Genomic DNA, 288,358 nt, shown 5'->3' with positions numbered 1-288,358 from the left:
TTTTGTGGAAAAAAATAATTCGTTTTTATAATAAATCTTTGAAAATCAAGTTATGGATTTGATTTTTTATGTTTTTATAACCTAAAGATGCTATGTGAAAGTTTGTAACAGAAAATAGTGGTTTTCATTTTGTCACTTTCTTGGTATAGAAAACACGTTTTTACCGAAATTTGTCAAAAATGGATTTATTGCATTTTGGAACCAAACTCTTCACTTATTTTCTTAGGTAATTTTGCTCATTAAGAAAATACATCTTGATTTGAGAATTTTTAGATATTTTTACTGAAAACAAGACAAAAATACTAAGGAAGAAAGTCATGTTTTGCTGCTTCTCTCCCATTGGTAGTCGCTCCTAAAAATTGCTTATCATTTGCATAAGGCCAGATAAACTTTTCTTTACTTTCTCGCATTGCTGGACACGCCCATCCAACAGTCACTTTCGCTCGTGTTGTCGGAAGTTGCCAAATTTCCATTGAAATGAATGAGATCACGTCGCTCTGCTACTGCTAGTCACTGGCAGTCTGAATGGGGCGTAAGAAAGGATGTGTTCATTTTTTGTGTTATGCCATTAAACACATTATGTGTCAATTTGTGTTGATTTTGTGTTCAAATAAATAATGTTTCAATAATAACACAGAGATGTGTCTATTTTGGGACAACGCATTTACTGATTGTGCTGTTTTTAACACATTCGTTCTTAGATTGAAGGTACAAAAGCTTTCACTGGGGCAGTAAGGGGTGCATATTAGCTCAAGGGTACATATTTGTACCTAAATGGTACATATTAGGACCTGAAGGGTACCATCCCAGTGACAGCTTTGTATTTTCTGACAGTGTATAAATAAGCTGTTACATGGAAATTTCTTTTGTTTCAATGAAATGAATCAATAACAACATAAAGAAATGTTCTCAAATTTCAAAATCCTTTGACAATTTTACAACATAACCTCACAGATTAGTAAAAATACTCTTGTGTTTTTGTTGCGATACAGAAGAAAATAAAATCACAACGGTCTTTTGCACTTTTTGTTAAGTTTATTTAAAGGTGACATATCATGAAAATCTGACTTTTTTCATGTTGAAATGCTATAATTGGGTACACAGTGCTTTAATCACCCTAGAAAATGTGAAAAAGAACAACCCAGTAACTTCTGCAAGCGTGTGAAAAATAGGTCATTGAAATCTGTCTCTCCTTGTGATGTCAGAAGGGGATAATACCACCCCTTAATCTATACCATCCAACTACTTCATTGCAATTTAGTGCATGGATAAACTAATTTGCAATTTAAAAGGAGACACCCAAAAAGCTAGAACATCACATCTGTACTCTGTGGACACCAAACATTTATTTGACATCCTAAAAAAGTCTTTTGAAATGTGCCCTTTAACTAAGTTTGGGAGGAGCATGGTCATGTAATCTAACCAATCAGCGTTAAGAGGTCTCTATACAGTATATGGCCGTCCTTCTCAGTTAAAGAAGGGGAGTATTCTGGGTTCGGGCTAATATTCGAGCTTGGTGCCCTCCCCTTGGACATCTCATTACCCTATTGATTACATGTTAATCGTGAAATGCCTATTTGTACTCAACTATAGATTAGAAATAAATGACAAACTCATCGAAATAAAACATCAGCCCAAGGTAAACAGTGAATACACTTGCACATCTATATTAAAGCACAACCACAGGATTGTTCAAATTCAAACTCTTCACGGTCTCTCACACTTCTGACAGATAAATCTGAAATCGCATCCTCTTTCTCAGGCAACAAGGGGAATCACGTGGAAAACTTTTAACTAGCGTTCACAGCCCAGATCTACAAAACCTCATTCTATCAATGATCTGGATCCCCAAGACCTGAAAAAGCACGGAGGCTGTAAGACTTTGGTATCAGGGGACCTACAGCGTCCAGGATAAATAAGCAGTAGATTGTTTGTTTACCCTGTGAATGACAAGTGGGAGTAGAGAGGCCAGGGGGAACAGATGGACAAGGTCTTCGGGGGGCTTCAGAAACACTTCAGCCGCAAAGCCGTTTCACCTCACTGAGGGGTTTGGCAAAGTCAAAGACACCCTCTTGTCTGCTCATTCTCCTGATGTCTGAAAATGAGCTCGGGCAGTCCCCTTACCACGCTCGGATCTGTCAGTCTGATTGGTGCCTCCGTAAGACCTCACACTTGTGTCAACAGCAGCTTTCGACAATCACGGCTGGCAAATCAGGCTGTTCTCTAACAAAAATGACCGGCGGACACCATCCTGTTTTCGACAAGGAGGGCAAGGCTCTGGTCGCTCACGAACACGCCTCATTTCTAGCAGACCTCCCTGGAAACACACACCTGGTGCTGCACTAAAAATATCAAGGAACAATATCTTAGTCCATCTGTCACTTATGAGACTCTGCTGACATTTTTAATCAGACGACCGATATGATTGCACAGCGAAATTATTGATGCCACAAGTAAACAGGCAACTTTGGCTGGGGAGGTTGGCAGTAATTGAATTCAATATGATCTTTTATTTGGGAAAGAAAACAAAGAGCATGGCAGTATGAGGGAAACTGCCATAAAAGGCTGGCTTCAGTGCTTTTCTATTCAGCCCTGCAAAATCCTTTGAGGTTCGGTTTTGCTTTGAGATTATTAAGTCGGAAATACATCAAAGAATCAAGCGATGAATTGCCCATTATTGCCAAATTATTACTGTTTGGAGATGCAGCCAAGATTGCGTGCCACTATTTTTTCTCTTCAGCCTCTTTAATGCTTTCCTCGATTTCTGCCATGGGGATATTGTCTGGTGCAAACATGCAGAAAATGTGCATTTTAATAGCAGAATGGTCATACATTCGCAAAGATCACACCCTTGACTTCAAATGTTCAAATTTGAATCGCAGGCTAATCGAATCAACTGTTAATCTGAGAAGACGCGCCTATAAAGAATCAGCTCTTTGGTTTTGATGTTAAAGCTCCCGTTATTTCTGTGTTTTTGAAGCTTTGATTTTGTTTACAGTGCGCAATATAACGTGTTTATGTTTCACATGTAAAAAAACACTGTATTTTTCACACAATTTACTTATCTGTATAGCGCTGTTTTCACTTTCCTCCAAACGGGCTGATGTCTTCCTTGTTCTATGAAGTCCCTCCTTCAGAAATACGTATCGAGTTCTGGTTATGTAGCTTGTTTAGTGTGTTGTGATTCGATAGGAGCTTAGCTTGCCGTTAGCTTAGCTTGCCGTTAGCTTAGCTGGCGACTGACGTATTCCTGTGGGCGGAGTTTAATCAAAAAACTGTTCTACTGAGTCATTAAAGCAGGAAGTAGAGGGCTGTAGTCCAAACCGGCCGTTCGCTGTAGGCTTTAAAAGGTGAATTCTGTTAAAGAAAATATATCGCCTGGCAGATAAGCTGTATCATTTTACAGGTATTATTTATACTATTATAGCAACATTACATACTATAAAATGGGATCAGAAAGAACGTGACCTTTAAAATTATATGCAGGGTTATTTTCAAACCAGCGTTTGGTTAAAAAGATAAACACCAGCTGTTGGGTTAAATTAACTCTATATAAAAATACTAATATTTGACCCAACCATGGGTTAAAACAACCCAGCATTTTGTGTTGACACCATAGACTGTTAGCTATTAGCTATCTGACCAAAAGCACTTTTTGTACCAGGCTGTAAACTTATTATTTTCTACTGTAAAGTTGGGCATTTTAACATGGAGGTCTATGGGAATTGACTCCCTTTTGGAGCCTGCCCCTAGCGGCCAGTCGATGAATTGCAGTTTAAATCACTTCCGTATTGGCTTCATTAGAGAGATCGGAAGGTTGATCCTCGGTTGACACTGATGTTTGTTGTTAAAAGAGTCTAAGCAATGACATTTATAAAAGAAAGATAAATGAGTAATGTAAATATGGCCCTTATTTTACGCCACAACTAGTATTTGAGCAATGGCTAAATTGGCCCTGGTGTATAAAAAGGTAGAGGTAATGATCCTAATGTCTCTCCTATAAATTAAATTCAAATAGCCATTTCAACCACTAATGGTTTCATAATTCCAGCGTTATAATTGTACTCCATTAGGTCATTTACTAGGCTGTCTCTCTAAGTGCACCTGGAGAAATGGAAAACTAGACACGAGCGACTCCAGAGCTAAAGTACCATCATGTACATCAGATACATTTTTTCTGTTGATGCAGTATATAATCTCGAGCACCCGGTTGCATTCATTCTTTCTTCTTTCAGAGCTTTGCCAAAGCTTTAAGCCGTGTCTGACAGGTCTATTTCTCTGCCCTTCATCGCCAGTGTGCGCGTGTCCCGGGAGCTCTAGTTGGCTGCTGACCCTCTGGAGGATTATGTCTCTACACTAACCTAACCTGTGAGAAAGAGGGTTGAGGGGGTAATTAAAACTAAATAATAAAAGTTGGTCTTCAATCCAGGGGTGAAATTTCAGATCAATGAAGCCAGAAGGAGGGCAGCTGTTTCCTGCCCTAGGTGTACACTACCTCACATAGCGATATTTCAGACACAAAGATACTGACTGACTCTCTGGAAATCTATTTACTTCTTGATATCATTGACCTACTGAGTTAACAACTTAGGTTGTTATATCACTGTCAAAAGAAAAAAAGCGAAATTTAAATTATAATAAAATGATCGTGTTTATCTAAGCAAAACCTGGATCGCTAAAACAATGCAAGGAAACACCACCATCTCCGCAATATTCTGCCTGAGGGTAGTTTACAATGATTCAATTTTCGACAATAACCCCTGTCTGAAGGCTCAGAGAAAGCGTTAAAAATGCAAATTCTGCTCTAAATATAAGCGAGATGAAGTTACTCTTGAAGTTCTCGCTAGATGTGTGAGTCACGCTTGAATGAAAATGTTTGAGAAGAAAACAATAGCAGAAAACAGATGAACAGCAAATAAATTCTTTGAGTTCAAGAGGAACACATTGCCTCGTATCACAGAAACACAATGATGAAACAGAATAATATGTTCTTGAGCGTGCAAGATTAAACAAAGCCTTCTCATAAACATAAATTCAACAAGAGAGACCACTGCTGCTTTTCTATTTGCAGCTGCGATGGTACAAAATTGTTGTTTTGGCCCTTGGTGATATGCTGATTTTACACAGCAAAAAAGGAAGAAAAGTATAAAGCCACACACGGGTTGTTTCTAACACCACACCAAACCAAACCAACCTATTATCTTATATTATAAAATGGTTAGTTCCAGTCCTTCATTGTGATTGATCAATAGCTGTGTTTTATTTCCGACAAAACACAGCTAAGGGTGTTTTCACATATAGTTCAGTTTAAAAGAACCAAACCCAGTTCACTTAAAGTAAACCAGAAAAGGAACTAGCTGAATGTGACCTCAGTCCTTTTGGTGTTCAACATATAGTGGACTCAAAAGAGGACCCAGTTCTTTTTTTGGTCCTCTTCAGAACTGAAGTGATCTCAGACCTTTTCTGTTCACATCACAACTTCATAAGAACTCAGACCCCAGCTTTCTGTGCAGCAGTTGATTTCAATACAATGTCTAAACAACACGCAAAGCGGACCGGGACCTCATTGATTTCACATATCAAAAAGAAATCGAACCACAAAAGAACCCAAAAGCGAACCGTACTCAGACCACCTCCTGATGTGGTCTGAGTTCGGTCCACTTCTGGGTCCTTTTAGGGGGGTCTGAGATCACTTGGTTTGTTCACATATACACCCTGAACTGCTCTGAGAGCGTTTGGAGGGCTCAAACGAACTAGGTGTGAAAACACCCTAAGGGGCCAGTCACACCAAAAGCACTTTAAACGCTAGCAAACGCAAGGCGCGACGCGCTGCCTTTTTTAAAAAAGAGCAGTGCGGCGCGGCTTTTCATATTGCTAAGCAACCACTGAGTCAGCTGTCTTGTCAATCAAATATTGAAGCGTGAGCGCTCTTTTGCTGTTAACTGTCATATTAGCAGAAACTTTAAAAAGAGGACGCTTGCTCTGACCTTGTTTGAGGGTGAGAGGTGCACAAACACGCAGGAGAGAGTGAGTGAGTGGAGTCCGGTTCTTCAAAGCAACTGTAAACTTCCCTCACCACAATGTAAGGCCCGCCTCTCCCCTCATTTGATTGGACAATGGAAGACGCGAATGACGTCAGGCGCTTCTCCGCTCTCAGCGCTCCTTCAAAAACGCGTGCGCGGCAGGCGGCAAAAAACCGCAAGGCGCTCGGCGCGCATAAACAGCGCGCAAACGCGTCCTGCCCATAGAATATCATTCAAAAAAGGCGCCTGCAACTGCCATAAACGCTTTTGGTGTGACTGAGCCCTAAGACTGCTGCGCCCAACCGTTCTGTGTATCACCGTGCAGCACCCTTAGCAAACACCCTTAGCAACGTAAACAACATATGTGAGACATTCCCTGCGTCCCAAATCAAATACTGACAGTAGGTACTAAATAAGATAAAGTACCTACTCATCGACTCTTATATAGTATAAATATGGAAAGTACGAATTCGGACGTACTACATCCGCCATGTTGATACTTTAAATGACACACGTTGTCGTAACAACAAGTTAATACAAGTTAACGTTTCCGCAAAGGACAGCTGTTTAATATGTATTTGCATTTGAATTGACAGCATCTCCCCTTCTTCTTCTTCTTCGTTGAATGACTCCTCTCCCAGTGACTAACTGGATAGTAAAATGTCCATCGAATCAACACTTCAGGATCTTCTGGGTTCCCACACCTTAGGAAACTTCAAATTCAAGGACCATTCAAGGACTTCCCAGGTCCAATACCCTGAAATTCAAGGACTAAATGTGGGGACACATTTCAAGTGAGATCAAGGTTACATCGTGTTACCATTTAAGATACATTGTTACAGTTCCCTTTCGAGGGAACTCGCGCTGCGTCACTGCGGTGACACTTTGGGGACGCCTCCAGGGGTAAGTGCGTCTGAATGTGTATATCAAATTCAAGCAATGGTGAGACTTAAAGACAAAGACAGGGTGATGCGGGAGCCAGGAAGTATATCGCTATCTGAAGAAAATGTTCTCTGTTTAAATGTAGCTGTGTGAGTAAAAGTGAATCTCTTTTTTTCAGTGTGGTAGGTCATCCGAGTACTTTCCGCCTACTGTTTTTCGAATACTATAAATTCCGACAATCTACTCCCCTCGCATACTGCTTTTCACCTACAACACTGTAAAAAATGAAATGTTGGTTTAACTTAAAGGGGACATATCATGAAAATCTGACTTTTCCATGTTTAAGTGCTGTAATTGTGCTTCTATCAACCCAGAAAATGTAAGATCAACCAAGTAAGGGGCCGTTCACATGTTGCGCCTAAAAATGCATGAAAAAACACTAGGCGCGTAGGTTCTTGTCACATGACTTGCGGTGCGCTTGCGGCATTCTGAAAAGTTGAGGTGTTTTTAACTCGATGCGGTGCGGAGGCACCTAGAAAAACCGAGCGTGTCTTACACGCATTCGCCGCCTTATGAGCACGTATACCGCACGCTTACATCTGAAATAACAAATTTGAGCATGTAAAAGAACACCCATAACTTAGTTTGGGTAAACCATTCTCTGCAACATGTGAAAAAAATAGGTTATTTGGCTCCCCTTGTGATGTCAGAAGAGGATAATACTGCCCCTTAATCTGCACTATCCAACCATTTAGTGCAGAGATTAGCTCATTTGCATTTTAAAGGACACACCCAAAAATGGCACATTTATGCTCACACCCACAAAGTGGCAATAACATGCTATAATAAATGATCTATATGATATTTTGAGCTAAAACTTCACATATGTACTCTGGACAACACCGACGATTTATCTTAAAAAAACGTCCCCTTTGCTTCAATTGGTAACACTTAATAAAGTTAAGTTTATTCAACTTCAATGTTTTATAAAAGCAATAAGGTACTCAAGGCTGAATCGTGAATAAGTGAATAAGCAACGACTGAAGGGATTCCTTTTCTTTTATGACCAAACAATGCCCTTTATACAGCACAGGTTTTCGTACCTTTGCTTACATGAATACTATCAAGGTACTCAAGACAATGTAAAAATAGGTCAAAATGTGGGGCTGGTTTTGCAAGATGGCTAGAAAGAAACAGTTCAATTAATATAGGGGACGTGAGATCCTTTGGCCGTCCCAGAAAAACTTCTCACTATGCCCCCATAATAATTTCCAAAGACAACACCATGCTTTCTTTCAATGTTGCAATCAACGGAGACTGAAGTGTCAATCGCACTTTCAGATTGACCTGGTCTTTCTTCCCCGATGGGTTCAGCAGGGGTGTGAACACAAAAGCCAGCGATGAAGGGTCAGCTGCCTGGGAGAGTTTGCTGTTGCACCGTATGGCGTGATGCGCTTTTCTTGGAGCGCCGCGTTGGTCTGAAAACTCATTTGCTAGTGGAAACCACAGAGAATTCTTCACTTCTTACAGAGTTTTCTTATTGCAGCTGCAACAGACCTTTCATGCCACTCCTGATAACGGCTGACTGAATGAGTTTTTATGTACGCAAATCACAGGCTACACCAGTCGCATAATTAATTTCGGTTGCCGTGAAGCACATTTTTTTTCCTGAGAAGCAACTTCTTATTAACGTTCTCTAGAGCGATATTTCGCATATTCATTAATTCTGGCAGTCATACTGTAATGACTACTTACTATGTATTATTTCAGTTCCCTTAAGTCACAAACACAATATTACAAGATACTGTTTAAAATCTCCCGTGAAGTAGAACAATTGACAATTCCAATGGATTTGTAAGAGCAACTCAAAGAGAAGAGTCACTTTTCAATCAATTGCTTGCCATCTTGAGCAAACGAACAATAATACATAGTGAAGATAAGCTAGTTTCGAGCTGTATTTTATAAGCATGCAAGTGATATGTCAGTGAAATGAGATGGTAACTGCACTCACCCTTTGCCACAGACACTGCAGATCTATGAGAGCAAACCTTGTTGCTAGGATACGGTGCATGGCTCCTTAAAGGGAGTGCTGAAGAATGGAGAGAAATGGGGAGAGATTTTTTCCAACTAATGGCTTTTCAGAATTTTGAGATAGAGCTGATCAATGGAAATAATTACACATAACCGCATTGATTTATTTTTGTTCAACATAACTCTCGGTCGTACACAACACAGCACAGGTAGACGCAGAAGAAGCAGATGCCTTAGACAACACTGTGTTTTATTTGTTAATTATTATAAAATAAATAGCAAGACATAGCCTGATATGTATTAATAATCTAATGTTGCAGATGTCAATTATGATAGTATATTTAATCATTTTTTTTATTTGATCAAAATGATCTCAATATACCACAATGGATCAATGTTCAATATCATTATGATCACGTTTGGTCTTAAAAGTAACACACACAGACTTTGTTTGGACCTCTGTTTTTGTCTTTCTAGGCATCTGTAAGTGTCTTTCAGCCTGTCAACAACAGCTTTGACCCTATAACCCCTTGTCTTAATTACAAGTAGGATTAAAATGGATTGTATTCCTTCAGAGGTCCTTTGTGCATTTTATTAGGGACCCTGAATACGAGGTCATCGAGTGGATAATTAAAATCGAAAGGAGCTTTAGCTGATGAAATAAATTCTGCTACTAAAATTATTCAAAATTGGTCAGTTCTAGGGCATCATATGGGAGCCGTTAGCTCTTTATTAATAAAATAAGATAAAAAATACGGTAAAACATGGCCGATCGAATCAATCTTTGGTGTCCCTGTGGACGACTTGAAGGTTCTTCTGGAGTGCAGGTGCTCCTGACACTGTTGTATCATTTATTCTCCACCTTACTGCCATGACATTTAGTTTCTCCCCAAGTAACACCAAAAGGGACCAATCGGAGATGAGAAGACCAGCTGTGCTCGGACTGGTTTGTTTTAAATGTTTGTGTGACAGGAGCGGAGCATCATTAGGGATGGAGCTTGCACACACGAGCATTGGTTGAGAATGCAAAGATCTGCTTATCCTGACAGAATACGGGGCAGAGTCCTCATCGCACCCTGATCGTGATGTCAGCCAGATAATCAATAGATGAGAGGTATTGTAAGGATGTTTACAGCTGTTGAGACCTGGCAAAGAGGAGCTTGTTAGTAAAATGTCTACACTAGGTTTTTGTCACATTTTTGTGATTTCAAAACAATATTGGAAAGTTAAAGAGTCCCCTGTATCCTGTTTTTTCAAACCATTCTCAGTAAAAAAAGGTCTCTGGGGTGATACTTTTTCAAAAAGTATACATTTGTACTTAAAGGTGCAAAAGAGGGTGTTTCCGCCGACTGAGAATCCAAAGACTGTTACTGAGTTTTTTAAATAAGCGCATGCGTAAGAACAGCCTCTCTCCTTCACAGCTCATTTCTAGGGAACGCCTTCCAAAACTCGTGCACGAGTATTTGTACACGAGTGTTTGTTTACCACCGGCATATGCTGTGTCGCGTCAGTGGATTCATTATGTGAAATGATATGATAATAAACACATAAAACGTAACGTTAGATCAGTCGACGCTACTCCCATTTCAACTAGCATGTAGCAGACTGGTCACTGTCTTACAATTATACCCCATTCACACAGACCTCTGGTCCCAGAAAATACCCGTAAAATTGCCAAAGAAGCGTCTGTCTGAACAAAAACTCGTTCCGTTAATCTTCTGGGATCGTTGCCGGAAAGAGGACCTAGTAAGATACGCGGGTAACCCTCTGTGTGAACAAGAATGCCGTAAAGGGCGTGTCGAAGTGAGGACGCGCGCGTCATCATCACAACACAAGTTATGGTTCAGCTCCTTACAACGAGAGATAACATGCATATAAAAATTCACCACGAGAAATGTTGCAAACTAGATTGAAGCAGTTATCAGAAAATGATATATGAGACGCATAAACAATGACGCACGTGCCATATAGTGAGGACGCGCGTGTCATGGCAACATGAAGTTGGTTCAACTCTTTAAAATGAGGGATTTACAACATTCACGACGAGAAATGGCAGCATACTAGACTGAAGCAGATATCAGGTAAGTTAGCTCGTTACTTACTGTGTTGAAACGGAGATCATTCAGCAGCATAAAAGAATATCGCGTCACGTGCTCATTTGAGCTATAATAAACGAAAATACCCGCATGTCATCCCAACGAGATATATTGTTTAGCTCCTCAAAATGCGGGTTTTAAATGCATATAAACAATCACGATGAGAAATGTCTGAAAACTGTATCAAAGCAGAAATCAGGGAGCTCGTCAAATATCCACTCTGAAGCTGAGATCATTCACCAGCATAGAACTGTGCATTCAAACGCTCCTTTGTAGTCTTATCATAAACAAAAATGCACGCGAGTTGTTTCTGGAGAGAGAAATAATATATAATATGCAAACTTCAGACGCTGCGTGGAAGAGAGGACGGGACTTTCAACATGTCAAGTGTCTTTCCGGGACCATCAGATGCCGTGTAATCTTGGCAGTGTGAACGAAAAAAAACCCTAACTATTCCGGAAAAATCCAGGATGCATTTAACGGGTATTTAACGGAATTTCTGTGTGAAAAGGGCTCTACAGTACAAGAACAACGTCGATATACCTAAATAACAGTACAACAAGAATTATTCCACAAAGAAAGAATAATCACTGTTACCTGTCAAGGAGAATTATTGCGAACTGCGCGTCTGTCTTGACACCTCTCTGTTCCTTCATTGCTCTCCAGCGTTGAAATGTTTCTCTAATAACGACTCTGGTTAGATTGCGTTATTCTGACAATTTTCTCCTCTTCTCAGCGACTTAAAAAGTCTTTCTTTTATGTCCTCCTTCGGGTTTCTTCTCTTCCATGGTGCAAATTCAAGGAGGAAAGCAGGGACGACAATGAAAGCAAACCGAAACTAAAGACGGAGTTTCGTGCGCTATGCGCATGCGTCACTCGTGTAGGTTACTGGAGCGTGCACGTCTCTCACAAGGAACGTAATGGCAGTGATTGACAAGCCAGAGGGCCAATCGTTGGTGCGATGATTGCGTCAACGATTGGCTGATGTTTTTAAGGCCCTACAGATGACGTATATTAATATTATGACTTTCAGTGCACCTAATAAATAGTCTTTTATCATTTAGTAAAGACAGTTTCAAGTAATATTGCAAAAATGTATAAAACAAACATCCTCTTTTCCACCTTTAAAGAATGCATATTAGTACCTCAAAGGATGGGGTACCGTCCTTGCGACAGCTTGTGTACTTTTTTTAGGTTGTAAATTGCACTTAACACATATATCAGTTTAGGAAATAAAAACATTTAATGAACTGTAAAATATCTGATGAAAGAAATGTAAAAATAAATGATTGAACATTGTCTTAATAAATTGTCTACGTAATGATATTTGATGTCAAATTCTCAAGGTTATATGTTTTTAATGAAAACGCTGAAATATTTGTCCATTTAACCAAAGCCAAATAAAGAGGATTTCAATGTGGCATTCAGGTTTCTGCTAGCTGTTGTAATCAGCGTTAAAATGGTCTGGATGGCAAAATTACAGCACCTCAGCAGTAAAACTGGCATTTTAAATGTCATGGATTTTTCTGCACATACTACTGTAACTGTCTGATTAGCACTTCTTTAGAGGAAGACAAAATTGGCAGCTTTCAAAGGGGAAAGTTTGATGACTTAAGCATCTATAAAAGTCAAGCACACAGTGTGCTGAATGTTACACGACTTGACAAGGTAAGATAATAAAAAGATTTGTTGTACTAAGCAGTCATGTTCAAATGACTTGATTAAGTGGGCTAACTGAAATCTATACAAAATTGTGTGGATTATTGACATTATGCTGGAGACTGGAGATTTTCTTAGAGGACACAAAACAGGTGTAACAAAAGACTGTTTCACAACAGTCCAAAGCAACTTAAAAATGAGAAAAAAACTATCTGAAACTAAAGCAATATTCCAATAAAAATGTTTATAGAAAATCCTGCTGTGACAACATCATATTTTTGTTGAAAAGAAAAACTTAGTAAAGAAAGTTTTGTTAAATAATAGTTAGTTTTCATTGAAAACAGCATTAGAATTTTTGTCATTATAGGCCTACAATGACCTGTGGTTTTGTTGTAGCAAAAACATCTTTATTGTATTTTTTTTTAAATAAAGCAATATTAAAAAACTATACTGTAATAGTTCATTCAAAATTAAAATGTCCTTACCCTCAATAATATTTTAATAAAAATGAAATGCATGAGGGATAATGACTGCATGAAATGGGCATAAAAGAGCATTAAAGTGCACCTATTTTATTGCTAAAAACCAACATTATTTTGTGTATTTGGTATAATAAAACGTGTTCGCGTGGTTTATGGTTAAAAACACATTATTTTCAACATACCATACATTTTTGTAGCTTCAGATATACTGATTTCCTCAAACACCTTGATTTTGTACAAAACTCATCAATCTGAAAAGCGTTGGGTCCCTGATTGGCCAGCTAATCTGTACGTTGTGATTCGCCTGAATACCTTTGACGTCAGCCGGAAATGTGACGCTCCTTACCATGTTTGAAAGATTCTGTCACAATGCAATGCTAACAGGAGTTAACTTACAGTCCAAGCAGTAGGAATTATGATAATGTCGTTCTTGTCTGCTATTAAAATGGAAATATTTCATAGTAGAAACATTTTTGTTCTCCCAAGAAACTTTTAGTAAAAGTTTTCTTTTTAATGAAAAAACTTCTCCACTTTAAAGAAGCTGCCACAAAAAAGATTCTGTTGGTGTTAAAGAAATACTCCACTTTCATAAAAATCCAGATAATTTACTCACCCCTATGTTATCCAAGTTGCTTATGTCTTTCTTTTCCAGTTGAGAAGAAATTAAGTTCCAGGATTTTTCTCCATAAAATGGACTTTAGTGGACCTAAACAGTTAACAGTTTTAATGCAGTTTAAAATTGCAGTTTAATGCAACTCCAAAGGGCTCTAAACGATTCCAATCAAAGCTTAAGGGTCTTATCTAGCGTCATATTTGAAAAAAAGAAAAAACCCTTCTTGTCTTGCACTAGCCGTATGATGAGTCAGCGCGACCTTATGTATTACGTTATCATGTCAGACATTTTATAAGTGAAACAGACCATTTGCAGCCCATTTTAAACAAAAAACTGACACAAAGACATTAATTAGTATCATTCCACATACAACAACATCAGATTGGTCCTCTTTCTCCACACTTGTACACTGGAGTGGTAGTTTCACATGTCATGCATGTCCTTTTTATGATTTTTTTTTAATGAAAGTGGAATATTCCTTTAAAGATTTTTTCTAGAACCATATATCTCAAGAAAGAAGGTTGCAGGAACCTCCTGGTTCATGTTTGAGCAAAAAAGGCTTTCACACATCTACTCGGGTCTAGAAATGAACTGACAACATATGACTGAGTGCTGTTGAATCCATCACTGAGTTTTCCGCAGACGACGCTCTGATGTATCAGGCAGAGCCGTTTCATAAAAATCAATCGAAGGGCCACATAAAAATGATTGACGGGATGGATCAGGCCCACGGGCCACTAGTTTAAAGGCACTGTCGAAAACCTTAAAACACTTTAAAACAAGAGAGACTTCATGCTAATGTTCTTGAAAATAAAAATTAGTGGTCCGTCTGGGAAAATAAATTGTGATCAATTCGTATGACCACATTCATACATTTTTGTCTGATTTGCCTTTGCCCCTGTGGCGTTGGGGTTAGAGATGGGGTCTCTTTATCATAATCGTACGTTTTTGCACAATTAACTTCATCCGATTTAGCCAACTCGTAAAATAAGTACAAATTCTAATGAGATCAGGTTGATATTTTAATCTGACTATTTAGTTATAAAACAATGTAACTGACTAAATTTTGATGAGATTTAGGTATACCCTTGGAAAATTTAATTTAGCATTGCACTGCAACATGTCAACTCCAAACCTTTATAGACTGTTTCATAAACATAAACAAGCGGCTTTCGTGGAAAACACGTAACTTCTGGTAAACTCCGCTAAGAAGAAAAAACAACAAAATCCGTTTAAAGTAGTTTATTTATATAACAAGCAAAATAAACAACACATACTGTAGATTACCTAGGAAACCAAAACATTTGTTATTTTCAATGAGGTATTTGTTTAAGAGTTCAGTTTCAGCAACTAGTCAGGGGTGCGTTTCCCAAACAACGACGTAACTCGTTACTGAACGACCATAGTATGATGCATCATTGGAGAAACAAACTACCTTGTCACGACTGTTTCCCGAAAGCATAGTAACTTTGTCGCACATTCGTCGTTTGAACGATGTTGGTTTACATAGCTGATGATGTCACGTGGGAGGTGAATTACTAATTAATCTGTGCAAATCGATTTAATCAGATTATTGCTGTAAATAACATATATTGCATCGGAAGACTGATTTTGTTATCGTGATTTAGTTATCTATTGTTTGTTTTCAAGATATTTAATTCACGTGCAAGTTCCCTCTTACGTCACTCTCCCAGGGATTCCCCAGGGTCTTAAAGCTCGTAGGTCTGCATACATGCGCAGTTTTCAAATGCAGCGCTTTCATTCCGTTTACAAATTTAAAGACGTAAAATAAAATGGTTATATATTTAGAATGATGGATATTGACTGTACTACATGTTTTTTGCTTATTTTGTTCAAAAGCATGATCAACGTAAGTCTACATATGATAATAACAAAGGAACGATGCTTCTAACGACAGGTCAAGAGCTGTCGTTCCAACGACACAAGTTAGCGATGCAGTTTGCAAATGTTCATTTGAATGATGGTTTCGGGGAAACACCAAATCGTTGAACGATGTTAGTAACGATGAAACTTGCGATGTTCGTTGGCTAAAGATGCTTTTGGGAAACGCACCCCAGACCATTAAACAAACAGAAACCAGAACTAAAGTTCGGACCAGACGCGTAATCGCGTCACCACATGTGCGTCCGATGAAACGGTCTATAGGACACTTATTAAACAGTCAAAATTAAAAGTTTTTAAATATCTTTTTGTATCAATTATTAGTATTTTTCTTGGTGTAAGACCAGAAGAAGTTAAATAACTGCAAGGTATTTTGGACTAAACAGTCAACAGTAAAGAAAGAAACTAATTTTGAGTTTTAAACCCTATTTTCCGCCTTTGCATTTCACTTAAAAATAAGTAAAACAAGAATGCAAGGGAAAACAGTTTGCTTAACTACTTTATGTTAGAAAATAGAAAAATCTAGTTCAGTATGTTTAACAAATGCTAAAGGATTAGAAGAGAAACATATTGGCCCTTATCTCTGCGGGACAGGTGTTGAAGTTTGCAATAAATAAATGCTCCTCCTGGCAGTTTTCTGTGAAATTTGCACTTCTTCGGCATAGCATTGCAAATATAAAATAGAAGCAATTGATTTTAACCAGTTAGAGGTATCCACAAGGCAATCGGATTGTTGCTTAAGAGACATTTATGTACAATCGCCCGAGATGATATAACGTGTAACTGAAACAAGATGACTGATATCTTCATGAATAGCCCGAGAACGTGTCTAGAATGTCCTTCACCCAATAACTGACTCGGGTTCTTCCAGCAACATCACACATAACACCGAGTATTACTAGCTAAATAACCTTGTTGCATCACACATTACAAATTACACGTCTGTTTCACACCGAATACCATCCATCATACAAAAGCGATGCTTGTACAAAATCCAATTGGACATTTTCTGCCGGTGAGATATGATAAGATGACAAAGATGTTTTAAAAAGAATAGGGAGAACATATTTCTTTCCGCTCGTTTTAATTTCCTCAACCGTCTTTTAAGTTTAATACGAGACCCTAAAATGACAGAGGCCGTTGTGACGGGTTCTGTGCGTTCCCAGCCCGAGAGGCCATGATTCACAGTGATTTAATTGGAATAATGTATGAAATGACTCATGCCTGCATCCGGGAACGTTAACTCCCAGCCTCGCCAGTCTCGACAGAGATCAATGCACATAACCTCAATTCAAGAAAACATTCTTTAATGGATACCCTGAGGAACCGCGCCGAGCTTCTACCCCTCACCTATTTATTTATTTTTTAATTTGTGCGACTGTGGTGCACACTTTCTAATTACCCACAAGAGTACAGAGGGCCTTCTGTCACAATGCACTTTTTAAATCCCATCACGCTAAACAGTACGGTTTAATCATCTTCGTTCGACTCGTGACACGTGTAGCTTTATAATCTCTTTTATGCTTTGATAGTTATGAGGAAAATGCTCAGACAAGGGCTGTAAAATATCTCGCGCTGCGGAAAAGAAGCTCCCAGACTAACAGCACAACATCTCGAGTTTATAGGGAGCCTATTGCTTGAAATTAATGGGGTGTTGCAACGATGGCATAAAATAATAGAGTTTTAGTACAATAAGTGACATTGTTTTAATCTCTCTGAGTCCAGAGGAAGGTGAGGCATAAAATTGCTAAAACAAGTGTGACCTGACTTTGTGTCATTTCAGATCGAAATTAAATACATGCTTTTAGCTCATTTTTTTGACATGACAGGAGACCCTATTTGAATTCTAGTTTTCGCATCCCAATCCAAGAATACATCTGGATAAATGGACGGATAAAGGGGTCAGATCTGAGCTTTTGTGTGGGGAGGTAATTTTGTGTCTGAGCTTTCTTCAAAATAATTGGAGATGGGATATTACGAGAAAGCTTTTTAATGGCTGAAGCACAAAGGCTCTGTCTTTTCAACTATTCTGTAAGTTCTGTAAAAATATGTTTTTATAGTATATACCAGTCAAACCCCAATAGTCAGTTGAGCACATTATATGACCAAATCAGACTGTCAGTGTAGTTTTTCATTATGTATAATGCACACTCCAAATAGCACAGGGATGGGTTCATTAAACAGATGTGGCACTTTTGTACTATTTCATCACAAAAACCAAGGACTCGCGCAATCTAGTTCAACAAGTTGCTATCTGTGCTGCTCATTGTCATTTTTTCATCAAAATGACCCTTTCTATTCACATTAAGTGTATTATTAATTGCTCCTTATTCACAAAAGCCAGCATTATTTTCCTGGCCCAATTAACATTGTTATTACCACCCACATTTGTGTACACTTTCTAGAGATCATGGCAGCTGTAATTTATCACGGAGGGTGTCATAACCGTCCAGACGCACCGTGCATACTTTCAGCATTTTGAAAGGGTAATTCAAGTGCTTGGATTTAACGGTGGAGCGGTCCAGGTTTGAAAAAACTTGGTGAGTAAATGACCACAATATTTTTATTTTAGTGTGAACTGTCCCTTTAAGACAATTAATAGCCAGTATGTCATATTTTTCTGTCCTTTGTTTATTACTGTATCTGCACCCACAGCTTTTAATGCATTACTGTATCTTCACAGCACACATCAATTATTCATTCTGCAATATTTTTTTACTCTGACTACTTTTTATTACCACATTGAATTTCCTTTCACATTGATATTATAATGAGTACCTGAATCCAGCAGCCGCCCATGCAGTCCTCTCATTTGTATCTACTTTCTAAGCATGGTGTCAAATATCATGAAAGGATTATATGTGATTTATGTCTTCCAATTCATGAAACAAAAAACGACTAGGAATTCTGAAATTGTGAGACAAACAATATCACAATACTTCGCCTTTTAAATTGGATGTATTGCACATTCGCTAAATGAATAGTTTCTGGCTAAACTTCTGCATATTCCTTATGAAATTTAACCATGGTTTTAACTACAAAAACATGAAACACTTGTTTCAAACCTCAGCTATGTTGGTACATCTTTAGATTTACACATTTAGTACATTTAACTTCTATCCAAAGTAACTTACCGTGCATTACAAAGTATACATTTTTATTAGTATCTGTGTTCCCTGGGTTCAAACCCATTACCTTCTGCGCAGCTAATGTAATTCTTTAACACTGAGCTATAGAGAAGCACATCTCTCTTTGCGAAGTTCGTATGTTCTCCCTGTGTCAGCATACTGTAGGTTTACATTGGGTACTTTGGTTTCCTCCAGCCTGATCTCACGAGAATTCATACATATTTTACGAGTTGGCTAAGGCTACATCTACACGAAGCCAGTGCTTCCCCTATCCAATCTTTTTTCATCCAATCTTTCCCCCCCTCTGTAAATACGGAGTCGTCCTGAGAAAGGTGTGAACAAAGTGTAGAAACAATGCCTTAAGGGGCGTGTCGTAGTGAGGACGTGTGTGTCATCGCAACATGTTACCTTTAAGCCCTTTGATACGGGGGTTTTAAATACAGATCAACATCAATGACGAGAAATGTGTGCGAACTGGAATAATGCAGAGATCAGGGAGATCCTCACTATCCGTGCTGAAACTGAGATCGAACAGCGCGCATCATGCGCAAGTGCGTAATCGGATACACACGCATGGTTTTTCCATAGACAGAGAAACCATCTTTCCGTGAATTTTTTGTAACTTGTGTAAGAAAAAGGCTAAAATATACAGATTGGCTGTACACATTAAGATGCAATGGTGTCGTTTTCAGATTTATTCAATCTGGGACCTGGTTAAAAAAATTAGCGAATTCAGGCTCAAAAAATGATGGATCCGTCTAAACGAAATGCTGTTTCGAAAAAAAAAATTACGTATACATCATTCTCCATGTGGAAAGGCTATAAATTGTATGAATGAATTCAAAGTTAATTGTGAAAAAACATACGATTATCATAAAAAAACAATAACGAAGTCCCACCACGGGCCAAAGGCAAATCATACAAAAATGTTAAGAAATTAATACGAATTAGCCACCTTGTAAAATGCGTACAAATTGTCATGAGACAGCGTTGGTTTCATCCCACAGTCCAAAACCGCCTACTTTCATACTATATAGTAGGCAAAAAGCTGTAGGCGAGGCAAGAAAGTCTGAACTCATAGTATTCAACGACAAAAAGTATTCAGATCCTATTACTTTCGATAAGATCTCGAAATGTTCATTCGATGGATACTTTGCTATCTCGTGATCCCTCAGGAGAAGAGTTATCCAACGAAGAAGAAGAGGGCCGTTGTTTTAGCAACATGATCTCTTTGATCACTTTATTTTGTGACGGGAGCTGAAAAGATTCAGCTTTTTTCCGTGACGGGAGCACGGATGTCTTTTAGATTTGGGGTTTGGATTAGGATGTACTTTTATGTATTGGTTTCTACATGTTTTTCTTCCGCTTTCAAAACTATTCTCGCCTGGAGTTGGGGTTTGGGTTAGGATGTCTAAAAATGTAACAGAAAGTGATTATAAACCCAACCCCAAGTGACAATGGTAAAGAAATAGGGAAAAACAATGAGAAAAAAATACATAAAATGACACGAGAAATCCGTGGGAGTGACACACAAAAGACATGGAAAAAAGCTGAATTTCGTGAAATGGACACGGATAAAATTATCAAATTTTCCATGACTATAACACAGATTTTCGTGAGATCAGGTTGTGTTTTATTCTAAAATACCCGAAAGCCGTAACGCTGTATTCAAATACATATATTAAACAGCTGTCCCTTGTGTTTAAATCAACATGATCTCACAAAGTTCTGTGGCATAGTCACAGAATTTTTTGCAAATTTTTCCGTGGCATTCTCACGGATCTCCGCATATTTCCGTGGCCCTGCCACGGACTTTCTTTTCCGTGGCATTCTCACGGATTGGTTACTCAACTGCTTTTTCCTATTTTCAAACCATTGTCGCTTCGATTTAGGGTTAGATTTGGTGTTTGCGTTAGTATGTCACTTTAAGTATTGGTTTAAACTATTTTTTCTGATGTATTCTTTTATATTTTCTAAACTTTAATCAATTGCCACCTGGCGTTAGGGTTAGAATTGGGTTTGGGTAGGGATGTCATTTTATGTAAATCTAACCCTAAACCGAAGCGACAATGGTAAGAAAATAGGACAAAACAGTTGAGTAACCAATCCGTGAGAATGCAAAGGAAAAGAAAGTCCGTGGCAGGGCCACGGAAATATGCGGAGATCCGTGAGAATGCCACGGAAAAATTAGCAAAAAATTCTGTGACTATGCCACGGAAATTCGTTCCAGTTAACGACTAACTTGTTGTTCAGTCCCTCTAGAAAAACGTGACTATGCGATCGCATGATTTAACGCATAATTAGCCAAAGTCTGCATTTATGAGGGGGGCACATTTTTTCAAATACGCCACACTTTTGCCGCATAAATTTCAGATTTCCGTGCGCAAAATATGCGGGGCTTGCATGAATTCATAATCATTTTCGTAGCAAAAATCACATATATCTTATCAGAAAGTAAAAAAAATGTTGCATTTACCTCACACGAGCGCAGCCATGTCCCCTGTTGCCATGAAAACGTTATGAAGTGACGTGATTTTGTGACGTGAACATCATTGAAAAGCTGCAAAAGTTGAAAACAGTTTTTGGAAGTTCACGCAGTTTTTGCAAGTTCATGCAATTTTTGGAAGTTCCCGCAATTTCATCGCATAAATTTGCATAAATATCCCTCATATTCCATCACATTTTTTCAGAAAACGTGTTGCAAGATCAAGGATTTTTGCTCGCAACAATCACAAAAAAAAACTGTGTTTTTCTGGAAGGACTGGTTGTTATCACAACGTATGTCAAGTGATGTATCAACATGGCGGATGTAATACGTCTGAATACATTCATACTATCCATTTATTGTACCTAATTTTTAAACGGTCGATGAATTCAGTACCTACTGTCATAGTATGTGATTTCGGACGCAGCGATAAAGGTTAGGTGAATTGGGGATGCCAAGGAATGTATAAATTCCTCAACTTGTGTATAAATTAACTTGTGTACATTAACAACCATAGATATTGGGAAGGATGTTTATAAGTAAATAAATAAAATGGAAACCATTGTTACTGTAGTAAAACATGGCTAATACAAAAAGCCATGGTAAATTTTGTATTTATCCACATGGAACGTAATGTAAATCCATTGTGCAGCATCTTTTACCACTGAAAAAAACATCCTCATAACAAGATAAAACTAAGAAAGAGACTTGTTTACAGAGAATACATCTTACCCCACCGGCAAACAATTCGTTCTTGTTTTAAACGCAAATTGAACAAAATCTCCCAGGTCTTTGCATAAAACAAGAAAAAGGAACTGAATTTCAAATACATTTTCTCTAAACAGTTCTCGCCTTATTTCACCTCTCAAGTAAATTGATCTTGTTTTAAGGATGTTTTACTGGAAAACAAGACAAAAATACTAATTAGGAAAATCATTTTTGACAGGGTGCGCATCGGAAGCAATCTTTTACTTTTCTTCCCTTATGATGTGGCTCTTTATAAGACGACTACCTGGCCAGACTCCCCACCAGTCAACACCGCACTGACAGCCAACATGATCAAAAGCCCGAGCTGTCAGCACCTCACATTGCCTCTTTAATCGCTCTGAAGGGAAAAGTGGGTGGGGTGGAGGATAAACTTTGGAACTGTCACCTTGCTCTTTTTTTTATACTTTTATACAGACATTAAAGCAGCCAAGACAGAAATGGGCAGATGGATTAGACGCACCAAGAGAAACCGCGAAAGTGCATTATAATGAATAGTTAGCACGCTCCGTGTCACCTCGTACCTGTCATTTTATTCCTGTTTAGGGTTACGGACGGCAATGCGGTGCCCATTGTGCAGTGTAGTAGATTATTTGGTTTGATTACCGAGAGGAAATTCTGCTTTTTTAGATGGCGGAACACAAGAGCTTGTGATTGGAGTTAATCGCATGTCTTTATTCTGCACCTAATTTGTATTTCAGATCAGAAGAAATTACTGTTTCAAGGTATAAATTATATTGTCAGACTGCTGGATCTGAGTGATTCGACAGGTCATCTTATCTGAGAGAGAGAAACATAGATTTGTCTGTTATTAAAGGAAATCATTCTAGGGTAGTTAGATCATGTGCCACAGGCCTTTATTATCTCATTTATGTCAAAATCATTGTCATGGGAGGATTTGACATGGTTCTCACGAATATGAATGCAGGAATATCATGAATCAGTGGTATACAAACAATAATCTATATGAATCAGTCGAATTGAATCAGTACTCCCGAGTGTTATTCTATTCCATTAAATGTCATTACGAGTTGTTTGTGTATAGATAAACTCAAGCTGACTAAAGAACGAAGCATGACTGATGACCGCCGAGTGTCTCTACGCTTCAATCGCGAGCTGAATAAATCATTTCAAGCAGTAAATTAGCATTTAAGTCAGCGATTTTCACTGTTACCCAGTGCCGAGAGATTTCACAGATTTATATACGTATGCAACCTCTGATACTTCACAGGGACCTTCAACGGTGTTGCCTGCGTGTGTTGTATGAAAGCCTTTGTCTTGAGTCACGTTAACAATCGTTAAAAGGAAAGGTTAATTAGATTCCACCAGATTACAAGCCGCGCTTAGGTAAAGATGACTGGCATACAAACACGGTTTCGCCTTTCCTGCCCAACCTGATTGCCTGTCACATGCATTTCTCAAAGTCTGGTGGATCAGTTCATTCATGCAGAAAGGAATCTATGATGTCCCTTCTCCTATTAAAACACATTAACTACCAATTACTCGCTAATTAAAAAGATCAGAGCGCTGGGCTTACACTACAGCAGGACCCAATAAATACATGTGAGAGGTTTAGTTTTCTTAAAGTTAAGTATAAATTGTATTCAGCTGTCCATAATGGTGCAGTAGCCCCTCTAGCTACAATCTAAAATTCTATTTTAAATTAACCAAGAAAATGTTTAGATCTGACCCAGCAATGGGTTAAAACAACCCAGCATAGGTTAAATTACAACTCAGCAGGTGGGGTTTGTCTCGTTTTGAACCAACGCTGTGTTTAAAATAACCCGTTGAAAGCATTTAATTGCACATGCTACCTAAATTGTTTTCGCATAATAATTATCTAAATAATTTGCATAATAAGCTGAGTTGCTTTACATTTACATTTATGAATTTGGCAGATGGTGTCACTGCATTATTATTAGAGCAAAAACGGATTTTAAATATGAAAGATACATTCGTAGAGCTTTTCAAATTTTACTGGGTTATTTTTAACCCAGTGATTGGTAAATATTGGACAGAACACATGTTGGGTTATAAATAAGCCTAGAGTTAAAGAGGACATATGATGAAAATCTGACTTTTTCCATGTTTAATTGCTATAGTTGGGTCCCCAGTGCTTTTATCAACCTAGAAAATGTGAAAAATAACAACCCAGTAACTTAGTTTTGGTAAACAATTCTTTGCAAGCATGTAAAAAATAGGTCATTGAAATTTGGCTCCCTTTGTGATGTCAGAAGGGGATAATACTGCCCTTTAATCAGCACTATCCAAACACGGCACTGCCATTTAGTGCAGATATCAGCTCATTTGCATATAAAAGGACACGCCCAAAATGGAACATTTTTGCTCACACCTACAAAGTGGCAATTTTAACATGTTATAATAAATTATCTATATGCTATTTTGAGCTAAAATTTCACAAACATACTCTGAAGAAAACTAAGATTTATTTGACATTTTAAAAAAAAGTCTTGTGCAATGTCCCCATTAGTTGAAACAACCAGCATTGTGTTGAAACTGGGTGTCTCATTCGTCTTGAAAAGTAAAGCCGCTGGCTTTTTGATTGCCCCCTGGTGGCTGGCTGCAGTACAAGTCATAATCCCCACCCTCTCCATGCAAACGAACGGGACTCGGCTCTAAATAAAAAAAGTACACTTACAAAAAAAATTCCGAAAAATGGTTTTGGTCCTATAAGTTAGTTATTATCACACTGATATACAGTATGTTCAATTGTTAATTTTTGTGATAGGTTTCATTTTAGCAAGTCATTTGATGCTATAGAAATGGGGCGTGTCGTTATGATTGCCGTGGTTGAATTGGGCATGCGAGTATTGGGTGGAAGTTTGATAACGCGGCTCCGCCTCTGGCTCCACCTTCTGCGCATGCCATAGCTCCAAACTGACGTTTTTACGTAACATGGCAGTGCCCATGATCAGACATTTTTGGCTTCAATTCATTACAATGGAAGGAAGCGATGTGCGTCGTCCATCTTTTATACAGTCTATGGTTGAAACAACCCATCATAGGTTTATTTAATCCTATGTAACCCAGTATGTGTTCTGTCCAATATGTACTCAGCATTGGGTTAAAAATTTATAAAAGGATATTTAGTGTTATGAATATATAACAATTAATATGTATTTCTATAGGGTCATTGACATTTAACAAAATGACTGTCACTACATCATTTCTTTAGCAAAATGGTTAGAACTTAGAACTATACAATGATACATAGATTGTCAGTATTTTTTCAGGTTTAGAATAGGTTATTAGTGTTATAAATATGTAATAACAAGTGGGCACACCTGTGCTGCCCTGCACATTGGGTCAAAATTGAGTTAAGGGTTGAAATGGGCTTTGTGACATCTGTTCTGTCTTGTGACAAAGTATCACGGTTAAATTTTGTCCCATTTCAGAAAAACGTGTCAAAATTGCAGTAACATATTTGACTTTAAGGGCATTTTTCAGTGTTTACATAGTTACTGCACTTACTGTACGTTCAGACCGCCACCATGAGAGCGTCAAGAAACGCTCTGGCTGCCCAGCCAACGCAGCTATAGCAAAAATGTAGTGGACGCTGATGTGCGAATGCATTCTCTGGACTTCTCCCAAGCGGAGGTGTCCGCCTTCCTATTGGTTGCCGCCGAACCGCGTCACAGCTCATTACCATAAAGTTGAGCTGATTTTAACTCTCCTTGACACTCACACCGTCCTTGACTTCCGGTCACTTTGACGGTTTTGCTGGTGGTGTTGTGAACCCACAGTTAGCCTTTGGAGGGCAGTGTGGGTCAGTGGCATTTTTGAATGTTTTTTTAAATGGTGATGAAATATGAAAACTGCACTCTGATGATATATTGTTTGTCAAGATTATTTTAGCTTTAGAATAGGGTACTATCAGTAAACAATTTGGGCCCATCTATGGGCCGGTGACAGTTAAGGGTTAAATTATTAATAATTGTGGGTGGTTATTGAAAAAGAGAGCGTGTGCAACAAAAGTGCAACAACTGTGAAGTGAATTCGCCTCTTTGTATCTAACGGCTAATTAATACAAATAAAAGAATTATTCGTGTGACATTACAGAAGCGAAATGAAAACTGGAAACATCACTGAAGACGCAACGCCAATCTTGACATTTAACTGACTTTGACAGATTTCACTATTAGCATTTATAAAACGTGACCTTATAATACCATTTAGAAGGCACAAGAATGAAGAAATTTGGCACAGATCTGACAAAAATGCAGCTTTGAGCACTTCGTTCTAAATTAAATTGGTTTAAAAAAAACATGAGGTGATATGATAGCGGAAATGGCCTTGATGTTCTCATGCCTGCTTGACAGAGTAAAAATCTGATAGTTATCGCTCCTCCATCTTGAAAACTTCAGACATGAAACGCTTCTAGCTCGTAAACAGAGATCAGGATTCAGATTTCCCGATAGGTAATACAGCATAGCTAATCTTCCCCTGCAAGAACCCTCTAAATACTCGTGCCAGAAACACTTCGGCATTCGATTTAGCGGAAGTCCAATTAAAAATGTGCATAAAGCGTCGTAAGAAGTACAATGCTATTTCATACGTGCGCAAAATGAAACTTAGTGTCGAAACCGGAGCTAATCAGGTATTAATGTATGTAAATGTCAAGTGAAAAATAGCCCCAGCTCAAAATGTGTTAGCGTCCCAATAACAGGAACAGGTCTCATTATATTACCTGTGCAAATGTCAAGTCCTGTGATGTTGAGATGACACAGCTGGAAAAAAATGCAATAAAGGACAAGAGTCAGCCGAAAAATGTGCCGTCGTGAAGGTTTTGCTTGTTTAGTGATGCCGTGTTTGCCTGGGGGCTTGACTCTGTCAGTAGTTTTTAGATGGGCAAAGTCTTGAAAGGTTTAGGGCTCAGTCTAGATGGTGGAAAGAGGCCAAAACAATAGAAGCAACTCCACTTGAAATATGATTTTGTTTAGTATGTTTACTTGCTCAAGGGGATTTTTATACATCTATATGGAGCTCATTTGAAAAGGATGAATTGCTTTGCTTATCCATCCTGAATATATGAGGAACTCAGTAACTGTATATATACAGCTTGATCTCTTTCAGATTTTTGTCATTTGTAACACATTTTGCTGTTTCTACAGGTAAATCATAGCTAACAGCCACTGGGATGACCATACAGATCGTACGCACCAGGAAATCCTTATTTTATTATAATGGAGGCTATTTGAGGAATCATAAGCCATCTATGCTAAGTAAGCATATGGCTTTAATGGTTAAGGTCACAGGATATAGTAAATCAAAAGACCATCACGATTCATAACAGTTACATAACATCAGTTACATAACCGTACATATACTGCTAATATAAATTCCAGGCTTTACCTTTAAAGGCGCCAGAGGGTTGCTATTTTTTAAGGAGATTCGAGGTCTGGTCTTGTGTGATACATAGCTAATAGACCCGCTTTGTATTATTGTATTGTATACAATGTTGGGTCTCTGATTTTCTAGTGTGTGCTACAGCAGAGATGGAATCTTATGTATTATTTGAAGAGCTCAGATAGGCACCATCAGTAAAAATGAGAAAATGATATTGACCGAATGCTCTCGATGTGTATTATATGTTCATCAAATACTTTAACTTTAAATCTGCTTAATCCCGGACTCAGGTCGTTCAAAAATACAGCTTTGTTCTTTGTTCCGTTACACGACACATGGATTTTTCCAAAGTCCTCAATGTGGACAGAGGACAAATGTGAAACGACGACATGGATCACTTTCAAACTTGGGTTCCTTGTGAGTACTTAAACCTGAATACAACCCGAATGTGGCAGTCACATGTATCACAGCGCCCCCTAATGTGTTGTTCAGTTTCTTCAATTTTATCTTTTGAAGTCTGATTTTCATCATTTGCAATGTTTCTGTTTGCAACTTTAGTGATTTTGCAACTGTTTACTATAGACCGTTTCATTGGGCACACGTGCGGTGACGCGATAAGCGCCTGGTCTGAACTTTACTTCTGGTTTCTGTTTATTTAATGGTCTGACTGGTTGCTGTAACTGAACTCTTAAACAAATACCTGGTGGAAAATAACAAATGTTTTGGGTTCCTATGAAATCTGTGTGTTGTTTATTTTGCTTGTTATATAAAAAACTACTTTTAAAGGACTTTGTTGTTATTTATTCTTTGCAGAGTTTACCGGAAGTTACGTGATGACCACAAAAGTGGATTTTGTAAGTGGCACTGAAAGACAGTCAAATGAAATGACTAAAGTGGCATTTGTGAAAATAAGGCTAATAAATAAACTGTTAATTAAAGTGTAACTACTGAACCTAAACATAAGAGCCTGATAAAAAAAGCAAGGAAACATCAGATGCACCGAACTCATCTGAACTCTTCGGGGCGGTTTCCCGGACCAGGATTAGCTTAATCCAGTACTAGGCCTTAGTTTAAATATAACCAGTTTTAACAAAAATGCCCTACTAAAACATTAACTGTGTGCATTTTGAGGTAAAAAAAAGGGCACTGATGTATTTTAAGATATGTAAGTGCAAGTTGTTTTCAGTTTGGAGAGCTCTTAAAAGTGTTTAAGTCTAGGACTAGTCTAATCCCTGTCCGGGAAACTGCCCCTTCATTTTGTATAATTTACACCATGTACATTTTTTTTGGCTGCCTTAAATTTTCAAGTCTGACCAAATTGGCTCTGCGAGTCATTTCAACATACTAATTTCAACATAATTTTGACTAGTGCTGAGTTATAACTAAAACTATTAGGCCCTGACAAGGCTTAAGCCTAGTCCCAGACTAAGGGCGCTTGAAGAGGTGGTCTCGGTACGCTTTCAAACAAACTCTAGAGCGGTTGGTTTGTGGTGAGAACACGATCCAAGATCGAACCGACCTAACTGCAAGTACTGCACATTTTGGACTATCGAATGAGAAAGTGTTTGTTGACAGTTTCTATTAGCAATATTAGCACAATGTCAGATCGCGGACATACCTGGAGTTGCGAGGAGGTGCGGGCGGAGCCTCAGAAATGTGGTGTCTTCGCCGTTTGTAATGTATTAAAACGTTGTTTTCAAGCCGCGTCCGCGATTCATTCTGAAAATGAACGGTTTGTCTAGAGTGCTGTATACAAACTATGTATAACAACCACGGAGACATAATTCTGTCTGTCTGTCCATCCATGGTGTCTGCTGTATTTTCCCTCTTTTTGTTTACTTCCGGGGTTCCGTTAGAATTTCGCGCACGTTGATTCTGACCAATCGAGAAGCAGTTTAGGAAATATATTCAAATACATGTGGCCAATAAGTGATGTGGATCTTATCACACGACATAATTTTGGTTTGTTTCAATTGGTGTGGATCCGAGCAATCAGTGTGGTGTGAAAAGGAACCAAAACTGCCAAAAGTTACAATGTATAATTTTTTTGCTTTTGGTCCGGATCAAATTAACTGAACAATAGATGTGAAAACACCCTAAAATGCATGTTTGAGCCGTCTAGGGGCCAATTACACTAAAAGCATTCGTGTTTTCACATCTGTAGCTCGGTTCATTTGGTCCGGACAAAAAGCAAAAAATAATACATTGTAACTTTTTTAGCAGTTTTGGTTCCTTTTCACACCACAATGATTGCTCTGATCTGCACCAGTTGCTCTTCAAGGTGGTCTCGGTCCGCTTGTTTGGTCCGCTTTTGGTGAGCACCAGAGTTCGATTGCTGCATTCTCACCTGCCCAAACGAACCGCACCAACTGAGCAATCGAACCCTGGTACGATTCATCCGAACTAAACAAGGCAGATGTGAAAGCACCTTGGAAACTCAAGGTGCGCGCACTGCCTTTTTTGTCACTTTAAAAAAGAGCAGTGCGGCGTGGCTTTTTATATTGCTAAGCAACCACCGACACAGCTGTCCTGTCAGTCAAATATTGAAGCGTGAGCACTCTTTTGTTCCAAACAACTGTAAACTTCTGTCACTACAACGTAAGGTCCGCCTCTCCCCTGATTTGATTGGACAATGGAAAGACGCAAATGACGTCGGCTGCTTTTCCGTTCTCAGCGCTCCTTCAAAAACGCGTGCTGCGGCAGGTGGCAAAAAACGCAAGGCGTTTGGCGTGCATAAACAGCGCGCATAACACTCACTCCATATAGAAAATCATTCAAAAAAAGTGCCTGCAACTGCCATAAACGCATTTGGTGTGATCTGCCCTCTTAAAAAAATTTATTTGAATTGGTAAAATATTTAAGTTTAACTTGAAATGTAAAAGTGAAATATAAAGTGAAATTTAAAGTTGAAAAATATTACATTCAATTAAAATAATTTGATTTAACTTTTTACAGTGTACCTGAAAATAACTTTCCCTAATATATATCCTAAAATATATCAGTGCCATTGCTTTGCCTCAAGACACACACCATTAATGTTTTCCCTAGTCACATTTATTAAAGCCACTGAATTTAAATTTAATTATGTCCTAATTTAATCTAAGCCTTGTCTGTAAGACCAGGCCAAACAAATGGAAATTGCTTAACTTAATTTGATAAGTTAAAGTGTAGACAAATTTAAAATAATATGTTGAAGGAACTTAATTTAATTATTGTTGTTTTAGTTTATTCTTAAAAAAATATACTTTTTCAGAAGGTTTAAAATACAGCAGCAAGCTATAATGGCCTCTGAGTTTTGGGCTCAGGTGTTATACTGTTTGAAAATCAAATCTCGCATGTCAAATCCATTACTGCTATATGAGACTGGACAGCCGGCTGATTTGGATAAACTTGCATTATAGAATGACTATATTAATATTTTCAACAGCAGGTGTTTTAACCAAATGCCGGGTGGAGTCTAAGGAATGATGACCTTGGGAAATATCCATAGCGGTGGTAGGACACATTTGGCTCTGTCTGAAAATGTTTCAGATGGATATCGGCCACTCCAGACCAAGATTAAAACAGAGCAAAATGATAGCAGTATTGAACTCACTACAAATAAATTTCTGGTATGTGTCCGAATCTCCCCCTTCCCTCGTCTCCGTATCCACTGGTCCCAACACACATTTTTTTTATTTTCATTGTGTGCTGGAAAACACCACTGTGGCTTTATCCACTGTGATGTAATCTCCTGGCAAAGAATGTTAATCTCTCTGTCTCTCATCTGTCACAATGATGGATCTTATTGTTTCGCTACTTTAAGCCTTTATCTTTCATTAAAGTGTGACATTTATTTCACTGAATGTTTTTCTGCATACGGATGCCCCGAGTTAACACTGAGAAAATAAAGCCATTGAAATGGATGGCTTTCCAATACAAGGGGCCTTTGGTAGCGCAAAAAGGAATGTAGTCATTTTCAGATCCCTAGAGACATTCTTGAAATAAATTAGCAAAAATGTTTTTTTGCACTGTTGCTGGAACTGATGGTAGAGCTCCCTAAAGGCACGATTGTAAAATTCTGTCCAAAAAATTTAAATATCATTATAATAATTGTGTCTAGAGACGGAGGAACTGAGCATATTTATCAGGTATGTTTATTATGCTTTGTCATTTAAATTCTTAATGTTTTTTTGAAGATTTAAAGCTTTCAAATGCATGCAGGGGTTGATGTCTGTACGAAGAGCCTTGTGTGATCCGTCATGAGATTATTATATGATTACAAGTTTCTCAGTGCAGAAACACATATGTTGATATTAAACATGAATCATTCATTTTGTCTCATCTCAGCTCGACTCCATGGGAGTGATATTGTTTCTGGATAAATAATGTTCAATTTAGGAGGTTGCTGGGAAGTTCATTTAAAGTAAATGTGTTATTTCCACTGGTGCAGTAGAAGGGAAACCCTCAGTTTTCCCCAGAAAGAGAGCAGAATTATGATCCCCATCCATATTGTTGACATTAATCAATTTGATCTGCATTCAAGCTGAAATCTGTTTAGAGCCAGAAGGTTGGAATCAATGTAGACAAATACTGTATGTTTGAGTTTTTTTCATTTTTATCCTCTGGCTACGGTGATCCTCCACAGCCCCATTACAGTAATAAGGCCGCCTTTATTAACAGCAAAGCAGAAATGTAAACTGAATATCATTAAGGTTGCATTACATAACATTAACCAAGATAATTATTATAATGATTCACATTGGAAGAAAAACAAATTTAACATGCATCTCCATTTGCAAAACATTTAAGATTATTTAACCATTCCTGGATAAATCCTAGAAGTTTTCACAAAAAAGATCTAACCACTATAACTAAAATCCAAATGGGACTTTAAACCAAAAAATATTTTCATTGTTTGGTGAATTTTATGTATGCATTATGACCATTGAGCTAAATGTACTAAAATACTTCTTAGTTACAGTATATATAGGTCATTGATGCCATTGTGAATACATACAGTACACGTCCCCGACAGGGATTCCTTAAGTAATTTTAAGTCAGTAACCAAATAGACAATAAGAGTCAGACAGACCTCAGAGACATGCACTGAATAGCCTGCTGACTCCAGGGCCACTTTTGCAGTCAGCGTGACAGCTCCATTAGTGGTAATGACAGTGTTGATACACCCTGAAACAACTATACCTGGTAAATAACATCAACAGTCTCTGCTGAAGAGAGCGTTTGATTTTAAATGGAGATGTTCAGTGTTAGAGAGTTTATGTCACTGTTAACAGCGGCGTATTGGATACAACATATCATTATCTGCAATATGCTCTTTTGTAAGATGGAAAGCAGGGGGGTCATGGATTGGCTATATAGTTAGCATGGTCCAGTTAGCCCTACTGGTGAATGCTGTAACTATGCCATCTGAGCCCAAAAGTATCTTTTCCACTAATGGTCATTGTATACAATAAAAAAGAATAGATTACTATACCATACTATACACTACATTGCACTGTCAGGAGAAAGGTACAAAAGCTGTCAATGGGACGATACAAATACGTACCATTTAGGTACAAAAAAGTACCTTTGGGGTAACAACATGTACACTGTAAAACATTTGCTGTAGTTATGCAAGCTGTTTGCCAGTAACTTATTGTAGATTTAAATTTATGTTATTTACTAACAACAGTATGACAACATTAAACATTAACAAGTCTTTACAGAATATAAAATAACAGCCCCATGCAAACGTTAATCACAAGTGGCCTTTCTGTGGACAGTTGCCTATAAAGATAATACACAGTGTCATACACACAAATACAAACCACTAAATTCAACACAAATAGAAATAAGAGGGTAACACATGTGACATTCAAAAAATAGTATAAATATTAATTAAACAAAGTGCAAGAGAGTAAACACTGTATTGTACATAACTGGTAAAAAATATAAGAAGAAACATAATTATGAAAAGAAATATTATAAAATGTGAAGAGTATACAGATTTTTTAAAATGTATGGTAATTCATAACTTTAACTTTAAAACAGAATATTTTACAATTAAAATTAAATAAAATATCTTTTTAAATGTGCTTTTATGACGGTTAACCCACTAACAGGTTTATAACATAATATAATATATAAGAAAAAATAGATAGATCGATGGATGGATGGATGGATGGATGGATGGAAAAATCAAAGAAAGATAGAATAAAGAATGAAAGAAGGAAAGAGAGTTGGAAATAAAGATGGAAAGAAAGAAATAAAGATGGATGGATGGATAGAAAGATAGATAGAAAGATAGATAGAAAGATGGAAACATAAAGATAGAAAAAAGATAGAAAAAAGAAAGAAAGAATAAAGAAGGAAAAAGATGGATGGGTGGAAGGATGGATAGAAAGATAGATATAAATATAGAAAAATAAAGATAGAAAAAAGAAAGATAGAATAAGGAAGGAAAGAAAGAAATAAAGATGGATAGATGGAAGAATGGATAGAAAGATAGATATAAAGATAGAAAAATAAAGATAGAAAAAAGAAAGATAGGATAAAGAAGGAAAGAAGGAAGCAAAGATGGATGGATTTATTGATTGATGGATGGATGGATAGAAAAATCTAAGATAGAAAAAAGAAAGATTGAAGAAACAGAAAAAAGAAAGATAGAATAAAGAATGAAAGAAGGAAAGAGAGTTGGAAATAAAGATGGAAAGAAAGAAATAAAGATGTATCGATGGAAGGATGGATAGAAAGATAGAAAAATAAAGATAGAAAAAAGATAGAAAAAGAAAGATAGAATGAAGTAGGAAAGAAAGAAATAAAGATGGATGGATGGATGGATAGATAGATAGAAAAATCAAAGATAGAAAAAAGAAAGACTGAAGAAACATAGAAAAAAGAAAGATTGAAGAAACAGAAAAAAGAAAGATAGATTAAAGAATGAAAGAAGGAAAGAGAGTTGGAAATAAAGATAGAAAGAAAGAAATAAAGATGGATGGAAGGATGGATAGAAAGATAGATAGAAAGATGCAAAATAGATAGAAAAAAGAAAGATAGAATAAAGAAGGAAAGAAAGAAAGAAAGATGGATGGATGGAAGGATGGATAGAAAAATAGATATAAAGATAGAAAAATAAAGATAGAAAAAGAAAGATAGAAGAAAGAAGGAAAGAAAGAAATAAAGATGGATGGATGGATGGATGGATGGATTTATTGATTGATGGATGGATGGATAGAAAAATCAAAGATAGAAAAAAGAAAGATTGAAGAAACATAGAAAAAAGAAAAATAGAATAAAGAATGAAAGAAGGAAAGAGAGTTGGAAATAAAGATGGAAAGAAATAAATAAAGATGTATGGATGGAAGGATGGATAGAAAGATAGATAGATAGAAAGATAGAAAAATAAAGATAGAAAAAAGATAGAAAAAGAAAGATAGAATAAAGAAGGAAAGAAAGAAAGAAAGATGGATGGATGGATGGATGGATGGATAGATAGAAAAATCAAAGATAGAAAAAAGAAAGACTGAAGAAACATAGAAAAAAGAAAGATTGAAGAAACATAGAAAAAAGAAAGATAGATAAAAGAATGAAAGAAGGAAAGAGAGTTGGAAATAAAGATAGAAAGAAAGAAATAAAGATGGAAAGAAGGATGGATAGAAAGATAGATAGAAAGATGCAAAATAGATAGAAAAAAGAAAGATAGAATAAAGAAGGAAAGAAAGAAATAAAGATGGATGGATGGAAGGATGGATAGAAAAATAGATATAAAGATAGAAAAAAAAGATAGAAAAAGAAAGATAGAATAAAGAAGGAAAGAAAGAAATAAAGATGGATGGATGGATGGATTTATTGATTGATGGATGGATGGGTAGAAAATCAAAGATAGAAAAAAGAAAGACTGAAGAAACATAGAAAAAAAGAAAGATTGAAGAAACATAGAAAAAAGAAAGATAGAATAAAGAATGAAAGAAGGAAAGAGAGTTGGAAAGAAAGACGGAAAGAAAGAAATAAAGATGTATGGATGGAAGGATGGATAGAAAGATAGATAGATAGAAATATAGAAAAATAAAGATAGAAAAAAGATAGATAAAAAATTGAAAGAAAGATAGAAAAAGAAAGATAGAATAAAGAAGGAAAGAAAGAAATAAAGATGGATGGATGGATAGAAAAATCAAAGATAGAAAAAAAGACTGAAGAAACATAGAAAAAAAGAAAAATTGAAGAAACATAGAAACATAGAAAAAAGAAAGATTGAAGAAAGATAGAAAAAAGAAAGTTTAAAGAAAGAAAGAAAAAAGAAAGTCTGAAGAAAAATAGAAAAAAGAAAGATTGAAGAAAGATAGAAAAAAGAAAGATTCAAGACAAATAGCATCAAGAAAGATTCAAGAAATACAGAAAAAAGAACGATAGAATAAAGAAGGAAAGAGAGTTGGAAAGAAAAAAGAAAAGAAAGAAATAAAGATGGATGGATGGATGGATGGATGGATGGATGGATAGATAGATAGAATAAAGGTGATAGATAGAAATTTTTCTTGTCTTGCAATAGAGAAAAAAGAAGGAAATAAAGAAAGATGGAAAGAAGGAAAGAAAGAAAGAAACATAGAAAGAAAGAAGTAAAAAAAGTATTTTTTACATGAAGAGAAGTGAGAGCCATTGCTTTATTCTAAAGAACAACGTACAAAAGAGGATACAAAGCAATAAATGCATCTCAATAATGTCTTGTTTCACGCTGTGCCATTTTTACAGTAAACGCGATGACTAAACTTTTTGCATCTATGGCCTTTGCAGCCGCTGGCAGACTTCAGAACTGTTTTAAATATATTCATCGAAACTGCAAGCCGTGCACTTGCTCTGAAGAATTATGAATGCCTCTTAACATTTGCGAGGCAACATTTTGCTCTGTTGTCATGATTTTACTCACAGGCAATGCAGGATTTTACCCGCTGATGGTGCTTGACTGAGGCTGAAGTGTGAATTACTTCTAATGTGGAGGGCATCCCTGCTCAATTGCCATATGGTTACTGCACGAGAAGATTTTGCATATATCAAGAGAAAAGACATAATCAAACCAGAGGCTCATTTTAGTTAGAGAACCGTGCTAAATTCTTTTGTACATTCAAACACGAAACTGCGTGAAATGCTCTTTACAATGGCATTAATTTACCATAAGTGGATAAGTGTTAGGTATTAGTGCTGGTAAGTTTAGCTTGAGCTTGGCTTTTTGGTCTGTTGAAGATGGATAGATATCTGTAGATACTGGACCAATCGACTGCGAGCAAAGAGACAAAAAATAGAAATTATAAAAAGTGTGCATGCATGGGTAAGATTTTTAGAGATCTAAAATCTGCTATGAGAATTTTGACAGAGAAAAAATATATATTACTTCTTTGTCGTATAACACAAAGTGTTAGTGTTGCTCTCATGTTTAAAAAAAACTAGATAGCAACAATGATCCATATTAATAGGTTAATGTGATGTTTAGAAAAGTCATGTGTGTGCAGGTCTGGGAAGAATTATATTATTGTAAGCTAGAAAATCACATAAAAGTGACACTTCTATAGCCTGTACAACCATAGAAGTGTGCTGTAAGGTTTGTGCAGGGATTGATGCATTTCTGTTTTCCTTTGAACATGGTGGTAGAGATGTGAGGTTGAGGGGGAGCTTGTGACTAATCCTATTAAAGAATAGACATACAGTAGCACTGAATGAAGCAATATCCCAGAGGAACATTTTATGAAGAGACTACTGCTTTATAGCACAGTACATTTCATGGAGAGCTCAGTTTCATTTCACAACCTTGACTCAGATCTTTCTTATAAAACTGCTTAGGAGGAAATATATGCAAATAGGACAATTGATGAAATATATTGAGTATGGAGCTGTACAAATTAATGTACATAACTTATCTAAAATCATTTTTTGGGTGGGAAATTATGAAAAATGTTATTTATATGCATAATAAGATTCCAATATGAATTTAATATGTTTCTTAAACTGTAAAAAATTCATTGCAGCCTTTTTTGTTGAATCAACTCAGATCTACAAGTCATTTCAACTTACTATTATTTATCTTGACTAGATGAGTTGTTAAAACTTATAAAATGAAGTTTACTTTTTCAACTATATTTAATAAGTTATAACAACTCATCTTCAACTTACATTTTTAAGTTGAATTAAACATTTTAAGGCAACCAGGTAACTTTGGTTGAACCAATAATTTTTTTTTAATTGAACCAACAAATCTTTTTAGAGTGTAAAGCAGTGGCCAAAAGTGATGTTGGGGGAAAATGTGTAAAATATTAGCTTTTATGCCCCCCTCAGGTTAGATTAACCAGCAAAAAAATGAGTGGTACAATGGTACAAAATGGATAAACCGTTTTCATTTATTATTTATTAGACCAAAAATTTGGCCAAGAGGCAATCAGAGTCAATGTATTATGGAATCTTGGTTTTATTAACATACAAAAAATACAGAAGAAGCTTCCAGGAAATACTAACTATAATTTTATATGTTATTAATATAATCCCCTTGGCATTAATATTCTTTAGTCATTGTCCTGGGCTATGTCTTCATAAACTTTGCAAATTGCCTATAGCCTATGTAATTGTTTTTGCCAAGCCTCTTTATTTCCTCTCAAAGCTAAGCTTTTAGTTTATACTCCAAACACACCAATGCATCATGCACACCACATTTTTAATGCATTTTTAATAAAACACTATATTTGAATAAAGAGCAAAATTGTAATTTGTTCAAATTTGGACATCACTTTTGGCCACTACTCTGACAGAATAAAAGGTCAAAATATGTACCCCAGCTGTTACTGGGGTGGTACCCTTTCAAAAAGTACAGCTAATTGCCCCTAAAGTGTTCATATTAGTACCACATATATATATATATTATTATTATTATTATTATCTTAATGGTACATACCAAATGTATACATGTCTGTACCTACTGGTACATATTAAGACCTTTTAAAAGGGTACTGCCAGCCTGATCTCACGAGAATTCATACATATTTACAAGTTGGCTAATTCGTATGAATTCATATGATGGTAATTGTGCCAAAACGTACGATTCTCATAAAAAAAAAGAACCCCTAACCCCAACGTCACAGGGGTCAAAGACAAAAACGTACAAATGTGGTCGTATGAATTAATATGAATCAGCCAACTTATAAAATATGTACAAATTCTCATAGGATAGCGCTGGTACTGCCCCAGTGATATTAAAATATTTTTTTTTCTATGGGCTGGCTTTACATTAGACTGCATTTACATATTAAACAACTGACAAATGCGTCAGTGCATTTATTTATAACATAAGTACCCTCATAATACTCTTCATGTCAATAACCAAATAAGGCAATGCAATTAACACACTGCCAATAGTAGGATTATGATTCACCTGCTGTGTGATGTCTGTTGCCTACTGACCTCTGTGTGGGAATCCATATGTGTACTGCCACCAATAATACTTTATCATAATTTCCCGAACTGCAGATAACTTACATAGAGTCAGCAATATGTCCAGGAAATCAACAAAAGTGTATTCTGGAAAAGATATACGTTGCCAATTCAACCTACTATTTTAAGTTTTGACTTGTGATAAGTTGACATAACTTATAAAAACAAGTTGAAATTTGTAAACTTAATTTGTTTTTAAGTTAATCATAAAACCATATATTGGTTTGATATAATTTTACACAGTCAAAAAATGTGTTGTTTCAACTTAACCCTTGTGTTGTTGGGGCCATTTTTGGCCATTTTTTCATTTGAGTCTTAATTTGGCCACAACTTTCTCTGTGTTTTAGCAAATGGAATGATTGTTTTTTTTGACAAATCTTATATTTACACATATTTTTAGAAAATGCGTTGACATTTTTTAAAAACTTATAAACAATATAAACAATATAGCATGGGCAAATTTACTACCCTTTTGTATTGTTAAGACCAAATCTTCAAAAAATATATATATTTTTGCATAAATCTGTTAATCAACCTTAGTACTGATCAAATTTTTACAAAAACTCCATGAATTTAACTCTTTAATTGCCAAGTTCAGAAGTGATGTCACTGATTTCGGGGGAAAAAACACAAAATTACAGATTTCAATATAAAAAGTGATTTGTGGACTGGATTTTTTTTACCTTTTTCACAGTCATGTCAAAGATTAGTAAAAACATTGGCTTTGATGCAAATTTAGTTTTTGTGCAGCATCAGATTAAATTTTTCTCCCACATTTATGGTTCATGGCGTTTTTGCCCCATTGACTTCCATTATAACGATATTTTTTGATTGCAAAGCCATGACCCCTTATGCATTCTTGATTGTTGGTAGTTTTTCATTTTGCAAAGAGGTCAAATTTCTCATTTTTACAGTTGATCACCATGTGGCACCATTAACCTTTTAGTGGGCCTGTACAAAAAACAAGAGCTTAATTTCTGCATAGTGAATTTGATCAAGGGTTAAAAAAGTAAGTTACTTGCGTTGCCTTAAAATTTTAAGTGCATTCAACATCGTCAACAATCAAAGTTGTGTAAGAATTGTTGTGTCAACTAATATTTAAAAAATGAATTTGAAGTTGAACTACCTCAAAATTTGCAACCAGGAACTTACTCTTGAACCTACTGTTTTTACAGTGTAAGAGTTGTGTGTCTAAAACCCTATTCAGATGGTAATTGTTTCGCATGTGGATGTCTGTAAAAATACATTTGCATGCCTCCTCCGCAAAAAAATCATGCATTTGGCTAAAGATGAATTTGCGGTGGATCTGTGATTTTATAATTCGAAACACAAAGGTGCTGCACATGATCATTCACATGACCCAAATACTTGATTATATTTGTATGGAATACTGTTGTGTAATTAAATACATTTTAAAATTGTATTTAGTATTTGTTGCTGATGCTAATGGACATTTTAAACGTTTTTGTGATTTTCTTCTCTTTATTTATTATATATCATCTCCCACTCGCTGTAGAAGAGAGATAAAAGATTGTCCCCATACTTCTTATCATTTCAGTTATGAAGATGTCACTAAAATACTCGCAAAGAAAGATGCTTCACTGATGCAGAAAAAAGCAAAGCGCCGGACCATATGGTCCTTTTTGATGGTCTAAAGGAAGTGCAGGATGACTTTTGCATTGATCCCCTTTAATAAACTCAGGAATCTGGGTTCGGACGGCAATTAAATTACCACACAAACTTGGTGTTTATCAAAAAAAAAAGTAATTCGTCCGGGGATGTTTATGCGGGTGGTCTGAGAGAAAAACACTGACATTCTAGATTCGAATGGCAATAAAATCACTCTGTAAATGATAAAAAAATTACTTATAACAGGAAAAAAACAATTACAGTACAAATAGGGCTTAATAATACAAAAAATGAAGATATAGCTTTGTCTACAAACCCATTGTAAGAGCTTAACATTATATGTGATTAGTGAGTCTCTGTAAGTATATTCTTAGAACTAAAAAAGTGTGTTAAGACTAAAACAAAGCTTTGAAAATCTTAATCAGCTTGACACAAATAAAGAAACAAATAAACCCTTAACCCTATAGCCTGGGTTTCCCCATGCTGCCTTGCGCGCAAATTTATTGACGTTGCAAGTCTAGCATGGAAACTATGGACCAATTTTGCCCCTGAAATAGGGAACCAATCACAGAATGGGGAGGGGGCAGCAAGACAATGACGACGTCTGTGCAACACACCTAAGCAGTCTTGTTTATCCAACACGGCAGCATACGCTAGTGATAGTGATAGATAGTGGTCTAAGTAGTTTTGAACGCAAGTTTATTTGAAAAAAAGAGCAACTTTTGGCTTTAAACAATTTCATATCCAAGAAGGATGTTTGGATATGGCAAGACATGATAGCCACAGAGTTTTATAGGACCAACCTGCTAGGCATCATCGTCGTACAATTAACTTATACATGGTAAGTGGTATTTATTAAAGGGATAGTTCGGCCAAAAATGATATTAAACCCATGATTTACTCACCCCCAAGCTGTCCGAGATGCATATGTCCATCGTTTTTCAGACAAACATATTTTCAGTTATTTTAGAAAATGTTTTACATCTTTCAGTTAATTAAATGTGAAGTTAAGGGGTCCACGACATTCAAGTACAAAAATGTGCATCCATCCTTCACAAAATAAATCCAAACGGCTCCAGGATGATAAATAAAGGTCTTCAGAGGGTAATCCGCGCGGTGCTGTTGTAGAAATATCCATATTTAAAACTCTATAAACGATAATAACTACCTTCCGGTAGTGCCGCCATCTTAGACTCCGCGTAGTGTACGTACTTTTCTTAGTGACGTATGACAAATTCGGAGGGCGGGGGCACGGAGCAGCAGCAGAGTAACCTCTGTATGCTGCGTAAAGCTCTGATCTTGAATGCGGGCGCGACTAAGATGGCAGCATTACCGGATGCGAGTTATTTTCTTTTATAAAGTTTTAAATGTGTATATTTCTACAATAAAACTGCATGAATTACCCTCAGAAGGCCTTTGTTTATCATCGTGGAGCCGTTTGGATTTTTTTTGTGAAGGATGGATGCACATTTTTTGGACTTGAAGGTCGTGGACCCCATAACTTCACATTTGATTAACTGAAAGATCTAGGACATTTTACAAAATAACTGAAAATGTCCTCGTCTGAAAAATGATGGACATACGCATCTCGGATGGCTTTGATAGACATTCATAGCGCCCAATAAACGGCTCTGGGCATTCGTAAACCACGCCTCAAATACGAGAAAATTAGCATATGGTTCCCAGACCACGTCTCATGAGACTGGTCTGGTGTTAGCCAGGCTATTAACCCTACACTTTTAGATAAAAGGTACAAAAGCTGTCACTGGGACGGTACCCTTTAAAAAGCTCCTATGTATCATTTAGGAACAGATGTAGCCTACCTACTGTATGAGGTACCAATGTAGCAAGGTTCCAATATGCACTCTTTAGTATAAAGGAAAATTTTTGAAAAGGTACCGCCCCAGTTACAGCATTTGTATGTTTTTTTCCTCTGAGATTTAATACAATAAAAGTATAATACAGTTGTCTTTTCTTTCAGTATTGCCCTTGAGCTTGCCATTTTTGAGCTGAAAAGCTTGCATGGGATTCACACAATCGAATGTCTGGCAAACATCACACGTTACTGTACTTTGCATGTATTTAATGTTGAAATATGAACTGTCTCTGACTCTGAGGGGTTAAATGATGCTTATGTTAAATCAAACCTTTACATCCTTGAATGGAAACTCCTCTAACGTTTGTGTAATTCTAGCCTTAAGAAAGCCGTTTCATGAGTTTAAACACGGAGGCTGCGTGGTGTGCTGGTGGAGCATCGCAGTTTTGTTCCTTTGTAGATTGCGTTTTTGTACACAGTCTTGCTCATGGCAGTTCTTTGGTGGAACAAGATAGCGCTCTGTTCACCAGTGGGGAAGTTGGAATTGGATAAGAGGGATTTGTGTAGGTTTTGTCATGCGTATTCAATTTAACCCCAACTTTTGCAACCCATTTACTGGTGTAAACTCGGAAGGTGCCGCCTCGAGAAAACGTACGAAATAAAAATCAAACAAACAAAGAACTCAGAAAATAACTCTATCTAATAATTAGATTCCCTCTTACTGCTTTAAGGAAAAACATGGGACATGGTTTGCATACTTTTGCCTTCTGGTTTGCTGGAGTGTTCATATTTTCAGAATTAAGAACAGCGAAAAACAAACATTCATAACTCACGCTCCAAACAAAGAAGCTGTTCGCGTCTCTCTGTTAGTCCTCATCGGGCGGTGTTCAGTTTGACATGCATTATGAGTGATTCTTCACTCTTGTCACTGATTAAATTTCCATTAGCCATGCTTACCAGTTGTTGTGGCACTGAGAGCTCCTGAAAGATGTTCTCCAAATATGATTGCTGGGAAGAGAGCAGAGGTTGGATAATGACACACTAACATGATTTTAGCAAATGCGTTGTGTGACGGCTCCCTCCCTCACGGATCCGGTCTCCCCTCACATGTTCTTCTTTTTGTGTCTCTCATCTCATATGCATGGCAGTGAGAGGCATATAGAGAAAGACATACAGATGTATGGGTGGGGTGTTAAGAGATCTATTTGAACCATAACACTCATGCATATACAGTACATTATATGCCTTATTCACTCCGTCGCTGTGAAGGGTGAAAGTCCAGAGTGTTCGCTTTAAACCTTTTGTATCAGGATGCTGGTCATTCAGCCATCAAAACACAGAAAATATTGTTTTACAAATTTCCACAGTGCAAAGAACCTCAGAAAACATGCATTTTTTAAATTAAAAAGGACATATGACCTATTTTGAGATGCAAATAGCGCATTGTGTATATCTGTTTTGGATATTAGCTTGTTGGCTAATCGCTAAATTTCTTACGTTGTAAGCATGCTTACTTTTCTTTATAGGAAAACACCACCGTTTTTCAATATTTTACTATGTTCTTACTTCAACTTAGACGAATTAATACATACCTATCTTTTTTCAATGCGTGCACTTAATCTTTGTACAGCGCGTTAGCATTTAGCCTAGCCCCATTCATTCCTTAGGATCCAAACAGGGATGAAAAGAAGCCATAAGCACTTCCATGTTTTCCCTATTTAAAGACTGTTACATGATTAGTTACACAAGTAAGTAAGGTGCCACAAATCAAAACGTGACGAGTTTTTAAGCGGATTAAAAATTAGAACTATATTGTATGGCGGAAGATCACTTCGTTTGCAGCATTTTGACCTTGGCGCGCAGTAACATCATCACTCCTGACTACTCCCCCTCTCGCTCAAACTTCCGTCAATAGTACTGCAAACTAAGTGCTCTTCTGCCATACAATATAGTTCTCATTTTTTTGCTGCTTAAAAAAAATCGCTGTATTTTTTTTAAAAATCCCTGTATTTTTTTAAGCAAAAAACGAGTACGTATGGTGCGTAATGTTTTATTTTGTGCCACCATCTGTTTTCATGTAACAAACAGGGAAAACATGGAAGTGTTTGGTGGCTCCTAAAGTCACCCCTGTTTGGATCGTAAGGAATGAATAGGGCTAGGCTAAATGCTAACATCTTTTCTGTGTTTTGATGGCTAAATGACCAGCATCTTGGTACAAAACAGCCCAGTCTCACAAAATTACGTTATATAGTCACGTAATTTTTTTAAATTCTTTTTTCGTTTATTATCACAAATTTCAGCGTTTTTTTGTGATTGTATAACAAATTCCTATTTTCGTGTGATTATCAACAATTGGTTACTCAACTGTTTTGTCCTATTTTCAAACCATTGTCGCTTCGGTTTAGGGTTAGATCTACATAAAATGACATCCCTACCCAAACCCAACTCTAACCCTAACGTCACCAGGCGACATATAAAAAATAAATCAGAAATATAGTAAAAAACAATATATAAAGTGCAAGCACCAAATCTAACCCTGAACCGAAGCGACAATGGTTTACAAATAGGGAAAAGCAGTTCATTAACAAATACGTGTTAATCACACGAAAACAGGAATTCGTTTCACGATAATCACGAAAAAAGACAGAAATTTGTGATAATATCACGAAAAAAGAATAAAAACATAAGTGACTATATCACGAAACCTCATGAGACTGGGTAGTACAAAACAAGGTTTAAAAAAGGTTTAAATTGCATGCTCTGGACATCCTTCCTCCTAGCCTCATTTTGGAATCAACATGGCGGCAGGCTGCATAAGGCATATTGGCATCTTTGGCTATATCTATAAAGACACAGAACCCCCCCCCCCCCCACACACACACACACAGAAATAGCTGTTTTCTCTATACATTTCACAAAACCCTTTCTATATTGAGACCAACCAGGCATTCCTCTGCCCTTATCGTCTCAGCCTGGATGTAAATCAGGGCTGAGTTACTGTGCTTCCAACCTGAACGCAAGTTCCACCACCCTGACCGCTTAAGACGCTTGGTATTTGAAGGAAACTGAGCGTTAGCTTTAATGACCAGCAGGATTAATTAGCATGAGTAGGATGGGCAGCTCGAATGGCTGTCTCTCCCTCATTAATCCGCTTGCAGGTGTTCTCCTGCCACTCTCTCCCCCTCCATCTGCGCACGGAGAAGATCGACGAAAAGCTTGTTCGTACCAATTCAATCTTATTAGCCCTCGGTAGAAATCACATCCCTGTTAGAACCTCCAGTGGAGGACAGCTGTAGATAAGACCACCACACAAAAAATGATACAAATTTAGCTAAACGGGAGACGTTTCGGGAGTGGATGGGCTATAGCTTATATGCTAGAAGACCAATGAGAGGTTTCCGGCCTGCAGACCAGCTTAGACCAACCCAGTGGAAAATTTCATTGCTCCGGGGTTGCACTTTCATAGCTCAGGAGACTTAATGAAGTTCTCAGTAATGCTTCCTTTAAAGACACTGATATACCTCAAGCGAATCCAAAGAATGAACGGTTATGACATCATTTTGAACCAAATCGGGTCAAAGAGAAGAGTTTATTTCTGTCTTTTTATTGCTCAGATATGCCAAGTTTGCAAAAAATCTCTCATATAAGATTTCGGTTGCACTTTATTTTACAGTACGATTACTTACCTTGTACATATATGGTAAATAAGTTGTACTTACCAACAAATGTGTGGTACTTACTTTTAGGTATCTACATGGTAATTAATTGGTATCATTACTGTACTTAACAGTAGTACATACTTGGTAGTTATTATGTAACTCTAGGTAAGTACTGGGTAATAACAGATACATACTTATAGTGTAGGTATACTGCAACTAACAAGAAACATTACTGTACTTAACTACTGGGTACATTCACTAGTATGTCCATGGTAACTGCATGGAAACAGGACTGTAAAATAAAGTGTTGCTTTTTACAAAGTTATTACATAGGACCTAATACCTAAGATATAGCATCATCTACATGTTACTGTGAGGCAAACCCAACCATTGACTATCATAGCATTAACTACTGGGTACATTCACTAGTTTAAACTTATTGTATATATACAATTTGTAAGTACAGAAGTGTTTGATATTAGTTATCATATATGTACACTATAAATACCTGTCATTAACCCTAACTTGCCTGTAAATACTAAATACTTATATTGTACATTTATTTGTAAGTACAGTAATGTTTCTCGCCAGCCACAGTACACCTACACTACAAGCATGCATCTGTTAGAGTTACATAACAACTACCAAGCATGCACCACCACTGGCAAGCACAGCAATGACACCAGCCAACTACCATGTAGATACCCAAAAGTAAGTACCACACATTTGTCGGTAAGTACAACTTATTTACATAAATGTACAAGGTAAGTACACGTACTGTAAAATAAAGTGCTATGAATTTCTCATCAGATTTATCCAAAATCAGATTATTTTAGCATACAATCTGCATTCATTTTATATATACTCTTTATTTGTTTTTATTTCCCTTAAGCATATTTTTGGAAAAACTTCAAAGCGGATACTTAAAACACAAATCAGAACTTCATCATATTTCGTATCTCTAAGCAATAAAGTTATCCTCTTAATTACAAGCTTAGATCAGCATTCACACCCAACACTCTTAAAAAAAATATTTTTTTATGTTGCAAACTTTATGCATATTTGTCTTTGTTATTTATCATGTCACTAAAATAAATTTGACAGGCAAGGCACACTTTAAATTAGTTTGACCCAGTGTATAAAAATATGAAGGTCAATTTTGCATATGCAAATAATTTAACTAAATGACTGAAGCTCATCCAAAGGAAAACATGATAAATAAGGACAGAATTAAACATCATGGCATTTTCACACATAAAATACTTGAACTGATGAAATACATTACACAATCACTGATCCATCAACTTATTCCTTATTCTATCCAGCATCTTCCCGAGGCCAAAGGAATACCACGATGTGGGCCATTAACTGAGGCTTTAAAAAGGGCTATTGAAAATGACCCGGCCTGATCTCCAAATGAAAAATAAATATGCTGCAGTGTGGACATCTGTCATGGGGAAGTGGGAGGAGGCTGTCAGGAGTACTAAATCAGGCCACAGCAAACTCTAGATATTACTCTGTGAGCTTACACAGCGATTTGTTTTTCATCACTGAAGAACATTTTTTATAATAAACATGAACGGGTTGCAAGCGAACATGCATACGGATATGGGGACGTGAGGGAATACTGTTTTTCTGGAATTGTCTTTTTTATTTAGAGCACCAGGAGGTCAACTTGTTGTCAGCACACACACACACACACACACACACACACACACACACACACACACACACACACACACACACACACACACACACACACACACACACACACACACACACACACACACACACACACACACACAACTGTTTCCCATCAGGCATAGCCTGGATCCCGGTGTTGCATAGCCTGCTTCACATGGACATGGAAATTCAAATAGACACGGATTAACGCTTTAAACTTCAACAGGCCCCCAGTACATTTCATTCCTAATGAGAGACCAAAGGAGGGATGTTAGCATGACACAAAGAGAGAAATGCTGTTGGCATGAGGAATGCTTGCACAGAGGACTTGAAAATATTACTAAGACACCTATATGACCCTCATTATTGCATAAATTCATGCAATGAAAATAAATATTTTGCTGCCTAAAATTTCTACAATGTAAAATAAATGCAGAATTAAGTTAAAACATCTTGGTTTTGCAAGTCAGTTCAACTTACCATTTAAAGGCGGGGTGCATGATCTCTGAAAGCCAATGTTGACATTTGAAATCACCTAAACAAACACTCCCCCAACCCAATAGAATCTGGACTTTCTTTTGATAGACCCGCCTCACACATACGCAACCCAGGCATTGATTTCGTTTAGAAGACACGCCCCATACTGCTGATTGGCTACAAGTGTGTTTTGGCACTCTGCCCAATTCTCTTTTCCAAAGTGTTTTACAATAATCATGCACCGCGCCTTTAAGTTTTGGTTTGTGAAAAGTTGACATAACTTAAAACATTACTTTACACAATTTTAACTTTATTTTATAAGTTAAAATAACATAAAAATATATGTTGATTTGACAAAAATGCGGTGTATTTTTACAGTGTAATTAAAATCAAATTAGATGCACAAGCCATCTCAATTTATTATTTAAATTATTTACAAAAATAAGCTGAAATTGATTAACTTATTTTAATGAGCTAAAGTATTGTAAAAACAATTAACAAAAATTTAAATAAAAAATATATAGTTCATAAAGTTTTGAATATGAATATATTTCCTACAAAATCACATCAATTTCCCTCAGAATTCCTTTATTAACCCACTGGAGCCATTTTTGGATTAATTCTGTGGGCAAAATGCCCACCCCTGTTTGCTACAGTACCACTGTAAATTGTCAAATCACCATATATTTTCATGTTACTCTAACTTAAGTTACACAATTTCAACTTGTTTTTATTAGTTATGTCAACTTAGGTTAAACTGACTCGCAAAACAAAGCCGCTTTAACGTTTTGCTGCATTTATAGTGCATAACAAAGCTTGGAAGCTAGGAAGCTAGAGCCAGGAAATAATATAACATTAATTGTGTTCATCTGAAAGAAGATGATCATTTTGTATCTTGGATGGCTTGAGGGTGAGTAAATAATGGGATCATTTTCACTATTCGGATAAACTTGAATCTAATTTTAACAGTTACAAGTTTTGATTTTAAAAATTTAAAGAAAAGTGAAAGTGACAAGCTTGTCAAGTATGCAAACATACTCGAAATGTGACTGTACTAGTAAATTATGAAATTAACATGAATTTAGATTAATAAATGCTGTAGAAGTATATTGTTCATTGTTAGCTAATGCATTAACTAATTTTAACAAATACAATCTTATACCAACCCTCTTTCTTATTCCCTTTAACTCAAATAAAACATATAGAAAATGTTTATAGAAAAAAATTTGTAAACCACATTTCACAGTTCCATCACCAACTTCCAACTTTATTAGTATCAAACCACTGCTACAAAATTACATCAAACATGATGAAAATGAACTTGCATACGTGCTATACACAATGTAAGCTTTAAAGTAATTAAAGTATATGATTCTTTTTTCTCGACAAATATCAATATATATCAATGCCACTTAAAGCCATATATGTCATTCCAATGATCTAGAGCCTAAAATATACAACTATATCCCTGGTGGCTAAATTATCTCCATACACATGTAAGTAAAGATGACCATTTCGTATTTCTCAGACGTTTCAGCTTCATCATTTGAGGAAGGAAAGAAAAAGAAAAAACACAGCCATCCCAATATGGTTACAATGTCCGTTTTACTTTGTCACCAAATCGAACGAAAAAGTACCAAAAGGAAACAAACATGTATATACAAAAGTAATATAGGGTTCTGTAATCTCACCTTTCTGGCGGGTGTCCCCTGTGCTCAATTACTTGCAGACTGGTTGTGTCACTGCAGGTTTCACTTTACAAAAGAACTGCTTTTTGTTGATATGAAAAATGCCAAGAACAAATAGCCCATGCCATTAAAAAAATAAAAATAAATTACCAGGCCAACCAACGTTTAATGAGAAGCGAATAACAAAGACTGGTGCTGTTGGTGCCGATCCCACTAAGTGTATTCGTAAAACCCTCTTTCTAAATCGATCCCCCGCTTTTTACATTAATTCTTCTCGTGATGAGCCTCAGTCCTCACTGTTAAAACCTTAGCATTATTAAAACCACTGCATCGCTGCTCAGCTAACTTATTTTCCAGCTCAGTGAAAATAACGAACGAGGGAGTTGACAAACACTTGACGGGAAAAAAAAACGTAAGAATTCACTCCTTCCCGTTTTGGCAGCTACTTTATTATCCGGACAAATATTTTGCCAATGAATGTTTCTACAGGCTAGGTACATTCATCGTTTGTGCCGTTTGAAGATTCAACACTATAGCCGGGCTTCGGGAAGGATTATAGGTTTTTGTTTTTTACGCTCCTCCGTGAAGTCAATTAGAATACTGCACAACTGCAATTACCGGCAAACGTTTTGAAAAGGACAGAGGTTTATGTAGATTACTGTCAGGCCTGCCAGAGTGCTGCTGGGTGAGCGAGCGCTCACAGCTGGTTAATGCAGCACCCTCCGGCACTCCACGAAATCATCCTCCAGAAACTGACAAAGGCACAGGAAGAATTTTATTAACTGCCAGGTCAGAAGAATCGCCTCCGCTGACCGCACACACAGCACTCCCTCGGACCGACTTTCAAAAGAGTCCGGCCAAGACAGAGATTGAGCTGACAGGTTTTTAATCATTGAAATACCGCCTACCACCCCCATTCTGTCTTGCCAGGAGTGCTACGAGATGAAGGACCGTACGTGTTTTCCTGTACACATCTGGCAGCGGCAAAAGCCCCGCCGTTAGGATTCGACAAAGACACCAGAAATGCTAACTCACACCTCGCGTGTCAGAGAGCCGACGTACCCGTGTTGGCTTTGAAAAGGTGTTGAAATGGAACCCGAGGGGTCTCCTTAGGCCGCAACACGCGGTGTTGTTTCCAGTAACTAGCATGTTTTTGTGACCACCAGCAGGGGAAGTGACCCTGATGGGGTGTCGTGCGGTGAACTATTCAGTTACGTGAATATGCTCTGCTGACGTGAGCCATTCGGAAAAGCTATTCTTGAATATTAATGCACGTCCGGGAATGTAATTATCAAGTCATTAGATGTTCAAAGTGGAAATTTGCAGCACATTTGCCCGTTATTTACAGACTCTTTTTGAAAGGCTGTAACTTTCAGGAGAATTATGCATGCATGAACGCCTCCTGCCTGCCTTTTTTATCTTGATATATCCACTTATGCCGTTTTAATGACGGTTTAATGAGCTCATTGTTGACGTTTCATTCACAATATTTATTAAGTGAACATGTGCTACTTTACAGAAAGCGAAATCGGCAGGTGTTAAAAATGACCCTTTTATCAGCTATTCATTTAATCTTAAAGAGGAAGTAATGTAGATATAAGAAAGGAAGTCAATAACACTGCCATTTCGGATATATTAGATATGAACCAGGCTTAGATGTGGCGTCTGACATGGGATGGCAACAGATTCGATCAATTAAATACTTTTAAAGGCACATTTTATACAGTACTTGCTTTTAAAGTGGTATTTTTAAATGCGTTTATAGCTCATCAGTAGTTATGGATGTTATTTTTTTGTATCTGTGAGAGCCAGGCATTGGCATGATCATCAACGAATAAATATTTAAACATCTCCTTTTTGATGTCTGATGCTTTTAAGTCTGCAATACTGTAAGCACAGGGACACAAGCATTTAGGTTAAACCTATATGGTGCTAACAAAAATGAACAAAAAGGCTCTAACGGTTAAGTATTAGTCGTTGTAAAATTCTTGCCTTATGTTCATTATACAGTCCTGTTTTAAAATATCACGTCGAATAATAATTGTAATTGTAAATGATACACAATACAAGCAAGATTTCGATGACATTATAATGATGTAATATGTTTTCTCATCATTTGATATGAATTCGCCCTGGTTTTAAAAATGATATAAAGAGAAACAATGTAAACCTCCAATCCGATTTTACCGTAAACAAACGCATAAAGAAAATACCGAATATTGCACACAAAGCAGAAAAGATTCAGTGATGATCTTCACAAAAATGAAAAACATTTCATACAGCAGCTCAACACACAGCCCCAGTGATGTTCAGTAGTGTGGAACTCATTTCATTAAGTCGAAGCAGCCTCAAAACTGGTTTTGTTCTCAAATTATCGATTTATGGTAAGTGGCCACCTCAACATACATAATATTTGACATGCAGCACATTTATCATTTCTGCACATCGTAGTATACAACAAGTGTGTGGGGACTAGTGTAGAGGTTAAACTAAATCTAGACACAGGCTCTACCAAGGAGATCAAATGAATTCTACTTTCGTCGAATATACACACGCACACGCACACACGTGACTCGTTTTCTATTATACCGTATACACCCTCTGAGTTAAAAGTAGATTATTTGATTACAAATTGTTCTCGCTTTCCGACTTCTACTTGTTTGACAAGAATCAACAACAGTGGCATCTAAAAGGAAAGACGACGTTGTAAACTATGCCATACTGCATACTTATTTTGAAATTATAATTCACATGTTTGGATCCACACTTGAAACTTCATATTGTCCCCACAAGGGAAGTGCATAATCTTTTTTTCTGCTTCCCTGTTCGAAACTATTTCACACTGACAAAAGCAAAGCAGGTAATATATGTTAATACATTATAAAAATCCTCTTGAAATGATTGCGACCGTAATACATAATCCATAAGGAATTTCGAGATGAAAATATTTACTGGTGTAAAAAAAAACAATAATGACTTGAATGATAAGTTTCATTAGACACTGTAATACATGACCTACTTTCTTCCACTTTGGATTGGCCCCGTATATTATTTCGAATTCTGCCGACTGCAGAATGTCTTTTATGTGCTATTGTTATTTGATGTCTTGTTTAATATAACATCAAATGCAACACTATATTCGCTGAATATTTCGATTCTTTTTTTTTCATAGTAAAGCTCTCATTTTTAAGATCCCCAGGGCAGAATGAAATGAGCACTGCGACTGTTCTTTGTAACGTTATGACTACTGCATGTGTCTAATTTTAATTTTTAGGATAAGACACAAATATAGGCCAAAGTTTACAAACTACTAAGTAAATGATTTGTCTTATACTCATTTATATTTTAACCTATATTTTAAAACATATTTCTAGAACATCAAATAAGGATTCTGAGGCTCCTCTGCATATAGGGTCTACTGATGTATGGCTGTAATTTTGGTCCACAAATGATTATTCATTTTCATTGTCAATACAATCCGACTACTCTCCAATTGTTCGCTTCACCCATCACCCGTCTCTTTTTTGTTTATACTGTACACTCTCTTTCTCAATTCTGTACTCACTGGGTTTAAATGAGCGTGTGAGCACTTTGCCCCCTTTATAGATATGTAAATGATGCACCAGCACGGAAAGCAAGGTGGCCCGCTAAAGCGCCTTTCCTTTTTGAATAACAAAGACACTAACATCACACACACCTTTGCTTTTCCGACGCGTGATTTTAGCTAATTTGAGAGCGTTCGTATGGAGACAATGGGTGCTGATTTTCAAAGTCGGATATCAAATAACAGAAGAGAAAATAAGTAAAGGGTAACCAAACAAAACCCCTAAAACCATACTTATGTACATGATGACAAACACCACGGTACCAAATTACCATTCCAACGTAAATAATGCTGATTAAAATCCCTCGCTGCTTTCCAGACAATTTGTACCAAATTGGATCCAGCCATCGGCGGTGTCAAAGGATCTGTAAATGCTCAAAGGGTTCTTTACAGTCATTGTGTATGGCCGTCCCCGGGGCTAGTAGATGCTGAGGAGAGAAGAGAGAGCCAGGATCAGGTACCGGCAGGCCAGCAGGACGTCGGCGCCTCCTGTACTTCCATACGGAGCGGTGTTGGGTGCTGTAAACAACAGAGCAGAGACACACGCTGATTACCAGATTCTGTCTCTCTTGGCAGCAAGTTATTCTTTCACTCAAGCAGCACCACCCTTTCATCTGAGTGGAGCTCATGCTGTCTGCCTTTACTCTCTCGAATCAAGACTCGGGATGGATGCCCCATGAAAGCTGCTTTAAATGTCTGGGAGGGGTGTGGTATCTCTGTGATGTGATGATATTGCATTCGCTGTCGTTTCTTTACGTTTGGATGGCGCTTCGGATGGATTTCTAATAGGCGTTCACTTGAACCCGTGAATTCTGCATAAATGAATCTGTCCTTAACTAATAGGAAAAGAAGTTTGTATTGATATTGTATACAATATTAGAAATTGTTAGAAAAATTGTCAAAATGTACCTAACTATCATTGGGGATGTAAAGTGTTCATACTAATACCTCAGAGGTACATATGGTAACAAAGAGAGCTTAGTAGTACCTCAAAGATACATATTAGTATCTCAAAGGTACATATTAGTATGTACACAAAGCTGTTACCTATTAGGATCTTTTTAAGGGTACTGCCCCATCGACAGTTGGGGTACATATTTTGATAATTTTTTTTAACAGTGTGATCAAAACTTGCAGATTTAGGTGGTTGCCAAGGTGTTGCTATGCGGTTCTAAGGCGTTGCTACTAGGGATGCATAACGATTAATCGCGATCTATAGCAGAATAAAAGTTTTTGTTTACATCATATATGTGTGTGAACTGTGTATAATAATTATGTATATATAAATATGCACACATGCATGTATAATTTTAAGAAAAAAATATATTTATATCTTAAGTACTTATATATATAATTTAAATGATACATAAATATACAAATGTATATACACATGTAAACATTTCTTAAATATATACATGCATGTGTGTGCTTTTATCTATTTATCTACAAAGTTATTATACACAGTTCACACACATATATGATGCAAACAAAAACTTTTATTCTGCTATAGATTAATCACGATTAATTGTTATGCATACTGTATGTGTTGCAAATGCTATAGGTTACTTACTGAGGGGGCATTTACATGACACCATTTTTGAACTAAAAACTGTTTTGAGCATTCATTTACATGACCATGTTGTTGCCTGAAAACACAGACCTTTAAAGTCGGGTTTCAAAGTGCAAATTTGATTAACTCTTTCCCCGCTAGCATTTTTACAAAAAGTTGCCAGTCAGCGCCTTCAATTTTCTTCTTTAAATATATAAACATACAACATATCAAATGAAAGAATAGACCCTCGGCTTTTACACAACAACAACAAAAAAGTTTTATCCTATCTTCATTTGTTTTTTATCACTTCTCGAATATGGGTAGGTTTCTTCAAAAAAAAGATAATTGCATTTCTTGTAAAAAACTTTTGTTAAAGCCAGCCATTTTTTGAAAAGTTGCCCGCCAGCATTTTTTTGTGATTTTCACAAGTTTCACAAAATGGAGGGAAAATTTTCTTCTTAAAATATATAAACATACAAATATGTGAAATAAAAGAACAGACCCTCTGCTTTCAAACAAACACTAAACAAACAAACGGTTCATCCTAGCTATATTTTTTCTTTGCTTATAAACTCTTAAATATGGATATTTTTCTGCAAAAAGCTGAAATAATTGAATTTTTGTGAAGGAATATTGTTAGAGATCAGATTCAGAACAATTCTCAAAACATACACAGAGTTTAAAATCAGTAAATAACGTTTTAGCTTCAGATTTTTCATAAATTGGGTAAGTGCGTCTAGTGGATAATTGCGATATTACAGATTAAAATAAAACCTCATCAGGAACACTTTTTATGCAAATGTTTTCTCTTAATTGACAAGATAAATGCTTTTGGATCCGTAAATGCTTTAGGGCCAGATTTACAAAACGGGGCAAATTAGCGCAATAGCGCAATTCCATAAAAAGCACTGAAGGGAGTTTTAATATCTGTGGGTTATTTACAAAAAGGCGCGAGTTAAATATCACAGGCGCAACAGCTGATTTCTATAATGACCAACGCAATCTACTAAGAGCAGCGCAAATTAGTTCAGGGTTGCAAATAAGCAGAGCTGATGAGGTGCGGGTGATCTACTAACACCTGATGTGCTTAAGTTCAGCACCACGGACAGTGCAGCAGAAAATTCGATGTATTAAATCCCAGTTAACGAAGCCAAAGTACACTAAAAAGAACCGGAGGACAAAAAAATAAAGGTTTACAAGAAGTTTTGAAACACTTGGTATTGTGTGACTTCTCCTAGTGACTCCTCTTCTATTTCCTCCAGCAAATTAAATATAAAATGACTTGGCAAACAATATTATTGAACAATAAGTTCCTCTGGCATTCCAAATAAACTGTTACATATAAAAAAAAATCCTCTACCTTGTACCACATGCTCTCTATGTGATGCCTCTACTATCAGGAACAATTTCAGCCATTTCAAGCGCAAAATGATTTAAGACATGTTTTTTCTGCGTTAAATAATTGCACAAATACCAGTCATATCACAAACGCAAACATTAGTAGATCACATTGCGTATTTATTTAAATACTCTCCTACCATACATTTTTTGTGTCTGAAAGGGAAACTCCTACAAATGTATATCCAATAAGGTCCGTTGCAAAAATAAATACACCACACCTTTTCAGCGCTTATTATCCACTAACTTTCTTTAGTAAATCCCGACAGTTGTTATTTAACGCCAAAATGATGATTTGCGCTGGCGCAAGTTGTTAGTAAATCTAGCCCTTAGTGTTCTATATAGTGGGTAAGACTGCCACCTAGTGGATAATAGCAGAAATATGGATTGCAGTAAAAACTTGTCATAGGCAGGGAAGCGTTTTCTCTTAATTAACGAGATAACTCGTCAATGGCGGGGAAAGAGTTAAGAATACAGTTAGCTTTTTTTATAAACTACACTGCAAAAAATTAGCTAAAAAAGTGAAATTGTGGGTAACTTTTTGTTTAGCACGTCATTGTCATTCTCAAAAGAGCCCAAGAATCATAAGAGCCCACACCCAAATCGCTGTAATATAAGATATGGTCCAATTCTCCACATTAGGTATAAATGATTTTATTCACTTTTTCCCTATTCGTATGGCAAACAAAAACAGCTTGTCTGATTGTTTAGAAAAGTAAAACCACACAAAACAATGTACACACACATCATGCCCATCATGTATCATTCATGTCCATAGCACAAATGATGAAGAATGAGTCAAGTGCCAAAGTTTATTACTTGGACCTTGTGTTTGCTTAAATCCCAAACCTAATGTATGAACCACAGTAAACAATGCTAAGCTTGTGCTGCCATTGAGTGTGTTCATGTTTTTAGCCAACACAGACCTTAGTGGCAGAAGGCCTTAGGTCCGTCCCTGAAGCAAAACAACTCGAGTGTAGTGCTCAGGAGAGCCGCTTCAGAACAGGTGTGAGGGTGTACAGGCATTTATCTTCATGAGCGTGTGTTTCACAGCTCTGTTAATAACAAACACTGGCCTACTAAAGAGTAACACACACACATTCTGGTTTTCATGTTTTGTGGGGACATTCCATAGACGTAATGGTTTTTATATTGTACAAACTGTATATTCTATTCCCTTCCCCTAACCTCAACCATCACAAAAAACTTTCTTCTACTTCACATTTTCAATAAACATCATTCTGTTGGATTTATAAGCTTGTTTCCTCATGGGGTCCTCAAAATGTCCCCACGAGGTCACAAAAATACTGGTATTCCTATCTTTGTGGGGACAATTGGTCCCCACAACGTGATAATTACCAGGTACACACACGCACACACACACACACACACACACACACAAATCAATAGGCTATATTTTATTTATTTTTTAATTTCCTTTTAATCTTCACCCCTACCTCAGCACCAAAAGTCGTTTTATCTGTTTATGACACACAGCTTCATCAGAAAATGCAATAAGTGAACTGTGATTGGACATCCGTTACATATAGTCACTCTTTGTCTTATTGGATGGTGCTTTTTATGGAACATAATGATATGAGACTAAAATCAGGCTTGTTAGATTAACAAAATTAAATTAACCATTTATATTTGAGTTTTTAGATTAGATTTTGCTGTTTTGCAAAGCCACGGTTTAGTTTTATAAAAAAAAAAATTCTAGTAACCTTCACATACACATAAACGCGCATTACTAGCACAAAGTGGTACTATAGACTTTCATATAGCGTACATTTTCTGATATTTTTGCTGCTTCTGAATACGTGTGATGACAGAATCTAATGGACTCATTCAGGTACGATATCATTTGTGGAAACCGTTTTCCTGCACTCAAATATACAATACGACTGAATCACCGCATCGGATAGCCTATCTGACAGTAATAATAACAACATTTTTGTGTAGATGGTTGATAAAATAATTGCTCTGTGACGAGTCCTCTGAATTACAAAAAATTGGACCTCACAGCTCAGATGAAAAGCCGTGCATCCATTTTCACCATCATTCCAGCTTTTAGGCCTCCAAATTACCAGTGTTGTTCAAAAAAAAAAATCTCGTACCAGGCACGACCACATCACCGGTAATGGGAAGCCAAAAAATCAGAGATGGAAAATGATGCAAATTGTGATGATGTGCGCGAGATGGTCGGAGGCAGGGGAGGAAAACGGGTCGAGCGAACCGACTTGTGCACTGCAGCTCCGTTCTGCCTCCGTCCAAAGCACCGGATAATGACACAGTTTTGCTAGGCAGAGAGAGTGAAGCTGGTAACCATGGAAACAGCTCACATCCTGCATTGGCCCCTTCACCACAGCCACACAGTGCTAGCAATGGAACAGAATCATTTGCTCTATAGGCACCTGCTGTAGTATCTAAGTATAAGAGGCGTTCGTCAAATAACAAACAGCGCCATATGGCCGGTGAAAGGTAAAAGGACGAAGCGCTTTATCCCTGTAGCGGTTATGCTATTATATACTTCTTCCTGGTTCCCCATTGGACTAATAGCTACTGTAAAAGTCAGTGATGATTCAGGGCTGTGCCAGAAACATCCTATCAACGAGCTCTAGAAGTAATTAAGCAAAGCACCAATATTACCTGCCTGGCTGCGTTGTGTGAGTTAGGGACCTGTTTAATATCCCACTGCGTCTAAATCAGTCTGTTGTTGTGACGATGCGGGTTGTTACCGCACTTGCCATTTTAATTAACTGAAACCCCCCCACCCAAACAGTGCCTGCCTTGTGTTTGCTCTGCTTCGAGTGTAGAAATGTAGTGAAGAAGAGGTTACACAGTGGTCGAATTGCGAAAATAAACGCTTTTCAGACTGTATATCTTCAGGACAGATTTCCTCATTACGTTTAGATCAGTAATTAATCAGTCACGCGCCCCTAAATCACAGTTATGCGCTCACCAATCCGATGCACGCAAATGTCTTCCCCTCATATGATTATGAAGAAAACACATATTATAATTCTGCATAATGATCGTCGAGAAACAAGAAAGTCACGGAACAGAAGTTTGCATGTAACCTTTAAAGTCCTCCAATTAAAGCAAATTTGAGCTCATCCCTCCGCTGTGTATTTGTTTTGGTTGATTTAGTTAACAGCTTAAGTCTTTTCAGGCATAATGTTGTTGTGGTACAAAAAGAAGAGCTGCCACCCTATAATCAGCTGCCTGTTTCAATCCCACCATCCCTTTTAACTGGCACAAGACCCATCGTTAAGCTGCTTAATGAATTTTGCCTTTCAGTGCAACTCTCTTCTTCTTTGTGCTGGTCTTATGTTATGATAAAACCACTGAGTTACAGTTATAATTAGCCTATATCCAAAGTTTCCATTATTATTGTAGTATTATTAAAAAGATTTATCCAGCAACGGTGTAGTCCTGAATGCTGATAGGTCGAAACGTTCGACTGTGTTAAAATCCAATATAGTGTAATAGCTATACCGCCATGAAAGAAATGCACATGCATTCAAAACAAAGGGAATGCTTTGAACTACCGATAAGCTTTACTCTCAGCTTTAAAGTGATAGTTTACCCAAAAATTAAAATTCTGTCATCATTTATTCACCCTTATTTTGTTCTAAACCTGTATGAGTTTCTCTTTTCTGTAAAACACAATAGAAGATATTATGATAAATGATGGTAAGCACACAGTAGACGGTACCCATTGGATGTCAATAGGTACCATCAACTGGGTGCTTACCATCATTTATGCTCACATGCAAAAGCTGCTAAACGCCACCATTACCAAATATGAGATGATAATATCAGTGTTGTTTTCGTCAATGATGACGATAACGAAATGATTTCGTTGACATACCTTTTTTATGACGATAACACGACGATGACTAGCTAAAAATGGCTCTAAGGTGACTAAAACATGATGAGACGCTTTCGAGTTTTCGTTGACGAGACGGAACGAAAATGATTATGTGACGTTCACAATGCATGTCATTTCTGCCTGTTTTGCGTGAAATCTGTCTGTTTTTAGCCGCTTCCTATCCTTGTTTTGGGTACGCCCACCACCAGGCTGCCGCCATGCCGCGCAGCAGATTTCACACAACAACAACACACCTGCGCTGCGGCGAGTTCGAAGGACCGTGGCGGTGACGCCAATAAACGGAAACGACGAGATGATTTATAGACATACTTTCATTATAATCCATCAGAAAGAAAAATGGAATGCATATTGGGAGACTACGGTAAATGTGGCCACAAACTTGGTGGGAAGAATACCACCAACCTCAAGCGCCACCTGAAGGCTCATCACGATATTTTTTTAAAGGTAACTAACAAGTCAAGCTGTTAGCATATCATATACATTCAATTTTACTCGACAATCGGCTTGCGACACATTTCATGGTAAGCTTAAGGTTTTACATGTATCTACTTGTCAAACATAAGCCCATTTCTAATACTTTTAAGCCTAAATTAATTTGTTAAAGACTAACATTTTTTCTAAAATTGACTTAAACTTGACTAAAACCTTTTTGTGTTTTCGTCAACTAAAACTTGACTAAAACTATCAAGTTTACAGGATAAGTGACTAAAATGTGACTAAAACTAAAAAGCATTTTCGTCCAAAAGACTAAGACTTAAACTAAAAGGGCTGCCAAAAACAACACTCGATAATATTAACCGAATGCTCTCAGCATGTATTATACGTTCATCAAATACTTTCGCTTCAAATTTGCTTAATCCCGTTCAGAAATACCGAATTGAAGGCAGAATCTATTAAAGTGACACTGCATATAAAAAAAAGCTTATTTTCCAGCTCCTCTAGAGTTAAAAATTTGAGTTTTATCATTTTGGAATCCATTCAATTGATCTCTGGGTCTGGCGGTACCACTTTTAGCACAGCTTAGCATAATTCATTGATTCTGAATAGACCATTAGCATTGTGCTCAACAATAATAACCAAATAACCAAAGTTTCGTTATTTTCCCTATTTAAAACTTGACTCTTCTGTAGTTACATTGTGTACTAGGAATGACTGAAAATTAAACGATATGGATTTCAAGGCCGATATGGCTAGGAACTATACTCTCATTCCGGCGTAATAATGAAGGACTTTGCTGCCGTACCATGGCTGCAGGAGGCGCAATGATATTATGCAGCGATCGAAAATAGTCCCCTTGGTGATTTTTAATAGCTGGGGACTATTTTCGGGCACTGCGGTATATCATTGCGCCTGCTGCACCCATGGAACAGCAGGAAAGACCTAATTAAGCCTATTTTCAAAAAAAGTGGAGTGTCCCTTTAAGAGTCGGAAAAATTTTAATTTACAAGAAAAAATTTCAGATGTATTTAGAAGGTTTTGCATCTAAGCTCTTAATTTTGTCCCTACACCATGGGTATTACTAGGTACACACACACACACACACACACACACGCACACACACACACACACACACACATCGAGGGAGACAAGGGGAGACGACGATCATGGTTCACTGCTATGTGAAGAGAGGTTTGGCAGTCGATCTGTAGTTAACTCATTCCCCGCCAGCCATTTTTTAAAAAGTTGCCTGCCAGCATTTTTTGTGATTTTCACAAAAGTTTTACAAAATGCCTTCCAGAATTTTTTTACTACTTTAAAATACAAATATATCAAATGAAAAAACAGACCCTCTGCTTTCAAACAAACAAAACAGGGGGGAAAAACGTTTTATTCTATCTATATTTTTTTCTATGCTTATAAACTTTAAAAATATTTTTTAGCAAAAAGCTGAAATAATTGCATTTTTGTGAAGGAATTTTGTCAGAGATCAGATTCAGAATGATTATCAAATCATACACATTGCTTCAGTTTGTTTTTTATAAATTTGGTAATCGAGTGCAGTGGTTTTCAAACTGGGGGCCCCAAAATGGTGCCAGGGGGGCCCCAGTTTTATGACATTTTATAAAATACATTCATTTATCATGAATTCTGTGTAATTAAACCTAAAAAATAATAGGCCAACTAACCAACAGCACTACTAGGTATAATTTTATTTGTTTTGTTTAATTAAAATATTACATTTTAAAACTGTTTTTGTCAAAAATGCACTGTAAACAAGGGGGGCCACACACTGAAAAAGTTTGGGAACCACTGATCTAGTGGATAATCGCGGCATTACAGATTAACATAAAACCTCATCAGGAGCACGATTTTTTATGCAAATGTTTTCTCTTAATTGACGAGATAACTTGTCAATGGCGGAGAAAGAGTTAAAATTGATAAACATTAATTTTACACAGTAACGTTAGCTTAGTGTAATTTTTGATACGCTGTGGCTATGATTTAAAGTAAGGTAATCAGAAATAAACTAGGACTCTCTTGTTATTGATTATTTGCACCAATTTACTGAAAGTTACCTTTGTTTGTTACTGAAACCGTCTATATTAACACTCTCATACCTACTCTCATACCATACGTTTAAATCACTTAATTTAACAAAATTAACTCGCCAAAAACAAAAACAAAAAAGTTTCAGTTCGTACTATTCATACCTTTAGAGATGAACTTTTGACTTAGAAGCCAAAATCATTTCACCAACGTAGCAAAACGTTGGCAACAAAGCATCATTTATATAAACTAAATGAAAGCAATCATCTCAATGGCGGTTATGTGATGGTGGCTATATCTCCAGGTAATCTGCACAGACGATGACTGGCTGCATCCCTTCTCCCCGGAGGCAAGTTTCCTCTGGCTTCCAGAGAAGGGTTCAACGTCCTTGACCATCAATCAGTGGCCTATTGTTCTCTCTTCTGCCTCCAGAGAAAGGCTCACGAAGCGGGCGTAAGCCTGTGCCGAGTCCTTGGCAAACTCGCATAAATCTGATAACTCCAATTGTGGATTTGACAAATATTCCCTTTAAGTCCTCATTCAGTGCTTCTGTTCTCCATATGATAAACTACCTAATTCCCTGCCTCATAAAGGAACAAACATGAAAAATGTTCAGGTTGGTTTGCTATGCTTTCACACAAACACAGAGCATTCGTGTGTTTCTTTATTGAATGTACTTAGCGGTTCGGAACTTTTGTTTGGGGTTTTTTCTTATCTGTGGTCACATTATGCCAAAAAAAGAAAGGAAGGCCACAAACCTTTTTAATTATGTGGTTCAAAGTGTCCCTTTATCTCAGTGGTAGAGCATTGCGTTAAGGCCAAGGATTCGATCACAAGGAATACATATATTGATAAAATAAGTCTCTATGGACAAATCTGTCTGCCCAATGCGTAAATGTTTTATTGCATACAATAATGTACATCTACAATTGACAAAACAGGCATATGGTTTGTTGAAACTACAGTAAATAGCACTTAAAGAATGCCACGTGTTTGTGTAACTATCTGATCAATTGAGTTATCCATCTTGCTGCTACAACTTGTGCTATTTAGGCCGTGTGTGTTTATTTCACACAAATGTTTCATGGTTCTGCTGTGATAATGGTAATGGGTTTGAAATCCTAGGAATGCATTATCATAAATAGGGCCTATGTGCGATGGTCTGATGAGATAAAAATGAGCTAATTTCTGATTCAGCGCTGAGTAAAAGCTCTTTTCAATATTGCGCATGAAAGAAGTTCACCTGACATGCTGGTAGTGAATAAAACTCGACTGCATCTCGGCGGCCTTGAGCTTCACCTGAACACCAACACAGCAGGGGCTCGTCTTGGTATGAGAATGCGGAATGCGACGGGATAACAACAAGAATACATTTTATTTCGCTTCGCTTGTGATGCACTTTTCTGCACAGGCACCGCTTATGTAGTCGCCTTGCTCAAACAGAGACGTGTTTTGTGTGATATTCGACTGCCGTCTATTCACTTTTGAGATCCGCGAAAGATTCTTTCCCTTCAAAGCACGTTTCATCCTCAACCTCACTCGTTCAGGGCTGGGAAACGTGAAATTATTGCCTGTAATTGACCCGATGTATCGATTGATCATTGCTGTTTCTATCGTGTAATTGGGTCTACTGGGTTTTGATTACACTAAAAGCGCTGGAGACATCATTATCATGCTATTACGAATACACTGTGTAATGCAAGGTGTAAAACAAAAACAGTACAGAAAATCTAAATTAACAGTTTTTGCTCTTTATGTGCAAGCATTTATTTGCAAATTTTGCTATTAAGTCATTGTGATCAACGGAAAATGTATACAAATTTTGGTTTATAATAAAAATGAAAATTTAATTCTCTTTGGGGTGGTTTCCGGGACAGAGATTAGCTTAAGCCAGGACTAGGCCGTCTGGTCGTTGTTGCCACCAGCAAGTAGCTTACTCAAGCCCAAGTCTCTAATGCTCAATCCTAAGAGGGAAATATTGTAGGCTACCAAGTATCTCAAGATGTTTGTTTTTTTAATACTAATTAGTGGTGTAACGGATCGCAATTGATCCGTGATCCGTATAGATCACGACCCATGGTATGGCTTGCATGCAATTCGCGTTAACACTTAAGTGATTTTATACAGTTAAACCGCAAAAAGGCACTGAAGTGAACAATTTTCTGTACGAACATGCGGTTGAATGTGTCTAGTCCAACTACAATCAAATGTGATTATCCCTATGCCCTTCAAAGATCAGAACTCTTTATGTATAAACTTGAATGACAGTTACGCTACTGTATCTCATACTGTAGTCCATCAAAATACATTTGGCGAATAAAGCTCTGAAAAACAACGTAATTTTCACTTTATGTGGAGCGACTGTTTATGCAGCATCATCTTCCCGAAGCGTTGTTTGGAATTCGTCCTCCGTCTGTGTCTCCACACGCACGTTTAAATGCATTTAAAAGTGCATACGCGGAGAGACGCGTTTCAAAAAAGCAAGCAAACAATCTTTCTGTTCTTGACAGGATATATATAAACAAAATGTTATTGAAATACCACAGTATTCTTTTTCTAATTAAAACATTTGTTTAAGTTGTTTGCCAATAAACGACATTGCAGAAATGGTCCTTGTCTTAATTCATGTATAATGCTGAAAGAAATGTCGGCATGTCAGAATTACAGTTATGCCGCTTACATAATGTAGCCTTTTTAATGTTTGATGACAAGATGGAGACTTAAGGAAAATTATGTAGACTAATAATTTAAGTTTAATGTCCTAATGATCAGCCTACTTATTTGTATGTCCCACAGCTGACATGGAATGTTATTAACCAGTTCGGGAACTTTATTTTTTGTTCTAACCAGTTGAGGAATGTCAATTTTAGGGTTTAACCGTTAAAATACTGTTTCTGTTCGGAACAAACCAATTGGGAAAAAATCTGGTTCAAAGCCCTGGTTTTAACAAACATGTCTTACTAAAAACATTACTGGCATGCATTTCGAGGTAAAACAAAAGGCACTGATGTATTTTAAGATATGTCTGTGCAAGTTGTTTTTAGTTTGGACAGCTCTTACATTTATTTTAGTCTAGGACTAGTCTTATCACTGTCCAGGAAATCGGCCCTTATTTGTAAAAAGCCTTGATCTATTGAATGCCTAAGGCAATCGGATGTCATGGAATTCATTGTGCCTAATTGAAATGTTGCTTTTCAGTGCATTTAGCATCTAGTTAAACTAATGCGCCTGTGGATAAGGTACTTTTATTTTAAAATACAGCACACAAAAGTGTCACAACTGTTTAGTGTTTTCCCCTGCAGTCTCTTTGCCTCTTTTATCAACAAGCATCTCATGGGTGAAGTAAATAATGTATACTATGAATTGAAGCAGTAACACAAGGGTTCGTTGCTGAGTCAGCCCTTACTGGTATAATATGGCCATTTGTCCAACCCCCCTAGATGTAAGTAGAGATGAATAATAAAATAACACGCACTGCAATTGTAGTGAATTTTAGAGTCTTGCATTTCCACCACTCAGTTTGTATAATTGAAGAGATATTTTACTATATTTGGGTAAACCTATGACATTTTCACCATTTATGATGGCCTTTAAGCTATAATTTAGATAAATGTGAAAAAAATGCTGATACAAACTAGTAAAGCCTGAATGTATACAATATATTAAAATGAGTTAATACTACAGGAGTGCAGCAAACAATAGCAAGTTTGACTGAAAAATGATAGATGGACGGGTTTAGTCCTGTTCTTTAGCAAGTGCTACTGGGTGATTGTTACATCACCTAATTAATATTCATGAGTCAAGCTGATGAGGTTCATAATGAGCACCATCACTTTCAGATTGTTCCTACGCCCCTGAAATAATGAATGTAGTCTTTCAATTAATATGCGGTCATAAAATTTATAATGATTATAAAATAATTAGATAATGATGTTTGAACTAAGTATATTTTAAATCTTAAAGAAAACTTCTGCTATTTCTTGGCATTTCAAGTAAACCACTCATTTACATAAAAACGTTATTACTTTTATGCAAAAAAATAAATTACACATGCAATGTAAAATATAATACCATTAAATGTATTATGCAATGTAAAATTACATAGGCTACAACACAGCTATGCACTAAGCACAACTAAGACATATAGTTATGTTAAATCAAGATTAAATTTATGGGTAAGGGCTTGAATAATTATGCACAACAAAGCAAGTATAAAAAGCTCTTTAGGCTATCTGTAATCATTGCTTTCTAATGACCATATGTCCCAACATCAACATGGGAATTTTTAATCATTACACAAAGACAGTGAAACCCAGGACCATGGATCCTCTCTGGTCCTGTGCCACCTTGTTATGGACAGCCCAGGGGACACAGAGATGAAAGCCACAGTGCCCAGAAGTGAGCCATATTCATTCAGCGCGCCGGTTATGTTATGCACTTCTCGAACACAAAGTTCACCTGTGGAATACTAAAAATCTCTTCAATATATGTTGCTTTATATTCTTGTCCTCCTCTCGGTATCGCTTTCCGCAAACAATTCTCACTGCTGCCGGGCCAAAAAGAGGAAACCGTAGCCACTTATGCAACAAAACCATTACCAGAAGCAAACAAACTGTACGTGCATGATAAGCTAAACGTTGTAGTGTATTTGCTTAGTGCTTACCTTTTAACACTGGGATGGTAAAATGTTTGGACTGACAATCTTGAAGATCGTTTATCTTCTAAAAGATGAAATGCGGTGCGTCGAGTTTTATCTAATGTAACGAAACCTTTAGGCTATATTGATTGACAGGACTGCTACCAGCAGACAGACTTCAGTCTCAAAACAGGCACACAAACGAACAAAATAGATCCTTCAAATGTTATCACCGTCAAATCCACTCCATCCGTATGCTTTCAGAAACACAGGCGCTATCTGTGCGACTTACAGCGCTGCATAAATACCAAACTCCCCACAGTGACGCGTGCACTTTAGTTTGATATGGATGCTGTCAAACTCCCATCGCTTCGGGCCGGGAAGCGCTTTATACCTTTGTGTCTGAGCCGTTCTGGAAGGGGTCAAAACTTATTGATCAGCCTTACTTGATGATTCCTGACAAATTAGGCCGAGATATTGACCCTTTCTACGACCCCCTCCGGCAGCCGTGCTGCAAATTACACTGCAGACCTGTCAGAAATACATCCACCACCGGGAAAAATCTAGACAGAGGCGGAAAAACAAAACAAAGCCTTTAAAATAGGAAATTTTAACAAGGGGTTAAAGTAACAGTTCGGCTTTCAAACCGTGCATTAACCTCACAAGAATACTTTATAGGGGAAATTCGTACAAGCAATATTCAACGAGGGTCATTGCGAGGACATGTATAATAACCTTCGTGCATGATAACGGAGTCTCTCGCGTGTAAAGCCGTGCAATTCAGTGTTTTTCAATTTTTACCCGTGTTGTATTTCTACCACCTTTCAGCTCCACACACCTGACAAAGCCCTCTGAATAAGTTATGTTCATGAATAAGATCCGGGGTGTTTGAGGTATTGTTAATCTCCGGGGAGCAGCCAAATTGCCTTCTGCCAAGCAGCTAATGATAAAATGTTCACAAGCATTTTTGAAAGTGCCAGTTTTCCCATCATAATGAAAATCCAATTTTGTGGCGATTCGCTGTCAATTAATATGCTCTTTCAAAAACAGAGGGAGGTAAACCCTTCAAGGTATTCAACCTTCCTCTTGTATCAACCGTCAAACAGGTGTATGAAGGTAAATGGATGCATCCTAAAAACAAATTCTGGTATTTGTCATGTAAGTACAGTCTTTATTCATGCAATTCTTTCAAAATTGGTCCCCTCAAGACTTTTGTATTTGACACAAGGTCAAAACTATTCATGTTAACGATACAAATAATTATAAATGTAAAGTTATTAGAGTCAAAACACTGTGCGCTCTATCATAAACCCGGCGCAATACAGCGCAATGCGCGACGCAAGTGTCTTTTGCTAGTTTCAACCATGCGCAATTATCATTTTCACGTTTAGCGCCACATTGTTTAAATAGCAAATGCATTTGCGCCCACTTTTGCACCCATGGGCGTTCAAGTCTAATAACGAGGTGTGTTCAGGCGCATTGTTGGCGCGTTGCTATTTTGAGGCAACTAAAATAGACTACGCCATTGACCAACAAAAACCTGGTCTAAAGTCTAAAGTCAACAGCGCAAAATTGTTTTTGTTATTTAAAGAGTGCAGTAAATTATGCGCCTATAAACGGGACGACAACGCGGGATTGCTTATCACATACATGACTGCGCAGCAGCACAAAAGCGCATTTAAATATGAAAGATTAAAGGATTGAAATGTAAAATATTATTATTGGGTCTCTAAATGACGACCGATTATGAGACGTTAAAAGGCGTAAAGAGCTGCTTCACCTGTAGCCAGGTAAGTAAAAAAATGCTTTGCTTTAAACAAATGCATCTATTTTTAAATGTTTTTAAATGCTACCTTAAAGATTTATTAGACTCTGTACCTGTGGACATGGTGAGATGAGAAAAATTTTCCTTACAGTCTTACAGCTTCCCGTAGTTGGCGGCATTTACGTCAGGCATGGCTGATCACGTGCCGTTTGCTTGCTTTATCGCAATAAACATGATTTGTAAGATGTAAACTACATAAAAAGTGAATTATACTGTTTTGAATGTCCGTGTATGAGCATGAGTGGAACTGAACAGGCTTGCATCTGTTTTTACAAGAATAAAGTTCAAAATAAGCATAAATTATTTAAATACCAATGAAGTGGGGTCTACGTTTTTTCATTTCTATTTCCATTTTATTTTGATGATGACACAATATAACATCGCGACTACATGAAAAGAGCTTTAACTGTTATAAAAATACAGATTTGTGAGCATTTGTGGAACTAAGGGCGTGAAAATAAGCACGAAACACACGTGATTGTTGTCATGTGGTGAATCCGACCAATGGTGAAACAGCTGTGTCGTCATTACAGCCCGTGCAGCTCCTCTTCGCGAACTGCGCTGGCTAACTCAGGCGGCTGATCTCGAATCGCTCTCGCGGTACTTAAAAGCCATATGACACAGTCACGTGCCTGCAGCGCCAGCTGAAGTCGGACAAAAATACTAACCGGAATGCACTGCTTCAAGTCAGCCACCGATCGGTCTGCGCAGCGCCGCATGAAGTCGAACACACCTATGAACAACCTTTTTCGATCATGTGCTCGGCGCACAAACCATTTTTCCCGCCGTTAAATGAGCAAAAGTGGCATCGGACACGCCCATTTAAACCGTGCGCTTTAGACAATGCGCTTAGATCGTTAAAATAGGGACCTGTGTCTTGAACAATAGAAATAATGAAATCTTATTATAATTTAAGAACAGATTTTCACAAGGTTTCCAGACAAACCACTTTCTGACTCTTTGTCGAGTTAAATACAAAATTTCCAAAGAAAGCACACCGTATTATGCCCAAACCGTTTGATCTTCTTAACATCAATTCACACATTCAAGACATTAAAATGACACGAGAATTTAAAGGAAAATGCGTGGAACCGATACAGCAGGCTTGATATTAACTCGCGGTCAAGACACCAGTTATAAACATATGCTTATCTTCATTTAATTGTCATCATTAGTGTATTTTTTCCGCCCATGAAAAATTCTGGTAATTGTGAGACACAAGGCTGCTTGTGGGTCTTATTTGTGGTTACAGAAAAAACTCAGAAAACAGTTTCATGTTGTTAATTCGCTGCTGAGGGAATGTGACACCGAACCCACCAGAACACCCACAGCTTCCTTCATTAAAGACACCAAAAGAAAACAGTGGACTGGACAGAAACAAATCATCCCCAGAGGAACCATCATTTTGACAAATAGACTAGATTAAAAATGTTTATTATAAGAACTAGAAAATCTTGAAATAATGAAAGCATGTTTGCTATGCTGTTATCCTTTCATGAACATAAGGACAATCAATTCAACCATTTTTATTTAACTGCATCCATATATCAACACAGCAAAGAGGTGAATTTAGCTGTTTATTACTGAAATGTTTTAATAATATAAAAAACACACAAGGACTTCTGGGATTCTTTCTGAATGATGAAAAATAAAAGTTCAGTTGAGTTATTTAATGGTTCATTAAAACAGTTTGAACTAAGATTTATGCGATTGACGTTTACAACAGAGAAACTAATTTAATGACAGGCTATAGGAAGCCTAGGGGCCATATAGAAGGTCATTAATCTCATACTGTAGCAGTATTCATAAAAGTTGCATATCAATAACTATATTTCCTATTTATAAAATGGTTTGTTCCAGTCCGTGGTTCTGATTGGTCAATAGCTGTGATTTATTTACGATAAAACACAGCTATGACCGCTGCACCCAGTGATTCTGTGTATCCCTCCGCTGCACCCTTAGCAATCACAAACTTAAATCTCTTGCTGTTAACAGTCGGGCAGCGACTTTTTTCCCAGAGGAAGTAAGGCTTTTAGAAATTAAAGAGCACCTATAGTCCGATTCTTGGACTACAACAAACACATGGATTGTAGGCAACAGTTTACTTCCTGGTTGGTGACGTATAGAAAACCGACTTTATTATAATTCCTCCTGCTTCCGACTCATAGCCTGTAAGTTAACTCCTGTTAGCATTGCATTGTGCGCGAATCCTTCAAACATGGTAAGGAGCTTCACATTTCCTGCTGACGTCAGAGGTATTCAGGCCAATCGCAACGTACAGATTAGCTGTCCAATCAGGGACACAGAGCTTTTCAAATCTGTGCATTTCAGGAAGACAGTGAAATCTGGAGCTACAAATATGTACCATATCGTCGCTGCCCGATGAAACTCACGTATGTCCAAAACAGTTACTTTTCAGGAAGTGGAAAAAAACACCGTATATCAAAAGCAGTTAAATGTAGCGTTGTCATACTTGGTACGGCATCTTTACATGTAACCATATTCTTGCCAGTGTAATGATATAATCCACATTTGACCAAAATTGAGTTTAAATGGACATACGTGCATATTTTACAGTAACGGAGGTCGATACGCGTTCTTCCGATCATTAATTAGAATGCCCAAGTCGCGTTTTATACTGACAGATGAATACGCTCAGTTTATTAAATAGCCTACATCTTAGTTAAATACGCTTACTTTATTTAATATTAATTATAAGTGTATTAAATGTCTCTTGCAAGCTATGAAGGGACAATGAATCAATACACTGACAAAATATTGAATAATGGCGCATCAAAAATTTGCATAGCGTAGGCTAGTCAACAACAAGAAAATACTCCGCATAAAACCCTCAACAATGTCGACTGCACACATGCAACAGTCCCTGCAACACCAGCTCAACCGAACAATGCCAAAGCACCATACCGTAGAAAACAGCAGCGCGTTTAGTCAATGATTACAATGAATTTCATTACAAATGTACAAGAAAACACACCATAAGCATACAATGCAACATATGTGACCCTGGACCACAAAACCAGTCTTAAGCATCGTTTGATTTTTCAGAACATTTTAACCAAACGCCTTCAAAAAGCGGTGGGATGTCCCCAGCGTAAATAACACTATGCTAGACAGATACTTTGTTTGCACAGTCCTACCGTAATTTAGTCACTCCTAGACGTACGTCTGGCATCAGGGGGAACGTTTACCTCGATGAAGGAAAGTCATTGTGTCACCAGGCACATGTTTATTCGGCTATATCCAGTGCTGAGCTTCGATTAAACTTTACGAGACCGGCGAGACGCTTCACAGGCGAGAGATATGCGGCGTGATTGACACCTTTGACACCAAATGGATATACGTGAAAATCAGATGACATGATTTCACAACTTTTCATTGGCCATTTAGGTATGTGACGCATACTGTATACGGAAAAATCTCAAAATCGGCAAAATGGACATACGTGGTTTTCATCGGACAGCGAAGACATGTGAATTATTTTTAACCATAAAACACGTGAACACATTGTATTATACCAAATGCACAAAATAACGTTGTTTTTAGCAATGAAATAGGGGCTCTTTAAACTTCATGAAGGTTGCATTTTTTATCTTTATTATTTGCATTGGGTGGTAACCGTATTATAAAATCAAAAAGGTACTTGAGGCTAGTGCTGTTTGGTGAATAAGTCACTGATGAAGGTGTTGCAGGCACTCCGCTTCATGCCTAACAACACCCTTTAGCCATGGCTCATTTCACAATCCGGCAGAGCCTCTCGTAACTTATTGCCTCCATTGTTGAGTTGCGATACTATATGATATATACTATTAATGTAAAATACCATGCATAGCCCAGCAGTGCTGCAAATTCAAATGGTTTTCTTCACTGGCAGTCAAAATGCCACACTCCTTGTATCAATAGATTGCAAGTTCATGCTGGCGCTAAACTGTATTTGATATCCGCATGTAAAATAACATCTCTTAACTGAAACTGTTTTCCCTCTTCTTCCCACAGATGCAGAGCGTCACCTCCGTCTCAAAAGCTCAAAAAGACCCGCTATTCATCTATAGAACAAACCCACTTCAATCATCCAAATGCCAGCAAAGAAAAGAAAGGACACGCTATCAAAAACTAATCTCATGGAAATCATGTACAGCCTTTAGAAATAAACAACCGGAGTTAGTCGGGAAAGCGCAGAAAAAAGCCCCCACACGAACCGCAAAACACACGGGTGAGAAAAGTCAAGGTTTTAATATTTCTCCGGTTCGTTTTGAGCGCGGCATATGAGAGAGAACCACAGGGGTGACGTTGTAATGCTTAAAAGGTTCTGCGACAGTAAAACACACCATAAAAACGAAAGGAAAGCAAACGAAGTAATCCTCTTTTCTCAAAGCAGCTCAGACAAAAGTGTCTGCCAATCCCTCGCATACAAATTAGCGTTGCCGAAGAGGACAGGGTGTAAGATGGGACTTATTAATGTAGATTGTTTAACTAAACTCAGACTGGCAGGATGCTTTAAAAATCTTCGGTACTTCTGTGCCAGAGCGGTCTTGGGATTCGCACCTTTAAAGGGATCACACCGCTAACTTTTTTTCATGCAGGGATGTTATCTGAGGTGTTTAGAAAATGAAAATCTCAGGCTCTCGGGAGTGTCAAAGCTTCAGGGGATACTTCTTAATTTTAAGTTAAAAAATATGTTTAGGGCTTATAATGATTGAGAGCCTGATGTCTGTGATTAAAAAGATCTGATTAAGCAAGCAACCATTTCATCTGAAATAAGAGAGAGAGAGAGCGAGATGCAAGTAATCAGATCAATAAATCCAGTGATAAAGCTGATATATATCCACAATATACATCACAAAACAACCCTAAATGGCCATTACTCAAGTATTATTGTTGAAATGCCATCTGCCTGCTGAAGATTCTCATCCTTAATGAGAATTGGAAAAAATTATGTTTTCAGGTCTGCAGTTTTCCACAATAAATAAAAAAACAGCATATGGGTTGAAACTACATGGCGGTGAGTAAATAATGACAGAATTTCAATTTTTGGGTAAGCTATCATAAACACTGTGGCTCTGTAACACAATTACATTAACGTTTATATAATCATGTTTAAAAGGCTCTTGGAGTGTTGGAGCAATGCCCGTGGCATTTAAAAGCTGTTGTGATCTTAAATTCTGGGAAATTGGGTTCGAATCGGACATGCATTATGTGTCTATGCCATTTTATCTCCATGCTTCCAACTTGCTTTATTAAATGGCAAAACCTCATAAATAAAAGCATTTGCAAATGCCTCAACTTTTTGTCTTAAACGAAGAATGTTTAATTTGTCAACATTATAAGCAGACTGCAATCGTAACTAAGTCTGTACTGGGCACAGGTTGGCTGTAAAGTATCCCTTAATAAGGCTTGTTTATGGTTCTGGCAAAATGAACAGGATTTCAGCTCTGCAATGGTGAGTGAGCAGAGATGACTGGGGCAGCTGGGAGAGAAAGAAAGAAAAGGAGAGAAGGAAGAAGTAAAAAGAGATGACATGTTTAAGAGAGAGAGAGAGAGAGAGAGAGCATAACCCGCCTTACTAGGGTTTTGGGATAATTGGGTGACAGAATAAGACAAACTCCAGCCAGAGATTATTTTACTGGAGAGTGAAAATCTCATGTAGTGTAATGAATAGACAAAAGTTTGACTTTATTAAGATTGCAAAAGTCACAAAAATGTTCGTTTTGAAGAGGCTGCGTGTTGAATTCAGAAACGCTTGCTATTAGACTGTTACATGTAACTGAAAGCAATAACTTATTGCTCATGTACTTGTGCCATAGTGACGTACAGAAATCTATATTCAGGCAGACATTTGAAAATAATTTGAGAATTATTTTTAAACAAAAAAAGTCTTTGTTTTATATATAAACATACATTTTTGGAAAAAGTTAAATTATAAACAAGTATAATTTATTAATTTTTATTTCTTAACCTCCTAAGACCTTGTGTTTCCACATACGTTGACATCACATTTTTTGTTGTTTGTACCATAATACTTAATTCTTTGGAACTGGAACCTGTTGTACACGAATGTGGATAATTACACTGCTTCATGTATAAAGAAAAATATTTGGTTATAATATTTATTAAGGGTGTCACGATTTTAATTTTAAATCGAAATCGATCTAAATTAAGTCACAACCTCGAACTTCGAATTAAAAAAATGGTATCGTCGATGCTGCCACGCCCCCATGTCACGTCCGGTCGGCTTGCCAAGCAGGAAAAAAAACCTCTCAGAGGTGCCTTTAAAAACTACGAAGTACCTAAGGAGACATGGAGCAAAAATTAAATAAAGTTTAGTTTCGCGTGCGCACGTGGAACTATTACGTGCTCACGTGAAACTATTGGGTGCTCACATGAAACTTTCGTGTCCGCACGTTGCCTCAGCTCGCACGAAACGCATAAAACTGAACAAATACAAAAGGATTACTACTTTAGTTTATGTTTATACTTCGGATAGATGTGAGAGCACGTGCACGTGAGACAGAGAGAGGCGCAGCTGCTTATGATGCACTGTATTTATTTCAGATGCTAGGTGTCCAAGAAGCGAGCATTAAGTCCATATGCGTGCAAGAAGGAATCCTCTATCTACAAGCTCTCTCGCTTAAAGTAAAGCCCACAAACCCCCATGCGAGGAAAAGCACGCAATGTGCATGTTAATGTGAAACTATAATAATAATAAATAATAATGGCATAGCATTTTTTGTCTTTCAAAAAAAAGTCAAAATCAAGAATCGAACCCTGACTTTAGAAATGGTGTAATTCCTATTGGTTAAAAAGTTTATTAAAACGGTTTCCCAGCATCAAAATGTCTGGTTGTTGCGTTTGGTTGCACTACTATAATATACTAATATACGTATATATGTATATAAAGACAAATGTGTAGTAAAGTAGAGAAGGACAGTCAGTGTAAATGCAGTCTGATGTTAGGTTCAGAGTAAATCCAACAGTCCTTTTCATTATCATTGTATGTTGTAAACAGCATTAAATATATTTAGATACGTACGAAACAAGAACAAAAAGTTCTAAGTTCAAATAAAAAATTTTTTGTAAAAATATTTTTTATGGCATCTGTATTTTGGTTATGAAGATACACTGTATACACACTTTATAACTAATCTATTTTTTTTCTGTAAATATCACTTTTTTGTGATAAATCATCTTTGTTTTACAAACATTTGTACTGTTTGAAACAAACAAATATCACTGCTTGACTAAACAGCGCTTAATTGCAATAATCCTGCATTCTCTTTTCATATAAACTATTTATTTCTTAATCTATTCTTCAAAAGTTGCTTCGTGAGCTGCCGTGTTTTTACCTTCGTTACTATAACCAAAACAGCGGCTGCTGGCATACAACCGTGCCACTTCATTTCACTTCACTGAGGTCACTTCAATTTTTTCATTTCAATAACGTATTCTCCAATGCCTTAGCAGGCTTTTTTCACATACTGAAACCGTCCTATAATGAGCCCCTGTGAGGAGCAGGCGTGATTGTAGTAAGAAGGACAACAGCTTTATGATGCAACTTTCGCATTTTATCACTGCGAGGTGAAGCAATTCAATCCCGCATAGAGTAAATAAAACAGGAAGTATACTTTTATAAATAAAAGCCTGAGCTTTGGCCATTCAAAATACAACAACAGTTCTGTCAGTATGACAACATTTAAGTCTGAATGAATCTTTTGGAAACCTCACCAATGTGAAGATTGTGATCTTCATCCACCAAACCACATAACAACTACAAGCATTTTCCTCTGTGAACAATTAAAATTGCAGAAATTATTTTAAATAATAAAATAAAAAAATTTGTTGGTTCCTAGCTAGAGATGAAAAGCTACTCTGATCATTAAATCTGGGCTGCGGTTAGAGGACTGAACAAAATCGCTTTCTGGCAAGAATGACAGGGGCGATTATGCATCCTCACGACGTAACTACAGTATCATCAACAAAGCACCATCCACTGACACTATCATTGTCGTGTCATAAAAACCCTTCCGCTTGTATTGTAAACCATGTCAGTGAGAAACAGATTGCGAGTCGTTGACTCATCGGGGGTTTTCGCACTTTGAAGAAATTTATGTAAAAAATGTAAAAGACTCTCCAAGCGAAATAAAACCATTAGTTTGTGGTTTGAAATCATGCTGGAGTACATCACTCCCCCCTTTAGCATAGCCACATGAAACAGAGCTGAAAACCAACTTCCTAATGACACTCTCTAAGACATTATCATCTAAAGACAATCTCATGTGCATCTTAAATTAGTAAAGTATCTGTTAACATACATTTAAATAACATTCAAATGTCAAGAAAGAAAGATTACCAAACAGCAAACAGTGAGGGCTGTTTGGTATTCTATATATATATAAATTTATTTAAATATTTATTTAAATATATAACCATCTATACATGGAAGTGCATACTATGTAGTAGATGCGTACTACAGCGGTGTGTGACTTATGTATTTTTACGGACACAAAGGAAGGCGGGTAATATTCCAGATGGGATTAAATTGGACTGACAGGATAAAAGTAGGGATGCACCGAATATTCGGCCACCGAAAATTTTCGGCCGAAAATGGCCCAAAAGTGGATTTTCGGTTTTCGGCCGAAAGACTTTTATCACCGAAAAAATACGGCCGAAATAATGTGATGACGCAAACAGAAACAGCGACCTGCACGTGCTTGTCTGAAGTAACATATCTGCGGTGTGGACTAGATTTCTCTCAAACCCGCGTCCGCCGAATTTCTGACCAGGACCTCCGCAACCTCCGCAATGCCTTTTCTCTGGGCATTTGTGTACTGTTTTCACAAGCTCCGACTAAACATTCGTTCAGATTAACATCCAGAATAACAGACATTTAACATGATTGCTTTTAAAATTAGGGATGTGCACGAATGGTCAAACATTCGATCTGCAATAATAATTAGAATGGGGAAAAATGATGTTCAAACGTTTTTAATCCGCCACCGCAGCATTACGGCTACTGCTCATTTAATCCCTTTTCACTTCACCTCTACGGTCTTTTACAGACTTAAAATATACATGAAAATTAATATGTTTGTATTTCTGATTGTTTTGGTAATTCAGATTGCAGACTCATTTAAGTGTTTAGAGTTTAATGCCGGGTGTTAGACGTGCTTCTTCGCCGCCGCAGCCGTGTGCATCATGAGAGATTTGTTTGCTTCCTTATATAGCCTTGTTTATTTTGTCGTTAATACGACACGAGACACACATGGAAAGCGAAACGGAGAACATTAATTTTATCTGTGGATATGGTTATAACGAACCCGAAAACTGCAAATGCCGTAACAGCAAACAATAGCTCCGTTTTGTGAAGTGTTGTTAAATTATGCTCGTAACTTTGCACCCTCAGCAATAATGTATCAAGCCAGCTTGCGTTATTTGTAACATAATATTAAATTCAGATATATTTGTTAGATCCGTTTGTTGTTCTCACTGGATAACAACAGAGCAGAGTTTTTTCTGCAGCTGGCATTAATGAGAAAAACGGGTTTCAGCGGAGAAGGTAGGCTAAATATGACTTTCTATCTAAACAAAAACATGTCAGACTAAATAACGAAGATATTCACATTTGACTTGAGCCCTCGATCCATTCAGGGTTTTAACGTGCATTAAAATGCCATCATTTTTATCAGCATTATGTAACATTAATGTTAAACAAAACCACAACTAGCACATCTCAGTTTTTAAATGTATACTGCATGGCAAACAAGCACCAAAGGATTAATTAAACAAACAGTTTAACTTTTAACAGCCTGATGTGTCACTAGTAGCCTACTCACCAGTTTTTCCAGACGTGCAGGCAGATAGCCTAAATCAGTGGTTCCCAAACTTTTTCAGCGTGCGGCCCCCCTTGTGTAAGGTACATTCCTTCGCGGCCCCCCAAAGAAAATTTGTGACAAAAAACTCTTCTAAAACTCAAAATTTAAATAAAAAAAATTAAATTATACAAAAAAGTAGTGCTTTTGGTTAGTAGCCTTATTTTTTTTATTTAATTACACAGAATTCATGATAAATTAATGTATTTCATAAAATGTCATAAAACTGGGGCCCCCCTGGCACCATCTCGCGGCCCCCAGTTTGAAAACCACTGGCCTAAATAACTGAAGTTGGGTTTGTTTATGCCATATGCTGTTTGGCTTAATTTTCTTCTCAAATTGTGTGTGTTGACTCCATTTCTATTACACGCAAAAATACCATAAGTGCAATGGTAGTACTAATAATTGGCATAATTTCTTTCGGTGTTTCGGCTTTCGGTTTTCGGCCTTGGTTTCCTCTTTTTCGGTTTTCGGTTTCGGCCAAGAATTTTCATTTCGGTGCATCCCTAGATAAAAGCTATTCTGAGATCAAGAGCAATGAGAAAGAGAATTAACAGATAAGAGACAAAGAGAGAAAGAGGAAATTGGACCCTGTTACAACTGAAAAAGGTCCATGCAACTTCCTGTCATACCTCAAAAACAGAGTGCGATGTGAACGAAGATCTATACATTTTAAAGGAAAACACCAAAGTTTTTCAACATTTTACTATGTTCTTACCTCAACTTGGATGAATGAATACATATCTATATTTTTTCAATGCGTGCACTTTTAATCTTTGTACAGAGCTTCGTGAATGTGTTGCATTAGCCTAGCCCCATTCATTCCTATGGCTACCAACAAAAGTTTTATTTTGTGCCAACATACTTACTCGTGTAACTACTCATGTAACAGTCTTTAAAACATGGAAGTGTTTGGTGGCTTCTAAATTCATACCTGTTTGGAGCGTTTCAGAATGTTATGTTTTTTGTTTGTAGTTGTCTTATACTTTTAGATGCGCTGTTATTTTGTAGATATTATTTGATTAGGGACTGCGGATCTATAGTGATCGCTACTGGCATTGTTAGTTTTGTCTTTATCGAACGAGTGTAGCCAAATATCTGTCACACAAACGCTAACATTCAAAGTTTGCTGGTGGGATTAAAAAGACGTTTGCAGGTGTTCATAGGCGTTTGTCAGATAAGTATAAATTAGCATTTAGCTAACTATCTAACAGAGCCGAACCGCCCTTTGTTTACGTCCTTGCTACAACATAAATAGCAGACCAACATGGCATCACCTCCTTTGAGGTGTGTTTCTAGGGGTACATTTTGAGGCTCGTGATGTTACCAACCTAGGAAGAAGCTCACTTGCAGTCTATCTAGTCGTTCGTTTGAAGTTTACGAAGTTTACGAGTCGGTGAAATTGTATTTTGCATTCAAACGAATAGTGCTCTCTAGTGCCTCGCTTTTCCAAATGCGTGTTGCAACTATGGTAGCCGTTATGTAATCACTGATCTCCTTGTCCGTTTAAGCTGGTTCACGTGTTCTGAATGGAAACGCGTTGTGGAAACGCATTGGTAGGCTGGTGCTTTTTGTCCCTCTCTGCTATTATAGTTTATCAGTATGGCGGAACGACATGGAAGCCTCCTTGGCCTCCGTTCAATGTAAGTAAAGAGAAGAAATTATAAGCTTACAAAGAAAAGTCAGATCATCGGCAGAGGTCATTTGACACCAACAGGGACATATTTATGATGACATTGAAACCCTACTTACTGTCCCTTTAAAGAAAATATCCCCCCTTTGCATTGAACTTTGAGCATTGTAACTGTGCAGATGTTGTTTATACACCAACAGCAACATATCACACTAACTGAAGTTTTAAAGGTGAAATCATAATTAAGGACCCCTTTAAGCTGGGATTTGTTGTCCAGGTGTAGCACCAAATGCACGTTAGTTTGTTTTTACAGATTTACCCCTGCGTACTTGCTTTTTAGCAAACCTTTTTCATTAAAACCTGAAATAACATCCCCTGCATCCAGGCACTTGTTCAGACCATGATGTTTCTGTTCATAGCTGGTCCTGATGTGAGTGGGGGAAGAGCCAGAAAAGCTAGAGATACCATTTAATGGACAGACCAGAAAAGAAGCCCCAGAGTGGGTGAGATAATCAGGCCGAGAGTGCATGTAGGAGAAGCACTGATAATTGAGCGTAGGAGAGAGAGAGAGAGAGAGAGAGAGAGATAGAGGTGGGGAGAGAGAGTGAAAGAGAGAGGGGGGAGAGATGGGGTGATTCTGTATTGGAAAATGGACTGGGTCCGAGTGATCTTTTGCTATTGCCCATTTGTGGCGGAACATGACATCTCAAAGAGGCTATAGAGCTCAAGGCTAAAGATTAATCTTCACAAGAGGAAGAGTGCATTTTAGCCTCTGGTAGGAGATTTTAGCCTATGAAAAATGCATGTTTTCGTTTTTGTTTAGCGTAGGCAGAATAAAGCTAGCGATGGTTCACAGGAGTTTATAGACGCTTGCTTATGCATGTGGAACTTCTGTGACAAATTCACACGTAGATAGACTCTGTTTCTTTAACTGTGGGTTTATTAGACCCTGTGGACCTTAAGAATTTAAACTCTCTTAAATTGCTCTCACCAGCTGATTTCTCTACTTAAAATGTCCACTTAAAGTGTCCACTTTTGTCTACTTAAAATCTCCAACTGTGGGTGTTTACCACAAGAGAAATCTGTAATTTTCCCCTGAACATGTATAACATGTACAAACTATTCATTTTGTGCTGGAAATTCATTTTATATGAACTTGAAAAAGACTACAGAACCCCATTCACACAGACCTTTGGTCCCAGAAAATACCCGTAAAATTGCCAGACAAGCGTCTGTGTGAACACAAACTTGTCCCGTTAATCTTCTGGGATCGTTGCCGGAAAGAGGACCTAGTCAGATACACGGATAACCCTCTGTGTGAACAAGAAGCCGAAAGAATTTACTCGCTTCATTTACGCGTGAAAGCCGTGCGTGAAATTCTAGTTATCTAGTAATCACGTCACTACTAAAGCAAGCTCCTGATTGGTTAACACGGCGTGTTTTTCCGCCAAAGTTCACATTTTTTAACTCGCACGTTTCCCGTGGCAACATTCAATTCGCGCCAACTAGACTTGCGAATGAGGTGGAATCGCGTCTACCGCGCCTCATTTGCGTTGTGAGACCTCCAGACGTGCGTCAACGCGTCTTTACATTGACATAACATTGAAATGTTATGAAATTTTATGAAATACATTAATTTATCATGAATTCTGTGTAATTAAACATAAAAAAAATATTAAGGCTACTAACCAAAATCACTACTTTTTTTGTATAATTTAATGTTTTTTTATTAAAATGTTGAGATTTAGAACAGTTTTTTGTCACAAATTTTCTTTGGGGGGTCGCGAAGCAATGCACCGTACACAAGGGGGGCCGTACGCTGAAAAAGTTTGGGAACCACTGTTCTAGGATACTGATTGTGTTGTTTTTAACACATCTTTCCTAACAGTGTACTTGACAGATTATAAATCATATTCACACAATATTTAAAACATAATTCATTTAATTTTGTTTACATGAACCAGTGGTTCTTAAACTGGGTGACAGCAATTGTGGGGCACGAAAAGGTGCCAGGGGACCCCAGTTTTATGTCATTTAATAAAATACTTCAATTTTTCATAAATTCTGTGTAATTAAACATCAGAAAAATATTGCTACCAACTAACTACATAGTATAATGTTTTGTTTAAGCCCTAAAAAGACAATAACATAGCGAAACACAGTGGAAACCTTTCTGCAGTGTACAATTAAACTGATTCACTGTATGCCACTGAATGCCAGATCAGAGCAGAGCGCATCTGTATGCACAACAAGGTACAATATTGATTTTTGAGCTATTCTAAGGGCTCGTGTAAACACGAAATCGTTTAGACTGGGAATGTCTTCCACAAAAGCACACATGAGACTCCAGTTGAACCATATTGAATTCAAGCATCATTGCTCTAGCCATGCCTGTTTAAAATCTAGAGGTCAACTATGATTTATGGCTTGCCATCTGCTTATCATCCGCAACCAGATATGGCTGCATTTTTTTTAATAATGCGAGGCAAGGTCAGGTAGCACCACATCACCGTTCTTTACAAGGGGTCTTCTTTACTCCGTTGATCTTGCCCTTCCTGATACAGCATAAATCTGATAAGAACCCCTGAAAGAATTGCTAAACAGGATTATTCTCCTATAGGCCACAATTGCCCCATGCGGCCCAGTTCACGGAGCACTATGAAACCGAAAGCCTGAAAGATTATACAAAAGAACGCAGTCGATATGTGGATTGCGGCTGAAAGACAGCCAGGTAAGCCAAAAAAATCTCAACTCATTAATACTAAACTTTGGAGGAACAAGGTTAATTTTAATACCAAATGTCTTGCTTCCGTGATTGGCCTGAGGCTCACAATGCCCTTCACGTGGGACTTATTGGGCCAGCCAGACTTACCTAGAGGAACATCTTATTACTCAGATGATTTACTTTATAATGATGAGTTATTGAAATATCAACTTTGTTTCAAAAACCTTTTAGGACTTATGCAGGTGGGTGGTTTTCATTACCTTAACTTTCTGAAACAAATTTTATTTTAACATGTTAAAGTTCATCCAAAAATGAAAATTCAGAGTTAATCTACTCATGTCCTCCAAAAGAGTAATGAAGTACTGTACTTATACTATTATGAGTTGAGTGCATTTTTTGTTCCCTTAGTATACAGGGTTATTTTAGCCAAAGATTTTGTGATAATTTACTCAACCTTGTGTCATTAAAATCTAAAAAAGCTAACATTTAAAGATTCTTAGAAGAACAAATTCTTTAATACCTTTAATAATCTAAATGACCTTTCTTCACTACAAAGGACTTTCTAACAACTTTTACTGCAGTTTAGATAGATTCTTTATTGATTACTGAAAAGTTTGTAAAAGTCTGCACCCGCATTTTAATGCAATAATACAAAAACACAAGCTATAATAAATAAAATGGCAGGATTCATTCATTTTCGGAAACACTGACCTGACATGCAGATGACAATATGTATCCTTTAAATATCCTATGTTACGGCAGGCCGTATTTGAGGTAAACAACCTAATTATAACCGCATTTCCATTCCAGGCAAGCACATGTCCATGGGCAATAACTCTCTCACACGCTGATGCTCATTTTGGTCAAAAAGGCACTGTGTTTGCAATAATAATCAGTATTCATGCACCATGCATGCTCGGCATATGCTCGCCCATATGCTTGAAATCTACAGCAAGGATTTGTAACAGTTTACTTTAAAAAAATTAATTGACAACACTATCCAGTTTGCCAAATGAGTACACATTAGAGATAAAAAGCAAAAGTTTATATCATTTACAATGCTGACCGAACAATGTTGATTTGTTGACAGTGTAATTAAATGAAAATGAGGGCTGGGGGTTTTAGTGAAAAGAAAGCAATGTCAAACTAATGACATCCATCTAATAACCGCGATTTGTTGATACAGTGAATGAGACACAGTTAGACAGGAAATCAAAGCTATAGATATGCTCTTAAACATGATTAAGCCCTGGAACTAAGCTCATTTGGAATAATAAAGAATGGGATTAAGGGAAGACGATTGAATTTGGAAAAAGTGTCATATTGAAATCCTCAGAAATCTTTTAATGAAAAAGATATATACATACGTTCCACTGTCTCTGGATATTTCATTTAATAATTTAACTTTTTTTACAAGTCACATTACAAAACATTGTGACAATCACATTGGATTTTTTTAAATGTAATAAAAATGTGTTTGTTCAACTTAAAAACGTAAGTTACCTGGTTGCCTTAAAGGATAATTCCGGTATTTAACACTTTGAGTCTCATTTCTGGTTTGTTTTGGATGAACTACAGTGATGGACACAGAAATTTTGACAATGGGTCGTGTCTTGAGTTTTTGACTCGTTTAGAAGCGTCTCTTGACTGCTTCAGAATGGAAGTCAATGGCCATGCACAAACATGTCATTAAAACAACACTTAACGTTCATTTTCAAAACTGTGCTACTCACCGAGTGGTTCGTGGTGTTCGTTGATGATTAAAAACAAGTTGTGTAGCGAAATACAGTTTCTGTCGTGTTTTATTTGGCATTTTGTAAAATTCCATTGACTTCTCTTGGAAGACTCGTTGCTCGCTGATATATCTGTTTACATGTGGTTGTAGTTTTTTCGCTCGGTTTCTCTCAGAATAAATATTTCCCATATTTGTAGGGCTGGACCAGAATATTCGAATATTCGTTCCGTGGGTTGACATTCGATTTTCAGTTTTGAGATTCGAATATATATATAAATATTTTCCAGCGTTAATGCAGAGCTTTTGCCAAGCAGGAAGTGCACTTCACGCTCCCGCTCTATAGGTGGCGCAAAGAGACCAACATCCATAGCCAACAGCCACCAAACGGCACCAGTGGAAGATCGCCTCAAACGGAAAACGCGCTTCCTGCTTTGGCATTCACGCTAATAATGTTGTAAATAACGTTCAGTTTCTTGCAAAAACTGATTGATTTGCTTCACAAGACGTCAATATGTCACACTGAGTTATGGGGGATTACTGTTGTATTGGATATATATGCTTTAGCTCTTAGAGTGTGCGGATCTGTTGACTTGCATGACGGAGCACTGGGGTTTCTGCAAAATATCTTCTTTATTGTTCTGCCGATGAAAAAAACATATTGGATGGTGTAAGTGTTATAAATAAACTTGATTTTGAAAGTATGCTACCGTTTTATTACAGTTTGTTGGACTACGTTCATTCATGCTTCAGACTCAAATATAGAGCGGAAGTATATACGCGGTTGTGAGGTATCTGAAAAAATAGTTTGTATATATAGTAGGGCTGCAACTAACGACTATTTTAATAGTCGACTAGTCACCGACTATTGAAACGATTCGTCGACTAATCGAATAATTATAATTTTTTCCTAAAATTTAGCGTGGGATTGCTTTAATTCTGTGGAAAATGATAGTAAACAAGAAAGAAGGGGGTAGTTCAATGAATTTTTTTTACATTCAATGAAAACAAGTTTTACATTTTTAATAATTGCAGCTACTATGATTTTACCAAAACGAAGTTATGTATTTCAGCTATTTTAATATATATATATATATATATATATATATATATATGCTGTATTTTTTAAGTTTTGAAGGTTTAAATCAAAACCAACTTGAGTTGAATTGATATTAATTTGAATGCACAACCAAAAAACGAGATTTCTGAAAAATTACAAAAACAGAGTTATATATATACTCAGTGAGGGCATTTGCCTGTTGTGGGGTGCACGTCTGCTTCTTTTGCAGAAAGGGGTCCATGGTGGCTCTCTTCTTCAGACTGCATGCATTTCATTTAAACTTTTTGTCAGGCACAGTCGGGCATAACGTTAAATCCTTTAGCGAAAATACGCTTATAAAATGTACAATGTACATCCAAAACAAAACGTATTGGCTTCCATGTTATTTACATCTTACCGAGGCGAGTCAAACTCCGCTTCATTCAACTGTCCGACATGCTTTCTCTTTAAATGTTCGTGCATGACCGAGGTGCTGCCGTGAAACGCAAAGACTGCTCTGCAAACCATGCAGGTAATCTTTTTATTCGCCGTATCCAGGCTTAAATGCTCCCAAACTTCGGATGTTTTGGTACGCGCAGCTGCTGCGTTGGAGGCTGCCATTTCTGTATGTTATCACTGAGCAGAGAAGCTAATGCGCATATGCGACTCTCGGCAGACATTGTAATGAAGAGAGACGCCTCACTCGGTCGGAAAAAACATGTCTGGCGACAACGTCGACAATGAAATTCATTGTCGACTATTTCTATTATCGATTTTTGTCGACAACGTCGACGAATCGTTGCAGCCCTAATATATAGCAAATAACACGTATTGAAATCATACATTGCGCCAATATATTTGTTTTTAATCATCAACGAACACCACGAACCACTCGGTGAGTAGTACAGTTTTGAAAATGAATGTTAAGTGTTGTTTTAATGACATTTTGTGCATGGTCATTGACTTCCATTCTGAACCAGTCAAGAGACGCTTCTAAATGAGTCGAAAAGTCAAGACACCACCCATTTGTCAAAATGTATGTGTCCATCACTGTAGTTCATCCAAAACAAACCAGAAATGAGACTCAAAGTGTTAAATACCGGAATTATCCTTTAACATTTTGAGTTCATTCAACTTTAAAAAAAAATATTATTAGTGTAAAAATTGTTGTCAACTAATATTTTAAAATTGAATTAAATGTATTTTAGCAATAAAATGTATTTTAGCAATAGATTTAAAGTTGATCACTTTAAATCTAAACTTAAGACTTTTTTCTTTAACAAAGCATTCACATAATTTGTCTAGTAAATTGTACTTATCTCGCAACAGTTAGCATGTACTTAACAAAGCGTTCACGTAACTCGTCTGGCTAATAAACTAATGCTGCAATAGCTAGCCTGTCTGGAACTGAGCATATATTAAAACACAACACTGTGTGACACTTGCAGTACATGCGAACGGACCCTATGCTAATAGGATTTTGTTTCTCTCCCCCTTCTCCCTGTCTCGTCCTTGAACCCGAGGACATTGAGACAAACAGACCCAGTTCTGGCTGCCGTGGAGGTCAACACACCACTGATCTACTTGCCGTCCTTCAACGTTATGCCCAGCCGATGCCTGACCAACGACCACTGACAGAACTAGTTTAATCTCCTTATCCATTTATATACCGTTTACATTCCATATATATATAACCTCAATATATATATATATATATATATATATATATATATATATATATATATATATATATATATATATATATATCCCAAGGTTTTTTTCCCTCCTAGGAATTTTTATTCTTCCCAGAGGTTTTTCTCCTAGGTGGTTTTTCAAGAGTCAGCCGACATTGGCTTAACTTAGCACCCTCTTGTATACAAGACATTATTAATATGCTCGCTTGTAAAGTTTATTCATAACCCCTGCTTCTTTTAATCTAAAGCTGCTTTGAAACAATTACCAATTGTGAAAAGCGCTATATAAATAAAATTGAATTGAATATTTCACCAACCTTACAACTAGCGGAGACAACGGTTGGATGGCACAATTTGTATTTTTTGTAAAATTCCTCTGCTGAAACAAATATTATAATATCCCAATTAGGTGCACATGATGATCTAGGTTCTAAAAAACAGATGCATTCAATGCCAATTTTGTGAGTTATTTAATGAGAGAAGTTATGTGGTGTAGTCGTGCCAAATACTAAGTCCAACACTGGCATATTGGCACAGATCGAAGAGTTGGTTGTCACAGCTACATTTATAGCTTTAAGACAGAACCTTTAAAGATCAAAATGTCTATTTTATGTTATAACCAAACTCTGGGACATAATGCCATAGGTCTATAATCTTTATACCATTTATTGCAGTTTATATGTACAGTATATGTTTGCATCGTATCAGTAATGATGAATAATTCCTTTTCTAAAATTACACTTTACGTGCCAGCCAACCCCATAACAAATGTGCCAGCTTTTCCACTCACACCCTTTTTATAAATGATATTTGCCAGCTGTCATATCACAGATTTTTAAATCTTATATCAACATATAACAAATCCATTTATATTAATTAAAATATGTTTTAGTAACATATTAGTAGTGTTTATAACATCAATTTACAGTATATTTTTGTGACAATATCTGATTACAAACCTTGTGTCAGCCAGTTAACCTCCCGCCCCATCTAAAACACCGCTTTCTCCCAATATAACAATATACACTCACCTAAAGGATTATTAGGAACACTGTTCAATTTCTCATTAATGCAATTATCTAATCAACCAATCACATGGCAGTTGCTTCAATGCATTTAGGGGTGTGATCCTGGTCAAGACAATTTCCTGAACTCCAAACTGAATGTCAGAATGGGAAAGAAAGGTGATTTAAGCAATTTTGAGCTTGGCATGGTTGTTGGTGCCAGATGGGCCGGTCTGAGTATTTCACAATCTGCTCAGTTACTGGGATTTTCACGCACAACCATTTCTAGGGTTTACAAAGAATCCAGTATGCAGCAGTCCTGTCGGCGAAAATGCCTTGTTGATGCTAGAGGTCAGAGGAGAATGAGCCGACTGATTCAAGCTGATGGAAGAGCAACTTTGACTGAATAACCACTTGTTAATAGGTATGCAGCAAAGCATTGGTGAAGCCACAACACCCACAACCTTAAGGGGGATGGGCTACACCAGCAGAAGACCCCACCGGGTACCTTTCATCTCCACTACAAATAGAGAAAAGAGGCTATAATTTGCACAAGCTCAGTTGAAGACTAAAAAAATGTTGCCTGGTCTGATGAGTCTTGATTTCTTTTGAGACATTCAGATGGTAGAGTCAGAATTTGGCGTAAACTGAATGAGAACATGGATCCATCATGCCTTGTTACTACTGTGCAGGCTGGTGGTGGTGGTGTAATGGTGTGGGGGATGTTTTCTTGGCACACTTTAGGCCCGTTAGTGCCAATTGGGAATCGTTTAAATGCCACGGCCTACCTGAGCATTGTTTCTGACCATGTCCATCCCTTTATGACCACCATGTACCCATCCTCTGATGGCTACTTCCAGCAGGATAATGCACCATGTCACAAAGCTCGAATCATTTCAAATTGGTTTGAATGAGTTCACTGTACTAAAATGGCCCCCACAGTCCCCAGATCTCAACCCAAAAGAGCATCTTTGGTGGAACGGGAACTTCGTGCCCTGGATGTGCATCCCACAAATCTCCATCAACTGCAAAATGCTATCCTATCAATATGGGCCAACATTTCTAAAGAATGCTTTTGGCACCTTATTGAATCAATGCCACATAGAATTAAGGCAGTTCTGAAGGCGAAAGGGGGTCAAACACAGTATTAGTATGGTGTTCCTAATAATCTTTTAGGTGAATTATTCGGATAAAATTTGGTAAATGGTAACACTACCAGTGAAATCAGTATTATAACACTTCAAATATCTATCGGGTGCACAGAAAAGTCCAGTCATTGAAGTTTGTACTTTCTCTAAAGAACAACTTTAGCACAATCTCTGTGTCAAAACATCAAGGGGAACATAAATCATAACAGTACTGTGGTCTGAACTCTCACTTTTTTTTTTAAACGAGACACACTGTTTCACCAAATAGATCTTGCATGAATCCCAACAGTACAAATGCTTTATAAATCTCACTTTGTGTGAGTGCTGTGTGAGTTATTCGTCAGAAAGGCTAGCAATATTAGACAGGTTGGTTTTCAGTGAAATCAAAAGCCTATCTGAATGTAGCCACAATTTCAGCCAACATGCAGAGCGATACAAATCCACTGCCGGTGCGTTTGGAGAAAAGCGCATAGTGTGTGTGAACAAGGCATTGATTTTCCCAGTCATTACAGTAATTTTTTGCGCAGCTGTAAATGTTTAAAGAAACGCACAACGTTTTAGACTATGTGAAAGGACCATGAATAAATATATATTGACAAGCATCTGCTCTGTGTAAGATATAACATTTTCCTTCTTCCTCCATTGTAGCAAATATAACAGATAGAACAGATCAATTCTGTATAGCCTATTGTATATACAGTATTTTGCAAATGTCTTAGGCCAGCATACCACAGTTAGATTTGTTGTTTTAGCAATAGACCATATCATTATTTCTCTGTTTCTTTATTAGAATACAACCACAGAAAATACAGGACATTTTTATGCGCTATTAAAAAACATAAGCTTAAGTGTCAAGTATTTAGTGTTACCTCCCTTTACACCTGAGCAATAACAGGAACCTGACGTCTCCCTTAAAGGAATAGTCTACTCATTTTCAATATTAAAATATGTTATTACCTTAACTGAGAATTGTTGATACATCCCTCTATCATCTGTGTGCGTGCACGTAAGCGGATACAAAATAAAACGTAGCGCTATTCTAAGCGGATTTAAAAGAGGAACTATATTTTATGGCGTAATAGCACTTTTGGGAGTACTTTGACTCGGCGCAGTAACACCCTCCCTCTCCCATTAAGAGAGGGAGAAGGGGAGCGGACTTTTCAGGCGAGTCGAAGTACTCCCAAAAGTGCTATTACGCCATAAAATATAGTTCCTCTTTTAAATCCACTTAGAAAAGTGCTACGTTTTATTTTGTACCACCAAACTTGCTCGTATAACTACTCGTCTTAAATAGGAAAAACGTTGATGTGTTTGGTCACTTCTAACTTTATCTCTGATTGGTACCATTGAATGAATGGGGCTAAGCTAAATGCTATCGAAGTGTCGCAGCGCGCTCCAGCGCTTACGTGCACGCACACAGATGATAGAGGGATGTATCAACAATTCTTAGTTAAGGTAATAACATATTTTAATATTGAAAATGAGTAGACTATTCCTTTAAACTTAAAAACTAAAGAAGACATTTTGTTCTGTAAATTGTAAAGATTTATTTATTTTTACTGTATTTTCTGTCTGCATCCTTAAAAAAGAGACTGAAAAATAAATATGCATGTATACATACATATACATACATACATACATATTCTATATTATTTCTATATATATCTTTGCATTTGCATACCGTATGTATTGCTTCTTTCTGAATACCCATAATCCAACCCTCCTGTGAAGAGATGTCAGAAGATAATTAGCATTTATTAATCATTTACAAGCATTCTCAGATAGTGGACCTGTTGTGAGCAACGCAAGCTATCCTCTCTTTGCCGAGGCCCTCGACTAGGACACAAAATTAACTATAAATACGATTTGGAACTTGGAACAAAACAAGAACAGTGGGACGTCGAGACAGTTTATCTCAGCGATTGATACCGCCGGTACTGCACTGGAGCATGAAATTGTCATTTGTTCTGCAAGCGTCGCATCAAATGAAAGTTAAAGGCTGCACGCTGGCAAAGGTCTAAACTCCGCTGGCAGCTAAAGAACCCATGGCTAATTATATCCATTCAATACAAATGGTATACCTACTAATACAGTGACATATCTGTAAAATGGCGTATGAAAAATGCATATACTGTAGATCTATAACGCTAAATGATACCCATTACTAAGGACAGTCATGCAGTACGACATCACATCACACACACACAGTAAATGTGTGCATTGCATCTTGAGTTTATGTGCTAAAGAGAAAGCATTAGATGATGTAATGTATCCCATTTGAGAGATTACATTTTCACACAGAACACATAAAGGGACAGTTTACTCAAAAATGAAATCATTTACCATTTAGTCACTCAACCTTAAGTCAACCATATGCTGTTATTTTTATTTGTACACAAAAGGAAAATTCTGAACACATACATAATGTACGAATACCAGAAGTGTTCACAAGGGGAACAGACCCAGGCCAAAATCTCAAGTGAGCTGTTGACTTGAGACGATGAGTTACTGATAGCCCAATCAATCCGAGATGTGAATATCATCAACAAAGTCGTTGACAAGAACGATTTGTTAACAAATCAGACCGATTTAATTCTCGAGCTGTTTCATCTCATTGACACAATGATCCTGTTATCGTGTTTACAGCTCACCAGAGGGAAAGATTATCAGCGAATAATGAATAAAATTTTAGTCTCTCTCTCGCACAAAGCTGCGACCAGCTACATAAACTGCTTAGACTAGTCTTACTATCATATACACTCACCTAAAGGATTATTATGAACACTATACTAATACTGTGTTTGACCCTCTTTCCCCTTCAGATCTGCCTTAATTCTGCGTAGCATTGATTCAACAAGGTGCTAAAAGCATTCTTTAGAAATGTTGGCCAATATTGATAGGATAGCATCTTGCAGTTGATGGAGATTTGTGGCATGCACATCCAGGGCACCCATTCCACCACCTAATAGAAACCAATTTGAAATAATTCGAGCTTTGTGACATGGTGCATTATCCTGCTGGAAGTAGCCATAAGAGGATGGTACATGGTGGTCATAAAGGGATGGACATGGTCAGAAACAATGCTCAGGTAGGCCGTGGCATTTAAATGATGCCCAATTGGCATTAAGGGGCCTAAAGTATGCCAAGAAAACACCCCCCACACCATTACACCATTGCATTAATGAGAAATTGAACAGGTGTTCCTAATAATCCTTTAGGTGAGTGTATATTCGGACTCGTCATAACTTTTTAAAGCGGGGGTGTAGGGGGGGGATCTAATGCTATGTCATGCGTTCTGACGTATTTACACTGTTAAAGATTCTCAGGCTAAACCATAAACTGTAAAAAATATGGACATAGTGTCCGTGATGTCACCCATAGGTGTGCGAAGCTAGAAGTAGGCGGTGCCTTCTGTCGCCATCTTGGTTGCACCAAAAATGTGGATAACCAAAAATGGGTAAAGAGGTGGACGACGTGGATGCTGAGTTGGTTGGTTGCTGAAACCATGCCCGCCTAGCTTGATTCTAGTGACAGCAGTGGCAGTTCACCTGTCACTCAAGTGGCCACGCCCTTAATTATGCAGAACTTTAAAGGGATACTTCACCGATTTAGCATTCAGCTTTGTATCTGTAGAAACCCGGCAGTATTACTGAATGACCATGTTTCCCTCCATCATTTCCCCCTGAGAGGAGAGATATCTGCATTTTGGTTCTGCAAAAAAGTCCTCCGATGATGCAAAAATCGTCATATTACATCATCGGAGGACTTTTTTGCAGAACCAAAATGCAGATATCTCTCCTCTCAGGGGGAAATGAGGGAGGGAAACATGGTCATTCAGTAATACTGCCGGGTTTCTACAGATACAAAGCTGAATGCTAAATCGGTGAAGTATCCCTTTAAGGCTTAATATAATTTAAACTGACAAGTTCACCCTCTCACAGTTGTCAAGAAAGGCAAAATTAGCTATATACACTAAAACACTTTTTGTACCAGGCTGTAAACATATTATTTTCTACTGTAAAGTTGAGCATTTTAACATGGGGGTCCATGGGATTTGACTCCCTTTTGGAGCCAGTCTCTAGCGGCCAGTCGATAAATTGCAGTTTAAGTCACTTCCGTATTGGCTTCTTCAGAGAGATCGGAAGGTTGCCCATCGGACTAAACATAAGCAAAAAACAACAACAGTTGTATCTATAACCAAGTATTTTTGTGCCGCAAGTCCTTGTATGGGCACTCGCCAAACCGCAACAATCAGAACGAGAGCAAAAGCACGCCTATCAATGTCAAAACTGCAGTGGCAAGTAAAACTGCATCAAATGTCTGTTTTGTTGGCAATCAGCATAAAATGTAAACAACACAAAATTATAGGTATTCAAAAGTTATGCATAATGCGATGATGTATTATGTATATTGCATACAGAATAGTTGAAAATAGCACACAGATTGTATGCACCACTTTTGTGGTCCTTTTAGGAGCTTCATTGCAAAATTACTTCCCTGCATTTGGCAGACACTTTTATCCAAAGCGACATTTACCCCTGGTTTCACACACAAGGCTTCAGACTAATCCAAGACTAAGACACATGTTGGAGCTGTCTCAAGTGAAATAACTTTTTTCATTTATTTATTTATTTGATTGAGACAATGCACATTGATGAACATCTGCATTGAAAACAACAACAACAGACATAAACATGCCGGATTATAACCACAGGGCTAATTTACATTCATAGTCCCTAGACAGCACTAGCACTGACAGATCTTAAAATAAGGCAATGCCATTGATTTGTCTCAAGATACACACCAGTAACGTCATGTTTATAAAATATTTTTAAAGATCTTAATTTAAAGGATTAGTCAATTTTCTTAAAAAAGAAAATTCAGATAATTTACTCACCACCATGTCATCCAAAATGTTGATGTCTTTCTTTGTTCAGTCGAGAAAAAATTATGTTTTTTGAGGATAACATTCCAGGATTTTTCTCATTTTAATGGACCCCACACTAAACAGTTTAAGTGCAGTTTAAAATTGCAGTTTCAAAGGACTCTAAACGATCCCAAACGAGGCATAACGGTCTTATCGAGCGAAACGATTCGTCTTCCTCCGGTCCTGTGACGAGCCAGTGCGACCTCACGTAATTGCGTAATGATGTTGAAAGGTCACGTGATACATATATGAAACGCACATTTGTGGAGCATTTTAAACAATAAACTGACACAAAGACATTAATTAGTATCATTTGACATACAACAACAATGGAACGGTCCTCTTTCTCCACACTTGTAAACACTGGGGCATAGTTTCGCATACGTCATCTGTGACCTCTTAACGTGATGACCTATTACTTCTTGCTGGCGCTTCACAGGACCGGAGATAGACGAGAATTTGTGGTTTAGAAGTGCATATTTTTTATTTTTCTTGTCAAAAATGACAATTGTTTCGCTAGATAAGACCCTTATGCCTCGTTTGAGATCATTTAGAGTCCTTTGAAACTCCGTTGAAACTGCAATTTTAAACTGCATTAAAACTGTTAAGTATTGGGGTCCATTAAAGTCCATTAAAATGAGAAAAATCCTGGAATGTTTTCCTCAAAAAACACAATTTCTTCTCGACTGAACGAAGACAGACATCAACATTTTGGATGACATAGTGGTGAGTAAATTATCTTGATTTATTTTTAAGAAAATTGACTTTTTGAACCATTTAACTAAGGCCTTGTCTGGGCTTTAGCTAAGCCATGTCTGTGAAACAAGGCCATAGTAAATTTTAAAGGCATACATTTTATCAGCTCATGTGCTCATAGGATCAAACCCATAAACGTTTGCTTTACCACTAAGCTACAGGCACACAAAATTAAATGTAAAATTTTACTTTTTATGTTTGATATAAAAATTAACAATATGCATGTTTGAACAGCATTAGGCCAAGTAAACAATGACATTGTTTAGATTTTTGGGTGAACTGCCCCTTTAAATCACATACTCTCTCTTACACACACACACACCTTACTCCCTCCCCCCATAAAGAACAAAATCTTATGGTCTGTGATTTCAGTAAGTAGCACAACAGTGAACACACAGCGATGCTACAGATAGTGAGAGACGGCGGAATCAGTCGCTGCTCAGAAGGAGAGAAAAATGGCAGACAACAAATAAAAGAGAGAAATCGAGGAGATGTATTATCAATATCCCGCCCTTCATGCAGCCCACGCTAAAGCAGAGAATGAGGAAGCCAGAGAAAAGCAGTCAGCATTTAGAAAAGCCACTCGCCCCAGCGCCACACATGACAGTGCCCACCATAACGCCACAGTGCCCGCTCAATAGGGGTGTCAGTGCTGAACTGTGCCAATGCCACAAGTTAAAGAAATAAAACACAAAAAAACACAAACAAATCAAATAAGAAAAAAAATTAAAGTGACGACACACACAAAGCTGTACGCCAGCAGGCATCCTGGCCAATCGAGAGGAGAAATTGCGATGAGGAAGAGGTCAATTTTGGTTAGTGCAGCGTTTCGATCCCTTACTGAACTGCGAAGGACGCGTGACACATACTGACCTGGACTTGAGACAGCACTACTTGTGGTGGGCTCAATAATTGCTACAGGAAAAAAGTGAAGAGGGAAAAGAAGACATTTATATATTATTAACATAATGAAGACCAAAATGAAAGGAAGAAAGATCAAAAACAGGCAAAAGCTGGAGAGGGTGGAGTGCAAATGCTTCTGTGGTCAGCGAGCAATAAAAAGACCCTTTACAAAAACACAAAGTAAAACGAATCCCCGCTGAGATTTGATCGTCTCGATCAAAATGGAACATTCTGTTGGGTTTTGTTGGGTTTTTATGTTCAGAGGGGTTCTGACTGAGTCGATTTCAAATCACATTATGATGGCTGATCTTTGATGCTCCAATTTAGAATCTTCTGAGCATCACTCAATTCAATGGTCCGGAATGAAGCTCGGCTCAATTAACACATGAAATTAAATTTGCACCTAGCAGACAGTCGTTTAATCATGACGATGTAACATGGTTTTCATTTTATTAATAGATATCATACTCTCTCAATTGCCCTAGCTCCTTTTTGGGAAATCTTTAAAGGACTTTCATGTTAATTCGTTTTTTAATCTCATATAGGCTCAATATTTTCCACCGACTTACTTAACTGATGGTAATTAAAACTTAACTTGTGGGGATAACTTTAGATCTGGGTTAGATATACAGTACAGTGACAAGTCTGTATTCAAATTTGAGTATCTGCTGACATTAAGGGTAAATGTAAATCAAAACAATACTTAAAAATATATAGACGGTTTTATCAGTACCAACATAAACAAGCGGCTGTCGTGGTCCGCACGTAACTTCCGGTAAACCCCGCTAAGAATAAATAACAACAAAGTTCTTTAAATGTAGTTTATTTATATAACAAGCAAAAAAAAAACATAGATTACCTTGGAAACCAAAACATTTGTTATTTTCGACGAGGCATTTGTTCAAGAGAACAGTTTAGCAACTAGTCAAAAAAAAAAAAAAAAAAAAACGAAACCGGAAGTAAAGTTTGGCTCCAGACATGTATCGCGTCAGCGCACGTGCATCCGATGAAACCGTCTATAGATGTCATTGCATTAACTCTTTCCCCACCAGCATTTAAAAAAAGGTGCCAGCCAATGCCAGCATTTTTTATGATCTGCTTTTAAACAAATAAAAAAACATTTCATCCTACCTTAATTTGTTCTCTTTTTATCACCTCTTACATATGGGTAGGTTTCTTCAAAAATACAAAATTTTGAGCAAAAGGCTGAAATAATTGCACAGAGTGCTGTTTGCACTAAGGGGTTGCTTCCGGGTTGAGCACCACTTGGTGGATAATAGCGGAAAATACGGAATGACGGAAAAACTCGTCTTTGGCAGGAAAGCGTTTTCTCTCAATTGACGAGATAACTCATAAAATGAGCTGTTTATATCCCCTTACATGGAAGTCACCATTTCGCGCTGCCATGTTTCTAAATGGACAAACTGCTCTACAGAGCATGTTTTGTCACTTGTTGTCTCGGATGATGATGTGTTTGTCCTGTGGTGGCTACTGTAGCTTCACTATGCCTTTCGAAAGGGAGGGGTAAGATGTGGAATTAAAACTAGATGCCACTAAAAATCTACACACTGGTCCTGTAAATAAGAAATATTAAACCAAGTGCCATCTGCAAACAAAATAATGAAGATTTTCTTGCAAGTCATTCTAACCAGAGGTGTAGTTCATCACATTAACTCATTCCCTGCCAGCATTTTTTGTAATTTTCACCAAATGCATTCAAGGGGAATTTTTTTTCTATAAATTTATAAACATACAAATATATTAACTCTTTCCCCGCCAGCGTTTTTTTTAAAAAGTTGCCAGCCAGCGCCAGCATTTTTCATGATTTTCAAAAAAGTTTAATGCCTTCCAGAAAATGTTCTTCTTTAAATATACTAACAAACAATATATCAAATGAAAGAACAGACTCTCTGCTTTCAAACAAACAAAAAATTCATCCTACCTTAATTTGTTCTCTTTTTATCACTTCTCAAATATGGGTAGGTTTCTTCAAAAATACAAAATTTTGAGCAATAAGCTGAGATAATTGCATTTTTGTGAAGGACTTTTGTTAGAGATCAGATGCAGAGCGATCTTTAAAACATACACAGAGTTCTTTCTCTTTCATGTGAGGCGTTACTTCCGGGTTGTATGCGGAAGTGCGCCACCTGGTGGATAATAGCGGTATTGCGGAAAGCCAGATATTCTAGTCATTGGCAGGGAAGCGTTTTCTCTTAATTGACAAGTTATCTTGTCAATGGCAGGGAAAGGGTTAAATGAAAGAACAGACCCTCTGCTTTCAAACAAACAAATAAACAAAATAGGAAAAAAACATTTCATCCTATCTTAATTTGTTCTCTATTTTAAAATGAAATAATTGCATTTTTGTAATGGAATTTTGTTAGAGATTAGATTCAGAACGATTAGCAAAACATACACAGAGTTTAAAATTACAACAAATTACAAATTCAATTCGTTTTTGATTCAGTTTTTTTAATACATTTTGTAACGGAACCATCTAGTGAATTACAGATTACTGTAAAAACTCTTCAGAAAAGCGTCATTGGCAGGGAAATGTTTTCTCTTAATTGACAAGATAACTCGTCAGTGGCGGAGAAAGAGTTAACTATGGACATTCACACATTTTTACTTATCTAGACACATTTTGCGTTTTGACATAGCCTTACTACCGCTCAGCTTCTTGAAAATCAATATGCCTTTATCATTCAAATTATATAAAAATCGAATAATGATGATTAACAAATTATTATTAAACATTCAAGTAGTTGTAAGACAAGCGTTGGTCACTCATTGGAAAAGGAAGAGGCTAAAATGACTACAATCTCACATCTGGACATTTGTCCAAAGAGTCATCCCACTATTGTCTCCCTTGTGACAGTGCAGCCAAAGCACACAAAGAAAATAAGCCAGGATGTGTGTTTTCTCTTTCATTGTTTAGATCAACATTACAGTGACTCAATACAGTAACTGAGGCTTTGTTATTAAGGGATGTAATGACCTCAACACAAGCTTCTCTCTGGAAAGCTAAATTGAGAGCCCTGGAGTTGAAATCACAGTGCCAAGAGACAGTTCACATCATTACTGTTGGTGGGTTTAGGATCAGGGTTGAGTGTGTGTGTAAGATATAACACAGGTGGTGTGTTAGGGCTTTGCGGATGTGATGTTAAGCCCATAGACATGCAACATAAAAGGATCATGACTAGTAACACTGCTTCATAGGGACTCAACTCAGATTCTTTAAATCAGAATTCACAGGGAAGGGTATAAAACAAGATAAAGAGGTAAAAGTTTCATCTGTGGATTATGATCATACATGTTTTGTAGATTTGTCAAAGATTTAGCCAACCATTCTTATATCAATTCATGAAAACGAACATACTTTGATACATTTTTTGTTTTATATTTCTGGATGTTTCTAGACATATCTGTAACACTACTTTGTCTACTAGTTACAGTGTCTAAAACCGTTAATGTACTTAACGTGAAACTTTCTCTTTTTAACCACATATCCAATCTCTGTTGGAAATTTACCAGATGGAATTTTTTTAATCCATGCTATAGGGGCAAAATTCTTGGTCATGGAAATTGTGTATGCATGTTCCATTTTTTGTGTGTGTTTGGAGTATAAACTAAAGCGCAGATTTGAGACTTGGCAAAAAACTACATAACACATGGGGAATGTTTATAAAGATATAGACAATGACTACAAAATATTACTACAAATAAGGATCAACAAATATAAATAACATGCATGCTTTATTCCCTGTGAGCTTTATGTTTTTCTATGCATTTTTTGTATAACTTGGATTCCCTGATATGCTGTGGTTTGCCTTTTTGACGAATTATTTTGTACAATACACCTCATACTTAGATGGTTTAATCTGACCCGAGGGAGCATTAAAAGCAAATACTGCTCAAATATTTTCGCTTTTAGTCACCACTGTACAAAGTGCATATAAAATCATATAAATCATTTTTGTACAACAAATATGGGTCCGTTTATTTCACACTTAACACACATTTAATCTGACTCTTATATAACAAATGTTAAAATGTCTTACAGTTTAAAAAAATCAATCCCTAAGACATAAAAGTACCCAAAGTTAAAGGATTAGTCCATTTTCTTAAAAAATCCAGACAATTTACTCACCACCATGTCACTCAAAATGTTGATGTCCTTCCCCGTTCAGTCGAGAAGAAACTATGTTTTTTGAGGAAAACATTCCATCCAAGATTTTTCTCATTTTAATGGACTTTAATGGACCCCAACGCTTAACAGTTTTAATGCAGTTTAAAATTGCAGTTTCAAAAGACTCGAAACAATCCCAAACAAGGCATAAGGGTCTTATCTAGCGAAAAGATTGTCATTTTTGACAAGAAAAATAAAACCACAAGGTGACCTCACGTAATTGCATAATGACGTCAAAAGGTCACGTGTTACATATATGAAACGCACATTTGCGGACCATTTTAAACAATAAACTGACACAAAAACATTAATAGGTATCATTCGACATACAACAACGTCAGAACGGTCCTCTTTCTCCACACTTGTAAACACTGGGGCGTAGTTTTGCATTCGTCATCCGTGACCTGTTGACGTGATGACTTCGTACGTGAGGTCGCGCTGGCGAGTCACAGGACCAGAGATAAATGAAAAGTTGTAGTTTAAAAGTGCATATTTTTTATTATTCTTGTAAAAAATGACAATCGTTTCGCTAGATAAGACCCTAATTCCTCGTTTGGGATCATTTAGAGTCCTTTGAAACTGCAATTTTAAACTGCATTAAAACTGTTACGTGTTGGGGTCCATTAAAGTCCATTCAAATGAGAACATTCCTGGAATGTTTTCCTCAAAAAACATAATTTCTTCTCGACTGAACAAAGAAAGACATCAACATTTTGGATGACATGGTGGTGAGTAAATTATCTGGACTAATCCTTTAAAGAAACGCCCATCCAAAGTTTCCCTATAAACGCGTTTCTCATTCAAAGCAAATTACAATTCCAGTCTTTTGAGAAATCTAATAAGGTACTTGTAAAACAACTGTCTGTATGGAATCAAGATAATGTTACACATTATAGTCTTACATACTGTATTGATAATCCTCACGCAGACATGAAAAGATTTTCACTCCGTCTGGTTAATATCTGATTGTCATTGGAAAGCAATTTGTATTTTACAAACCACACTGCATTGACATTGTTCTCTCACTCAATGCATTATCTCTACTTTACACTACTGCATGTCAAGTAATCTTCAGCTATCGAGCAAAAGAGTACCCAAACACTACATCCACAGAAAAACACACTAGACGACCTCTCTTCTCACTTGCAGAAAAAACACATCATCGTGGTGGGAGGAATAGCATATCATTCTATAATAATATATTTATTTTCCTTTGCAAGGCACAATCGAAGAAGCTCACGGCTTCTATATAATTCACTGAAACATAAATTGCAACGATTTGAGAGATCTGCTGTGCATTGATCACTTATGTCCTTAAGAATGAAACAACTAGCCGCGCATGGATTCGCTCGCTTTACTTCGGCCTCTTAAAGATGGATTCTAAAACTTGAAGGTCAAAATGAATTATTAAAAGGGTCTAATTTCTCTAATCTTCACACAGGCATAATGCAGAGAAAAAAGCTGCACCTTCTATCTTTCATGCATGGACAGACTCATCGCACGGATTGCATATTTCTCCAAGCGCTTCAAACCGTCGCCTTCGTTAACGATTAGACAGGAGGTGTTTTATAGCCAAAACAGACTCGGTGCATCCCGAACACCTTATTTTTCAAGAGCCAGCCTGCTCTGCGTTCACATGGTGTAAAAACAGCAAGGCAGCACCCTTTAAGACCGCGCCGTGCCAAAATGATGACTGTTGTAATACAAGATAAAAGTCAGTAAGAACGATAAATGTCAGTCCATCTGTTCGCCTGTCCTTTTCGACGCTGGACTGAATTTGACTAGGGTTTCAAAACCACTGCACATGAGGACAACAAATGCAACTTGAATAACAATAGAAAAATCTCTATACCAAGTATCTGTGTTAATAATACGCCTTATAATAACACTGTCAATATCAGGGTTTCCCGCAGCACTTTGCAGCTCAGGCGGCCCGCCTAAGCTGGGAAACCCTACCGCCTTAACTAGGTGCGAGCGGACACATGCGCCACACGGCCAAAAGAGAGAAAGATGTGGTCCATCACTGTCTGGAGGATAACTATTAGCCAGTTGATAAAACATCTTGGAGAATAGCGCAGATGCGCTTTATACTGCGAGCGTGCTGAAATGGTCCGTGTCTGTCTGGAGGAAAGCCAGTTATAAAACGCGTGTCCGTGAGAAATGTAAGTAGACTTATGTTTTGGGTATATTTAAGCCTGTTATTTTATTAGTCTATAGTTCTTGCAAATTTAAAGTAAGTTAGCTGGTGATTTTTGTTGTTTGAGCAACCTGCTACTTGGATACACGTGCCTGTTATTCAATATAATTGTTGAGCGCTCTTGCTCACGTTATTTATGTGTATTATTTACATGCCACAGTAGTTACACTCCTTTAAAATAATGTAATTAATAGTGGGAAAAAATCAGTTTTTAGAATCTTCACGCTATCTATCATCGTTCGCCAGACGTTCTACAAATCTGCTTCAGTTTGTGTTTATTAACCCTTTAGTTTCACTTCATCATGCAGCTATTTTTATTAGACGTATCTGTTTAAACATTTAATTCATTAATAATCTAGTATGTGTTCATTTTCTGTCATAGTTTATAAAAAATTTAAAAAAAAGTTTTACTTGAATGTTTTAAATAAAAATATTTTCATTTTCATCATGACGCATATGCCCCGCCCCTTTGATTCCCATACCCACCCGCCCAACCCTACCACCTTAACTGCCAAATTTTCTGTGGGAAACCCTGAATATCATAACATGACAACTATTTTTTGTAGCCATACCAAGCGTGCCGCACAAGCCCTGAAAAGTGAAGCCAAAACGTCTCGATCGCCACGCAGTGCCTGGTCCTAGTATAGGTCATAAACCCCGCCTCCCCCATGTTATTCAATGGGACTTGAGACCAACTAAACAATTTAATTACACAGCAGTTTAATCATGTTAAATTCAAGTATTTGTTTTTAAAATACGTTTGTTTTTAGTTAGTTATTTAATGCTATAAAAACGATGGTGTCACGTCATGATTGACAGCTGTGATATGCGCATTCTGCGAGAGCGAGGGCGGGGCCTTGATTTCGCAGCTATACTTCATGCTCACTACTGCTCAGGACTGGTCCTGAAATCGCTACTGCGCAGACTCAAGACCCAAGATGTCAGCGCCATATAAGCATTGGCGGCTTCACTTTTCACCAATGGAAGAGGCCGAAGTCTGTTTCATATTACACAAACCTGGAAAGCACTTACTCAGTCTAGCAAGCTCTAATCTGATTTCAGACACTTCAAATTAACTATCCAAACGCACAACAGTATGTTCCACCTATAAACACGAGCAGAAATTTGGATTGCATAGCCTGCATGTATTTTTTAACGTGTTACTGTCTAAGTAGGTGGTTATTGGCCAGAACACGCTACAGTGTGACCCAGACCTTATGCCGAAGTCAAAGGTCTGGCTACACTATATCTGCAAGTGCCAGTTTGACAGAGCCAGTACATTATGATGCATATACTGGCAAATTAGTTTCCTAATCCGTCGGCACTTAACACAGCACTTAAATGTTTCAGCATAAATTGTGCACAGTCTGTATTTGGCAGTTCTTTACAGTGCATGCAGAAGTGCTCGGCGGGGAAAGCAACCTGATATATGATTGATGGAGAAATAAGATCAGGATCAGAAGGGTTGGCTGAACGGCAAGATGAATGTGCGCGTTTCCCGGCCTGGAGAAAAACAATATTCATGAGAATAAATTGACATCATATCTTCTGTTCTACTTCACCTTCTATTTCGTACAATCTTTTATGTCCCCACCCCGTGACTCAGACGAGGTCGCAGTATGGTAACCACGACAACAACGTTCACCACAACTTAAGTAAGTGGATGGAAACCAGGACAACAAGATATATAAGAAGATGATAATGGGTTTGTGGTTGATAAGCATGGCAAATGAACAAGGCTTCCATTAGCCGGTACGTTGCCAAAGACGTGAAGGTTTTATCAAGGAGTTTCTGCGGGCTATAAGTGCTTCCACTCAGTTTGGGGCTTATTGCAGTAAAAGGTAAACAGAGATTATTCAGCAAAATCTACACTGTGCTATAGGCGAAATTTGCCAATTAAAGACAGCAAATTTTTTGTTCCTCAAAGCTATGCCTTATATCTCCAACATCAAAACATCATAGAGTCGTTTAAGGGGAGGGGGGTTTCAATGCTATTTCAAGCATTCTGACTTATTTACATTGTTTAAGAGTTAAATTCCTAATGCTAAACATAGGCAACGTGTTAAAAAATCAGTTTGATGTATTTCTGTGCTGAATGCACTTCGGCAGGGTTCATACAAAGGGTTCATCTGCTTTATTTCTTTCGTGGCCAATTTCAGTGCAGAAAGTACAGTGGAAGTCCTAATATGGGCACTTTAACCAGAATAGCGCACGCATACACCAACAAGAGCTGACACGAAATCAACGTCACCAGAGAAGTGTGCTGTTGTTTGCGAGGGAAATTTAAGCTTGTTCAGCTTTACCCAGCATTATGGAAACAATGGATGCAGTTTGTTTATACGGGGTAGTAGTGGAGTTGTGCGTGTGTTTGTTTACCGCTGGATGGGGCGGTCCCAAGCAGGCGGGAAATAAAACTGCATAAAATGTCTGTGTTTTTTTGGCAATCGGCACATAAGTGCATATAATGGAAATGGCATGAATGTAGTGAATCATAAGTTATCCAGAGATAGTGGGATAAGGCTCATGCTCGTGACTCGCTCCGCCCACCTTTCTGAATAAGCAGGCTTATTCGGAAAGAATTGCTACAGCTGATCTGTCTTTTATAAATCTGAGAAAACTAAAGACTCTTTGAATAGAAATGATGTAATACTACTCTATATGTACTCAAGATTAACACGAAAAAGCAGAAACGGTGTGTGTTATGTGAGCTTTAAACGCTCAAAAACAGGAAAACATACCAAGCACGTGAAACTGAAATGTGTGAGATTCACATTTGACTAGCGAGCCCAAAACAGTTTATGTTATGAAAGACTTAACAACAGAAAGCTAGGCTAGGTGTTAACATATTCATGATGTTATTGCCGTCAGAAATACAGACTACCGTAGATGAAAACGTTTTCTCACATATACTGTATTCATATCAATTATGAAAAAATAAATATTGCATGCTTGTTATCTACACAAACAGATCCAAAATGCAAATTCAAAGAAAGTTAGTTCTCCGCCTACATTAACCGAAAAGGATGCAAACCTCATAGATTTACAGTGAAGTCCAAATGTGCTGACAGTGAGTAATAAGGAGATATTCATGTAAATGTCAAGTCTATCACATGAGCATGCATCACCCATTTTTATTTTACTGTACAACAACGGTTATGTTAAATTCATCACCTTTACCCACTGTCAGCACATTTTGTCTTCCAAAGGAACACTGCATGTTCAATGAACTGATGTTCACAGACAATAGTAAGGAATGAAAAGTCTATTACACTATGCATTAATAGAAATTCATTTCAAATGAACTAAACCCAAGTTACTTCTTATACACTAATGAATTCTTATGGAAAGCTTTGTGACTGATCAAAACAAAGACTGACTGTGTGTATTGTTTTGACATGCATTCTTTACATTTAAAGAGAAGAAAGTGTTTGACAATTGGAGCAAAAGCTGTTGGAAAATGGGAAAAGCTTAAATGGATAATTCACCCAAAAATGAAAATACTGTCATTAATGACTAACCCTCATGTCGATCCAAACTCGTAAGACCTCTGTTCATCTTCAGAACACAGTTTAAGATGTTTTATATTTAGTCCGAGAGCTTGTTGACCCTTTATTGAAAATCTATGTACGGTATACTGTCCATGTCCAGAAAGGTAATAAAAACATCATCAAAGAAGTCAATGTGACATCAGTGGGCCAGTTAGAATGTGTTGAAGCATCGATCCAAAAAAAAAATAATTACGACTTTATTCAGCATTGTCCTCTCTTCCGTGTCTGTTGTGAAGCGCATGCGCAAGACTAAAGTCAATTGACTGCAGTGACGCAGATGACGTGTTATCCTCAGACATGTTTGCAAAGGTTTTTTTTTTCAAACTTACAGTGTGCGTCTCTCTCAGACTGTAAACGAAGCCCGGACGCACAAAAAAACAGCGGGGGCGCACCAGATAACACGTCATTCACGTCACTGCAGTCACGTGACTTTAGTCTCGAGCATGCGCTTCACAACAGAACCGGACGACAACGCTGAATAAAGTTGTAATTTTTGGAACATAATGTATTTTCGATGCTTCAACACATTCTAAATGACCCACTGATGTCACATGGACTACTTTGTTGATGTTTTTATTACCTTTCTAGAAATGGACAGTATACCGTACGTAGATTTTCAATGAAGCTCGGACTAAATATAAAACATCAACTGTGTTTTCGAAGATGAACGGAGGTCTTAAGAGTTTGGAACTACATGAGGGTGGGTCTTTAATGACATAATTTTCATTTTGGGGGGAACTATCCCTTTAAATAATGCAGTTTTGATCTATAAGTGTATCTGACTACCGCTATTAGAGTGTGCAGACGCCCTTATAAAAGTGATTTTTTTCTTAATGAAAATGTAATTTCTTAAGCATCATATAAGTTAACCTACTAATCTCAAAAATCACATTCAAACAAGCACTTACGTGATGCCAAAAAATAATGAGGGGTGAAATGTACAGGCCAGTGAGGACCTAATGGAGTACTGTAGGTATACCTGCTCTGTCAGTCATACAAAATCAATTCCGCTTCAGTCCATGAACGTTACAAATTCCACCTAAACGTCCCGATAATATGGAATAAAGACCTTTCACCCACCTTACTTACTTCCTCTCGGTCATGGAAGACCTTTAAAAGCAGCACACCATAATATCAGCATTTCGCTATGTTAAATATCCTTTGCGCATGCCGTAAGCTCTCAATCACATCGATCCTGGCACACATAAACCACACAGGAAGCTCTATAAAGGTAAGCAGTCAATTCCATGGCATGCAGAGAGGAATCCGTTGGATTAATCTAGACGGCACCACCGCAAAAACTTTCAATCAATATGCAGTGTACAATAAGAGGCAAGAAATCATACACTGGGCTAAAAATAGAGCCATGTGATAGGTTCCTTCAAGCTGGGGAGAAAATCAAACACCGCACTTTGATTAGTATGCCACACCTTGTCTCCAAGGTAGAGGTCCTCCATTAAATATTAATGCGTCCCTGAATCCACCTTTGCTTCATCAATACTTATTGACCGATATTATAACATTAATTTAGTCACTGGCAACGAAGACTCACATTTGCAATCCGTACAGATGTGGAGGTGCCGGCATGCAGGAATCGCTTGCCATTTCTCATTAGGAGGACAGTAGGTTAGGTTTCCTTTTTTTGTTAGAGATGGAGAAAATAAGAAAAGCTCTGGTGGGAGCAGCAGATGTCGGTTTCTAGTCTATTGTTGGTTTTCTTGCATCACAGCCCGCTGGTTTTCAGTAGAATGTGAAAGAGACTGGAAATTTCGATCTCAGCTGGGCCTTTGATGCTTCATTTAAAAGTGGGGGACTCAACTTTTCCATCTGGCACTTTTTTACGACTATCTCTTTTTTATTTTTCCGTTTGTTTATCTTGTTAGCCCACTCGCTCTTTAATATTGACTGCGGGACCTCGAAATGAAATAAAAAGCTCGAGCATTTCAAACAGACTGCTCAAAGAAATTGCATCTCGTGTTAAGTGCGGCATTTCTTTGAAAAAGACTCGTCGAAAACTTTACACTCCAAAAACAATGGCCTATTTGAGTAGCATCTTTTCTGTTTTCCTCCACATCCCATGCATTAAAAATGGGTGAAAGCGCTGTGTTTCTTTCCTCACTGGAAGCTCGGCTCAAACTCTAACAGCATGTAAGAAAAAACAACTCCCAACACAATACGATTTAGTCAGGGGAGAATAATGCTTGTTACTTACGACTTAGAGGCACACTGGCGTTAGCTGTTCCCAACCTGTTGACAGCCACACAGGTGTAGTTGCCATAGCGATCCTGTGTCATATTTTTCACTGTGAGAATTGATCTGGAGCTGAGGTTCTTGATGTCTATACCTTGGCCCATGTTAATCCTGACAACAACAAAAAATACCTCATTAAAAACTGAAATAGGACTTTTAAATATACAATTTTTAGACCACAGAATTTTTGACTTTTTCAGCACAAACAAGCTTTATTTAGTATAAATTTGGAGCATTTTTGGGCGCTATCTGATTCCTAATTCCTTTAGTGAAAACAACACTAATAGACCTTTTGCGTGTTTGCAAACAGAGATGACGTTTTTTGTGGGCGGAGCCCAACTGGTGGCAGAAAGTGACAGCTCTGCAATAGCAGTGGGAAGTGTTTTAGCGTTAAACTGTGATTTTTATGGATCCGTTGTTTTGTCGAAGTCTGTTTCCCCTATGTTTCTCTGTAGTGTAATGTTTCTTATAGCGTTTTCACCACGTTACGTTTATTTTTTTATATAAATTAAAAGTTTAAATTGCTTGGCTATTGATATGTGCATGTATGCAATGTATATGTATTGTTCTTTATTGGTAAATCAATTATTTTTACAGTATGAATCGCTAAAGTACATATAAGAGCAATACTATCATGTATTATATATAATATCATTTATTAAATATTTCATTATTTTCCTGTTTTATATTATTTCTTCCTTATATTTATAGCCTACGTGTTTGCTCTAAAACTATTACAAAACTATTATGTTTACATACAAATTCATTTGAATAGGTCTGTTTATATATTAATAACACTTTACATCATGTGTGTGTGTTGTATTTATTTATTTATATTTAAGTATGTAAACATAATAATTTATAACAAACAGGAAGAAGACATAGACTAAGATATAAGGTAAAAAGAATTAATAGAAAATGGAAAAATCATGAAATATTTAATACATGGTGATATTATTGATATTATGAACTCATTCAAATCTTTAATCCTTCTAAATAAATTATACACGTAACGTGATGAAAACGCTATAAGAAACGCATAGAGAGAACGGACTTCGACAGAACACCAGATATCTTCTCTAATTATTTTCTATTCTAATTATTAATAGATTTCCAAATGATTTCATAACTTCAGTCTGTCCGTTTAAGGGCTTACTGCAGTGCTTCTCAAATAGTGGGGCGGGACCCCCAGGGGGGCTCGAAGCGACACCAGGGGGGGGGGGGCGCGCGAGACCCCGGGGAAAATACTTTTTCAGGAAGTTAAATCTATACAGCTATACTGTCAGAAAAATGGTCAAAAATGGACCCTAGCTGTCAGTGGGGCAGTACCCGTTCAAAAAGTACCAATATGTACTTCAAAGGTACATACTGGAACCAAATGTGTACATATCTGTACCTATAAGTAAAAGTTACATATTAGGACCTTTTCAAAGGGTCACTGGCCCTGTGACAGCTTGGGACAATTTTTTCTGACAGTGTAAAGTAAAGATTTTTAATTTGAAAACTCTTTTTTTAATTTAAGACAAATACTGTTTGAATGAGTTGAAAAATGTAATATATAATAAACATATTTAATCAAAGTATCATAATAAGCATGGCTTTTACACATTTTTTAGTAAAATATGATTTAAAAAATATTTATAATGCACTTGAGGTCTCAAATGGACTTGGCTTTAGTAAACAAAAACTGTTTGCTTTAAGATATGCCTTAGAGTAAGTATGTCATAGATGTTTATTGTAAAGATTGAATGCTTTCTCATTTGTAAGTCGCTTTAGATAAAAGCATCTGCTATATGTATAAATGTAAATGTAATGTAAATGTATGCCCTTATGTGAGAAAAAGTACATTAATATAATTTATTTTTTATGTGTACAATCGCAAATGTGTAATATCTTTCACGCCGACTTGAATAAATTTGATATTATGATTTACTGTCTTGATGGCACAGTAACTTTTGGCACATATAAATAGTTTTTATACCAAATGATGGCCATAAAATGTTTACCAGACTGTGAGCTCTGAATGCAAATGTGAAAAACATTATAATTGCCCCCTAGTCTTCTCAACTCAGAGGCAGAAAAACGTGCACATGGGTTGTACGTTTGTCAAGGTCTAAGGTTCAGGTGCAGGAGCTCAGATGAGCACTGACTCTGGGTCATCCATGTTCCTCTCACAGGTAGATGCGCTGACCTTCGGCCCCCCAACTCTCTAAAAGGTTGTTTGCTCTCTAGCTGACACTTTCTTAAATATGAGCAAAAACTTTTTAAAAGAAAAAGAAGAAAGAGCATTGCTACTATTGTGTATCTCAGTGCCATTATACAGAGAAACCATTATAAACTCTATTCAGATCTATTGCCACGATGATACATCATTCTGTTCATTCTTTGCTATTAGATTCTGCAATTAGATAAATAGCACAGTGTTTTGGAGAGCTGCGACTTTACTTGTGCACTCTATTACCAAGAAATAAACCAATTTTGGGACCCAGCTACTAAGCTACCATTACTTTTCCACAAAAAAAACCCAAAAACGAAATCAGTATATCTCATAACAGAAACTCAACAAAAAAAAGATGATGATTATATTATTCATGATTATCTCATTAAAATCCAAAGCATAAAATATGTGTCATTCCTCTTGGTTACTCTGTTTATTGTATCATTCTGTTTTCTCCTTTATTACTTGTTTCCTTGCACCTCCCTGTCATTAGTTCTGCACTGACATGGCAATTTTCAGACAAATACAGTACAAACAGTTTATCAACAATGTTCAATGTAAAGCCAGATTAAACAGACTACAGACCCGATGCCAATAAGCCTCCTTTGCAATTTGAATAAATTGAGAGAAGCCTATAATTACAATTAGCGCAGTGTGAACTGCTGATTCAGATCGTACTCAGCAAGAGTGGCTAAATGATGGGTAATGGGGTAATTTGGTATTTAAATTCAAGAACCGCCACTTGAGTCAACACTGATTGGTGCAGAGACTTAGAATGCTCTTTACCGATGATGAGGTTATACAAACATACAATTAAAATGCAGGGTTAAGATGGTATAATATACCTCCTTAACACTGGTCTATACCTATTTCTACTTTAAAGTGACGGTATAAATATTGCATGTTCATATATAGACTTTTATAACCTGTGAAAGCCTCACTTTTACTCTTTTCATTGTTTAATTGTATTTTTCTTTTATTTAGTTAATTTATTTTTAAACAAGGGAACCATGCACAATTCACAGATTAAATCATATGTAATTTTATACAATATAACGTTTGCTAGGCATTAGATAGACAGCATTGTATTGACATTCCTTTTTTAACTTTTTGACATTTTTAATTGACCCATCGCTAAGCCATGCCGACAACCACCACAGGCCAATCGTGGTTTGGCAACCGTAACCAGGAGAGGGAGGTCTGTCAAGCTTTTGACCAAGAAAAATACTGAAGCGATGTGCGTATGGATTGTGCAAATCCGACACCCAGTATCCCAAAGGCTTGCATGGGTGGTGGAATTTTTCAAAACCGAAAACCAAAGAGGAAAAATGGCGAACGTGGATCAAGCAGTGGAAGAACAACAAGCAGTGTGAAAGATCAACAAAAACACCCACGCTTGCTCCAGATCTCACGAATTTCCATGTCACAAGAATATTTGCCCACCCATCCATGTCACTGTCACGGATCTCCGCATTTTTCCGTGCCCGTAACACAGACTTTCTTTTCCATTTCAGTTTCACATATTGGTTACTCAATTGTTTTTCCTATTTTCTTACCATTGTCACTTGGGTTTGGGGTTAGAACGACTTTCTGTTACATAAAAAGACACACTAACGCTGGATTTCCACCGACTGCAGAACGGCTGCGGAGTCAATCGGTTTCCATTCAAGTCAATGTGTGTATTTCCACTGACTGCGTTCCGAATCCGTCACAGCTCCGGCCATCCGCAGCCCTCCAGAACAAATACGCAGAGCTTCTATTTTTGACGGATGCCGGACAGTTCCGCAGGGCGGAGCCATGACTATATCGCGTGATCATACCTGAATTCGCGAGATCTCGTGTCATGATCTGGGTTGGTCCAGCAAAACGTCATAATTTAACGTCATAATAGGCGGAGACAGAACTAGATATTGCGCTATCATCACGTGATTTTGCGAGACCTCATGGGTCTTCGTCACTTCAGAATGTAGCCGCTCTGCAACAAATTCGGAACTGGTGGGTATTGGCGGATGGCGGAGTGCGGAGCCTTAACGCAGCGGAGCCGATCTGCAGCCGCTCCGCAGTTGGTGGAAATCCATTGTAACCCAAACCCAACTCTAATCCTAACGTCAGACGACAATTGTTTTAAAATTCAGAAAAAAGTAGTATAAACCAATAGTTAAAGTGACATCCTAACCTAAACCCCAAATCTAACCCCAAACCCAAGCGACAATGGTTTAAAAATAGGAAAAACAATTGAGTAACCAATACGTAACACTGACACGGAAAAGAAAATCCGTGGTACGGACACGGAAAAATGCGGAGATTTTTAAATTAGCAAAACATTCCGTGACTATACCACGGAAATTTGTGAGATCAGGTTAGTTTGCTCACATTAGTAAACTAATGTTAGCTAGCTAGCTAACTCAGCACATCATTGCTTGAAAAAAATGACGGTTATTTGTTCATAATGCATATATTTGAACGTAAAATAAGATGATTAAAGGCAAGACGGAGGACGGAGACTGACTGACATACTTAATTTTTTTTAGCATTTTGTTAATAGACGGCTTACCCCTGAATGTTATCATTGCAAAGTGGTCAGGCTAATGTGTTGTGTTTATTCCAGGGTCTGTGACCCTTCTCTAAGCCCCGCCCTCCTTAGTTATTGTTGCTACGCCTGACAAGCTTTCACGTCTGGCAAGTCTATTACAGTATGTATGCACTGGTGTCAGACATTCCCAAGGAGATAATTAATCATTTTTGGCGAACAGGTGAAGTATCTGAGAGAGAAAGACAAAAGGGACTGCAGTATACATTCGAGGGATATATCCACCACATAATATGCAACCGATTAGAAAATAATTTAATCCAAATTGAAGCTAAAGCCTATATGTCCCAGCGCAAGCAGCAGCCGCCTCATACGCTGACCATTCAAATGGACACACAACACACAAATTGAGCAACAGCTTGTTCATGGACAGCAGGGTAAGTGAAATTTGTAAAAATAATCTATAAATAATTATAAATCAAAAAATGTATCCATAAATCTTGTGGAATAAAACAAGATATTAGCTTGTCCACTTATAGAACTAACCCAGGAAAGACCCTCCATTAACAAAATGCTAAAATATTTGTTTAAAGAATGTCAGTCGTTGAAATATATGCATTATGAACAAAGAATCATCATAATTTCCAAGCAATGATGTGCTGAGTTAGCTAGCTGGCTAATATTAAGCAAACGTAGGTGTTTTTGTTAATCCTGTCGATATTTGGTTGTGAATGAGGCCTTGCACACTGCTTGATTGCTCCCCTTGAGTGTAAGGTTTCGGGTAAGGGAAAAATTTCACCACCCTGTCCAAACTTTTGGAATCGCGTGTATCAGATTTACACAATCCATACGCACAACGCTGCGGCATGTTTCCCTTGCTCAAAGCTTGACAGACCTCTTGCGCTTAGTTACGATTGCTAAACTACGATTGGCCTGTGCCGGTTTTCGGGTGTGGCTTCAAAAAGGGACAATTAAGAGAAAACGCTTCCCTGCCAATGACGAGTTTTTATGGCACTCCATATTTTATGTACTTACCCAACTTATAAAACACTGAAGCATCCCCTGTTCCAAATACAGTAAAAAGTTTGTGTACTGTATGTTTGATCATCGCTCTGAATCTGATCTCTTACAAAAGTCTTTTACAAAAATGCAATTATCTCAGCTTTTTGGTAAAAATTTTGTATTTATGAAGAAATCTACCCATATATGAGATTTGATAAAAAGAGAACAAATGAAGATATGGTGTAACTTTTGTGTTTGAAAGCAGAAGGTCTCTTCTTTCATTTGATATATTGTATGCTTAAATATTTAAAGAAGACATTTTTCTGGGAAGCATTAAACTTTTGTGAAAATTATAAAAAATGTGATGTTGGCTGTCAACTTAAAAAAAATGCTGGCAGTGAAAGAGTTAAGTATATCAATCAACTTGGCATTTCAACTTAATATTTTAGCTTGACTAGTGATGAATTGCATTAACTTATAATATTATAATATAAGTTGAAATAAGTTCAAAAGTTATCTTATAAGTTACAGCAACTCATCTTAAACATTTTAAAGCAACCAGTATTTTTTTCAGTGCAGTATAGTTTGGATATAAGGGATGTGACTAGATCTTGTGCGGCGAGATCTCGCGAAATTAAAATGTCACGAGATTTCTCGTTGAGGTAGAGGTTTTATTACAGTTCATATTAACGTTTTGTTTTAATAACGTCATGTGTTTACTTGTTTTGATACTTTATTTGAACCAATTATTATTGCATCATCATTATTATATGTCATTTTAAAGGTTATTTCTCACTTAGCATAAGTTATATGTTTGTTACCAAAAAATATCAAATTATTATTATCAATTACCAAAATAATTGCTAGGGACAGTGCTAGATTAGTTAAAACATTTCAAAATTATGTGATTTCAGTTTCCTATTCATATATTTTATCGTTGAGACTTTCTTAATAAGTGTAAAAATCTCATCTCGTTCTTGTTAACCTAATCTCGTGTCTTGTCTGGTGAAGTAAATGTCTTGTCACTGGATATATAGTCTGAAATTATTGGATTGGATGTTTGATGAACCAATCAGATTTGGGTGTCAGAACGTTGTGTAATAACTACTAATACATCGTTATATCTATTAAAATTTATATTATACACTCTAAAAACAAACAGTGCTAAATAATACTAAAAGTGGTTCTTGGTTCGTAGTCATAGAGGAACCATTTTAAGTGCCATGTAGCACAGATGAAGTACCTGTGTAGCACCTGTGTAGAACCATATGTGGTGCTATAGTGGTGCTATATGACCCCGTATGGTTCTTCATAGGTGCTTCACAGGTGCTATATAGCACCGTTTGTTTTTAGAGAGTACTCTGAAAGCCAATGTTGACATTTAAAATCACCTAAACAAACACGCCCCTACTCGAATAGAATCTGGACCTTCTTTTGATAGACCCGCCCCACACATACACAACCCAGGCAACGATGTGGATAGTATGCCCCTTACTGCTGATTGGCTACAAGTGTGTTTTGGTACCCACCCCGACTTCCATTTCCAAAACTTTTTTCCAAAAATCATGCACCCCGCCTTTAAGTGATCAGCTTAAACAATATCTCCTTTTGGTAAATTACTCAAATGTTTGCTTTAGTGTTACAGAACTCTCAGAAGGTAAAATATTTGTGCCAATAGTGCATAACTTTAATTAAAAGTTGAAAAAGATGGCTAGTTAATCTGCAAAAGTAATTTGCTTTCGCCAAAGTCACTATCTTCTGAAATTAAGACTCCTTAATTAGACACTTTGTAATTTTTGATAAGCTGCAGATCCATAGCTTTAAAACTAATACTACAAAAAAACTGTAATGCAGCTTACAACGATTAAAGCTTTGGATAACTTTCAAAAATTGAACTTTTAAACTCTTAAAAGACTGTTTCGATTAAAGGCACCGAAAGCCTATAAATGAGACCACGCTAGGGCTGCTTGATTATGGGCAAAATCATAATCACGGTTATTTTGATTAAAATTATAATCACGATTATTTTTTGCTAAACATATATAATTGCAATTATTTACCACGATAACTCAGTGACTTGGAAAAAAACCCTGTGTGTTTATTTAACATTTTTATTAAGCAAGTGGTGCAATGGGATACACATGTCAACCAGTGGTGCCTTTAGAAATGCCTTACAAACATATCAGTCCAGCAGCATGCAATTTATATTTTAATCGCACAATAAATGTTTTACCTCATTTATCTTTTTTGTAATTGTTTGAATCAAAAATTTAATTAAAATAATTATTAATTGCACAGCCCTAGACCACGCCCACTCACCATCCACAGACATTTCAGCAAACCCATGGATAACAATTCACAGACAGGGAACATTTCTAACTGGCCAGTTTCATGGTTGAGCAAAAAAGCACACATGCTTCTCCCCTGACACTTTTTGTTGTTATTTCCATAGCCTAGGGCTGTCACAGAGACATGCTTGATTCCTCAGGACAGCCATTTCAGTGATATCTGTCAGGTAGGAGGAAATTGTATGTGTTTAATTCACATACAAAAATCCCCTTAAAGAAACATACATAGAGGTTGCCAAGAATATTCAAAAAAGAAAACCAGACTTTCATGCTCAGTGTGTTGAGCTTATAAATAACCAAAAATGCATAATGTATGATAAATAATCCCTGTATACTAAACAAATAAATGTTTAGCATTGATCACTCACCTTTTCTCTCCCTTGTACCACTCAAAGGCTGGAGAGGGGACAGCTGCTGCCTCACATCTCAGCAGGGCCATCTGACCGGGTCGGACCCCGTGAGTCTTCATCTCGTGAATTGCTGGAGGAACTGCAGAAAGAAAATAAAAACTAACATCACAGAGCAGACGAGGGAAACACAGTGTACGCGAACTAATCTTCTGAGCCTTCATAAAAAACTCAAATTCACTGTTTTCATTTTGCATTGAATGTAAGAGGTAGAAATGAATTAGCAAGTTGATTCAGAGTGGTCAACACGTGTAAATCTTATGGGTGCCATGCTGAGAAAATCCATTCATCCCAAGGGTTCGAGAAATGAAATGAATGCTCAGTGATGAATTGTTTAATGGCTGTTCAAAGGCTGGGGAGCCGAGGAAGGTTCTCTGAATATATGTGCATGCGAAATGAGGGCTCTTTTCATGTTCACGAATGCAGTGCAAATCTCCTCCTGAGTGAGCTTTAAATACCTGTACAGGCCATTCGTACTTGGCCGGTCAAAATGCAACAACGTTATAAAGAAGGTATTGATAAAAAATAATAATAGGCTACTTTATCACACATATTGGAAAAAAGATACAAGAATAAAAACAGAAATATACAATCCTTAATAGTGCCTACAAATAGTGCTATGAAATAAAACCACTTAACATACTGTACACACAAATACAGCAAGCATGCTTAGAAAAAGTTAAACAAGAAATATATATATAAACAGAAAATAACTCCCTTTGAGCAGGTGATCCACTTATGTCTTTCTAGCTAGCGTTAAATTACTTGCAATGTCTGAATTTGAGTGGGGGACATTTATATTCCAGACAACTCGGTCTTTGAAAATCACCTGCAAGTTATTGAGGTCTGTGTTCAGACTATTTTTTCCTGATTGAATTTCTGACATTCTCTTCCATAACCTCACAGTTGAAGGTATGAAGTTCCTAAGGCCTTCACTTGTAATACGTTTCATGTTATTTGAAGGCTCAAAAGAAATTTCCACTATTGTGTTGAGAACAGTAACATTTCCTGATTTTAAAAACAATAGCCTTTTGTCACACAGACATTCCGGAAAATACACAGTAAATGCATCCTGGATTTTTCCGGGATCGTTTGATTTTTTGTTCATTCACACTGCCAATGATTTGCCGGCATCTGCAAGGTCCCGGAAAGACACGTGACCTCTTTATAGTCCGGCCCTATCTTCTACGCAGCGTCTTAAAGGAATGGTCTACTCATTTTCAGTGTTGAAATGTGTTGTTGCCTTGGCTGGGAGTTGTTGGTGCATCCCTCTGTCGTCTGTGTGCGTGCACGTGGGCGCTGGGGCGCGCTGCGACGCTTCGATGGCGTTTGGCTTGGCCCCATTCATTCAATGGTGCCATTTGGAGATGGGGTTGGAGGTGGCCAGGCACATCAACGTTTTTCCTATTTGAGACGAGTAGTTATACGAGCAGGTTTGGTGGTACAAAATAAAACGTAGCGCTTTTCTAAGCGGATTTAAAAGAGGAACTATATTGTATGGCGTAATAGCACTTATGGGAGTACTTCGATAAAAAAAAAAAATGGGGCTAAGCTAAATGCTATCGAAGCGTCGCAGCGCACTCCAGCGCTTACGTGCACGCACACAGATGATAGAGGGATGTATTAACAATTCTTAGTTAAGGTAATAACATATTTTAATATTGAAAATGAGTAGACTATTCCTTTAAGTTTGCATATTATTTATTATTTCTCTCTCCAGAAAGCACTCGCGTGCATTTTTGTTTATGATAAGAGTATAAAGGAGCGCGTGAACGCATATTTCTATGCTGGTGAATGCAGCTTCAGAGTGGATATTTCACGAGCTCCCTGATCTCTGCTTTAATCCAGTTTTCAGACATTTCTCATCGTGATTGTTAATATGCATTTAAAACCCCCGTTTTGAGGAGCTGAACGATATATCTTGTTGGGATGAGCGCGGGCATTTTGTTTATTATAAGCTCAAATGAGCACGTGACGCGATATTCTCTAATGCTGCTGAATGAACTCCGCTTCAGCCCAGTAAGTGACGAGCTAACTTACCTGATATCTACGTCAGTCCAGTTTGCTGACATTTCTCATTGTGAATGTTGTATTGCATGTAAATCCCTCATTTTAAAAAGTTGAAACAACTTCATGTTGCCATGACACGCGTGTACGCGCGTCATTGTTTATGCATCTCATTTATCATTTCCTGATATCTGCTTCAATTTAGTTTGTGACATTTCTCGTTGTGAATGTTGATATACATGTAAATCTCTCGTTTTAAGGAGCTGAACCATAACTTTTGTTGTGATAGGTCCTCTTTCCGGCAAAGATCTCAGAAGATTTACCGGACGTGTTTGTGTTCACACAGACGCTTGTCTGGCAATTTTACGGGTATTTTCTAGGACCAAAGGTCTGTGTGAATGGGGTTAATGTTCTCTTCGAAGCTAAAGTATGAAAAATAGATACGACACATGAAATTTTATGAGATGTTTTCAGCCGAAGGAAATTAAAGGTATACATTTGATCAGTTTGAGTGGTTTTTAAGGAATCAGTGCCGGGTTTCCCAAAAGCATCGTAAGGCTTAGTAGATCGTATAAACGATCATACGGATCCTCTTAGAATTACGGGAATTCGCAACTTATGTAGCACTTGAAAATAATCGTAGATCTATGAGTGCTCTGGAGTAATCGTTAATTCATAAGTGCATCGTAAGAAAACAGAGTTACAAGTCAGGTCACCTGCAGGACAACCAGCAAATTGCACTCCTGCAATGACGACAATGTAATGTTTTAAATGTATATTTATTTATTGGGTTCTTCTTTGTTTATTTGTGTAAATTACTTTAATATAAATTCAAATGAGAAATCAAATTTTAATGACTGAACATAAATTAATAAAGAAGGAAAACGTAGTTAGTACTAGCAAATTGATAAATGGTTCCTACCAATTACTGCTATAATTCATCTACAGTAAAAAAAAAAGTTTTGAAAGGAAATGACATCTGATTAAAGAAACCAAATAAATATTTACGCTCAATGAAATAATCCCTAATAAAAAATAAACATAGATAATAAAAAACAGATAATAATAATAATCTAAACTATAATATAAAATGCAGAAGGCATTTCGCAGTGGGTCGAGTCCTAACTAAATATGGAAAATAATATTTCATTATGCACAAATTATTAAACATTTAAAAAGTCATTGAACAATAATGAAAAATATTATAAAAAAATATTAGTGCACATCGGCTGAAGATCATTAGCTTAAACAAGCTTCTGTTACAAATTCGAGTCATTCTATTGGTGACATTTCAGCACTTGAAAAACAGATAGCGACTCGTAAGTAGCACTTAAAACCCAGCTGCGAGCAATCGTTTCATGTGCATCTTTGGGAAACGCACGTAAAAGAACAACGAATGTTTGTTAAGTAGCTCGTAGTGCTCTTAAGTGCTAAGTTCAATCAGAACTTAGTTCAGCAGAACAAAGAAATGTATACAGATTTGGAGCAACAGTACAGTAAATGATGACAGAAATTTTATTTTTGGGTAAACCTTTACGGAACCCCCCCCCCCCTCTGAATTTCTTTCCTTTTCGTGGAAAACACATTTGCAGCATTTAAAAGATATCACAACAACAAAAAATCCTTATTTTGTTAAAAACATGAGGAAGAGACATTAGTCATTGAAGATTAAAAACCAAAAATGCAACATTTAAAAAGTATATGGCTATCAATCACTATAATCACTGTCTTAAGATATTTTGTTCTCTGATACGGCATAGTTCATCATTCCTTCACCGCACAATCTCTTGGGAAGGTATGAAAATAGCAAAGTGACACATCAACACAGCTTGAATGCAGAGTTTTGGCATATGTTGAAAGGCTATCCGCCTTGGTGCAACAGAAGTCTGTTCCAAAACAGTATATGTTGATGACTCTAATGCCTTGGCTGAATCGTGCATTTACAGTACAGAGACATCAGCCCATGAAAATGCCAAGGGACCATTACATAAGCTGAGCTTTAGCGACGCACGCCAGCATAAGATTTAGGGATAACATAAAATAAGAGATTAAAGGAACACATTGCTGAAGACAGAGGCGAGGACACAGGAAATCTAAGCTTATAATATATGTGTTTAGAAAAGACAGCACACAGAATTTAAAGGGCATACTGTATCAAATATATATCCACAACATGTACAGTACAGTATATGGGGCGAGAAGATAATGTAATCCACAAACATTATCGTGGAATTCCCATTCCGACGGTTTACATAAAAACAGCTCCATATATTCTCCATCTACAACCGTGCTATAAAACTTGACTTTAGGCGTCAAAACCAATTTACAATACATGGAAATGCATATTTAGATCCATCAGCCTGTGCGGAGCAAAAGATTCAAATCAGGTGTCGGGTGATATAAAAGTGTCAAGATTTGCGATGTTGCTAAAGTTCGGCCTTTAATGGAAAATGGAATCTCGAGTCTCATTCGCTTCACACGTTTTGCCACCTGACATTTGTGTTGCGAGGTAGCCAAAATATTTAATATCTTCTCTGGCCTGTTAATCAGTGTTAGTTTAAATAGATTTGGATGCTATAATGTGCCATTCGGAGGCAGATCTAGCAAATTCTTCGTGTATGGAGCCAACGTGAGAGAATCCAAGTGTGCAGTTCCTAGAAACATCTAGTAGTCTGTTATATGTTTGTGCCTGTTTAAAGTCTCCAAAACACCCCCATATTGGAAAAAATACAAATAATAAATCAGCATAGGTGTTTTGCACGTAAAAACAGAGATTTGGAGGAACTGAAATCTGTTGTCGGTGAGATATGGTGTGTCATTCATCACTGAGATTTGCGCTGTATTGTAAGCTATTGGCAGGCCTTGGCGGGCTGCCTAATAGCACAAGAGAAGCTGGCTCTGATATATATCCACACAGCTAACTTCTGGTATCTAACAAACCACTGCATCTGTCCAACTGAGGGATGATCCAGTTCATTATGAAACTGCATTAGCAGAAAGCATCGAGGGAGGAAAACAAAGCATTAGCCACAACTGCAACCACAATTCTTCACATTAATTAAAATCTTTCGAGTACACATACTGCAGTAATAAAGGGTCCGGGGGGATAAAAGTTATTTAATTTCCAACATGAAAATATTTCAAAGCCGGAAAAAGTAAACCTGTGAGCTAATCTTAAAAAAACATCACACTATTAGATCTAAAATGGTTCTTAGCTGCAAAGCCATAGAAAAATAACCTTTTCACATGAACATAGTTCAGTTACACTGTCAAAAAGCATGGTCAAAATATGTACCCTAGCTGTCACTAGGGCAGTACCCTTTCAACAAGTACACCTTTGTCCCTCCTGAGTTCATTACAGTACCTCAGAGGTACATTATGGTACCTAAAGTCGCTTTTCCATTATGTGATACCATACGGCTCGGCTCGCTTTGCTTTTCCATTGCAGTTTAGTGCCGCTTCAGAGTGGATATATAGATGCAATGGTGTGCTTGACTCTCTGCATTTGAATGTTTTTCACCACTAAAAGGGAGTTGGGCAACAAAGCACAGATGGCAGCATCACTTGGTTTGCTTGAAGGCGCACAAGACTAAGCTAATCTTGCATTTAGCATTACGCTGGTAGTGACAATTCTCTCTAAACCAATAAGTGATTTGCAGTGTTTACACGTCACATTTTAGTATCCGTACAGCTCACTTAGAACCTCAACCGAGGTAGTACTAAAAAAGTATCAGGTACTAGGTACTAGTACTTTGTTCAAAATATCGATACAACGATACATCGTCATGAACTCCTGACAATGCGCGCATCCATACAGCACCTTCCGCACTGATTCGGAAACACTTTTGAAAGTAGCGTGATGAATCGCTGTTGATCCGTGATCCATATGGAAAGGACACATGTGACTCGCGGAGTACGTAGAGTGAACGGTAGCGGGGTATACTTTTACTTTCAGTGTGAAGCGAGCAACATCGTTGGAATGCAGGGTTTCCCATACATTTGTTTATTTGTCAGTCCACCACAAAATCAATATAAATAGATGTTTTAAAAGAACCTGAATAATCCAGTAAATATTATAAAGATTTGAAAACAGGCATTATAATTAGTTAATTTAGGGCTCCAACCAAAAAAGACCATAACAGGACACACCAAAACTTTTTTACACGGCTAAAAACAGCTGGAGGACGCCGAATGCCAGCTGGGCACTTTTGTAGCTGTGATACTTAAGCTGTGAGCTGTTTGGTTGTTGTTATACTGGTCCCGCCCCTCCTTCACTGTGATTGGATGGCCATGTGAAAACTCACATTGACGAGCGGAGCTTTTCACCCAAAGTTGAATCTCTTTCAACTCTCGACTTTCAGTGTGGAAAAAATCCCCAAACTATGTCTGTTTTGAAAAACGTTGCGCTTCCACTGGAAACAATTGAAAACATGCGCCGGCGGCGGACGTAAAAGCTTTGGTGTGCACGCCCCCTAAGTTGTGATGTCATCCAGACGGCCATGTAAAAACTGACATTGACGAGCAGAGCTTTTCACCCAAAGTTGAATCTCTTGCAACTTTCGACTTTCAGTGTGGAAAAAATCCCCAACTTCTGGCTGTTTTGAAAAACGTTGCGCTTCCATTGGAAACAATTGAAAACATGCACCGGCGGCGGACGTAAAAGCTTTGGTGTGCACGCCCCCTAAGTTGTGATGTCATCCAGACGGCCATGTGAAAACTGACATTGACGAGTAGAGCTTTTCACCCAAAGTTGAATCTCCTGCAACTTTCGACTTTCAGTGTGGAAAAAATCCCCAACTTCTGGCTGTTTTGAAAAACGCAGCACTTCCATTGGAAACAATTGACAACATGCACTGGCCACGAGCATAAAAGCTTTGGTGTGCACGCCCCCCTAAGTTGTGATGTCATCCAGACAATGATTTCAAACCATTTTCATAGCTTTGAAAATTCAATTGTATTGGTTTCTCAAGAGTTTTCCATTATAAGACTGTACCAGGATTGGCTCAAGCAAAACAGCAGGGTGAAAACCACGAAACCCTAAAATCCAAGTAATTTACAGGCTTCATAACAAAAGACTGTAACTGTAAATCATTGGTGAGCTTCTAAGCTCCTACCAGATGGGAGGGTCTGAAAATAGCAATGTTGGCATGAAAAATAGATGCTGTGGGGCTTGCCGTTTGACAAATTTGCCAGTTGCGGCTTGATCACAATGGCAAATTAAAATGACAAGGAGGAGATTATGTTTTGAGAATACCTGCAAACACGGTAGCTCACAAATCGGTGAACACATCAATATATGCCAACGGGTTTCCCTTGGGTTCACCGTCTTGATGCTTCTTGTATGCACAAATTTGACACAGCCAGAAAGGCAAGTTAATTAATCCAAGATTGATTGCTGTGGAATTTATTGTTGGGATAACTTAATCTCTTAAGGAATAAACAGGAACACCAGTTTGAGTTAAATATGCATTTCTATTTTCATCCTGAAGTCAGAGTTAGCCAGTGGGTTAATGTATATGCTAATCCTGTTTGCGTAATATCTTTTAAAGTTCACTGATCTTGATTCCCATGTGGATATACACACAACATGAACCAATTTCTTGACCAAATATAATTGATTTGTCACATATTCCAAAGAGGTTTTAGAGGAAGGGATGATTTATATTGGTTTCATACCGTTATCCCTCCCAACATGTATAACATGTTATTTTAATTAAAAGATCAATTAATAATCCACCTCTTCAGCCGAAGCCTAAAATGAGTTTTCTTCACAATTACGAAATGGACTCATCAGTCCATGACTTATCAGCTTACAAACAGAGAGACCATTCCAATTGCTGTCTTTACCTCATTGTCTTATTCTGTTCGCCAGCTCTGGGCATAGCGGCCAAGATTTATTAATTCATTAAGTTTTCCATTTTAAACTCAAGAATAACATCATGTTCTTTCTCTAACCCATCCAATCCTTAAAAATAACACTCACGGCTAAGGGAACATAGGCTTTGTGCATCCCACAGAGAATACGTACCGTGGGGAAAAGTATTTAGTTGAATGAAACCATTAACCACGGTGTCACAAATCTATGTAAATAGACAAACTGGCTTTTAGCAAGTCAAGCTGGAGAATAAAATGCATACTGAAGATGGACAATCTCAACAATCAGCTACTTGTTCATAAGATCTCATAATGTCAGTGAGTCACAATTCACAGAGACACTTTTGAAAACGTATAACAGTCTTTTGTTAGTATTTGCGTCAGAGATAACAAAAAACTCGCCGTTTGAGGATATAAGCCGTTAAATCAATCAAAGCCTGTCATTACTTAGTAAACATGCATTTGCATCACGGCCAATGAGAAACAAAGCAGTGAGTGTGTGTGTGTGAGGCATCCCAGACCTGCATTAAAGATGGAACTTAACCCCTGGACTATTACTTTGTGGTTATTAAGAATTATGTCACGCATAATGTCTTTAATTGATTTCAAAAGACTATTGTGAGCACAGCCATGGACAATTGCAAAGATTGACTTCTTTTGGCTGGGATCCAACAAGGTTTTTACTGAAGTACAATTACGCTAAATGCCATCCAAAGATATCCTCCTTATCCAATCTTGCGGACATAGGCGTTCTTTCATTGCTTGACAACATACAGGAATTCTATGAAATCTGCATTGTTGACTGGGAAACCTGCCACCTGGTTTAAAATCATACAGAAATGATGGGTCACCACTATTTTTTCCTTTGGTAAATCAGTGTTCTGTAAAATCCGGCCTTGTGTTTAACATATGCTTGGTTGGCTACAGTGTAACCAGCTGCGTAACCCGATGAATATAGCTGTGCTGGTTGAACATTTGTTCAATCTGTCTATTATGGGATCTAATCATTAGAGTAAAATGTCAAGCCAATAACAGATTGAAGTATTTAATTGCATACAAAAGCCAAGGTGAATACAAATAAAGACAGCCTTGATGACCAATAACACGCTCTGTTCTGCCGCTAACAGCTATGACAGAGAAAGAATATAAAGTGAATGGGAACTGTAGTGTTATGATTTAAAGCGAATGAGAAAATTGCGTTACGTTGCTGTCAGCAAATTCAACGGAAATGGCATTTTACAAACTAATATGTGAAGCAGGTTTAAATGAAAATGTTGTGCAGTGCGGTTGATGTTGTGACACTGCCTTTGTAAATGAGACACCGATAGTCAAATAAAGTGCAAAATGTCAGCTTTAATTTGAAGCTATACATATCCATAAACCCCCTAAACCTTGTTGGAATTACAGCAGTTAATATACACAGGCTGTCCATTAAGTAGACCAAAAGAACAGAACAAATCGATAAACTTAATGAGGTCGTCTTAATCCAAACCCGGTGGAAAAGTCCTCTGGATTTAACGAGGGCCTGATATCTCCAGCCTATAGGACCCTGGGAATGTCATAGCCAGATTTTGTTTGTTTTGGGCACGATCAATTGCAAGCGAAACGCACGCATCAATTATATCGAGCAAATGAATGACCTACTCAAAATGATTCAGGTTGGGTCACCGAGTTGGTCCATAAACAATATTCTACTGTTTGGCCCTGAAAGCTCCTTGCTTGGTCGCATTAGCAGCTTTCGTCTTCATTACAATTCGCATTACATTAGGAAGCAGTCCCATCGCTAACGTCCAGAGAGACAGAATTAGCTACCCATGCCTTGGGGCATAACACGTATCTATGTATGCTTTGGATCACAAGCACTTCTTTCCTCATTCTGTTTCAAACTGGCGATGTTGACGTACCTTCTTTGTCTCTGATCAGTTTATTCTGATGGTGACAACATGCTTAATAGAAACTGACAATTCTTTAGTGTTCATGTTGAGAAACAGACTCAAAATGCAAAATTAAGTCTGAACTTCTAATGAAGGCAGGCATTCGACGGCACACAGCCTGAACACCTGAAAAACCAATTTAAAAAAAGGGCCGTAATTGCATCATAGTTCACATATTGTGTGAATAGCCTCAAATTAAAGCTGGAGTTTAAGTTGCACTATAACTTCTCGGTCAATGAATGTGTTTACACAGACTGCAATATTGGACTATTGCACCTATTAGGACAATAACCTGAAGAGGAAACAGCCATGCAAACAACCTTATTTGATATTTTAAATAATCACCAACATGAGATATTTTTAAAATTATTGAAAACATACTGTGTATAACCGTTAATCTAACCCTGATAGCACATAAAAGCACATTAACTTTTCAGGCTCGATATTACAGAGCCATAAAGGATGAATATATATGTTACTAATTCCTCTAATGCACCTACCAAGCTTAAATCAACACTATAAACTTACATAACACAACACCAATTCCTCTCTGACTACAAATCCCTTTCCAAAAAAAAAACAAAAAACACCAGGGGGTTTCAAGGAAGGTAAGTCAGGTGTTTTTTTCATAATTTGCAGAACAAAGTGGTTGTTCCAGGACACATTAACTCAAAATATGTCTTGACAAAATGGCATGAGATAAAGGCATTACATTGCTGCTGGAAAGCTCCTGCAGAATTGTTTTGCATAAACATTCGAACATCTGCCGAGTTACATGACATCACGTAATCCGTCATATTTGTTTATTTATTTTCCGTGTCTTCAGTGGCGGCACTCGAATGGTGCTTGTGTGAAGGTGGAACTTAAAATTAAACATCTGGTGCGAATTCCAGCAGGAAAATAAGGCGAAGCGGGCACATGCGAGCATCACAAAAGACAGACAGTGTTTCATTTAGTTTCATCCACCTTCCAATCAGAACAGTCACAGTCAATTTGAAATGCAAATGTTGTTGTAAAGCAATCAGTAACAAGTTAAAACTAGATGTGAGAATTGTATGCGGAAGGTTTGTTTGTTGATGTCTGGAAACAAATATTAAGATTTGGTAATGATTTGGTAGGATTTAAAGGAAAAGTATGCTTAAAATGAAAAGTTATTTTTATTTACCTTTACATAACACCTTGTTTTTTTAGATTATTTAAAGCTTTCAGGCTTTCGTCAAGTGTTCGAATTTCAGCACTGTTTACTCTAAATCTCGAAGGGTGTGGAAGTAAATTTAGACAGATTTTTTTTATTACACTGTGTCCTAACCAGATGTGATGCAATATGATTTCAGCAATAGGCAATTTGTCTGTTCATACTCTTTCAATGAGATCATTATAAGCGTTCCTAATTCTGGTTGTCATAAACAACTAAGCATTGTCCACTGCAGGAATTGGTGAGAGATGCCTGAGCTCCACTCCTTCAATCTCATTGGTAGTCACTTCCAAAAGTCACTTTCTCAACTTTGAGGCTGTTTACATCTGGAATTAAGATGTGGTTTGGTCGATCGGATCATCGGATCGGAGTGGACCACGCGAAATACAGGTGTAAACGGGGTGTGAAACATTTTGAGCTCGTCCACTTTTGACGCCATTTAAAGGTTGTGGAAAACACATTTGGGTGACTCTCGCGAAATTAGACTTATGAGGTATCATAAACATTTTGATATAAAAAAGTAAATGCAAAGTAAGAGTATTAAAATAAGAAGCATACAAACATCTCTTCATGTTCTATTTTGCGCATGATTTCAAATGACATCATATAAACCAATTTTTTTTCACATTTAAGGGGAAAATTCTCGTTACCGCAATGTGTCCATGACTGGATTTTGGTTCTTTGAGATGGAAATATTTATAAATAAAAAAATAAAAAGCTTCAGTGCATGTTAGTAAAGTAAAGAAACATGTGGTATTTGGTGATCATTGGTAAATGTAGAGACAATAATAAGGAATATAAATGTGTCCAAGAAAAATTTTCTCATCCTCCGCAACAATTTTCAATCATTGTTTAAGCCAGTGGTCACCAATCCTGGTCCTGAAGGGCCGGTGTCTCTGCAGAGTTTAGCGCCAACCCTAATCAAACACACCTGAAGCACCTTAATTAGCTGGTTCAGGTGTGTTTGATTAGGGTTGGAGCTAAACTCTGCAGAGACACCGGCCCTCCAGGACCAGGATTGGTGACCACTGGTTTAAGCCCTCAAGGAACTAACATTTAAAAGGGACATAATTGACAGTTCTTATTTTTTCTCTCCAGATAAAAGTTAAAATTTTGTTTGTCATAGTACCTAGACACCTTTTTGTTCTCATTACCGAAACATGAGTTTGTAAATGCATATATTTAATGTAATATCATGTTGCGGTAATGATAATCCTACCTTCTACCTCACCAACAGATCTCAATTCATATCCATCAATAAGTGTATGTCTTACACCATACCTGTCAATCACGGAGTCCCTCAAGGCTCTGTGCTAGGTCCCCTTTTGTTTATTCTATATATGCTTCCCCTTGGATCTATAATTCATAATCACGGACTAATATTCCACAGTTACGCTGATGACCACCAGATCCATCACTCCTGCCACAGTATTAACCATCACAAACTGCCTGTCTGCAATAAAATCCTGGATGAATGCCAACTTCCTTAAACTCAACTGCAATAAATCGGAAATCATAATCATCGGTCCCATTTACTCCTTCCCTCCTCCCAAGATTTCACTCTATCTGTCGATGGCCATACAGTCACCACCTCTCACCAGATCCGAAATCTTGGTTTCATTTTTGACCCCACACTCACATTTAAGCCTCAAATCCGACACATCACTAAAACTGCCTTTTTCCACCTGCGAAATATTGCTCGTCTACGGCCCACTCTCTCCACATCTGCTGCTGAAACCCTCATCCATGCATTTATGACATCAAGACTCGACTATTGCAATAGCCTCCTATATGGTCTCCCTTCCACCGATTTACAAAAGCTGCAATATGTTCAAAACTCCGCTGCCCGTCTCCTCACCCACACCCGCTCCAGAGATCAGGGTTACAGGGTGTACAACAGCGCATTCACTACAAAGTTCTACTCATCATCACCTACAAAGCCCTCAATAACTTAGCCCCTCCATACCTCAAAGACCTCTTACAGCATCACCGCCCTCTCTGAAGTGTCCGCTCTGCCGATTAAAACCTTCTCAAACCTATCACCAAATCAAAACACAGAACTTGGGGGAGCGAGCCTTCACCATTGCTGCCCCCACCCTTTGGAACTCACTCCCTATCCACATCAGAAACTCGGACTCACTGACCACCTACAAAAAAACTTCTAAAAGCCCACTTGTTTCAACTGGCGTATAACCTAAATTAGCGTCTTTGCGTCCTTTGAAAAGCGCTATATAAGACTTATGTATTATTATTATTATTATTATTATCTTTTATAATGATAATCTGAAAAATGTACATAATTCTATAGGAAATATTTTTAAATCCTCTTAAAATAATAGTTATAGTAAGACCTTAATCTAATATTTGGAAAAAAAATTGGCTTCAATGGCTTTTAAAAAAAATCTAATGATGGACACATTTTAAGTCTGGATTTCATGTGAATCACCCATTTGAACAGATTGCTTGTGTGGTGTAGACACGCATGTGGACAAATGTTTTCGAGACTGCGTACTCTCCGCCTACTGATCTAATGTGATGTACTGAACACAATGTTTTACGAGCCCAAAGTATTTAGCGCGTTCATTAGACTATCATTGATAAAACTAATGCGTCTGCCCGCCCTACCTTTTTCATTTTTTTTCTTTTTGTGAAAGTTGCACAAGCTTATTTCATCAATTGCTCTGAAATATCAGAAAAAGCTCTTACATGTACAGGTGCATCTCAATAAATTAGAATGACACCTCAAATTGTGGAATTTGTGTAAATAAACTCAGTGCACACAGACTGAAGTACTTTAAGTCTTTGGTTCTTTTAATTGCGATGAATTTTTGCACACATTTAACAAAAACCCAACAATTTACTATCTCAACAAATTAGAATACTTCATAAGACCAATATTTTTTTTTTACTGAATTGTTGGCCTTCTGGAAAGTATGTTCATTTACTGTATAAGTACTCAATACTTGGAAGGGGCTTCTTCTGCTTTAATTACTGCCTCAATTTGGAGTGGCATGGAGGCGATCATTCTATGGAATGCCCAGGTTTCTTTAAAAGTGGCCTTCAGATCATCTGTATGTTTTGGTCTCTTGTTTCTCCACTGTAAACCCGAACAGTACAATGTACTCATTTAAAATGAGTGAACTGAACTCAAACCTGTGATAAAGTTTATTAAACTTAAAAGTTTGTGTGTTTTAAAAGAGTTCACTGTTTTAAGTTCTAAAAACTCAAATAAAATGAGTCAAAGAGTTTTGCTCAAACTTTTTATTTATTACTTCCAAACTGAGTCATTTCAACACCACAGCCTCACTGTTACAAACACTGCAAATAACTACAAAACTTTTGGTGGCTGTGATGAGTTCAATTTGCCAGGTAAGCTAAGAAAGAGTCTGGCACTGCAAATTTACTTCAGTATACTTCAGTTAAATCAACACAATTGATTGAGGAGGCTTTCCAGTTCCCAGCATGCTTTGCATGAACTTGCAATACGAGAGCATTTTTTAAAATTAAGTGATATTTTCATGTGGTTTTCAGTAAAGAGAAAGACTCAATAGTGTTAAACATTTATTTATGTTGGAGATTTAGAAGAGTTTGCTATATTTTAGTTTTGTGCTTACCATTATCCAGAAGTGTAGTGCCTGTGCTTAGGTCGAATATGTGTTGCTTTATTATATAAACAATAACTGTGTGAAAGTCACAGGGTTCCCACACCTTAGTAAACTTCAAATTCAAGGACCTTCCAGGTCCAATACCCTCAAATTCAAGGAATTAACGTGGGGACACAGTTCAAGTGAGAGCAAGGTTACACCGTGTTACCTTTTAAGATACATTGTTACAGTTCCCTTTCGAGGGTACTACACGCGCTGCATCACTGCAGTGACACTTTGGGGACGCTTCCAGGGATAAGTGCGTCTGAATGTGTATATCAAATTTAACCAATGGTGAGGCTTAAAGCCGTTCTATGCAGTTTCGGCGTTTTTGTCAAACAGCGACCCTTAGAGTCCCTGGAGAATACTTGCAACTGTCGTAATTTCCCACTCTAGTAATCCGAAGATAATGACCAGGTAATGTTTCACAATTTCATACAAATATTAGGCTACTGCATAGTCTACTAAACTACAGATGATGGTAATAGGATAATAAGAAGTTTATTCCAAGTGTAGAGTGCATATAATAATAAAGTACCGCGTTTGCTAGCTTATAACGTTTTTACATGATTGCATCTAAATCACAAGTAAACATTACAAAATGCCATGACAAAGTTAATTGTGTACGTTGCATTATTTCATAACGTTGTGCTTTATAATGTCATTATACATGATTATTGCTATTTATCATAATAGTTTGCAAATTGTGCATGTTTACACTATTTACAACCTCTAGGCTTATTTATGTCCTGATAATTATTTGAGATATTGACAACTGTTGTCATGATAATCGCATGACATACGACAAGCAAGCGCAACAACATACAACATAGACCGCAAACAAGTTTACAAACAAGAGATTTACTTACTAGTCCATCAACAAGATCGCCAGATCAGCATCCCATCCAGTGCTGTCTTTTAGCTCATGCCAACGAGTAAAAAACCTGACCGGGTGGGACTCTTGTCCGTTTTTTACCGCGTTCAGATTCTCTTTTCCTTTTCCTACTATCTTCCGAACGCGCTTCTTAACTTTTAAATCGTTTAGCCTCACGTCTCAAATTCGCGCGTGGAGTTGTTGTTATAGGCTTGATCAACTTCATGCAGTCAAAGTGCCGTCTTGGATCATTCTCGCGGTACTTAGACGTCATCCGGCGGTTGGTTCTTGCAGCGCCACACGAAGTCGAACAAGCCTAACGTGTGTGACGTCGTTGCCGTAAAGCAAGTCGTGATTCTCGCGAGATTTGTCAGGGGCGGTTCTCTCAAGCTTGCATTGGTGGTTTTGCTAGCGCCGTCCTCCCCGAGCTTCAACAGGAGGATGATTCGCCCTACTATGACTTTGTTTACCACTGAAATAACTTTGAAGCTGTTATATTAAGGTAAAATAACTGCATAGTGTGTCTTTACCGAAAAAGACAGGGTGGTGTGGGAGCCAGGAAGTATATTGCTATCTGTAATATTGTCAAAGACAGCGTTACAGGGATGCAGGAAGTATGGCAAGGGAGACGCAGCGTCTCGTTCCCTTCTCAGGAAACAGCAGTTACGTTCGTAACCCGAGACGTTTTCATGTGTCAAAGACAACTATGCAAAAAAGCCTTTTGGTATGAATCAACATTCACATACAGAAGATATAAGCATTTAAAGCGAACAGTTTAGCACATGTGCTTAAAAGGATAGAAATTTTATGATATTATCCTACACTACACAGGGAATAATAAGGATTTTTTTTCCATAAAATAGATTCAAAAACACTTTCGGCCTGTATCTATGTATGTATATTTTCAAAAACTTCCCAGGGTCTTGAATTTTTTCCCCCAGACAATCTTGACAATACCCCATAGAATTCAGGTCTGATGAGTTTGCTGGCCAGTCAAGCACACAAAAACCATGATCATTTAACCAACTTTTGGCATTGTGTGCAGCTGCCAAATCCTGCTGGAAAATGAAATCAGCATCTTTAAAAAGCTGGTCAGCAGAAGGAACCATGAAGTGAAAATTTCTTGGTTAACGGGTGCAGTGACTTTGGTTTTCAAAAAACACAATGGGCCAACACCAGATGACATTGCACCCCAAATCATCACAGACTGTGGAAACTTAACATGGACTTCAAGCAACTTGGCCTATGAGATTCTCCACCCTTCCTTCAGACTCTAGTTCCTTGATTTCCAAATGAAATACAAAACTTGCTCTCATCTATAAAAGAGGACTTTGGACCACTGGGCAACAGTCCAGTTCTTCTTTTCCTGAGCCCAGGTAAGAAACCTCTGACATTGTCTGTGATTCAGGAGTGGCTTAACAAGAAGAATACGACAACTGTAGCCAAATTCCTTGACAAATGTGTGTGTGGTGGCTCTTGATTCCTTGACCCCAGCCTCAGTCCATTCCTTGTAAAGTTCACCCACATTCTTGAATGGATTTTGCTTGACAAGCCTCTCAAGGCTGCGGTTCTCTCAGTTGGTTGTGCATCTTTTTCTTCCACTCAACTTTCTGTTAACATGCTTGGATACAGCACTCTGTGAACAGCCAGCATCTTTGGCAGTAAATATTTGTGGCTTACCCTCTTTGTGAAGGGTGTCAAAGATTGTCTTCTGATCAGCAGTCTTCCCTATGATTGTAAATCAAACTGAGAGACAATTTTGAAGGCTCAGGAAACCTTTGCAGGTGTTTCAACTTGATTAGCTGATTGGCATGTCACCATATTCTAATTTGTTAAGTAAAAGTAGTGAATATATGGGGTTTAGTTAAATGTGAGCCAAAATCATCACAATTAAAAGAAGCACTAAGTGCTTCTGTGTGCATTGTATTTATTTTATACACGAGTTCCACAATTTGAATTAAATTACTGAAATAAATGAACTTTTCCATGACATTCTAATTTATTGAGATGCACCTGTACATGTTTACTAACAACACAAGCAGCAGACATTGACATAATATTATTATGCGTCAATTTAAAACCGTAATTTCTCCCACTCATGTTTAAAGAGCATGTTGCAGAGTTAATTTTTCAACGAATTTGTGCAATTTGCTTGTTGGTAATAAACATGTAAACTGTTATCCATTGTATTTTATGTTGTTGGGTATCACAAAACAAAATATAATACGAAAAAGTAGGTACTATCTTACAGTGGTTTGCAATGATTCTCCTTTCCCCCACAATGCATTGCATTACGTCACGTTGGGGAGAGAATTTACCAATGCCCGCCTTGAGAGCATTGAGAGTGACTAAAGAGACAAGTAGTAGACTTCCGTATTCAGATAGCGCAGATTATAGATAAATACATAGATATAAATAGACTAGATATATAGATAGACAGACAGACAGACAGATAGATGTGGCAATCGGCAGAGTCCAAACTTTTCCCGGTGGGCCGGTCTGATAATAGTTATACATTGCGAGTTATATTAGCAACACCTTCTGGCGGCCTGATGTGCGGCCGCTTCCCGCTGGTCAAACTGTGCTCAAAAGTGCTCAACCCATTCGTCAGGTCCAACCATGTCCAGGATTTACAAAAATACGGGGATCAGTGAGTGGCTACTTCCCAAATGGCATAGCCTGTTGGCCTTTGATGAAAAAAGCCGCCGAACGCCTGTTTATTGCAGTATGTATGCGGTCGGATCCGGGTGCGCTGCAGCTGCTGACCACTGCTGCTACATATAAAATTATCATGTGATTCGTTATGATCGCATAAACAATAAAACAAAGCATCCTTTTTTTGGTCCCACTCCACCCCTGCCATGATACATGTTGGCTCTTGCAACCTCTTTCTCATCCTAGTCAGTCGCCAAAGTTCTAATACTACGCTGACGCTACCTTTCATTCATTTCTCCCAAATGTGACGTCATCACCAACGTAAAAAAAAAAAACGTTAATACCAAAAACGAAAAAAGTGGTCTTTAAAACCATTTTTGAGACATTTTAAAAATATCTTAAGTGATTTATGTACCCATTAATCAACAGTGGTGGTTAACCTGCAAAACGCCCTTCAAGCGAAACCAGAGGAACTCGCCCACAGACCATCCCCTCAAAGTAATCAGGACAGAAGCGTTTGAAAGTGAACAAAAGAGACAAATTAAAACACCAGGTGTAAACATGTCTCTTTACTACTACAATTGGATCAACTTGTGATCCAATTGACCAAAACACATCTTATTACCAGGTATAAACAGCCCCTTTGCTGCGTTGCTGGACACGCCCACTTCCTGGCGCCAACCTTCATTTTCGCTTATGTCGGCAGACGTCACCAAGCTTCCACTGAAATGAACGTGATCATGTCGCCCTGCACCTGCTAGTCGCTTGGGATCAGAACGTGGCTTTAAACAAACTGTCGCTTAGCACGGCGTCATGTTGCGTCTGGTTGGGACAAAAATGAAAAATATACATTTTATCACGTGTCGGAGCCTCACGTCGGGTTAGGTCACGGTGTTCACTAGCCCTTTAACTATTTAAAGGGACAATAAGTAGAATTTCCCCCCCCTCTAGTGGTGTAATGTATTTTGCATTCAAACGAATAGTTCTCTCTAGCGCCTTGCTTTTCTAAATGCGTGTTGCAACTTCGGTAGCCTTTATGTAATCACTGATCTCCTTGTCCGTTTCAGCTAGTTCACGTGTTTTGAATGAAAACGCGTTGTGGAAACGCGTTGGTAGGCTAGTGCTTTTTGTCCCTCTCTGCTATTATAGTTTATCAATACGGTGGAACGACATGGAAGCTTCCTTGGACTTACCCCTTCAATGTAAGTAAAGAGAAGAAATTCTAAGCTAACAAAGAAAAGTCAGATCATTGGCAGAGGTCCTTTGACACCAACGAGGACATATTTATGAATAAAGACATTGATTTTGATTAATAAAACACTTAAAACCCTACTTACTGTCCCTTTAAGGAGTACTTTGTTTCTAAAACACAACCAGATCACAACAATATGAAGGGTTTGAATTGGAGGTATATTTACAGTATTGCAGTTAGCAGAATGATCTACATGACCTTCACAGAACGGTGACAGTAGATTATCTGAAGACTCACAAGGGAACCAGCATCAACAATAACAGTAAATGATTCAAGGTGTCTGCCACGCACAAATCCACTGGGTTCTGTAATATCGTAAATAAATGCAGGACCTACAAACGTTCTGCCATTGATCTTCAGGTCTTGATTTATACAATAATGAATAAATTCCCGATTATTTATATTTCATTCTGAAACGCAGTAGTAACATCGAGCTGAATCAGGTAAGTCCTTGTGATTGTAATAACGTTAAGGCTAACAAATACATGCATTAAATGCATTAAAATACACACGCACTGAATTAGTTTTCACCTAATGAATTGGCTTATTTCAATTAGTGGTCATAATCTGCTATTAACCTGAAGGTCAGTTCTGCACTTACCTAAAAGCTGTAATTATTTTCAAACTGGATTATTTTAGCGTGTATTTAATTACACTGATTACCCTTGAAATGCCAGAGCCAAGTCACACTATCTGCAGTCGTGTTACGCTAATATAACTCGCTATGCAAAGAAAGGTCTCACCACTGTCACATTATAAATAATCTCGCCCACACAAAGTCTTTGCATGAATATTCGATCTCAAGTAAGGATTCAGTGTCAGACTGCTTACAACTAGAACTACAACTACAGGCAAATGTGAAATAATACTCCTTATACAATAAAAGCACACGTTCTGCCGTGCATCGTATTACAGTAATATCATGTACAGTAATACAGTATGGCGTATTGTTACGCCACGAGGTAGATGCTGTCAAAACAGCAAAATTCAATGCTCCACCGAGTAGACTTTTACTGTATGTGTGGCTGAATAAAATCCTATTAGCTCTGCACAATTCACAATAAAGGATTTCTTTGAGCGAGGGAACGGGCGCTGGCAGAGCGGTCCTCTCGCATCCTTCACACTTTTATTTTGGGACGTGATGGTGAGATAACACGTCTCTAATTCCAGCATTGGCACGTCAATTCGAGATAATTTTTCAGAGCTGGAGGCCCCCAGCTGTAGTGGGAGATAGTGCTGTGATTGATACACTGGGATTATGACATTGCCATCCCTTTTCAGCTATAAAAAAGCATTTTACAGGAAACAAGAGCCACTGTATTGCTGTCATTAGACGTCACTGTAAATCATGCACTGCGGCATGTACACCTATCATAACAAAAAACCTGACATATCATAGTTGTGACTGAAAATACAATCAAAACCACTTTGAGAAACGAAATATCACCATGTATTTTTGTGCCGTTGCACATTACGGAATGGAGGGCTTTTAAAAAACATTGACTTTTAATGATATTGATCACAAGCTGTATAAAGAAGTGTGTTTTTTTAATTAACAGCTTCCATTTGTCAATATTTATATTGAAATATTTATATGTATAGGTTTGTAAACTTGAATGGAACAGTTCACGCCATAATGAAAATCACTCCATAATTTACTCACCCCCATACCATCCCAAATATAACTGACTTCACAGCTGGAGTTATATTAAATAATATCTTGGCTCTTTCTAGCTTTGTAATGCCATTGAATAGGGCCAAGATTTCAAAGCTCCATAAAGCACATCCATTCATCCATCCACCCGTAATAATGTACATGTATCCCATATGACTCCAATAGTGTAACATATGTCTTTTCTGAAGCGAACAATACGTTTATGAGAAAGAAATATTCATATTTTGAGTGAATTTTACTATCAATATATTGCATAGTCAGTTCAAATCTCACTTTACTATAAATCTTAATGGTTCTTGCATGTCTTGTGACTAGTTGTCATATGCCTGTTTAATTATGTGACTTGCAAAAACCAATGAGATTGACATGCTGCCATTTTAGACTTTTCTGTGTTTCACAGCAAGGGGGCCTTAACAAATGTTCAAGGAGTCCTCAAGATGACTTAAAATTATTCAAAAATAAGACAAAACGGGCATTAAAATAAGCTAAAACAAAATAAAATCTAGTTAGTTTGGTTATTGTTGAAACAAATAAATCTTTAGTCATGCCAAGCTCTGGTGGAAAGTGTGGGTGAGGGGGCCTTCAAATATTGTTGTGGGCAAAGGGGTGGTCTTGAAGAAAAAAAAGGCTGAGAACTACTGCAAAACTGCAAAAAAAAATTTTTTGCATATTTGTAAATTATTCTTCTAAATTTTTTTTGGGAGATTACAGTGATCATGCATCATTTTATCAGCAATTAAAACACTCCTATTTTACTTATCACTCCACTACTGAAATAACTGAAGAGAACCAAAGCTTTAATTAATTAAAGCTAAAAATAAAAAATAAATAAAGCACAATTTTTTTTTAAAAACTGGTGGTCTTCATCCTCTGCTTACAGTTTTTACGCTTACAAACTCTGCCATGTAAATAGGGAATCGGCATTGCTCGAGCACAACTGGCTTTTAAAGAGGATGGGATATGAGACCTCATTGGTTTATTGCAAGTTACGCCCAAAACACACCCATTACTCATTACGAGAATAGGAACAACCCTTTAAGACTGTGTGCCAGGCGCACAGACCATTTTACCCGTCGTTAAACTAGCAAAATTAAAGCACATTCTGTGAAAATATAACCTTGATATCTTTAAAGGGACACTCAACTTTTTTTGAAAATATGCTCATTTTCAACCCATTCTCACTCCCCAAGGCGTCAAAACCCCAAGCGACATAGGTAAAAAATTTGGAACAAAAACTGAGTTGTTACCGTCCAGAAGCGGCATGATCCTGCCAATCGTCGCATAACGTGACGGCATCACCTTCCGGGATTCCCATTCGTCTATATCCGACGCGGAGGGATTAGCATGAAAGCAACGGAGTTCCCATTTCATCGATGTAGTGATGCATAGGGGCACCCTTCACGTCTTCATACTGACGCTAAAGGCGTTTGAACATGCTTCAGATTTTGACGCCTTGGGGAGTGAGAATGTGTTGTCATTTTCCAGTTCCCCAATGGGTAAACATTTGATTTGTACCTTTTTGGAATCCATTCAGCTGATCTCCGGGTCTGGCAGTACCACTTTTAGCATAGCTTAGCACATTGAATTTGAATTATCCATTGAATTTGATTAGACCATTAGCATCGTGCTAAAAATAACCAAAGAGTTCGGATATTTTTCCTATTTAAAACTTCTGTAGTAATCGTGTACTAGACCGACTGAAAATTAAAAGTTAAGATTTTCTTGGCAGATATGGCTAGGAACTATACTCTCATTCTGGCGTAATAATCAAGGACTTTGCTGCTGTAACATGGCTGCAGGAGGCGCAATGATATTACGCAGCAGCCCAAAATAGTCCCCTTCGTAACTTTCAATGGCAGGGGACTATTTTCGGGCACTGCGTAATATCACTACGCCTGCTGCAGCCATGTTACAGCAGCAAAGTCCTTTATTATTATGCCAGAATGAGAGTATAGTTCAGCCATATCTGGCTAGAAAATCGCAATTTTTTCCCCGTCTGCCTTAGGACACATTGTAACTACAGAAGAGTCAAGTTTTAAATAGGAAAAATATCCAAACTCTTTTTGGTTATTTTTTAGCGCGATGCTAATGGTCTAATCAGATTAAATGGATTGTGCTAAGCTATGCTAAAAGTGCTAGTGCCAGACCCGGAGATCAGCTGAATGGATTCCAAAACGGTACAAATCAAATATTGACTATATAATATTGACTGAGTAAGGTCAAGTCAAAGATTGAAATCATAGTGAAATGAATAGTTGAAATCAAACATTGATGCTCCTTATACAGTAATTACTGCAGATTATAAGGCTTTAGCCTGGATTTCACAGGCAGGGTCACCTATATTTTTAAGTTGGTTAATAAGTGTTAAGTACAGTTGGCTTTAATGGTCGTAAGTGGCAAAATCATCAAAAGATAAAGATTGAATAAAATGAAATGGTACATGAAAAAATTCCATGAATTCAAGTGTTGCTAAATTTGAAAATGGGACTCAGTGATATGCAGAACAGTGTAAAAAAGTGCCTATGAAATGAATAAATTGCTCTTTGAACAGCAGACTCAGCACCGGACTGTTCCTCTATCTTCCCAGCTTCAGTCCTCATTAGAGAGTGTCAATACAATCGACAGGGAGGAGATGTGATATGACTTATGACTTCATCCCTGTCATTGAACCAGCACCATTGAAATCCTGACATTTCCAAGTGGTTATCTACCCATTAGTCTGTGTTTGCGTGATAGTAAAAGGAGCCGTCGTTTGATGGTCTGAACGCCACATTTATTCCAGCGTACGAGTGGGGTGTCTGATTTATGTGCTCTTGCTGTGGTGTGATTCAGCATATGCTATATACGCAGACAAAGAGATTAATGATCCCAGTGGCCGCAGATGAGACAAAACGACTTAAAAGATAAAAAAAGGAAGAGAAACTGTCAAGTGTTTTTTCACTGTATTCGGTGGAGGGGGCAGATATCCTCACCAAGAGCATGATGGGTAAAGTCAGTATAATTCATTAATGCTTGGAGTGCTCATTACTGTCTTTTCACACTTTGAGAGACTCATTACCTGCATAATAGAAGACTCCATATAACACTGAGACCATTCCTCACTGAAAATTAATCATTCTATCCCAGACAAAAAAGGGAATTCTCTCGTTAAATATTAAGAAACTCCAGTACCATGAATCCAAATCTAATTTCAACCATAGCGACATTTGGAGATGCAGAAGAAAGACTAGCGAAAGCTGCACCTGCCTTCTTGCAAGACAATGAGAGAAATGTTGATTACAAATCCTCTAAAGGGATGTTCCACGAGTGACAATATTACGTCTAATAAAAAACTACAATATAATTTGAAACTAATATAAATTATGGCTAGCATAATGAGTAATACAATGGATTGTGGTGATACAACCAACCTCTACCTGTATTAAAGCGGTACGCAACCAAATATCAAAATTACCCCATGATTTACTCACCCTCAGGCAATCCGAGGTACACATGTCCATCATCTTTTAGACAAACACATTTGGGGCCCTATTTTAATGATCTAAGCGCATTGTCTAAAGCGCACGGTCTAAATGGCCGTGTCCGATGCCACTTTTGCTAATTTAACGACGGGAAAAATGGTTTGTGCGTCGAGCGCGCGGTCGAAAAAGGTTGTTCCTATTTTCCTAATGAGTAATGGGTGTATTTTGGGCGTAACGCGAAATAATCCAATGACAGTCTCATTTCTTATCCCCTTTAAAAGCAAGTTGCGCTGGCAGTATGTCTAATTCCTATTTAGATGACGGACTTTGTAACCTGGAAAACTAAGCGGAAGAAGATGAGTCCTAGTTTAAGAATAATGTTAAGTTGTTTTCATTTTTATTGAAATTTAAATTTTTTGGATTAAAACCTTTAAAAGCCTTTTTCTTTCAGTCATAGAAGTACAAATAGCAGGCTTTAAATTACTGTAAATGTATTGATATCCTACATAATCATTGTAATCTCATAAAATAATTTGCAAATATGCAAGAAAAGGTTTGTACTCTAAAAATACAAACAAGAGATTAAAAATTAACAAACGTGCGGAGAGCCGAAGCGTTTCAGCACTCGGACAGCGCCATATGTTTTTTTAAAAAGCATTACTTAAAATGTTTCTCATCTCATCATATCCACAGGCACAGAGTCATCATATACAATAAATCCGTAGGGTAGCATTTAAAAAACATTTAAAAAAAGATGCATTTGTTTAAGGCAAAGCATTTATTTACTTACCAGGCTACAGGTAAAGCAGCTGTTTATGTCTTCTTACGTCTCATAATCGGTCCTCATTTATGTCCAAGAGACTCAATAATAATCTTTTACATTTCAATCCTTTAATCTTTCATATTTAAAAGCCTTTTTGTGCTACTGGGCATTCATGTATGTGATAAGCAAACCCGCGTTGTCGTCCCGTTTATAGGCGCATATTAGTAATGCGCTCTTTAAATAACAAAAAACATATTGCGCCATTGACTTTAAACTTTAGACCAGGTTTTTGTTGGTCAATAACGTAGTCTATTTTAGTTCCCTCAAAATAGCATCGCACCAACAATGCAATGCGCCTGAACACACCTCGTTTTTAGACCAGAACGCCCATGGGCGCAACATTGGGCGCAAATGCATATGCTATTTAAACAACGTGGCGCTAAATGTGAAAATGATCATTGCGCCGTGTTGAAACTAGCCAAAGACACTTGCGTCGCACATTGCACTGCATTGCACCATGTGTATGATAGAGCCCTTGGAGTTATTTTAGTAAATGCCCTTGCTTTTCCAAGCTTATAACGGGAACAACTTCTGAAATGTGCATCCATCCTTCACAGAAGTAACCCACAAGGCGTTAATAAAGGTATTTTGCTAAAACTCTCTTGTGAATCGCGTTAGTCCAAGATGGCGCCATTACCACATGCTAGTTTTTACAGTTTATAAAGTTTGAAATATGGATATTTTTCTTACACAATCACATTGATTACCCAAAGAAAACCTTTATTAACCCATTGGAGCTGTGTGGATTACCTCTGTGAAGGATGAATGCACTTTTTGGGGGTTTAAAGTCAAAAGTGATTCCCTGATCCCTGTTTTCTACCATTATTAAGCTTAATAAAAGCTTATTTTTACTAAAATAACTCCAAATGTGCTTGTCTGAAAGATGATGGACATATGTATCTCGGTTTGCTTGAGGGTGAGTAAATCTTGGGGTAATATTTGGCTGGAGTATGCTTTAACTATTTTTGCATGAATACACAAATCTGGCAATTCTGTCTTAAATCAAAGTTAGTAACTTCTTGTTCATAGAAATGCTGTTTGAAAGCAATGTCACACAAAACAGCTCACTGCTGTAGGTTTTGAAACAAAGCTTGTATTTCTAGTAAGGAAGTGAAAACAATATCACTGAAACGGACAGCTAGTACAAATAAACACAAATGTATAGGTATATAGTACTTACAGTTGACTGTGACTCTCACGGTCTTGGTGTCGGGTGAAGAAATGTCATTTTCGGCACCGCACTCGTAGTCTCCTGCTTGATCCCGAGTGATGTTTGTAATATTTAAATACTCTCCACTTTCATACTTCCTGGCTGTTAACAACAAAAAAACACGTACAAATCTTACAAAAAGGGGGGTTTCTTTCCTGCAACCAACTATTAATTATTAACCAAGTGCTTAAAAGTTTGAACGCTAATTGCGTCTCAATAGCCTGGAAAAATGTAAGCACACCTTCACCCCCCCAAAAAAAGGTTATCAAGGCATATAATTGCTTTGTTGATAAGACATCCAGTGGGAAGCATATCCCCTGTAAGCTTATTCAAACAGAGAAGAATATTATTGCCGTCAAACAGTGTGAGGAAATCGGAACGGTGCCGATATTACAAATATGACTTGAGGTAGCTGAGTAATGAGAGGTAATATAGCACGGCATGAAGCTGCCACGCATCCACTGGACTAAAAATTTCCCTGGGTTTCCCAGTCTAGGACCCATCCTTATTGTAATATTCCTCAGTGAAATCTATTTATATCCCACTTTACGGTGAGGTAAATCTGTCTCATGGCACAGAGAGGTAAATCCTACAGTGACATACGGATAAAGAGCGCCTGAGTCAGCAGAAACCCCACAGAATGCAAAAAGCTATAAGGAGAAAGAGGACGGAGAGACTTTGCAAAGGCAATCGTAACATAATAACAAAAATATAACAAAATTACTATTAACATTACAAACAAACACAAAACAAAATAAAGAAAAAAGAAAAAATTACCTCACCAAATGACAAAAATAATCAGTAATAGATAAAAATACAATTGTATTGTGAGCTATTTATAGCAATACATTTTTTACAGCAAAAATGCTTTTTAAAGTGTAATGCAAGAAAAGCTATAATTTACATCCATGACACAGATTAAGTCATAAACACACTTTTGCTGGAAAGAAAAGGTCAAATATAAACATTTCCTGGGTTAAATTATCCCAAAGGCTTAGTTTATGCCTTTTGATCCAATGCTGGGTTAAAATAACCTTGCATTTCTTTTTTACAGTGTAATACATTTTAATATCAAAAGCTGTTAACATACACAATGAATTAACTCTTTCACCGCCATTGACGAGTTATCTTGTCAATTAAGAGAAAACGCGTCCCTGCCAATGACGAGTATTTCTGGCAATGGCTGCATAGGTGCACTGGAACAATCCTTCCTAAAATGCAATAAACTTTTATTTACAAAGACGTGAAACTTACCAAGTGGTCAGGGGTGTTCATTGATATGCTCACACAAAAATCGCTGCAAAAGATGCTTTCCAACAGGTGTTTTAGCATTCGTTGTAAACTTGTGGACCTATTTTTCCAAACGCCTAACATCTGTATATTCTTCAATTGAGAGCTTGAATAATAAACACTCCAGCCCAGTTGGTGGCGATAATCCACCTTTGCCAATTGCAAGAATAAGAACAAGGTTTCCGGCGTGGAGTAATACCGTACCTCACAGCACATCTAATACAAGTCAAGGGAGTTGGACAAAAACTACAATAAAACCTGTTGGAACGCATCTTTTGCAGCAATTTTTGTGTGAACATATCAGTGAACACCCCTGACCACTCGGTGAGTTTCACGTCTTTGTAAACGAAAGTTTAATGCATTTTAGCAAGGATTGTTCCAGTGCACCTATGCAGCCATTGTAAAGGTGGGGGTGATACAACAAACACCCGAAAATTCTCGGGCCAGCATCATATGTCCAAATTTCAGTCAAAACCGTTCTATTTTATCATAAACAATCTGAAAACAGGGCTTTAAGTGTAAAATACCGAACTTGTTCTTTAAGAGGAACACATAAAAGAAGATGCATGAATAGTAAAAATCTATATTGCTTGCTTATGTTAATGTATAATCATGTTAACAACCTTATTATAAAGTGTTACCATTTTTTTTATTCATCATTCTATTCATTCTATTTTATGCCAGCATTCTAACTAATACTTTGATAACTGTCACAAGTCATTCCCATGATTTCAATAAAGTCTCATTAGCCATCTAAATAATATTACCATGGAGTTAGCCTCTAAATCAGCACAATATGACAACACAATAAATGACAAAACTCTAAACCTTTTCATTTGTATGACATGAAGACACATAGCCCCAATGCACCACAGGACCAACAGAGCAAGAGATGCTTCCGTTTATTGCCACAGACCCTTCACACACTAGCCATGGGTCATCGATCAATCCTTATTGTTGGGCCTTGTTAAGTTTCTAGTGTTAAGGCATTCTAGGGATATATAAATTCACTGGTCTGTATATAACTTTAAGAGTCTCTATACATACAGTACTGTACCTCTGTGTCTATAGTGTGTTGACTTGCACTGACAAAGAATAACATATTCTGTGTATAATAATTAAAAAGGAGAAAAAAACAGATAGAAACAACTAGAAAAATGAGACCCAATCTGTAAAAAACTATTTTGACATAAAATTTTAACAGAAAATATAAGCTTTGACAGAGTCAAATTAAAGTGAAATTAATGATTGAAATCAAACTTTGATGCTCCTAATCTTATAATTAGATTATAAGACTGGATTTCACAGACTGGGTCACATACAGAAACTCGCTAGTATACAAGAACTACAAGTGCTCCAAGTCCAAATTATCATGTCCCTCTGTCATTTGCATACATATTTGAGTGTTGCATATAAACAATTACATCTTTATAGTAGGTAACAAATTCAACAATTGAACAAAATATTTTGGTTTGCGGTTATCAACGAACTGACTTAGATATTTATCTGAGCTGACAAGGTGCTATTTTGTATCCAACGCTTTACAAATGAACAGAGGCAATGACTGTAAAATAGGATAAATTGTATAAACTGTATTCATGCAAAACAATCAACATTTGGCCGGACAAAAATAAAAAGAGAAGCAGGGCGACAGAAGAAAACAAGTAAACGTTATATTATGAAACACATACCTAAAATAAAGGAATTGACGCATGCTTCTTCTACCATAAAAAAATAAGGTTGATATTAATAATAATGGTAAACTGAGTTACAGTCCATTTGGTAAAGGCATTTCAGAAAATTGTTTCTTAACATAATTTTTTTTTTTTAATGTAATGCTGAAACACGTCATAAAGACTGTGAACTATGTAGTACTAAACTGTGGAGTTACATTGTTAAACAGGCTTTCCACATTTCTGATTTTAGGATTTGTTGCTAAAACGGTTGCTTGATGACGCATTCGCAACACATTCTCACTTCCCAAGGCGTCAAAATCTGAAGCATGTTCAAACGCCTTCAGCGTCAGTATGACGACGCGAAGGGTGCCCCTATGCGTCACTATATCGACGAAATGGGAACTCCGTTGCTTTCATGCTAATCCCTCAGCGTCGGATATAGACGAAAGGGAATCCCGGAAGGTGATGCCGTCACGTTATGCGACGATCGGCAGGATCATGCCGCTTCTGGACGGTAACTACTAATTTTTTTTCCAATTTTTAAACCATTGTCGCTTGGGGTTGGGGTTAGACTTGGGGTTTGGATGTCAGTTTGTTTATACTTTTTGTCTTCAGATTTTTAAGCCACTGTTGCTTGGGGTTAGGGTTAGAGTTCTGGTTTGGGTTAGGATGTCTGTATTGGTTTATACTTTTTGTCTTCTGATTTTTAAACCATTGTCGCTTGGGGTTAGGGTTAGAGTTGGGTTTGGGTTAGGATGTAATTTTATGTAACAGAAAGTCGTTCTAACCCCAACCCCAAGCGACAATGGTAAAAAATTTTGATTAGTTACCGTCCAGAAGCGGCATGATCCTGCCGATGATTCTAAAGGGTTTATGATAAAAGACACGCTCACGTTTGCCAGATACTCGCATAATCTCATGCGTACTCAGAGTTTAGTGTTAAGAGAGTGTATTGCGTGTATTTCGTGAACGCGAGCATCTCTTTTATTATAAACGGTTTTGACGCGTGTGCAGCAGGCACTTATTTTGACAAAACACGTGTTGCACATGGTTCACATGACGCAACAAACACATATTTTGAAAAAATGAGCAACACACATGACACTCAGAACACATATTTTGAATTTGCGTCTCTCGGAAGAGCAATCACGAGATGCCACTGGTTGTAAATAATAAAAATGTTTGTCGAAAAAAAATCTGTCATCGTGACAACACTTAGGGACGTCCCATGCTCGGTGACATGAGAACAGACTATTTCCAGCCTTACGCTACTTGCTGTATAGAGACTGGGTCCCATCCTTATGAATTCCAGTGGCAACCCTGCATTTCAAACCTGCATATAACATATATCTTTTTATGTTCCAAAGTAGTAAAAAAAGAAGTCATATGGATATGGAACAACACAGGGGGAGTAAAGGATGATAAATGTTTCATTTTGTGAATGAACCATCCTTTTAAATTACGTTACTAGGGCACCAGTGTGAACATAAGTGGAACTGACATCATATATCCACTAAAAGCAATGAAACCCGTTATTTCAGAGATAAGATATTCCGCACAAAAACATTCCTGAAGCTCATTTAATGGGACACTGCATAAAGGGCCAGGTATATGTTTTTCCGCGTCCAAGTATGCTCACTGCGGCTACGCGCGGATGGCCACGTACGCTGTCTATTGCCATGCATTGTTGTACTGTATGCGTACGGACGACTGTGGACCCTCCTGATGATGAAAATGAACACACGTGAACGGTGTGCATACACGGACGGCCCTAGTATACTTTCGGCTTTAGAAGGTGGTGATGGCGCAGTGCATAAGACACACGCCTTTGGTGTGAGAGACCCGAGTTCGAATCCATTGTGACACACCATTGTGTCCCTGAGCTAGACTCTTAACCCCTAGTTGCTCTAGAGGCGTGCAACCTCGGACATATATAGCAATTGTAAGTTGCTTTGGATAAAAGCGTCAGCTAAATGTAAATGTAGAAGCACAAACATTGTGGGTTCCAGCACCTAGAATCACACATACACTGTCAGAAAAAATGTACAACATTTTCTGTAGTTGGGGTAGTACCCTAAGGTTCCTTTTGTACAATTAACAGGTATACTAAACATAATACAATGTTGTACCTTTTGGGGTACATTAAAAACCTTTGTGTCCCCCTAAAATTTAACTGGTACAAAATTGTCCCTTAAGGTACACAACAGTGCCTGATGGCACTTTTCCATTGCATAATACCCCACGGTTTGGTTTGGGTCGGTGTCAGCTTACCTCACTTTAGCTTGTTTAGCTGTGGGAGGGATTATGGGTGTGCCGTTATTTTGCACTGCCTACTGCTGTGACATCATACAAGTGAGAGCGTGGTTGTACATTCCCATACATTCATTTATTTCTCAGTTCACCACAAAATTAAAATTGACCACCACAAATTGATGTTTGCACATCGTGTTTATCATTACCTCTGTCTCACATGACAGTTTTTGTACAAACACCTGTGTGGCGTCAATCGATGCGCTCCGCTGAGCCTCATTTAAGTTGCATTTATGCGGACGTGTGCGCCGCAAATGTGTCGGCACAAAAAAGTCTGAAAGAAAACTGTTATGTTGTTCCTGATTCTCAACTTGTGGGTGTTTTTCATCACCAAAAGGGAGTTTGGGAACTTATAGCAGAGCAAAGATGACAACATGTTTGCTCGAGACAGCGCAAGCTAGCATGAAGGTAAAGCTAATCTTTTATATTATAGTGATGACGCTGGTAGTGATTCCCTCAGACCAATCAGTGATCTACAGTGTATTCACGTCACGTTTTGGTATCAGCTCAGGTCGCTTGGAACCCCAACTGAGGTGGTATTAAAAAAGTATTGGTACTACGTACTGCACCCAGTGGAAAACCCCCCAAAAGTAAGCTGACCCAAACAAAACCGTGGCATACTGAAAATGGAAAAAGCACCATTAGAGTATAATATTTTACCCCAAATGGTACAACATTTCATTGTATTTTATATTGATAAGGTACAAAAACCTTTTTGTACCTTTATTTTCTTGACAGGGTACTGATAAACACCTTGTAATGCGCTTAACACTAAGGTTTTTTTGGATACATGGTTAGCATCATTTTTTTGCAGAAACAAATTGATTTAATCTTTTGTTATTTAATGCAATGAAATTCATAATTTCTGAACTAAGTATCCAACTACTTTTCGGTGCAAACTAAATATGTTATCACACATAACTGGCAATTGTCACATAAGTGAAACTCTTTTCAGGCAACAGGCCAACTGGACATAATTTATAAATAAGCATTAGCTACAACCTACCGTATTTCTTTCTCCAACTACGATCCAGAGGGATCTTAAGGGATCAGTGATTAACTCACCCCATATAACTCCCTAAGCTCAGTGATTTATTTTCTTTTTCTCTAACAGACTTAACAATAAACCCAAACTTTTCTTACTGATTAAACCATAATAGTAAATTATCTAGTAGTAACATTTAATAAAGAATGCAACTCTCTTTATATCCAACCAACATCAAATCTGTTAGCTGAAGTCTAATAAAGAAACACATACACTTTAGTGGAATGAGGCTTTGGGGACAGAGACTGCACACCGAATTCATATGTAAACTCGCCCCCCTATCCGTCCATAATCTAAACTACTTCCTAAATTGTCTGAAAGTGCACGTCGGGAGTTATTTGAAAAGCTCAAGTGAGACTCGTTCAAGCCTGTGGGAAATGTCACTCAACCAAATTAGGGAAATCATAGCAAGGTTAATCTACGACTCCACATTGGCTCCGTGTTAAGTGCAGCCACAGTAAGCACTTTCCTACATTGTGTGAAGAGCACACAGTACATTTCCTTCAGGTCTGCTCGCCGCTGATATGATGAGCGCTGGTAAAGAATACATTATGGGGCGAGTTCTCAGAAGATCTCGCCGCTAAACCGTGAGACAATACTGCGGCAGGCCAAATGTTGCATTATGAGAGGTTCCCCCCCCAGGCGTTCATTGAGTTGTCAGCAATGAACCATTAACCATCATTCAATCACACACATACACACACATTTGCTCTCTCATACACACCTGAAGCGACTTCATTTTCCCATTCCCGGTATCTCACCTTAACCCTGATAGCCTCCTTATTGTCCCAAAGTGCCACAAAACAATCGCTAAAAATATCTGTCCAAGCTCTTTTAAAAGCCAGGCGCTGAATTGAAACCGTTTGGCGATGTTTAGACAGACTGTCTGTGTGAAGCGCAGAAGCCATTGTTCGGGAAACAATAAAACAGAATTTAGGAAGGTAGAGACTTGAACAAAGGATTGACAAAGGACAATTGAACACTTCAGTGTAGCGGTATCATATGAGAAAAAAAACAATCTGAAGTGTGCTAGTCAGCCGACCGAAAGGTCAAAGTTCTGTATATCCCGAGGCCTTAAATCACAATGGAAAAAGCTTATGAAAGCATGTTTGGGATCAAGCATGCTGGGCCAGACTGTACAGAGAGTATAAGACTGCCTTATAGCCTTAATACTTCCCACTATATACCGTATGAGCCACTAGATCTTCATCTATAGCATTTAAAATCATGTCTATAATGCAATTTTATCCCAAGCATAAAACGTATTACAATAGAGATTGCAGTTTAAAGGTTAGATGAGGTAGCTCTAAATCTGTAGAGCAATATGAAGTTAGCATTTAGCAACGTGTTGGGGATAATGCATTACAAGTAACGTGTATTACGTAACATTATTACTTTTCTGAAGTAACGAGTAAAGTTACGCATAACTTTATAAATGTACAGATTAAAGGCACAGTAAGTAGGATTTTAAGTATTTTATTAGTCTTTATTCATTAATATGTCCTTGTTGGTGTCAAATGACCTCTGCCAATGATTTGACTTTTCTTTGTAAGCTTAGAATTTCTTCTCTTTACTTACATTGAATGGGTAAGTCCATGTCAATCCGCCATAATAATAAACTATAATAGCCGAGAGGGAAAAAAGCTCTAGCCTACCAACGCATTTCCACAACGTGTTTTCGTTCAGAACACGTGAACCAGCTGAAACGGACAAGGAGATCAGTTAGTACATAACGGCTACCGTAGTTGCAACACGCATTTGGAAAAGCGAGGCGCTAGAGAGCACTAATCGTTTGAATGCAAAATACAATTTCACCAATAGATGGGGGAAAATCCTACTTATTGTCCCTTTATTATTTGAGTTAGTTTTTTTAAAAAAGTAATGCGAGTTACTTTCAGTTTAATTAATTTGATTTTTAAAAAATTATGTACTAAATTAAACTGGGCATAGTCACGTAGAATTACGCACTTTATGCATGCGCTCCTGAGCGGAAACAGTTTGAGTCAGAAACAGAGATGGCAGGCCAGAGCTTGACATTTTTGCGATGGAAATATGCAATATACAGAACTTCTCAGTCATAAAAAACACCTGCAAGGCCTACAAAGGGATCAAGATTAAAGGAACACGCCCACATTTTGGGATTTTAGCTTATTCACAGTATCCCCCAGAGTTAGATAAGTTTATACATACCTTTCTCATCTCCGTGCGTGCTGTAACTCTGTCTGACGCAGCCCCCGCTAGCTTAGTTTAGCACAAAGACTGGAAGTGAATGGCTCCAGCTAGCAAACTGCACCCAGTAAGTGACAAAATAACACCAACATTTTCCTCTTTATGTGTTGTGATTTGTATAGTCACACCTTGTACAAATAACAAGGTCATATGAGACACAGCCATCTTTTAACCGTATACATACTGGGATCTATATTCTCAGAAGGCGAAGCACTGCTCACTCCGCCCAAGTAGCAGTGCTTCGCCTTCTGAGAATATAGATCCCAGTATGTATATTGTTAAAAGATGGCTGTGTCTCATATGACCTTGTTATTTGTACAGGGTGTGACTATAAAAATCACAACACATGAATAGGAAAATGTTCGCGTTATCTTGTCACTTATTTGGAGCAGTTTGCTAGCTGAAGCTATTCACTTCCAGTCTTTGTGCTAAGCTAAGCTATCGGGGGCTGTGTCAGACAGATTTACAGCACGCATGGAGATGAAAAAGGTATCTATGGACTTATCTTACTCTGGGGGATACCGTGAATAAGCTAAATTCCCAAAATGAGGGCGTGTTCCTTTAACAACATTATAAAGTGTGTAAATACAAACAAAAACTACATAGGAGTAAAACGTTGTTTTGGTTAACATACTGGGGAGGCTGCAACCTTGTCTGTACATGTTAAATCATCCCTCTTACCTAATCCTAATCCCAATCATAGTGGGGAGAAATTGGGAGTCAAAATTCTCAAAAGGAAGTAAAATTTTGATATGACACAATATGACAAGGGCAACATTTAATATGAGTCAGTGAGTGCTACTATAACCTCAAGTGAATTTCCTAACATTTTCCTTTGGGGCAAAAGCGTTTGCCTGGAAAAAATGATGGAAACCTCTTCATCATTATGAGTTGAAAAGTAAAAGGTCTTTAAAGGTCTTTAAAGCATAGTGTATTTTAAAGACCTTTAAATAAAATGAAAAGGCTACATATATGCTAAGTGGTAATTACAAGTCAAAGGTCTTGGATGACATACAGTTGGAGGCCAGTTGCATTTAGTGTATTTGGCCAATGGTGCTTGGTTACCACCAATTAAATCTCAATTGTAGCTAGACCACTGTGGTTGCAGATTCAGCCCCCAACAGGGTGATTCAATAAATTACAGTAGTTATTGTGGCGAGTGTGATCACGGCTCTCACTGTTATCATGGTGGTGACATATGCTTTAATTGATGCTATGCAATAATATATTTAATCTGATGAGTGTTTCTTTGAGCACCTTAATGTCACAGGGGTTCATTTGTTATTAAAAACACTCAATTTTAGTTCTTTATAAAAAGGAAAATATTAAAATAGAACATTATTTTGCAACTTTTGAAATGCAATTTGGCTATAAATAAAGCTTTCATTTAAAAAAATTAATATATCTATAACCAAGATACTAAACAAATCCAAAATACATTTGTTTTGCTCTGATGTTGCTCTTTCATAGCTCATGAGATTATATTGAGTTCTCAGTTGTGTTTCATCTGTAGTTTTTAGAGTTAGTGTTTTTGCAATGTTGTCTTATGTTGTCTTTACTGAACGGAGAAAGCAAAACGGTTATCCTGTGTTATCCCCCAAACGGTGGGTTTTTAATAAATAAATGACTGCATCCACAACAACATCAAATTTGACCTACAGTACCATACAATGTTTAACACATGTGGTTTTGCATAATTTCTAATTGATTTTAGCATAAATTTAATCCATAGGTTAACTTAATTCAAAAGAAAAGTAATGGGGAAAAACATGTTTGATAACTGTAGTGCTTAAAGTGACACCATGTAATTTTTCAACCTTCATAATACATTTTCAAGACCCTTGTGATAGTACATCGACTTTAAATAGGTTGAATGACATGTCTACCATAGCCTGACGGGGTCTGTATCACTTTTACTCGTATTTTAAAACTTAGGGTTTGTGGTAGTAACCAGAGCACAAAAAAAAACTACAAAATTCGACTGCTTTACGGCATACGTCACTTCCTCCACACAATTTGTTTTAAACGTGAATTTTGCTGGAGGCTTACTTAAGGAGTGTAGAGAGCAGCTTCTATTATGTGACTCTGTGGCACAGTCTTTAGTGTCACGGACCTATGACACGGGCGACCCGGGTTCGATTCCCCTTTAAGGCAATTTTTTTATATAAACTCTTGATTCATACATAAATGCGATGTTCTTTATAAATGACGGCGATTATCTTGCATATAGTTCCCTGTATTCACATGCGGTGTTTGCGTATTTACCTTTCTTTTACTGTGTCTATGATATTTACATTACAATCCAGGATGCAATAGCAGTCAAACTTGCTCAAACTCACACAGTGTAAAACCAAACCCTATTCATTCACCAATCAGATCCGAGCGTTTCTCTCTTCCTCATTTGCTGCGTTCCGCTGTCACTCGCGTGACGTATTACAAAGCGCCAAGCGGCAGCCTTTAGGTCTGCTTGGACCACATCGGTTTACTTGGATTTGGAGCGACAATTTTCACACAAAAGAGAGGAAAAACGAGCGCCATTGCGGAAAATCCTGGTGGCGAGGGAGAGAGAGAGACGATGCAACAACACCTGTTTGGAAAAAGGCAAGGAAACACCTCCGGTCGCCCCTCAACCGGAAGGCCGCAGCCTCCGGAGGTCAAATATGCAGGCTGCATACGTCATCAAGCCTGGTTTATTAAGGTAAACTGAGCATTACATTCGCAAGTCATAAGCATACTGCAACAATTTACGATTAACTAAGTATAATAGTCAACTTTGTAACTGTTAATATTGTGAAATAAGACAGTCTTGATGACGTATACAGCTTAGAAATACGACATCTGGAGGCTGCAACCTTCAGATTGAGAAATGGCTTCTGCCACGAGTTCCTCATCAGAAAGTTGTAACATGACTGCGTTTCTCCCTGTTGTCTCAAAATGTTGATCGTTTAGCGTTTTAAATGTTTAGTTTTTAGTTTAGTTTTAAGGTTGGCCAGTTCCTTTCCTTTGCGACAGTGCTGCGGCGCTTGTGGGCTCTAGGGGTGCTAGAAGTGAAAAATACATGTCTAGCACCCCCTAGTGGCCAAAAAGTTCCATGGAGTGCCTTTAAAGAAACAGTATGTAGGATTGTGGCCAAAACTGGTATTGCAATCACAAAACTTGTGGCTAAAACTGGTACTGCAATCACACAACTGGTGGCCAATACACAACATGACAACATAAATATCAGTTGAGGGCTGCAACTCCACTTTTTAAATGACAATATCCTGGCAGGACCACTGCTGTCAGTGATAAGTATTTGAAATGAAAATGATTTCTCAATGTCTATTGACATATCAGGGCCATTTTATGATTAATTGATATAAATTTCTTACATACTCTTCCTTTAAATAATTTATTACGGGGTAGGAAAAACACTTTCTGACATTATTCTGAAACTTAAAAGGGGGGCGAGGGGCCTCCAAATATCTACAACCGTCCCTGACTCGCGTCATCATTTACTTTGGGGTATGTATCTTTTGGATATCGTTAACATGTACTAATACACACTTACACACCAAAGGAAATGTAAAATCATGAATCGGATAATTGGTGCTCTTTAAGAGAAGTAATTTTCACCACAATAGTTACTTGTTATGCAAGGGGTTAGCATTGTCAGTAAAGCATACTTAAGCTAAAGTATGAAAGAAATTGTGAAATTATTTAATAGTGGGTATTTAGCATACTCTGGCTTCAAAATTAGCATTAGCAAGATAAATTAGTTATTTTATTCCAAAAACGGCATTTGCACCACAGAATAAATGCTAATTCCAGATGTGTTGAAAATGATCCATGTCAAAAAAATATATAAAAAATCAGCAGACTATCCTGTGATATATTCGAAGATAAATTAAGCATGGGAAGAGTTTTAAAGGGATAGTTCATCCAGAAATGACAATACTTTCATCATTTACTTCCCTTAATGTCATTTCAAACCTGTATGACTTATAGGGGTGTCACGATTCTCCAAATCCTGGATTCGATTACATTTTTTATTCTAAGGTCACGATTCGATTCAAATCTCGATTTTTACCTTTTTTTGGAAGCACAAAAAATGCTTTGCCATTTTTGGACTAGACTTTGTAAAGTATAATATCTGACCTTGATCCGGAGATGCCCTGCCATGTTAGTTGTGCTGCCAGTGGAAAATTATGGTACACGCACATACCTGATTAAACGAAACTTCCTGTCAGATGAACATTCCTGTCAGTACTTTACACATTGTCATTTAAACGCAAGCGGGAGTAATCATGAGTTTATATGGACGCGAACTAATATTATGTTGGAGTCCGCTTCTTGTGTTGTAAGTAAACATGCTGCAGTGTTTTGTAAGAGCTTTCTCTGAATTTTCAGCGCAATTGATGAAATAAGATTGCGCAACTTTTACACGCTTGCTAAATGAAACTGCAGAGGCTTAAAATAGCGCTGTACACCGTGTGTTCTCGCCAGAAGTCAGAAAAGACGTAAAACATTGTGTTCAGTACCTCAGATTAGATAAATGGGCGGAGATGCGGTCTCCTGTGGATGTTAAACACATTCAACCACACATGTGCGTTTACACTACAAAAGCTTGGCAAGCCGACCGGACGCGACACTGGGGCGTGGCAGCATCGACGACTCCACCTTTTAATTCTAAGTTTCGAGGTTGTGACTAAATTTCGGTGGATTTCGATTTAAAATCGAAATCGTGACACCCTTAATGACTTAACATAAAAAGATATCTTAAAGAACACTGATATACAAACAACATTGGGGGGCCGCACAGTAGCTCAGTGGGTTGCACTGTTGCCTCACAGCAAAAAGGTCCCCAGTTCGAACCCTGGCTAGGTTGGATGGCCCTTCTGTGTGAAGTTTGTATGTTCTTGTATGAGAATGAATATTGACAGAATTTTTCTTTTTGGGTGAACTATCCCTTTAAGCAAGTTTATTTTCTAAAAATCTAGAAAAATGTCCACTTTTCCCAAAGCTGCATATTAGGTTGACTCAAGTACCTTGAAGGGGTTTGACAAGTAATTTTTTAGAACCACCCCTTTGAGTTTCATTTAATATCGGTCTGCTGTTCTGTCAGCAGGTTTTCTGTAAGCACTTTGTTTAGATGACAATATCAGCAAAACAAGTTAAATATCGTTCATTTGTCTTGAAAACTGCACATCAATGCCTTGAGCGTCAGAAGTAACTGTTTCCATTTTTCCATCACCTCTCGTTCATTGTCAACCATTCTGCCCACACAGAACATAATTAGCTTGAAGAGAAATTGAGTTTTAGTCACTTCCACACCGGACTGAATCTGTGGTCCACAACAAAGTAAAAGTTCACCAAATGTAAGATGTTTGTCTGAGAACCGGGCTTTTGGTAATTATCAAACCTCTCCTCCTCTGGTTCAATAATTTGAGGAGTCTTAAGTATTTGTTAGAGGTTTCTGACTCGCCAAAGCTGTTTGATCGAATCTCTAAAAGCAATTACACCGAAGAAATACACTGGAGAATGAAATAAACATGGGAGCCCAAAGATAAGTGCAGCTGTCTTCAATAAAAATTCACAAGCACTCAGAAATATTGCTGTGCACTGAGTTTTCAATCCGATTTGAAAATGTGCCAGAAATTTAGCTTTAACATCTGAAAATAAACTGTAAGGTAAGGATGAGCTTGATGAATAGTCACATGTTGTTTACACTCTCTGCTAAACTTAATATAAAAGGTAAAATAACAAGTCTATTTTTAAAAGCACAGCAAATTATGTGATGATTGATTAAAAGCCTTTTTATATACCCGATTTATAGTACCCTATTACCATATTATTATTCAACATGGGCACATGGTTATACCGTTTTAATATTTAATAAAGCTAAACAATTTCTTGAATATAACATGTACGTAGGCTTGACATTTCATTTAGACTTCATCTCACGTGGAGGTGGATTAATTAAAAAAATATGAAAATAATAGATAAAAACGAATAAAATTAAAGCTTTATGCTTTACATTTAGTTTATATGCCACATTGTTATGACAGGTTGATTTTATGTAACTTCAAGGTTTATTATACCCTTTAATGATCATTTTATATTATATATTAATTTAAATGGATATGAACTCACCTGATGGGGTGATGTGTCTCCAAGAGATTTTAGGCTCTGGTTTCCCACTGGCTGTGCAGATGAGCGAAACATTACTGCCTTCGTTTACCGTTATATCCGATGAAATGTCATAGATTTTGGGAGGAACTGTGAAACAAACCAAAGAGATACTGTATAAAGCTGCAAATCTAACATTATGCTCAATGCCAAAATCCTGGTGTAATTTATTAACCAAATGCAAATGCATCTGGATTCAAATACCACTTTAGCCCATGAGGTTATATCATTATTGTTTTTTTAAACAGTACTGTAACTGTTCTTTATTTACTGGTGTTTGTTAATGCACAAAGCCCTTTTTTAAAGGACAAGTTCAGTATTTTACACTTAAAGGCCTGTTTTCAGATTGTTTATGGTGAAATAGAACGGTTTTGACTGCAATTTGGACATATGATGCTGGCCCGAAAATTTTCGGTTTCTGTTGTATCACCCACTACCTCTACAATGGCTGCATAGGTGCACTGGAACAATCCTTCCTAAAATGCATTAAACTTTCTTTTACAAAGACATGAAACTCACCGAGTGGTCAGGGGTGTTCACTGATATGCTCACACAAAAATCGCTGCAGAAGATGCTTTCCAACAGGTGTTTTAGCATTTGTTGTAAACTTGTGGACCTATTTTTCCAAACACCTCACACCCGTATATTCTTCCGTTGAGAGCTTGAATAATAGACACTCCAGCCCAGTTGGTGGCGATAATTCACCTTTGCCATTTGCAAGAATACAAACAACGTTCCCGGCGTGGAGTAATACCGTACCTCACAGCACATCTAATACAAGTCAATGGAGTTGGACAAAAACTACAATAAAACCTGTTGGAATGCGTCTTTTGTGTGAGCATATCAGTGAACACCCCTGACCACTCGTGAGTTTTACGTCTTTGTAAACAAAAGTTTAATGCATTTTAGGAAGGATTGTTCCAGTGCACCTATATACCCATTGTAGAGGTGGGAGGTGATACAACAAACATCCGAAAATTCTTGGGCCAACATCATATGTCCAAATTTCAGTCAAAACCGTTCTATTTCATCATAAACAATCTAAAAACAGGGCTTTAAGTGTAAAATACCGAACTTGTCCTTTAAAGCATTTTATGTAATGCAGACACAGGTATTTTTTAATGTAAGTCACTATTATAACGCCACCTTTTGACCGAACCGTATTAAACAGTACATGCTTTTTCAGGCTTAGCAATTTCAGTGATCCACAAAGTTTTATGATAACCAGTCATTGTTAACCTTGCTTAATGTTTGCTGAAAGCTACATATTGAGTAAATTAGATTTGAGTAAATTGCAGCACGCTCAATATACTTAATTGGTCTATGCTTGCATTTCTGAATTCAAAGTTCAATATGTTTTTTGATAATTATTGACAATGGGGCTCCAGAGAATCTTTCAGCTCAAGTTTTATGTGTGATACATAAACCAATGATTATGAGAATATAAAACAATTCTCTCTGTAATACAAGCTGCATGATGTACTTTGTAACCCAAACCATAAACATTTGTTGTATCAGGCCTTTTTATCTAGACTGTACTGAGATCTGCGTTAATTAAGATTTTGATAAAAAATTGGTGATGCTGGCAGTTCCGTTGTTGCATGACATTAGATGTTATAATACAATACGCCTGACATTTTCTGTCACTTCAAATACCATCAAACAGATTTTGCTGAAAATCTTTCTTTTCCCTTTTTTGTCACTCCACTCAACCTTCTTCAAACCTCAATTCCAGTCATCTGGGAGTTTAAGAATAAAAGTCTGACCTCTTGGTTTTGGTTTCCGATTTGAAAAGGCTATAAATGATCAGGGACTGCAAAATCTACTATTCCCTTTGTTCATTTTTGAGGTCCAGCTGTGATTCTGGGCCAATTTGTTTGAAGTGAATTGTATTTCACTTGACCAGCTTTGATTTTTTGACTGCATTCTCTCAGTACAATACCCTAAACAAGACACATTTGTTGGGTGAGACACAACTTTTTACAATTAACTCAATTATCTTTTCTTTTGTTATAACTTCTGGTTAATATCCTTGGTAATCCTGATGCGCAGTCTACCTGCGGCATGCAGGCATAATTTGCTGCAAAAACAATCATACATTTTATGATTATTTAGTGTAGAACAAACAACACTTGTCTGAGAAAAAAGTCAATTTAAAAAAAAAGATACTCACATGCTATCTATATGTTGGTGTACTTCTAAAACCGGGCTCACACTACAAGATTTTTTAAAATTAATTATGAAATCTGGTTGCAGCACACACATTAAGACAGTGCTTCTCAATTATTTTCTGTCACGCCCCCCTTAGGAAGAAGTAAACATTTTGTGGCCCCCCAACTCTCCGCCGTGACTGTAAATAGTATAATTTGTCTATAAAATTGCACATCTGCAAAACATTGTATCCTTATTAACATTAAAGAAAGCACAAAAAAAATATCGATCAACTTACAACAAAGAATAACTTTATTAACATTGTTTTTAGTCTGTAACATAAAAGACTTAAAAATGCATCAATTTGCCTGAAATAAAAAAAATCAATCCTTATTTAAAGTATAATATTTTTTGACCATTTGATACTGAAAAATTAAATATAATCAATAAATAATAATAAAAAACTCAAGCGGCTTATCAGCGTGATTGGGGTGTAATGGATGGTGCAAAAAAATCACTTCCTGAAAAAGTATTTTCCCCGGGGTCTCGCGCGCCCCCCCTGGTGTCACTTCGAGCCCCCCCTGGGGGTCCTGCCTCACTGTTTGAGAAGCACTGCATTAAGAGAATCTTGACAAATTTTCTTTTTCTCAAATCTTAAACATGCTCACACTACCAGCACATCACACACTACAAACAGGGTTCCCACACCTTAGTTAACTTCAAAGTCAAGGACCTTTCAAGGACTTTCCAAGTGGAAACCCCCCTCAAATCCAAGGACTAAATGTGAGGACACATTTCCAGTGAGAGAAAGGTTACTTCATGTTACCTTTAAAGATATATTGTTACAGCTCCCTTTTGAGGGAACTCACGCTGCGTCACTGCGGTGACACCTTGGGGACGCCTCCAGGGGTAAGTGCGTCTGAATGTGTATATCAAATTCAACCAATGGTGAGGCTTAACGACAAAGACAGGGTGACGTGGGAGCAAGGAAGTATATTGCTATCTGAAATATTGCCAAAAATGGCGTTACAGGGACGCAGGAAGTATGGCAAGGGAGACGCAGCGTCTCGTTCCCTTCTCAGGGAACAACAGGTACATGCGTAACCCGAGACATTTTCATGTGTCAAACACAACTATGCAAAAAGCATTTTGGTATGAATCAACATTCACAAAAAGAAGATATAAGCATTTAAAGCGAACAGTTTAGCACGTGTGCTTAAAAAGTCTAGAATTTTTATGATGATTTATATTATCCTACACTACACAGGGAATAATATGGATTTTTTTTCATAAAATAGATTCAAGCACTTTCAATGACCTGTTTCTATGTATGTATGTATGTATGTATATTTTCAAAAACTTCCCAGGGCCTTGAATTTTTTCCCCCAGATTCACAAACTTTCAAGGATTTAAAGGACCCGGTGGAACCCTGTAAAAGATATTATTAAGAAGACGCATTTGAGTCAAACAGCCCGTGTTCACAGCAATCTTGCTGCCCAATTCATGTAATTTGCATCGCCCCACTTAGATTCACGTCTATTCACGTCTTTGCATTGACTTTGTATGTAATCTACACTCGCAAATCGTTAAATACGCGTTTGGTGTGTACGCCCCATTACTTACACGAGCCATTTCCTTATCTTTGTTGTCTGCCAGACCCAGACAGGAGTTGTCCTGTATTTTACAATGAAATTATGCGTCCTGTATTATGCGGAGCGGACTTTTCAGGCGAGTCGAAGTACTCCCAAAAGTGCTATTACGCCATAAAATATAGTTCCTCTTTTAAATCCGCTTAGAAAAGCACTACGTTTTATTTTGTACCACCAAACTTGCTCGTATAACTACTCGTCTTAAATAGGAAAAACGTTGATGTGTTTGGTCACTTCTAACTTTATCTCTAAATGGTAGCATTGAATGAATGGGGCTAAGCTAAATGCTATCGAGGCGTCGCGGCGCGCTCCGGCGCTTGCGTGCACGCGCACGGATGATGGAGGGATGTGTCAACTGTTCTTGGTTAAGGTAATAACATATTTTGATGTTGAAAATCAGTAGACTATTCCTTTAAGTCTGCCCGTGAAAGTTAACAGGCTCTCAAATACATTGATAGCCATTTGTATTACTATAGTATTACTATAGTTCCAATGCTGACTGTAGTGAGACAATGGTGACTTTGTGGTTGTTTGTAATACAGTATGACACATGGTCGTAGCCAGTGGTCCAGGGGTGTTACGAGTTAACAAATGCTATCCCAGGAGAAAAATAGTGCACTGAACTACTAAAATACACTTTAAGTACACTTAGTAAATGTACTATTTTATGTACTGCTGTTGTAGCTAATATACCAAAATTAGTCTTTGAACTTTTACAAAATACTTATTTAAATGTACATTCAAGTATAGGATTTTACCTGGGATCTTATGTATTCTGTCTAAACCTTTTTTGCCATTTTACACTTTGGATATACACTCTGTTTATATGTTTTGGGGGTGGACATTGTTATAGTATCCACTATTTATTAGATCACAATTTGTTACTACTTTACTGTTGACTTGTGGTGGACACTTTATTTATTATCATGCAACAATGCTTATTATAGCATTATATAAATTTTTAATAAGCAATATTTGGCAATATCAACAAGAAATTTGTTTAGTGCTCTTATGAATGTTTTCAGCATGACTTTGTTTAATGCTAACTCCTAAACTGAATAAAATAATATAACCTTTTTCATGGCCAATGTTTACGTATTTGGCATATTTCATTTAAACCCAATAATTCTACATCTTTCTGTGTTATTTTCTACTGAGAGTGTTAAAAGCGTTTCTTAAATACATAATCATGATAATTATTGCGTGTGTCTTACCGAATGTAGTATCATGTCAGTAATAACCTGCCCACGCTGAATGATGTGCCATTTGTAATAATACGAAAACAAAGAAAATAGGCCATAAAGAAAGACATAAGTTCAGACCTTGTCTTTCAAAAAATACATCAGAGACACATCGCTAACACTAACCTGCACATTCTCACTTTATAAATTTACCCAAAGTGTCACATTAATTGCTAAAACATTAAACACTACGTCTAAAGAGGATTTTTTCATTCACAATGGGATCTGGCAACACTGTGAATGCTGCACCTGCGGCTCTCAGCGTCTCACAGCTGCTTGAGTCAATCATTTTAAGCTTTAACTATACAGTAAACTGTCCAAACGTAATTATATGCGGATCCCAATGTGCGTTGTTTAAAATTACTAATAAGTCATTTAGAATACTTCAATTTTATTTTTTAATGTGAACATTTTACAGCGGTGGCTTCATAGTTGGCTACGGCAATGGTATGACAGCATGGTTCATTTTCGTAACATTTTTTGCAGTTCATGGTGGACCGTCATGTGGCAGGTGCTGTAATCCCTGAAGGTCATGTGATCATGGCCGTTATTGCTGTTGTTTAGTTGGGACTTTAGATTTAAGTCTTTTTAAAGGTATAGCGGAGGATTTTCTTTTTCTGGGTGGATCATCAAGCCTATTGGTCCTCCTAGTTGTCAATCAGAAGTGTTGCGCAATTGCATTTTTTAAAAAAGTGGAGAAGGCGGTTCTTTTCTAAAATTCGAGAAAATCCTATGCTTCACCTTTTTAAGTCTTAGGTAAAAATGATGGTCCAGTAAACTACAGTAAACTACTTATTCACATAATTGAATGTAAAGCAGTGTTTAATTAATTGGAAGGGGGTGCCCTGGAGTGAATGGGTGTCTCATTGACTATTGTGAAACTACACACTGAAAGTGGGCAGACACACAGCTGCTTGCTTCGCGAAAATTTAAATTTTGTCATGTCATTGACCTCCATCTCTCATTGACTATTGTGAAACTACTTGATAAACATGAACATTGGAACCAATCAAGGTCCTGGATCCAATTTTCTCTCAGAATATGTGGAAAATCGGGGTAAAATTGGGCCAAAAATCCTATAGTGTGAGCCTGGCTTAAAGTACAATCTTTCAAAAACATCAAAAAGATTGATGACCCATCCTGCACTACACAGATTTTTGTCCAATCTAATGCTTTCTAGAATGATAAATGTCCCTCCCCAAACCACTTACAGTATAGACCGCTTCATCGGGCCACGTGCTTCAGGTTTCTGTTTGTTTAATGTTCTGACTAGTTGCTGAAACTACTAAACAAATACCTCGTCGAAAATAACAAATGTTTTGGGTTCCTATGTAATCTACGTGTTGTTTATTTTGCTTGTTATATAAATAAACTACTTTAAACTTTGTTGTTATTTATTTTTTGCAGAGTTTACCGGAAGTTACGTGATGACCACGAAAGTCGTGTGTTTATGTTGTTACTGCTGAAACCGTCTATAACCAGTTAGTTAATGATGGGACCTTTTTAATTGAACACCTATTTAAGGTAATGTGTGTGCTAATGTTTTGTTTAGTTACTAAAAAGATTAACCTTATCCAAGCCTCCAAAAACAGAACGAGTTTTTGTCAAACAATCTCATGGGGTCTTTTAAAGGAATAGTCTACTCATTTTCAATATTAAAATATGTTATTACCTTAACTAAGAATTGTTGATACATCCCTCTATCATCTGTGTGCGTGCACGTAAGCGCTGGAGCGCGCTGCGACGCTTCGATAGCATTTAGCTTAGCCCCATTCATTTAATGGTACCATTTAGAGATAAAGTTAGAAGTGACCAAACACAACAACGTTTTTCCTATTTAAGACGAGTAGTTATACGAGCAAGTTTGGTGGTACAAAATAAAACGTAACGCTTTTCTAAGCGGATTTAAAAGAGGAACTATATTTTATGGCGTAATAGCACTTTTGGGAGTACTTCGACTCGGCGCAGTAACACCCTCCCTCTCCCATTATGAGAGTGAGAAGGGGAGCGGACTTTTCAGGCGAGTCGAAGTACTCCCAAAAGTGCTATTACGCCATAAAATATAGTTCCTCTTTTAAATCCGCTTAGAAAAGCGCTACGTTTTATTTTGTACCACCAAACTTGCTCGTATAACTACTCGTCTTAAATAGGAAAAACGTTGATGTGTTTGGTCACTTCTAACTTTATCTCTAAATGGTACCATTGAATGAATGGGGCTAAGCTAAATGCTATCGAAGCGTCACAGCGCGCTCCAGCGCTTACGTGCATGCACACAGATGATAGAGGGATGTATCAACAATTCTTAGTTAAGGTAATAACATATTTTAATATTGAAAATGAGTAGACTATTCCTTTAAAAGTATTAAATATTTTAACTTACCAAAATAATCCTCGGTTACTATGAAAAAGATAGTTTCTTCCCAAGTATAAAGACACCAAATAAATATTATTCGTTTCACATTCCACCATTTAGGATAGGAGTGCAAACATCAACATCATTCACTCCTACTCAGCTTGATATTCAGTTTAGGTCTTGCTTATCATGCTTTAAGAGATCTGCAGGTACTAAATGGTTCAATTGAAATTCTGATGTTCCACCACAGACCTTGTTTGAAAGACTTTTATAGTCTCCACTGTAGGTTTACGTGAACTTGCTTCCACTGTTGACAAATGTCTACAATCACTGATAGTACGAATCGAAAACGTTGCAATCGCCTGGACGCCTACTGATCATATCTACCTCCGGAAGGATCAAGACCCTATTAGTCAATGTTGAAGAGTCGGGCACCGGCTCCTAAAATGAGATTTGCAGTCTTTGAGCTGATAACGCTATAAGAAGACATCATCTTGTAATATATTGAATATGCAACTTTTGATATGACATCTTTTAAAATTACGTTTTCACGTGTTTAGTTTAACAATGCTTATAATAATGACGTAATTGTGTTAGTACAGAGAATTTGATACATTGTATGAATATCTCACCCTTTGACTTTTATTACTGGTCTTGTGTGTACCACCTCTGAATATGGAGTGTATAATCTGATAGAATGAAATCCTGTATTTTCAAGTACTTTGAAAAGCTAAGAGGGCGAGTAGATCTCAGCAGCAGAACGCACTACAATAAACAGACACAAAGGTCAACAATCTAGCCTGGCAAGCTCTTATAACTCGCTACGCTTATAATAAAAGCAAATGTTATTTAATCTCAAACTCAAAGCCTAACTAGGAATTGACTTTCTAGGAATTCAGTTGACTGTGACAGACTTCTGAAATGTGACACCGTGTACAAGGATTTTAGTACTTCATTTTTATTTGATTTATTTTAGCACTTTCCATGTTAGAGGAATTCATTGTTTACATTATCAGAATCAAGAATGAAACTAATCAAGAGTGTCAAAAAGTTATCATTGCTTAAAAATAAAAAATACAGACAATGTAATGCGATGGCAGATAGGCGAGTACTATCACATTGTAATCAGCCAATCACAGCAATGTAGAGGCAATGCCTTCTGTAATGCAACTCTTGTACTTTCCCTGTTGTCATAGATATGTATATGTCTATACATACACATTGACGCATTCGCCATTTTGAAACGGTACACAAAACAATTAAAGGCAGGGTGCATGATCTCTGAAAGTCAATGTTGACATTTAAAATTGCCTTAACAAACACGCCCCTACCCCAATAGAATCCGGACCTTCTTTTGATAGACCGGCCCCACACATCCGCAACCCAGGCAATGATGGTGTTAAGTAGACATGCACCTTACTGCTGATTGGCTACAAGTGTGTTTTGGTAGTCGGCCCGACTCCCTTTTCCAAAGCATTTTTCAGAAATCGCGCATTCCGCCTTTAAGTGCTTATTATAGTTAGTTTGGCGGGGTATGCACAGCCTACAGTGTAGGTTCTTTTTATGTTGTGTTAGCTGACACCTTTGCCTTGTATTGTGTATTACACACACACAATAGCACTACACAATATCACACAACAAATAATATTCATTCATCAGTATAACTATAGTCACAGTCAATTTGCTCTCGAGTCTACATGAACCGTTCCAATACAATGGATGACTTATGTCCATTCTGATTGGCTGAGGCTACATTTACAAGGAAACGATCTGAAAAGAAAATCCAAAAGTGGCGTTGCCTTATCACTTTTTTTTCTGCGTTTATACGAGCGTTTCGAGGGGGAAATCTGCATGTATATGGTGACACAAAAGTGTGTGATATTGGATGTAGTATGCACTCCAGGCGGCTAGGTGGCAATGTGAAGCACTGACACACAACAACACCAAGTCCTCACGCCTGCATACAACCTTCTTCCTTGTTCTCCCAGGTCTCATCCAAAGCCGTCTTTTTTTTCTTCGACGAATTGGCGCATCAACAATTTGATTGAGGTAATTAATGCGCCTTGTCTGATCAGTAATACTAGCTGTGAATATTTCATACAACTGCTGGAAAGACTCTTGTATATTTATCAGACCTGCTATGGCAACTTGAAGGTCCGTCGTATGGAAATAATCCGACATGTTTCTTACGCATTTTTACCCTTTAGACCAACCCATCCTCACCCCATGGCGTCAACACTTGACGACACCTGACCATTCGTCAATATGTGACGGGGAGGGTATACCTTTCGCGTCATTTTTTGACGAACTGGGGACTTCAATACTATTACGTCCGTTGCATTCTCTTTCCTATTTCTTACCATTTTCGCGTCGGTTTAGGGTTAGATTTACATAATGACATCCCTACCCAAACCTAACTCTAACCCCAACGCCAGGTGACAACTGTCGTACCTAACTCTAACCCCAACGCCAGGTGACAACTGTTTAATTTCGCGTACACTGTTTAATTTTGCGTAATCTAACCCTAAACCGACGCAAAAATGGTAAGAAAATAGGAAAGAGAATGCAACGGACGTAATAGTATTGAAGTCCCCAGTTCGTCAAAAAATGACGCGAAAGGTATACCCTCCCCGTCACATATTGACGAATGGTGAGGATGTGTTGCTTTAGACGGGAACGTGACAGTAGATCGTTTTTAAAATTTCCACTCTGGAGGGTGGTTTCACTTTTTTGCGTTTTTAAGCCCCAAAAACGCCGTCGCCATGTAAACAAAAGGCACATCCGATAAAATATTTTTACGTTTTCACCCTCAAGCGTTCTCGTGTAGACAGGCCCTAAGAAATGTTCTATTGGTGTTGATTATTTTTCTTTAAACCGCACACCTAACCTTTTAAATGTCTTAAAAATAGGCACCAACAATGTTTGTGGTAACTGTGGTATAACAGGAATAATTGACTCCGGTTCTTTGAATTATTTGAAAATAATGCACACTCCTGTGTAAAGGCACCGCTTCACGTCGTGCCACATTACCACCTTGGGTGTGGATTATTTTTGAATAATTAAACTGCCTGTCGTCAATTATTCCTTACATAAACAGCCGCTAATGAGGCATCTATGTATGTATGTCTATGCAAGTTACCCATAAATGACATCAATGAGAACTCAATGGAAGCAAAACAGACAATGTTTTCTTTAAAGCCAGTAGTATAGGTTGTTATTAACGTCTATGTGAGCGTACGTGCACAGTCGTACACACAGCCTTGCAAGTTAGTTTATTTGGCTCGACATTCAAAACATGCACACTTCGACAAAATGCAATGTATATCCTGTGCTACATACAACATTCTCCTCTACGCGCATCCACGCGCACACTCTTCTGATGACAAAAATTGCATAACGCACACTATACCTGGACACTCGCATATGCGTTAAAATCGAGGGGCAACCTTCCGATCTCTCTGATGAAGCCAATACGGAAGTGATTTAAACTGCAATTCATCGATTGGCCATTAGAGGCAGGCTCCAAAAGGACCTCCATGTTAAAATGCCCAACTTTATAGCAGAAAATAATATGTTTACAGCCTGATGAAAAAATTGTTTTGTCTATATAGCTAATTTTGCACTTCATGACAACTGTGAGGGATGTAACTCATCCATTTAAATTATATTAAGCTTTAAAGTTCTGCATAATTAAGGGCGTGGCCACTTGAATGATGATTGAACAGCCACTGCTGTCACTAGAGTCAAGCTAGGCGGGTGTGGTTTCAGCAACCAGCCACCTCAGCTTCACCCACGTCCCGCCTCTTTACCCATTTTCGGATATCCACGAATAATGCGTGGTGACGCGCGGCCAAGATGGGTGACGTCATAAATACTATGTTATTTTTATAGTCTGTGGTTAAAATGGATCATGGTTCGGCCTTAACTCTGCTGGTGTTACTTTAAGGGTGTCTTCACATATGTTGGTGCGCAACGTGGTGCGGCCTCACATATGTTGTTTTTACCGTACTCGAAACGCCGCACTGTACACCATGTGACAACGGTCAGCGCTGTCATTGGTCTCTGACAGCTCTTACCATCTCATGACCACCCCCCATGTTTCCACGACAACCAGCCTGACAGGAAGAGCGACGCTAACAAGATATGGAGATAAACGATGCACGTCTTTGCGAAGTTTCTTTGCTTTAACGCGAAATTGCGCAACTGTTCTATTAAAGCCCTTCTCACGGAGCCAACACTATTTTTGTGTGTGGAGGACAGCTGTGCATTTATAAAATCATCAGCTCAAACGTCAAGGAGACAGTGAATCTCTGCAACGGACCAAGATTGCCTTGTTTGTTGTTAACCCACAATATAACACCCGGCTCACGTCACGACGGAAGCCCAGTGGATCAAACATGTGGAGAACTTCCTTTATTTGGTTCGACTCGATTCACACCACAGATGGGTCGCACCAGAGTTCGGCGGCAGCCGCTCTGAGACCACCTATTTAGAGGGGTCTTGGAGCCGCCTATAGTACGCACCAGAGTGCCGCTGTTGTGTTCACACTGACCCAAACGAACCGTCCTCGGACCGACACGTCATTTGGGCCGACCTAAACAGTGTATGTGTGAAAACACCCTAAAAAACAACTGGTTCTGAACAGTATTTGATCTCATATTTAGTAATATTGTTTTGTTTTCAGAAGGATCCGTTTTTTCAAAGAAACCAAATTGGATTCATCCATGTCGAGCGTCAACATCTAAGCTTTAGGCCTTGGTTATTTTGAACCTGTTTATTTCTACTCAGACCGTTCGATTGGTAAGGTAATGACGACGAGAGAAATACGAGACAACACTAAAGCCCTACCCCAAGGCCCTATCCCAAAACAACCTGATGCTTTGTTTTCCGTTTAATTCATTAACTGCTGTAGGATTGCCATGTTTGTCCATTCCACTCTAATTTTCCCTCCTCTGCTCGGTGGGAGACACTGAGATGGAGCTGCCATGGCTGACGGGGGAGGCATTATCTGTCTCTCAGCCCCGGAGTGAATAAATAAGCCTCTAATGACGCCGACTTGAATTACTAAATGCTTACAGCTATTAAAATGCAGGCTTTCCTCTGAATAAAGTGGAATACATGGCTTGCATTTCTATACATTTTGACAGGATCTCCAGGGCTGACTGCAGCCACCCAATTCCAAGACCCCATTGCTTTACACCTACTGCCAGCCTACATTCCAATTACGAAGCTGAGGGAAGCGTAGGATCCTGTCATAATGCAGAGTAGCACTGGCAAAGAGCTGAGGAGAAACTGGCAATAAAAATCAGATGCAGCCTTAGATATTTGTCAAATATTGTGTCTTACCTTATTTTTTATTGCTTTTGAATACAAGAATGTAAAAAAATGAGGAGTGATAAAAGTGAGGTACAGTATTGTTGATATTCATGCCATAAATTTGTGAATTTTTAAATGTTGATTACATCTGTGACCTATACATGGTAAATTAGGCAGTACAACAAAAGACACACACTATTGCACAGCTGAGCCCTTCATTAACCTTTAATATCTATCTATTGAACACCATGCCAAAAATACACAGAGAGCTTCCAAGTGCATTTTTTAGCCTGGGACAAAACACTGGTCAACATTCATCCCACAAGCACCGCAAACTATTTTAAATAGTCGAAAGGCTGAAACATTGAATGATGCAATCTTATTGTCGATGGGCTTTTACATTAAAGCTTTTAAACAGAAGCCACTGACATCGTTCGGCTCGTGTAAAGGCATTTAATCGTGAGCTCGGGTGCACAATAATGGACCACAACAGAATGCGCTTGAAAACAGTTTATGTGCATGGTTCACAATTGGTTTGAATGCAATCGAGCGCAATTTGTGAAGGCGAACTACCGCTGATGACGTATAATTGCCTATTATGCTATAATGTATTTCTCATTGGCGTTATTCTCCATAGAAATTACATTTGGCACGCAGCTCGCGTTCTTCACATCTCTTGCAAATCAGACATGATAGCATGTGTGTTATGTTACGGTAATAAAACTAAAGAGACAGTCATATACAATAAGTGAAAAGATGAATTTTTGGCGCATTCTAATCTAGAGCTGTTACTTTGCTGTGGTGGTAAACAGTTAGTCATGCCAGCAATCACAGTGATGACGCAAACGTATAGCAGAGCGAGTGCTGAAAAGAGGCCTGCGGAGACCAGCAGATAGAATCAATCCTGTGATCGGAGAAAGCTATTTGAATCGAGTGTGAAAACAGCCTTCTGTCGCATGGTCCTGTTGTGAACCTCACATAATTATACAAAAAAATATACAATTTTGTGACGTAATGTTGTGATGAAAATGGATTGCGGGGGGTTAATGATACATTCGTTAAAGGAATAGTCTACTCATTTTCAATATTAAAATATGTTATTACCTTAACTAAGAACTGTTGGTGCATCCCTCTGTCGTCTGTGTGCGTGCACGTAGGCGCTGGAGCGACGCTTCGATAGCATTTAGCTTGGCCCCATTCATTCAATTGTGCCATTTAGAGATGGGGTTGGAAGTGACCAAACACATCAACGTTTTTCCTATTGGAGACGAGTAGTTGTGCGAGCAGGTTTGGTGGTACAAAATAAAATGTAGCGCTTTTCTAAGCAGATTTAAAAGAGGAACTATATTTTATGGCGTAATAGCACTTTTGGGAGTACTTCGACTCGCCTGAAAAGTCCGCTTCCCTTCTCAATACGCACAACCGGCGCAACGTCATAGAATGTCTCTGAACAGGTTCACGCCCACTTTTGGGGGAAATCACACTAGACATTCCATTGGCTTCCATTCAAAATAGCGGAACAAAGCAACCTTCGTACACAGCCGGCAGGCGTAAATAATTTATGAAATCACCCAGATTAAACATGTTGAGTAATTATCTGTCCACCCAGCCTGCCATAGAGCGCGAAAGATAAATTAACATATTTAATTTGGTCAATATAAAAACATGTCTCTTTCATTCTCCCAGCATCAAATTTGTGTAACAACGCTCCCTATTGGCCAGAGGTGTCTTACCCGGACATTTACTCGTTCCTCATCGAGTCAACAGGGAAGCAAGTGAATGATTTTACTTCGTATTTGAAAGTTACTTCGTATTTATTTATGATGTCTTTATATTTAGAGTAATGAATGCACTTTTCCGTCCAGCCATACAATTAACTGGCTTAGCGATATTTCCAGCAATCACTGGATGGCGTTGTTACACAAAATTTGACGCTGTGAGAATGAAAGGGACATGTTTTTATATTGACCAAATTAAATGTGTTGATGTATCTTTCGCGCTCTATGGCAGGCAGGATGGACAGATAAATACTCGACATGTTTAATCTGAGTGATTTCATAAGTTATTTACGCCTGCCGGCTGTGTAAAAACGTTGCTTTTTTCCGCCATTTTGAATGGAAGCCAATGGAAGCGCTGCTTTTTTATCCCCCGAAAAGGGGCGGTGACGAAATTTACAGTCAAGTTCCCGGATGTGCCGGTAGTCCGTATCTCATAATGGGAGAGGGAGGGTGTTACTGCGCCTAGTCGAAGTACTCCCATAAGTGCTATTATGCCATAAAATATAGTTCCTCTTTTAAATCCGCTTAGAAAAGCGTTACGTTTTATTTTGTACCACCAAACTTGCTCGTATAACTACTCGTCTTAAATAGGAAAAACGTTGATGTGTTTGGTCACTTCTAACTTTATCTCTAAATGGTACAATTGAATGAATGGGGCTAAGCTAAATGCTATTGAAGCGTCGCAGCGCGCTCCAGCGCTTACGTGCACGCACACAGATGATAGAGGGATGTATCAACAGTTCTTAGTTAAGGTAATAACATATTTAATATTGAAAATAGACTATTCCTTTAATGATACATCATATGGAAATCTATTAATAATTAGAATAGAAAATAATGTTTATATTACAGGAATATTACAGAGAATTTAAACAGAACCTCTAAATCAAATTGGAATTCCCAAATCCTTATGGATCATACACATGTCTGCAATGCTCTTTATGCTTCATCCATGTGTACCATTAGTGCTCAATATTTTGCACCACTGACTACATTGTTATACAAATATGCACATATATCTTAAATAGGCCCATGTGGCTGGAAGTGGAAATATGCTACACTGGCAGATTCCACATTCATTCTTAGAGATTCCCAATTCCCTATACAAGCTGAAGGGTGTAAAAACCAACCAATGTGGATCCCTAATTAGGTGTCATGCACAACAACAAAACACAAAACCTGACAGGTTGGCTAACCAAATGGGATTTCATCAGTTGGTAATGCCAGTGAGATGTGTGCATTACCCAACATTACATAAGATCTTTTGGTACAATATGCACATCTCAGGAGCTAATTGAAATGCAGCACTTTAAATCTTTACACAATGAATTGATCTTTGCATTAAACAAAAAATGATCTCTATTTACTTATTGCATGTTTCTGGTCTTATTACGCATGGGGGTGGTTTCCCAAACAGGATTTAGATTAATCCAGAACTAGGCCTTAGTTATATAGTAAGACGTTTAATAAACATACCTTACAAAAAACATTACCAATGTGCATATTGAGACAAAACTGCTATGATATGTGAGTGCAAGCTGATTTCAGTTAAGACAGCATTCTTATTAGTCAGGGATTAGACTTAAAGGAATATTCCACTTTCATAAAAATAAAATCCTGATAATTTACTCATCCCCATGTCATCCAAGTTGTTTATGTCTTTATTTGTTTAGCCAAGAAGAAATTACGTTTTTTGAGTAAAACATTCCAGGATTTTTCTCAATTTAAGGTTGTTTTCACATATGTTGGTGCGCACCGTGGTGCGGCCTCGGAGCGCACCAAAATACATTGTATCATTTTTCAGTTAGTGCGGTCCGTGTTCACATATTATTTTTTTTACTGCACTCGAAATGCCGCACTGTACACCACGTGACAACGGTCAGCTCTGTCATTGGTCTCTGACAGCTCTTACCGTCTCATGACCACCCCCACGTTTCCACGACAACCAGCCTGACAGAGAGAGCGCAGCTATCAAGATGTGGAGATAAACAATGCACGTCTTTGCGAAGTTTCTTTGCTTTAACGCGAAATTGCGCAGCTGTTCTATTAAAGCCTTTCTCACAGAGCCGTTTGTTAAAAAAGCCCGTAATGTCACTATTTGTGTGTGGAGGACAGCAATGCATTTATACAATCATCAGCTCAAACGTAAAGGAGACAGAGAATCTCTGCAACGGACCAGGATTGGTGTGTTTGTTGTTAACCCACAATATAACACCCGGCTCACGTCACAACGGAAGCACAGTGGCTCAAACATGTGGAGAACTTTCTGTATTTGGTTCGGCCCGAGGTCCGGCAGTGTTCACACCACAGGTGGGTCGCACCAGAGTTCGGCGACAGCCGCTCCGAGACCACCTGTTTAGAGCGGTCTCGGAGCGACCGTTTAGTGCGCACCCGAGTGCGGCTGTTGTGTTCACACTGACCCAAACGCACCGTACTCGGAGCGACACGTCATTTGGGCCGACCTAAACAGTGTATATGTGAAAAAACCCTAATAGACTTTATTGGACCCCAAAAGTTTACAGTTTTAATGCAGTTTAAAAATGCAGTTTCAACGCAGCTTCAAAGGACTCTAAATGATACCAAATGAGGCATAAGGGTCTATCTAGCTGCGTGACGCACCAGTGCGACCTCACGTAACGCGTGAGCACATTGAAAGGTCACGCTTCACAAACGTGAAACGCACATTTGTGGACAATTTTAAACAATAAACTGACATAAAGACATGAATTAGTATCATTCCAAATACAACAACGTCGGAACGGTCCTCTATCTCCACACTTGTAAACACTAGGGCCCTCTGTCTCTATTGATTACGTAATAGAGACAGAGGGCAGTTATGCTATTTTGAAAACCACGTCCATGGGGGAGGGGGAACCATCCACATTCACTCTGTATTGAAAGAGGCTGCGTCCTTGTCATTTCTGGCTTATAACAAAAAACAGAAAAATGCATAAAAGCTGCTGTGTGACAGAGTGTACAGCTAACAAGCCAAAAAACCCAGAAATACGTTTTTATGAGCTGTCGACCCCAAAAAACGAGCGTTTAAAGACACAAAAGTGGATCGCCGATTATGTTTCCCTCCAGTGGGGGTAGTTTTAATAATAGCAGTAAGGTTAGGGTTGCCTATATTCACTTTTGTGTCTTTAAATGCTCGTTTTTTTTGGGGTCGACAGCTTATAGACGTTTTCAGCAGTAACAACATAAACAAGCGGCGTCCGCGGTCAACATGTAACTTCCTGTAAACTCAAAAAAAAGTACTTTAAACGTAGGTTACGAAACCAAAACATTTGTTATTTTCTACGAGGTATTTGTTCAAGAGTTCAGTTTAGCAAATAGTCAGACCATTAAAAAACTAAAACCGGAAGTAAAGGTCGGACCAGACGCATATCGCGTCACCGCACGTGTTAGCTGTACACCCTGTCACACAGCAGCTTTTAGGCATTATTCTGTTTTTGTTATAAGCCAGAAATGACAAGAAGGCGGCCTCTCGCAATACAAAATCAATGGAGATGGATGGATTGTTTTCCCCCTCGGTGGGCGTGGTTTTCAGGTTATGACGCGTTGCGCTCTGTCTCTATCTGTGAGGTCGCGCTGGTACATTACACTGCTAGTGCAAGACAAGCAGCTGTGGTTAAAAAATTCACTTTTTTCGTGCAGAAAATGACAATTGTTTTGATAGATCTTATCTAGCAAAACATTTGTCATTTTCTGCAACGAAAAAAAATATAAACTGTAAACTGTTGAGGTCCAATAAAGTTGATTAAAATCCTGGAATGTTTTTTTGGGGAATTTCTGAAATGAATTTCTTCTCCACTGAACAAAGAAAGACATCAACATTTTGGATGACATTGGGGTAAGTAAATTATCTGGATTTTTTTTTATGAAAGTGGAGTATTCCTTTAAAGCGGCAATAAGTAGGATTTACCCCCATATAGTGGTGGAATTGTATTTTGCATTCAAACGAACAGTGCTCTCTAGCGCCTCCCCTTTCCAAATGCGTGTTGCAACTACGGTAGCCGTTTTAATATTTAATATTAATCGCTGATCTCCTTGTCCGTTGCAGCTGGTTCACGTGTTCTGAATGAAAACGCGTTGTGAAAACGCGTTGGTAGGCAAATGCTTTTTGTCCCTCTCTGCTATTATAGTTTATCAATAGGGCGGAATGATATGGATGCCTCCTTGGACTAACCCGTTCAATGTAAGTAAAGAGAAGAAATTCTAAGCTTACAAAAAAGTCAGATCATTGGCAGAGGTCATTTGACACCAACGAGGACATATTTATGAATAAAGACATTACTTTTGAATAATAAAACATTTAAAATCCTACTTACAGTCCCTTTAAGCCATGTCGGTGAAACCGTCCCATGAGGTATTGGTGCATGTTCTTCAAAATAAAAATGTTTGGCTGTGCAATTTTAATAACCGTTTAATAACGTTTACTTTTTACAGTCCAATAAATTCGTAATGGACAAATTCCAGATGCCGAGTGCTTACAGTATACATAGAAATATCTGGGACAGATGGATAGACAGTCATTAAGGATCAACTTTCACTTTCAGAGTTTCTGTAAGGTACAGACTGATTGATCCAGAATCTAAAATGAGGCTTAATATTTCATGACATTTTAGATGAGGTTTAAAACGGCTTAACCTTGCTAGTTTAATGACGAAAAATAAACATCAGAAACTTGGATTGGAAAACTTCAAATAGAAGTTCAACACTAAAAAGAGAAGAGATGCTTCAAATGTAGGGATGTTGAACTTAACTTTAGGCAGAAATCTTCAGGAATATTCAATTTTCTTAAAAGCAAAAATCCAGATAATTTACTCACCACCATGTCATCCAAAATGTTGATGTCTTTCTTTGTTCAGTCGAGAAGAAATTATGTTTTTTGAGGAAAACATTGCAGGCGAAACTCCGCCTTAGAGTTTACAAGTGTTGAGAACAAGAAAAATAAAAAATATGCTCTTTTAAACCACAACTTTTCGTCTAGGTCCGGTCCAGCGCGACCTAACGTAAATGCATAGTGACGTAGGGAGGTCACATGTTACATATATAAAACGCACATTTGCGGACCGTTGTAAACAATAAACTGACACAAGGACATTAATTAGTATCAGCTGACATACAACAACGTAGGAACGGTCCTCTTTCTCAACACTTGTAAACTCTGGGGCGGAGTTTCGCGTTCGTCCTCTGTGACCTCTTGACGTCATGGCGTATTGCGTGGGGTCACACTGGTGCATCACAACCGGATCTAGACGAGAAGTTGTGCTTTAAAAGTGTATATTTGTTATTTTTCTTGTCAAAAATGACAATCGTTTCGCTAGATAATACCGTTATGCCTCTTTTGGGTTGTTTTATTTTCCTTTGAAACTCATTTTAAAAAAACTGTTAAGTGTTGAGTTAAGTATTAATTGTTGGTGTCTATTAAAGTCCATTAAGAGAAAAATCCTGCAATGTTTTCCTCAAAAAACATAATTTCTTCTCGACTGAACAAAGAAAGACATCAACATTTTGGATGGCATGGTGGTGGGTAAATTGTCTGGATTTTTCTTTTAAGAAAATGGAATATTCCTTTAAAGATGTAATAGCATGCATTTCATTGGTATGCAGCTATGATGAAATTATTACATAAACGTAAACTCTGATTCTCCAATTTCATTGGTGACATTTTAAATTTTGACATTTGGGTTATTGATATAAACAATAATTACCTTAGTTCATATCTTCTAACCTGATTGGAACAGAGGCTTTTAAAAACGTACACCTTTGTACCTAAAGAGTGCATATTAGAACCTCAAGGTACATATTGGTACCCTTCTAAAAATAACATTCCAGTGACAGCTTTTGTACCTTTATTTCTGATCGTGTACTGAAAACTGAAGTCTCCCTAAATGCTTGACACTTTTGCTGGAAGTAAAGTATATGTTTATAATTTCCATTTACAGATTTTGGAAATTTCTAGAAATCTTTCACACGCTTAATAAACAAAATAAGGTTGCTGATGACTAGCAGACCATAACTCATTATATTTAGATAAGTTAGATGTTTAGAGACCATGTGGGGAATAGCAATATGCAGAATGTGTCATTCCACTAACCCAGCACATCTATAAAGGACAATGTGGAGGTCTGAAACTGCTTTATTAAATAGTGACTCACCAAGGACTATGACAAATGGTACTATCTGGCAAACAAGGCTAAGATTTAAGTGTTGGAAAAGCAGAGTGATTATTTTCTGAGAAATGCAGGCTATTCCTATTCGATCCCTGCAAAACAAATAAGCACACTCATTCTATGATGATGCTTAATATTGACCGCTTGCCCATAAGAAGAAATAGCCAGCGAAACGGTTTTGTCCAGGTATACCGAGAGAGCTTGAAAAGGCTCCAAGTGCAGTCTGTTCAAATTTCACGAAGGGCAAATAAGAGAAATTAATCGCATTACGTTGGATCCGCTATTCCACGATTTTGCCATTGTAAGGGTCAATCTTGCCATTTCATTTTTTGATAGAAATCAGCAAGGGATTTAGTTTGCCACTGGCTGGATCTTATTACAAGGCTGCTGCATGTCGTATCTTTCTTGTTCTCTCTCCATAGTTGTCATTATTACACGAACACTGCTTGTATATTTTCTTACATGCGCTTATCAATTTTCCCAGATCATGTAGAGATGTATGTAATGGATTTCATTTAGGACAAAAGATCCATTACAATCATTCGAGAGCCTTTGTCTATGAAAGTAAAATAGGCGGACATTCAATTTGTTGATTATAATTATATCAGATGTTACTCAGTAATAACCTATATAGGCTATGAGCTACAGTAAAACTACACATATTAAGATATGGGTAACACTTTACAATAAGGTTGTATTAGTAAGCATTAGTAAATGCATTAACTAACGTGAACTAACAATGACGTTTTCAGCATTTATTCATGTTAGTTAATGTCAATACAAATGTTCATGTTAGTTCATGGTACATAACTGACGTTAAAGGAATAGTCTACTCATTTTCAATATTAAAATATGTTATTACCTTAACTAAGAACTGTTGATACATCCCTCTATCATCTGTGTGCGTGCACGTAAGCGCTGGAGCGCGCTGAGACACTTCGATAGCATTTAGCTTAGCCCCGTTCATTCAATGGTACCATTCAGAGATAAAGTTAGAAGTGACCAAACACATCAACGTTTTTCCTATTTAAGACGAGTAGTTATACGAGCAAGTTTGGTGGTACAAAATAAAACTTAGCGCTTTTCTAAGCAGATTTAAAAGAGGAACTATATTTTATGGCGTAATAGCACTTTTGGGAGTACTTCGACTCGCCTGAAAAGTCCGCTCCCCTTCTCCCTCTCATAATGGGAGAGGGAGGGTGTTACTGCGCCGAGTCGAAGTAGTACTCCCAAAGTGCTATTGCGCCATAAAATATAGTCTTGTTTCCTTCTCAGGCAACACTGGTTACATTCGTAACCTGAGACATTCCCGAAGCTATGCTATGGGTACGATGCACCAAAACACCATGCTACCAAATGTCTGTCTATGTGTAGGAAACCGCGCAAAGGTAAGACATATGCACCTGTGCCCCAGGTGTAGCGCCAACATCTAACTCATAGAACCAAACAAACGTCAGCGGAGAGGACCAGCCCGCCACATCACAGACATCCTGAACTGAAGCCCCTAGCCACAAGGCCTTAGAGGCTGCCATACCATGAGTAGAATGAGCTCTGGCGGCAATGGGTAAGGCCGTCCAGAGGTCTCGTAGCTTTAACTATCCACTTACTAAGAGTTTGCTTGGTCGCCGGGGGACCTTTCTTGGCCGAACCAAAGCACACAACAAGTTGTTCAGATCTTTTCATGAACATGAACATAGGCGTCCTTTTGCACAGGACACACCAAGGTAAGTCTCCTGGTCCAGCGTAGAAAGAAACTCCAAAACGACATCAATCAGGCAGGTAACTGGGTCGTACAAGTGCTTGCTGCACCAAGACTCTCCAATTCAAGGCACAAAGCTTCCTCGTTGGAGGGAGTGAAAATCACACTGCCCACCAAAGAGAGATGGTCTGGGAACCATATCTAGTTGGGTAGAACAGACCCTCTCCAGAGCTCCCGGGAGCAAAGTTACCAAGGGAAACATATAGACATAGCCTCAGCAATGGCTGTAGCAATGTTTAGTCTACTGGTGCTGGATGAGCAAGGTAAAAACCACAGCGGACAGAAAACTTCCATCTGGTAAATACCTCACAAGCTCCACCCCCTCGGGGTGGATCCCATTTCCAGGGCCTCAGGCTCTGTCTCAACAGGACATGTGCTACCTGATATAGACACCCTGGGAACGTATACTGTTCTGAGTGAGAGCAGCTTTCCCTATGCCTACAGGAGAAAATGCAGCGCCAACTTGGACAGTGGACGCAAGCAAAGCTCCCTCCAAAATGTTTCCCAGTGTGAAAGACTGCCAGCATCTTAAGGCAAATGTACATAGATTATGCCTCATGGGCTTCCATAACCCTTCCTCAGCCTGAGTAGGATGCATCCGTCGTTAGCTTGGCGCGATGACACTGAGCCCCTAGTCTGTTTGGCTTAACGTCTGATGCATATGGTACACTTAACTAAAAACTCTTCAGGAATTTCAAAGTCATCTTTTATTTGGTAAAAAAAACGGATTTCAGGGAGACGCATTTGGAACAATTGGAGAGTGTCGCAAGTATTTTCGGTCCCCCGGAAAACAAAGCTCTGATTCAATCAGTTGTGTTAACGTGGGTAATAATGAGCAGTTATTATGATCAGCTAAACATTGGATTCTTAAAAAAATGCAAAGTTCACAGCGTAAACTCTTTAAAAGATATCCAGGAGTTTAGCTTAAGGCAGTTAGTGGAGTCAAAAAGAGATATTTTGACCTGTTTGCCAATGGGATTTGGGAAGAGTATCATTTTCCAAGCCTGGCCGAACGTTCAGCAGCTGGAAGGATTCCCTGCAGATCCAATTGTACTAGTTGTGTGCCCCTTGTATTGATTATGGAAGATCAAGTAAAGTACCTAACTGAGAAGGGATATCAGCAACGTATATGGGCAAACATGAAACAACTGACAGTAACATTGTAGCTGGCCGATTTAGTCTTGTGGTCGGTTCTCCCGAATTGCTTGTAGGCATTAAAAATGAAGAGATATGATATGAGAGAAGGTTTACCAGAAGTGTCTCATTGGTGTGACTGTTGATTAAGTGCACACCATTGTTCTATGGTGAGTTACGTTGTTTATTTGGATGCTTTTTGTTTGCGGATGGTTAATTCAATGACTGACTCGTTGCATGCCCCCGTCTGTTGTTGTGGGGGCATTTCCACGTTGACGTGACGAAGACAAAGCTAGACAAAAAATTGTGATTGGTTGTTTGAGATGCCGGTCAAACGACCTCATAGGCAGGCATTTGCCAAAAAAAATCTGCCATGAATTCCGAGACTACTGAGCCCCTAACACTGGCCTTTGGGAAAGTAACCATTGTTTCTTCCATAATACTAAGGCACGAAGCATTGGCGCGTGACCCTGATCATGTGAAATGGGTTGCCCCTCAGGGAACCCCATGGTAAAAGGATTGCTCTCTACACGAGCAGGAGACAACCAAACCTGCATTGTCGTTATAATCCATACTACGCTTCAGAAATACGCAGCAATTCTACAACAACTCGGTTTGAATGGTCATTATCCCAGAAGGAATCTTCTTCTGAAGCTGGCTCACAAGAAAGCAAACATCAATGAACATGATGAATAGGACATGTGGCTTTGTATGTTTAAACGACATACATCTATTATCACTTTTGTTACCTATTTTGACATTAATGGCTCTATGTTGTTATTTTTAGAGGACAGCAAATGTATAGTGCTATACAAGCAGCACACTGACTATATCCAAAATATATCAAAAATGTATTTATGTAGTATTGTCCTTTTAGAATATATACCAAAATATTTGCTGAACTGTGAGGGGTGTACTTAACACAGTCTCACCCCATGGCGTCAATATTTGACGACACCTGACCATGCATCAATATGTTGACGTGGAGGGTATACATTTTTTGACGAACTGGGGACTTCAATACTATTACGTCCGTTGAATTCTCTTTTCCTATTTTCTTACCATTTTCGCGTCGGTTTAGGGTTAGATTACGCGAAATAAAACAGTGTACGCGAAATTAAACAGTTGTCACCTGGCGTTGGGGTTAGAGTTAGGTACGCGAAATTAAACAGTTGTCACCTGGCGTTGGGGTTAGAGTTAGGTTTGGGTAGGGATGTCATTATGTAAATCTAACCCTAAACCGACGCGAAAATGGCAAGAAAACAGGAAAAGAGAATGCAACGGACGCAACAGTATTGAAGTCCCCAGTTCGTCAAAAAACGACGCGAAAGGTATACCCTCCGCGCCAACACACCGACGCATGGTCAAGCGTCGTCAAACATTGACGCCATGGGGTGAGACCGGGTTGGTGTACTCACTTTTGTGACAAATTGTACATTTGAATATTCTTGACTAAATGTACAGTATGTTTACATAAGTTTATCCGTCGTTCATTCAGTTCATCTTCAGTGCACTTAGAGGTTTTTGCTGAAAAATTGTCATGGCATTTAATGGATTCCGCCAAATCAGTATTTCTGAATAACCTGAGGTAAAAAGCAAAAGTATTGAAGGTACAATACGTGCTGAGAGCATTCAGTCAATATCATCTCATTTTTGACAGAGGTGGCGCTAAGCGGCTTTTGCGTCTGAGCTTATTTTTATTAAAAAAAATGTCAGATTACCAAAATAATTGTTAGTGACAGCTCTAGATTAGTTAAAACATTTCCAATTTTTGAGATATATTTCATCATTGAGGATTTCTTAAAAAGTGTAAAAAATCTCATCTCCTCTTGTTCCTGTGAACCCAATCTCGTGTCTTGTCACACCTCTAATGCATGGCATTATTTATGTTACGTAACCCCAACTTTTCACAGTCGATTCAGCCAGAGAATGTAAGCACCTTTCATAAGATATTTGTAACTGTTATCTTTAGCCAATAATTTACACATACTTTAATTTGCATAAATTTACACAATTTACACAGACTTTAATTTTTTAATTTTAAACACTAATTCCTTTAAGCGGGGGCACGCAAGTGGAGTTGGATTTACTATTTGCATAATGAAACATTTAGAAGGTTTTTATACCAGTGTTTGATGATGCAAAGCACATGACTTCATGTTTGATGAGTTTAGTCATTAGCAACGCATTCATTTCATCTCGTCAGTACTGCAGTGCAGACATATATACATTTGAAACCCTTTTTTATAGCTTCAAACAGTCATGTAAAATTGCCCTCCAGTTTTTGAAACCTTTTAACAGGGTGGTTGGGACCTTTGATGTCAAAATACAGCATTATGAATATGAACGTAAATCAACACGACTTTATACCATGAATAATACTATAGTATTATATAAAATCATACACAGATCTCAAATAATCAACAGAGGAGAAAAATACTGTACGTGCTTATCATAAAGCATAATCATAATCATAATCAATATTTTATTATTGAACTTATTAAAAATCTTTTCCCACAAAAGCAAGATTCTAACACATTTCACATATTTGAGCAGTGAAAGCACTTACCTTTTACAATTAACTGAATGAGCTTCGGACGTGGATTGCGTTCGCTCTGTATCGAGCAGGTGTACAAGCCCTCGTCCGTTACATCCACTTTCTGTATCTGTAAGCTGTATTCGTGTTTATCGCCTACATTTGATACGATGGACACGCGAGGGTCTCCCGACCACTTGTCATTCCCTGCGTAAATGATACTGGAACGGTTCAACCACGCTCCTTTTGAGATTCCATCCAACAGGTAGCATCTGAAACCAAAAAGGCATAAGATGAAATAAGATGATAGCACTCAAACATCACCAAAGCTAATGATTGCGAATCTAATTCTAATTCTAATTGTACTAATTTAGGTACAGATATGTATACCGTATTTTCCAGGCTATAAGTCGCTCCGGAGTATAAGTCGCATCAGTCAAAAATGTGTTTTGAAGAGGAAAAACATATATAAGTCCCACTGGACTACATGTGGCGTTTATTTAGAAAATGATTTCACAAAATCCATGCCCAAGAACAGACATTTCATCTGGAAAGGCAAGTTATTCAACTAAACAATGGCACACTGAACAGCAGGCTGAATAGGTGTCCGTACATGTTAAAGTAACATTAGCATTTATTCAGCGAACACAATAGCATATCGAACATACCTGGAAGTAGGGCTGTAACGATACATCGCGTGCCCCATTAAAAAGACCTGCCTAAAATCGATTCTGAATCGCAAGGCTGCGATTTTGTGTTTCATGCGCAGCTTGTGCATGTACTATGGCTTTTTGGTCAGTAGGAAGTCCTTATCAATCTAAAATCATTATGAGTCGGAGTCGTTAATAGGGTGCATTTACAAAAGCAACATTCGTTAAACAAAACCATTCAAAATAATCTTTATTATTATGAAAATACCTGAAACAATCTGAAGAACAGCGATATAAATATTCTTCTAGACATTTCCTGGAATAGCGTTTGTAATGATACTTCTTCTGTGGCACAACTGGTGTTTCTGCACAAGAGCGCCCTCTGGCTTTTGGATATGGAGGCATTTCACTGTAATTCATTCAAATTCATTCACTGAGAAAATGCGCATTTGCACAATTAATGGTTACAGCCCTATCTGGAAGGCTGAAAAGGCTAAATTAACACGACAAGCCAAATTAGGCTCAAAAAGGTCCCGAAGTCCCTGTCACTGAATCCATTGAATTGCATAAATACAGGAGCAGCATATAGCGGACTCTCGCGGCTGTAGACGGTAATGGTTTCTCTTGGTTCATATGAAATAATTTTGACATATAAGTCACACCTGACTATAAGTTCCAGGACCCGCCAAACTATGAAAAAAATGTGACTTATAGTCCAGAAATACGGTACATTTGGTACCAATATGTACAGTACTGATTTTCACTCTTTGGTACCAATATGCACCTGTGATGTACTAGTAATATGAACTCTTTATATGCAAAAGTGTACTTTTTGAAAGCTAGGGACCATTTTATGATCACTTTTCCTGACAGTGCAGTTTGTATAATAAGTAAGCACCTGTACACAAGGGCCTAACCAAATACCAAGTAGGTGATATGTAATATCTGTTCACAGTTTGAGAAAAATAAACACTTTTAGGGGGACTTAAAATACAGCAGCGATAAAAAAAACACATACGTCTTTGGAAAAAAGAGACAGAAAAGCAGTGGTTTAGATCTACATTTTATGTCAGATATATAGACAGCTGTACCGACGCTGTTAACACAACTCCAAAAATAAATCAGACATCATACAATCCACATCACTCCATCCTGTCTCTACACACAAGATACTGTCAAAAACAATACAATTTAAGGCATCTCCTCACTCCGCAACACTTTGATTTCGTTTCAAGGTCGTCTTTTTTTCTGGGTCTTCCTTCTGTCTCAACACCGGTCTTTAAATTGACTCGCGCGTGATCCCTGGCAATTCTGCTGTCAAAACGAAGACTTTGAAACTAAGAACCCAAAGTAAACCAAACAAACAAAAAAGATGCCTTTAGAAGATGGGATTACGATGAACATCAGTTTGTTACATGTCAGAAGTGTGGTGAGCTCTATGCTGAGGGTTATTTACACAGGATGCACCCGAGGTTACAGGTGAGCCGAGGGTCAGCATATCTGTCAGTAACTTGGTCTCAGATCAGTTTCTCGCATTGATTGGATTTTCACGAAATGTTAGACATGTTCACTCAAGAAGCAAGAATGCAGTTGATTTTACAAAGCAAGATTTAATTTTTTACTCAGGCTTGTGGCTCAATAAAGATATGATTGTGCTGTGATATGGTATGGGAAGACGTATTAGCATTATACATGAAAGATACCCACTGGAGAATCAGTTTGATTTAGAGATCTTATAAAATTGATTTTAACTTCCAGAATACAACAATTCATAATCCCAAATGGCATGTTGTATACGATATAATATAAATGAAATATTAATTTACGTTTTTATTATAATTATAATTGCCTGAAACATAAGTACCACTAACATTTCATCAGGCTACAATTAACACAATATAAACTATTAAAATCTGAACTTCTGACAAAATCATTGACCCATTACCATTATTATTTGATCATTATTATTAGTATCATGGCTAGTATTGGCTACATTTATGCATTCGGCAGATGCTTTTATCATGCAACATTTAAAGGGGACATTTCACAAAACTTAAAAAAAAATGTCAAATTAATCTTTAGTGTCACCAGAGTACATATATGAAATTCTTGCTCAAAATACCATATAGACCAGTGTTTCCCAATCCTGGTCCTCTAGGCCCCCCTGACAGAAAGTTTTAGATGTCTCCTTATTTAACACACTTGATTTAACTCATCAGCTTGTTAGGGAGACATGTTTACCATTTTTGAAGTAGGCTGACTAGTTGAATCAGGTGTTTTAAATAAGGAGACATCTAAAACTTTCTGTCAGGGGGGCCTCGAGGACCAGGATTGGGAAACACTGATATAGACAATTTATTATAACATGTTAAAATTGACACTTTTTAGTTATGAGCAAAAATGTGCCATTTTGGGTGTAACCTTTAAAATGCAAATGAGCTGATCTCTGCACTAAATGGCAGTGTCGTGGTTGGATAGTGCAGATTAAGGAGCGGTATCATCCCCTTCTGACATCACTTCAAGGGAAGCCAAATTTCAATTACCTATTTTTTCACATGCTTGCAAAGAATGGTTTACCAAAACTAAGTTGCTGGGTTGTTCTTTTTCACATTTTCTAGGTTGATAGAAGCACTGGGGACCCAAAAATAGCACTTAAACGTGAAAAAAGTCAGATTTCCATGATATGTCCTCTTTAAGGAATCCAAGATATATATACTTATGGTTCTACATAGGTGCTATGACTTAAAGCTTTTTGGTCGATCGGATCACAAGTGGACGATGCTAAAAACAGGAGTAAACGGATTGTAAAATGTTGATTACGTATGATTACGAGCCAGTGAACCACTTTTAGTACTAAAGTTTGATTGACAGGCGACCTAAGCAAACATAACACCGATGCTATTCGCCATTTTATCCGGCATTCAAACATCAGAGTTAAGTTAAACCAGCTGCACACTATATGTGATTTTAAATAGTCCTTTGTGATATTTGCTTGTTGTCACTCAGTATTTGATCTCAGCTAAAAGCCATGTCATACTGTTTGATCTCAGCTGTCACTGTACAACAATAAAGACTTAAGGGGCATGTACAACAAAGTGTTTAAACGCCAAGTGGAAGGCGAATGTAGGCCCTTGCCAGCTTTTTTCAGCTACGTGCTTTGGTTTCTATGATACTACTGATTAATCGTTTGATGATGTGCCGATGGGTTGTTGGGATATTTGTCCCGTCCCTCCTCCACTGTGATTGGACGGCTGAGTCAGAAGTGACATTGACGTGCCGAGCGTTTCACCCAAAGTTGCAAATTTTCAACTCTCTGCGCTCCGAGTGCAAACAAAACCCACCAGCTGCTGGTGTTTTTGAAAAACATGGTGCTTCCATTGGAAACGAATGAAAACATTCCCGGCCGCCGGCGTAAATGCCTTGGTGTGCATGCCCATTATAAAGGACTTACACAAGAAGACTCACTTGGAGTTATACCTCATAGCCACAAGACAGCCTCTTAAAACTATTGACACTGCCAGAATTGTATCAGAGGTAAAATCTGATCACAGTTTTAACTTTTCACTAAATCTAACAGAAACCAGTGGGACTAACCACCACACATTATGTGGTTACAACAAGCACACTCTAAGCTAATGTTACTGTTAACTAACGCTAGCTAGGATGACCTACTGAATGTGTGGTTATAAATACATGCTGTTTTTGCTTTTTAATGATTGCAATAGTGAACAGGGAGCTATATACGCAGCTTTACAGGAACAGTGTTGCTCTTTAATGTTGTTATCCTCCGTCTCAGTGGCGAGGTGGTGTGGTTGTTTAGTTTTACCCTGTGACTCGTAGGCAATAGCTTCAAACTTAATTTTGTTTTCTTTTCGAGTTACACTCTCATCCTCAATATATCCTTCAAATGCAAATTGCAGACCTTTCTGTCTGCTTCTTTCTAAAATCAGCATAACATTTCCCATAAATTAGTCACTCTTTCCTCATGTTTTTTTTTTTTTTTTTTGCATAAGTCATCTTCTCATGATCCTGGCCACGTCTGGTAAAATCGCCCACATCTTCATTTGAACAGATCATGCTATTATACCCCTGTAGTATAATGGCCTAAGTCAAAAAGACATTGAGACATTGGCAATTTTACAAGTTTTTTAAGATGGCAGCTGCATCAAGAACAACACAAATCTACTTAACCACTGAAGTTATTTCCATTCATTTGTGTTTTCTGAGAAACCTGAAAAAATGACTTAGCAGGGCTCCAGACTAACTTCTTTCACTAGAAGCACAGTGGAAATATTAGGGGCACAACCAGAAAATGTAGGGGCACACACTGTAAATAAACATGCTAACCAAATATTCACATTTCTACAAATTTTCACTGTATTACCAATAAATACTTTAATTATAGATGCAGAAAGTACAATGTGTGGTTTCAAATTCAGTGTTACATCACAAAAAAAAGGTCACTGGATGTAAAATTCAGTGGCACACTCTCAAATTTTGGTGGCAAAATGCCACCATTTGGTGGCAGTCTGGAGCCCAGCTTAGGCAATTATTTTAGGAAGGTGACGAGGTATGAAAACAGCACCGTGTCAGCGTAAAGCATACAGAGCCAGAAGCGATGTTTAACAGGAATGCGAAAGTAAGTTGCGCATATAGAGGGTATGCACCTGATGTCACCTTCGGCGAGTGACTGCGGTTACGCCCACTGAGTGGCAAAAGACAGAGCGGCAGTATTTGTGTACAGTGTGAAATCAGCAAAAACACGGGGAAAACGCATCTAAATGGGAAAAAGCTGTTAGCTGCGATAGACTGTACTAACAGATTTAAAAATAATTCAGAGCTAACGTTTTACAGACTGCCAAGAAACACAGAAAGGAGAAGTAAATTGATTGTTAATGCCGTTAATTGATAAGTTGCTAGGGTCACTATCAAGCAGAGGTTTTACCTTCTACTTAAATGTATTTTTTCAAGTATTTGTATTTTAGCCGTGTTTTTCTTTGGAAAACATACATTTCAAAGCATATAATCATAATTTTTAATCATAATTACATTCCATAAATACAAGTTTTTGTTTTACATATAATATTTAAGTACATTAACGTACTTTTACTCAACTACAAGTAGTACACAATTTAATGTGATTAGGTATTAAATACATTTATATATGTAATATTAAAGAATGCACAATATGATTATATGCTTTAAAATGTAGTGAAGTAAAACATTTCTATATTTTCCCAACAAAAACACCCTAATAAAGCACACATGTTTGGATGTATTTTCCACCTCTGCTATCAAGTCCAACTAAACTCAATTTAAGTTGATAATAGTCAGTTTTACTGGCATTTTCCCCACAGCGCTATGAAAACCAGACATTTTGTTGAACGTTTGCCACTCAACAGGCGTGCTCGGGCGTGGTCACATGGATGGAAAAGTGACGTCAATGCATATTACCCTTTATACCCTATTAAAGCTGAAAGCACCATAAGCTTGTCCACAATGGTAATTGGTAATGTTAAAAGCTTCCTGTGGGGTTTTGAGGTTGGGTTAGGGGAAGTAGATAAAATATACAGTTTGTAAAATATAAAACCATTATGTCTACGGTATGTGGAGTCCTGTAAACCACATACAGTATATGTGTTTCAATTTTAAAAATACTTTTAGAAACTTAACCTTTAAAGGGATAGTTTACCCAAAAAGAAAAAAATCTATCATCATTTACTCACCCTTATGTTGTTCTAAACCTGGATAAGTTTCTTTGTTGAACACAAAGATACTTTGATAAACGATGGCAACCGTGAGATACCATTTGGCTTTCATAGTAGGGCAAACAAATACTATAGAAGTCAACTGTGTGCTTACCATCATTTATCAAAATATTTTTGTTTGTGTTCAACAGAGTAAAGAAACTCATATAGGTTTAGAACAACATGAGGGTGACGAAATCATGACAGAATTTAATCTTCAGTAAAACTACAGTATCCCTTTAACCAATTTTCCCTACAGTATAGATAGACCTTTAGCACCTGACCAGAAAGATGGGGATCATTGATATTGAAGGTTTTAACTTCTAAAATAGCGGGGCTGCTGGTGCCAGATCCCCTTAGAGATCTTCTCAGGCATACTTCACAATGCCTGCATACAATGGCCTACAGTAAGTGGTTCCCACTGAGGTGTAGACCACTCTTAGGTAAAGAGTTTGGACCTCAACGTATGATAGGCTACATTTTCTTTGTGCTGCCTGGTAGGAACAGGTGAGAAAAGGTTTAAGGCTGACCTCATGCACCTCCTAGAATGTGTTAGTCCTTACCCTCCCGGACTTCTGATTTTGAAGGGAAATTAATAAAAAAGAATAAAAATATATAAATACAGTATAACGTATAAGTATACAGTATAAAAATATGTTTCTTATATACTTATATTCATTCTTCCACCTATTTACTGTGGTTTTTGAATAATCTAGCAAATATTTTTTAAGATCATCCTTACTAATATATTATTGGTTATTTTATGATAGAGCAATGCCTGTTTGACAGCCGTGGCCTGTTTGTCCTGCACAGCGATTGGCTGCCATCCAGCAGTTTTCATATCTTATGGATGAAGCAGAGAAATCTGAAATTGTTAAAGGTCACGTTCTTCCTGATCCCATTTTTAAACCCTAGTTAGTGTGTAACGTTGCTATAATAGCATAAATAATACCTGTAACATGATAAAGCTCAAAGTTCACTGCTGGGCGATATATTTTCATTAACAGAATTCGTCTTTCAAAGCCAGCGAACGACCGGTTTGGACTACAGCCCTCTACTTCCTGCTTTAATGACGTCAGTAGAACAGTTTTTTGACTAACCTCCGCCCACAGGAATATGTCAGTTGCCAGCTAAGCTAACGGCAAGCTAAGCTGCTATCGAATCACAACACACTAAACAAAGTACACAATCAGAACTCGTTACGTATTTCTGAAGGAGGGACTTTATAGAACAAGGAAGACATCAGCACGTTTTGAGGACAGTGAAAACAGCGCTATACAGATAAGTAAATTCTGTGAAAAATAATGCGTCTTTTTTAACATGTGAAACATGAACACATGTTATATTGCTCACTGTAAACACAGTCAAAGCTTCAAAAACACAGAAAGAATGGGACCTTTAATGTTTTAGCTATCAATCCCATGAGTATGGCACTCAACATCCATATAGTTTTAATTGAAAATGCTTGGTCACCTTTGCTTAAAACGCACCAGTGGATTTGTACAGTTAGTAAACCATAGTAGTGGTACACTTTAAAAAATCTGTACTGTATTAAAATGAAGAAAATTTCTATATTGTTTTATTTCAGCTGTTTTACCTTACAGCTGTTTTTAAATTTGCACTTCATTGAGTTGTGTTTAAGGGTTTATGTAAATGTCTGTAAAATTACCAGCACATTTGGAATAACATTTGCAGAAAATTGCCAGTATATTAGAAAAATTAATAGAAAGTGTAGCAAGCTACTAGTGTTGCTGTTGGACAGTGTTACTTAAAGGAACAGTATGTAGGATTGTGGCCAAAACTGGTATTGCAATCACAAAACTTGTGGCTAAAACTGGTACTGCAATCACACAACTGGTGGCCAATACACAACATGACAATATAAACATCAGTTGAGGGCTGCAACTCCACTTTTTAAATGACAATATCCTGGCCAGACCACTGTTGTCAGTGATAAAAGTATTTAAAATGAAAATTATTTCTTAATGTCTAGTGACATATCAGGGCCATTTTATGATTTATTGATATAAATTTCTTACATACTGTTCCTTTAAAGGAAAACACATTTTTCAATATTTTACTATGTTCTTACCTCAACTTAGACGAATTAATCCATACCTATCTTTTTTCAAAGTGTGCTTAATCTTTGTACAGCGCGTTGTGAATGTGTTAGCATTCAGCCTAGCCCCATTCATTCCTTAGGATCCAAACAGGGATGAATTTAGAAGCCACCAAACACTTCCATGTTTTTCCATATTTAAAGACACAAGTAAGTGGTGGCACATAATAGAAAGTGGCAATTTTTTAAGTGGATAAAAATGGGAATTATATTGTTTGGCGGAAGAGCACTTAAGCTGTGTCCCAATTCAAGGGCTGCAACCGAAGAGAACTGAAATGAGACGGTCTAACCTCGGAGGACCCATAATTGGCGTCACCTGCTGCACGCACCCACCGGCCTGTGAGCAGGACACATCGGAGACGTTTCTGACTTATTAAAATAAATATGAAATCAGAAAAATATTAATTTATTTTAGAAAATATGACACGTTAATGTAGATTAAACTATTCAACAGTTTATCAAATTAATCAACCTTAGAAATATACGCAACATAAAAAGAATAATATTAACACAAAACATAACTTATAATACTAAAACAGTAACAAGAAATTTTTTTTCTGGTAAATACACTTTTATTTAATAAAGGTTTTAATTGTTTATTTTAGAATATCCACCCATTAAATGCATTTTGAGGCTTCATTCTAAGCATCCTTTGAATTGGGACGGCCTTACCAGCCTCAAATTGCGCTGCTGTGATTCAATCGGTCTTAAAATACGTCCTTAGAAGGTCGCAGCCTTTGAATTGGGACACAGCCTTAAGGCCCGGGTATACTTTTTTTCCGCGTCCGCGTCCGGCTCGCGCGCGCACGCGTCCGCGCAGCTTTCCGAGTATAGTCCCCGCGGCTACACACGGATGGCCGCGTTCGACACTATACGCAATACGTCATGCGGACGGCGCGCATACGCGGACGTCCCTAGTAAACTTTCGGCTCTAGTTTGCAGCACATCCACCTCTGCTACTTCCGTCAATATTACTTTGCCAAACTAAGTGCTCAGTGCAAAACTAAGTGGTAAGAACATAGTAAAATATTGAAAAACGGTGGTGTTTTCCTTTAAAAAAAAAATCATATTTTAAACACTAAACTAAAACTAAAAAACTATGTTGAAATGTCTAATGGTACGAACAAATAAATATTATTTCAAAAGTATATCCCACTTCTAAATATATTGCAATCAATTAAAGGAGTCATATGACCCGATTTCATGTTTTCCTTTGTCTTTAGAGTGTTAAAAGATTTCTGTGTATATAAAATATTTGTAAAGTTGCAAATATTAAGTTTCAAACCTAAAAACTTTTCTTTTTAAAATTAAAGCCTCATCCATGCCTTCCTAAAACGGCTCATTCGAACACACCCCTGCAGTTGGACCCGGAATATTTGCATAACACAGCCCTAATGTACAGTATGCACAAAGATAAAGGTTGTAACTTTCATTCGCACTGTAGTATTGGTACTGCCCCCATGTGTTTTTTCTCAGCGAAAGGCAACTCTCTGCAACGACAGTACAGCTCAAATGTTTGATTGTGTGCTGCACATTTACTTGTTTCCTGAACCTGGGAGAGTACTGGATGTGCACAAAGGCTTTGTCTAAAAAGTGGAGCAATTCCAACTTTGCAAGTATACTCTGGATGTTCCGATTCCCATAATTTTTTTCAAATTTAAAGAATTCCATACTGATAATTCAAGCGAGTTTTGAGCAGTGTAGAGGAGGTTGTGTTGTTTATCATTTTTTACGATCTCAAATGCAGACATAGATTAATGTTTTAGTAACCTTACCTTAACATTCTTTTAAGTTCTGGTCAAGTCGCACTGGCAAAGTTCATCGATCAGCTTGGTCATCTGCATTTTTTTGGGTCGGATTCAGGCTCGTATTGATAAGGTAGTACAGAGACAATATTAACTCCTTCACTATTGCTTTGGGAGCTCATCTTTTAAACATTGTAGGGAGCGTCACATTTCCGTTTATGCAATTGAGGTATTCGGCCAATCACAACGCACTGGATAGCTGGCCAATCGGATCACACCACGCTTTCTCGATGAGCTTTGAACAAATCAATGCGTTACAGAAAGGCGGGGCATAGAGGAGCTACAATAATGTACGGTATGTGGCAGTGGTGGCTCGTGACTGCTTTTCCGAGGGGCGCTAATTCAAAATAAGTGTTTGGAGTCTCATGTGTGTGGTTCCTTTTTTCAAAATATATGGTTCAAAAACGCATTATTTTCCACATATCAGTGGCTGGCGGTGACTTCTTTTTTCGAGGGTGTTCGATGCGAAGTTCGTCACAACATGTATGTTAGCCCGTCATGTGTGTGTTTCCTTTTTTCAAAATATGTGTTCTGCGCTTTGAGAGATCCTGTGTGCATCACGTGTTTTGTCAAAATAAGTGCCTGCTGAGATACGCGTCAAAACCGTTTATGATAAAAGAGACACTTATGTTCACAAAATACACGCAAGACACTCCCTTAACAGTAAACGCTGATTACGCATGAGATTATGCGACTATCTGGCAAATGCGAGCGTCTCTTTTATCATAAACCCTTTAGACGCGTCTGCAACAGGCACTTATTTTGACAAGGCACGTGATGCACACGGGATCTCTCAAAGCGCAGAACACATAAAAGGAACCACACACATGGCGGGCTACATACATGTTGTGATAAACTTTGCATCGAGCGCCCTTGAAAAAAGAAGTCACTGCCCGCCACTGATAAGTGGAAAATAATGCGTTTTTGAACCATAACCAATCCAACATATTGCATTACACCAAATTCACAAAATAATGTGGTTTTAGCAACATAATATTCGCCCTTTAAAGTATACTCTCAGAAAAAAGGTACAAAACCGTAACTTTAAAAAGGTCCTAATACCATTTTGGTACTATGAGGTACCAGTATGTACCTCTGGTACTATTGTGTACCTCTGAGGTACTAAAATGCACCTTTTAGGTACAAAAGAGTACTTTCTGAAAAGGTAATGCTCGACTTTTGTACCTTCTTTATTTCTGAGAGTGTCATTGTCATTTCTTAACTGACACTTCGAAACACAATGGTTTTGCATTCATTCAAATGCATTAACTTCAACTAATTTGTGTCAGTTTGTCTGAATAAGAGAGTAAAAAGATCAATTCCAATACACTCTAAAACAACTCTTGGCTACGTTGATTCAATGAAACCATAGCAGCACAGCCTTTTTTTGTTAAACTAAATGTGTTTTTGATACCATTCCTCTGAAATAACCTTGTGCTGACTATAACTTTTTCTTTATAAAATAACGTTACGGCAAAAACTACTGCAGCCCTATGCATTCTGCATCCAAATGGGCACGGTTTCCAACCATTGCGCTTTGTTACCAATTTAAATAAGCATCTGCTCTTCAAGTCTGGGAACAGGAGAGAGAAGAGACTGTAATCAAGTCATGTTTGTTCTTCCTCTTTCCCTGAAATTTCCCTTAATCATCTTTATTCATCACTTCAAAGCACTGCTCTGTGAAGCTCATGAAGGCAAACCTCTTCATACCCTTGGTGGGATTTTTCATCTCTTGGTCTTTTTAGAAACCACAGAGGTTTTCCCGATTGTAAAAACACTGATTAGGTCTTCATCCGCTGTTTTATGATTCAGAGCATGATTTTTGATTCAAACAGATTCAATTTGGGAAAGTGATTTCGCTTGCAAGGGACCGAGAAGGGTCAAACACTCTCTCCATCCTTTAAACACTGACCACGGTTGGCTTCAACAATTATAGTTGATTTTCTCCAGATGTACATGGTGATTTCTGTAATCTAAACTATTTTGTTTTCGTTTTGCATTGACCCATATTTTCTTTTCAGCTGAACGATTCACTTGAATGTAACCGTTTACTGGCAAGGCCACTAAAGACAGATGGTGTGTATTTGTGAGAGATGTGGTTTTAAAAATAGCAGAACAGTTAGAAATTTACTCTACAAATACATGAGCTTATTTCATTCCTCTCGTTTTCTGCATTTTAATTCGGAACATTCTCAATCCATTTTTCCTTTTGTAATGTCACATATTTCCGAAGGAAATAAAATATTTAATTAGAAACAATGTACAGAAAATGTCCTTTTTCTCACTATAATCAATTGATTCAGTGTAACACCCATTAACAATGCACAATGCTGGGTTATTTTCAACCAAGCGCTGGGTCAAAAAGGGACAAACCCAGCCACTGGATTAAAATAACCCAGAAAATGGGTTAAAAAACGAACAATAGGTAAAAAATCTGTTTAAAAACTCAGCATTTGGTGTTGAAACAACCCAGCATACAGTAGGTTAAATTACAACTCAACAGGTTGAGTTCCTGCTTTTAACCCAGCACAGTGTTTCCCAGAGGATTTTGAGAGACTGTGGCGGTGATGCCGTCACACGTCGATTTAGCATATATGTGACGCCAATGTATAGTGTTTTACTCTTTGATGTGTCACATTATATTGGATTTTAACACATCTAAATCCTATTTTTACATAGTATCTGTTCTGTTGTCTATAAAATAGTGACTAAACAGGACCCATTATGACCCACGACTCCTTGTTTAATCCAATCAGCTGTTTCTTTTACTGCTGCTAAAAAACGTGACATCGTCTGACAAAATCACCATACATTTACATTGAGGCTGTACTGATGTTGCTCTTCTCATCAGTGTTGCGTTATGAGCGCTTTTTTATTTTAAATACGAGTGGCAGTTTTATTGTATATCGCGTCTTGCACAGACAGTTTGGTGCAAATTCAGAAATATGAGAGAATACACAGTTGCAGTTACAAAGAGTTACGACAACAGAACACGTGCACACAGCATCATAGGTAGGGAGACAGCTCGCAGACACACTCACACCAAAACGGGTATGTGTGGGAAACACTACTGCTAACCTTTTGTTAAGTCATAATGAAGACAATAAGCCACCGTCTTCTCTGTCAGTAACATCCGTGACTGTTGACGTACACGGGGAACACAGAGTTAAAATACTTTTCACTGTTATGTGAGAGAGGCGCGCTGGCGCTGCACGCAACATGAGAGAAGGGAGGGGGCACACACTGTTCAGGCGCTGCACGCAACGAGAGAGAGGGAGGCGCGATGAGCACTCGCTACAATTAATTAAGCTGTTTTAGTAAAATTAAAATGGAAATGGAAATCATGAAAAATTTCACAGATAAATCAATGTATGGAAACACTGCAGCATTTTAAGAGTGTGGAGTCAGGTAGTTAGAATGAGGGGCTTAAGAGTGGGATGGGTGACACTGGCCAAACTGACCACCTTCCTATTATTAGGCCTGGGCAATACTAACTAGAGCTTTCACAATTATTAAATAATCATCTCATCGCAATTGTTTGACCTCATCGCAATGATTTCAGATCACCGCAATGATTACATATCTCTCTAAAAAACACAAGGGGGAGCTGCAGCACCTACATAAACGAGACACTATCTAATGCCGCTCCTTGACTGACAAGTGTCAAGCGCGAATGGTGCTTTTGTGCATTTTGCGTTTGACGCGAATTTGCGGCTGACGCCCGAGTTGAAAAATTTGAACTTTGGCAGATTTTCGCGCCGCATAAACCAATCAGGAGCCTGCTTGCCGCTGTGGCAGCAGCCCTGCCCTGACTTACTCATTCAACATGGATGAACGCTTGATATTGTCCGTGAGCAGTCACCCTGAGCTATACGATTGAGTCACGTGACGTTTATCGATGTTTTTAGACTATTTTCCCCCTATAGAAAGGTGACCAAATACAAACCGGTAACTCTCTCGATGAATGCACGTTCAACATCAGCCATCTTGCAAACAGACAACTGCATAGCACTTGCCCCTCCCACAAGAAGCGGATTTAGCCTCTGACGCGTGTCAAATGCATGCTTTTTTTGCGCGTCTACTTTGCTCTAGACACGCGAATGCATTTAAAATGTTCAAGCGCCAAACTAGACGTGGTGGACGCGATTTTGACGCCTCAAACGCGGCTGGTGAGAACCCACGGTAAGAATTTTTTTTTTTGCAGCCACTACAGACATGTGGTCCAGTACTAATATGACCTTAGTAGGATTGGCTACTATTTAAGGCCTGTTCTGGTATACTCGGTTTATTTTGATTGCATTTTTATTTTTAGTCATTTTTCAGACACTTTATTGTGTTTATTTCTTACTTAGAATTTTTCCGTTTTCGCGGGTGACCTATCTGCTTCGAGAAACCTTTAAAACGCCAATGAACTTGGCATGCAGATAATTGCATCTGCCGGCGCCGCCCCGCCGCACAGCTATTTAATGAGCGGCAGGTGCAGTTATCAAATCAGCTTTTTAGCTTCGAAAGCTGGCAGACTGACTGCTCACGAGAAGCTACTCTCTGCTCTTTGGAGAACTCTGCGTGTTCGATTTGGTTGGGCAAAGGCATTTCAGCGGAGGCTCGCGGGTGTTCCACCTCTCTTTTTAATTTTTTGACTTTTTTCTCACTCTTAGTTGAGTGTGTGCGTAGCCGTTCCCCTGTGTGCTTCATCAACATCAGCACATTAAAAGAGTATTTCCTCTAAAAGAGTATTGCGGTGTTCTGCGTCTTTTTAAAGACAGCATTTCACTTGCACTGAGACGGGAGCGTCTTTTTAAAGATGTCTTTCCGTCCGTGTTTCTGGATGCGGCAAATGTATGGGTCCCCGGGTGGCCACGATCATTTTCTCTCGTGCGCAAGAGTGCATGCTGAGGCTGCGATCGTGGAGGGTTCATACTCCTAAGAGAGCATGAACCTCTTGGATGGCGGAGACGGGTTTCGTACCTCCGGGAACGTTACCCCTGTTTTTTCCGTTGCGGAGCCCCGTTCAAGGTGCGGTGGCAAAACTCCGGAAATCTTATCTCCGTATAAACGGTGCTGAATCGGTTAGCTGGTTCGTCCAGTGACTCTCAGCACCCCCATCCACAGCCAGAGGTGCCGTAAGAGACGGGTGGCGCGTGTTCTACGCGCTCTCGTCCTCTTTCAGTCCTCACAAGGATTCTATGTCTGTCACAGCATCGGAGAGGGGGTCGTCTATTCGGTCGCCGACTCGGACCCACTCCCGCCTTCAGGTTGGGTAGGGGCTTCCGTGCTCGACCCCGAGTGGCGGCCATGTACGCTCGGGAGCGCGGAGACGGTCTGCGTGGAGCGGAGAGCTCCTCCCCCACCGCACCGTCCCGCCTAGATGATTGGCACTTCAGGACTGCAAGAACAGCCCCGACCTTCTGTGCCTTTCTTCCCGGGGTGCATGTTGGTTGACACGGTCGTGGAAAACTCGTTTTCCTCCCGGAACCGATCGTTCAGCCATCACCTCTCACCTCTCCTGACGGCGGGGCCGCTAAGGTTGCTGCTCCAAGAGACCAGCCTCCCTCCCCTCACAGACCCACGGGCTTGTGAGAGGCGGCCTCTGCCGTGCGCGCCATGGCGTGATGCAGGTCCGCCAGGCTAAGGCACTGAAGGATCTGCACAGGTGAGGTCACGGTCCGGCAACTAAAAAATCCTGTGTGGCTCTGACCTGGCGCTACGTGCGACTGGGTTCACCCCACAGGCCGCCGGACGTGCTATGCCCACCCCCGGTGGTCCAGGAACGCCATCTCTGGTTGTGTCTTGCGGGCATTAAGTAGGTCGTTAATAATCGTCCTAAATGTTCAATTTTAGACCAGCCATTTCGGCGACGCGGCTGAGAGTGTCCAACAATGATCGGCCGCTTTAGAGCAGACTGAGGCATCATGCCACGTCGGAGCCTAGCTGCCCCCTCCGTTACGTCAGTATATTGGTCTGCTTTTCGCCGAGGGCGTCCTGCTACGGCTTTTTTTGTTCCTTCATCCCGGCAGCTCTGAGGAACCTGTCGTAAGCAGTACACCCGCCCACTCAGCCCGCTACAGAGGTGGAAAATGAAACTTAGCGGCTCTGAGTCGGGCGATCTGAAGATGGAGAGGATCGCTCTTCAGGAGATGGTGAAAGCATCATTCTCCCCCCCACCCCGGAGGAGGGCCGGGTGGGGAATCCTTGGTTTCGTTTTGTGTTCCGCCGACTTCAATCGGCACCCACTAACCTCAAAGAGCGAATTCCTCTTCTTTCTCCAGATCACCGGAGGCATATAGGAGTTTCGGACGGGCTCAAAACCCTGAGTTCTCCTCTTCCTCTTTCGCCAGCGGATGTATCGAGCGGGACATCTACAAAGGAGCCTTTGCTCAGCATCCATCAGCGGTTTCGGGTGAGTGTTTCATTACACACAACATCTCACAATGCGGCCAAAGAGCACGCGTCGTTGAGCTCCCCGTCTCCGCTCGCCACGGGTACACACATCGTGCCGGTAATTTCCTCTCGCTCGGTATCTGGGGGCCTGGGAAGAGCTTCCCAGCCCGTCGCGTTGGCTTTTACGCACGATCCGTCTCGGTTACGCATTCAATTTGCCCGGCTACCTTACAAATATTCAGGCATTCGCTTCACCACGGTGAAGGCTGTCGATGCGCACGTACTGCGTGCGGAGATTGCTGTCCTATTGGCGAAAGGACGCGATCCAGCCGGTCCCTCCAGCCGAGATAAATTCGGGGCTTTACAGCCCTTCATTGTACCCAAGAAGAGTGGCGGGTTGCGTCCGATCCTAGATCTGCGCGTACTGAATCGAGAATTCACAGAATTCACATTCACAGAATGCTGTTCAAAATGTTTACGCAGAGGAGCATATTTTAATGCATCCGCCCATAGGATTGGTTCGCAGCCTTCAACCTGAAGGACGCGTACTTTAATGTCTCCATACTCCCCCAACACAGGCCGTTTCTCCGCTTTGTGTTCGAGGGGAGGGCATATCAGTACAAAGTCTCACCGTTCGGGCTTTCTCTCTCTCTCTCCCTGTGTCTTCATGAAAGTTGCGGATGGCGCACTGCAGCCCCTGAGAGAGAGAGAGTGGTGTTTGCGTTTTGGCGTATTGGCTCATAATAGCTCAGTTTCGTCAGATGCTGTGCACACACATAGATCGTGTACTTAAACACCTCGCTCGTCTCGGTCTTCAGGCCAACTGGGGAAAGAGTAAACTTTGCCCCGTGCAGAGAATCTCTTTTCTCGGAAAGTAACGGGATTTGGTCGATTTAACAACACGTCTCATAGAAGCGCGTGTTCAGTCAATTCTGGCTTGCCTCAACATTTAAAGGCAGGGTTGCGGTTCCACTGAAATAAGTTTAGAAACTTCTGGGGCATATGACAGCAGCCGCGGCCGTGACACCGCTCGGGCTGCTCCATATGAGACCGCTTCAGTGTTGGCTTTATGACCGAGTCCCGAGGAGAGCGTGGCTCACCGGCTTTCACAGTATTATAATTACATCGAGATGCCGTCACACTTTCACCCCGTGGTCAGACCCAGCGTTTCTCAGGGTGCGGGTGCCACTGAGAGGTCTCCAGGCATGCTATTGTTGGCAAAGATGCCTCTACCACGGGGTGGGCAGCCACGTACGGCGGGCTCGTCGCTTCGGGGGTCTGTTCGACATTCCAGCGACATTAGCATAAATTGCCTCGAGCTGTGCACTGTATATCTTGCGCTCGTCCGTTTCGTCAACGTGATTTGATGCTTAAGATGTAGTGCGCACCGACAACACTGCGGCTGTAGCGTATATCTATCGCCAAGGCGGTCTGCGCTCTCGTCACCTGTCGCATCTCGCCCGTCTCTCCTCCTCTGGAGTCAGAAGTATCTGAGGTCTCTTCGTGCCATTCACATGTTGGGGTCGCTGAACACAGCGGCAGTCGCGCTCTCATGAGCAGCGCGCTCCGGCGAGTGGCGACTCCACCCCCGGTCGGTTCAGCTGATTTGGAAATGTTTCGGCAGAGCGCAGTTAGATCTGTTTGCTTCTTCAGAAACAACCCATTGTCGCCTGTTTTATTCATTATCCGAAGGAACACTCGGTGTGGATGCACTGGCACACAGCTGGCCGCGGGGTTTTCCCCAGTAAGCTTTATTGCGCAGACACTGTGCAAAGTCAGGGAGGACGAGGAGCGCATTCTATTAGTTGCGCCGTACCGGACAACTAGGAATTGGTTTTACAGAGTTCACTCTCCTCGCGACAGTCCCTCCCTGGCTGACTCCTTGGCACATTATGGCACCCTCGCCCCGATCTGTGGAACCCCCATGTGTGGTCTTTGGACGGGGCGCGGAGGTTTTAGGTGGTTTACCCCAGGCGGTATCTAACACCATCGCTGCTGCGCGAGCGCCGTCTATGAGACAGGCGTATACGCTGAAATAGAACCTGTTTGTTGTTTGGTGTACCTCTCAGCGAGAGGACCCCCGAGAATGCTCGATCAGTATTGTGCTTTCATATCTCCAGCACCGCTTGGAGAAGAGGCTGTCACCATCTACTATTAAAGTAGATATCGCGGCAATATCCGCGCATCACGCACCTATAGACGGTAGATCTGTGGGTCAGCACGATCTGGTCATTGGGTTTTTAACAGGGGCACGGAGGCTGAATCCTTCGCGCCTCCCTCTATTCCTCCTTGGGACTTGTCCATGGTGCTGAAAGTTCAGCACTGCCCTTTCGAGCCTCTGCTGACGGTGAGCGTCAAGTTTCTCACTATGAAAACTTTGACGCTCCTCGCATTGGCTTCTATTAAAAGGATAGGGGATTTTCATGCATTTTCGGTCAACGATTCGTGCCTTCAGTTCGGGCCGGCTGAATCCAGCGTTAAACTGAGACCCCGGCCGGGCTACGTGCCTACAGTTCCCACCACTCCCTTTAGAGATTGGGTGGTGGACTTTTCAAGCGCTGCCTCCGGAGGCAGACCCAGCTATGGCTTTGTTATGTTCTGTACGTGCACTACGTGTGTATGTGGATCGCACTCAAAGCTTTCGGACCTCAGAACAGCTCTTTGTCTGATACGGTGGTCAGCAGAAAGGGAAAGCTGTCACTAAACAGAGGATGTCTCATTGGATTGTAGACACAATCGCCCTGAAATATGAGAAACAGGGCATTCCTTGCCCTTTTTGTTTGAGAGCCCATTCAACCAGAAGCGTGGCTTCATCTTGGGCTTTGGCTCGTGGTTCCTCGCTTTCAGATATTTGTAGAGCTGCTGGCTGGGTGACACCTAATACGTTCACTAGATTCTACAGTGTTCGTGTTGAGCCGGTATCCTCTCGAGTTCTCTCGTCAGATCAGTGAGAACATCGAGGAACGGCTCCTGTGTCGGCTTGGAGCCTTTCTTTTTGGCTGCGCAGAAACCGCACCATTATGGAAGGCCATTAAGGCAAAAACGTTACAAAAAATGTTTTTTGTCTTTTCCACCGCTTGGTGACCGATGTTGCGGAGCATCGGCTGCCAGCCTCTCACTAGATGTATTCTTGACTATCTGGGTGAGGCTAGCGCCCACATTGCGCCCCCTAGTGGTTTCTTTGTGAGTATTTCCGTGGAAAGTTTATGATTTACCACGTTTCCCTTAGCGGAGTTCGTTCCGCGCCTCTCTAGTGTTGCTAAGAGAGTGTATTTTTATAGACCTCGTGTCTTTTTATCCATCACCTTAGTGGTAGACCCCTAGAGGGTTTTTCTTCCGCAGCGATCTTAGTCCCGCCTGACGAGTTCGCTTCCCAGTTCGCCTAGTCACTATCGTGGGGTTAGGAACAAGTAGTGACCGGCCTCTGCTTCAACCCCATTTCCGTTCCCTTAAAGAAGAGAGTCGGAGGGTTTATGCAGGCACGGGCCGGGTCAGCTTCAGTGGCGCTTTGGTAGGGATTCCCAATTCGTCGGTCACGACGTGACGTCGTAGTGACCGACTGAAAGGGAACGTCTCGGTTACATATGTAACCCTCGTTCCCTGAAGGAAGGGAACGGAGACGTCACGTCCCGTCGCCACAGTTTGCTGTTCCACTGCTGATATCGGCCGGACCCTTTCCTTCTGTCCAGCTTTCTCAGCAAAAAATAGCTGATTTGATAACTGCACCTGCCGCTCATTAAATAGCTGTGCGGCGGGGCGGCGCCGGCAGATGCAATTATCTGCATGCCAAGTTCATTGGCGTTTTAAAGGTTTCTCGAAGCAGATAGGTCACCCGCGAAGCGGTTCCCAATTCGTCGGTCACGACGTGACGTCTCCGTTCCCTTCCTTCAGGGAACGAGGGTTACATATGTAACCGAGACGTTTTTGAAAGATAAATTCATTAAATAATTACTTTTTAAATATGTCTTGTGTGTATTAATATTTACTGCCAGGTAAACCTTGCAGAAGATTTAATTTAATTACAACAATGGTTAAAAATGTTTTCATGGACAAACAAAAAAAATCTATGAGAATTAAACGCATTTATTATTCTTTTATCCAAAGTGGTTTACAGTGCATTTCATCTATACATTTCTTTTATCAGCAATGTGAATTCTCTGGGATAAAACCTATGACCTTTGCTTTGCTATCACAATGCTCTTGAGTCACGAGAACCCAATACAGTTGTCAGTCCTGTATATACTTAATACTTAATAAAGTTATTCACACACAGTTTGGTTATATTCGGGAGTGACAACCGCATGCTATACACACAAACCTCTTTTTAGCTACCTCAAATTTCTGAATCATTCAAGAGTAAAATGCCTCAAGCATAACTACTCTCTCTTTAAAGTGCAAAAAAAATTCATGCCGGTGGGTCCACAACAAGGATATACTTTGAGGATCGAGAAGAGGGTTTTGACAGGGAAACAGATGAAACACAACTCCTAGCCATTTCTGTGTTTGCTTCTTGTGATGGTTGCAGCTACTGCAGCAGCAGCAGACAGATGGTTGAAACATGTTTAGTTATTTTCCCTGCCCGTTCTGTCATGATGAAGTCAGCAGAAAGGGAACAATGATTTAGAGAGAGATTTTTTTAATTAAAAGTTACTAAAACTAAGATAATTTCTATGAACAACGTTCACAGATGAATCGCTCACAATAAGACCAAAAAAGAATTAAATAAAGTTATTAGTGTACATTTTGATTTCAAAATGACTTTAACATGGAATTAATACTAATGGTACTACCATAGCAAACTCTAATACAAGAGAAATCCAAAGCTAACATCAATGAGATTTGTTTATAGGACATCAGGGTTGGCAACTTCCTCCTCAAACTCCAAATACTAAATTACAAATGTAATTGGTCATATTTCGTCTTTTTCTTCCTTTTTTATTCACAATACGTACATCATGTTGACTATGAAATGATGGTTGGTTGACTGCTGGTGCCAGAACGCTAATGCGAGTGTGGTACTCTTTAGTGCAAACAAACCTATAGGAATAAAATAAGATGATGATGAACCCAACCAACAAAATCTTGTCTAACAATGTGCCACAGGTTCTCAACAACAGATTAAATAACGAAGCCACACTATAATATCTACTCTCTAATGTGTTAAATAGCAACTGGCGAAATTCCCATAAGTGTCCCTATCAACGAGGAATGATGATAATTACATTTGGGCATACATGGACATGGAAACTGAGGCCAGTGGCTGCCAAACACAAAGCAATGGCCTAAAACTAATAAAGATTTCTGAATATGGAGACCATTTTGAAGTGCTGCTTCAAGGCTTTCTAAAATAGTTTTTTTTTTTTTTTGCAAAATAACAAGCATTTTACAGTATTTATTAAAAACACCTAACCAAATTAAACAGCTAAGTACCATTACCTCTATATCTCTCACACACACGCACAATATTATCTCAACATCTGCTATTTCAAATGAACAGTGTATCTCCTGTGTCAAAATTACCCATTCAAACCGGCAAAAATACATCAAATAATACACCAGGGATCTCGGCCTCCCCTAACCATCTGTGCTTCAAGTCCGAACCATCAGATAGCTAATAGTTATGGTTATTACAGTGTTACCTCTCAAAGGACAAATTTAAAGTTTCCATTTTGATTTACACCATGATCAGATTTTACTCACTTAAAGAGATAGCTCACCCAAAAAAATAAAAAGTCATGTTTTGTTCACCCTCATATAATTTAAAACCTGAATATGACTTTTTCTTTTGGGGAAAACAAAGAATATATTTTGAGAAATGCCCTTTAAAAAGGTCCTAATGGGGCAGTTTCCAGGACAGAGTTTATCCTAGTCTCATATATTAACATATATCAGTGCCATTGTTTTGTCTCAGGATGCACACCAGTATTGTTTCCTCGCCTTAAAGGAATAGTCTACTCATTTTCAATATTAAAATATGTTATTACCTTAACTAAGAATTGTTGATAGATCCCTCTATCATCTGTGTGCGTGCACGTAAGCGGTGGAGCGCGCTGCGACGCTTCGATAGCTTAGCCCCATTCATTCAATGGTACCATTTAGAGATAAAGTTAGAAGTGACCAAATACATCAACGTTTTTCCTATTTAAGACGAGTAGTTATACAAGCAAGTTTGGTGATACAAAATAAAACGTAGCGCTTTTCTAAGCGGATTTAAAAGAGGAACTATATTTTATGCCGTAATAGCACTTTTGGGAGTACTTCGACTCGGCGCAGTAACACCCTCCCTCTCCCATTATGAGAGTGAGAAGGGGAGCGGACTTTTCAGGCGAGTCGAAGTACTCCCAAAAGTGCTAAAAAAAAGTGCACCCAAAACCATGTTTCTTTTGCGGACACAACTTTTCATGGCAGGCGCCATTAAAGACAAACATGTTTGCACTAAATGCTGCACAAAACGCCTCCACTACACGAGAAAAGCTGTAGCCGCTGATTTCGCCATTTGCCGCGTACCGTGTGAAACGCCCATTAGGCAGCTGACGTGTTGCCTTGCTCCCTCATGAGGGCAAAGATTTCATGGCATGAAATCCTTCGGACAGAATTTGAAATATAAACAGAGAGCACCTATGTGATAACTAATCGAATATTCAAAAACGACTATATTAATTTCTCGCTAGAAATGCAATTAAAAGATATAAAAAGTGAAAATATAACTTTATTTACACTAAATTTGTGCTCCAGACGCATCTTGGCACCATTTTTATTTTTGGAATTCGAGCAAGCTCGACCAATCACATTACCCGCGCATGCTTATGCACATAATTGTGGGACAGGACAACAAAGGTATCTCAGGACACAGGAAGTAAACCTAACATTGGATCATCAAGGCAGCATTTTTTAGCTTTCGCATGCAGCCGTGCTGTAACAAAACGTAGAGAGCGGGACACCTGCATCTAAAGAGCATTTGATTGGACAGGAAATTTGATGAAAAGCTGAAGTGTAGGGTCATTTCATGAAAATTCTAGACTTTTTTAGCGCATGTGCATAGGTTTTGAATGCTTATATGTTCTGTATGAGAATTTTGACAGTGTTTTGAACCATACCAGTTTATATTTGAAGAGTGTGGTTCCAGAACACGATAAACTCCATATTTAAAAAAAATTACCACCAAAATCAGTATTGTATCAGGTCAGTATTAAAAAGTAAATTCTTAATTTTACGCAAAATCTGATATCAGTTATTCTGTCATCTTTTCTCCCTATTTTTCCAAACCGCGACAAACGCCAGTCCTCTTTCTCTGCAGAATGCAATAAAACCGCTTAACCAATCACAGCGCACCATTCCACGCATTGTAAACAATAATGGCGGCGCTTTGAATACACACAGAATCCTAGTTTTCCTCATCTACTTTGTACTTTGTGATCAACAAAGCATTGATAAACATGTGGTTGTTTTCTGTGGCGGGGAAGAAACGTATAGCCATCAAAATCTAATAATTTATGTGAGAGGCAGTCCGACAAAGGAAAAATGCAGACTTTTGCTTGTTCTCACATGGCAGCATCAAGCTTCTGTCATGCTAAAACATTGACCCCAGAGAATCTTATGAAAAATGTTCCATTATTTTACTTGAAGTCAATGAAAATCGAGCAGGACCAAAACATTTTACAGCTGATCGCTGTCAAAAAAGTTCAGCGCTGACGTCCCAAATCTATAAAAATCAAATTATGGATTTGAATTTTTTATGTTATTATAACCTGAAGATGCTTGTAACAGAAAATAGTGGTTTTCATCTTGTCACTTTTTTGGTATAGAAAACATATTTTTATCGAAATGAGTCAAAATGTATTTATGCGTTTTGGAACCAAACTCTTCATTTATTCTTATGCCCAACGTATTCATACTAAGAAGAAAAAAGTTTATTTTTAATTTCATGGGGCTCTAAGGTACAAAGGTGTACTTTTTAAAAGGTAACACCCCAGTAACAGCTTTAGTATCTTTATTTCTCAGAGTATACAATTAGTCAGTGTGGGACAATGCTGTTTGGTTACCAATGTTTTAAATCAAAAAATCGTATTTTGTGCTCTGTAAAAAAAGTCATACCTGAAATGACATGAGGATGAACAAATGATAAAAGTATTTCAATTTTTGACTGAACTATCCCCTCAAAACACTTCTGTGGGATAATACTGTGTCTTACTGTAGCTTACCTTGATTTTGTGTATTCTGTATCATTCATTTTACACACAAGTCAGGGAGGAAAAAAATTAAGTCCGCCATATTTTCATTAAATCTACAATTTGCAGAAATCATTTATCATCAACCATCAATTATATGTCACGGTTCTCAATAAATCATGATTGTTGCCATTTCCCTGTGGGCATTTAGACTGAATTTAGTTTAATTCAAGACAAATTTATCTTTCCAATTACTGTTAATTTCATGGTGAGGTTCCATTCTACCTTTATGTCTCTCTCTCTCTCTCTCTCTCTCTCTCTCTCTCTCTCTCTCTCTCTCTCACACACACACACACACACACACACACAAATGAAATAACAGTAATAATTAATAGGAATTATACATTTTTTCTGACTAAGGCAGGAAAACCAAATAACACTTTATCCCAGCTGTCACTGGGGCAGTTTAAAAAGAGCCTAATCTTTACCATTAAGGTACACTGGTATACATTTGGTACCAACCTTTAAGTAACCAATATGTACCTTTGGGGTATTTATATGCACTCTTGGTACCAATTTGTCCCTCTGAGGTACTAATATGTTCTCTTTATGAGCAAAGGTGTACTTATAGGGTACTGCATCAGTGACAGCAAAAGATTTTTTTTGACAGTGTAGTAATACCGCTTTAAAAGTAATTTAAATGGGCTGAAGGTTTAGCAGGTTGGCCTTGGCAGTTAGTCCTTGCTGGTGGATGCAACAAGTACACCATTATGAAGACAAAAAACATCTTTCAGTCAATCTCAAATGTTTTATTATTCTGTAGTGTTTTGCCAGTGGCAGACTATTCTGGAGGGCTCTTTAATGTGTAAAATTGACTTTTTCCTGTCTGGTGACTTTTACTAGGTTTGTGTTTTACTGTGCCTTGTGGCTATTTGGTCAAAATTATCGTTTCTCTGATTGGGTAAAAGGCAAAGGATGAAAATACTGCACAGACAGATTTAACATAAAGCATGTACTGACATTCAAACTCTGTCAATTGTGTAAGTCCCCAATGCTGTCCCATAATGCACACCTGCACCTGCTATTTACAGTATGACAGATATCTATGCTATGATCTGCGCGCTGAATAAGAGATTCAGGCTATCAGCATCTCTGTACTGCACACACTACATCTTCTGGCTACTGTGCTGTGTGAAAACCTCTATTTAGTTTTTATGTCATACCTTCAGTCTATCCTCAAGTCTATTCAGTTGGAGTTGAGTGTGCCGACATTTTCTGCTTTTAGATGGCGCCTTTTTCATAATGTCAGGTATTGTGACAATCTCTCTGATACCAGGTTAGAGCTGACAGAACGAGTGAAAGAGAGGCAGGAGACTTTTCCATACATCAGGCTTCAAAGTGTGGCCCTTTATTAACTCTTTCCCTGCCATTGACAAGTTAACCCGTCAATTAAGAGAAAACGCTCTTACCCAACTTATAAAACCTGAAAGCAACCTCTTAGGGCAGTGATTCCCAACCGGGGGTACTTGAAGAGTTTCCAGGGGGTAAGCAAAAAGATTTAGATTTTGCTTGGATCTCATTTACTTTTAATAAAAATGTATTTCGTTTGGCCAGTCATTGACCAAGATTGATTTTGTGAGAAATGCATTGTAAAAAGGACGCAATAGCAATGTCCAACTCAAGAACAATCTGACTATTTTTAATGAACCTGAATAGTTTCTAAAGACACAAAGTTTATTAACTATAATTATACCACGGGTCTGTTGAATGCTGCATTCTGATTGGCTGAGAAATGTTCTATGGGTGTTGATTATTTTTCTGTAAACCGCACACCTAACTTGTCAAATGTCTTAAAAATAGTCAACAGAGCAATGTTTGTGGTAACCGTGGTATAAGAGGAATAATTGACTCCGGTCCTCCGAATTATTTGAAAATAATGCACACCTGCGTTGTAACGGCTTCGCGCCGTGCCGCATTACCACCTTGGTGTGCATTATTTTCTTATAGTTCAATGGCCCGTCGTCAATTATTCCTTACATAATGTTCAAATAATTATTTTCATTCCCGCTGCCATTGCATTTTCAAATGAAGCAAACAAACATTTGCATTGTTTTTGGCTAACATATTTTGTCCCATGTGATGTATTTTGTATTTATAGTAAATGTCTTAACACATTTTGTTTCTCTTTATATTTGAACAGAATAATTTAAGTTATTTGCACACTTTAATTATCAGTAACTTAAATTGAGATTTTAGTAAATTTAAGAGCAGGGCAAATTAGTACAGGGTCGCAAATAAGAGACCTCGGCAGGACATTGCAATGAAAATGTGGACTGCGGAGTCGAAGTGTGAAATAAGTAAAAGTAGGCCTAAACTAAGAATAACCGGTGGCGGAAAGATGAAGGGTAAAATAAGTTTTGAAACACCTGATTTGACTTCTCCTCGTGACTTGTCCTCCTCTTTTCTCCAGCAAATTAAACATAGTATTACTTGGCAAACTACATTTAAAAAAAAGTATGTTCCTCTGGCAAAATGTAATACTCTCCTCCTATTATTTAACGCCAAAATAATGGTTTGCGCAAGCTGTTAGTAAATCTGGCCCTTAAAGGGGTCATATGATGAATTTTTTTCATTTGTAAAATAAGTCTTTGGGGTTCCCAGAGTCTGTATGTGCAGTTTTATCTCAAAACACCCTACAGATAATTAATTATAGCATGTCAAAATTGCCATTTTGTAGGCCTTAGCAAAAATGTGCCGTTTATGGTTGTGTCTTTTAAAATGCAAATTAGCTGATAAAATGCAAACACTGATAGCAATGATGGTGGTTTGTTGAAATAACATGCTTCATCAGTCAGTGATTTTTACTTTAATGTTTAAAATTAATTAATTAACTAATATTACTAATTATTTGTCTTTAAAACACAACTTTAGTTTTAGTTTCAGGTTTAGTTTCGATGAAGGGGTACTTGAGCCTTACTGATAGGGCTATGTGGGTACTTAGGGCTAAAAAGGTTGGGAAACACTGCCTTAGGGCAAAAAGTAAGAACTCCATGTATGTTTTGGTCATCGCTCTGAATCTGATCTCTAACAAAAGTCGTAACAAAAATTGAATTATCTCTACATTTTTATATTTGAGAGGTGATTAAAAGATTTTTTTTTTTAAAGCAGATATATTGTATGTTTATACATTTAAAAAAGAAAATTTTCTGGAATGCATTCAAATTTTGTGAAAATCATAAAAAATACTGGTGCTGGCTGGTAACATTTTTTTAAATGCTGGCGAGGAAAGAGTTAAGTCTTATAACAGGTTTTAAGCTGCAATTATAAAAGCTATCATTAAAATAATTATACACAAGTGTTCCTGTCCAGGAGCTTTGACACGTTCAACGTTAACACTTCATTTTTTTTTATGCGAACATTTTGTCAAATTGAATTTACAGTGAAGACGCACTGAAATGATTGTATTGATGTGCGCCGTACAAATAGCGTGAATATAAGAAACAGTATACTGTAACTCAAACCCCATTGAAACAGACACTATGTGAATAAATCGATGGAGATAGGCAAGTGTCTTACAACTCTAATGCTAATTCCTACAACAAATACTGGATGAATTATGTCTGTGGGGGCCCGATGGGACCCTGTCATATTTTGCATGACCTAATTCTGCTCACTGCCTTCCTTAAGTGACATATTTCTCACAAGCCAACACACTCTATGCTACCTAATGTAGTGGAAGAACTAGGCTATAGAAAAACTCCCCAGATGTGTTTCTATCATCCATATAAATGAGTAAAGGAAACTCGCTCATGGTGGTTTTGTGTCGGTGTTGAAAGCGCAAAATATTAACTCGCAGATGGATTAAGACATAAAAGGGCAAACCGGTATGTAGTAGGTTTATAAGAAAACCCTGTTTGCATTTACAAGGTAGATGAATATGGGAATTTAATCAAAACGCTCTTCCTTCACAAACTCTCCTGTTTTGGCACGGGCTGAACCTTCTCCGAGACCATTTGGCAGGGATTACGCCCAGCTTAATGCCTGTCCCACAAAGGTCTTTGATTCATAACAGAGATTTGAAAGCGCACTTACATTCATCTAGTAACTAGTGCATTTGAGAACGCTTTAATCAGATGCAGCTACACAGCGAAGGGATTAGTAACACTAAAATGTAATCAGTGTGATTAAAACATTAATGCATTCACATACAAAAGCATCTGAACAACAAACCGGCTACGCTGTAAAAGACCTGTGCCAAAGAAGAGCGTCGAATATATCCCACCATGCTGATAGTCAAATAGCGAAACAATTGCCGAGCATTTCAATACTAGATGAGAGTCAACAGGGGGGTACTGTTTTCTTTAAAAGAAATATGATGGGTGCCGCTATGCTGCAATAGGGGAACATTGAAATGCTACGGAGAAGGACGGATGAATCAGCTGAAGATCTGTTGAAAACATGTTCAGAACGAGAGAGGAACGTGATGTACATTAAAGAAACTCACAGTGTTTCTTCGTGGCGCCTGTGTTCCTGATACAGAAAATGACACCCTACTAAGGTAACCATGGCAACTCACCCTATGGACATGCACTAGATAGCCTCCGCTGTCTAAGGCTAGTTCATACACATACTGTATTTAGATTACAACAGATTAACAATACATTCGTGTAATAGCAGAGCACAAAAAAGCTGTCCAACTGGCACGACAACACAAGCTTTTTGCCACTGTAGACAATGTGTGAACCGTGGCAAGTGTTGCGTGTTTGTTCTTGTGACATAAACATATTCTCACCACAGCACTAAAATAATTGCGATCTTGGTATCTGCACATTTTAATGTCCTTTTGAAATTGGGAGTCTCGGGGTGAGCGCTGGTGTTATTGCGGTCCTTTTTAAGATTCGTAAAAATGCCAAAGACTATTTGGTGATTCAAAAGTTGGTCATAAAAGCAGTGAGTTAATATTACAAATGAAACGGCATTGTTAATGTCACTTGGGTTTGATAGCTGCTATTAAAACCCTTGCATTATGTTCCTGATGGAAACCAGGAGCCGCCACCTGCTTTCATTCCATAAATTGCTATCCGTGTGCAAACATTATGTCATGATGTCAGTCCTCTCCAGTTCCCACAAATGAAAAACGCAACATTATGCGATCTATTAAGCAAGAGACCCACGCAGCAAGCAAGATAAGCGTGAAAACCTTCTGAAGGACTGATGGGCATCTTGACAGTCGCGTGATGTTGGTGTGGCGTTCCCTGTCGGAGCACGGCCTCCACTCTGCCAGGAATGCAGAAGCAAAGCTGTTGAGATGATTGATGACACGCCTCCACTGGCCCTCTCTTCCCTGCTGACATGCACTCACAACCCAACACTTTTCACCGCTAATTGGACAACCTTGCAAATTTCTTCTCTGAGACTGCGGTCCACTAAATTAGCCACTGATAACTGCCCAAAATCGGTTCAATTTATGAATGTCCAGAGCTGTCACGCTGACGAAGTGTCGCTCAGACCCTAGATGCTATTGAATAAACCTGTCAGGCGTATAACTTTCCAGACATTTATTTCTCATTAGTTTTCCATTCTGATGTTTTGATTAAACTCGTGGTTGACAGTTCACTTCGCTTGATATGGTGCAGCTGCATGGCTTTGTACGAAATGATCTTAAAGTCCCAAGTGATAAAATGATGTACTGGCCATAAATAGGACATCACACGATTAACTTTTGCTTGTTTGATTCGTTCGAGTCACACAGCTTTTTTTCGCATTTATTCATTCTTTATCTATTTTTAAATTTGGAAATTGTGTCTAAAAGATCTTCCATTATGTTGTGAACATGATTTACCCTATGCTTTCCACAGACAGTAGCATATACAGGAATCTGTAATCACTCACCATCCAGCTGGAAATCTAGGTCTGTTATGTAACCTTCAATGTGGTCAATGGCTATTCAAAATTTTGATCTACCAGGCACCGTGGAGCATTGCCGACATTCTTAACAGAAACCTAGCAGCACACAATGTTAGAATAACAAATCTAAAAAAATATATATCTTGATCAAATTTATACTGTTTATACTGTCACCTTAAATAAACTGATCACCTGCAAATTACATACAGTAAATGTAAATTTAAAGAGATAAGAAAACTGTGGGTTCACACCAGCCGCATTTGAGGCGTCAAAATCGCGTCTACCACGCCTAGTTTGCCGCTTGAACAGTTTGAGTTTACTCACTTTATTCGCGCATGAAAGCCACGTGTGAAATTCTAGTCATGGAGACATTCACGCGGAAATTTATGTCATGGGAGGGGCTTTTGCGACTACACTCATGTCCTGTAATCACGTCACTACTGGTGATTGGTTAACGCGGCGAGTTTTTCCAATTTTTCAACTCTCAAGGTCTCGCGGCCCGAATGAGGCGTTAAGCGCAGCGCGGTAGACGCGATTCCGCCTCATTCGCGCGTCTAGTTCGCGCAAATTGACCGTTGCCGCTGTTGGTGTGAACGCATCATAAGTGCGTCTGACATGTTTTCTTGTAAATTAGCATTTTTTTATCAGGCTATTATATGTAGGTTCAGTTATTTCATGTTAATGGCAAAGATTATAAGTAATTTATAATGCATTTAAAAATCAAATCTAAAATCACTGTGAGTTTGAGTCGTTTATTTAACAAATCTGTATGGAAGTTGCTTACTTATTTTTTTAACGCAACTGTCTTCCTACATTTTTTAAGTAAAGTCAACTAACAATTTTTAGCTACTGTCCCTTCTGACAAAAGGTAAACGACTAAAAAATTCAGTCTATATCCTAATATTTTTGGTAAACGTCCTTTAACTGGGTTAAACATTCTGCCAACAAACCAGTATTTCTGAATTGCCTGAGTCTGGGAATAAGCGGATTATGCCCAAAGGTATTTCATGAACGTATAATACATGCCAAGAGCATTCAGTCAATATCATTATCTCATTTTTGGGGTTTAGGGGCTTTTACATATGAGCTCTTTTTTATGCAAATTATACTAAACTAACAAGCATTATAAACTGTGTCTATATTTTAGTTAATGTAATGCAACAAAAATAAAAAAATATATAAATATATAAATATCTTCACATCATTATTAATACAATTGTTTATGTTCATAAATAATCCTCATAAAAGTGACCAACCATCCAGAATACTACATATTTCTGAGTAGAGGTGTTACGATAAATCACGACACACACTAATATACATGTCCGATATCGATTCTGAATCGCAAAGGCCATATTACGCACAGCTTTTTTAGGTACGACGGCTCTTTGATCAGCATAGATATATACACTAGATGTCGCCTTGGCTACGGCAGTTCATTGGAACGAATGTGTCAAATAGAGCCGCCATCTTGAAACAGGGGAGCCCCTCCTCTTTAAAGATGCAATTTGTATAATCCGCGCCGTTAGAGGGCGCAAGATCAAATCAATAACGACGTAGATTAATGACGCTCTGAAGCAGCCTAGACTGATGGGATTTGTTGTCTTTAACTCAAACGCTGATGGCCATCAATCAGACGGGAACGAGAAATCATGTTACACATGAGGTAAAGTAAACAAGTTTTATAAATGTTGTGTTTGATGACATCGTTTTTTTTTTCATTATGAAAGGTTTCATGTAATGTTCAAAACGCAATTGTTAGTCATAGATGTTACAGGATGAGTCCAATACGATGGTTTGTTAACACAGCACAGAATTAAGTGTTCAGATGAACAAACTTACTATAAAAAAAGCGAGTGGCCCGACAGATGCTATTACTTCCGCATTTGTCCACGACACTGTTGTCATGTGGTTTTTAGGTCAGTAAAGGTGGTAACAAAGGGTAACGTAGATATTAACGTCATTTACAGGCGACTGCACTGCCCCGTTTAGAATGGCAATTTTCTCATAATTTACAAGTAGTTGAAAACATTATAGATATTGTTAGCAATCAGCTGGACAAAATATATAACACCCACCGGACTAGTGGGTTTTGGATATTTTACTGCAAATATCTTACAAATTGTACCTTTAATGTATCAGCGTCAATGTAGGCAAAGGTGTAACGGAAATAAAACATAAATCTTCATGAATGCAATTTTCTAGTTTTTTCTTTTTTTAGTTTTTTTAGTTTTTAGACATATTTAGCATTGAGTCCAGAGAAAATGTAAAGTTTTGATAATAAGAAAATCTACTTTTTCTAAATAAAATGCATAGTGCTAGTAGGCCTAATGCTACGTACACACCAAATGCGGGGCATCACGTTACTCGCTGTAGATTACTCGCGGGATTTAACTTCGTTTCATGCTAATTTTTCTCACGCTCGAGTTGAATATTTTCAACTTGGGCGAAGACGCGTTTGAGGCGAATAGCGCGTGTTTTCGCAGCAAACGTGCCGCCCGTCATTCGCATCGCCCCACACGATGACGCGTCTGATTGTGTCTTTGCATTGACTTTGTATGTAATCTACTTGCGCAAATCGTTGAACTCACGTCTGGTGTAAACCCACAGTAACATCCATACACAGCACAAAAGTCCGGCATCGTCCATGAATTCGAAGTACTGACAGAGATAACAGCGTTACCTAGCTACTTCCTATGACAAGACCCCTGTTCCAAGATGGCGGCGATTTTGACGCATGCTTAGAACCCCAAGGCGACATCTAGTGTATGGCCCTGTCTCAAACGGCGCACTTTGTGTGGATTTTAGGTCTTGTGGCCTTAAATTGCACATGCTTGCTTAGTCTACGAGTCTGTAGGGTGTCCCATCTGTCATTTTATGCTCCGAAGTGTGCTCATCAGCGCCCCCTTTGCACCCTTGATGGCTTTGCGCACTTTACCAACCCAGCAGTCCTTGCGAAAGAGCAGTCAGAACACTCAGACGATAAAAGGGATGAGTTCACACTGATGGAAGTCCTTATCAATCTAAAATCACTGTGAGTTTGAGTCATTTATAATATGCATTTGAAAAAGCAACGTTTGTTAACAAAATCATTATACAAATTCTTTATTATCTTGAAAATACCTAAAAAGGTTTGATGAACAGCAATATCAATAAGCTTATAGGCATTTCCTGGATATGTGTTTGTTAATGTACTTCTTTTGTGGCGCATATTAAGTTTCTTCACGAGAGCGCCCCCCTGGCTTTTGGATGTAGCGGCATTTCACCATAATACATTGAGAGGCACAGCAAGCAAATCATATGCTTTATCGTTACACGCCTATTTCCAAGTTAAACTGCAATCAGCATTTATTTACATCAAACAAATCCCGCTTTCTTTGTTGGCCAACACAATAATAGCATTTCAGAAGGTAAATAAAAGTCCAAACGACATTGATCTGCTTGACTATTTTGTATTCTATTCACTAATAATTACCAATGTGCTCTCTCCAATTACTTGGCTCTACTTAACATTTACAGGCACATGCAATCCACACACATTGATTCATTATGCAAATGACAGGGACTATTTAAGGCTTGCTTACATGACTCCATTTAAAAACCTGAAGCCATGGCAATGCGGATAAATGAATTAAAACTAAAGTTCCTTCGAGCAGTAAGCTGTAGCAACAATATACTAATAGGCTATTGCTAAAGTTTTTGGCATTACCTTTATATGTATAGGTATTAAATTGATAAATGGCATAAATGCTTCGCTCAATACTCATATACAGTAGTATGTGGCCAATAACAATTGAGTTTTCAATATTAACATGCCGATGACAGAATCACTGTTAAGGTGAATGGCACAGACTCACAAGCTCTCTAGTTTGAGAGTAGAGTGGGTGTCTAGCACCTTTGGGACAAAAAAGGCTTATCTGGTATCTAGTGAGCCTGCTTCATCAAAATCCACGAAAATCATTGACAGGTCGAGGAGAAGGGAAGTTAAATCTACTTGAAACACGCTACTATTTTTTCAAAAGGGTTTTAGGCAAGGGTGTAACTTTGGTTTGAGAAGTGGGGGGGCACAAAATGGGGGAAAATTTTTCTGACTTAAATTCTATTTCATGCAGTCATACGTTTAGTGACTATGGTGATTATTATTATCATTATTTATAAGGTGAATAACTGGTTTTACACACCAGTAGCTTCAGTAAAGCAAAAATAACGACAGATCAGTGAACTCAAGAAAACAGCTATACTCTTAAATGATTCTTCAGACTGTTTATTTTATCAACGGGATTCAAAAATGTCTTAAAACTACTGTATAGCAGATTACAGCATAAAGTTTGACTGATTTCGCAAGATGAGAAGAGCTTATAAGGGCTGACTTCGACTCAAAGTCATAACACAAAACAGGGAACGTAAAATGTTTTTTTTTAAACTGGGTGGCTAGTTGTCTTCCTCGTCTTGCCCTCTCTTCTCTTTCTTGTTTTTCTTTTCTCTTTTGATATCCTGATTTTGTCTGCCGCTGCACCGATACACATACTGCATTGTATTGCTCCAGCGTCACACCTTGTTCTTTCCCGAAATTAACTTCCCACTGCGAGACCGTGGATTGAAGGGCCTTCAAAAGTTCATGAGCCACTTTACAATACCCCTGTCAACACAGGCAGATTCTCTTTGTCCTGCTCGGTCCTGCTTTTCCGTGGTGATGACAAATTGCGGTAAATTTATCAAAACAAACAACTTTAAAAGTAGGGGGGACATGATCTGGATTTTGGAAAGTGGGGGGACCCCAGTGGAAATTACGCCCGTGGCTTCAGGTGTACCTGCTTTGAAGATAACCATTATCTGCTGCCCATGATTATTTTTCTTCACATTTTATCTTGAGACTCATGGCCTCCTCCTAAACTAGGGAAAAGGGGGCTTCTTCGAGACCCTTCAATTAAAATATTGCATTTATTATACATAGAAATCAGTTGGTAGAGGACAAAAGATACATTTACAACAAGCTGTGCTAACCATTGAGACATTTCAGTTTCTGTCAATAGAATAAAACTGCAACATTGGGATTTTAGACTTTTTACATGGACTTTTAACAGTGCTTGCAGGAAAAACTGATGTACATTAATTTTTAATGTGAAAAACGTTAGCACTTTCTTGCAGAAGCTTCAACAGGAAAAGTAAAACTACAACATTTCATCCTTCCCTTTTGTATTCGCTGTTGGTAAACGTTGGAAACCTGATGGTTAAGTTCCTGGTCTCTAATGGCTTTCCGTGTCACTTTTAATATCCACAGCTATCTCTATATTTCCGAAAGGAGTAGACAACACTAAGCAGAATTTAGTTTGATGCACTGGGGCACATCACAATTTGGAGCTTGGAATCAGATCTTGGCTCATGCCTTCCCAAAAACAGATGATAACACGTTAAGCTGTGTCTCATCGTATCTGTAGAAAGTGTTAATACTGCAGCCGATTTGCAATTATAGCTTGGCATAATTGGCACCAAGAACCGTGTTTAATGGAGATCACTGTATTTGCTGTCATTTATGCGCTGACTTAGGATAAAGACAGATTAGATACACTCTGAGAAGTCTGCAAATTAACATTTTAAATCCCCAAAAATACTCTTTTAAATACACATGCTGCTGGATCAAGGTTAGGCAGAAACTACCTGAAGTTTCAGATTTTTGGTGTTTAAAAGGATGCAAACTGCAGGAGACTGTCAATTAATGGGATATTTATATGATTTGAAATATCTGCATTATTATTATATACATTATATACTCATTAGGTCCTGCAAAATGATATAGGCCTACTCATAATTCTCATACTATTGCTCCGCTAAGACAAATCACTTTATTTTTACTTTTGTAAATCACTTTGGATAAAATTGTCCGCCAAATGCCTAAATGAAATGTAATGTAAATGTAAATAAGTAGAATAAAGAGTGGGGTTGTATTAGCTACAATGACCCTTAAATTAATAAAAAAAAACAGATAGGGGTTTGGGGTTGAACATATGGTTTATTACATCAAACTTTTTTGAAGAAAAAAAATACACTTTTGAAAAAGTAAACTTTAATTCTTAATCTTTTTTGATTCTTTTAATTTTATTATTTTAAATAAAATGATAAAATATTCATTAAATTCTCTGGATCTATTCATTTGTTCACATCATCATATAGTGAGTGAAATGTATAGTTTTTTTATTATGGCCTAAGCATAATCAACTTAAATTGATCTGTAATATAATAATCTGTAATATATGCTTTATTTTCCCCCCAAAACCGTGTATAAGCAAATGTTTACGGTATGATAATCGTAAAAGGTAATATCAAGGTATACCGCCATACCGGTATACCGTTACAACCCTAATAAAGAGATATTAAAAATTCAAAGATTGGCGACAGGTATGGGGGTAGAGCTTTATCATTTTAGTACAATTCACATCATACGTATTAATGTGAATTAGCCACATCATAAAATACTTACAAATTCCCATGAGATCAGGCTGGACCATACACTTAACATAAAGTATAGCAAATGAATCATAGCATAATGCTATAATCATAGATTGAATAGCAGCACTGTATCCAACACAAACAAAATCCTATTTTATATAATGAACTGAAAATGAGATATGATGAGATGAGATGATATGATAACAAATCCTTGATTCATTTTTTTTTCTCATTTTGTCATAAGACATTTAAGAGAGCAGTTTAGTTACAGTGTTCCCGTTTTCAGTTCATGATAAAACAATGGAGTGGGATTCGGAGAGCTACATTGATCCCTCTGTCCCTGTAAGGCAAAAAAGCTCACAGTAACATTCTTACGATTAATCAGCAATGACAGGAAGAGGTGTGGCCTGAGGAGAAAAGGAGCAAGTTACCACCCACGTCGACGATGCAGAGATTCCGGCGAGGGATGCATTTAAAGTTCAGGCACTCAGTATTCATAGACAACCAACTGACGTTCACTAGACATGTGGGACAGTCATGACAGTCCCATTGACAATACACAATAGCCACCAATTTTAATTTCTTACCCAATTCTGAGTACAATAATGTTTACAGCCACATCGAAATTACTTGGCATAAGTGCCATCGCTTCGGAAAATGTGACAGCAATATAAGAAACAGTCTAGGCTATTTTAGTCAGCAAGGGGAAATAAGAAAAAATCTAAGGTAACAATCGTGAAAAAAACTCAGCAAGGCGCAAAATTGATGTTTGAATAGTCTGCTAAACATAACCAATGGTGCGAATTGCCCGTCAGTTAAGCCATGCAAACAATTTTGTGGTGTGGGGTGAAAGAACACTTAAGGGCTGATGATCCATTTTTATTTATGCCACAGCACAACCAGGAGACCTTAGAAGCATGAAAAGTGATGGATGGAAAGTTAGCATGAAGCAACCAGAGCTACATGGTACTAGCTTTAGTAATTAACTAAAATGTATAAATCGTACCAGGAGGGGGTGAATAGAATAGAATAGCATAGAACAGAATAGAATACAATACAATAGCTATATGGTGATTGCATAACTATACAACACAATTTTGTGCTTCTCAGTAGTACAAACATGAAAAACACACAAATGCAAAACACATTTAAATAAATGGTCAACATACTAAAAGCATACAACATAGCCTATATTATAAATTACGCTGTAGTTTAAGATGTATAATGGATTTGTATAGTAAATGTGTAAGCCTATAGTAAAAAAATACAAAATTTTAAATATATAAAAAATGATCATTTGTATATTAGTTAAATAATGTTTATTTTCAAATGCCAAATAAACAATGTTTCGACTGGATTTGCCAGTCGTATCCTTCACAGAAACCAAAATATGACGTTTGCATCAATCATAAAGCATACAAATGCACTTCTAATTCGCCCATTAATCAATATCTTACATGAAGGCCTTTAAATTAAAATGTAACCATATTGTCCAGCACCAAATGGCAAGATTTGTGGAACCTAATAATAATACTAATAAAAACTTGGCATCTGTTATCCTCAGACACACCCATCCATAAACATTTCAATTAACCAGCTGATTTAAACAACCAGGCGCATGTTGGATGGTTTTATTACAACACGTTAAACTTAAAATGCTAATTGTGTTTCTGTGGATGTGATGGAGCCTAGCAACGTAAAGGTCATGGGTTCGATTCCCACGTAAGACACATAAAGGCTACTGATCAAAATGTGCACTTTGTAATGCACTGGAAGTCGCTTTGGATCAAACCGTCTGACAAATTAATAAAAATATATTTAAACATCAAACCATAAACGACCATCGATCCCTGGTATTTCTCCACACGAGCGTGTGCAACTTCTCTCTTCTTTAGGACGCAAACATCCGTGAGGATCTTTCAGACGACAGGAACCATGAATGAGTTCATTGTAACTGTGCAAAGTGTTCCGCTTGGCGGGGTTTACAAAACTATACCCCCTACCCCTGTTTCTTATGCAACCCTTATTATAAAACCATTTCTACAAAAAGCGTCACATAAGCACAAACTGACGCGACGTGTAGCCTACATGAGATTAAGCAGAGATTGTTGGTCTAGTCGAGCTATTTGTGACCCAAATAAAAGTGATGGAGCGACACAGGGGGGATGAACGAGCCCGCGCGTTGTTTACAAAACTGAGAGCAGCGCGACTGATGCAAGAGGGATGCCAGGTGCCAGCCAAGTTTAGTTTGAACAGTTACACGGCGACCGAGTCTCTTACCTGAGCATCGCGGTATCTCCCTGTCTGCTGACCACACTCTCGCTGGAAGCATACTCCACAGTCTGTCCGGCGGGCAAACACGACGGTAGAAAGCAGCAAAGACTGAGAATTATAGCGGTGAGCCACTGACCGGAGACGCACGCATCCTGCACCGCGATCATTATGTCCATCGCCGCCGAATGGAGTACGATCCGCGCCGTTATCAAAAATAAAAATATGTATGAAAATGTGTTAATCCCCGCGAAAAGCCCGAGAGATGGCGTTCCGTGTAGTTTCCAGATTTGTTTTGATCGGAGCCCGACCGCGGGAGAAAGTCGACTCTCCAGTGGCTCGCACACCATCTAGTGAGGAAATGGGAAACGGGAGCAGAGCTAGCAGCACACAACCCCCCGGCTCCGATCCTGTTGCCATGCGGCCGTTTCCCAGGCAACCCGTTCCCTGTAGTTCGTGATGGAGCGGGTGGTATTCTTGAGACAACGATACTATTTAAATGCCGTCGCCCGGTTAAATTTTTACCACACTGGAGACGTCCAAGTGCAAACGTTCACGCCGTTGTCTTTTATTTGCACGTGACGTTTGCAGTAATGAGTCGGTGGTCAAATTTTAAATGGCACGGGTCAGATATTTCGGGTAGCATGCAGCCCACAGAAATAAACACTACACTCTTAAAAATAAACGATGCCACAGAAGAACCATGCATGGCTCCATAAAGAACTATTAACATACGCAGAACTTTATGTTTGCACAAAAGGTTCTTGTGCACTCTAAAATAAAAATAAGGGCGTGTTAAGATAATTTTAGGAATTATCTTTTGGTTATTATTCCTTGAAGATCTGTCATTCAGTGTCTTTATTTACATATGCAAGCAGATTATATATGCACCAAGGATGCGGCACACAACCTATCACAACTTCACACAGAAAGATATGCAAATGATTACATATGCAGTGATGTCATGGTGTATGATGTTCATTTTAAGATAAAGCATAGCATTACATAGTTGTGGTAACAAATATTTCTAACAGGGTGCTTAAAGGTTCTTAACAGGTATCCCATGGAAGAACGATTTTTGTTTTTTTCAAAGAACCACTCAGTCAAATACTCTTTTAACAACAATTTCTTTTTGACATTTTTAATTTACTGTCACCGGCCCACAGGTGGGCCCAAAGTGTTTACCTAACTATCAAACCGTTAATATCATAGTCCAAAACTAAAATAATTTTGACAAACTATACACCATTGGAAAGCTCTGAAGGGGGTCGCACACCGGACACGCAGCTCAGCGCCGCGCATTGCCACACAGTTCTAAAAAAATCGAACACATTGTTTTCTATGAGTATACGCACACCGGCGCCGACCAGCTTTGACTCAGGAAGTTGCTCAAATCCCTGTCGCGCCACTCACATAGTTTAAAGGGGGTGCAATGCCATGTCTAGGACAACTCGGAGGTATCGTAAACCGAAAGTGCACATGAAATAGCGCGAGCTTAGTCAGATAGGTTCTACTTCAAAATGCAAAATATGCGTTAGCAGCCAGTGTTAATCGTTAATGATTTGGGACATATATGATGTTATTTAATGTTAAACTATGTGAGTGGCGCTCTGTGGCGTGACAGGTATTAGAGCAACTTCCTTGGCGCCGGTGTGCGTATACTCATTGAAAACAATGTGTTCCATTCTTTTAGAACGGTGCGGCGAGCTGCGTATCCGGTGTGCGACCACCTTAACATTAAATAACATCATATTTGTCCCAAATCATTAACGATTAACATTGGCTGCTAACGTATATTTTGCATTTTGAAGTAGATCTGACTAAGCTTGCGCTATTTAATGTGCACTTCTGCTGCGCGTCCGGTGTGCGACCCCCTTAAGTGTCTAGTTTTTAAATTTTATTTGCGTTTTGCAAAAAGTATAACCTAGTGAGAGTAATTTCTAAAATGTCACAGCCCCAAATGTGGGACCCAATTTTGTTTACATTTTAATAACACTAAATAACATTGACAACTATATGTCCATGCAAAGTTTTAAAAATGTAGTTTTCATATTTCAACACCATTTTGAGAAAAGAATAAAACAGTGAGAGCAATTTTCTGAAATGTCATGGGCCCTCCAGTGGGCCAACGTGGTATTACATGTTTATAACACTAATTTCCTCTCATAAATCTTGACAATATATATATTTTTGGAAAGCTCTAAAGATCTAGGTTTTATATTTCAAAACCATTATGCAGTAATTATAATGCAGTGACAGTAATTTATTCATTTGTGATCATTTGCAAACCGTTGACACCTAGTGGCCTTTGTTAGTAAAACCACTAAAAGTGCAACAATTTTTTTTTTTATCATTTTAACTTAATAAACTGGAACAGAACTACTAAAAAAAGGGGGGTGACAGTTAAAGGGTTGAAGAACCTCCAAAACTGATGTTAAATGAGTAGTCCACTTTAAAGATGGGGTCCATTGACTTTTTTATAGTAGGAAAAAAATACTATGGTAAGTCAATGGGCCCCATCTTTAAAGTGGACTACTCCTTTAAAGGTTCTTTATGAAACCATTTAGCCAAAAATGGTTCTTCTATGGCATCATGAAGCACCTTTATTTTTAAGAATGTATGAAAAAGACACAAAATTGTTCTTCTATGGCACAGTCTAGCACTTTTATTTTTACATGTGTATATTTCCAGAAGTCACCGCATATTTCCCCATGCACAGCTGGTCACCACTATCCAATTTTACACTGGTGGCCTGAAAGATTTCGTGGCACCCTTTTGAACAAAAGAAGAGCTTGACGGGAAATCATTCACATCTTAAAGAATGGTGGATACACTCCACAATAGAACATACGGTACACCGAAATCCTTCATTAAGGTAACCCACATTTTTCTTTTCCCCTTGCCGCTCAAGGCTGTAATCATTAGAGATTTTTTCTCTGTTGCCTCAAAAGCAGTTTATCTGAGGGTGGGAGTCACAATAGAGTAAGCACTCTAAAAATGCTAGGTTGCTTGTGTGGTAAAATATGGACAAATTCAACCACTGGGTTTGAAGTAACCTCTGCTTGGTTGTTTCAATTTATGTTTGTGTCAGATATAGACGGGTGATTCTCACGAAAACTTGGTTTTAAAAATGTCAAGCATGAAAATGTAAAAATTGCTTAAATTTACTTTTTTCCCACCAGACATTGAAAAACAAAGTCTGGAGTAAATGGGAACATTAATTTAAAAACTTTTACTTATCATTTAACACTTTTTGTAACATAATTAAAAAAAAATAGTCCTAAAAAATCTCATTACCGCAACAGTCAGAAAACATCAACACTGACATATTTTCAAAATGACATGACAAACCTGAAAGAACATAATTTGGAGATTCTGCACATGCATTTAAAATCAAAGTATTATGCTTCTATTAATTAAATTAACATTTAATAAGCATCTGTTGCGGTAATGATAATCAAAATGTCGTGTAAGCATTCTGACAAGACAATATTTCAAATTAACTGTAAAAAAATGATCTTACCTGGTAGCCATCTTGAAGTAACTGGTCCATGTGCTTGGTCACTCAAAATCAAACTTTATTAAAATTCTGTATGTGTGCTTAAACTGTTCTCAAAAAGTGTTGCGGAGGATGAGAACATCAGGCATGGACACATAATTTTCCTAATTTTTCTTCATTATTATTATACATGAATATTCAGTAAATATTTTTTCTGTCATCTAAAGTATAGTCTAGCAAAACATCCATTTATTTTTTTTTCTTAATATTTTTGTGTTAATTTGATTAAATTACAACATAACGCATGTTCAAACACAGCCGGACACATTGCGGTAATGAGAATTTCGGCAGAAAATGAGATAAAATTTCCAATTATAAATTCTTATGTTGAAATCACACATTGTGCAAGGTAGAACACAGTATTGTGTTAATTCTGATGCTTTTTAATGTTACTATATTACACATTTTAAAGCTAAAATCATTAGTGCCGTGGTGTTTCAATGGTTTCGTGAGAATCACCCAGACATTTTCTATGGTTGGATTTGTTAATATTGGAGTATAACATCACTGGTATATTTCACATTTGGGTGTAACATTTAATTTAGTGAGGGCCAGATGAGCACTTTAATAAGATGTCCAGCTAATTGCATGTTTTCTTTTGGTGACTTTGCACAGCAGTGTACTTCTTCGTTATGGTTGTTTGGTTCCTCGCTTTCTTCTTTATTTGATGGTCATCTCCAGTTTGTTGAAGAATCCACTAGGTGCACCGAGTCGCTTTGATAGTAGGTATAGGTTCTTCTTTATTGTTGTCGAATGTTTTCATTTTCCCCTCATGATGACCATTCCTTTGATTTTTGTTTTCATCATCTCACCGTGTTCGGCATTCCTTTGTGTTTCTTTAAAAAAATTCTCTTTGCTTCTACGGTATTGCATTCTCTTGCCTTATTTTTATAGAAATATATAGTGGATACAATATGGACCCACTATATTTTCTACCATTTAGCATTTGAGGTCAGTGGAACCTGCGGCTCCATACAACAAGAAGAGCTTTTTGTTTTCTGTGGTACCACATAGACCGTCAATTTTCGAGGCTCTATACACATTCGTTTCCTAGATTGTAGTGTCATGCAGTGTGCAATTTAATGGACCTGTCTAATAAGAAATATATTTACTGTTGACTCACTGACACGGCCGGCTTATTTGTAAAAAGGCTCTGATAAAAGCATTTTAAAGCTGCTCGTGTTGAGTATTTTCTTTTTAATTGGGAAAGACGTGGTTTGGAATATAATTGCCTGAATGTCATTAGCGTTAATGGCAACCAAAGTCCCTTCATTCCAGTCTGTGTCTAAATTGGACCAGCATAGTTGGTCTTTGCTAATCATTTATCCTGCCACAAGCCAAACATTCATTACTAGGTCATTTTAACACCACGCTTACCACTTGAATAAGGAAAAAATTCATTACATTATTAATAATTATTTTTATATAAGTGGATTGGCGAGGCAGAGGTTAACAAGATGTAAATGTAACCCTAAATGTTACTAAAGAAACATGTTTCAAATGAAGCTATTTAGTGGTCCAAAATAACATGGCAAAACCGAACAGAGCAACTTTCATTTATTAACTGGAAAGACTTTTGAAATCCTCTGAAGCGCACAGGACTGAGTCTACCTGCTCATGCATGAAGGCTATGATTATTATTGCTCTCCATCCATAACACTGCTCTGTGAAGATGTGATGGGAAACGGGGGTCTTTTCACACTTTTACACAATGTGACTCCCTAAAATAATGGACAGAAGAAAAATTACGCAGATTCCACCACGGTGGCAGCATCTGTTGTTTTGCACTCGCTCACCAAAACCTTTATGAGAAAGAAACACATTTACACTTCATAAATTTCCTCATTATTTTAATGTAACACTCGGGTATAAAAACAAGCAAGTGTCCCTATGTTATTGACTCTGGTAATTTAAATATAAAAAGAATGAAATGCGGTGTCAGTCAGGGAAAGTTTCATCTTTTCATGTAGAAAATAAGCCTGGCTGTAGGCTGATATCACAGAAATATATTTTCCTCAACTTGCATGACATCGGTTATATGCCTGACATGAGCGCTTGGAGAATGATGTGCATACCCTGCGGTAACTCAACTAGTAAGGGCAGAACAACTAGGAGTGAACACATATATTGCATTGTATATACTGTAAAGATCAAATCTGTGGCTTTGAAGTGTTTCCGTTCGGCAGAGCATCAGTGACTGCACTGCAAATGTCAAAAGCTTTCACAAGTTAAACTTGGCGTGTAATCGCTATAATGCGTTATTGTATGTGATATTAATTGAGAGCGTACTTCTTAGGTAAGAAATGTGTGTGTGTGGGGGGGTTAATGGAAATCGTAATTATTCGTAATAATCTTTGACACTTAATACATACATATTCTGCATGGTGGAAATCAAGTCGTGCTAGCCTTGGAGTACTTGATTTATATCTTCAATTAATCTTAAGATCTAAGAGTGACCTTTAAGATGCATCAAACATTGACAAATGGGGTCATTAGAGATAACCTTCTCTTAGACATTGCATGTTGACAGGGTTGGTCGGTAAAATGCATTTCTGAGATGTTTCTTTAAAGGTAGGCTATATAGGCTAATGCAAACAGTCATAATGAAATTCGACTGAGAGCGATGTAATTTATAGATTAAATTATATTAAAGTTGCTAGGACTTGCAAGTAATTCACCCACAGTAAATATTATGATAACTTTATACTGCCAAGATATTAAATCCTAAACAAGAATATTTTTAGGTGTTGCTATGGTGGCATTTTGATGACATTTTTAAATAGTCCTAGAGCGAGTGCTTTAATTACTTATGAGAAATTTTTTAAAGATTTATTCAGAAGGTGCATTAGTAATGTTGCCTTATTAAAGTGTTACACATTAAAACACAATAGTATTTTTAATAAATATTTTACTAATAATAAATATATAATAAATATGTTTTAAATGTCAGATAACCTCACATGACGCTAAGTCATACTGTATTCAAATGTCTAGGGATATTAAAGAACATAGCATAAAAGAAAAGATGTCACCCAAAGCCTGAGCTCTTTTATCAAATGTGAACAGGTGTGTGTGTGTTAAGGATTAGTTCACGGCCAAAATTAAAATTTACTGATTATTTACCCACCCCCATGCCATCAAAGATGTTTATGTCTTTTTTTCAGCCGAACACAATCAGAGTTTTCCATTGATTTTTCTCCATATAGTGGACTTTAGTGGACCTCAACAGTTTACAGTTTCAAAGGGCTCTAAACGATCCCAGCCGAGGCATAAGTGTCTTATGGGGGTGAGTAAATATACTAAATATTTTCTATGAACACTGAAAGTACTCAAAAAGTCAAGCAATCATGACTTAAATTTAGCATTTTGGATCCATAACTTAAGTATTAAATGTTTAAAAAAAAATCAGAGACTTATATTACATCTTGTAAAAATGGGCATAATATGTACACTGTAAAAAAATCAGTAGAAATTAGTGTTACTTGCAGCTGGTTGCCAGTAACTTACCGTAGATATAAATTTATGTTATTTACTGGCAAAATTTTGTTCAAAGTTAAATGAACATTAAACATTTACAAGTCTTTGTCTTTACAGAGTAAAATTTAAATAACAGCATCAAGCAAAGCATTCTGGGAACCAAAATCTGATGATAATTTCTGGTTCCCAGAATTTTTTGCATGAGGCTGTTATTGTATAGTTTTATTCTGTAAAGATAAAGACTTGTTAATATTTAATGTATTTAACTTTGAACAAACTCTTGCCAGTAAATAACATAAATTTAAATCTACGGTAAGTTACCGGCAACCAGCTGCAAGTAACACTGCACTGTAAAAAAAATCCGTAGAAATTACAGAGTTACTTGCAGCTGGTTTTACTCTGTAAAGACAAAGGGCTCTGTCTTACACCCGGCACAATGCAGCGCAATGCGCGACTCAAGTGTCTTTTGCTAGTTTCCACCCTGCGCAATGATAATTTTCACGTTTAGCGCCACGTTGTTTAAATAGCAAATGCATTTGTGCCCCCTTTTGCGCCCATGGGCGTTCTGGTCTGAAAACAAGGTGTGTTCAGGCGCATTGTTTGCGCGCGGCTATTTTGGGCAACTAAAATAGACTACGCCATTGACCAACAAAAACCTGGTCTAAAGTCAATGGCGCAATTATTTTTTTTTTATGCTACCTCACGGATTTATTGTATATGATGACTCTGTACCTGTGGATATGGTGAGATGAGAGACATTTTTAAGTAATGCTTAAAAAAAACTTGTGACGCTGTCCAAGTGCTGAAACGTGCGGAGAGAGACGTTTGTAAATTCTTTATTTCCTGTTTGTTACAAATAAAGTATTTTTAGAGTACAAACCTTTTCTTACATACTTGTAAATTATATTTGATGATATTGGATAGCCATACATTTAAAGCAATTAAAAGCCTGCTTTTTTACTTCCATGACTAAAAGAAAACGGGTTTTAAAGGTTTTAATAAAAAAAACAATGTCAATACAAGTGAAAAACAACACAATTATTTAACATAATCTTAAACTGGGGATCTTCTTTCTCCACTTAATTTTTCAGTTTACAAAGTACATCATCTAAATAGAGATTAGACATAGACAAAGCGCAACTGGCTTTTAAAGGTAGTGAGAGCTGAGACTCCCTGGTTTATTGCATGTTACGCCCAAAACACACCCATTACTCATAAAAAAAATAGGATCAACCCTTTTCGACTATGCGCTCGGCGCACAAACCATTTTTCCCGTCGTTAAATTAGCAAAAGTGGATTCGGACACGCCCATTTAGACGTTGCGCTTTGCGCTTTAGACAATGCGCTTAGATCGTTAAAATAGTACCAAAGACTTGGAAATGTTTCATGTTCATTTAACTTTTAACAAAATGTTGCCAGTAAATAACATACATTTAAATCTAAGGTAAGTTACCTGCAACCAGCTGCAAGTAACACTGTAATTTCTACTAATTTTTTTACAGTGTACCCAAAGTTTAAATAGTCAAAGTTATAAAAACCAAGGCAAGAGGCTAACAAACAAAGCAGAGATCGGACACCTTCCTCTCTTCTCCTCCTGCTGCCTTTCTAAATTGAGGAGATGAGTCAGTAACACTTTATTATAATGTTCATTAATTAACATTAGTTAACTACATTAGTTAACATGAACTAATGATGAACTGCACTTGTGCAGCATTTATTAATCTTTATTAATGTTAATTTCAACAATTACTAATACTTTATTAAAATTTGGTTAACGTTAGTTAATGCACCGTGAACTAACATGAACAAACAATGAACAGCTTTATTTCTATTAACTAACATTAACAAAGATGAATAAATACTGTAAAATATGTATTGCTCATGGTTTGTTCATGTTAATACATTAACTAATGTTAAATCATGAACATTATAATAAAGTGTCACCGAAATAATGATAGCAGGGAAAAGAAAGTACAAAAACGGCCAACAATTACACCGCTGGTAACACTGTATCAGTAACCTAATAAAACTTTAGTTAATGGAGCTGCGCTGCATTATGGGGTCAGACATGTCAAGATCACATGACAAGCTAATAACTAGTGCTGGCTTTATCTTGATTTAACTCCCTTTCATTATGAGACACTCAAAGAATTAATTATTTATGGCTGACTGTTAATAGCATTTTTACATTCGCATTGGCTATACTTAAAACCTTTTCATCTCAAGATGACTCCCATATGTGACCCTGTCTGTAACATCCAGCTGGTAAATGTAATTTTGAGATAGAGTAAGAGCATCAAAGTTTGATTTCAGTCATTGGCATGACCTTACTAAGTCAATATTAAATTATGATCACAAAAAAAGAGACTTTTGACAGGATCACATATTATTACTGTGTACCTTCGATAATATGATCATCAAAATGAAGATCATGAGAAGAACTTATTTCAGCATGCCAGAATACACCACACTGACAGTTTTTGTTGTGCCAAATTGACAAAAAAACATTTTATCCTGCGTTATGCTCAGTTGGCATCATCAGTGAGAGTGACAGAGCGGATGCCAACAAGATATAGCCCACTATTATAAACACTGTTGTGCTTGCTTTGTTTTCAACATAAAATATGTGGCACTTACATAGTATATTGTTCACTTCAGTATCCTCCTGTGAATTTCATGGAAATCAAGTATAAACTTAGAAGACCTTTGACTCTTGAAATGCAGTGGAGGATTTGTTGTTCAGCCGTTTTGAATTCAACAAAATGCCACAATATGTACAAACAGCAGAAAACTACACCATCAGGTTCCTCGCTCCAAATTACAACACACGCCCAAGGGAATCTTTCCAATGAAAATAGACAGTGTTTCACTGAAAGAACTGCTTCAAGAGACTGACCTTCATGCGCCAGACTGGAAGTTAATTTTACATCTCATTTAAAGCCGGTGATCAGAGAGCCAACGTTTCCCCTGCAGATAGGGCTGCGGAAGACTGGGACGTTCAAAGCGGGTTTTAATCTGCCTGACCCTCTCGCACAGAAAGGTAGACTACCCATGGTGCTCTTAGACCCAGAACAGCTTTATCACAGCTCAGCCTAAATGCAATTTACATGCATTGCCTTGAGCTGAATGTCCATTGTTATTCAATACTGAAACAAAATATATGTTCTCGGTGAGAACAAGACCATCAGAGGTTTAAGTTTGCATGCAAATGTTTCTTATTTTTTTGTATTCCATGAGTGGGAAGCTATTTAAAGAAGCGATGTCAAAAGCCAAGTTTTGCAAAGATCAATATTCATATGGATGTGGTGACCTTCTCGAATTCAAAGAAAAAAACGATTGCCCTCTTCGAAGAAACCTTACAGTACGATATCTTTTGTGCATTCTGATCACTTTTGAAATGTGCCATTTAGATGCACATTGGTCATAAATGTTGAGCTATGATAATAAATGTGATATATATTATCGACAACAACAAAACAACAAAAAGCAAACAATTGTTTTCTTTATAGTCGATTGTAGAGACTGCCACACATTTGTTTTAAATGTGCTTTTTGATTCCTGTTACTGTGGTGGAGTCTATCACATAAAAACAAAAGAACACAGAGGTCTCTTTAACATCTCAGGTGTTCAATGAGCTTGAATGGAAAGCAAATGGAAATGTTTGCATAAGTCTCCTGTGTCTAGCATATTTCCTGATTATTTTAGCAAAGCAGAACATTATGCATTAATTTTACAACTATATACAGAACTTTTAATGCATTATAACAATCCTCTCATTTGTTTCTATTTTTATTTTTCCTAAAAAAAATTCAATCTGAGTCTTTCAAAAAGTACACCTTTGCATCTAAAGAGTTCATATTATTACCTCAGAGGTACTTATTTGTACAAAAGGGTGCATATTATTACCTCAGAGGTACACATTGGTTACTTTAGATGAATGCCACAGCAGCGGCTGCCTGCAGGTACAGTCGACATGTATGTTCGCGGCCGCGCGCGCGGAGCAGATACGTCACGTGTTACGTCGTGGGCAGGTTGTAGGTAACGGAGGGAGCTATGACAGCGAGTTCATTAGACGTTTCCTAAAAATAAACATTGTTCACGAGTCGCGCGGCTCGAGTCAGAGTCGAGTCTGAAGTCTTTGAGGGTCGAGTCTCAAGTCGAGTCTGAAGTCACTGTGTGTGCGACTTAAGTCGCACTCGAGTCCGAGTCTCAAACTCGAGTCCCCATCTCTGGTTACAAAGACTGCATATTAGTACCCCATTGGTACAAAAGAGTACATAGTAGCTCAGAGGTACATATTGGTACCAAAGAGTGCATATTAGTACATCAGAGGTACATATTGGTACGACTGCATATTAGTACCTCATAGGTACATATTGGTAGAGCACATATTAGTACCTCAGAGGTACACATTGGTTACAAAGACTGCATATTAGTACCCCATTGGTACAAAAGAGTACATAGTACCTCAGAGGTACATATCGGTACCAAAGAGTACATATTAGTACCTCAGAGGTACATATCGGTACCAAAGAGTACATATTAGTACCTCAGAGGTACATATCGGTACCAAAGAGCGCATATTAGTACCTCAGAGGTACATATTGGTAGAGCACATATTAGTACCTCAGAGGTACATATCGGTACCAAAGAGTGCATATTATTACCTTAGAGGTACATATTGGTTACAAAGATTGCATATTAGTACCCCATTGGTACCAAAGCGAACATAGTAGCTCAGAGATACATACTGGTACCAAAGAGTACATATTACCCTAGAGGTACATATTGGTACCAAAGACTGCTTATTAGTGCCTCAGGAGGTACATATTGGTACCAAAGAGGACATATTAGTACCTCAGAGGTACATATTGGTACCAAAGAGTGCATAATAGTACCCCAGAGGTACATATTGGTACCAAAGACTGCATATTAGTACCTCAGAGGTACAAGTACCAAAGGGTGCATGTTATTACCTCAGAAGTACATATTGGTATCAAAGAGTACATGTTAGTACCTCAGAGGTACATATTGGTACCAAAGAGTGCATGTTAGTACCTCAGAGGTACATATTGCTACCAAAGAGTGCATATTAGTACCTCAGAGGTACATATTATTACCAAAGAGTGCATATTAGTACCTCAGAGGTACATAATGGAACCAAAAAGGACATATTAGTACCTCAGAGGTACATATTGTTACCAAAGAGTGCATAAAAGTACCCCAGAGGTACATATTGGTACCAAAGACTGCTTATTAGTGCTTCAGTGGTACATATTGGTACCAAAGAGGACATATTAGTACCTCAGAGGTACATATTGGTACCAAAGAGTGCATAATAGTACCCCAGAGGTACATATTGGTACCAAAGACTGCATATTAGTACTTCAGAGGTACATATTGGTACCAAAGAGGACATATTAGTACCCCAAAGGTACATATCGGTACCAAAGAGTACATATTACTCATATGGTCTCTTTCTGTCTACACGAGTGGTTTTGTGGCCAAAAAAGCAGCAATGTGAATCAGACCTAAAGCAATATAGTCTGAAAATATGGTTTGATTACACACGACTTCTTACATAATATGTTTATTTTACTTTGTTGTATAAAACATGAGTAAGCTGTCTTGGCAAAGTCTTATCTCTGATTAACAGCTCACTTTGCTCTGTATATAAAGTTACCCAGTGACCAATCTGGATCTCACACCGCAAGCATTTTTAGTGGTAGCTTCCATGGGGCTCATTAAAACTGGAAATAAAATACATCTGAGGGCTTTGAGTAGGTCTGGAAATGACCAGCAATATCTAGTCTCCTCTCTTCTCGCTCTTGCGGCTGGCAAATAAACCCTAGGAGAAGGCAGGAAGCAACTTATTCAGCCCGGAATTGGCTAGATTGTGATATTCAGCAGAAGATAATGAGAAGTGATGGCGCAAGGCAGACAGGCCAGATAAAAGGCTTCCAGGCATGCTGAATGCCGTTTAAAGGTGGGCACATTCAAGATTCCCACCTCACTTTCTCGAGAACTCTTTAGCCACACTTGTTGTTTTTCTTGGCCGCTTCTCTCGCACAAGCTTTCATTTGTAGTGGCTGACAATTTCCACGAGCCGCTGTGGAGCAGAAGCAATGGAGGTGAACATGTTTGCGCGAGAAGAAATGCTTTTCAATTCCGGCGGGACCCCTGTTGTAAGGGCCCAATATCTGCGGACACACAAGCGAGGCATAAGTAAACAAGCGTATAGTTGGAGTCCATTTCATTTTCTGCAGGTAGTTTGGTAGAAAGTCCAAAGTTTAATCCTCAATTTGAATTAATTTATACACAAAAACATACACTGAAATTCTGGAGTTTACCACCTGAATTGATTTCTTCACCGTGGGTTCATTTGCATGCAGCTCATGCATTTCTACCAGGTTTTGATTCCCTCCTCAGAGGAACGGCAGTGTCTTAACTGTGTGATTCTTGCGGATACGACGCAGATAGTCATGCATCCTATGGGACGGTTTCTGAATGGGAGTTTGAATGTTTCATATTCAACATGGTTTCTGTGATCGCACCTTGTTCATCAGAAAACAGGTGCTATTGAACTCGCGCAGGTGATACGACTTGTTCTCATTCTTAAACTATATTACTAATACTAAACTAGGAACGGCTGCTTATATTAGGCCTTTTTACCCCCTTCTGCCAAACAATGGGTATTGACTCGACAGCCGCTGTGTCATTTTAGGAAATACCATTCAAGGTGTCCTATGTGAATTAGTGTTATTTATCTCCATTCATTTATTTCACAGGTTCGCAGATAAGAACGCACCAGAGGTGCCATGTTAACCCGGGTCGCTGTGCTTTCTAGACAACAAATTCTCCAATATCCTATTATGACAGAATCATCTTCTCAGCATCAAATCATTTATCTTTTCAAGCTGCTTATGTCTTCTCCAATGAAAATCTTCTATTATATGCCAAAGCCCAAATCACCTTTGGGTAGAGCTCCTTTTAATGTTTTTGCATATAACGGCCGCAGGGAATTACAGAGAACTCCTAAATTACTCATTCCGTTATCATAAAGTTATAACCTAAACCTCTCAGCCCGGTGATTACCGCTATTTAAATTAGAGCTCAGCTGACTGACTTTGAATACTGATGATATTCTATGATTTTCAAAACATTATAAATATTTTAAGATGAATATCATCGTGAATATCATGAATATTAAACAGCTGCTGTATGCTATATATCATACATTTTTATTATATAACATGCCAAAATGTTTGATAACACCTTACAGTAAGGTTGCTTTACATATAGCATATATTAACAGCAGGCTTTGTGCTTTCCCGTTGACAATTCTCTCTCCTTGCAGTTTCATTATATGGAGGAGTTTGAGCTAAAGCCAAGTTTGTTACCAGTGACTGTTAGACGGATGAATGGGCAGTGCAGGCGGACTCATAAATACGATTTTTAAATCAAAAGTTTGCAAATGTGCAATGTCAGACTTTTAGAAGGACCTCTTGACAGAAATGCAATTTAATATAGGTAACTATATTATCAGTGGTATATAAAGACCTTACATAATGAACTGTATTGCTTTTATTACCTAAGAGTAAGCCGTTTTTATCTACATACAGCGCGGGTCTACTTACATGGAAGTCACCATCATGTTTCTACAGTAGCCCTGAATGTCCAACGTCCCTACGTTGTCTCAGACAACAAATGTTTGTCCTGTGGTGGCTACCGTATGCGTTTCAAAACTAAAGGGAGATTCCACTTTTTGTAAATATGCTAATTTTCCAGCTCCCCGAGAGTTAAACATTTGATTTTTACCGTTTTGGAATTCATTCAGCTGATCTCCGGGTCTAGCAGTACCACTTTTAGCATAGCTTAGCATAATCCATTAAATCTGATTAGACTATTAGCATCACACTAAAAATAAGAGTTTCGATATTTTTCCTATTTAGAACTTGACTCTTCTGTAGTTACATCGTATACTAAGACACACAGAAAAGTAAAAGTTGCAATTTTCTAGGCCGAAAGGGCTAGGAAGTATACTCTCATTCTGGCAAATAATCAAGGACTTTGCTGCCGTAACATGGCTGCAGGAAGTGCAATGATATTTCGCAGCGCCTGAAAATAGTCCCCTTTGGTATTTTTCAATAAAAATTTTACAACGTGGCTATTCTATGCGGACTGCAAGCGCTGTAATTGGTCCACTAGAACGCCTCCTGTTAGGTAAAACAAAATCTGCGTTGCATTTCTTCATAGGCATTTCCACTTGCGACGATAAGAAAAAGGATGGGCCAAGTTTAGGAATGATTTAACTTAAACTCCAACAAAAGCTGGGGCCTCATTTATAAAGCGTGCATACGCTCAGATTTGATCGTAAAGTGTGCGTACGCAAAAATCCATGGCAACGTCCATATTTATAAAAACTGTCTTTGACGTGGAAAAGTGCTTAGCGCCACGTCAGGGTCTGAGCAGACGTACGCACTTTTGCTTGTTCGATTGCTACAGGGTTTTGGCAATATAAGCCATTCTTTCTGCTCGAAATTGGGTTTAAACATTGACAAGCGCTCTTTTATATGTCTATGACATTAATTAGGCATTGTTTAAGGCGGAGGTCTGAAACTGCTCAGTTGCGCACAAGTTCAAGATCATTTGAAATGTAAAAATTTTATAAATAAAGAAAGCGGTACGCGCATTTTCTGTGCATAAGTTTGATTTATGAATCACACGTACGCATTTTTGATAAATGATCGTAAGATCAAATGTAGGTGATTTCTGAATCAAACAATAAGCTGCTTTTTCGTTTGTGTGTTTACTGGCCAATCTGCTTCTTCTTTGGCTGTTGTACTCCTGCTGTGGGTTACACACGTGGATATTGCCGACTAGTGGTCTATATGTGTAATTGCACGCGGAAGACAACTTAAGGGCTCGTTACAGTTGTGCGTTGGTCCTACGGCGTAGCCGCGACGGCGTAGGTTCCGCGTTGGTTTTCATTTATACTATTTCGTCGTCGTCCGCGGCGACGCGCCAACACACCCACAAACCACGGGTTGGCCGTATACAAGCGGGTAACTACAGTAGCAGCGCGACCGTCAAAGAAGAAGAAGTTTGACAAGTTAACCCACAAACGAAGAAGAAACAGCAACTTGTTGTGCATGATTTGAGAAGACCAGCAATGATGGAAGTAAATAAACAGCGACTTTTGTTGCAGTTTGAGTTAAATCACTCCTTAACTTGGCTCATCTTTGTTTTTACCGTCGCAAACGGAAATACCTATGACGCAGTTTTTTTACCTGACGGGAGGGGTTCTGGTGGACCAATCACAGCGCTTGCGAATCGCGTTGAACTGATTTTGCGAGGTGCACGTCAGGCTAAGCAGAGCTACGGATAACCTACACCGTAGCTATAAATTGGGCTTTAGAAGTATATATGAAAACCGATGCGTAGCGACACATCAAGGCTACGTCGTAGGACCTGCGCACAACTATAATGAGCCCAAAAGAGTTCATATTTCCACAGAGGTACCAAGAGTGTATCACATGGGTACCAAATGTTTGCATATCTATATCCAATGGGAACCGTTTAAAGGGTGCTGCCACAGTGACAGCTTGGGAAAATGTTCAAATATATCACAACAATGCCATAGAACCAATTTTTGATTTCCTAAAAATCTTTTAGTCAAAGGTTCTACCATTTTTTTTATATCTTTTTATTACATTTTTCCACCAAAGTTTCCATCCAGCCCGAGAAAGAACCTTTTAGGAATCTTTATTTCTAAGAGTGTATTAAGAAACGGTGGAGAAAAGCAGCAAATTGTAAAACTCATTATTCTACTGATTTAAGTTAAAATGAAAAACATTTCATTCTCGGTGGTGTGTTCAGAGGAAAGAGGTCTTCATTCAACTTGATCATTCATGTGTGCAAATGTTCCTATTTCAGTTTCCAATGATCAAAAGTTCTCGTTCAGCTGGCACACAGCCCTCCATCAATCATGTATACACTGAAGAAAAAAAACAGCACGGAGGATTTACACGGGCGAACTGCAAATAGTTTTATTCACATTGAATTATTTCAGGAACCGTTTTCAAATTCGCTTGAAGAATTTCAAAGTAGCATTACATTTCATGTACAGATGAATAGCGATGCTCTCCCAAAATGATTTTTATAGGAACGCGTATGTGCAACAGATCATTGAGTATTAGGTTATGAGCTGTACATCACGCACATATTTGTGAATATGGCTTGCATTTGTCTCCCTGCTCCACTTTGCAAATCTCTGCCTCCCGAATCTATGCATGCTCTCGAGAAACAACTTTCCAGTCATGAAACAGACATTTTTTGGAGGAAGTTGTGATCAAGACTTTCATTTTCTCCTTCTGCTTCATCAAAGCAATGACCTGGAAATATGTCACCTTGTAGTGTCACCACATTCAGTCATCTATGGAGGCCACCTGCAGTTCTAATGTCTCATTTTCAGATTCTGCAGATTTGTAACACGCTGTCCCTACAAGTTTTCATCTCTGAAATGACATTCGGCAAATGCTTGAAAATTACTTTTCGTATTTGTTACGCATTTTATAAAGCAAATTCACACCACATGTTATAGGGGTTAAGGTTAGACTTTATGATCAGAAAGTCAGCTGAAAATAAATGTGTAGGTATTACTGTACATGTCATCTCTTAATGTCATGAGACTGAAAATCAATTCATTAAAATGCATCCTTTGCAAAAAAAAAACAACATTGTATGAATATGGTGAAAGTGTGATAGCAAAGCGTCTGATATCTCTGAATGATTGATTTTGTTGCCAGAAGACAACCTCTCCGTATCCTTGACGCTCTCCCAAAAATTAAGGCACATCAGAAAGCAGGCACCTTTTGATATGCCTACTGTTAAGGGAGTGAGCTGTGCTGAACAGATGGAGAGAGCAGCAGGGGTCTTGGTGGACCTATACATTCCTATAGAGATTCCCTTGGTCAGACAGTGGAAAGTGACTGTGATAATTAATCCATCTTCCTCATTTCTTTCTTCTCTTTTCTTTCAACCTTTTTTTCCGCTATGACAAGATGGGGTCACTGTAGGGCATCAGGTTTTTTTTGTATAAAGGCTTCTTGGACATGTGATCCTATATGTCGGTTAGTAGACACGTCCCTTACTGCTGATTGGCTGAAAGTGGGTTTTGGTAGTCGGCCCGACTCCCTTTTCCAAAGTGTTTTTCAAAAATCATGCACCCCGCCTTTAATTAAAATTGTGTAAAAGTTGTTGTGTCAATTTAAGTTGAACCAACAGTGGACCCACAACCTATTGCGCTGCTAATGCAAACTCTACCAATTGAGCTATAAGAGCTATAGGAACATTTAAAACTATAGATTAGACAGACGGTTAAATGGATAGTTGGGTAGGTAGACAGATAGTATAGCTTTATGGCTTTGGTAGCTCTTCTCGTGAGCCCTCTGTGTATGCAATCTTTCACCTTCCATTCACTGACCCAGTTTTCTTCATTATACTCATTTATAATGGACAGCCATTTATGTCAATGCACGGCCTCAAGGCACAACAAGCCAAGAATATGACATTGTACAAAAGCTTTGAGATATGTTCTGTGAATATGTTCTAAATGGAGATATGTTAATTTTATATTACTAAAACGTAATTAAGTGGAAGATCAGTTTAGGTTCCTTTTAATCTGATCTGTCATCGGGATGTTTATAGAGAACATATAAAATATTTACTAAACATAAACATTAAAGGGATAGTTCGGCCAAAAATGATATTAAACCCATGCATTAACTCACCGCGAAGCCGTCCGAGATGCATATGTCCATCATTTTTCAGACAAACACATTTTCAGTTATTTTAGAAAATGTCTTACATCTTTCAGCTGCTAAACAGTAAAGTAATGGGTTCCATGTCCTTCAAGTCCAAAAAATGATAAATCCTTCCCCAAAGAAATCCAAACGGCTCCAGGATGATAAACAAAGGCCTTCTGAGGGTAATCCGCGCGGTGTTGTTGTAGAAATATCCAATATTTAAAACTTAATAAACTAAAATAACTACCTTCCGGTAGCGCCGCCATCTTATACCCCGTTTACACGAAGGAAAGACGCATATATTTCCCTGCGGTTTGGCCTGTCATTTACACGAAAACCGCGTTTTTATTACAGAAAACGATTATTTCTAAAACCTCCGGCCAAAGTGGATATTTCTGATTACCCCGGTTATGTGTTGCCGTGTCAACTGGGAGAAACGGGGTTTTAGGTTCTTAAACGTCACATTTTGCGCCAGAAAATGTTTAACGTCATGAGAGCGCCCGTACAGTTTGTTTGGCTACTGATCAATCAGGTTTATCATGGCTGAATCCCAAACCGCCTACTTCCATACTATATAGTACGCAAAGTAGCGCTTTTTACATACTATATAGTATGGAAGTACGCGGTTTGGGATTCAGCCCATGTTTGCTGTTATGAAAGGAACAGGAAGTCGCTCGTGTTCTTCGTTGGTGTCGATTCTGACGATTTTGATTGGCTTGCATGGCTGTATTCCCCTTCCTACACTGCCTCCCACATGTTTGGCATAGTTATTATGCCGCTTGACGGCGTATTTATGCGGGTTGATGTAAATGGAAAGTTTTTTTGAAAACGATGTTGTGTGCACGATGTTATTATTGAAAACGGAGTCGGGAAAGTGTTTGTTTCTCAAAATACCCGGCTATGTGTAAATGTAGCCTTAGACTCCTCTGTATTCAGGAGAGAGTATCAGCGTAATGTACGCACTTTTCTTAGTGACGTATGACAAATTCGGAGGGTGGGGACACAGAGCACCAGCAGAGAAACCTCCGTAAGCTGCGTAAGCTCTCATCCTGAATGCGGACGCGACCAAGATGGCGGCACTACCGGAAGCCAGTTACCCCCGCCTATAAAGTTTAAATGTGGATATTTCCACAACAAAACGGCACGGATTACCCTCAGAAGACCTTTTTTAACATTGCGGAGCCGTTTGGATTTATTTTGTGAAGGATAGATGGACATTTTTTGGACTTGAAGGTTGTGGACCCCACAACTTCACATTCGATTAACTGAAAGATCTAAACACTTTCCAAAATAACTGAAAATGTGTTTGTCTGAAAAATGATGGACATATGCATCTCGAACGGCTTCAGGGTGAGTAAATCATGGGTTTAATATCATTTTCGGCCAGACTATCCCTTTAAAGGTGCAGTGTGTAAATTTGAGCAGAATCTAGTGGTGAGGTTGCGAATTGCAACCAATGGCTCAGTTCACTGCTAACCCCTCGCTTTTGAAATGCATAGAAAAGCTACGGTAACCACCACCGGACAAACATGTCTTCTTCGGAGACAACTAAGTAAAAAAGTTTGTCCGTTAAGGGCTTCTGTAGAAACATGGTGGCACAAAATGGCGACTTCCATGTAAGGGGACCCTCTGTGTATGTAGATAAAGTCTCATTCTTAAATAATAAAAACATAACGGTTCATTATGAAAGGTCTTTATACACCCCTGATAATATAGTTTTGTATAATATTTTGCATTTCTGTCAAAAGATCCTTCTAAAAATTACACACTGCACCTTTAAATAAGTGACAGTGACTTCAAAAGATCTGTCTTTTCCTGTCTAGCCCTTGCAGAAAGCATAAGTTTCAAATGGAGATGGAGTGACTCTGAGGGTTTGTCTCTGGGGAAGTGATACATAATTTGGAATCAAATTGGTTTAAACTGGAATTTCGTTTCTTTCCGTTTTCTCCATTTCAAGTGTAATTATTGGCAGCAGATGGTATCCCATTACAAAAATATTATTTGAAATGTATTCATTACCGGTCAAAAATATCTGACCGTAATGTGAAAAGGCACGTTTTACCCAGTTCAATCATTTTTTCAAGACTCATTCTGCTCTTGAGCAAGTGAAGAGCAGGTCTGAGAAGATGACTACTTTGACTTTTGTCTCATTTCAGATTTCATTTTTTCCCACGGGGCAAAAGATGAAGGCTGTTCCCATAGGACTGCACTCGGTTATTTTTCCAGAGGAGGCCCTTGAACACAGGATTGACCTAAGCGCTGAGTTTTAGGCATGACTGCGTGGATGTAATGGGGTAAAGCTTTTCTGTCAGATGTTATAGAGAGTTGTAATATCCAATCTTTTGTAAAAACCCGAGTAAATGAGCCAGACGCCTGGTGTCTTGAATGTCCCCGCGGCATATTCACGTTCGAATCGCACGTTTGAATTTCTCTGGCCAAAAATGAAATCCACACTAACAAGGGACAATTAGAGAGGAAAGTGGGTATATCTGTTAGGATGAAATAGGATTTCTTTTCTTTATTCAGCTGCAATGACAAAATCCTTTCTACATTTGTGCATTATTTCATAACTAACTAACTGTAATGTTAGTTTGCTTGTTATTATTGTGTTGGTCGATGATTGTAATTTAAACTTTGACTCCTTTTATTGCACTGAACCTTGATGAACAGTGACGTTACCATGGCAACAACACTTCACAAGTTTAAGGAGCACCCGGCTTCCCCTTGCAGGAACGAAACAGCGGCGGTGATTTCATGCACAGAATTACTCCCCTGACACCTACTGAAGTGACGCCTATAAAACTCTCCCACCAAATGCAATCAAAATAAAAGAAACACGGGCCGTTGGAAGCATCCAAAATGCAATTGTAACGCTCCTTTTTCATCTTCCTATGAGAGTTAGTTTTCTCCTTTGATATTCATGTCCCTATTTGCCATAAAGAAGATATTAAATTTGAATTTAATGATGAAATACTGTGTCACTGATCTAGAGGATGTTCAGCACAACGGCAACGGACCATTACCGGGCATGCATGCTCAGAAAAACTGCGACAGCATTATATCACATCATTATATCATCTCTGTCGTCAAGTAATAAGTGGTTGAAAACCGATGGCTGTTTATAGGTCACCGTACGTATAATGGTCAATGATGTTTATCGTTTACTGACCCAGCACAAAGCTATTCGTAGTTTCTCAACTGTAGAACAGTTTTTAGTCTCCACATTGAGGATCAAGTGATGCAACCCCATTGTCAGAGTGTTGGATGGGAGGAAATGTCACTGATCATATATTGCTCTGTATTGAATTATTCAGCAGTGCAAAAATAGAATGTGTGAAACCTTCAATTTTGGGTGGAACTGAGAAACTGTCAAGACACCAAGACAGATGAGATACTGCCCCCTAGTGAATATAATGATGATCTTTATTTTAGTAAATAGGCCAGGATTATAATGTACAGCAGACATTACTGCTCACATGCATTTTGCTGTAACAGAGAATTAAAAAAGTAAAAATGATTTTTTTTTTTAAATCAAGCCTTTTTTGTTAAAATCTAAAGATTCTTTATCCAAAGCAACTTGCATTGCTATTAATTATATATATATATATATATATATATATATATATATATATATATATATATATATATATATATATATATATATATATATATATATATATATATATATATATATATATATATATATATATATATATATATATATATATAAATAATTGTTAATGATTTTTTTTTAATTTACTTTTTTTTAAATGCCGTTTATCGCATTTTGGAACCAAACTCATCGTATTTTTATGAACTACCAGTCAAGCTTTTTGAGAAGACTGGGTCTTGTGGTGATACAGGGAAGCTGTCACATGGGCTATACACACACACACACACACACACACACACACACACGCACACGCACACGCACACACACACACACACACACACACACACACACACACACACACACACACACACACACACACACACACAGTAAAAAGTGAAAAGTATTAACAGTTAAAAAAATGTAAGTTAACTTTAAAGTGAAACTAAAGTTAAATTTTACATTGAAAAACATTAACAATTATAGAAGTTGATCCAACTTTTCACTTTTTACATAATGTTCAATTGTAGTAATGTTTCAAAAGGTGTCTATACAGAACATTTATTTTTATAATATTTATTATTAGTAACTGCATTAGTTACTCCGATAAACAACTTTTCTTTAAACATATTGGTAAATGCTAAAATTAACAAACTAAAATGAATAAATACTGTAGAGGTACTGTTCGGAGTTAAAGAGATCATCATTTTTGTCATAATTTTTTCATCCTCATGTTGTTATAAATCTGTATGAACACAGATATTTTGACAAATGATGGTAAGCACACAGCTGATTAACCATTGACTTCCATAGTAGGAAAAAAAATACAGTGGAATTCAATGGGTACCGTCAATCATAAGCGTACGATCATTTATCAAAATACAATGAAAAAAAATTATTCATTCAATTTACTCTAATTTTTTAAGGCAAGCGGTTGAAATCAATTTATTTAAGCTACATTTAAACAAAAGTTTTTGGTTTTGTTTTGTTTTCTATTTTTTTGTTTTTGTTTAAATGTAGCTTAAATAAATTGATTGCGACCACATTTTTTTCAGTGTGTCTTCTTTTGTGTTCATCAGAATAAATAAATTCATACAGATTTATTTACAAATTATGACAGAATTTTCATTTTTAGGTGAACTATCCCTTTAGTGTTAAGTAAGCCATTAACTAATGTTAACAAATACAACCTTTCTGGAAAGTGTTGTTAGAAAAATAATTAATAGACACTTTCCCTCAATCTAATACATATGTGAAGAGTGCCATCTTAAGGCAAAACAAAGCTATAAGAAAAGCAATGAATACAATATATAAAACCCTGCTAAATCTTTGCTTCAGTGTGGAGCAATTGAAGGGTGACATATTCCCAAAACGAACTTGTTTAATCTTGAAATTAACCAGCTATAAAAAGACTAGTTTATTTTAGATCCTGTTCCCGTAACCTTTTCTGTCGCAGCTCTACGCGATCAATCATTCAGGATCTCATTTCATTTTAATTACAGACTGATAACCGTTTTTTCTCACAAGATCATTTTTGGAGTCCGCCAAGATTGTTCATGTAGGGATTATAACCACAGCCTGTTCATTATATTATTAAGGCTATAACAATTTGTTCGTGATGACACTAAAAGACGAGGTTACACTTTGTTTAATGGTACTCAATTAACCTTCAGTAAAGGCAAAACTAACAGACATTGTCATGTTTGTTCACAGATGTTCAGTGGGGTTTTATTTTATCATCGGCAGGTACATCAGTCTACCATCACCAAGCCAGTTGGTGAGTTCATTTCTCTCTTACCATGACTACAAGAAACACAAAGGTTTTAACAAAAGGAATCGACAGACAGCCACGGCGTTGTGTCCTAATGAAACATAACATGCACAAATTCAATGTGGGTTTGTATTTGTGCTTTGTTGTAGTAATATACTTTACCAGGAAGTGATTTGTAAAGACTGGGCTTGTTTCTCAGATATAGAAGAATGCATGGGAGTGACAAAATCTAGGTCTCTAAAGCAGCCTTAGGGTCCAGTCACACCAAAAGCGTTTATGGCATTTGCAGGCGCCTTTTTTGAATGATATTCTATGGGCAGGGCGCGTTTGCGGTTTTTTGCCGCCTGCTGCGCACGCGTTTTTGAAGGAGCGCTCAGAGCGGAGAAGCGCCTGACGTCATTCGCGTCTTCCATTGTCCAATCGAATCAGGGGAGAGGCGGGCCTTACGTTGTGGTGAGGGAAGTTTACAGTTGCTTTGAAGAACCGGACTCCACTCGCTGACTCTCTCCTTCGTGTTTGTGCACCTCTCATCCTCAAACAAGGTCAGAGCAAGCGCCCTCTTTTTAAAGTTTCTGCTAATATGACAGTTAACAGCAAAAGAGCGTTCACGCTTCAATATTTGATTGACAAGACAGCTGACTCGGTGGTTGCTTAGCAATATGAAAAGCCGCGTCGCACTGCTCTTTTTTTAAAAAGGCAGTGCGTCGCGCCTTGCGTTTGCAAGCGTTTAAAGCGCTTTTGGTGTGACTGGCCCCTTAGGCATGCCATTTAATATAATATAGTGAAAACTGAGCAGTCTTCCCTTTTATAACTAACAGTGATGACATAAATGTGTACACCCATAGTTATTCAATATTTTGTTGGCACCAACAAAACCCAGCTACGATATAAAATAGTAAAAGGGCTGTCTTTTCCCTCACTGCCTCATTTGGTTCTCGTCCAATCCGATTGGTGTCCAATCTGACTAAAACAGGCCACATTTGTGTGTTTTTTTTAACAAACACACTTTAGGAAGAGATATAAACATAGCTGAAAGCTACCAACAATACATAAAAATGAACTCTGAAAATATGTTAAGAACCAATAAGGTACGAGGCAATGTTGTATTGTGCAGGAGTGCCTGCAACCCCCTCAGCCATGACTTATTTACGATACAGCACTAGCCTCAAGTACCTTATTGCTTTTATAAAAGTTACTACACAAGACAGATATAAAAGCATAAAATATGGCTTTGTGAAGTAAAATTTCTAAAAGCCTTCCTTCGGCTAAAAAAATAAAAATAGCTGCATAGTGTTTAAAGGAACACGCCCAGATTTTGGGAATTTAGCTTATTCACCGTATCCCCCAGAGTTAGACAAGTCCACACACCCCTCTCATCTCCGTGCGCGCCGCAACTCCGTCCGACGCAGCCCCCGCCAGCCCAGCCCAGCACAAAGACCGGAAGTGAACAGCCCCAGCCAGCACACTGCTCCCAACAAGCGACAAAACAACACAAACATTTATGTGTTGTGATTTGTATAGTCACACCGTGTACAAATAACAAGGTCAAATGAGACACAGCCATCTTTTAACAGTATACATACTGGGAACTATATTCTCAGAAGGCGCAGCACTGCTACTTGGGCGGAGTAGCACCCGAGAAGCCCCTGGTGAGAAGCAGAGAGTTCGGTCAGAGTTGTGCAAATCACTCCGCCCATGGGGAAATAGGAAAATGTTTGCGTTATTTTGTCACTCATTGGGAGCAGCACGCCAGCTGAAGCCACTCACCTCCAGCCCCCGCGCCAAGCCAAGCCAGCGGGGGCCGCGTCAGACCGAGCCACAGCACGCACGGAGATGAGAAAGGTATGCATGGACCCATCCAACTCTGGGGGATACGGTGAATAAGTCAAATTTTATAAAATGAAAAAGATTTAAAGGAAAACACCACCGCTTTTCAACACTTTACTATGTTCTTACCTCAACTTAGATGGATGAGTACATACCTATCTTTTTTCAATGCGTGCACCCAATCTTTGCACAGCGCGTTGTGAATATGTTAGCATTCAGGCCAGCCATTCATTGCGGAAGAGCACTTAGTTTGCAGCACTTCGACCTCAGCGTGCGTAATTTTTGATAATTCCAATGTGTTCACCATAGTATTTATTACACAAATGCACCAAACTACTTTTGGTAAGTAGGCTTGTATGAGCCATGCCGACAACAACTTGAAGAACTAGGATCGTGCATGCTCTCTCATGCACACGTTTAATAGGCGTTCCCTCTCGGGAGCAGGTAGAGTGTTGTGCAATTGCATTTTTTTTAAAAGTGGAGAGGGCGATTCTTTTCTAAAATTCTGGAAAATCCTCTGCTATAACTTAAAAAAAATCGCCATGTTTTATTTTGTGCCACCAAACTTACTCATGTAACAGTCTTTAAATAGGAAAAACATGGAAGTGTTTGGTGGCTTCTAAATTCATCCCTGTTTGGATCCTAAGGAATGAATGGGGCTAGGCTAAATGCTAACACATTCACAACGCGCTGCACAAAGACCAAGTGCACGAACCGAAAAAAGATAGCCATGTATCAACTCGTCCAAGTTGAGGCAAGAACATAGCAAAACACTAAAAAACGGTGGTGTTTTCCTTTAAAGATTTTTGGTTTATGGCACAGCTACAATATATCTGGCAATTATTTCTTTTAGCTTCTACATATGTTACACGCAAACATAACATAACAAACAAATACAAATTCTCAATGTTTAATCGACCAATTGATCTGTGAATCACAACATATTTGTGGTGTTTCCACACGAGGAGACTCATCCTGATTCATACATCAAATGTGACAGTTTAATGACACTTGCGTAGAGAAATTGTACAAAGAACATACCAAATACAACAGCTTTAAGGGGTCACATTAAGGGGCAAATCATCTTTGAAGTGCATGCTTTGGATTAAAACAGATCACGGGTTTAGTAATTACATAGATCATGGATCTACATACCAAACCATCTCACAGATTAACTAATGGGGATGGAGACAATGGTGGGCAGCTCTCCTATGGGTGGAGGGTTATATTTCTCAACACGCATAAGTCTACGAAGGATGTCGTCTCGGTCCCTCGGCCACGTGAAGATTTGTGTACTTAGAAGCCATGAAGGGACGTGGCACTATCAGACAAGCAGATAGATTGAAGTTAGATCCATAAAGATTTTACATTAATAACTAACACAAAGGCATAACTAAATCTCAGATGAATTTAACTGCGAAACCAATGTAATGAATCATGAATGCATTAGTTTACCGCTATAATGCTAACGGTTCATCATAAAGTACATTAGCATTTTGGCTTCAAAGTGTATTTTTTATTAACAATAAACAACCTATCGCTGAGTAATAACGATTAACAACATATACTTACAATAGGGTTAGGGTTTGGTTCAAGCTGATTATGTAATTATGTATAATTTACTGTTATTATTATAAAAATTACATGTGTAAAAAAGAACTGTAAAAGTGAGTGTTACCCAACCTTTTCTTCAAAGGAACTAGTCGTAAAAAAAAATCATCTTTCACTCACTTTCATGTTTCAAGCACGCATGTCTTTCTTCTGTGGATACTTTTTTGAAAAATATCCCGGCCATTCTTTTTTATCTAAGGAAAATGGGTACTGGGGCTTTTAAAGTCCAAAATATCAAAGCACCATTATAGGATCATAAAAGAGGTCCATACGACTTGTGGCCTGTCTTCAGAAGCCTTCTAAAGTCATCATAGTTTTGTGTAATAAACATATTATATTAGGTCATTATTCCTTTTGACATTTTTGTCAGCCAATAGCCTTTGTTCCCATTCACTTATATAGAAAGGAATGGCCAAGAAATTCTTAATCAAAATGTAACTTTTGTTTACCACAGAAGAAGAAAAGAGCTTTTGGATGATAAGAGCGAGAGTAAATAACGACCGAACTGATTTTTATTTACTATTTTCCATAAATGGGTTGAATAAAAAGAAAAACAGCTTTACCTTCTTGGCACCAGGAAACACGATGGGTATAAATCTGTAATTCCTTGCCCCATTCTGAATGAATTCATTTTGTAACTAAAACAAAACACATAAAGCAGAAGTTAACTTTTTCAGAACTCACTTTCACCACTTTTGATCAAACCAGTTCGGTTTTCCACATAATTTGTAACTGTTTATGTATGTAGACAGTGTTGAGTGTCTCATCATTTTCCATGCAAAATGATGCATTGGTCACGATCTCATGGTACTTGGGACTAATGGCTATGATGATCAAATAGTCTTTCTAGTAAAACACACACACCAAAAATGTATAACCATTAGTAATTCCAATAATAGCACTGCATAATGCTAAATAACCACCTACTGTGTTGGAGTGGTACTCTTTCAAAGAGTATAAAAGCCAATCCAACACAGTAGGTGGCGATAATGTTGATGCAACCCGTCATTAAACAAAGACTAATAATACTGAAACTCTGTAAATGCACCTTAGCTGTATTGGAAGCTAGTTATTATAGTTTATAAAGTTTAAATGTTGATATTTTTCTAACAAAACTGCATGGATTATCATTGAAAGGCCTTTATTAACCCCCTGTATACCTCTGTGAACGATAGATGCACTTTTTTGGGCTTTAAAATCTCACGCTCTGTTTACCATTTTGAAGCTTGAAAGTGCCAGAACATTTTCTAATATAACTTTGATTGTGTTTGTAAGAATATCCACCTTTTTCTCGAACGCGGAATTAAGTGATGTGACGTATTTCCTTTCCGGTGCAAGACTTCCGGTTCAATAGCCAGCCGGTAGAAAACAGTGTAGTGGGAGCACGCATAAAACATGATTTAAACAGTTAATATTTACTACACCTGCCTTGTATAAACCATTGTAAGGGTGAAATTAAGAAATGGCTTGATATATGAAGATATATTCAATCATTTCGTGTTTTTGTTCGGGGGTGACGGGTCTTCAATACGCAAATATAAAAGCACAGAGACACACCAGTATCTTTACAATGGGAAAGTCAGTCGAGTGTTTGTACATGGAATTTACCAAGACTTCGTGTTTTTAACATTTTAGGGGCTGGTTTAAAATGTCACTACTGTCCATCTGTTTTTTTAATGGACTTGTTTATGGCAACACGTCAAGCTTCACGCAGTCCAACACAGTCAGCAGTATCATTCAACACATTGTAAGTTATTTGGACAAACCATAATAAACATATTAAACTACTACATGTATTGAGTATTGTTTTTGTTTTATTAAAATATTATTACATCGCTTCTTACGCACTAGTTGGAGACATGAGCTTACTTTTTAAAGTATTTGCTTTTTCATTTAAAACATAACAAAATTATGCGCAAACACATTACGAACTATTACAAACATCAACATATGGGGATTATGTCGTATATATTCTGTACTGTATTTTTGTAATAATATATAGTAGCAAAATGAATAAATCAGCTTAATTAGCATATTTTTATCAGCATAATATTAGTTGTTTTTTAACAATTATTGTATTTATTTTTACTGGCTATGAAAGGTTTTACTGGATGGGTTTGTAAATACAAATCATGAGTGCATGTGCGCCACATACACATTCAGTTATTGTGCATGGGGTTAAACAAATGTTTCGTAAAGATTTACTGCATTTGTATTAGCTATTATGGCAACCCCTAACTGCACAAATGATGTCGGTCTTCCTGGATTTTTATAATAAACATTAAACTGCCAGTCAAAACGCAGACTTGAGTTCTTCGTAACAGATTACCATTAGCGTTAGTGGCTCACCAGAAGTCATAAACAGGAAAGCTCAAAGATGGGGGCACCCACATTTACATCAAGAAACAGGTGGATAGTAATTTGTATCCCAGATGGGCAGGGTTTCCCGCAGCACTTTGCAGTTCAGGCGGCCCGCCTAAGCTGGGAATACCGCCTTAACTAGGTGCGAGCGGGCACATGCGCCACACGGCCAAAAGAGAGAAAGACGTGGTCCATCACTGTCTGGAGGATAACTATTAGCCAGTTGATAAAACATCTTGGAGAATAGCACGGACGCGCTTCACACGGCGAGCGTGCACGCGCGCCACATGGCTGAAATGGTCTGTGACTGTCTGGAGGAAAGCCAGTTGATAAAATGCGTGTCCGTGAGAACTGTAAGTAGACTTATGTTTTGGGTTTATTTAAGCTAATTTAAAGTAAGTTAGCTGGTGATTTTTGTTGATTGAGCAACCTGCTAGCTAGGTTTCACGTGCCTGTTGATTCGATATAATTGTTGAGCGCTCTTGCTCACGTTATTTATGTGCATTATTTACATGCTACAGTAGTTACACTCCTTTAAGACAATAAATTAATAAATTTATAGTGGGAAATAATCAGTTTTTACAATCTTCGCGCTATCTATCATCGCTCGGCAGACGTTCTACAAATCTGCTTCAGTTTGTTTATTAACCCTTTAGTTTCACTTCATCACGCAGCTATTTTCATTAAAAACATTTAATTCATTAATAATCTAGTATGTTTTCATTTTCTGTCATAGTTTATTCAAAATTTAAAAAAAGTTTTACTTGAATGTTTTAAATAAAAATATTTTCATTTTCATAATGACGCATACGCCCCGCCCCTTTGATTGCACGCCCCCGGCCACAACCACCCGCCCAACCCTACCACCTTAACTAACACATTTTCTGTGGGAAACCCTGGATGGGGGTCATAATTTTTATTATTCAGTGAACTATCCCTTTAATGATAAAATTAGAATCAACAATTTGTTGAGCTAAAGGATTTTTTTTCCATTTTATATCAAAATGTTTTTAAATGACATTCAGATGACGGCAGGCGTCAAACGATAAAACCATAAAAATTGCTGATGAACAATCTATTGACACCAAATCCAAGAACAGCAAACACACCTCAAGTAATTATTCAGTGAAGTCGATTGTGAAATTCCCACTTCTTTGTACCTAACCATGTACTCACACTGCCGTGAGCGATCACACATACTTGCACCGTGACAGCTGTGTCACAAATCCAGTTTCAGGTCAAAGCACGAATGTGTGAGTGCAAAATGCAGCAATGCCACGCATGACTCAAAAAAGGTTCTGTCGCTTTGGGATAGCCCCAAATCTGTGCAACAGATCTGATGCTTTACATTTTTGCATTTGGCAAATGCTTTTATTCAAAGCGACTTACAGTGCATTACAAGGGATACATTTTAGCAGTGTGTATGTTCTCTTGGATCGAACCCACAGCCTTTTGCACTGCTAATGCAATGCTTTACCAATCAAGCTACAGGAAAACTTTTTAAATTGCACTTTCACATACTGTATTATGCCCATTTTTACAAGATATAAGTCTCCGGTGTGCCTAGAATGTGTCTGTAAAGATTTAGCTCAAAATACCCCACAGATCATTTGTTAAAGTATGTCCAAAATGCCCATATTTGGGTGGGAGCAAAGAAGGGTGTGTACATTAAAAAGGAAAACAGGTACTGCTCCTCACTACCTTTTTTTTTTCATTATAGGATTTTTGTTTTCAACACAACACACATTTATGTCTGAACACCTTGTAAAAGTGGATTTTGCACAATAAATGTGCCCTTTAATGAATTGATAGCATCATAAAGGGATATGCAGTTTACTAAGAATAATAAAGTGCAATATTAGTAATATGAAGAGTCTGGTTACAAAACGCAATAAATCCATTTTGACTAATTTCGGTAAAAATGTGTTTTCTATACCGAGAAAGTGACAAGATGAAAATCACAATTTTCTGTTAAAACGTTCATATAGTATTTATATCGTTCTAGGGCTGCACGATTTGGGTAATTTTTACCATTGCGGTTATTCATGCTAATATTGCGATGTGCGATTGCGATTATAATAAATGGTATCATGAGCCAGCTTGATGGGTTTTAAGGAAAATCCACACACAGTTTAGTGATAATGCTAAAATGTGTATTTGTAAAACTAGAAATGTTTTCGTATTGCCATGTGATGTAGCAACTGCTCAGTGTCAGTAATCCTAAATCCAAAATACTGCCATACAACAGACATGGAGTTTTTTTTAGCTACCAGATTACTGTCAATCTCCTCTGCATCCATCTTTGCTCTGGTATTTCCGCGCTGCGCACACACAAGTGACGACGCACACCATACACGTGCATGCCACACATGCACAGCCTTTTTTGTTCGTTTTTCTTTCTTTTTTTAAACAGCAAGGAAAATCATCAAACTGTTATCAGAAAGTTTGTGTTAACAAGTCCACACATGTATTTATTTAATATAATTGCAACATTTTGCCGTCATATAATTGCACAGGCTGACATCGCGATTGCGATGCGATTAATTATGCAGCACTATTATAATCTATAATTTGATTTTCAAAGATTTATTATAAAGACTGATTCTTTTTTCCGCAAAATTCAATAAATCCATGACAAGTATTTTTTCAGAATGCTATAAATCTATTGAATCAATATGTAAATGTGCATTTATCTTTGCCATGTTATATTCATTTAGTTGACTAGTGGTAGCCTAACTGTTTAAAAAATTTAATCAAAACACTTACTTTGTCATATTAAGAACACTGTCATTGCTGCTGTCATCCTTGGGACGTCGTCACTGAACTTTTTTGACAGCGATCAGCTGTAAAATGTTTTGGTCTTGCATGATTTCGTTGACTTCGCGTAAAATAATGGAAAGTTTTTAATAAGATCCTCTGGGGTCAATGTGTTAGCATGACAGAAGCTTGATGCTGCCGTGTGAGAACAAGCAACAGCCGGCATTTTTCCTTCACCCGAGTGCCTCTCACGTAAATTGTTTCGATTTTGATGGCTTGCGTTTCTTCTCCGCCACAAAAAAAACACCACAGGTTTATCAATGCCAACAAAATTACTATTTGTAGATGAGGAAGGATTTTGTGTGTATTCAAAGCGCCGCCATTATTGTTTACAATGCGTGGAATGGTGCGCTGTGATTGGTTGAGCGGATTTATTGCATTCTGCATTCTGTCGTAATTTGGAAAAAAAATAAGAGAAAAACACGGCGGATATTGGATTTTGCGTAAAATAAAGAATTTACTTTTTAATACTGACCTGATACAATACTGATTTTGTCTGTAACAATTTTTTTTAAATGGCGTTTATCGCGTTTCGGAACCAAACTCTTCATATGATACATTAATAATATTCTGTGCATGGAGTGAAATCATCATTTCCATTTAAAGTGGATGAGCACTTTTGGTGTAATTTGAAGTGCATGACCACCCATAGCATACCATCTTAAAGTTCGATCTTTACTAACCTCATTTATGTACCGCTCCATAAAGTCAATCTTACTTATGCTTTTAAACTGCTGCTCAAACATATCAATCTGAAACAAACAAAGTACAGAGACTGAACAAAATCCATATTTGGAGACCGGCACGGTAACAAGGTCACGTCTGAAACGGCAACGTGTCTTACGTGAGTATAAAAGCCGTTGTGTCTCAGCAGCGCGACAAAGTTAATGATCTCTTTGACGTGCTTTTCACTGTCTGCTTCGTAAGTAACAAACACCTTCCCTGCAACAACATAAAGAAAAAAAGTAACTCAACTGAAACTATAGTGTTGAAAGTATTTTTTTGTAAATAATAATTATTGAGCAAAAACACCCATAAAGTGGAAGGCTTGTTAAACAGAAAAACCACAACATGTTGACATGTTAAAACTAATAAAACTTTTTTATTACTCTGTGGTCTGAAGTTATTAAAAAAACACGTTTGGCTCATATTTCGCATTCTTTTACTTATGGGAAACCCTAAACTGTCTATACTGTCTATACTCACTTTGCTCCAGTGACAGAAGGGCCGTGCTTGGGGTTTGTTTAGCTCGAGGGTGCGAAGAGGTGTGGCCGCTGCAAAATAAAAACGCTAAATATAAACTCAAAAACCAGTAAAATATTCAGAGACTACGAGATGGGCTATAACATGCTTCCCAATCAACTCACCACTGTTGCACATTACCTCTGAGTGAACTCTGAACAAGACTGCCTGCTGTTTTCAGGGCCTGCTAGAGATAAAAAAAAGAGATGTTAAGCAAAATGCGCAAGCATTGAATAGCAAATAAATAACATCATGCTGATTAATTCATCAGATTGATCAACTGTCGGTGTGCATGACTAATATGTCTGTTCTTTTATAGGACCAATTGCACTAAATGAACAAGTCAAACTTACAACTATTGTGCAAAGATAAAATGACATTTTGAGCAGTGACTAAGCAAGTGTCCCATATTGAAATTCCTGGCAGAAATATGGTTGCTTCTCGTAAAAACGCCTGTTGCCCAATTATCTGCCTACACGATTGACTCAGTCTAACATTTAGTGCGGCTTGTACAGGTTGGATTAGTTTGGCTTAGATGATAAAGAGCTAATAATTTACAACTTCTTAAAGGACAAGTGGGGATATGTTGATGTTGTTGTTCATAAAATTTCACAATGCATACGCTCCAGGCTTAAAATTAAAAATGGACTTACGCGAAGGCCTGCATGGTACGTAATAATGCGGTCTGTGAGGAGAACATTGATCCATATGATGCGCATCCGGAGGGTACCGACTACAGCAAGGCGGCCCTCGGGACGGGCAGGGGTGCGGTGGCAAGTAATAGCCGTGAGGTGTGAATGCAGGCGGGATAGAGCGCAGGGAACGAGGCTGTTCCAGACCCGATTCTCCCTGACTGTGCCCGTCTGGAGAGCAAGAGTAACAGGAATCACCAGGGTAGCTGGAATAATTCCCAGACACCAAGCAGGAGGGAAGGTTGCCGCTGGGGCTTTCCAGCGAACTGCTGCTCGGTGAACTTAAGCGGAGCAGGTCCCCGTTGTGCGGCTCCAGGGTGCTCATACACATCTCTGTTTGACTGGGGAAGGGTGTCTGGGGACTGTAGCCAGAGGGGAGACCGAGAGGCGGCTGATAAGGGCTGTAGCCAGACCGGGCGGGTCTGTAGTTGACGTTTCTGCCTCTGTAGGTATTCCGGAGGTCAGGCTGGGACATTAAAGAGGACTCGCTGTCAGACAAGCTAGAGTCAGTGTGAAGGAGTCGGGAATCTGCAGAGTCCAAGTCGCAGATGGAATCATCAGTATTCGTTTTATCCATCGTCTCGTCGTTCTCTTCCGGAAAGTTGTAGGATTGTAAGCTGAAGTGGTCGATTTGGGAAATGTACCTAGGATAGTGAAAAAGAAAAGCAAGTTTACATATGTATATGAAAAGAAAAAAGTATTAGTATGAAAAGAAAAGAAGATTTTGGAGCATGAATAGCTTTGTAAATTTTACAACAAAAAACGATGATGTAGGCTGTGGCCAAAAACTTTAAATCATGTGGGTAGGAAAGCGAGACGTGACAAATTCAAAGATAAAGATTTTGAAGATTGTATAAAATTATGGAGGACCAATATGGAGGACCACAAGAGTCATGCAAAATGCAACAAAGAACTTCAACATTCAACAACCACCTGGAGAACAAAAATAGCAATTAATAGATTTGTTTAAAAAATCATTAATTTATCCATAAACAAATAGACAAAGTTACAAAAAAAATCATATACATTTTATTAGGCAATAAAAAGTGAGATTACAAAAACAATGTAGAAATGGAATATTAATCCATCAATAAATAGCTAAAATTAATATAAAAATTTACAAAAACAACATAAATCACTCAACAAGTTCACCATTCCAAATTGCATCCACAAATTCCCAATCAAATAATGGAATTTCAAAATGTATTTCAAAAAGCAATTTAAAAAGAGAAATAAATAACTGGATTTATAAATTGAACTACTACAAATACAGGTTTAAATTAGGCATTTAAAAGGGCATTTCCGTTTAACATTTCTGTTTTCATTTCACAATGGTTCTCCTTATTTTTTTCACTATTCGATTTGCTTTTCGTATTAGCCTCTCTATTTAGCTTTTCCGTGACTCTTTCGGTCCTCATCCGATATCTATAAATCTGCGCATGACGTACAATCAGAGCCAATCAGCGAGCCTGTTACATCCATCTGGCCATAGCTAATTTGCATTTCTCATTTGACCATTTGCAAGGACCCAAAGAGTCAATGAAAAGCCAAATAGAGAGGCCAAAACGAAAAGCAAACCAAACAGCGACGAGAATAAGGAGGACCATCGGGAAATGAAAACAGAAATGTTAAACGGAAATGCCCTTTTAAATGCCTAATTTAAACCTGTATTTGTAGTTCAATTTATAAATCCAGTTATTTATTTCTCTTTTTAAATCGGTTTCTGAAATACATTTTGAAATTCCATTATTTAATTAAGAATTTATAAATGCAATTTAAAATGATGAACTTATTGAGTGTTTTATGTTGTTTTTGTAAATTGTTATATTACTTTGAACTATTTATTTATATAACTATTTATTAACTATTTATATACTAAATATGTTAAGCCATACTTTAAACGTATGGTTGCCATTGCATTATATAACAAAAACCATGCATTTTAAATAAAAACTTTTAGGGGCGGTTTCCCGGAAAGGGATTAGCTTAAACCAGGACTAGGCCTAAGTTTAATTAGAAAATATAACTAATATGAACAAGCATGCCTTACTAACAACATTACCTGTGTGCATTTTGAGGCAAAACAAAGGGCACTAATGTATTTTAAGGTATTTCAGTGCTAGTTGTTTTCAGTTTGAACACCTTTTACCTTTATTTTAGTCTAGGACTAGTCTAATCCCTGTCTGGGAAACCGCCCCTTATGGTGTAGATCAGTGGTCTCCAACAGGGTGCATGCCAGGTTGCCCGCACAGAGTCTGTGAGTTGCCCGCCAATGCACATTCTATAACAGCCTCAATTTTAATATTTATTTATTACATCTTTTTCTCTTAGCTTGGCTTCTTTTATGTATGTTAACATTTTAAACAATGATACCACATATCAACAAGTAAAATACAATTTAAATCAACAAGTAAAAAAAGTTTCTCCAGATTGTTTTATCCGTTCTGGTAGCCCTTGCTCACAAAAAGGTTGGAGACCCCTGCTTTAGATTAATCCGGGACTAGGCCTTAGTCAAGTTAGGACATTTAATTTGTTTTTACAAACAAACCTTACAAAAAACATTATTGGTATGCATCTTGAGACAAAACAATGGCATCGATATATGTTAATATACGTACTGTTGCAAAAGCCTACAATGCCAGAATTAGATTTGTTGTTTTTGCAATGTTATAATGTCTCTTTAATAGAATAAATCCAGAAAATACAGGAAATGTGTATGTAGTATTCAAAACTGAATAAAAATGTAAACTGATATGTCAAATTTTTAGGGTAAACTCCCCTTCCACTTGAGCAATAGCAGGAAACTGCAGGATCTCTTAAACCTAAATGAAATTAAATCCTAATTCCTAATTTTAAAGAAATTAGACTTTTTACTTCATTCTGCTCAAAAACGCTCAAGATGTGTTTAGTGCCAAGAGAGGTCACACTAAACACAGACGATGCCTAAAGATATTTAGTCCTAAAATTTTTTTTTTTTTTTTGTACATATTTCCTGTTTGTATCTTAATAAAATAGATTGAAAAATTAATATGGATGGACAAAAAAACAATTCTGGTGGTGATGGCCTAAGACTTTTGCACAGTACTGTGCGTCAGTGCAAGATGTTTTTAAATAAAGGCAGCTCAAACATGCAATAGGGTAAACCCTGTTCACGAAACCGCCCCTTAAAGATATTTCAACGAAGAAATATACAATACAATACTTGGTCGGTTTCTTGATCTGTGTGCAACGTAACACTTGTACACATTCTCAATTTACCAGACATTGGTAGGTGATCCAGAAAAGTAGATTTTCTGCACATATCTTTATATATTTATTGTCAATTTGACATTTTACTTACCTATATGCATCTGATTGTGGGCAAGGAAGAGAAGACATCATCCTTATGAAGAATGAAAATGAGACGCATCCATTTCAAATGGCCAGTCAGCGCACAAATCTGCAATAAATCATCAATAAGATATAAAACACTGACTGTATTGTATGTTTTGTTACTTTAAGAGCGAATACATCATTTTGAAGTACACAGTTCATGTCTTGAATAGTCTGACTGATAAATAAAAGCTGACATTTAGGAAAAAACAACCTTTGGCTACTGAAAACCACAATTGGGTTAAGGGGATTTTCTCTCTTTCTTGAAATTTAGTTACAGTACGAAATATCAGCGCAAATCACACGAGTGGAAAATACCTCAATACTGCCTTGCATATCTAAATGACACATTATGGGAAATCACAAATAACTATGACATTCAGTCTAGCAAAAGCTACTAATGTATGTAATTATTACATAAAGTTACATTAGTCATTGCAATGCATCACACATGTAATGAGTTTCATTACTAAAACATTAATCATTATCTAAATAGAAAAACTATTTAGTTTAGATTTATATTCTTTGATATCTAAATGTATTTAAAGATAGGCTATGAACATACACATAGATGTATAAAATGTAGCCTGATAACCAAACTGATATCAAAGTGCTACAGATAACGAATATTCTGCTTCTGTAAAAATCTACAGTAAATAACTGTAAATGGTTACAAACAAGATGCTATTTAACATTTCTTTAAATACCTTTACCCAATGACTCTGGCGCTTATAGTAAGGTAAAAGAGTATAACTGTATTAATAAATTCACTAACAGTACATTACATTCACATGTCATGTTTATGATATTTGAATTGCAGTAAGTTACATTCACGTGTCATAAACGATCGTTACCAGTTCGCTGTGAATGTCGTTGATTGATACTGAAACTATATTTTTTTCATACTAATACAGAAACCATACACTGTATAAACAGGCAGAAACGCCAGAGAGTTTTCACAAATTAAAATATGTACTGGTTTATTATACGTGTGAGTTAACGTCACTTTTTTACTTTAAAATATGTTAAAAGTGATTGCAATCTTAAAATCAACCCGATGACAATGAAGCGCACTAATAGTGACAATCGAAGAGGAACTTCAAGTTGACGCGTGACATAACATACACAACACGCAGTTTTAAAAAAGTACTTTGAAACACTTATACATACCGATGTGCTCATGAGAAGATTATTTTCTGTAAATGATTTAGATCCGTCTGTACAGCAAAGCTGGATGTTTTGCAGTGCTTACTAACGTTATACTGCACTAGTTTCTCAACAACACCTGAGTATTCACCAAACAAGCTCCGCCTACTTCCCAGAAAACACATCCTTCAGTTAACGATAGTGAACTTCTTTATCAGCTTGTAACAACAACAACAACAACAACAAATTTTACGGTTTACATAAAGTATATTAGAAAAGTTAAATTAGACATTCTGCATTAAACACAGAAATCGAAACATCACCGTTTACTAGACACTTTGTATATGGATTTATGTATAGCCTACCTGTATATTTAAATATCTGCAGTTTCATATTTAAATAATACTTTCAGATATGTATGAAAGTAATGCAACTATACTACTGTAAATTTTTAATAAAAAATCATTTACAAACTAAAAAATACCTTTTGGAAATTAACAATGATTTAAAGGAAAACACCACTGTTTTTAATATTTTACTATGTTCTTACCTCAACTTAAATGAATTAATACATACCTATCTTTTTTAAATGCGTGCACCCAATCGTTGTACGGCGCATTGTGAATGTGTTAGCATTTAGCCTATCCCCATTCATTCCTTGGGATTCAAACGGGGATGATTTTGGAAGCCACCGGACACTTCCATGTTTTTCCTATTTGAGGACTGTTGAGTGAGTAGTTACATGAGTAAGTATGGTGGCACTAAATAAAACAGTGATTTTTTTAAGCAGATAAAAAATGAGAACTATATTGTAAGGTGGAAGAGGACTTAGGGCCAATCTCATTTCTCTGTCTTACCCCTTCCCCTTTGTCTTCGTCTTCCCCTTGCCCCTCGAAACCAGAAGACAGATCGTTCGTCTAAAAAATGAGACACCACTCGATTACCGTTTGCGTCACCTTCCCTTGCCGCTAACTGGCTGCTATGTAAACAGACAAGCGTTGACATAAACAAAGAAGATGCCGTCGTCTCAGGTTGTGGTATCGATTGCCTGAGCTCAACAAATAGCGCATAACTTAGCTGCTAGCTAGCGCCTTAACTAGCGATTCAAAAGAAAAACATTACAATTAAAACCGCTTAAACATTTTATTAAAAGTATCATAAAACATGAGTGTCATAATATAATCTCAATTAAACTGCTGAAAATAACGTTACTTTCATTTGTGCGACTCCTTGACAGTTCGATGTTCAGCCATAAAACATCTTGATGCTGGCTCTCCTGAGAAATTCCTACGTTAACGTTTACCCCTCTCTTTCAAGTGTGGTCCTTACCACACTTCGTTTCAAGGGCTATGTATCCCTACGCCTTGGCCGTAGCCCTTGATCAAACTGAGAATTGAGACGCCTCACATGAACGCGCAAAACCGAGGGGTAGGGGTAAGACAGAGAAATGAGACGCACCCTTAGTTTGCAGCACTTCAACCTCGGGCACAGTAAAATTGATGGAAGTTTGAGCGAGAGGGGGAGTAGTCAGGAGTGATGATGTAACTGCGTGCTGAGGTCAAAATGCTGCAAACTAAGTGCTTCTCTGCCATACAATATAGTTCTCATTTTTTATCCGCTTAAAAAATCGCCACGTTTTATTTTATGCCATCATACTTACTCGTGTAACAGTCTTTAAATAGGGAAAAGTGTGTTTGGTGGCTTCTAAATTCATACCTTTTTGGATCCTAAGGAATGAATGGGGCTAGGCTAAATGCTAACACATTCACGAAGCACTGTACAAAGATAAAGTGCATGCATTGAAAAAAGATAGGTATGTATTATTTTGGTTGAGGTAAGAACATGGTAAAATATTGAAAGACAGTGGTGTTTTCCTTTAACTACAGATAAAAAATTAAAATAACATGGTTACTAATAGTTACTCCATGGTTACCACAAATAGTACAAAAACATGATTTTGCCAATGGCAATCAATATGCCAAAAAAAAGAAAACATGAATATTACATAGGGATGAATAATTAGGATATTAAGATAATAATAATAATTATTTTTTATTATTAAGATAAATCATTTTAAGTTTTAGTACATTAATTACAAAAGTACACTACTGTTTTTTTGTGGGTTGCATTTTATTATAGATTTGTCTCATCGACAATTTAAAAATTGTTGGCTGTAGCTTGGCAGGAAGTGTTACAGAGATTCACTGTAAGTACAACATTTACCACATTGTCTGCAAGCCAAACTAAAACATTCCACCTTTGTTTAAAATTTCAAGTATGAATACAGTTATTGAGGTCAAAATTTTGAGGACGTTTATTTTAAATGTTATATTTTAAACTGTAATGATTTTGTGCCGTTTTCAATTATTCCTAAAAAGATTTCAGTAAGTGTGAAACAAACTGTTGCTCATCTGGTTCGCTTCCATACCTTTCCCAGAGGAATGCAGGTTTAAATAAACACCATGGCATATTTTATCTACTCCAGGTCTATTGTGGCTTACAGTTAAATTAAGTAGAAGCATAATTGGTACACATCACTCACAACAGTTTTTGTAAGTTCCTTTTTATTAAAAATAGTCAGTGCAATAACCAAACCCAGAGAAAAACATAATCATTGCACATACACTTAATCTAACAACATGGATACAGAGTAGTATAAACACAGGGATAATGCATACTTTACAAACACTAGTACAAGGAACCCCACTGTTTTGTTGCTATTTTTAATATATAATGCTTAATTTAAATGTATAATTTACCTTCAGGGCTAACGTCATTATTAACCGAATACAGAGTAACTAAAAGTTTTACAGCAGATACTAAAAGTGATTTCACCATAGGCAAACTGTCAAGTTAATGAAATTACATATTTAGAGGCACTGACTTTCCTTTGATTAGCAAAGCAAGACTCCAACCACTTTTTCTTTACAAGGAGTGCCTGAGGGTACTGACGCAATACATCTCGCAGTTCCTGAAATGTAAGAAAGAATATAAAGAATAACACAGCTTTGTGAAGCAAATGCTGCTGAGAGATGGCATTACGAAGCAATTACAAATAATAGCGAAATGATGAGTTTAAAATCTAAAACAATAAGGGTTGGATAGGGTTAAGGTTAATCCAGGACTAGGCTTTAGTTATATTAGGACATTTTGGGGCGGTTTCCTTGACAGGGCTCATCCTAGTCCCAGACTAAAATGCTTGTTTGAGCTGCCTTAATTTAAAAACATTTTGCACTGTCATACCCCAACACACATCAGTGCCACTGCCCTGCTTCAAGACGCACACCAGCATCGCTTCCTTATAATGTACAGTACTGTGCAAAAGTCAAAGTCTTGCAATGTTATAGTGATCATATATAATTATTTCTTGGTCTCTTTATTAGAATAAAACCAGAAAATACAGGAAATTCTTATGTACTATTAAAAATAGTATAAAAGTATAAGCTGAAGTGTTTAAGTATTTAGGATGAACTCCCCTTCCACTTAAGCAATAGCAGGAAACTGCAGGGTCTCTTAAACCTAAAAAAAATTAAATCCTAATTTCTAATTCTAATCGAATGATCTCCTCAAAACTTCAAGATGTGTTTTTTGCACACTAAATACTGACTGATGCCTTTTAAATTTTGTGCACATATTTCATGTATTTTCTGTTAGTATCTTCATAAAACGAGTGAAAAATAAATATGGATGGACATTAAAACTTTGCTAAAACAAGAAGGCTGCTGGTGGTGGTACCACTTTTTGCACAGACTTTTGCACATTAGTGTATGTTTTAAAGAACTTCTTAAATGTCCTTATATAACTAAGGCTATGTTTAGTTATATAGGCTATGTTTTGTTTACGGTGGCGTAGTGTAAATGAAAGGCGCAAACGTGGCAAAAGTAATGCGCCTTTCATTTACACTACGCCACCGTTTTCGACCCTCATAAACGTTGTAACGCTGAAGACCCTGTTTTAGTTTGAGAACTCCGGGGTTGCACTGCAGTGTAAATGAACGTAGACAGAGTATAATGTAAACGAACAGCTGATGTTACCGTGTCAGCGCATTATTTTAAAAGTAAAAATTATTTTGGAAATTAAATGGAGGTTTGCAACGGAGGTTTAACTTATGCCAAAAATAGTAAACATCTACCAACCAGCTATTATAAACGCTATATCAGATTGTTCTAACATGTATCCTTATAGATAATGTCTGTTTTATTTTATGTTTAAGTATTGTTAGTTTTGAAAATTGTTGTAATGTTGTTTATGTTTTGTTTAAATTTAGTTAGCTTATTAAAAAAGATAGACTGTAATTTTAAACGGCATATAGGGCGTTGTAAAGGCCAATATGAAGGGAGAATTGTTATGGGTCAGACATTATTTTCGAGATTAATTTAAGTTTTGTTTGCTACTTTAAAATGAATTTTGTTTCATATAATTTGTCTCTTAATTTTAATCGATGTTTTGTTGATAAGTTTCGTGAATATAAATTAATAAAAACAATAAAATCAACGTCATATTAATTCTATTTCTGTGTTGCTAGCGGAGGACGTGCATGGACCTTGCACACTTTTAAAATTTACGTCATATTAATTTTTAATACTTTAGCCGGCCACGCTTTTTTGTCGGAGAATGCGTGTGAGGGAACACACGCACTGAACAGCGACAGGTAAGGAAAGATAAGTTATTTGGTGTTTTTCTGAAGAATACATTCAGTTCGTACAAAAATTCTCAAATGGTTGGAATGCTTCCTTTTTAAATCATAAAGACCTTTATAACATCAACATTAACCTATTAATCATATTAATAAAAAGATCCAGGTACGAATTTTTGTCACCCCTAAGCTGCATAAATGCGCAAAGGTAAGCTATTATTAGAGTAATAAGTTATTTTACACTTTTATGCACATGCCCAGTTACGTGATTGGTCATGTTTCATGCGTTTATGGTCGTGTATAGTGTGGATGAAGATTCTTTTTAAAATGCCAGTATAAACGAGGATCGTTTTCATTTTAAAATGCCGTTTTAAAACGCAAATGCTCTAATGTAAACAGGGCCTAAGACCTAGTCCTGGGTTAACCTTAACCCTGGCTGGGAAACCGCCCCTTTAAGTGTTAAGTATTTAAGTAGTATTTACAAACATACCTTACAAAAACAACACAGGTGTGCATCTTAAGACAAAACAATGGCACTAATATATGTTAAGATATGTCAGTGCATGATGTTTTTAGTCTGGGACTAGGATATGCCCTGTCCAGGAAACTATCCGTAAACTATCAAATGACTAAAAATGTGATACTTTAAAAATAAAAATAAATTTGAAAATGTACAGTATGCTCTATTAAAAAAACAAAATTTAAAGGGATCAGATAGTAATAGTATTGTTTAAGTGTTGATTTTATTACCTGTACATGAACAGGGCTTTCCACTTCTCCTACAACGTGAGTGACGTGTGAGCTCATGAGATCCTCTTCATCACCGTCATATGTGCAACAATATTAAGGAGTTAACGGGTCGCATCAACAACTTTTTATTATATGCAAAAAATATTTAGTGGTATAGTTGAGTGGATAAACATCTGGCAGCTAAAAGGTCATAGGTTACAATCTATGAAATACTTGTGCTCGATTAAAAACAGCCAATCAGAACACACTGGGACAGCTAACAAATCTAAGCATATTGAGTATTTCTGAGGGATGGGCTTTATAGATCCAGGAACTAAACAGTCTGTTTTTATGAGAATGTAAATAGCGGTTCAGAATTAAGGTAAAATATATGAAAAATACATTAACATAAATGCATAACCACCACCTTAAGGTTCCTATGTGCAGGAACTTGCAATTTAAAGGATAGGACATTAAGGTCCCATACACACTGCATATTAATTTGGTTGTCACTTTACCTTTTAATGCTTTATCCTGTTCTGTACACACACAGTTCAGTAATTTACGGGACTGACAACCGCATTCTACAACCGCATTAACTCCTGTAGTGACAACCCATTAACAGAAACTCTGCATAGTGTGAACATGAACTCTGCATAGTGTGTACATAAATGAACTGAACAACTAGTAGTTAATAAAGTGAACATGACAGCTCTCTCTTCTGAAAAAAAAATGCCTAGAAGGGGGAAAAGTCTTCTGTATGCACAGTGCAGAAAATGACAAAGGCACGAGCGTTTGCTGACTAGTGTTGCCAGATCTTGCACGAAAAAAAACGAACAGAAACAAGAACAAGCGAACAAGAAAATCCAATAATAAACCGAAATAAATCCAAATGCTTTACCTCAAAGATCAAAATATTGTTACTGGCACCTTCATACTTTAATAACATCAAAAACTTGTAAGTACAAAAAAGACGAGGACCTGGCAACACTGCAAGACAAAATCAACAAATGCGTTCGATACACAACGCCAAAACTGAGGTTTACTGCAGAACATAATTATTTTGGTCAAAGCTGTGAGTGATAAGCACGCGAGATGGCAGAACGTTGCTACGGTTATCTCTGTGTCAATCATCACATTTTCGAGAGTGAGTCTTGTTTTGTGCAGACATGAAACGAACATTTAGGGGATTCACTCCCGCATTTAAATGCGGCTGTCACTCTTGCAAGTTTGCAGTGTGTACGAGGCCATATGCAACAAACATGAAAGGATATGTGATTAAGTAGCGTGTAAGCTTCTTCTTTTCAGTAGCAGCCATGTTGTAGAAGTAAACATGAACACCTCTCATGAAGTCAGCCAACCCTGGTGCACTTTGACCTTCTTTTGACGTAACGGAGAGCTTTGGTGACTGTGTTGAGCCTTTACTAGTACCAGGAGGACTGCGGGAGTGTATTGACCCGGCCGGTGAGGATGCTCCCGGCGCACAGGCAGAAGCTGAGGTAGATGGAGAAGTTGTGGTTGAAGCTATTGTGGTAGAGCGTGAAGAGGTGCGACTATAGTAGTAGCTAATAATCAAGTTAAGGAAGATTACATCCTGTCACTTTTTTGCCATTTCACAAGGTATTTCAACTATAATAATGTATAATACACATAATACGCATTCTAAAACAAGCATTCCATCTTAAAATGGTCTTATTTAACTCTTTCATGGTAGGATACATTGAGGTAGGGATGCCTTTGGAGGCCAGGTGCTTGCGTATGAGTCTCTCTGTACCATACCAGTTGAAGCCTTTAGTGGAGTGGCCAATCCGAGGCAGATGAACACTTGCTATGGATGAAAGCCAAGAAAATGAGCGTTGATACATTACATACATTCCTCGCATATTCTTACTTATTAAACCGACCTCCAAATTCTTTTATTTTATGATCATTCACATTTGCAAAAACGTATGACCCCGACTGAATATATATATACACTATACCCTTCTTTTGTTTGGCATCTCTATAGATCTTCTTAAGGGCTTCCTCCAAGGCGGTAAGACGAATGCCTGATAAGTTATTGGCTTTATCTCTCTGCTGGGCAACTATAAGCGCCAGCTACAGAAACAGATCAGACAGATATTTAATAAACGAATGGTTAAAGGGACACTCCCCTAGAGTTAAACATTTGATTTTTACCGTTTTGGAATCCATTCAGATGATCTCCGGGTCTGGCGGTACCACTTTTAGCATAGCTTAGCATAATCCATTGAATCAGACTAGACCATTAGCATTGCGCTCAAAAATGACCAAATAGTTTTGATATTTTTCCTATTTAAAACATGACTCTTCTGTAGTTACATTGTGTACCAAGACCAATGGAAAATTTTAAGTTGCGATTTTCTAGGCAGATATGGCTAGGAACTATACTTTCATTCTGGCTTAATAATCAAGGACTTTGCTGCTGTAACATGGCTGCAGCAGGCGCAATGATATTACACAGTGCCCGAAAATAGTCCCCTGCTATTGAAAGTTATCAACTTTTAAAAACTCTTAATACACCATGTAACTACAGAAGAGTCAAGTTTTAAATAGGAAAAATATCAAAACTCTTTGGTCATTTTTGAGTGCGATGTTAATGGTCTAATCAGATTCAATGAATTATGCTAAGCTTTGCCAAAAGTGGTACCGCCAGACCCGGAGATCAACCGAATGGATACCAAAACTGTAAAAACCAAGTGTTTAACAATAGGGGAGCTGGAAAATTAAAGGGAGTGTCCCTTTAAAATAATTAACAGCATTACATTAAGTATCAGACAGTGTGCTGACTTACATAGTCTCTTCCACTGAATCTCGACTGCTTGTCGTCAATAGGAAAAACCAAAACATTTCCCAGCTCTAAATCTGGAACACATATCAATTCATCATTCATATGGCCTTTTATTTACACAAAAAGATAGATAGACAGACAGACAGACAGACAGACAGACACAGACAGACAGACAGACAGATAGATAGAACCATCCGTTTACAGTAAACTATTCTCATAAAAGCTGTGACATCACAACATTTGTGACATCCGTAATTAAGTTTTCACATCTTTAAAAGCATAATGGTTCAGGTTGCTAAATTAACGTTGACAGATTTATGGTAAGTCAACATACAAAGAGCATTAAAAAGTACTCTTTGTCCAAACAGATACTGACGTCAGTTGGGAATGTTTGGTATGGCAGAGCACCAGTTGGGCCTGTCAGAGCAAAGTGAGTTTTTTTCACCTTTCATGTCACCAGCCAACTCGTATTGCTTCCTCGGCTCATCTGATCTGAGCTCCAAAGCGGTAAACAATCCTCCTCTTCCCCAGTATCCAGAGTCATCAACACAAAATACACACATCATCACATTATGCATTACTATCGGAAAAGAAAATATACAATTTTTGATATCCACCATTGCCAAAGTGATGATTGTTTGAACAGCTTTCCTGAACACTCTACCCATCCTCCATTTGGTCTGACAAAGAAGAGACAACCCCTTCCCCCAACACCATTGGCTGAAACAATGTTTGCTGGACGGGATGCTCGAATAAACAAAGAGATGCGTCGAAAGCGCTTCAGAGCCGCAGTATTTACACTATTTGGGAAGTCAACATGCCAGTGGCACTAACAGTGTCTTTGCATGTTAAGCTTGGAGAGCAGAAAGTATTCTGCTTCACCTTTAACTACACTGAGGTTATTTTAACATCTACATCTGTTAACACTCCATCAATATGTCTGCCAGAGTAGTATCTTTTTAATAAGAGGTTTTTATTAGAGACATACCAACACAGTGCACAATGATGGCATCCTCTCGATCAGCCTGAGGGTGGGTCACGTCACCCAGCACATAGCGAATGGCCGTGTGATCCGAATCGGTTGAGCTTAAGCTGACATCTTCGTCATCATCAGGCTCCACATCTTCACCCTCGCTGTCCACACAGGGCAAGCACAGTGATCTGTAGCCGCACGAGTCCCACCAAGCCATCCTGCAAATAAAAAACACAAGGCCTGAAAAAAGACATCTACGGGAACAAACTGGCCAAATATAAGGAACAGAATAGTAGGGGTGCGTGGGGCAAAAACTAACGCAGGGTAAGTTGTAACACAGACTGTTTACATTGTTGCACAAGGTTGAGCGTTTAGTTTTTCTGGTATTTTTTTTACGCTGCCAAAATATGATCTCCCGCAAAGGATTGGAAATGCATAATGTTTTTCCAGAGAGTTATTGATGAACGAATGTTTTGGTGGCATGTAAGTCAATTTTTTCATCATATCTTTTTTTCGGTTTCTAAGTTGGGTATGTAAGATACCAAATCCAATGCTATGTCATATTAATCAGTGTCTTGTTGACTAAAACATAGCATCGTTTTGAAATATGTCTGCAGCTCTTAGCAACTTTTTTGGTGGGCTTGAAAATATTTTGACCCAGCGGGGTTAATTGTAACACTGTGTTACAACTAACCTCTCAGCTCTTACGATATGAAAACCACTAACGTTAGCGTAATTCTTGCTGTTGTTATAAATAGGCTACATACGAATGATTGCTTGCTGCCAACAAAATAAATGTGCCTGTCTTATCAAAAATTGTGTTAAAATTAATTTTTGTTCATATCTTTAATATTGATTGATCAAGGTCACGTCAAAGATTGAAATCATAATGAAATGAATGGCTAAAATCAGACTTTGATGCATTTTCTCGGAATTTGATTTTGAAACTGTAGTATGATTATTACAGACTGTGTCACATATAAAAAATGTATTTGTCATAATTGTTCTTCTTTTTCTCACATATTTAGACATTTGTATCCATTTATAAGTGCTGGATGAATAAATACAGTGTGGATACCTGTCTATTATAGACAGATATATAAACAATATCCACTTCAAGTATGTAGACAAAATAGTATTGAAATATTTGCCTGCAAACTTAATTTTTAGCAAGTGTTACAATTAACCCCACCTATGGGGTAAGTTGTAACGTTTACACTTCTGTCACGTTTGGTGTAATTGTCCAAGAATGGTAAGTACTAGACACAAACTTCAAATGTTCAGTTGTAGCAGAGATGTTTGTGTTGCTTGTGTAAAAATATAATTAATCAAACTCAAATATTTTTTGAATGATTTAGCCTAAACCAAAAAGCGCCCCGCTCTCCCCTACTTACTTTTTCTTATGATTTAGTTCTTCCTGTTGTCTCTTTCTCTCCTCCTGTAGTTTTGCTCTCTTTGCAGCAACTTCTTGTCTTTTCTGACGTCTCTCTTCTAACTCTAAATCCGTAAGAGGCCTCTTCTTCCTCACTGGGGCGAATAGGGGACCAGAAAGCAATGCCTGATGAACAATGTCACATTTTAATTTTATCTACCGGTGTGAATAGATATACAGACAGACAGGTGAGTACAGTAAGTCGATAATAGATAGATACCCCAGCTTTATTACGAAGTGAGCGGCCCTCTTTCCCATCATCCTCTAGTTCAGCTAGCTGCTTTTCAAGTATCAGTTCAAAGGTCTTCTCATCCTCTGCACTGGGGTCCTTAGAGTAGTCTTTACCCTCAAAGTAGTACATGTGGCCTGAAAGAAAGGAAACACCTAACTTATTTAAAAAAAAAACATTGACCTTTATGCATTTGGCAGACATTTTTCTCCAAAGTGATTTACACTGCAAACTTTTTTTTAACCAATGTGTGTGCGTTTCCCGGGTAATGACTATACAGGACACACTGAGCTATACAGAAGCTCATAAAAGTAAGAATATTAAATATGAGCGAGGTAAAGGTCGTACTTTGCCCCTCTGTGTCGTCGTCATCTTCCTCTTCATCGCTCTCATTAAGCTTGACGTGCCCATCGTCCATGAGCCATTGCCCATTGCGGGACAGTCCTAGGATCAGCTTGAGGTCTACATCTTGAATTGAGCTCTCTTCTGACGACAGCAGCTTATCCACACCAAACTTCAGGATCTCACTCAACTGCGTGTGGTGTAAATACGAAGAAAAAATACAGAGAAATAAGGAAAATGTTTTTCTGTTTTACACCAAGTTAGGAAACCACAATTAGATACTCAGAGATATGAAACAGGAAACAGGACGTAGTAAAAGCATATTGAAGATAAGCTTTCTGATGAAACAGGCGCGTGGAGCTCTCTTCACCTGAAGGCCGGAAGTTGCAGATTGAGCCTGGTCCAGCAGAGAAAAACGTCCTTCCTCAATCACCGTGTTTGTGAGACGGAGTTTAGAAACGGCACGGGAATAAATAATCTCCTCAACTGTATCTCTACCAAGGAGCCGGATCACTTTAACAGCCCTACATACACAATAAAAATAAGAATTTAACAACACATGCAAATCTTCTCCTCATTCACTCAGTCTTCTCCATCTCATTTGTAAATCCGGATATACAGATGTATCCAAACATATCAGTAAAACAAAAACACAGAAAAGGTGTTTCAGCTACTGTGAACATGTGGAGGTGCAAATGAAAATGGCCACTATGTCATTCAATGGGAAAGTGTGGAAACAGACGAACATGTTTGGAATGAATAGACAATGAAACAAAATTGCATTTTTGTGTAAACTACTTTCAGTGAAACTAAACGTTGAAATGCTAAAATGTTTTCCCAGCAAATTACCTTGTTTGTCCAATCCTGTGTGCTCGTGCTGCTGCCTGTAGGTCATTCTGTGGGTTAAAGTCACTGTCCACAAAGATCACAGTATCTGCTGCTGTCAGGTTCATTCCAACCCCCCCTAAAATGCGGATGAAATTGTTGTGTCACACATGGTCTTTAAATCCATGTATATATTTAGTAAAACATTATAACAGTAAGCCTGTGATTATATCGACAGACACTGCTGTACTCTAGAAAATTTTAAGATTAAATATTATCTCTATATATCAAAAAGGATGCAGTATTCGGCTTTTAGTTCTGCATTGCATTCTCATACATGCACAATCTGATGAGATGATTAGACGTTTTTAATTTTTTTGTGAAAGGCACAGATAAGGTTTCTATAAATTATATACTAGATGATGTTTCCATACAAAACACCAGGGCAAATCTGATGATTGTAGTCTTAAAATAAAATTATCTGTACTTTATTCGGTTAAAATAAAACAAAATCAGTTTTTGAACTTAAGTTTTTGATCAGTTTTGAAGTACATAAGCAATCAGTGTTTAAAACTGTAACCTTTACCCCAGTTAAAAATGGTAAGCCTACAGTAATGATTTATAATATGAGCTGTCGGGTCAGATTTCACAGAAAAGTCTGTTGTTTTTCAAATACACGTAATGATAAGTACTAGAGATGCATTGATACAGTATATCAGACTATAATTGGTATCAGATAATACAAGTATTTTTTACATGCTGACAGTCATGGTCGATATATCCTGTCAATTAAAAGAAAACAGGAAAGGGCAATGAATTTGAGCATATAGAAAATGTTAAAAATCATCACTAGTTTAATGTTCAATATTAAAGGACACTCCACATTTTTTGAAAATATGCTCATTTTTCAGCTCCACTAGAGTTAACCAATTGATTTTTTACCGTTTTGGAATTTATTTAGCCGATCTCCAGCTCTGGCGGTACCACTTTTAGCATAATCCATTGAGTCTGATGTGACCATTGGCATCGCTCTCAGAAATGACCAAAGAGTTTTGATATTTTACCTATTTTAAACAATATCCTACGCCAATATGGCTAGGAACTATACTCTCATTCTAGCATAATAATCAAGGATATTACGCAGTTCTCGAAAATAGTCCACTGCTATTGAAAGTTACCAAGGGGACTATTTTCGGTCGCTGCGTAATATCATTGCGCCTGCTACAGCCATGGTACGGCAGCAAAGTCCTTGATTATTACGACAGAATAAGAGTATAGTTCCTAGCCATATCTGCCTAGAAAATTGCAACTTTTAATTTTCCGTCGGTCTTAGTACACGATGTAACTACTGAAGAGTCATGTTTTAAATAGGAAATATATCAAAGCTCTTTGATCGTATTTGAGCCCGATGCTAATGGTCTAATCAGATTCAATGCATTATGCTAAGCTATGCTAAAAGTGGTACCACCAGACCCGGAGTGAATGGATTCCAAAACTGTAAAATGTATTGTTTATTTGTAGCTTTCATATAGGACGCGGTGTGCGCTGCGCTCGCCGCTGGGTTCAGCGCAGCCAAGCGATTTGCGCTCTGCTGGCCAGACCAAAGTAGGTCAAAGTACTACAGTGTTATATTTGGGTTAAATAGTGGATGAGGAATACAAAACTGATGTTGCCCGTCTCCATTTCACGTAACTTTAAGCTGCCTACCTACAACAAGCTACCTGCTTAAAACACAGCTGACATGCCAACTTAAATGGCTACGTGTTTCCATGACACGGCTTTCCTTCCGATGTCTCTGTAGGAGCGTAAACTTGTAGTATAAACCTCCGGGAATTTCTGAGTATAAGCTTTTTGTCCATTTTGATTGTGTATCTTGTTTAAATGCCCCATTTCTATTGGCCACACAGGTAATTGTCACAAAGCGCAGCGCAAAAGTTAAACTATTTTGAACTCTGACACGCTTTGCTCGACGCAACAATAAACTGCCCTCGCGCAGTGCAAGCCATTGAAATAAATGGGTTTCATAGCGCAGCTCACACCGTGTCCTATGTGAAAGCCGCATAGCCCTAGGAAATTATATGAATGAAGAAAACTCAGAAAATGAATTCTTCAGAATTTAGTTAATGTAAGTATAACCACCAAACTATCGATATCTGCAAACTATCAGTGTCAGTGGACAAATTTATTATCGGTGCATCTCTAATAAGTACATCAAGTAACCTGCTACTTTATGTTATAAACAAAGATGGCAATAGAAATCAAAAGTCATCAAAATCTCCAAAGCAAAATGAAAAAAAAAATATCAAAATAAAAACAAATCTGCACAGCTGTTTATTAATATAGTGTTGATGGTAATGTCTAAATAATATCTGTTGCTGGGATTGGTGCTTTCAGACTGTAAACTCACCAGCTTTGGTGCTAAGAAGGAATATAAACACATCTTTGGTGCTGAAGTTTTTGATAGCTAGGTTACGTTCCTCTCCCCGGACTGAGCCATCCAGACGCTCATAACTGTAACCTACAGAGGTGAGAGACACCAATCAGACCTGGCAGTTACAGGGACAGTGGCATGTTAACGCACACGCAGCAGTAAACACAGGATGTGATACTGAACCCACATCAACTGCTCTAGATCAGCAGACTAGATTACTAGAACAACATGTATAGTATGTTTGCACAAATGTTCCATATTGAGAATAAAATTTCCCCAACAACTACGAGCCAACACAATTGTGTGTCATTGTTAAGTAATTCAAATTTATAAATGTGACTTTATATAAACATTTCAAGTTTTTTGTTCTGGCTTTTGGAAGCAGTTTGTTTGGATTAAAAAGCAATCGCTTTGGTGGTCTGTCATTTATGTCAAGAAACCACAAAAATAATGTAAAGTTTTTTTTTCTTTTGTACCTCTGTACTCCAAGTAATCTTGCAGAATATCCAGCATTCTGGTCATTTGAGAGAACAGAAGAACTCGATGGCCCCTGAAAATGATAATTACATAATCACCTATTTAATTGTATGCATTTATTACAATCCACTAGAAAAATACTGTAGTAAACTTTTAGTACTTACTAAAGTAAACTAGTAAAATTACTAAAACTGATAAGGGTGGTTTGCCAGATAGGGTTTAGATTAATTCAGTACAAGGCATTAGTTATATTAGGACATTAGATTAGTTTATACAAACACAACCTTACAAAAAACTCTACTGGTGTGCATCTTAAAATGGCAAACAATGGCAGTAATATATATTAAGATATGTCATTCCAAAATGTTAATTAAAGGAAAACACCACCGTTTTTCAATATTTTACTATGTTCTTATCTCAACTTAGATTTAGAATAAATACATACCTATCTTTTTTCAATGCGTGCACTTTTAATCTTTGTACAGCGTCTCATGAATGTGTTAGCATTTAGCCTAGCCCCATTCATTCCTATGGCTCCAAACAGGGATTACATTTAGAAGCCACCAAACACTTCCATGTTTTCCCCATTTAAAGACTGTTACATGAGTAGTTACATGAGTAAGTATGGTGGCACAAAATAAACTTTTGTTTGGAGCCATAGGAATGAATGGGGCTGGGCTGGATGCTAACACATTCACGAAGCGCTGTACAAGGATTGAAAGTGCACGCATTGATAAAAGATAGGTATGTATTAATTCATCTAAGTTGGTAAGAACATAGTAAAATATAAAAAAACGGTGGTGTTCCTTTAAGGCAGCTCAAACATTCATTTTAGTCTGGGACTAGGATAAGCCCTTTCCAGGAAACCATAGTAAATACTACAGTATTTCCTAAAGTTTATCAATTCCCTATACCAGAGGTCTATAATCTTTTCCAGGCCTGGGACCCCTTAATGGATAGAGAGGAGGATCAGGGGCCCCTAGTACATCTATCAAATTATGACTGGATTTACATACTTTGCTATGATGGTTAAAAAGGTATAAAATAATTTTTTGTGGCATACTACATGGCATTTTAGTTTAATTGAATATATATCTTATCGTGGCAATGTTATGCCCTTCATTTTAATTATTTCATTTTTTTATTATTAGCCTATTAATACATTGCTTTCAAACAATATTTGGAGAACCCCCAATAATACCACCACGAACCCCCATAACTAAATTACAATAGCAACATTAGCAAAGTGTAGCCATTACTTCTACAGCTTACTACAGTTTACAATAGTAAATACTAAAGTATTTTTCGTGTTGGAATATTTAATGATGTTGCATGAAGCTCAAACAGTTCGAGTTCCTATGCTTTTTACAACGCTGCAATGCAACGGACCAAAAAGTTACGTATAATTTAGAATATCAAAATCCATTTCTCACTTAAGAGGACGTTTCACCAACTAACTAGCCACCATCTCAAATTCTTAAATGAGAAAGAATTGTTTGCAAGTGACAGGAAGTTAAGACTTCAAGTAGGACACACCCCGCCTGAAGGTACGCCAACATGGAGTCCAGCAAAGACAGCTTCCCACTAGCCTCCACTAAATGCTCCCCCATCTCAAATGGTTCGGGTTCCACACCTTATATCAAAAAGGAACAAAATGCAATAAATTACAGGTTGAAAATGCTAATTATTGGAAACCAGTGATGTGTTTAGAAAGAAATTAATGGAGTGATTACCATCAAACAAGTAGGGATGGTTCACACATTTCCTAAGCTGCATTAAAATGTTCAACAATCGGGTCTTATTGCTTTGATCCGTCCTAAAAGCATCTGAAATTATTAAAACACATTTAAAATACTGTTTATTTAAAAATGTATACCTGTTGTCATGCTCAGTAGTACAGTATTACCAGTATCTCTCATCAGAATTGCTTTATAGTATCTCTTCTGAAGAGCAGACAGCCCATGAAAAACCACAACTTCTGACTTCTTGGGTAGATCGGCCGCTACCTCTGTCTTAACCCTGCGTAGCAGAAAGGGCTGGAGGACTTGATGGAGCTCATCGGCTGTAAGCAAAATAACCGTATTACCAATTACAAAACTGTTTCTTATGATTTTCATCATTATGATAGCTTTCGGAAAATCAGATAGATTACTCAAGGAGAGATCATCTATGCCATGTTTTTAGGTTATCGTAAATGTTATCTTTGGCACCAAACCCCTCAAATGTCCCTATTTGTAACCTACATGTGAAACAGATCAGTTAGATCAACTGGTTTGTGATAAGCTGAAATAAAGTGTTTTTAGTGACGTTTTTTGTGACTCATCTGCTGCATGGACTCATGGCAATTAACTGCCAAATTGAACACACATCAAAAAACAGCTTTGAAAAGTGTGGCTGTCAAACCGGAGCCTTCAAAGTCACATATAGAAGCAATTATAGATATTTAACATTTGCTCAAACCAACAGCTTTAAGTGTTAAAGGGACACTCCACTTTTTTTTGAAAATATGCTCATTTTCTAGCTCCCCTAGGGTTACATATTTGATTTTTACCGTTTTGTAATCCATTCAGCTGATCTCCGGGTCTGGCGGTACCATTTTTAGCATAGCTTAGCATAATTCATTGAATCTGATTAGACCATTAGCATCATGCTAAAAAATAAGTGTTCGATATTTTTCCTATTTAAAACTTGACTCTTGTGTAGTTACATCGTGTACTAAGACGGACGGAAAATTAAAAGTTGAGATTTTCTAGGCAGATATGGCTAGGAACTATACTCGCATTTTGGCGTAATAATCAAGGACTTTGCTGCCGTACCATGGCTGCAGGAGGCGCAATGATATATCGCACTGCCCGAAAACAGTCCCCTTGGTTATTTTCAATGGCACGGGACTGTTTTCGGGTGCTGCGGAGTGTCATTGCGCCTCCTGCAGCCATGTTACGGCAGCAAAGTCTTTGATTATTACGAAAAGAATGAGAGTATAGTTCCTAGCCATATCGGCCAAAAAAAAAAAATCGCAACTTTTTATTTTCCGTCGGTCTAATTACACGATGTAATTACAGAAGAGTCGAGTTTTACATAGGAAAAAATATCGAAACTCTTTGGTCATTTTTGAGCGCAATGCTAATGGACTAATCAGATTCAATGGATTATGCTAAGCTATGCTAAAAGTGGTACCGGCAGACCCGGAGATCGGCTAAATGGATTCCAAAACGGTAAAAATCAAATGTTTAACTCTAGAGGAGCTGGAAAATGAGCATTTTTCAAAAAATGTAATACGGGTGCTGGCGGGCAACCATTTCGGTGCTCACACACTGGTTATGTTCACACAGTCAATGTTTGACATTTTAACATTTATATTTTGGTAAATTGGGGACTGATGCTTCAAATCATAATTTACCTGATGCAAGGTCATGAATTTGTTTTCATGATTAAGGGGGTTGAAGTGTCAACTGTGCATATGTTTTGATTAATCAATGTAAAAAAATTTTTTTTGGGGGGGGGAGGTTATTTGCACGGCCATACCTAAAGAGGAGTCATTCTGTACATCTGCATAGGCAATAACAAAGTCTTCAACATCGTCAGGAGAGAACAGACTGGGCTGAATGAAGGTGAGGAGGGAAAAGACTTCTTGCAGGTTGTTCTGAATGGGAGTACCTGTCAGGAGCACTCGAAATCCAACTGTAAACTGTAGATATAGTCGTAGAAGTGTCAGACACATGTTATTATTAATGGTAAGCTAAAATGTTCAAGTCAAAGTTTTACATTAGGGCTTTTACAGTGACTCAAATATATGTGAAACCAGCCTAATGCATTTCTGTAACCTTTGTGAGGGTTTCGTGTAACAATGACTGCTGGTTCTTCAGCCTGTGAGCTTCATCTACAACTAAAATCTTCCATTTCCAACTGTGGAAAGAAAAGGTACAGTTAGCTAATCAAAACAGTTAAGGAAATGTATAAAAGCTGAACTGTGGAAAAATAGTTTGTTTATATTGATTGGATCACCTTTTAAGATAGGAGGCATCCTTGAGGCACATCTATTAAAGATGAAAAAATAATTCAATTTAGCAATGATATTGCTTCAAATGTATACAAAATATTACGTATCTACCAACTCAAAACAGGTGCACTGACCTCATAGGTGGTGAGAAGAACATGAAAGTTTCTGTCAGTCCGGAGTTCGTTCTGGAGCTCCGCTCTTCTCTCTTTATCCCCAGTGTAAAAGATTACAGAAAGACTGGGACAGAAACTGGGCATAAAAGATGCAAAGAGGGTGAGAGCCTAAGCCTTCAAGCTATTATGTGACCCAGTCTGTGAAACCCAGGCTAAAGTCCTAATCAAATTATAAGATTAGGAGCATCAAAATTGGATTGCACTCATTGATTTCATTTTTATTTTAATTAAATATATTAACGTTATATTAGGTATTTCTTTACATTTTGTAGGATGATTTTATGTAGAAACAGTGATCTGGGTTTTCATAAGCAGGGTCATATATTACATTTATACAATTATTTTAAATTCTTAGAAAAAGTTTCATCATGAAAGATATCAAATATTTAAGAACCTTCATGTAAATGGCATCAACATAAAATGTATTACCTGTCTCAGAAAATCACATATCTCCTTCATCTCATATGCAACTGTTATGTAATATACGGCCTTTTTAACAATGTGTTATTTGGTTAAGAGTTTATTAAAGTGTGCAAAAAACTAAATATTTAAGAAATCTAAACAATTTTATAATTTTGAGGTAAAAAAAACCTGCAAATAATTTTCATCTTGTAACCCGAACAGAATTTAAACAATCTCCATATTCTGAGAATAACCCATTTGAATGCAACACTCATGTGCTGCTGTCTCCATCTAGTGACAATGACTGCACATTGCCTTTCAGACAATCTATCTGTTCATGCTAAATTAGTCATTCATTCAAATGACAGCACAGTTTCTCATTCCTGTACTAGTAATAACTGTTTGCAGTCGAGTCTTTGTAATCTAAAGTGACCTCACAAGCCTGAGCAGTGTATTGTGCACATGTATCTTCTATAAATTTTCCTAAAAAACATTATTTTCTTACCGTTCTACCTCTTGTCTCCAGTTCTCCAAAACAGACAAAGGGCACAGCACAAGGAAAGGTCCATTCATTTTAAGTCTTCCTCGAGCATATGCCAGCAGAGAGATGGTCTAAAAAAAGAGGATGACCCGTAACATGTGATAGCTGACGGTGGTTTTGAGATGCCATTTTATTTTTCTACAACATAATATTAGTTAGATGCAAGACTAATAAACAAAAAAAACTCAACTTAAAGCAACACTATGTAGTTTTTTTTTTACCTTTAAATAATGTCTCAAAAATTATTTAAGTGATAGAACAACTTTTAACTGGACAAATTGTACAGTTGCTGCAACCTGAGCAGCCTCCTAGCTGCTACAAGCACACTCTGAAAGTGGCGGTGGAGGGTAGGAAACACAGCCCCGCCTGCCTGCAGAAGAGTGTCTGATACCAGGCACTGCTGTGCTTTTCAACCACATGGGGGAGCTGGAAACTACATAGTGTTGCTTTAAGCCCCATGAAACACAATCTAATAAACTTGAATCATCTTTGAATAAATGAGAGATGCACTGATGTATCAGGCCAATTTTGCTTGAATAAAGTGATAAACAAGTGGTAACACTTTACAATAAGATTGTATTTGTTTACATTAGTTAATGCATTAGCTAACATGAACTATCAAAGTATATTAGTTATAATATGTTTTTCAGCATTTACTAATCTTTGTTAATGCCAATACAATTGTTCATGTTAGTTCATTGTGGATTAACTAATGTTAACAGCTGTATTTTTATTTAAAAAATGTATTATTAAATGCTGATATTAACAAAACTAAGATTACACTGTAAAAAGTGAAAGTTGGATTAACTAAAAAATTACTTCAATTGGTAACACCTAAAAATTTGATTTACTTACAGATTTTCTTAAAATTAAAATTTCTCACTTAAAGAAAAAAATGTAAGTGGTAAAAGCTTACATTTTTTAGGTGTTACCAATTTAAGTAATTTTTAAAAGGTTTTTTATCTTACATTTTTTAGAAATAAGTGAAAAAATGTAGGTTGATCAAAACTTAACATTTACAAGTGTTACCAATTGAAGTACTTTTTAAGTAGATCCAACTTTCACTTTTTACAGTGTAATAAATGTACAGACAAGTATGAAGCAGAGGATCTTAATAAGGTATTACGATCATTTTATGCATCTGTGCAAAGCTTCGCGGAAGGATAAAAATGTTAATTTAAAACAAATATGCCAATAAAATGTTTCAAATTCATATTAATGTCCAGTTTTTTTTCTTATGTGGCAAGTAATAAGCGGGATGTAGCTTTGCGTCGGGTCCTGATCACACTGTCGGGGCTTATTTCCCAATAACTACCGGCTGCCTCTACATTATCCCTTACTTAACAAATACAACCTTATTGTAAAGTGTTTCCAAATGTGTATTTATACTTATTAATTAACTGGGTGAAGGCACTGATTTGTATAATGATGACTGCATAATACAATATTGTTCTCTGGGTAAAATAATGATATACTTGCCAAAACAAAATGAAATCTGTACAACTATAGTTTGTCATTTAATCTGTGTAAAACTGATGATGCACCAGAAAAAAAATCTTAAGAGTTTCAGAAATGTGCTATTTAAAAAAATTATCAAACCAATAAACTATTTTAATAACAAAAGATCAAATAAGTGATAAATATCAGTGTCGGCAATAACTATTTGATCAAATCAGCTGAACAATTCAAGTGGTGCATCCCTAACATTATCTATAGATAATACAAATCAGATTATTTTTTAACCTGGCAGGTCTTTCCTAGACCCATTTCATCACCCAGTATACAGCCTTGCTGGTTCTTCATACACTGTGAGAGCCACCTCACTCCATCCAACTGATAGGACCTCAAAGTAATAGCTGTTAGGGGATAAAATATTGAGGTGTTGTTAGTAACAAAGTAACTTTCCCTGGTCCAAAAAAAAATCAAAACTGAACATGCTGGCCATGCCCATAAATGTAGTCTAGGTAAGAAGCCAGAGACATCCCACCCTGCAAAATCTCACTTTATTATATAATGTTACTTATTATGACTTCAACAAGGCCAGCCAGCTATGCTATTGAAACAAATGACACATAATGAATGGATCATGGCACATAAAATCCTTATTCATCAGGGGTAAACTTTAATGTTCTTACAATTAAGTGTAGAATTTTCCTTATTTTTTGACACTACGGTGTAAATACACTACAGTAGAAAGAAAGCCTCCTGAAGAGTAACTTAATGAACAGAAGAGGTCGATTGTAAGCCCGCCCACAGCAGATACTTATCTAGTTATCATGAATAGAGAGTGTCTTTAAAAATATTTGAACTTGACCTCTCTAACTAATTCGCACTTTTCAAATTGTTACTTTACATCGTTTGCAGGGATCCACTATCAATATGTGGTACAGTCCCGCAACGTCCGGGATAGGACAGGTGGGATGTCAGAAAAGCTGATAGTTTAGGTAGCGAAGCCGATATTTGAACACTTGGCAAAGACAAAATGTTTATTCGTGTTATAAAATATCTTATCATGTTTGTCTGAACTTTTATATTGTAAAAATCTCTCGATAATTACACACCTAGCCCCCATTTTTTCAGGTCGTTCTCCGTAAGTTCCGATTGGTCCTTTTCTGGTATGTTGTTCTTTACTGCTCGAAGAAACTTTGACATTTTTAGGTTGAATAAGTTAGTTATTACTTAGGAAAATGCATTTACTTGACTATTAATGTGAATTGTTATACTTTGCGCGCGCCAGTCGAGTTTGAAGTAAACTTCGCCATGTAACTACTTCCTGCAACAGTAGGTGGGCGGGAACAAAGACAAGTGTCGTCCAATCACAAGCCAGCTATGTCAATACGTTCGAAGCAGTTTAAAGGAGCCATGCCTAAAATATGAAAACATGAACAACCCAAAATAGATTTCCCTGTAAGTTTAAAATTAACAACGTACCAAATTATCTATGATATCAGTTTAGGTTATAGGACATAACATCATTAAACACATGTTAAAGAAGTCTTTATTTTAAAATAGGTTCATTATATACAACAATAACTGAGAGTAAAGGTAGTTAAAAAAACAGAGCAGCACTAATATTTTTTAAATATTAAAAACATAAAACAAAACACATTCAGTTAATAGCAATTTTATACATTATGTTCAGAGCTTTACTTAAACACACTGTGATTGAGCAAAACAACCAAATAGACATTACTACTAGCAAGTCTCATCATAGTCTTATTATGCTTTTCTGCCGATCACTTGTGTTTCCCAAACCATCAGATACTAGCAGAGGGTCCCTGAGGTGATTAATGTCCACATTTCACACACTTAGTGAACAGCATGGAGAAAAACTTCAGGACGGCATCTCTGGATGAAACAGATAAAAATTTTAAGGGCTTTAAAACACAATCCAAAGCAGACTCAATCTCCCAATTTGCCCAGATTATAAAAAACTATGTTTGATTACAGCTGTCATTTAAAGGGATACTTCACCGATTTAGCATTCAGCTTTGTATCTGTAGAAACCCGGCAGTATTACTGAATGACCATGTTTCCCTCCATCATTTCCCCCTGAGAGGAGAGATATCTGCATTTTGGTTCTGCAAAAAAGTCCTCCGATGATGCAAAAATCGTCATATTACATCATCGGAGGACTTTTTTGCAGAACCAAAATGCAGATATCTCTCCTCTCAGGGGGAAATGAGGGAGGGAAACATGGTCATTCAGTAATACTGCCGGGTTTCTACAGATACAAAGCTGAATGCTAAATCGGTGAAGTATCCCTTTAAATGATTCTGAAAAAGTATTTTCTCTAAAACCTAAAACACAAAGTCACCAATTTGTTAATATCTCATAATTATAAAAAATTCACATCCACTCAATCATTCAATAAAAGGTTTGGTTTGTTTTATAATAATTATTTCCAAAGCATGAAACATAACAAACCTTGCAAATGGGATATATGACAGTGAATACCTATAGCAAAGAAAACATCATTCATTTTAAACACATTTGCTCATACACTGAGCACTTTGTATTAGTGATATAATACTTTAATATAGCATAAACAATGTGCTTAATAAAAATAACTTTCATGCATTATTGAAAACTTACCAAGCAAATGCAAGGATTTGCAGAATGACAAATAGCAGCGTGAGTGCAAAGATTTTCCACTGTGGTAAAGACAAGAATGTTAATAAAAAGCTAATAATAATGATACTTTTAATCTGATTGGGCTTAAAGAATGGATTGTGACTCACCCAAAATGCCGCACATAGTGTGAGAACTATACATGTCTACAGACCAAAAAGAAATGTTAATCTCTAAATGTACATAAGTGTGCCAACAAAATACTAAATATTTTAGACAAGTTGCATGTTTCTTTCAAATGGCTGTTTGTCTACAAAGACCAAATAATCTATGGGCAGTTCATTGTTTAAAGACCTAACATTGTGTAATAGACAATGAAATCTTTATTGTTACTTTAGATGGAGTGGATTAGTGTGATGTATAGGTAATAACTCACTATCATAACAGTTGTAGCAAGTGCTCTGGTTTTATCACACATCCGTTTTAACTGTTTGATTGGCCCCATCAAAAACATGGTGCTGTCAGTGGGATTATATAAAAAGTCATTAAACAGTAATGTTTTAATTAGTTATCCCATATAAGTTACTATGTGGACTTTCAATAACTCACCTTATTAAGGAGCATAAATTCCCAAGTGTGTAAAAAACGATGAAGAGAATTATACCTATGTTGTGAATAAACAGGCAACACACTCCCTGAAACATTAAAAGAAAGAAATG

The 288,358-nt window shown here is 37.8% G+C and overlaps 4 protein-coding genes across 8 annotated transcripts in view; all 4 read right to left on the bottom strand.

Moving 5' to 3' along the window:
* Window positions 1-49,383: 49,383 nt before the first annotated feature.
* negr1 (neuronal growth regulator 1) lies at window positions 49,384-224,910 on the bottom strand. Of its 4 annotated transcripts, XM_055212500.2 has the most exons (9): window positions 224,287-224,892; window positions 184,816-185,054; window positions 158,651-158,776; window positions 143,939-144,070; window positions 117,326-117,446; window positions 108,822-108,970; window positions 96,646-96,687; window positions 91,771-91,812; window positions 49,384-53,956 (listed from the first exon to the last, which is right to left on the bottom strand). In XM_055212500.2, the coding sequence occupies exons 1-9, from the start codon at window positions 224,625-224,627 to the stop codon at window positions 53,856-53,858; spliced, it is 1,293 nt and encodes a 430-aa protein (XP_055068475.1). In that variant the 5' UTR covers window positions 224,628-224,892; the 3' UTR covers window positions 49,384-53,855. The 4 variants fall into 4 exon arrangements, with proteins under 4 accessions (XP_055068475.1, XP_055068478.1, XP_055068476.1 ...); XM_055212503.2 differs by lacking the exon at window positions 158,651-158,776 and having other exon boundaries at window positions 224,287-224,910; XM_055212501.2 differs by lacking the exon at window positions 91,771-91,812 and having other exon boundaries at window positions 224,287-224,888.
* Window positions 224,911-251,222: 26,312 nt separating this feature from the next.
* traf3ip2l (TRAF3 interacting protein 2-like) lies at window positions 251,223-263,753 on the bottom strand. 2 transcript variants are annotated; one of them, XM_073870300.1, is made up of 10 exons: window positions 263,594-263,753; window positions 262,392-262,490; window positions 259,013-259,695; window positions 258,501-258,546; window positions 258,324-258,391; window positions 257,962-258,059; window positions 257,801-257,869; window positions 252,674-252,785; window positions 252,503-252,579; window positions 251,223-251,649 (listed from the first exon to the last, which is right to left on the bottom strand). In XM_073870300.1, the coding sequence occupies exons 2-10, from the start codon at window positions 262,430-262,432 to the stop codon at window positions 251,500-251,502; spliced, it is 1,344 nt and encodes a 447-aa protein (XP_073726401.1). In that variant the 5' UTR covers window positions 262,433-262,490; window positions 263,594-263,753; the 3' UTR covers window positions 251,223-251,499. The 2 variants fall into 2 exon arrangements, with proteins under 2 accessions (XP_073726401.1, XP_073726402.1); XM_073870301.1 differs by having other exon boundaries at window positions 258,501-258,543.
* A 2,363-nt stretch (window positions 263,754-266,116) lies between these two features.
* chd1l (chromodomain helicase DNA binding protein 1-like) lies at window positions 266,117-286,373 on the bottom strand. The gene is made up of 25 exons (XM_073870299.1): window positions 286,130-286,373; window positions 285,312-285,424; window positions 283,533-283,639; window positions 282,587-282,701; window positions 282,458-282,489; window positions 282,277-282,358; window positions 281,978-282,140; window positions 280,359-280,514; window positions 280,186-280,278; window positions 279,989-280,085; window positions 278,452-278,525; window positions 277,952-278,062; window positions 275,569-275,683; window positions 275,090-275,243; window positions 274,726-274,909; window positions 274,369-274,514; window positions 274,111-274,274; window positions 272,739-272,934; window positions 272,189-272,294; window positions 271,747-271,817; window positions 270,917-271,031; window positions 270,654-270,762; window positions 270,212-270,499; window positions 268,956-269,040; window positions 266,117-266,540 (listed from the first exon to the last, which is right to left on the bottom strand). The coding sequence occupies exons 1-25, from the start codon at window positions 286,218-286,220 to the stop codon at window positions 266,418-266,420; spliced, it is 3,090 nt and encodes a 1,029-aa protein (XP_073726400.1). The 5' UTR covers window positions 286,221-286,373; the 3' UTR covers window positions 266,117-266,417.
* A 175-nt stretch (window positions 286,374-286,548) lies between these two features.
* The window catches only part of sft2d2a (SFT2 domain containing 2a), a 2,556-nt gene continuing 746 nt past the window's right edge, over window positions 286,549-288,358 (bottom strand). The window contains exons 3-8 of the mRNA XM_055213137.2: window positions 288,249-288,334; window positions 288,076-288,157; window positions 287,810-287,845; window positions 287,664-287,722; window positions 287,496-287,525; window positions 286,549-286,916 (exon numbers count right to left, since the gene is read on the bottom strand). Coding sequence (XP_055069112.1) covers window positions 286,856-286,916; window positions 287,496-287,525; window positions 287,664-287,722; window positions 287,810-287,845; window positions 288,076-288,157; window positions 288,249-288,334 — 354 coding nt within the window. The 3' untranslated portion in view covers window positions 286,549-286,855. The remainder of the gene's footprint in view (window positions 286,917-287,495; window positions 287,526-287,663; window positions 287,723-287,809; window positions 287,846-288,075; window positions 288,158-288,248; window positions 288,335-288,358) is intronic.

This window comes from Misgurnus anguillicaudatus, chromosome 8 (assembly GCF_027580225.2).
Source record: "Misgurnus anguillicaudatus chromosome 8, ASM2758022v2, whole genome shotgun sequence".
NCBI classification, from domain to species: Eukaryota; Metazoa; Chordata; class Actinopteri; order Cypriniformes; family Cobitidae; genus Misgurnus; species Misgurnus anguillicaudatus.
Note: the sequence above shows the minus strand (reverse complement) of the source record. Positions and strands in the feature narration are given on the sequence as shown.

Excerpts from the sequence above, each read along its gene's own strand:
- negr1 (XM_055212500.2), bottom strand. The coding sequence starts at position 224,627 with ATGGTGTGCGAGCCACTGGAGAGTCGACTTTCTCCCGCGGTCGGGCTC. Across the intron at positions 96,688-108,821 it reads CGCCAGTGTGCCTCTAAGTC|CAATTATTGAGCCCACCACA; the intron begins GTAAGTAACAAG and ends TTTTTCCTGTAG. Across the intron at positions 53,957-91,770 it reads AGAAAGAAGCAATACATACG|CACCCAACACCGCTCCGTAT; the intron begins GTATGCAAATGC and ends TGTTGTTTACAG.
- traf3ip2l (XM_073870300.1), bottom strand. The coding sequence starts at position 262,432 with ATGATGTCTTCTCTTCCTTGCCCACAATCAGATGCATATAG. Across the intron at positions 258,547-259,012 it reads CGTACCATGCAGGCCTTCGC|CAGGCCCTGAAAACAGCAGG; the intron begins GTAAGTCCATTT and ends TTTTATCTCTAG. Across the intron at positions 258,060-258,323 it reads CCTTCTGTCACTGGAGCAAA|GGAAGGTGTTTGTTACTTAC; the intron begins GTGAGTATAGAC and ends ATGTTGTTGCAG.
- chd1l (XM_073870299.1), bottom strand. The coding sequence starts at position 286,220 with ATGTCAAAGTTTCTTCGAGCAGTAAAGAACAACATACCAGAAAAGGAC. Across the intron at positions 282,702-283,532 it reads TGGAGACAAGAGGTAGAACG|TTTCTGTCCCAGTCTTTCTG; the intron begins GTAAGAAAATAA and ends TTTTATGCCCAG. Across the intron at positions 266,541-268,955 it reads AAAGCCCTGTTCATGTACAG|GAACTGCGAGATGTATTGCG; the intron begins GTAATAAAATCA and ends CTTACATTTCAG.